This window comes from Tinamus guttatus, unplaced genomic scaffold, assembly GCF_059628265.1.
Source record: "Tinamus guttatus ecotype Peru unplaced genomic scaffold, ASM5962826v1 Tinamus_guttatus_pri_ptg000307l, whole genome shotgun sequence".
Lineage (NCBI taxonomy): Eukaryota > Metazoa > Chordata > Aves > Tinamiformes > Tinamidae > Tinamus > Tinamus guttatus.
Window position 1 is genome coordinate 1809355 of NW_028288841.1, and position 260339 is coordinate 2069693.

The 260339-nt window shown below is 62.1% G+C and overlaps 26 protein-coding genes and 1 pseudogene across 38 annotated transcripts; 18 read left to right on the forward strand and 9 right to left on the reverse strand.

The window, feature by feature from the left end:
- Positions 1-642: 642 nt before the first annotated feature.
- LHFPL4 (LHFPL tetraspan subfamily member 4) lies at positions 643-9337 on the reverse strand. Its single transcript, XM_088528195.1, has 4 exons — positions 8867-9337; positions 1088-1324; positions 986-1002; positions 643-716 (listed from the first exon to the last, which is right to left on the reverse strand). The coding sequence occupies exons 1-4, from the start codon at positions 9270-9272 to the stop codon at positions 708-710; spliced, it is 669 nt and encodes a 222-aa protein (XP_088384321.1). The 5' UTR covers positions 9273-9337; the 3' UTR covers positions 643-707.
- Positions 9338-10889: 1552 nt separating this feature from the next.
- Positions 10890-41240, forward strand: MTMR14 (myotubularin related protein 14). 2 transcript variants are annotated; one of them, XM_088528193.1, is made up of 19 exons: positions 10890-11009; positions 11083-11222; positions 15699-15807; positions 16851-16926; positions 17626-17686; positions 18254-18376; positions 18865-18938; positions 20852-20922; positions 21495-21569; positions 23931-23997; positions 24722-24807; positions 25167-25243; positions 25476-25512; positions 26983-27053; positions 27661-27710; positions 27943-28081; positions 30808-30984; positions 38010-38165; positions 41053-41240. In XM_088528193.1, the coding sequence occupies exons 1-19, from the start codon at positions 10890-10892 to the stop codon at positions 41228-41230; spliced, it is 1887 nt and encodes a 628-aa protein (XP_088384319.1). In that variant the 3' UTR covers positions 41231-41240. The 2 variants fall into 2 exon arrangements, with proteins under 2 accessions (XP_088384319.1, XP_088384320.1); XM_088528194.1 differs by lacking the exon at positions 38010-38165.
- Positions 41241-41689: 449 nt separating this feature from the next.
- CPNE9 (copine family member 9) lies at positions 41690-49592 on the forward strand. The gene is made up of 21 exons (XM_088528203.1): positions 41690-41807; positions 43304-43344; positions 43422-43468; positions 43765-43868; positions 44218-44257; positions 44453-44455; positions 45045-45121; positions 45241-45304; positions 45421-45524; positions 45596-45700; positions 46185-46226; positions 46303-46378; positions 46452-46505; positions 46573-46634; positions 47440-47486; positions 47556-47737; positions 48693-48820; positions 48902-49004; positions 49100-49157; positions 49251-49324; positions 49440-49592. Exons 1-21 carry the CDS (start codon positions 41731-41733, stop codon positions 49590-49592), a joined length of 1641 nt encoding a protein of 546 aa, XP_088384329.1. The 5' UTR covers positions 41690-41730.
- Positions 49593-50611: 1019 nt separating this feature from the next.
- BRPF1 (bromodomain and PHD finger containing 1) lies at positions 50612-63647 on the forward strand. Of its 6 annotated transcripts, none has more exons than XM_088528197.1 (13): positions 50612-51217; positions 52403-53362; positions 55878-56034; positions 57203-57334; positions 57677-57823; positions 58767-59079; positions 59722-60036; positions 61272-61559; positions 61640-61787; positions 62219-62355; positions 62439-62557; positions 63219-63373; positions 63457-63647. In XM_088528197.1, exons 1-13 carry the CDS (start codon positions 50622-50624, stop codon positions 63638-63640), a joined length of 3651 nt encoding a protein of 1216 aa, XP_088384323.1. In that variant the 5' UTR covers positions 50612-50621; the 3' UTR covers positions 63641-63647. The 6 variants fall into 6 exon arrangements, with proteins under 6 accessions (XP_088384323.1, XP_088384325.1, XP_088384324.1 ...); XM_088528199.1 differs by having other exon boundaries at positions 62219-62340; XM_088528198.1 differs by having other exon boundaries at positions 59725-60036.
- Positions 63648-64777: 1130 nt separating this feature from the next.
- Positions 64778-66390, forward strand: OGG1 (8-oxoguanine DNA glycosylase). Its single transcript, XM_088528206.1, has 7 exons — positions 64778-64887; positions 64970-65352; positions 65423-65602; positions 65680-65858; positions 65936-66077; positions 66146-66195; positions 66265-66390. The coding sequence occupies exons 1-7, from the start codon at positions 64778-64780 to the stop codon at positions 66358-66360; spliced, it is 1140 nt and encodes a 379-aa protein (XP_088384332.1). The 3' UTR covers positions 66361-66390.
- Positions 66391-66888: 498 nt separating this feature from the next.
- On the reverse strand, positions 66889-69010 carry CAMK1 (calcium/calmodulin dependent protein kinase I). The gene is made up of 10 exons (XM_088528313.1): positions 68931-69010; positions 68475-68606; positions 68291-68365; positions 68086-68224; positions 67884-68010; positions 67695-67770; positions 67514-67626; positions 67321-67399; positions 67139-67226; positions 66889-67059 (listed from the first exon to the last, which is right to left on the reverse strand). The coding sequence occupies exons 1-10, from the start codon at positions 69008-69010 to the stop codon at positions 66889-66891; spliced, it is 1080 nt and encodes a 359-aa protein (XP_088384439.1).
- A 1182-nt stretch (positions 69011-70192) lies between these two features.
- Positions 70193-73280, reverse strand: TADA3 (transcriptional adaptor 3). The gene is made up of 8 exons (XM_088528204.1): positions 73016-73280; positions 72693-72940; positions 72456-72561; positions 71463-71604; positions 71127-71230; positions 70925-71034; positions 70467-70652; positions 70193-70393 (listed from the first exon to the last, which is right to left on the reverse strand). The coding sequence occupies exons 1-8, from the start codon at positions 73220-73222 to the stop codon at positions 70201-70203; spliced, it is 1296 nt and encodes a 431-aa protein (XP_088384330.1). The 5' UTR covers positions 73223-73280; the 3' UTR covers positions 70193-70200.
- Positions 73281-73943: 663 nt separating this feature from the next.
- Positions 73944-80290, forward strand: TTLL3 (tubulin tyrosine ligase like 3). The gene is made up of 15 exons (XM_088528314.1): positions 73944-74060; positions 74221-74339; positions 74453-74564; positions 74646-74741; positions 74861-75064; positions 76488-76772; positions 76851-77019; positions 77213-77277; positions 77472-77600; positions 77679-77842; positions 78026-78175; positions 78244-78392; positions 78469-78712; positions 78783-79218; positions 79547-80290. The coding sequence occupies exons 1-15, from the start codon at positions 74058-74060 to the stop codon at positions 80288-80290; spliced, it is 3069 nt and encodes a 1022-aa protein (XP_088384440.1). The 5' UTR covers positions 73944-74057.
- A 307-nt stretch (positions 80291-80597) lies between these two features.
- On the reverse strand, positions 80598-82443 carry RPUSD3 (RNA pseudouridine synthase D3). The gene is made up of 8 exons (XM_088528315.1): positions 82400-82443; positions 81875-81957; positions 81765-81809; positions 81572-81671; positions 81376-81483; positions 81098-81309; positions 80882-81021; positions 80598-80805 (listed from the first exon to the last, which is right to left on the reverse strand). Exons 1-8 carry the CDS (start codon positions 82441-82443, stop codon positions 80611-80613), a joined length of 927 nt encoding a protein of 308 aa, XP_088384441.1. The 3' UTR covers positions 80598-80610.
- A 666-nt stretch (positions 82444-83109) lies between these two features.
- JAGN1 (jagunal vesicle mediated transporter 1) lies at positions 83110-83807 on the forward strand. Its single transcript, XM_088528329.1, has 2 exons — positions 83110-83273; positions 83345-83807. Exons 1-2 carry the CDS (start codon positions 83185-83187, stop codon positions 83805-83807), a joined length of 552 nt encoding a protein of 183 aa, XP_088384455.1. The 5' UTR covers positions 83110-83184.
- Positions 83808-84355: 548 nt separating this feature from the next.
- IL17RE (interleukin 17 receptor E) lies at positions 84356-88324 on the forward strand (the record flags this gene model as incomplete). Its single annotated transcript, XM_088528316.1, has 16 exons — positions 84356-84412; positions 84494-84509; positions 85246-85401; positions 85494-85591; positions 85695-85818; positions 85894-86033; positions 86142-86210; positions 86309-86375; positions 86450-86640; positions 86759-86806; positions 86904-86949; positions 87040-87188; positions 87265-87333; positions 87415-87466; positions 87538-87639; positions 87723-88324. Coding segments are annotated over 16 exons (1986 nt in total), but the record flags the coding sequence as incomplete, so codon positions are not given.
- A 906-nt stretch (positions 88325-89230) lies between these two features.
- Positions 89231-92431, forward strand: IL17RC (interleukin 17 receptor C). The gene is made up of 14 exons (XM_088528221.1): positions 89231-89320; positions 89420-89441; positions 89518-89768; positions 90118-90223; positions 90289-90333; positions 90411-90550; positions 90624-90683; positions 90751-90805; positions 90896-91080; positions 91148-91198; positions 91271-91316; positions 91391-91500; positions 91575-91698; positions 91768-92431. The coding sequence occupies exons 1-14, from the start codon at positions 89231-89233 to the stop codon at positions 92427-92429; spliced, it is 1947 nt and encodes a 648-aa protein (XP_088384347.1). The 3' UTR covers positions 92430-92431.
- Positions 92432-93256: 825 nt separating this feature from the next.
- Positions 93257-96577, forward strand: CRELD1 (CRELD disulfide isomerase 1; the record flags this gene model as incomplete). The annotated part of the gene is made up of 10 exons (XM_088528317.1): positions 93257-93349; positions 94525-94607; positions 94699-94809; positions 94889-94980; positions 95082-95258; positions 95344-95439; positions 95557-95640; positions 95859-95954; positions 96031-96174; positions 96248-96577. Coding segments are annotated over 10 exons (1197 nt in total), but the record flags the coding sequence as incomplete, so codon positions are not given.
- Positions 96578-97596: 1019 nt separating this feature from the next.
- PRRT3 (proline rich transmembrane protein 3) lies at positions 97597-103449 on the reverse strand. The gene is made up of 5 exons (XM_088528318.1): positions 103272-103449; positions 100485-101341; positions 100316-100376; positions 100125-100241; positions 97597-99380 (listed from the first exon to the last, which is right to left on the reverse strand). Exons 1-5 carry the CDS (start codon positions 103447-103449, stop codon positions 97600-97602), a joined length of 2994 nt encoding a protein of 997 aa, XP_088384444.1. The 3' UTR covers positions 97597-97599.
- A 2825-nt stretch (positions 103450-106274) lies between these two features.
- Positions 106275-126797, reverse strand: IHO1 (interactor of HORMAD1 1). The gene is made up of 7 exons (XM_088528330.1): positions 126742-126797; positions 119434-119593; positions 117864-118021; positions 115992-116040; positions 115256-115343; positions 108265-108368; positions 106275-107546 (listed from the first exon to the last, which is right to left on the reverse strand). The coding sequence occupies exons 1-7, from the start codon at positions 126795-126797 to the stop codon at positions 106275-106277; spliced, it is 1887 nt and encodes a 628-aa protein (XP_088384456.1).
- A 4695-nt stretch (positions 126798-131492) lies between these two features.
- On the reverse strand, positions 131493-133975 carry KLHDC8B (kelch domain containing 8B). The gene is made up of 5 exons (XM_088528331.1): positions 133502-133975; positions 132720-132884; positions 132383-132607; positions 132189-132290; positions 131493-131776 (listed from the first exon to the last, which is right to left on the reverse strand). Exons 1-5 carry the CDS (start codon positions 133866-133868, stop codon positions 131580-131582), a joined length of 1056 nt encoding a protein of 351 aa, XP_088384457.1. The 5' UTR covers positions 133869-133975; the 3' UTR covers positions 131493-131579.
- Positions 133976-135313: 1338 nt separating this feature from the next.
- LOC148594035 (uncharacterized) lies at positions 135314-138867 on the reverse strand. Its single transcript, XM_088528332.1, has 5 exons — positions 138666-138867; positions 138206-138591; positions 137223-137383; positions 136703-136835; positions 135314-135566 (listed from the first exon to the last, which is right to left on the reverse strand). Exons 1-5 carry the CDS (start codon positions 138817-138819, stop codon positions 135360-135362), a joined length of 1041 nt encoding a protein of 346 aa, XP_088384458.1. The 5' UTR covers positions 138820-138867; the 3' UTR covers positions 135314-135359.
- A 96-nt stretch (positions 138868-138963) lies between these two features.
- Positions 138964-142987, forward strand: CCDC71 (coiled-coil domain containing 71). Of its 2 annotated transcripts, none has more exons than XM_088528207.1 (2): positions 138964-139032; positions 141064-142987. In XM_088528207.1, the coding sequence occupies exon 2, from the start codon at positions 141124-141126 to the stop codon at positions 142315-142317; it is 1194 nt and encodes a 397-aa protein (XP_088384333.1). In that variant the 5' UTR covers positions 138964-139032; positions 141064-141123; the 3' UTR covers positions 142318-142987. The 2 variants fall into 2 exon arrangements, with proteins under 2 accessions (XP_088384333.1, XP_088384334.1); XM_088528208.1 differs by having other exon boundaries at positions 138994-139011.
- An 8355-nt stretch (positions 142988-151342) lies between these two features.
- LOC148594036 (laminin subunit beta-2-like) lies at positions 151343-166343 on the forward strand. Its single transcript, XM_088528232.1, has 34 exons — positions 151343-151381; positions 152654-152829; positions 152906-153029; positions 153135-153208; positions 153452-153640; positions 153714-153777; positions 153844-154046; positions 154117-154237; positions 154507-154695; positions 154774-154953; positions 155514-155626; positions 155718-155797; positions 156397-156553; positions 156651-156788; positions 156883-157041; positions 157122-157243; positions 158249-158369; positions 158744-158936; positions 159862-160005; positions 160735-160966; positions 161046-161209; positions 161293-161517; positions 162111-162325; positions 162396-162492; positions 163109-163481; positions 163564-163748; positions 163816-164039; positions 164125-164328; positions 164563-164707; positions 164791-165002; positions 165076-165213; positions 165708-165884; positions 165956-166112; positions 166200-166343. The coding sequence occupies exons 1-34, from the start codon at positions 151351-151353 to the stop codon at positions 166331-166333; spliced, it is 5460 nt and encodes a 1819-aa protein (XP_088384358.1). The 5' UTR covers positions 151343-151350; the 3' UTR covers positions 166334-166343.
- Positions 166344-166944: 601 nt separating this feature from the next.
- Positions 166945-177684, forward strand: LOC104566877 (laminin subunit beta-2-like). Its single transcript, XM_088528231.1, has 33 exons — positions 166945-167006; positions 167452-167621; positions 167716-167851; positions 167951-168024; positions 168129-168317; positions 169126-169189; positions 169850-170055; positions 170136-170256; positions 170541-170729; positions 170801-170980; positions 171051-171163; positions 171284-171363; positions 171444-171579; positions 171709-171864; positions 171946-172073; positions 172152-172272; positions 172376-172568; positions 172645-172788; positions 172890-173121; positions 173202-173365; positions 173447-173671; positions 173994-174208; positions 174289-174385; positions 174463-174835; positions 174906-175090; positions 175178-175419; positions 175487-175690; positions 175762-175906; positions 176169-176376; positions 176457-176598; positions 177037-177213; positions 177291-177450; positions 177518-177684. The coding sequence occupies exons 1-33, from the start codon at positions 166958-166960 to the stop codon at positions 177652-177654; spliced, it is 5355 nt and encodes a 1784-aa protein (XP_088384357.1). The 5' UTR covers positions 166945-166957; the 3' UTR covers positions 177655-177684.
- Positions 177685-179047: 1363 nt separating this feature from the next.
- USP19 (ubiquitin specific peptidase 19) lies at positions 179048-196670 on the forward strand. The gene is given in 27 exon segments (XM_088528209.1): positions 179048-179187; positions 182210-182409; positions 182411-182456; positions 185022-185150; positions 185747-185880; positions 186260-186667; positions 187053-187320; positions 187463-187619; positions 187723-187794; positions 188277-188392; positions 188706-188920; positions 189221-189422; positions 189501-189634; positions 189827-189985; positions 190103-190213; positions 190347-190457; positions 190615-190716; positions 191084-191224; positions 191387-191505; positions 191735-191872; positions 191953-192317; positions 192984-193094; positions 193493-193709; positions 193946-194098; positions 194194-194357; positions 194432-194610; positions 196405-196670. Coding segments are annotated over 26 exon segments (4269 nt in total). The 5' UTR covers positions 179048-179187; positions 182210-182346; the 3' UTR covers positions 196660-196670.
- A 2937-nt stretch (positions 196671-199607) lies between these two features.
- On the forward strand, positions 199608-204877 carry SLC6A8 (solute carrier family 6 member 8). Its single transcript, XM_088528222.1, has 13 exons — positions 199608-199795; positions 200307-200438; positions 201571-201832; positions 201917-202049; positions 202304-202438; positions 202517-202620; positions 202695-202819; positions 202894-203006; positions 203072-203209; positions 203535-203637; positions 203715-203815; positions 204494-204664; positions 204744-204877. The coding sequence occupies exons 1-13, from the start codon at positions 199708-199710 to the stop codon at positions 204873-204875; spliced, it is 1737 nt and encodes a 578-aa protein (XP_088384348.1). The 5' UTR covers positions 199608-199707; the 3' UTR covers positions 204876-204877.
- Positions 204878-206110: 1233 nt separating this feature from the next.
- LOC148594038 (epidermal differentiation-specific protein pseudogene) lies at positions 206111-207638 on the forward strand (annotated as a pseudogene).
- Positions 207639-208547: 909 nt separating this feature from the next.
- Positions 208548-215414, forward strand: QARS1 (glutaminyl-tRNA synthetase 1). Of its 2 annotated transcripts, XM_088528214.1 has the most exons (24): positions 208548-208695; positions 209063-209210; positions 209276-209385; positions 209485-209560; positions 209874-209938; positions 210068-210121; positions 210515-210572; positions 211030-211101; positions 211292-211377; positions 211578-211664; positions 211835-211934; positions 212109-212187; positions 212289-212397; positions 212474-212604; positions 212717-212809; positions 213016-213153; positions 213225-213312; positions 213395-213538; positions 213608-213712; positions 213849-213941; positions 214220-214347; positions 214816-214882; positions 215111-215236; positions 215312-215414. In XM_088528214.1, the coding sequence occupies exons 1-24, from the start codon at positions 208558-208560 to the stop codon at positions 215360-215362; spliced, it is 2346 nt and encodes a 781-aa protein (XP_088384340.1). In that variant the 5' UTR covers positions 208548-208557; the 3' UTR covers positions 215363-215414. The 2 variants fall into 2 exon arrangements, with proteins under 2 accessions (XP_088384340.1, XP_088384341.1); XM_088528215.1 differs by lacking the exons at positions 208548-208695; positions 209063-209210 and having other exon boundaries at positions 209336-209389; positions 215312-215410.
- Positions 215415-216649: 1235 nt separating this feature from the next.
- QRICH1 (glutamine rich 1) lies at positions 216650-239292 on the forward strand. 3 transcript variants are annotated; one of them, XM_088528235.1, is made up of 11 exons: positions 216650-216668; positions 217574-217634; positions 220969-221298; positions 228508-229527; positions 233077-233254; positions 233832-233986; positions 234688-234802; positions 236078-236186; positions 236605-236756; positions 237466-237556; positions 238357-239292. In XM_088528235.1, the coding sequence occupies exons 3-11, from the start codon at positions 220990-220992 to the stop codon at positions 238547-238549; spliced, it is 2322 nt and encodes a 773-aa protein (XP_088384361.1). In that variant the 5' UTR covers positions 216650-216668; positions 217574-217634; positions 220969-220989; the 3' UTR covers positions 238550-239292. The 3 variants fall into 3 exon arrangements, with proteins under 3 accessions (XP_088384361.1, XP_088384360.1, XP_088384359.1); XM_088528234.1 differs by having other exon boundaries at positions 216664-216752; XM_088528233.1 differs by lacking the exon at positions 216650-216668 and having other exon boundaries at positions 217464-217634.
- Positions 239293-245203: 5911 nt separating this feature from the next.
- Positions 245204-256419, forward strand: IMPDH2 (inosine monophosphate dehydrogenase 2). Of its 3 annotated transcripts, XM_088528237.1 has the most exons (15): positions 245204-245353; positions 245456-245504; positions 245580-245681; positions 245934-246008; positions 246544-246750; positions 248503-248590; positions 249184-249383; positions 250359-250449; positions 251245-251340; positions 252672-252743; positions 254915-255058; positions 255188-255332; positions 255414-255557; positions 255875-255958; positions 256158-256419. In XM_088528237.1, exons 1-15 carry the CDS (start codon positions 245256-245258, stop codon positions 256177-256179), a joined length of 1617 nt encoding a protein of 538 aa, XP_088384363.1. In that variant the 5' UTR covers positions 245204-245255; the 3' UTR covers positions 256180-256419. The 3 variants fall into 3 exon arrangements, with proteins under 3 accessions (XP_088384363.1, XP_088384362.1, XP_088384364.1); XM_088528238.1 differs by lacking the exon at positions 252672-252743 and having other exon boundaries at positions 245205-245353; XM_088528236.1 differs by lacking the exon at positions 252672-252743 and having other exon boundaries at positions 254915-255332.
- A 1098-nt stretch (positions 256420-257517) lies between these two features.
- On the reverse strand, positions 257518-258471 carry NDUFAF3 (NADH:ubiquinone oxidoreductase complex assembly factor 3). The gene is made up of 5 exons (XM_088528241.1): positions 258419-258471; positions 258099-258291; positions 257954-258020; positions 257771-257871; positions 257518-257604 (listed from the first exon to the last, which is right to left on the reverse strand). The coding sequence occupies exons 1-5, from the start codon at positions 258469-258471 to the stop codon at positions 257521-257523; spliced, it is 498 nt and encodes a 165-aa protein (XP_088384367.1). The 3' UTR covers positions 257518-257520.
- Between the last annotated feature and the right edge of the window lie 1868 nt (positions 258472-260339).

Here is a 260339-nt window from a genome sequence, read left to right on the forward strand (position 1 = left end):
GTCCCGCTTGGGCGCAGCGGCTCCTCGTCCCGCTCGGAGCGCTCGGGCGTTATTGCATTGGGGGCAGCCGCGGCGGCAGCGCCCACCGCCCCGGCCTGGCCGGCAGAGCCGCGGCCCCCGCGGCGCCGCCGCCAGCGGGGATGAAGCACCGTTCGGGGAGGGGAGGCCGCGGCGCGGACGGGGCCGCCCGGGGCGCCCCGCTGGGCTCGGCGCTTTCGGCTGCTCCCCGGGCCGAGGCCGCGCGGCACGAGGTGCCAGGGCCGCGCTGGGGGGCGCGGGGCTCGAGTCACTTTACCCTGTTTAGAGAATACGAATTTACATGTAAAAGTACAGGCTGGCCCCGTGCCAGCCGCGGGGCGCCCGGCCGTGGAGACAGGATCACGGAGCTGTACAAAATGGGAGCGGGGAGGGTGCTGGGGCGGCGGCGGGGCGGGAGGCGGCGGCTCCGGAGTCCGGGGGATGTAGAAATCTGTTAAAAACGCTGAGAACGTTTCTTCCTCCAGCCGAAACCGCAGGTTGCTGCTGCTGCTGGCGGACGAAGCGGGCCGGGGGCGTCCTCGGGGGTGCGGAGCTGGCGGGTGCGCGGGGTGGCGGTGCCGGCGCGGACGTGGACGCGGTGGCGGGGGGCGCCCCACGCCGGGCGGGACGGGGAGGGGGCGCCCGGGCCGCCGGGCGCGGGACGAGGCTCCTGCTGCAGCCGCTCGGCCCTATATCCGCTGCGGGGAGACGCCGCGGGTCGGCGCCGGCTCGGCGGCACCGCGGCGCCGGGATCCCCCTCCCCACCGCGGGCTCGGCCGTCCCCAGCCCCATGGCCCTGGCCCCGCTGCCCCCGCTGTCCCTGCTGCCCCCAGTGCCGCTGTCCCCAGCCCTAGTGCCCCTGGCCCCACTGCTCCCAGTCCCATTGCCCCAGTCCCGTTGCCCCCAGCCCCGCGGCCCCACTGCACACTCAGCCACGGGGAGCAGGACGGCGCCGCTCCGCACTCACCGCAGTGCCCACGAAATCTGCAAAACAAGGGCAGGGCGTTAGGGAGGCCCCCGCGCCGGGCCGGCCCCGGCCCCCCGCTGCAGCCCCCGGCGCGGCCCTCACCTTTGCTCTCTGTCTTGAGCTCCTCGTGCAGCAGGTCGTTCTGCCGGTTGCCGAGGACGAAGGCCAGGAAGGAGAGGATGAGGGCGTTGAGGATGCCGATGATGGCCAGGATGTACGCCCAGCGCACGGAGCAGTCGCCCAGGGAGTACTTGCCCGTCTTCTCGCCGCACATGTCCCGGATGGTCTCGGCGTCCCAGCCGTCGGGGAAGATCATGCAGCCCAGCACCAGGCAGAGCGCTGCGCGGGGGGACGGGGTCAGCGCGGGGATCCCCCCGGAACGACCCGGATCCGGGCCCCGCGCAGGGACGGCGGCGCCGCGTGCGCGAGCGCCGGTGTCTCCGTGGGCTCCCGGCCCGGATTTGCAGCCGGCAGGGACAGCCCTTCCCCGCGTGCCGAGCGGTGGGAACCCGGGAAACGCAGGGATTAACGGCAATGGAAACCCCCAGACAAAGCCGTGGCCGGTAGGGTGAGGGCAAACGAGAGGAGGGTTTTCTACATATAGGGAACACAAAGAGGCCCGGCCCTGCAGCAGCTGGAAAGGTTAAAAATGACAGATACGTGGCTAAGAACAGAAGAAATGCGGCTAAGAACGACAGAGATGTGGTTGAGAATGGCAGGAACGTGGCTAAGAACGGCAGAAACGTGGCTAAGAACGACCGAAATGCAGCTAAGAACGGCAGAGACGTGGCTAAGAACAACAGAAACGCGGCTAGGAACGGCAGGGACGTGGCTAAGAACGACAGAAACGTGGCTAAGAACGACAGAAACGCGGCTAGGAACAGCAGGGATGCGGCTAAGAACGGCAGGGACGTGGCTAACGGCAGAGACGCGGTTTAGAAGCCCAGAAGCGCCGCAGCGGCGCCGCGGGGCCCGCGGGTGCTCCGGTGCCGGCTCCAGGCGCAGCAGTGCCGGAGCGCCCCGCGGCAGGGGACACCGGGGCCCCTCGGGAGCCGCGTCCAGCAGGACGGGGCCGCGTGTCCCCATGTCCTCGCGGGCGCAGAGCCGCCCCCTGCCCGCGCCGCTCCGCTCTGTCACCGGCGATGCCGCGTCCCGCGCGTCCCCAGCCGCCCTGTCCTGGACGCGCCGCGCGGAGCCGCACGTGACACCGCGTCCCCATGTCCCCGCGCTGCCCTCGCAGGGCTCTGTTCCCCCCCGGCTCCTGCTGCTTCTCGCCAACCTCCAAGGTCGCTCAGGCACCCGCGTTTGGGTGAAAACCTCTGCTTTCTATATCGATCTTTTTATTTAAAGCTGCCTATTTCTGGACCTTGCAACTGTGGAAACGGAGACGCGCGACTCCTACCAGATCAGCTATAAAAAAAGAGGGAAAAAGTGACCAGGCTCCTGCCTGTTTTTAGTTCCTACGCTCTGAGGCTTGGCGGGGACCTTGCACCACCCAGGGCCACCCGCGTTCCCGCTCCTCGTGGTGGCAGCGGCTCCTCCAGCCCAGCAGCTATTCCCGCTTCCTGGATTTCCCAGCTGGGCTGCCGAGGCCGCTCGGCTTGCGGGATTCCCGCTCGGGATGCGGCTCAGGCCTGGGGCCGCCTGCACCTCACGCCCGTTTCTGCAGCCGCCTCACGGCTTCGTGCTCCTTGGCGCTCCCTCGTCAGGGCTCCTTGGAAATGGAATGCGCAGCTCAAGGGCTTTTGATATCCTGGCAAAATAAATTAATTGAAGGGAATTCAATTTCATGACTCAGGCTGCGACAGCGGAGCGAGGTTTCCGCGCAGGGAGAGGAGGCGGCTCTTCCCGAGAGGCTCCCGCCCGGCAGCGGATGCGGATACGGAGGGTCTGGAAGCTGCAGGTTTGCAGGGTTATCCCAGGGTTATCCCAGGGTTATCCCAGGGCTGCAGGGTTGAACTCCAACTTATTTGGGATCGCTCCGCTTCCCGCCATCCCGGCCTGTCCTCGAGCGGCCTCGACTTCGCCGCTTGCTTTACGCACCCTGTCGCTGCCAGCCCAACCGGGTCCTGCAAGAGGAGAAGTCGCTTCCGAGCAGGGGCTGCAGCCTTGGAAAGGTCAAGGGGAAGCACGGCCGGAGCCGCGCTCCCTGCGCCGGGCGGGAACGGGCCCCAATTCCCTAGGGAATGGGGAGGGAAGGGGTCGGCTGAGCCCTGCAGCCCTGGCTGCCTCTTAAAACCAGAAATCCCACGAAATAAAAGCAGGACAAGGCAGCCGTGAGGATGAGGAGCAGGAGGTCTCCGTGGAAGGGAGCTGCCCGGCAGCGCTCCGCTCGGAAAGCCGCTCTGGAGCCCGAAACTCAGCGGCTGCAGCAGGGGGTGACGGGTCGGCGCGAGTCGGAACTGGCGGTTCCTGCATCAGGGCAGCGGCTCCGGGACACGGCAGCTCCGGTCCCGCCGTCACCGTGGAGGCTCTGCCGTCCCCGGAGAGGCTCCTGATCTGGAGCACGAGCTCCCTCTCTGCACCCCCGACTCTTTGTGGCCCTGCTGCAGGGTGGGCTGGCAACCAAGGCACAGCGGCAAAGGTGAAATCCCCCAGAAACTTCTCTTTTTGGGGGTAAAAACGTGGTAATTCAGCACATGCAGTTGTTTTGCAGGGGTGTCTTCCTGACGCAGTGCTGGGAGCCGGCGCGCTGGTACTGACTCCTCCTCGGGCAGAGGAAGGGCTCAAACCCGTTCTTTCCTCATGCCCAAAGCCGTCCCAACTACGCCGTCCCTTTGCTCTGGATGGGGGCCCCGTCTCTTTTATTTTCATGGGGCGTTTTTATTTGCACAGGAACTGTTTTTGGGCGCCTCGGGACGCTGCTGCCGCTGTGTCCAGCCCGCAGCGCTCACATGGCTCCGACGTGCTGCTCGTGGCCCCGTCGCGGCGACGCGGGCGCAGCGCGGACGGCACTGGAGGCTGCCGGAGGACGAGGACGAGGAGGAGGAGGAGGAGGCTCGGCCTGGAGAAGGCTGAGGGAGGCAGGGCCCTGCAGGAACAGCCAGCTGTGCCCTATATAGAGTAATTTCTGGGCTCATCCTCCACCTCTCAGAGCCTGTAACCGTCAAAGCAGGTGGCACAGGAGGAGGCCAACGCGGTGACTTTGCAGCGGGGACGCGCGGACGGTGAATCCGCTGCCGGCTCCCGGGCGCGCGCTCCGGATCCGGGGAACGGAGCCGGTTCCCGCGTGTGCCGGGGCAGGGAGGTGAGGACGGAGGGGACAGGAGCCCCCACGCTGCCCCTTGCCAAGGGGGGGAAGCTGCTGCGGCTTTGCCTCCGCTCCTCACCCACCCTCGGGTCCCTGGCGAGGGCCCAGTGCGGAGAGGCGAGCGTGACCGCAGCGGCGCCGAGGGAGCGCCGGGATGCACCGATATTCCCGCATTTCCGCGGGATCAGGTGCCCGGGCGCTGCACGTGGCGCTGCCGTGGGCAAAATCCCCTGACACCCAGAGCACGAGGAGCGGGACCGGCACCGCGGGGGCCTCGTGAGCCAGGGCCGGTGCAGGCTCCAAGCTCTTCCTCCCTCCAAGGCTCCCGGTGTTCCAGCCGGCTCCGCTCCGGCTCAGCGTCACCCCCGGGCTCCTCGGCCGGTTGTTGGTGCGGAGGGTGGTACCGGGGCGCCTCGGGCGCTGGCGGCGCCACGTTAAAGGCCCTGTTGTTCTGGTTTTGTAACAGAAGGATTTAGCACAATCTCCAGTTTTGTGTAACTGGGATTTCGAGCAGGGCAGATGGCTACCTTGCTATTTGTGATAAAGCAGAGTCTCTTCTCTTAATTAGATCCAGTTTCCTCCTGGGGGGGCGGGCAGTGGCTTTTGAGATGGGGTTTTCTGTGAAGGACTAATTAAGCCCTTCCCTGATTGTGGTCCACTAATTAGACATTGAAGATTTAAGCCTACTTTTTTTCCTCTGAAATAGATGCTGTCTTTTAGCTCCTCCTTCTCCTCTCCTCCTCCACTTTCCTGGTCCAGGTTTTCCCCACTCCAACAAGGCCTTTCGCTCTTCCGCACGGCACAAGGGTGGCTGCTTCCCCACGGTTCTCCGCCTTCCTCCTGCTTTGGCTTCCTGCTCTTCCCTTGTGTGCGTCTCCGCCAGCCCCCGGGGGCCTGGGATGAAGGGATCCTCCACCATCCTGCTCATCCAGCTGGGATGAAGGCAGTTCTGGGATGCAGGGAGCCTCCCGATGACCATTCCAGCATCCTGCCCATCCAGCTGGGATGAAGGCAGTTCTGGGATGCAGGGAGCCTCCTGACAACCATTCCAGCATCCTGCCCATCCAGCTGGGATGAAGGCAGTTCTGGGATGCAGGGAGCCTCCCGATGACCATTCCACCATCCTGCTCATCCAGCTGGGATGAAGGCAGTTCTGGGATGCAGGGAGCCTCCTGATGACCATTCCAGCATCCTGCCCATCCAGCTGCCCCCAGGCTGGGCACTCCGGGGAGGAATCCCGGCGGCCGCTGCTCCCTGCGCAGCGGCAGCTCCCGCTCCCGCCAGCCGCTGATTAAGCTGCGGCCAATTCGCGGGATTTGGGCTCTGAGCTTGCCTTAAACCACTAAATCTTTGGGACGGGGAAAATTAAAGATGAAGGAATTTCCCGATAAGCCACAGCAGCTCCAGGGCTGCGGTCTGGGTGAGGAGAGGTCAAGCTCCCCATCCCAGCCAAGCTGACAGGAGGCAGCTGCGAGCCCCTTGCACAGGGGAAGACCCCGCAGGGCTTTATCTGGACAGGACTGGCTCCTTCTCCTGCCTGGGGATCCCTTCCCTGGGAATGCAGGGCCCTTCTATGCAAGGGGGATCTGCACAGGGTCGCTCAGGGTGTCTCCAGCACAACTGTTCACACTCACCATGTCCCGAGTGGGCAGCACTGGGCTCTTTGGCCACCTGGGATAAGAGTGGAGCGAGCTGGAAGCACAGGGTCCTTCTACAGGCAGCTCCGGGGCGAGCCGCAGCATTTGGGGTGGGATTTGTCCCACAAGGATGCGGGAAGCTCCGTGAGGAGAGCCTGGCATCTCCCGCGGGGAAAGCTGTACCGAGGGCCTCTCTATGGAGCACGCGGGGAGGGCGTCACGGCCAGGACCCCTCCTTGGTGCTGGAGGGTGGGAGCCCGGGCTCCTTTTACAGGGATGGGGGGTCTGTGCATGGGACAGGGCACTGAGGGGCTGTCCCGCAGGGGCACCCCTGGCACTGGGCACGGGGGGGATCTGGGTGCTGATCTGGAGGGGCTGGTTCCCTGTCCTGGCTGCGCCAGGGCATCCAGAGGCTGCTCCTGCCCCCGTGGGTCACTCCTTGTTCCCAATGCTGCTCCCTGGCCCAGGGTGTTCCAGGGCACTCCAAGGTCAGGGCCTGGCCCGGGTGGCCTGTGGTGTCCCGTGGTGCCCGGCTGAGCCAGGTGCCTGTGCTGGGTGCTCCAGGGAGGGTTTGTGATTCCTGGGCAGTCCCAGAGGATCCTGCGGTTCTCTGCAGCCTGATCTTCCCTTGGAAGCGCTGGGTGCCAATGCCCGGTGCCGGTGCCTGCTCCCGATGCCCCATCAGAGCTGGTGCCTGGCCCAGGTGTCCTGGGGAGCCCTGGGGTGACCTGGGGACAGGTCCTGGCAGGGATGTCCTAGGGACCTCCCAGTGCCTGGCTCAGCTTTCCTGGGGAATCCCGAGGTGCCTTCAGGACAGTCCGCTCGGGTGCTGGTGCCTGTCCCAGTGCCTGGTCACACAGGCCCTGTGCCCATGCTTGGCCCTGGTGTCCTGGGAAGCACTGGGAAGTGCCCAGTACCCAGGGAGCCCAGATACCTGATGTCTGGTTCCAGTGCCTGGTACCTGGGGAAGTGCCCGAGTGTCTGGGAGGAGCCCCCAGCTCCTGGGGGAGACCCTGGTGCCAGTGTCTGGTGTCAGTGCCCAGGGCAGCAGGTGTCTGGGGATCCTCCAGTGCCAGATCCAGGGAGTTCCTGTTGCTGGTACCCAGAGTCAGGGCTCAAGAAGCCCCAAGAGCTGGTGTCAGGGGAGGCCTCGGTGCCAGGGCCGACTGGGGAGGCCGTGCTGTCACTGCCTGGAGCCCCAGCGCTGCTGCCAATGCCAAAGGAGCCCCTGGTGCCAGTTTCTGGAGCTGGTGCCAGTACCCGGATCCCTGCTGCCCAGGAGCCCCAGGGCTGCTTCCTGAGATCCCTGGTGCTGGTGCTGGAGCCCAGGCTACTCGGTGCCTGCAAGCCCCATGCCAGTACCTGTGAGCTGTGGGATACTTGGGATTCCTAGTGCTGGATACCAGGGAAGCCAGGAACTCTGGTGCCTGGGATGCTCTGGATGCCTGGTGCTGGATTCCCAGTGCCCAGGATTCCCAGTGCCTGGAATGCCCGGTGCAAATATTCAGGATGCCCAGTGCTGGATACGTGGGATGCCCAGTGCAAATACCCGGAATGCCCGGTATACCCGGTACCATATATCTGGGATGCCTGAGATGCCCATTGCCAGATATCTGGGATGCCCAGAACTGGTTAACTGGGATACCCAGGATGCCCGTTACGAATACCTGACATGCCTGGGATCAGACATCTGGGATACTGAGGATACCCATCATACCCATTGACAGATACTGGGGCTACCTGGGATGTCCCGTGCTGGATACTTGGGATACCCAGGATGCCCACGACACCTGGTGCCAGATACCCGGAATGCCTGGTGCCAAATACCCAGGACACCCAGTGCCGGATACTGGGGATACCCGGGACGCCTCGTGCCAAATACTCAGGATGCCCAGTGCCAGATACCTGGGATACCCAGGATGCCCATGACACCTGGTGCCAGATACCCGGGACACCCGGTGCCAAATACCCAGGACACCCAGTGCTGGATACTGGGGATACCTGGGATGCCCAGTACCAGATACCCAGGATACCCGGGACGCTCGGTGCTGGATACCCAGGATGCGTGGGACACCTGGTGCCAAATAGATGGGACACCCAACGCCAGATACCCGGGATAGCCGGGACGACTGGTATCAGATACCTGGGAGGCTCAGTGCTGGATACTGGGGATACCCTGGATACCCGGTGCCGGATACTGGGGAAACCCGGGCTGCTCGGTTCTAAATACTCGGGACGCCCGGTGCCGGATACTGGGGATACTCGAGACACCCGGTTCCAAATACCCGGGATGTCCAGTGCCGGAAACCTGGGACACCTGGTGCCAGATACTGCAGATACCCGGGACGCCCGGTACCAGATACCTGGGATACCTGGGACACCCAGTGCCGGATACTGGGGATACCCAGGCTGCTCGGTTCTAAATACTCGGGATGCCCGGTGCCAGATACTGGGGATACTCGAGACACCTGGTTCCAAACACCCGGGATGTCCAGTGCTGGATACCTGGGACACCTGGCGCCGGATACTGCAGATACCCAGTACGCCCGGTACCGGATACCTGGGATACCCAGGACACCTGGTGCTGGATACGGGGGATACGTGGGCTGCCCGGCACTGGATACCCAGGACACTCGGTGCCAGATACTGTAGATACCCGAGACGCCCGGTACCGGATACCTGGGATACCCGGGACACCCGGTGCTGGATACTGGGGATACCTGGGCCGCCCGGCATCAGATACCCAGGACACCCGGTGCCAGATACTGCAGATACCCGGGACGCCCGGCACCGGATACCTGGGATACCCGGGACACCCGGTGCTGGATACTGGGGATACGTGGGCCGCCCAGTACTGGATACCCGGGACGCCCAGTGCCGGACACCTGGGATACCCGGGACACCCGGTGCTGGATACCGGGGATACCTGGAGCGCCCGGCAGCGGATCCCCCCTCCGGCCGGGACGGCGGTGGCGGTGGCGGGGGCGGCCGTACCTGCGAGCAGCTGCATCCAGGCGCAGATCTTGTAGACGGTGGCCGTGTTGCAGAAGAAGAAGAGCGCGAAGCAGGTGATGCAGCCCAGGATCAGCACCATGGAGAGCAGCACGAAGAAGGCGGCGGCCTGGAAGGCGCCCGAGGGGATGGTGCTGAAGTCGGTGAAGGAGCCGCGGCACGAGAGCTCGCGGCCCGCCAGCCCGCTGCCCACGCAGTAGTGGAAGAGCCCGAAGTAGCCGGGCTTGGGCGTGTTGACGCTGTCGCCCACCCAGTAGGGCTGGATGAAGACCACCACGTTGATGATGGCGAAGCAGATGGTGAAGATGGCCCAGAGCACGCCGATGGCGCGCGAGTTCCGCATGTAGTTGTCATGGTAGAGCTTGGAGGCCTCCTGCGAGGGCAGCATCCTGCCGGCCGCGGGGGCGCCGCGCCGGCGGGGCGCCCGCCGAGGGGGCCGCGGCCTAGGCGCGCCCGCGGGCTGCCGGCCCCTGCGCCACCCGCGCCGCCATCTTGGCTGCCGCCTCTGCGCCCCGCGCGCCGCCGCCGCCGCCGCCGCGCGCGCCCCCCGCCACTGCGGAGCGCGGCGGAGCGACGCGGAGCGCCGCGCGCTCGGGAGCGGGCTCGGCTCGCTCCGGGGCGGCTCGGCCGCGCTCGGCTCGGGCTCGGCCGCGCTCGGCTCCCTCCGGGGGAACTCGGTTCGGGCTCGGCGGCGCTCGGCTCCCTCCGGGGAGACTCGGCTCGGGCTCGGCGGCGCTCGGCTCGCTCCGAGGAGGCTCGGCAGCGCTCGGCGCGTTCCGTATAGGCTCGGCTCGGGCTCGGCTCGCTGCCTGAAGCCTCGGCCAAGTTCGGCTCGAGTTCGGAAGCGCTCGGCTCGCCCGGGGCGGCTCGGCTCGGGCTCGGCAGCGCTTGGCTCGCTGTCCGTAGCCTCGGCCAAGTTCGGAAGCGCTCGGCTCGCTGCTTCGGCGTCTCGGTAAGCCTCGGTAGGACTCGGAGTCGCTCGGCAAAGCTCGGCCACCGCCCCTGCGGCTCACCCCGGCTCTGCCGCCAACCCCGGGGCAAGGTCCCGCGGTTGTCACTTGTCGTGCATCTTCCCCCAAGGAGAGACCCGAAAGCGAAGCGTGCAGCACGCAGGATGCAGCCGGAGAGTCCCGCCCTGAGGCTGCCCACGATGCCCAGCCGCACAGGGGAGCGGGTTTCTCCCTGCCGTGCAGCAGTGCTGTCCCCGTGTCCCTGTGCAGGGTGGTAACTGCTGTCCCACCAGCTGCGCAGGTGAAGCACTCTGGCCGCCCTGGGGCCTGGTTTGCAGTGTCCTTCTAGCCAAGGGAGACATGAACCTTCTCCAGCCCCACACGGCCCGTGGAGACCTGCAGGCTGCCACAGGAGTCTGCTGCATGGGCAGGAAGCCTGCCCGGCCGATTGGGTAGAACTGAAGCCACATCCAGCGTCTTGTGTATCACAGGACCTGGGTACACGAGTGTGCGAGGTCAGAGTGTGGAGCTCTTGGCCCAAGCCATGGGCTCTGGAGGGCAGGTCCCTTGTTTGACAAGGGAAACCCCCTCCCCACGCCTGTGGCTTCATACGGGCACCAAAATACCATTTTTGGACCAGCTGCTCTTGGACTACTTTTATTTTAAACCCAATTAAAACGCATGGCACTTAGCAAGGTCTACTTTTATTTTAAATGCAACTATAACCCACGGCACTTAGCTGCAGCCATTGCTGTGCTTTTGCGAAACACTCCAGAGGCTTCGTTGGCCTCCAGGTCTCTTCAAGGTTTGTAGCTGATTTGAAAACCAGACATTTGCATATGTATACATATACACATATATATATATACACACACAGACACATATATATATAAATCCGCATTCCCTGGTAATCAGAGCCGTTTGCAGAGGTTCTGGGCCCCTGCCGCCCCGCGGGCCCGCCGGAAGCGCCGCCATGGCCGTCGCGTGGCGGTGACGCGGCGGAGCGGGCGGAAGGGGCGGGCGGCGCCATGGGGCGGCGGCGGCGCTGAGCGGCGATGGCGGCGGCCCGCGGCTGCCCCCCCGCGGGCTGCGGGGACCGGGCGCTGGCCGAGCTGCTGCTCGAGTTCTCCCGCGCGCAGTACCGCGCCAAGGACGGCGGCGGCGGCGCCGCCAAGGTGGGCGCCGCGGGCCGGGCTGGGGAGATGGCGGGGCGGCGGCGGCGGGCACTGACGCGGCGGCCTCGCGCAGGTGGAGCGGATCGAGCGGCGCTGCCTGGAGCTCTTCGGCCGCGACTACCGCTACAGCGTGATCCCCAACGCGCACGGCGAGGTGTGCGCCCACTACCCGCGCCACATCGTCCTGCTGGAGCGCGACGCCGCCCGCGACCCGTAAGGCACCGGCACCGGCCGCCCCGCGCACCCCGTCCCGCAGCTCGAGCGGGGAGTCCCCGCGCGGCCCCCCGGCTCTGCCCCCGGCTGCCGCGCTCGGGCGCTCCCAGGCGCACGGAGAGCACCGGGCTCCTCGCGGCCTTCCCGAGGCGCCCGTGACAGGAGGGAGGCCGCTCCGGGATGCGTCTCCCGGTGCTCCCGGCCGTGCCCAGGCTGCTCCCGCCCGCGGGCTCCGTGACTGGACACAACGTGCTCGCAGGCAGCCCCGCGCTAGCGGCCGTCGCTGCCTTTCCGGACTTCGACCCGCGCGCTCAGAGCTGCAGTGGTCCCGCGTCCCGCCGGGCGCTGCTCCCCACGCCTGTAGCAGCAGCCCCGGTTCCTCTCTTCCAACAGAGCGCGATGCGGTTCCCCAGGCTTTACCGTGCTCCCAACAAGAGGAGCACACGCCAGGGCATGGCAATCCCCGTGTCCCTGTCACCGGGGTGGCCACCTTGCCCAGTGACAGCCCCACACTGCCACGCACGTGTCACCCAGGTGCTGGTGGAGGAAGGGTCTTTGGGCAGCAATGGCAACTGATGGGCAGGTGGGAGAAATCCTGCTTAAAGATTAGAAAGGTCAAACTCTTAGAAAGAAGAGAAACTGAAGCCTGAAATTGTGGCTGTAACTAAGAGTATCTTTAGGAAAGGAAAAGCAAATGCTTCTGCTTTTTCCTATGCTTTCAAGAGCAAAGGGCACTTAATTTTTCTGATGGGCAGCGCATTCAAAATGGCTGTAATTAAATTTGATGTCCTGTTTTCTTCAGAGACCTTTGCAAGCTGGCTGTAGAAATAAACATTTCAAGTGCTGATTCTTTTCAGGTCTTGATCTGCTGTCCTAGAGAGTCATGGAAACATGCTTTTCTTCATTCTCCCTTCTTCCCTGTTTTCTGGACAATAATCTGCTGCTAAATCACTGTTGCATTTGTTCAGTTTCTAGTTGCAGGCTTGTGCTCTGTGAAATACAAGCAAATCTTAACAACACAGAGAACATTGCACTTGAGTTGCAGAACACAAGAGCCTCTTCCAGTGAATGGGACTTCCCTCTAGGACCTAATGTCTTTGGCTGCCTTTCATCTCTGTAATGTTCTTATTCAACTGGTAAGATCTCCTTGAGGTGTAGAAGATTCTTCACACCTCCGAGGATAACCCCCGCTTTCTTGGAAGCTGTTCTGGCTTCTGCTGTGCCCTGTCCCGTCAGCTCTGCTGGTGCAGCTGCTTCTGAAGCTGTGTGGGGAACTTGCAAAGAAAGGTTATTTTTAACCCAGATGAGTTTCCTGGTCCCATTCGTCCTGTGGCTGTGCAGCTGGAGGAAGAGCAGATGTTGCTTAAGGGTTTGCCCAACTTTAACAGTGCTCTGAAAGGCAGGCAGGCCCTGAGGCGGTGGAAATGTTGGTGTGTTTTTTGCAGCATGTGCCTGTCATTAGGTGCTGCTTGTGATGAGCCAGGAGCCCCTTCCACATGCAAATGGCTCAGAAAAACCCTTTTCCCCATAGCAGGAGCGAGCAGATGCTGCAGGGAATGGAAAAGGAGGGATGTGCTAATTCCTTATTTGTTGTCTCACTGTCACAGCACTTAATGTCTGCATCCCAGGTATAGGCCGTTTCTTTGGTTTCTCTTGCTGAATCTGTTACATGTTGAATCTGCACTCCAGACATAATTACAGCTGCACGTAATAATCTGGAAATGTATACAGGATGCAAGAGGAACACAAGTTAAGTCCCAGTATTGTTATGGCTAACCAAAGAGAAGCCTCTCTGCTGCAAACCTGTGTAGAAGTTGCAGTTGACAAAATGATCACTTGCTCCTGCAGGAAATGTTTCCTTCCAACTTGAAGGAGAACGTCGGGTTTGAAGCGGGGGGGCAGTGGGATTATCACAGAGAAAGGTTGGCCAGTGGCATCTTCTGAAAAACAAAAAAACACCTGAAAAGTCTGTAAGTAAGACTTAAAGAGTAGGAAGGAATGGCATATATTTTCTCTGCTGCCTCAAGCAGTTGTAATGAGGTTCTGTCACTCTGCTCTTGAAGTGTACTCTTGTTTTGGAAACTTTTTTCAGCAGAACTTATGCTATAACTTGTACCTGTAGCACATTGAAACCCTTGTCCCCATGAGAGCACTTTCCCCTTGCCACAGGAGTCTGCCTGCAGCTACATTCAGGTGTCACTGAACATTCAGACCATGGTCATTGACTGATGACAGCCCTTAGGACAGGAGTCCCGTTTGCAGAGCAGCCACGAAGGGGAGCAGGGCTCGGGGCGCACGCGAGAGGGGCCCGTCCCAGTCTTCTGGGACTGCTGTTGAGCTGCTCGAGGTGAGACCTGGTCTCTAGGCTCTGCTCCCAGGTGCTTTCCCTGTCATTTCTGATCTTCCAGGGGGGTGGCTTTTGCCATATCCCATTTTCTGGATGCAGCAGCACTGCCACGGAGCTATTGCGGTAAGCCAGTATTAAAGTTTTATCCTCTTTCCCCCTGTCCTGCAAATATTTTCCATCATAAAGGAAACACCAGAAGGCTGGTGCAGAGCACAAGATGTGTCTCTCAATCTTGTACGTTCATTGAAAAACAACCCTGAAACCCAATCTCTGCATAGGAATCTCCCAAAGGTTTAAAATAGCGCGGTATCAGGTATAACGTACGAAGCAGGCTCGTCTGGAGGTGCTCGCAAGCTGTTCCTGAGGTGTGTGTGAGTCAGATGCTCTCCAAGGAGCGTGTGTGAGCGGAGAAACAGGCTGCGGAGCAGAGCTGCTGGCCCGGGGTGCGGTGACAACGCCGGGCAGAGCCCGGTTGTGTCCATGGGGCCGCTGCTTCCACAGCTTGTCCGGGGGCTTCCCTGCGCTTCTGGGATATATTCCGTGCAATAACATTTTCCTTGTCTTCGTGCTTAGTATCCTAGTGTCCAAAACGTTCGAAAGAGCTGAGCTTTTGGGGTTCTGATTCTTTAGATCCCAGTACATGCTAAGTCCCTTTGGGAGCTGGACAGTCCATAGGATTAGAAGGTCCTGGTTGCACGCTCTGCTTTCCCCAGCTCCACCTCGTGCAATCTCTTTCATAAACAGATCAATTTCCATGTTAAAAATAGTTTATTTCTTAATCCTTCCTAGAATGCCAGCTGCAGGTAGGTTGCTCCAGACCCACTGCTCAGAGGCTTGGAAACCTTTTTTTTCCTTTTTCTTATTTTTTTCTTTTTAACTTTCTTACCAGTTTGTTCTTTGATCAGCATTATGCTTTGAGCTTTTTTTCCTTGCCTGTTGCTAAATTCTTTTCTTCACCCTAATGCAACTTAGTCCTAATTTGCTCAGCCAAAGAAGCTGCAATGATCTCTTTGGCAACTCACATGCCTGTCCCTGACCACCCTCAGGGTCTTGCTATGCCTCTTCAAGCATGTGTGTATGTACATTACTAGAATTACACACTTTCTCAGCTGGTACTTCTCTGTTTTACTGGAGGGTTTCCCACGTTCCTGTTTGTCCCTTTTTTTCAGGCTTGCCGTGTTGACCACCTATGGGCATCCAGAAATCAGGCTGTTCTCCAAAGCTTCACTGCAGGAAAGGGTCGACTAGAAATTCTTGTTAATCATCTCTGAGTGTGCAATCACACATTTTTTTATATCAGTGAACATCGTCTGGTTTCTACCATTCCAGTCTCAATATTAGTCCAGGTCCTTGTGGAAACTCCAGTTGTCCCCTGTGTTGACTGTACCTCCGGAAGGTCTGGGTAGTTCAGAAGTAACTTTGGATTCCTATCAGATTTAGACTGGTACTTTAGACAAATACTAGGAATTTTAAGCTCCTTCCAGAATGTGTCTCAAGCCCGGAAGGCGTTTCTGTTCTTTTCTAACCAATAGAACCAAACAAACTTCAGCTGTGTAGATGCAGCTGACATTAATCTACCTAGCTACCCTAGCCAATTTATGGACATTTGTCTAATTACTCAGCAATGGGTGTATTCAAGTGACCAGAACTAAGGCTCATTGACAGCTTAAGCTTTGATTCTTTTTTATTTATTTTTTGCTTGTAAAATTCACTGTGATAGTCAGCAGTGCTGAGCTTCTCTTTGAAGAAAAAGGTTGTGGAGAGGCAAAACAAAACGTATGTTTCTGTAGACTGGCTCATTGCAGCAGGCACTCGCTCGTACTCCACATGCCAGTCTGTAGCAGACTGTTCTGCCAGCACTGACAGTGCTCATATTGCCAGCACGCTGTTGCTCCTGAAGGTGCTTGTTGTTGCAGACTGTGCAGTTGGCCTCTCAAAATAAAGAAAAGGAGACAGAAAAGCGTCCGCTCGTGTTGGATGGCAGCAGGAGCGTTTCTAGTTGCTTGCTCACTCCAGAGCTGGTTTCTGAGCTGAGGGATGGGGATTGCAGCCCAGGGTGTCTGCAGACACTTCGTTGGAAGAGATGTGGGAAGATGCACTGTGTACTGAACTGAATCTCTGTCCAATAGGTTTGAGAGCACTGTGCAGGTTGGCAAACTACAGGACCTTATCAACCGAAGTAAGATGGCGAGGTGTAGAGGACGATTTGTTTGCCCAGTCATTCTATACAAGGGAAAGGTAAAGCTTCATGGGTTACCTGTCTTAACTTAGAAAATGAACTTTCTGCCATTTGAGCCGTGCGGCCTTTTCTTCAGAGGGTTGTTACCTTCCCTAGTGCTGCAAAAGATAGTCTTAGGTGTGGGCAGGCGGTCTGCAGAAATAGATAACATTTGCTGTTTAGGCTACCTAAATCATCTATGGGGCTTCAGGCTGCTTTTTTTCCCCACCATGTCATGAGCATTGCACCAAGGAACTAGCATTTTCTGCATCTCTGCATTCCTTCTGAGAGCACCACAGATAAGTGGCCTTTGAGAGGGGAAAGACAACTGCTGTCACTTCCTGACCCTTATGCTTTCCAGCAGCGAGCTCTCTTTTGAACAACTTCTATTTCTAAAGAGAAGTTTCCCTTGTATGCTCCCTAGGGAGGCAAGATGGCAAAAAATGGTCTGATGAATACGTGGGCTTGTCTGCAAGGGAATCTACAAGAAAAGGAAATTAGATTATTTTTTATATAGATTGCTTAAGCTGCATTGAAGCCCAGCAGGAGTAATCGCATTCAAAATTTATGTAACTTAATTCAGTATTCTTAATTCAAGTCAGAAGCATTGCATGAATAGCAAAATCACACACGTGACGATTTTAATCCGGCTTGATCGGAGCTGTCACGGGCTGGACCTGCTGCCCTTTACCCACAGGAGTGAACTGCCCAGGGTGGTGCTGGATGTGACCATCCATAATCTTATCAATGGGAATATGAAGGATAAGGCTCAAGCAGGGTATTAACAGAGCACGAATGCTGCTAATTTATCAGGAATTTAATGTATTAGTGAATTGGAGAGCTAGAGATGAAAATGTGATTTAAAAACTAGCTACAGATTGAGGCTTTTGAGAGGCTGATGTGTTTGGAGAACTTAATCGTGGTCAGGGTTGCAGGGAAGGCTGCTGAGAGGCAGTCACTGTAGGTACCAGCCTTATCTTTGTAATGTGACAGCAACCAGGACATTGGGCTGATAAAGAAAAGATTTTTGGGATGTGTGGCTAATAACAAAATCTTCCTCCAGCATATTTGCAGATCAGCAACGTTAGCTGGCTGGGGAGAGCTCTATGGGCGTACTGGCTACAACTATATCTTCTCAGGTGAGTGAGGAACCATCTAACAAGCTGTGTGGTTAGGTTGGTCAGGGCAGGGGTGGTGACTGAGATGTGAGATCAGGCTTTCCTGCAAGCAGGTTCAGAGCTCTGTTATGGACCTACCTATATCAGGCCTGAAAAATAGGACAGAGCATGAAATCTGGTGCCTGTTTCCAAGCACTGTCCTACGAGATAAAGTGCTGTGCCTCCTCTGCCAGGAGAAGTGAAGGAACTTGAGGCTGAAAAGTGGGAAGCAGGTGGGCAAGTTGGGCAGCCTGATGGATTTGGGGTATTGACCCTCCGAAACTGAGGGTGAGAATAGGTTAAGTAAAGGGAGAAGAACTTGTTGCTTGGCTGATCAGCTTGAATCAAAAGGAGCTAATAGTGAGAATTGGGAAGTTTTTTCAGGGGCATTTTGGGTGTCTGGTATAAGAGAACTGAAACTTAACTAGGAATTGCACAGCACTATCAGGGGTGCATTTCCAGCTGTCAGTTATGGGACTGACCTGCCAAGGTTGCCTGGGTTTGCAAGGCCAAGGGAAAGGCGGGCTGTATTAGAAAACAGGCTCTGTAGGGAGAGGAAATACAGAGGAAAATCGAGATCCACCCCCCCAAACTATGGCTTTCTAGAGTGTGTGTGTGTGTGTAGGGCGTGGGGATTGAAATAGTTTATACAAGTTTTAATTATTAATGTCTTCCTTGCAGGGGGTTCTGACGATGCTTGGGCAGACGCGGAGGACGTGTCAGAGGAAGACTCTGCATTTAGGTTTGTGCATGTCACATGGAGAAAAGGGCATGGAGCAAACGTGACTGGCTGAGGTGCTTAATGCTGCTCCTTCCTCTATAAGATGGGCTTTGGTGCAAGCTTGAAATGATCACTGAGCTGGGAATCCTTGCTTGTGAAAAAGAGCCTTTCCTTGTGTGCTTGAACATGCTGGTGCTAAAGGCTGGTCAGACGCGGTGTGACTGAAGATTACTCATCTATTGCCAGGGAGAATGGTTGGAAGATGCCAGTCTGTTAAAAAGGCCTCTGAATTATGCAGAAGTGTTCACTTGATCAAAAAGCAGATCTCCAGGCTGGAGAAAACTTTCTGTGTTTTGCTTATGTGCTTGTTGCTGTAGAAGAGTGACATATGGGGGGAGGGACCCTAAGGACCAAGTCTGCAAAATCAGTTCGTTGCAGAATGTGCCTGTGAGCTGTGAGGACGAAGCTCAGGCTTCAGGCCTCATGGCTGGAAGTAGTTTGAGAGGCTGTGGCTGTATCACGCAGGCAGTCGGAGTGACAGGGTCAGCATTTGGTGCTGATTTGGCTTTCCCTTGTACTGTGTTGCAGGAACGCAGACTCCCAGCTGTTCGACAAGGTCAGAGGACATGACATCAAGCTGCTTCGGTACCTGTCTGTCCGATACATCTGCGACCTGATGGTGGAGAACAAGAAGGTGAAGTTTGGCTTGAAGTGAGTCTGGATTCATCTGTTTTTCTGCAGGCTTCGCATTGCGGCTGGTAGCCCTCACTTGTGGATGTTTATTGGTCCTGGAAATACCCTGCAGCAGGATTAAGAGCTAATCAGTGCTGTAAAGAGAACCCCAAGGTTTTAGGCCAAAGAAAGTGGTAGCAAAGGGGAAGATACCTGCTTTGCTGTGTTGTCTTCTGTGATCTGCATAGATTTTCTCTTTACAACTTTAGGTGATGTGAAAAATTCAGAAAGGGAAGTGTAAAGGACCCCTCCATTTGTATGTGGAAACAGAGAGATGCTTCTTCTGATATTCCTCTTGGGGAAAAGCTGAAGTGTTTTTGTCCTATGGGACATCTGGGTTTGGATGCTCAATTCTGCCCACTTCTGAGTCGCGTCATAGTGCGAGGAGATGCTGCAGGTGTCTTTTTGGGTGGCAGTGTCCATGTGAAAAGCACTCTAACTGTCTGCTGTTCTCTTGTCTTGCACAGTGTGACGTCTTCTGAGAAGGTGGACAAAGCTCAACGTTATGCTGATTTCACGCTTCTCTCCATCCCATATCCAGGTATAGGACTGATGTCTAGAGGGACTCCAAGGGACAGGTGACAATCCATTTCTGGGGACTGGGAACTACCTGTGTGTGTTGTGAAATGATTGTGGCTTGCTGAATGTTTCCTGTGCTCCCTCTGGAGGGGAAGGTGCTTTTAAACTGAGAATAGTGCCGTGGAGCTGGAGCCTCTGGCAGTGTGAGTCAGCACTAAGCATCTTTGAGATGGCAAGAGAAATTCTCAGCAGTTACAACAAATTCAAGCACAGAGAAAAAGTCCCAGAGAGAGAACTGTGTTTGATCCCTCCATAGCCTCTGAAGTATTTCGTCCTTTCCCATTCCTGCAGCTGCAAACTACTTCTTGATGCAAAATATATCATTCGATTCAAGCTACATACAGCCCCAGTTCTTAAAAGTATTTCCTAGTCCAAGTGTTGCAGAGAGAATCTCTGCAACAGAGAGAATCTCTGTATTATGTAGTCAGTGCTGAGAAAAGCTGTCAACAGGAGCCTGCAAAGTGCAACCAAGATACGAGCCACCCCAGTCCATCTCCCTGGTTATATTAGTTCTTGCTTCTGGCAACCACCACCGGGTCATTTGCTGCACTCTTAACGATGGGGTGAATATTGTTGGCTGGCCACTGCTGTCCAGCCCGGTAGTGGGATTGGATGTGAAACTGCTGGGACTCAGATCTGCCTGCAAAACAGGACCTCCCCACCCCCTTCCTCTGCACAAAAAGACAGGGAGCTGGGGAAAAAAAATAAAGCTGTTATGGATGCTCCAAAACAAAACTTATCAGTTACTTGTGGCCCCCAAATGTCTCAAAGGTACCTGTTTATTTATACAGAAATTAGGAACAATTCAGGAAATTAAAAAAAAAAAAAAAAAGGAAAAACTTTAAAGATTCCTATTGGGTTTGCTGTGCAGATAAAGGCCTATAAAATTAAGAATATTACTGGTTTCTGTTGCAATTGTCACAGATATAAGCTGCTGCTGTTTTTCTCAGCAAATTGAGACTACACATCACAACCGTTTGAGTTGCCTGTGACTTAGGGGGTAGGAATCATTGCGTTGGATGTGTCTGGGTAATACGGACACTCGGGAGGTTCTGTGACCTGCCCTGCTCTTGGGAGAGGGGCTCGTGCAGCCTGCAGGTGCTGCAGTGCTAATGGTGCTGCTCAGCTGTGACTAAGTGGCTGCAGTTTGCAGCAGAGATTCCAGATATTTATTCAAGAAGAACAGGAGCCAAAAGACACAAACTTCAGCAGGGTAAAGCTAAATTTCAGCTAACTCAATTAAAGCTCAGGAAATTGAGAAGTTTTTTTTTCATTTGAAGACTGCCTTATTTTTTTGCATTTTTTTCCTGCATTCAGAGCCTGCCTTGGAAGCTGTTTTGTACTTGCTTCCTACAGACAGGGCAGTTCTGATGTTTGAAAGAGAAGACTTAATATGAGAAAAGCCACAGCTGCTTCTAACAGGGTCTTTTGCTGTCACCTGCAGCAGATGCTCTGTGGCATTTGACTTTCCCCAGGGTTCTGCCAACACCTTCACTTGCCGGTTCCTTCTCAGCCAGGATATCAAGCTGATTCCCCACACCTGTGCAGAAGTCAGTGGCCCTGGAAAGGGCAGGTCGTTCTGTGAAACCTGCTGCTTGGGAGGGTGCGAGACCCGTGTCTCAGACCCCGGATTTACTGCGCTTTGGAGTTGGCCCTTGGGCTGCTGTGTGAGTGTGCTCACTGCTGAGGGTTGTTGCTGCTCAGAGGCCATGCTGCCAACTGCCCTGGTTACTGCTCCTCGCTTCCCACAGGCAACAGCTTTGATTATTTTGATGCTTCGGGGCTCTGGGCTGCCAGCATTTTCAACCCCTTAGGGCAGCTGAGTTGTTAGGTATCAGTTAGTCGAATCGTTGTTCATTACTTCTTTTCTTGCAGGCTGTGAATTTTTTAAGGAGTACAAAGATCGGGATTATACGGCTGAAGGTCTCATATTTAACTGGAAACAGGTACATAGATATTACAAAATGGAAAGCTGTGGGCTCTAGTGTGCATAAGTCTTGTCTCAAAGAGTTCCTGGAGTGTGTATGTTGTATGCTTATTCCTAATCATGAGGAGAAAACCAGCAGGAGAAAACAGATAGTGAATGTGCTAAATGACTCATTCATTGTAAAAGTCATGTGTAAAATAAATCAATATCCTGAACTCCAGGATGCTCAACCTCTCATGGGAAGCACGAGTTGCTCCTGTTTTGAGTATTGATGATGTTTCGTTGGTAGCCTCTGTTCTCAGTTTTCTTCTTCTTATCCTCTCTTTTGCTGGAGGAGGTGGTTTAGTGAGCAGAAACAGCCCTATAGGAATTAACAAACTAAAATGTTTTATTCCTAGCTTTTTGTGTCCCTAGTAATGAAATGCTTCCGTTATCCACTCATCATTCGTTCTCTAAGAGTGGGAGTTAATTCTTGTTACGAGTTTTTGCATTCAAAGATGCTTTGAGATAATTTCTTCTAAGTGTACCATTTTGCAGTTGTTCTTTCTAGTCATGGCTTTTCTCTGACCTGTTACGTCTGTTTTTTTGCAGGATTATGTAGATGCTCCATTAAGCATCCCAGTCTCTCTGACCCAATCTCTGAATATTGATTGGAGTGAGTACCAGGTGAGGAAAGCATATGTGCCTGTGAGAGGTTAGAGGTTCAGACATGAAAGATCATTAAATATTTCAAGTTTGACATGTCACCATTGCTATATTCTGGCTCACTTCATGCCAGACCACAGGTAGAGAGGCTGCAGAGTTAACTGTTCAGAACAGCAGTCTGTAGTTGCTTGCACCTGACAGTCCGTTAGGGAGATGCATCACTAACAGACCTAGGAAACATGGGACAGGAAACAATCTTAGCTTAGGCACATGCCTCCAGTGGACAGATTTCCTTGGCTATGGACAGTCTTGAGAAAGATCACCTTTCCCTTATGTGAATAGTAAGCTAGTAACTAGGCACCTTCTGTAATGGGTGTGCAAAATGCCTGTTCTACGATGGGAAAGTAGTCAAATATGATTTACTGTATCGCATTTCCATTGCTTATTAGCATGACAGCATCACAAAGTGACTGAACTCTCTGCCTGAGCTTTGGGGCTCGCCCATGTTCCTGTCTGAGAGCACCATCTTATCCCACAACGCTGATGAGGGTGCTTACACATCCACGGAGCCACCACTGTCCCCTTCCTGTTTTTTTCAGGTTTTGCAGTGATTGAATCCCATGCTCTGTAGCTGGAAGCACTGCAGAACTAGAAGGGCCTCCCAGTGCCGGGGCCACCATTTCTCAGTCAGTGATGGAAATAATGTTAAAATGATAGTTTAAGCAGAATGATGGAAAAGTAGCTTGCAATACTGAAGCAGAATGGATAGGACCACATTTGCTTATGACTTGAAACTTGTTCACTAGAATACTGATGTTTTAAAACCAGAATATCAGTGTTTTAAAAAGCCGTACCTTTTTTTAAGGTAAGCTAAAAATTGAAGAGGATGTAAGAAATAAACGCAGAAATGATCTGAGAACTGGAGAACGTCCTTGACTCAAAGCTGAAGTTCTCGGTCTGTTTTGCTAATCACAGAGGTGATGGAGAGTTGACTTAATTGGCATATAAGTACCTTCATAGGGAGAAAATACTAGTTGTAAAGCACTCTTCAATCCAGGGAAGGAAATTGCACAGGGAACAATATCTGCAAGCTGAAATCAGACAAATGAGAACAGCAGTACTGTATGTTACTTTTGAGGGTGATCTCTTAGAACAGGCTGTCAAAGGAACAATAAACTTGGAAACAGATTAGATGCTTCTCTGGACAGAGTTATTGCCAAGTTCAAGCTTTAGGCTGTATGTGAAGCAACTGAACCAAACATTTTTGTTTATAGTATAGAGAGATCAAACTGGATAATTATATTATTCTTTTTGTCATGAGCATAAGATTGGGTTGAAGTGGGCAGATAAAAAGACTTTGGAATTATGTGTTTTTCTGCCCTTAGGCTCAGCATGTTTCCCATTTCCATACTCCTCTCTTGCTCTGCAGGCTTCAGGGCAGGGTGGTATGTTCTTTGTGTGACAGCAGTCTAAAGTGCACATAGACATACACAACAAGCTGTTCTGCCTTTGGGAGGCAAAAATGATTCATGCCAATAATTGTCACGACAAAATATTTGGCCCTCTCCTCACTTTGTCCTCACCAGTGCTATCCTGCTTCCATTGCCTTGGTTCTGGCTCTGAGGAGATTCTCAAAATTCCCTGCATCTTCCCATGACGTAGTGGTTGAGAACACCACACTTGGCCTTGTTCTGATCTTCTCACCTGCACAGGTGTGAAATATCTGCATCTCATAGCACCGAGGGTGCCGAAGTTCAGAGCCCTTCCGTGCTGCTGCCGCCTGAGCGTTACTGTACAAGTCTAGCTCCCATCTGGAGCTGCTGGAAGGGGGTCAGCCCTCTGCAAGCAGCCCTGATGCAGCTATTTACCTGGGCCAGTCAAAGAATTTTGGGCAGAGAGCTGCAGTGGGGATGGGCTGCTAATGTGCTCAGCCCATGGTGCTGCTTGCATCATGTACAGAGCTGTAACGTGGCTGCTGAGCCCTTCTGCAAAGTGTGTGCATGCAGGGGGCTGCAGAACCAGGTCACTGCTCCTCGGGTGTTCACCAGCTTGGTTCAGTCTCAAAACATGGTCTGCTTGGAGCTGTAGGGTGTCAGGCAAGCAGGTTTTGGGCCCAGCCTTCATCCACAGGCTGCAGGGCTCCTGACAGCAGCTCACATAGGCAGTAGGAATGGATTTTTTTTTTTCCGCTCCTCTGTCCTGTTGTCCTAGGGGGGCTGTTTTAGAGGATGGGAAAGTGTGCCCTGTTGAACAAGGGCTGTGGGGTTTTTTTTTTGTGCTTAGCTGCTATTCTGGATAGAGAGGTCAAGAACATGGCAGGTACTGAAGTACGGAGCAGCCTTTTGTTGTGAGGTGACCCTTGTCATTTCTGTTTCCACACAGAGCTGGGACCTCGTGCAACAGACACAGAACTACCTGAAGCTGCTGATCTCTATCATCAATAGTGATGGTAAGGCAAGCTCCTTGCTCCCTGGGTCTTATTAGGTGCCTTGTTATTATCTCCTTTTGCTACAGCCACCCCAGTTCAAAGCAAGCAGGTAGCCCTACGCTGGCATCCTGCATCCCTGCTGGATGCTGCAAATTATACCTAGGCCTGTTGGATAGATGGAGCTGTGGGTGACACTGGCAACAACCCTGCAGCAGATTCTCCTGTAGTTACTGTATGGAAAAACCCCAGAAACTTCCTGGAGATCACAGGAATGATGCCCCATGTGTGCCCCTGTGCCAGTGTGTATCAGTGGGAAGGGAAGATTTGTTTCTCTCGGAGCTGGTGGTTGGATTCTTCTGTCCTCTTAGGCTGAAAATAAATGCTAACTTGGTGTGGGTTTATCTCTGATATGAGGATGGAAGGTGGTGGGGGGTTGCAACGGGGCAATGGCTGTTTTGGGAAGCAAGATGATGTTCATAACTAGTGGCTTTGTGTCCTGAGCACCTGTCAGAACTAGGAGAGCTCATCAGCCAGGGCTGCTGACAACCTAGGGCAGTCTGAACACGGTGTTGGCTGTCACCTCCAAGGCAAAATGTTGTGGCATGGAGGATGAGCTCTGCTTCTCAGCACAGATAGGCTGTGGCGATGGAGAATGGCTTATTCTAGAGATTTACCATAAAGAATGGGCATTGCTCCTGTTACAAGTCCTTTGTTTGCTTCTCCTTCCTGCTCCCACGTGGAACAGATGACAGCGGGCTCCTGGTGCACTGTATATCTGGCTGGGATCGAACTCCTCTCTTCATCTCTCTGTTACGCCTCTCCTTATGGGCTGTGAGTATCCAGCTGATGTGGGGCAGTAGGTGGGAGAACGAGTGACCATGTCGCTGGAAAGTGGTGGTGGAGCTGTTACTGCTCCGTTGACCATGCTGGCTTCAGAGAGGGAGTGGAATTGGCTTTGATGTGGAGCCTGATAAACTGTCCTGCCTTCAGGCAGCGTATCCCAGGCTGGAAGCATACTTCCAGCTCTGCTCAGCACCTGGAATGCTGTGTGCTATAGCCAGGAGGTGCCTGACCCCCACCTGGAGACAAGGAGGGTGTCCTGGTTCCCCATGGCATTTTCCAGTAGATGATGAACTCCAAGTCCTTGCCTCCAGAGCTGGTGCCTGAAGGCTGCCTCATTTGCTTTGCAGGATGGGCTGATCCATGCGTCCCTGGAGCCATCGGAGATTCTCTACCTAACAGTGGCCTATGACTGGTTTCTTTTCGGGTATGTGCACTAGAGTTTACTGTAACTCTGCACAGTAAGGGTGAAATCCTCAGGGGGTCACCATCAGTGTTTGCTCACAACCAGGGCTGTGTATTTGGGCTCCCACCAAGTTGCTGAGCTGTGACAAAGAGGAGCTGGTGCTTTTTGTACACTGACTACTCCTGATAGCCTGTGCTCTTCTCCTAGTTCTGGCTTCTAGCATGTGATCTCTTTCCCTTGCTCTCTTTTCCAGGCACATGTTAGTCGATCGACTCAGTAAAGGAGAAGAGGTGAGTGTCTGGTCTGGGGCAGTGGCTGAGCACAACTTTCTGTTTCTTGGATGCTTGTTTAAGGTAGCAGCATCACTGTGTGCTTCCTGATAATGCCAGCAGTCTCGCTGGGCTCTGGGTGTTGAGGTGCTGGAAATACGAGGTGGGAGCCTTGCCCCTGTTACTCCCGTGAGGTGTGAGAATGCTGTTTATCTCAGGCTGCAGTCTGGCTGGTGAGTGTCAGTCCTGCTGCTTCCCCTCCTGTTCCGTTAGTGTTTAGACCCATGGTGAAAGGGAGCCGGGATCTCTATCCAGCTCAGCGATGAGAAGGGATGCTTAAGGTGTCTGATTCCTGGGAGCTCGGAAATAAAGCTGCAGTCTTGGGTGCTTGTCTGGAGCGCCAGCCCCCAGCTTAGGTGCTGCAGCTGCAAGTGGCTTGTCACCACAGGGCCATGGAGCAGCCTACACTGGTTCTAGTGTGTGTCTGTGGGGCTGTGCGTAGATGGGAGGCAGTTGTGATCAGTGGGGCTAATTGTGTTCAGATCTTCCACTGCTTAACAGCAAGTGATGCTCTGACAACGACTGCAGTAGACTGCCCGTCCCTTTTGGATAGGGGTCCCAGGTGGGCAGTGTGGCTAACCCTATTGCTAATCCTCCATTCCTTGGACTCTCTAGCGAGCCCCAGCCCTTGAGCAGTACTGCACCCCTTGCAGAAAGCAGAGATGGCTCCCGCGCCTCTTTTCCCTCCTTGGAGGGTTCCAGATCCCATCTTAGTGTCTCTCTCCCATATTCCCTCACTTCCCAGAGCTCTGCTGCCTCCTGGCTCACGACTCTGCTTGGGCCCAATGCTTGCTGAGCCAAGGAGGGTGCCAATAGCTGGCGTGGGGGTGTGCAGCTGGCTCCAGCACTCGCGGTGCCCGTGGCAGGAGCACAGGGGCTCTGCCCTGGCCAGGTCGTTGGGTTGGCAGAGGCAGAGCCGGCCGAGTGCTGCAGAGCGGCTGGTGTATGGCAGGGCATGAGCCTGGGGCTGCAGAGGCTGCAGGCGCCGCGTGCTTTGGTGTGATGGTGCTGCAGCACCAAGGTGGAGCATGCGATTCCTCTAGCCCATGCAAGCCCTTTAGCTATTCCCAGCCAGGCCTGCCGGGGTTTGCTGCTTGCTGGGATGCGTGAGCAGCTGCTGGGGGCCTGTTCCTTTTCCAGTCAGCGTCGATGGCCTAAGTGCCCTTGCTGTGCTCGTGGCATGCGTGCTGAGCATTGGTAAGGAGCCTGGTTATGCACTCCTTTCTGAGCCTCCCCGTGATGGGGAACAGGGTCTGTTTTACATGCAAGGCAAGGCCCGCAATGAGATGGGGGCAGCCCATGGCATATCAGAGTCTGGGAGCTGCAGATTTCTTGCTATCTCCTTCTTGCCAGCACCTCCCTGCCAAGATAAGAGGCTGCATGGAGCCTCGGGTTCATCTCTGAACCACTCTTCTCTCTCCCTTTGCTCAGATTTTCTTTTTCTGCTTCAATTTTCTGAAGCACATCACCTCTGAGGAGTTCTCTGCTGTGAAGTCGCAGAGGTAAGGCGCCTGTGTCTGCTGCTGCATGGGCTACAGAGCCAGGGAGCTCGTTAGTGCTGTTCCTTTGGGGAGATAGAAGCCCTGGTGTCCTGGCCCAGTTTTCTTTAATTTGTTCTGCACTCTGAAGGCTGCAAAATGGGGCCGAGGCTTTTTGAGGTGCAACGTTGAGCTCTGAAAATTGTCCAGGCTGAAACGTGCTCTCTGCTTTACGACCGTCCGTGGCTGCTCAGCACAGGTGAACGCAGAGCGGGCGCTCTGGCTCGAGCGGGCTGCACAGCAAGGCCCATCGGGCACTGCCGGGGGAGCGGCGTGGCTGCCTTCTGATAGACATTACACATGATTTCAGGAGGGACATAAAAGAAACAAACCCCATCCTGGAGGAGGCTTCTAACTCTGCTTAAACACATAACTGCCTGCAGCGACCTGTTGCAAAAAGTACAGAGTGTGTGGGCTGAAATGGCTAGAGAGAGTCAGATACAATGCCTGGGCCCCTGCACAGCTGATTTCCCCCTAATCTGATCCCCTGTGAGCAACACAGATCTGGCTGCGGCCAGACCGCATGCAGTGCTGCAACGTGGTTGACATGACCTTGTCTTTCCTTCCCCAGAAGGAGGAGTTTGCCAGTGGGCTTCACCCTGGAAGAGATCTGCATGCTCCGTGAGTGCAGCTGGGATCAGCCCCTCTGGGTGCTGGTGACGGTTGGGCCCTTGGGGCTGGGGTTCCCACTGCGAAGGGGAGCCAGGTGAACTGTGCTGCCTTTGGGGGGCATGGCAAGAGTGATGTCCCAGGGCGAGTGGAAAGTGTAAGGTTCAAAGGGAGAGGAAGAATCAGTTAATCCAAGCTTGTCTTCATGTAATTCTGCCTCTTTTTTATTATTATTATTTTCTAGAACAGAGAGATCGAGGCAGCACCACGAGCCTGAGCAGCGACTTCTCCCTGGGGCTGGAAAGCTCTCCTGGAGCAGCTGGGAGCTTCACCTATGAAGCAGTGGAGCTGATGCCAGCAGGAGCACAAGCCCAGGCAGCATGGTGAGGAGACAGTCACGCAGCGGACTGCAGAACAAACGGGGCAGGCTCTCACCACAGCAGAAAAGATACCTCTGAGCAGCCAGCTCTCTGGGTCTGCTCTGGGCTCCCTGCAGTGCAGGGAGGGATTTGGCTCTTGGAGGTCTTGCAGCAGCTTGTGCTAGAGAACTACACCAGGAGCTGGAGACTCCCCTGTGTTAATGACTGCCAGGCTTCTGCAGGGATGTTGCTGAACTTTGTCCCCTGAGATGGTAGCAAGTTTTGTTGTTTGTTTTTGTGTATGTGTTCTTTTTTGTTCCTTTGTTGACCAGTTTCAAAGTTACACGCAGTGAAATTGTTGCTGGATTAAGGAAAATGTCATTTGGCAGCAGCCTCACCCGGGGAAAGTGGAGACAAAAAGCTTAGATGCTCTGTAATGAGGCTTAATTGGTTTATGGAAGAGGTTATACAAGGAGGTGTCTGCACTAATGGGACGTGGAGTGGGTGACTAGGGATCCCCTCTAGACTTACGCACCTCTGACAGGCCATGACGTGTGAGCTGAAACCAGGCTGCTGTCTGCAACGTTGCCTAGAGATGGTTTGGGGAGAGAACGTGAAATTTGCAGTGGTTCCTGTTGTTGAAGAGCTGTGTGGGACTTGCCTATGCAGCCAAGGTGGGGAAGATGTCTCGGGTGGTTCTGCTGCCTGGGGCAGGTGCTCCGCTTGCTTATGGAGTTTCTGGTTCTGTGTTTGGGGATTTCGGAGCTGTTCTTGAGGGCTGCCCCTCTCAGTTTAATTTTTCACTCCTCTCCCTCAGCACATGTGAAGATGCTATTTTACACTGCAATTATTTTAAATTAAATCTGGGTTGTGCTGGAGGCAGCTGGAAATCCTCTGGGACTGAGAAGCCTGCAGCTGTGCTAGTGGCAGCAGCTTTCCTAAGCACAGTAAGATTCAATTTATGAAATACTGAAGAACAGGCAGATGAGCTGCAAAATCACAAAATAAAAGGGGGGAGCCCCAAACTGCATTTGTCAAGTGGCCCATGCAGAGTCCTCCTGTGCACAGAAGCTACTTGATTGAAGCAGGAGAGTGACCACAGCAGATACAGAACTGCTTTCTGCTTGCCTGCCTACAGGTTTGGAAACGGGAAGCGTTTACACTGATCTGACCCGTGTTCTGGAGTGCTCAGGCCCTACAGACCAGATCCTGCAGCATGATCTGTGCAAGATGTGAGGTGGCTGGAGCATTCTGGGAGAGATCTGCTGTACTTGTATGTGTCAGGCCTCGATTTGGTGATGTTTTGTAACTCTGGTTTGTTTTCATTCCTGTTGGAGACGAGGTTATTTTGGGGTTTCTGCAGCTACCAGGGTGATGGTTTGGGCCCACGCTATGAGCTCGAGGAGGGGAAAGTTGTGAGCCTTTCCATGAGAACTTTAGGGACTGGGAGTGCGTGTTTTACCTCAGGCTCTTGTGTCTGTGTAGTCTGGAGAACAGGTAGCCACAACCATGACTGTCAGTGAGCAAAGCTGTGCGCGCTGTAGCGGGGGAGACGAGAGGAGATGCATTTTATTGTGTTGCCCTGAAAACAGGTGGGTCAAGGTCTCCTTGCATGGAAAGGCATTTGTGTTTTAGCTGTATAAGCTCCTCTCTGCAAGCCGTGCTTGGAAATGTTGGCAGCTATGATAACATGAGATGAATAATGTGTGAGAGAGGCTGTGGTGTGATGTTTGAGGGTGGACGTACTTTGAGAAGGGAGGGAGGATATGGCGCTTCCCACTGTACAATGAGCCTGTCTTTAGCTGTACTTGCTGACAGCGCTCAAGATCTTGATCAAAGCCAAGGTGCCCTTTCAGATGTCAGGAAGAAATTATCTTTTTTCTTTTTTTCCCTTGGGTTTGTGTTTGCCTTAGGTGTCCCTGTTTATTCGTGTATGCAGGCAGATCTTGGTTCAACTTGCTGTGCTTTTGAAGGGGGAAAAGTTCCTAGACTCTTCAAAAATAGAAACAATTAATATAAGAAAGAGAGCCCCTCTGAACATGAAACAGCAATGACATGAATTAGTCCCAAATACTTATTCAGTATGTAGCAGGAGGTACTATAAGCTAAGATTAGGTGTAGCAATGGGCAGTGAATTGGATGTGGGTCTGGCTAGAAAAGAGGCCAGAACAGTTTTGGGTTGTCAACTCGGAGAGAGGGAGAAGATTGAAATGCATCTGCATCTGGGGTAATTGGCATGAGCACATAGTCAGAAACACGGTGAGTGGTGCCTGAAGGGAATCAATAAAAGGGGAAGCAACACTGGTTTGGCTGTGTCTCTGTCACCCCCCTCAAGGCACAAGAATGCCCACCCGGGCTAAGCTCCGTGCTGGTATAATCCATGGAGTTTAGAGTGGGTTGAAATGGCCTTTTCCTGCTGAGAAGCCCTTTGCTTGAGGCATTTTGCAGCTAGACTAAACGAAGAAATTGCTGTATGTGTGTGTGGGCCGATGCATTCTCCTATCTCTGATTTCCAGGTCATGTGGATGGATGGTGATCTAGAAAAGAATGGGCTAAGTTGGGTTGAGCACAGTGTACCAGCATCACCGAGCAGTTACGTGTGACTCGTGGTTTCCTGGGAGGGAGGAAAGCAGGTTCAGTGAGCAGAAGAACTTTGTGGCTGCTAGGATAAAATGTGGCCTGATGTGGAAAGGCTTCCTGGTTGGAACATGTGGGAAGGAGCTTTCTCACACAGGTCATCCATCCCACAGGAGGAAGAGCTGTGCATCGTCGCCGCAAGCTGTGCTCTGGAGCCGGGCACAGCAGCCTGAAGACAGGCTGCTTTCCACGGGGATGGTGGAAGTGAAGTCCTCCAGTTCCTCCTCATCAACACACTCTGATAACTTCCTGAGGCTTGGAAGTAGCCCGCTGGAGGTGCCGAAATCCAGGTGAGATGGGATGGAGCAGAGCATTTCTTGCAAAGCTAGTGTCTGGAGAAGAGAGCTGGCTGCGTTTTTGTCGCTCTGAGGAGCTTGGGACACGTGGCTTGTAGACTTGAGACCAGGAGGCCAGTTTCTTTCTTGGTTGGCCTTATGTGTAGTGCTGGCCACTTACCACAGAAATTCCCTTCTCGGCTCATTTGGAGGAGAGAGGAGCTGTGCACACATGCTGGTGTTGGTTCTGCCTGTCCTCAGTGCATGCCTCAGCTCTGCGGGGTCTGGCGTCTCCGCGTCCTGCATGCCTGGGTCGTGCAGCGCTGCCTGTCAGCTGCACCCGCAGGGATATCAAATGGTTAAGGGCTGTGTGGGAGGCGAATCATCTCAAGCCAAGCAGACCCCACTCCGCCTCTATTCCTGTCTCCTTTTCCATCTGCTAACCTTCCTGACACCGCAGGGTGGAAAACTCCAGGTGCTGGTGGCAAACAAAGGTAGAATCCACCGGGAGCAGGCTGAGTGTTGTGACAGCACAAAGGATTTCGGCTGGGGGGCTGCGTGTTCCCGCTGTGCAGCGGGAAACGGGGAGCCTGGACTTCAGCAGAATCTCATGCCATGACAAAGGACACTCTGGCACCCTTCCAAAATCTGGTGCTGTGGTAGGGCAAAGGGGAGCAGCGAGCTGGGCTGGGGGAAGAAAGAACAGAGCTTGTGGCGCAAGCGCAGTGTGTTCAGGATGACAGGGGCTAAGAGACTCTGAGATAAGAGGTTGCTGTTAACAGCATCAAACACTTCTGTGATCTCCACTGAGTCTTTTTCTAGCAATTCGCATCCAAACAGCCACTAGCCAAACATTACTACTCTCTTATCACATGCAAAATAAAGTGACGAGCAAGTAAATCATTAAAGATCTGTAGGGTTTTCTTACCAAATCAAGTTTCTTGATTCCAGAGAAAAATCGCTGTCTGACAGTTTTCAGAAATGGTGTTAGCTGTTCTCCCTGAAGAAAGAGAGCAATAGGATGTTTTTGAGCTATTGCTAGAGCTCACCTCTATATTCTCTCTCCAATGAAATGAGTCTCCCAAGAAGAGAACAAAACACCGTGAGTGCAGCCTGTCTGGGAGGCTGCTTTTGTTCAGAGCATTTATGCCACTAATGCAAGCCCTGTGTGTGGTCTCACGCTGCCCCAGAACCTAACAGCGTGTTCAGTGCCGAGCTGCAAAAACTGCCCGGGAGCGACTTTGCAGCAGTGCTGGGGCAGAGGCTGATCGTAATGCACCAGCCAGACTCCAGTCTGCAAGAGCAAAGAGAAGAAAGAACAGGCAGAAAAGCAGCAGGGCACGGTCCCGGGGCTCGTGTCCCAGGGAATCAGTACTGGTAAAGGCAGCACTTTCCTGTCCTCTGGATGTGGCAGCTTTTCAGGTTTAGATGGCTGGATGGAACAGGCAGTTGTTACCTGGGTTCCCCAGTGTTTGAGGCAACAGGTAACCATGGTGGGGAAGCTTGTCCTTGAGGCTGACCTTTCCTTGCACCCAATAAAACAAGCTCCGATAAGGACTTGGTCTTCTGCCGTTACTGTACGAATTAAATGTTCTGTGTATTCCACTAGGAATATTTTTTTTTCCTGACCTTTACACTAGTGTCTGTGCCCTTCAGCATGTGGCAAAGTCACACTGGTCCATCTTCAATCCCTGTTGACATTTACAAGCCAGGCACTGTGAAAGACTGAGCTGGCAAAAGGTGCATAAGGGGGGAATGGGGAATATAAGGGATCTCCTTGGAAGGCTTGAAATGAAGAGGATGGGAGAAGGAAATGAGTTGTGAGGCCAAAGTGGTCAAGTTAGTTCTGTGCGAAGATGGCTGGTCTGGGTGGGGATTATGTGCACACTTGTATACTTGCTTATTCTCTGGTGTCACCTGGGTTTCCTCTACTCCTCTCTGTGTGCAAGCCAGAGGAAATAAGCCTGGAGACCCTGCAGGGAGTGGGTGGAATTGTCAAGGCAACGGCTGAACTGAGCTGCTTTTTCAAACCAGTCTCCTGGCATGTTTATGCTCCTTTGCCTCGTAGTTCCCCACTCGATCAGCATCAGCCAGACTGGTCTGTGCCCTACCTGGTTTCCCTGGAATAACGCTGGGAGCAGTTAGACTAGCTGAGCCCTTGGAGCAATGCATTGCCTTGTCGATGGTGACATGATTGCCACCTTTTGAGGCTTGAACGTGGGGTTTATGGCCAGGGAGGAGCGGGTTGTGTCCTGCCACTTGGCTTTGGCCTCCGTGGTTGGACAGTGTGAATCAGTCTGATGAACTCTGGGCAGGTGATGGATGTCAGAGTATCTTCAGCCACCATTCTCCATCCTGGAGCGAGGAAGGGGCTCCTGTTGTGTAGAGAGAGAAGAAATGCATCTGTGGTGAAAGGAAGGAGTTAAGTTCTCTTCCTTCACCCTTGAGAAATGGTGGGACTAGGATGGAGACTGGTGCACAGAGACTAATGATACCAAAAATATCTTCATCTTGACGGTGCCGTTGCAAGTTAACACCCTGGGCTCTCAAGATGAAGAAACTACTGTACTTGACTTTCTAATCCTCTGGTTGTGTGGCCATAGCAACAAAACGCTTAACCACTGCAGCAGCAGTAAAGGGAAAAAAGGTTCCCTGTAAAATGCCAGCAGGCAGCGTTGGGGCAGTTCTCTTGGCTGTCCCCTCCGTGGGCTGCCAGGCAGGTGAGCTCAGGAATGAACAGGAAGACGAGCTGGGTTAGGTGAGCTGAGCCTGGGCAGACTCCTGGGAGGAATAACTGGGGTGTCCTAAAGGAAAGAGGTGCACATGCCAGGTTGTGCAGTGTGATCCAGGCCCCTCTCCTGAGTGGACCATGATAGTGATCTGCTCCTGCCTTTGTCTCATCACCTGGGTCTTCCAAGTCCTGCTCTGATTTGGGGGGTCCTGGGTACTTATGCCTGGATTATCCTTGTCAGTAAAGGCATTTCAAAGGCAAATTTGTGCCCCCATTCTCAAGAGACAGTCTTTCTGGCTCATCCCAATGAAATGGTAGTATCTTGTCTGAGCACAAATGTGTGAAGATACTGCATACGTTATTTGCACAGTAGGACAGGGTGCTTTTCTTTCTATAAACTGGGAGCTCCAAGTACAGCAGATAGCAAGCTTTAGCTGTAACCTGCTGCATGTGAAAGGGTAGTGGCCTGCAGATAATGTCCTGTGTTTGCATTTGCCACTAATGGTCTGTGTCCCCTGGCACTGCAGGAAAGCCCTGTATCTGTGTCAGGGATTTAGTGTGTGTTCACACATCACTGATGGGGATTAGCAGCGGGATAATCTGCTTGAATGTGCTTTTGCTAAGTCAATTAAATAAAACCCAAAGTAGTGTGGCCTGAAGAGTCGGGATCCCCAGGAGTTAAATCACAAAGGATCCGCTTTGGCCGCTGGTGGCAGAGAACTGCCTCACTGCAAGGGCTGCACATGGTTCAGATGTGACTCCGGAGGGAGCGCAGCAAATGCCACGAGGGGCTGAGAAGCTGCTGTCCCTTGGCTGTGGGGTGTTGCTTTACAGTGCTAAGACAGTGCACGCAGTACACATCTTACCCCTGTATATCCATATCCTGTATATCCGTATATCCACCTGCCTGGGAAGGTGTATCTGCCATGTGGCAGCAGTGACCGCGGCAGGAAAGGAATCGTTTACAGGAGCTTTCTGGAGCGGTGCAGAACGATTCCTGGAACGGGTGCAGGGATTGTGCCACAACACCGACTTGCAGGACAGCTCGGGGCTGTATCACAAGCAAGAACGGTTGTACACACGGAGGCCCGGCCTGTGCAGACTGTCACAGCACTGAGCAGGGGTGTCAGAGCTGCTGGGGCTGCAGCCAGGGCTGGCAGGACAGCCCTGTGCCAGGGCTTCCTTGCCAAGTGTTCCCACGCACGGAGCGAAGGACTGACCTCCTTGCTGAGCTGCCGCCGTCTGTCTGTGCATGCAGCACCTCCCAGCCAGAGCCTCTCCTCTAGCACCTGGTTCTGCTCGTTTTAAGAGCTGTGCTAATAGTGAATACTTGAATTTGAGGCAGCAAATAGGTGCTGGCAAACGAGCTGCTTCCCAAGTAGCCCGAGGTGTGTGAGAATACAGCCGGAAAGGGAGGGCAGAGCAGGGCAAGGTGAGCCCAGCGCGTGGGCACTTGGCCGCTGACTCCCTCACGTTTTAAGAAATGAATCCCCGATTGCTGCTCTGCCTCCTGTCCTGGCTCTCCTCTGGTAAGCGGGTGTCTGTGCGCTCAGAAATGCTCTATTCTGTGCAGCATGTTGCATGGGAAGCGCTGACCTAATTAAAAGGAACCATTCCAGGCTAGGAGTTGCCAGTTTATGGCCTCATAATGGTCCTACCTCGTGTGAAGGAACAGCTTGCGGCTCATCTCTGTTTTACTAATCTAATTTTGTTAATCTTGCACTTTTGAGGGAGTCTCTTCCCACTCGTGGATCTGAAGAGGTGGGTGTTTGAAGCTTGCTTTCATTCTCTCTTTCCGTTTGCCATTAAATGGCTTTGGCAGATGCATTGATTTGAAGACTTGCTGTATCTTTTCTAAGAACGCTATCAGTTTTGTTGTAGCAGTCCAGCTGTTTCCCAAGACCCTCTGCACTGCCCTCGCAACTAGACAGTTTCTGGCACGGCTGTACTGTGTTGCAAAGCTGTTCCTATGGGCCTGGAGAGCGGTCCCGGTGTGCCAGCATCCACAGCTTCCTCTCGAGCCTCGCTGAAGCCTTTTCCTGGACCTCTACAGCAAGAGTTTACTAGGAGCCTTCAGGGGTTACAGATAGAAGTAACAGGAAAGTGTTCACCTCTAGCATTGGCTGGACTGCACGGGGATGCAGTCCGCTTGGAGATCGAATCGTGGGCTCAAGCCCAAACTCAGTTTTTGAAGCTCTTCTGAGCAGGACACTTGCTGGAGTCCCAAATCTGTGGCCTCTCTCTGCCAATAGTGTGAGATTTCCCATCCCTGCCAGCCTGGCCCAGCCTTGGCTCTTGCTGTCTCTGGAGGCTAACGTACCTGTTGATTGTGACATTCCTCAGGAGCCTCCCTTGAGGAGGTATCAGAGTTAGAGGGGAAGGCTGCTGCTCGTCTCTGCTGTCTGCACTTACATATCTAAGCCTGGACTCGTTGCAGAGTCGGTCAGTTTATTCACTCGGGCAGCAAGTGTTTATTAAGCAGCCTGGAGGTGGGAGACAGAAGTGGCTGCCTTGAACTCCTGGACTCCTGTGCTATTAGGTTAGATGTAATTTGACTAATTCCAAGCTGTCTGGATCAGGCTGGAGGAAAGGATAGAGTAGTGCTTGCTGTGCAGCAGATCTGGACTAGTGGATTCGATCAAATCATCTCTTGGGCCTGTGCTATAGGATGGGGCACCCTGATGTTCTCGGAGTGGCCTGGAGAGATGGAGAGCCTGGGAACATGGTTGTTCTTTCAGGGCTAGACATGGAGAAATGGCAGTCAAACCAAGTGCTGTTTTGTTGTCCCTTTTGCCCTGGGTTGTGTCTTGCTCCTCTGCTTGCCGTGTGGCCAGCCTGTGCAGGCTGCTGTATTACACTCCTCTTCACAAGCCTGTTCAGTTCTCCTTGCAAGAAAGGGTTCTCCTCAGAGATGCTGAGTACTCACAGTACCTGTCTGAATGGTGCTGCTCAGTTCATCTAGCAGGCACAAAACAGGAGCTGTGCAGGGCAGGTGAAGCTCTGCTCTTCCCTTTTCTGCCTTGATGCCAAGTGCTTCCAGAGCCAGGATCCTGCACGGTGGTGTTACCTGCAAGCTGCAGCTGCAGGAGCATCAGGACCCCGATAGAGACCTGATCTATAACGAGCTCTCTGCCTTCCCCTTCTCTTCAGGCCCGTGAGATTTCTCAAATTTGGATATACAGGTTAGACGAGTTGGGTTTAGATCCAGAGTGCCCGTAGGTTTCCCCTGGCCCCTGTTGCAGCCTTGCAGCGGGGAATCCTGTGTTTCCAGGCGCGCTGCCGCTCTCCGGGGAGCAGCTGCAGTGCGCCACTGCTATTCTTAGCTGGGAAGACGGCGCGCGAGCACCTGGCCCGGCAGAGCCGGAGCTGCTGCGCCGCGTTCTGCCCATCTCGGATGAATTATCCAGAAGGGCTGGATAGCGTGTAATTGAGGAGCTCAGCCACCGGCTGTGCTTCCAGCTACGAACACTTTGCTGTGCAGCAGGGCACAATAATTACTTGTTCCCTGGGCACCCAAGAGCTCTGGGTTTGTCTCTAGCGACTGTGTCCTCTCCTCTGAGATTTTTGAGGGACTTCTCACGTTCTCACACGTCCGACATCCTGCTGCTTCCTTTCCTGCTGGGAGGCTGCCTGCATCCAACAGCTGTCCTTCCCTAGGCTATTTTTCCTGTATTAAAGATGTTTTGCTCCCTGGCTTCTGCCACGGTCTGTTCTTCCAATGCAGGAATACAGAAGTCTGTGGGTGCTGTGGTGGGTGGGTTCCGCGGGGCCACCTGGAGCAGGGACTTGTTCCGTTCGGAGCTGCTGTTAGTGCCTCAGGAGTGATCTGCTTTCTAAGGACAACAGGACCACAGATCTCCAAACCTTCCCCAAGCCACTACTTTGATTCTCCATCAGGCCTTGCCCTTGCACTGCTGTGTGCTTAGGGCTGAAGCAGGCACCTGGTGGATGCTTCTCATACGGAGCTTTATCCACATGTGAGAGGGATTTGGGGACGGATGTGCTGTTGCCTCTTGCTAACGGGTTTCACGGTCCTGCATGGCCATCTGCTTCTTGCTGGCTTGGTCCTGTCCCGCTCGCGGGGGACTCTCTGCTCCCTCAGCCCCAGCCAGCTTGGCTTCCCGCTGCCTTTCGAGGGAAGGGCTGGGCTTGGGGCCCAGCCAGAGCCGCACGCTGCGCCCTGTCCCCGCGTGTCCCAGCTGCTGGCACAGATGCTGCTGGCCCTGAGCCCGGCGCGTCCTGGCAGCGGAGCCAGCGAGTGCCCGGGCGACCTCACTGACTGCACCGTCTCCCTCTCTCTCTGCCCCAGATCGGCCGACCATTCCCTGCCCGGATCTTCCGTTTCCACAGACTTTGGCAGCTGGCAGATGGTGACAGGTTGTGGCAGTATTCGGGAGCAGGCAATCCTGAGCGCGGACGCCTCTCTCCCTTGCAGCTTCCCGGACGAGCTCCCTGGCGCTTGCCTGTAAGTGTCTCGAATGCAGGATCCTCCCTCGGGTGACCTGGCCACGGGCCCTGGAGCTTTGGCACTTCGGAGACGCCAGGGAGCCCGTAACAACCTGTCCTGCCTTCCCTCCTTGATGCTTTCTACCCACAAGTGCTCTCACTGGCTGCTCTGTGGTTACACTGAGCTCTGAAAGAAACTTATTTTATCTATTTAATGACAGGGGTGCTTTGCCTTCTGTAGGAAGGGGTCTTTCCTCCCTGAAGACGTTGAATCTGGGCACAGCTCGCTGAATTTGGGGGTCGTACCTGCCAGGACAAGCCTCGGTTAGGCAGGCTCTCTCGCTTACGGATCTTGCTCGTCTCCATCTCCCAGCTGGGTTCGGATCCAGGCTGCCGTAGCCGGGCTCCCTCCTTCGCTCACGCCGGAGCTCGTCCCACAGCGGCGTCGTTTGCAGCCGCCGCGTCCGGCCCCGCTGCGCGTTGCAGGGCTCGTTCTGTAAAACGGCTGGGAGGCGAATGTTTCTTTGCAAATAGAAAGTCACCTCTGCGGAAACTTGAAAGACAGGGGATGTGCTTTAATTGCAGTTAGAGGAGAACCTTGGCTCATGCCTCTAGGCTGTAAACTTTCAGTCAAAATGGCAGGTTGGGTGCTGCCGCTAGCTCGCTGCTTTAGAGAGGTGCTGCTGAGTGTTTGCAAACCCCTCTGCCGAGGTTCGGGTATGCGCTTTGGAGGAGATGCGAAAACAAAACATCTCCCTTGGGACAAGCAAGCCGGCCTGGCCCGGCCGCTCGTCGCTTTGAAGTTGAGCCGGTATCCTCCGGTACCGTGGAATCTGGAGCGGGGATTTAGCGGAGCAAGAGTCACTGTGACTTAGCAGTCACAAGTGGTGACTCTGCATCGCTCTGCTTGGTTCAGGCTCTTGCAATTTGGGGTCTAGCTGCTTGGACGGGCAGGTTCAACGGGAGCTTGTGCACTCCCCTGGGGCACAGCAGGTGCTGGGAGCGCTCTGCCCTACACGTGTCCACCGAAGCTGTGACACTGTCATTGTGCCCTTGGGCTGGGCACTGCTCGATCGCAGGAGCTGGGGCCAGGCTGGTGCTTCGGAAGCGTCTCCAAGATGAAGAGTTACTGAGGAGCACACCTTGGGCCTGTCCCAGGGCTTGGAGTCTCTCTACTGTGCATCAGCTGCTTGCTTAGGAGCCCACGATGGTTTCATCCCAACGTTTTGCAGCCCAGAGCACTATGAGCTCTTGGAAATTAAATTCTGTTTAGGTTCCCGCTCTACATCTTGTGAGTTAGTGGTTTGCCATGAAGGTGTGCTTTTCACAGCCTGCTTCCTCGCACTCCTATGGGGCTTGTGAGGATTTACTTGGAGCTGAGGCTTTGACAGTCTCAACTCACCCGGTGCCCCTGGGACGTGTGGCAGGGCAGAGAGCCCCTGGGCTGGCAGAGAAGCACAACCAGGGCTTGCTTTGCTGCTTGAGCTGTCCCCTGAGGCAGTGCAGTCTGTCTGCAGGGCTTCTCTGTGGCACCTGGCCATGCTCTGCTGCTTGGACCTGCACCCTTGCGTTTCTTATGATACTTCAGGTGACTTAAAGAACGTACGTAGAGAAAGTAAGAGTGTGGATAAAGGATCCACGCTGTGCACGGGTGTGAAAGCCAAAAGATACAGGACCAAAGCCTGATACGCACCCTAAGTTACCTCTGCCTGTGATGCTCAAGATTCTTGAATTCCAGGTGCAAGTAAGCCCTGCTTTAACATATGGCCTGTTTCTTAACGGTAGCAGATTTATGAGCTCCACGTTTTAATTAGGTTGCCAAGAAGCATCTTCTTATGTGTTTTGATATGTTGCCGTTTTCCTTTGCCCTCTGGCTTCTCTTCGTTACCAGACACTGTAAACAGGGCCCGGCTGGCTGCCTCGGTGCTGTTTATAGGCTTCCCACCAGCTCCCCTCGCTGCTGTTTCCGGACTGGAGCTGTTGGCTGTGGGTGGTTAACGCTTCCATTCAAATTAGCCGTGCCAGTTTATAGCCAGCCCCGGCACCGGAGAGATTAAAGGGAATACTCGATGGGGAGGTTTGCACCGTGCCCTTGGAGTCACCTTTGAGGAACGTCTCGTGCTCGCCGGGAGCCACCGGCGTGTTACGGAAGGACCGGGTCGGGCCCGAGTGCGCGGAGCAGATGCCTTTGAACCACGGTGCTGCTTTCTGCTCCTCTGAAACGCTGCGTTCCCTCCCGTCTCTTCCCCCAGCCCTAAGCGGGTGCATAGATCAGATGGAGAGGAGAGCAGGTCCCGGGGGACGCCGTGCCCTACTCTGCGTGCAGCTCTCCTGCTTGCACAGAGCAGCCTCGCCGTGGAGCAGGAGGAAACGTCACCCGGCGCTCCTGCTTGCGTGGCGGGAGCTCCTGGGGGCTTTTGTCACCTTGTCCCTCTCCTCTCGCTTGGCCAGCCTGGTCCCCAGGTCCCCACGGGGCTCTGGGATAGCCCAAGTTGGGCCAGGCTGGGGGCAACATGTGCTGGAAGCAAGGGAGGGTTGCAAAGCTTGAAAGCAACTGCCCAGACACCACACGTGTGGCTGGACTGCACCTGGAAACACGTGTGGAAAAAGGGGAGAGCCGGCGTGGGGGGCTGACGTCAGGCGGAGCAGGCTGGGCAGGAGCTGTCCATGGGAACCACGTTCTGCCAAGGAGCGGGGCAGGAGGAGGAACAAGTGGTGGTGAAGGAGGAGATCCAGGGCTGGGAGCAAAGGGCCGAGCACCACGGGGCCACCACGGCAGCAGCTGCAGCTGGTTCCGTGGAGCAGAAGACGGGGCCCTTGTGCCCGTGTGCGTCCCGCAGCGCTGGGGAGGGAGCGAGGGCGGCGGGAGCGGAGCCGTGCGCTGACCCTCGCCTTGTGTCTCCTAGGCTGGTGTCGGCGAGCGAGCGCGAGGCCCGCCTGGACGAGGTGCGATCCGCCTTCCTGGCCAGCTACAGCCGCACCATCGGCCTCAAGGCCGTGCCGCCCAGCGCCGGCGGCGCCATCGGCGGCCTCCTCGAGCAGCTCGTGCGCGGCGTGGGACTGCGCGGCAGCAGCACGCTCTGAGCGCGGCCGCCGGGCACGCGGCCGGGCTCCCCACGGCCCGCGCGGGGTCCCGGTGTCCGCGCGGCCCCGGTGCCCGCTGCGGCGGCCCCCGAGCCCTCGGTGCAGTAAAGCTCCGTGCCGTGCCCTGCCTGCCTCGTGTCTGCGCCGCGCGCGGGGAGGGGGCGCCGGGGGGAGCCGCGCGCTGTGGATCGCTATAAATAACGCGGCCCACGCGCCGCGAGCGGCGGCGGCACCGAAATAGCAGCGCGACGGGGAGAGCGCGGGGCGCCCGGCGGGACGAGCCCCCTGGACCGCGACCGGGACGGGAACCGGGGCCGGGACGGGGGCCGGGCCGGGGACCGGGGCTGGAGCCGGGGCTGGAGCCGGGGCCGGGCCGGGCCGCCCGAGGCGGGCGGGGCCCGGGGCGGCGCTGCCGGCGGGGCCGGGGCCGCCGCGCCCGCTCCCGTGCCCGCCCCCGGCGCGCCCGCCTCGGCGGCGGCGCGGGAGGCGGCGGCGCGGGGATGGCGTCTCCGGGAGCGCTGGAGCCGGCGGCCGGCAGCGTGCCGGGCACCAAGGTGGAGCTCACCGTGTCCTGCCGGTGAGCGGGGGACGGGGGCGGGGGGCGCACGTGGAGCCCGCGCTGCCCCGTGGGGACCGGCCGCCGTCCCGCCCCGCTCAGCCTCCGGGGCTGCCCGCAGCGGGCTCCGCCGCGGGCTGTGCGGGGCACCGGAGCCCCGCAGGGCACGGCCGCAAGCGGGTGCGCGGCGGGAGCCGCTGCCCCGGTACCCGCTCCCGGGGCAGGCGGGCACGGGACGGCCTCGCTCGGGGCGGCTCCGCGCGCTGCGGAGCGGCGGCTCCGCGGGCTTTGCCCGCTCGGTGCGTTGGGTGGCGGCAGGGCGGGCAGTGCCCACGGGCCGGGGGTGCGGGGACGTGGGCGCCGCTCCCGGCTCCGGCTCCCGCCGGGGTCCGCAGGGCCGGCGCTGGCGGCTCGGCTCCGCCGGCGGTTAAAAATAGCCCTGCGGAGAAGCGCCGTCCTCGCCGCCCGGTGACGGGACGGGTCCCGCCTGCAGGTGCCAGGGCCGGTGCAGGCAGCACCCCCTGTGCCGGGGACACGGGGGAGGCCTGTTGCCAGCGTCCCGCAGCACCCCGCGCTTTGCTCCGCTCGGCATCCCCAGGGCGCCTCTGCCCCTGCGCTGAGCAGCTCCGAGGTGCCCCTACCTGCAAACTCCGGCCCCTGCCAGCACCGCGGCCGTGGCTGCACCGCGTCTCCCTGGGGAGGATCCAGCTGTGCCCAGGGGCCCTGCCCAGCTCGGCACCCTGCGCTGGGGGCTGCTCTACCCATCCCTCCCTCCCTGCCAGCTCTCCCCATCGTGGGAGCCGTGCGGGCTCCTGTCCCGTTGCTCCGGGCAGGGGTGTCCGGGGAGGGAGCCAAGGGCCGGCTCTCGGCGATGCCACCAACAGAGCCTGTGGGGACACCCCTGCCATGCCCGGATACGGGGACTGGGCAGCGCAGAGTCCAGTCCCGGCAGCTTCTCTGCTCCCCCGGCCTGGGCTCTGCAGCGGCCCCGTGGCACAAGCAGGTCCCGGCGCAGGAGCCGGCCGCAGCCGCCGGCGCTTTCCCGTGTCAAAGCCCGCGAGCTGCAGCCATCAAAGGGCTCCGGCTGCCGCCGCAGTTTCGGGACCGCGGAGCTGGGCTGCCCCCATCCCACTAAGCGTCCGCTCTCTTCTCGCCTCCGCGCCTCTCCCGGCCTCCCCATTAACCGCTGCTGCCGGCGGGGCGCGACGGGCGCCCGACCATTACCGACTGCGCCGGGGAAGATTTCGTCCTCTAAATGGGTTCTCTGTCGTGTTCAATCACCGTCAGAGCTGGAGCTGCTGCTCCGGCTGAGGCCGCCTCTGCCCGGTCCAGCCCGCTGAGCCGCGCTGGCCCCAGGGAACGCGTCCCCCCGGGCTGCCCGGCACAGCACCGCATGCCCGGGCGCTCCCCTCGGTGCACAGCGCAGGGCAGGAGCCCCGGGAGGGAGATGGAGCAAAGCAGAGGACGTCTGAAGAGAAGGGGCTGGCGGGAGGCTCACGGTCACTCTGTCCCCCCAGGAACCTGCTGGACATGGACACCTTCTCCAAGTCGGACCCAGGTGGGCGGCTGGGGCGCGGGAGGCTGCGGTTGCGCCGCGGCGGGCGGCCCGGCACCGCTCGGCTCCTCTCCCCGCAGTGGTGGTCCTGTTCGTGCAGGGCGCCGGCAGCAGCGAGTGGAAGGAGGTGAGCGTGGCCCCCGGCCCTGCGGCCCCCCAGCCGGGCAGCTCGGACCCATGGGGGTGTCCAGGACAGTCCTGGTGGCTGGGACAGGCTCCAGGCCCCGTCCCCCTTGGCGGCCTGGGTGCTCTGGCTAATCCCCGGCTCGCTTAAACGCGTCCATATGGCCACCCGCTTCTACACTAATGATCCCCCCCCGCGGCCGGCGCTAATCCTCGTGCCGGGATTAGTCCCGGGGAGGGAGGGTCCTGCGCACGGGTGGGTTTCGAGGGCCGGGGCCGCCCTCACGCCGCTCCCCCCAGTTTGGGCGCACTGAAGTGATCGACAACACCTTGAACCCCGACTTCGTGCGCAAGTTCGTGCTCGATTACTACTTCGAGGAGAAGCAGAACCTCCGCTTCGATGTGTGAGTAGCGGCGCCTGGTCCCTGCAGTGTCCTGGGCACGTTTTGGGCACAACCACAGCACGGCAGATCCTGGTGCCAGCCAGGAGAGACCAGGACAGCGCACAGAGCACGCAAGCGCCGGGGTGAATAAGAAGCAATGGAGAAAAACCCCGGATAAGGGGATAAGGGCGATCCAGGCTCTGGTGCTTGCTGTGGCTCCCGGGAAGTTTTGCGGGATCTCTTGTGGGTCGGGGCTGGAGCAGCAGGGCCTGACAGCCGGGCCACAGGGTGGGAGAGCAGGGATGTTGCAGGGACAAGCGCTGAGTTTCCCGCTGCACCCCGCGCTCTCACGCTGTCCCCCCACTGCCAGCTACAACGTGGACTCCAAGAGCTGCAGCATCTACAAGCAGGTGAGCACGGCCCGCGCTGCTGCCGTCCCGCTCGGCCGCGGCGGGCGGCCCGGGGCGCCCCGAGCCCGGCGCTGCCGCCCCGTCCGTGCCCACGGGGGGAGCCCACGGGTGGGTCGGGTGCCCCGGCGCGGGCGCCGTCACCCCGGGGGGCTCTGACCTGCTCTTGGCCTCTCGGTGCTGCTCCGGGGCCGGCAGAAGGTAAGTGCCAGCCTCTCCGGGGAGTGCAGGGTGGTCAGGGCACGTGAGGTGGCTTTGGGGATGTGGGGTGGCCCTGGGGACATAAGGTGGGTTCAGGGCTCACGGGGTGGCTTTGGCGGGGAGGGTGTGGGATGGCCAAGGGGACACCGGGTAGCTCCTGAGGTGCTGGATGGCCCTGGGGCTATAGGATGAGTCTGGGGCACGTGGGGTTGTTATGGGGTAGCCTGGGGCATATGGGGCAGACCTGGGGGTGCAGGGTGGCCCCGGCGCTGGAGATCAGGTCCAGGACACACGGAGCAGCTCTAGGGGTGCGAGACGGCTCCGGGATGATCCATGGTCTGTGGTGTGGGCCCCGGGGGTGCGGGATGGGCTGAGGAATGCGGGCTGCTCCTCGGGGGTGCCAGTGGGTCCAGGACAGAGGGGGTGCCCAGGCAGGTCCTGGACTATGGGGTGGCTCCTGGGCCATGGGTGGGCTCGGGGCACACGGGGTGGCCCAGAGGTGGCTGTGGGTGGCATGGGGTCAGCGGGGTACCAGGGTGGGTTGGCGGGGCCGGGTGCCCGTCCCTCAGGGCGCGTGCCCGCGGCGCAGGACTTCCTGGGACAGGCGTTCGTGGCGCTGGGAGAGGTGATCGGCTCCCAGCGGGGCCGCCTGGAGAGAGCCCTCACGTGAGTGACGTCCCCGCGGGGCGGCCCCTGGGGACACCCGCAGCCCTGGGGAGACCCCCGGCCCTGGGGACGGCCCCGTGCCCGCCGTGCCCCTGCCGAGCCGCTGCCTCCCGCGCCAGGGGCGTCCCGGGGAAGCGGTGCGGCACCATCCTGCTGCTGGCCGAGGAGCTCAGCAACTGCCGGGTGAGCAGCGGGACAGCGTCACCCGTGTCACGGGGACGAGTTGGGCCAGGCGCCCGTGGGGATGGTGCAGGGGACAGGGAGAGGATCCGGGCGGCGGTGACAGCCTCCGTCCGCAGGACATCGTCACGATGCAGCTGTGCGCCAACAAGCTGGACAAGAAGGACTTCTTCGGCAAATCGGACCCCTTCCTCGTCTTCTACCGCAGCAACGAGGACGGCACGTGAGCGCGGGGCCGCCGGGGCCGGGCACGGGGCCGCGGGCCGGCCCTGACGCCCCGTCCCATCCCCGCAGCTTCACCATCTGCCACAAGACGGAGGTGGTGAAGAACACGCTCAACCCCGTGTGGCAGCCCTTCACCATCCCCGTGCGAGCCCTGTGCAATGGAGACTACGACAGGTGGGACGGGGACAGCGCCGGGGGGACGGGGATGGCATGAGGGGGACGGGGACGGCGCGAGGGGGACAGGGACGGCGCGAGGGGGCGGCCGTGGGGACAGAGACAACACAAGGGGGACAGGGACGGCACCAGGGGGTGGTTGTGGGGACGGGGACAGTGCGAGGGAGCAGCTGTGGGGCTGGCGCGAGGGGACAGCAATGGGAATGGGGCTGGCACAAGGGGACGGCCATGGGGATGGGGATACTGCAAGGGGAAAGCCGTAGGGACAGGGCATGGGGTGGCCGAGCGGGTGGCTGGGGCTGCCTGCTGCTTTTTCCCTCTCTTGCAGCCTGAATTACACAGAACATCCCCCCGGCTGCACCACAGGCCCTGCCGTGACCCAAATTCCCCCGTTCCCTCCTCCCCGAGAGCGCAGCCAGGGCAGTGCGGGGGCAGCCGGGGGGCTCCGCCGCGGCCCCGTCCCAGCGGCGCCTTTGCCTTTCAGGACGGTGAAGATCGACGTGTACGACTGGGACCGGGACGGGAGGTGAGGCCGGGCACGCGCGGGCGGCCGGCGCGGGGACACCGGGGCCGCTCCGTCCCACGCCGCGCTCGTCCCCCAGCCACGACTTCATCGGCGAGTTCGCCACCAGCTACCGGGAGCTGTCGCGAGCCCAGAGCCAGTTCACGGTGTACGAGGTAGCGCCGGGGCGGCGGGCGGGCGGGCGGGCGGGCGAGCGGCGCCGCGGCCCTGACCCCGCGGCGCCCGCAGGTGCTCAACCCGCGCAAGAAGTGCAAGAAGAAGAAATACGTCAACTCGGGCACCGTGAGTGCGGCCGGGGCGGCGGGGCGGCCGCCCGCGCGGGGCCGGCGCTCAACCCGCTCGCCCGCAGGTCACGCTGCTCTCCTTCTCCGTGGAGTCCGAGTTCACCTTCGTGGACTACATCCGTGGCGGGTGAGCGGCGCCGGGCTCCGTGGGGCGGTGGGGACGGCGCGGAGGTGGCAGGGGATGGGGACACCGTGGGGGATGCACCATGCTGGGGCTGAGGATGGGATCCTCGGGCCATGGGGCTGGAGGATGGGGTCTCCATGCCGTGATTCTGGAGGATGGGATACCCCTTACCATGGTGCCGAGGCTGGAGGATGTCCTGTACCATGAAGCTGGAGTGCAGGATGGGATCCTGAAGCTGTGGGGCTGGAGTGAAGCATGGCCCCATGCTGTGGGGCTGAGGCTGGAGGACAGGATCTTCATGCCGTGTGGTTGGAGTGAAGGATGGGATCGCAATGCTATGGATCTGGGACTAGAACATGGGATCCCCATGCTGTGGGGCTGGAGTGAAAGATGGGATCCTATGCCATGGCTCTGGGGCTAGAAGATGGGATCACCACACCATGGGGCTGGAGTGAAGGATGGGATCTCATCCCATGGATCTGGGACTAGAACATGGGATCCCCATGCTCTGGGGCTGGAGTGAAGGATGGGATCCCATGCCATGAGTCGGGCTGGAGTGAAGGATGGGATCCCCATGCCATGAATGTGGGGCTGGAGTGAAGGACGGGACCCCACGCCGTGGCTCTGGGGCTAGAAGATGGGATCCCCATGCCATGGGGCTGGAGTGAAGGATGGGATCCCCATGCCATGGGGCTGGAGTGAAGGACGGGACCCCATGCCATGGCTCTGGGGCTAGAAGATGGGATCCCTATGCCGTGGGGCTGGAGGACACCCCATGCCATGGCTCCGTCCGCTCCTCTCCCCCAAGGACACAGCTGAACTTCACGGTGGCCATCGACTTCACGGCGTCCAACGGTGAGCGCGGCGGCGCGGGGCGCGTGGGGCGGCGCGGGGCGCGCGGGTGCTGAGGGCGCCGTGCCGCAGGGCTGCCGTCGCAGCCCACCTCGCTGCACTACGCGAGCCCCTACCAGCTGAGCGCCTACGCGCTGGCGCTGAAGGCCGTCGGCGAGATCATCCAGGACTACGACAGCGACAAGCTCTTCCCCGCCTACGGCTTCGGCGCCAAGCTCCCGCCCGACGGCAAGATCTCCCACCAGTTCCCCCTGGTGCGCGGGGACGGCGTGGGGACGGCCCCCCGGGTGCCACGTGTGGGACCCGGAGCTCCTGCTATGGGCAGGGGGATCCGGGTCTCCCTGCTGTGGGGTGGGATGGGAGGAGAGCGGCGACCTCCGTGGAGCAGGGGGGGACCCAGATGACTCTGTTGCTTGTGGGGATGAGCCCAAATGTCCCCATGGTGGACGGGCAGGGATGAGCTCAGGTGTCCACACCATGGGACAGGGATGAGCCCAGATGTCCCCGTCATGGCAGGACAGAGACATCCCTGTCATAGGGCAGGGATGAGCCCAAATGTCCCCATTATGGTGGGGCAGGGATGAGCTCAGGTGTCCACACCATGGGGCAGGGATGAGCCCAGATGTCCCCGTCATGGCAGGACAGAGACATCCCTGTCATAGGGCAGGGATGAGCTCAAATGTCCACATTATGGTGGGGCAGGGATGAGCCCAGACATCCCCACCACGGCATAGGGATGAGCACAGATGTCCCCATAGTGGAGAGGCAGGGATGAGCTCAGATGTCCCCACCACAGGATAGGGAGGAGCCCAGATGTCCCCATGATGGCAAGGCAAGGACATCCCTGTCACAGGGCAGGGATGAGCCCAGATGTCCCCATTACAGCGGGGCAGGGATGAGCCCAGCTGTCCCTGTCACAGGGCAGGGATGAGCCCAGATGTCCCCATTACAGCGGGGCAGGGATGAGCCCAGCTGTCCCTGTCACAGGGCAGGGATGAGCCCAAATGTCCCCATTTTGGCGGGGCAGGGATGAGCCCAGCCGTCCCTGTCACAGGGCAGGGATGAGCCCAGATGTCCTGCTATGGGGCAGGCGCTGCTCCGTGGCACCGCAGCAGCCCGGGCAGGGCTGGCAGCGGGACCCCGGGGCGCAGCACAGCGCGGGGTGGCATGGGGCTGCGGTGGGGCCGGGACCCACGGCCGCCCCCGCAGAACAACAACGCGGAGAACCCCAGCTGCGCCGGCATCGACGGCGTCCTCGAGTGCTACCTGCAGAGCCTGCGCACCGTGCAGCTCTACGGGCCCACCAACTTCGCACCCGTCATCAACCAGGTGGCCGGGTGAGCGCCGCGCGGGGCCGTGCCGCACGAGGGCCGCGTGGGTCCCCAGCGACGCCCGGCACCGCGTCCCTGTCCCCGCAGCGCGGCCGCCCAGGTCACCGACGGCTCCCAGTACCACGTGCTCCTCATCATCACCGACGGCGTCATCTCCGACATGCTGCAGACCAAGGAGGCCATCGTCAGCGTGAGTGCACGGGCCGCGCCGCGGCCCCGTCCCGTGCTGGGGACGCGGCGAGTGGCTTTCGCTCAGCGGGGGTGACTCTGCCCGCTGCTCGCCAGGCTTCTGCCCTGCCCATGTCCATCATCATCGTGGGAGTGGGACCGGCTGAGTTTGAGGGTGAGTGGGCGCCCGCAGATGCCCGCCTCGCCGCTGGCCGCCCGCGTGGGCGCCGGGGAGGGGACAGGTCCCCAACGGTGCCACCCTCGCCAGCCATGGAGGAGCTGGACGGCGACGAGGTGCGGGTCTCCTCCCGGGGCCGCTACGCCGAGAGGGACATCGTGCAGGTGAGGGACAAGGGGGGACGGGGTTGCTGTGGGCACGGTGAGCGCCCGAACGGGCGCTCACCGTGCCCACAGCAGCCCCGTCCCCAGCGTCCCGTCCCCTGCTTCGCTCCCGCAGTTCGTGCCGTTCCGGGACTACGTGGACCACTCGGGCAACCAGGTGCTGAGCATGGCCCGCCTGGCCAAGGACGTGCTGGCCGAGATCCCCGAGCAGCTCCTGTCCTACATGAAGACGCGGGACATCAAGCCCCGCCGGGCCGAGCCGCAGTAGCGCCGCGTCCTGCCCGCGGGATCCGTCCCGGGACGGCGGGAATGCGGCCGCCGGCGCCGCCGCTCCTCGTGCGCGGGGACACGGAGCCCTTCGGCCTCCGTTCGCGGATGCTCCGGCTCCCTGGATGCAGGAGCGGCTCGGAGCCGGCGCCGCGTTGATGGGAGAAGCCGCCGCCGCCTTTTCTACCGGCGCAGACCGAGCCGAGGCGGCGCCGGAGACGCTTTAACGCGAGCGGGTCCCGTCCCCGCGCGGCCGCAGCGCGACCCCCGCCGGGCAGAGCCCCCCGCGCGAGCCCCGCGTCCTCTCGCTCGCAGCCCCGGCCCCGCGCTGTACCGGCATCGCCCCTGTAAATAAACTGCTCCAACCGGGACCGCCGCGCCGGCTGCGGGCACCGCGGGGGGACCCCGGGGGGTGGGGGGTGGAGCGGGACTGGAGGGCTCCGGTGCTCTGGATCGGGCTGGGGCCTCGCGGGGGGGTCCCGGTAGCGGTGGGGGGGGTCCCGGGCTGGGGGGTCCCGCGGGTCCCGGCGCCGCCGGTGCGCGGCGCTCATTGGCCGGGCGGCGCCGCCTGCGATTCCGCGCAGCAGATTCGCCTCTCGCGGCGCCGCGCGGCGCGGGCCTCAGCGGCCGTCCCGGGGCCGCGAGCCGCCACGCTCTCCCTGCAGCGCCGCCACCACCGCCGTTCGCCGCGTCGTCCCGCTCGACAGGGCCGCGCCGGGCGGCCGGGCGCCGCGGCGGCGAAAGTGCGGTTGCTAAGGGCCGCGCGGCGCTTTTACCCAGCGGCCGCCCCGCGCCAGGCGCCGCCGCAGCCTCCATTGTTGCGGCCGGGCCCGGCCGCCGCCGCCGCCGCCACCGCGATGGAGCTGCCGCTGCCGCCCGCCGGGCGCCGCTGAGCGCCGCGCAGGGCCCGCGCCGCGGCCGGGCACTACCCGCGGGGGCGGCGGGGCCGGCCCGGGGCCTCCGTCGCCGGAGCGCCCCCTCATCCCGCGCCGCCTCCGGCCCCCGTCGCGCCGGGCCCCGCGGCGGCGCCATGGGGGTGGACTTCGACGTGAAGACCTTCTGCCACAACCTGCGCGCCACCAAGCCGCCCTACGAGTGCCCCGTGGGCAGCTGCCGCAAGATCTACAAGAGCTACAGCGGCATCGAGTACCACCTGTACCACTATGACCACGACAACCCGCCGCCGCCGCAGCACACGCCGCTGCGCAAGCACAAGAAGAAGGGCCGCCAGGCCCGCGCCGCCAACAAGCAGTCGCCCAGCCCCTCGGAGACGTCGCAGTCGCCGGGCCGCGAGGTGATGACCTACGCGCAGGCCCAGCGCATGGTGGAGGTGGACCTGCACGGGCGCGTGCACCGCATCAGCATCTTCGACAACCTGGACGTGGTGTCCGAGGACGAGGAGGCCCCGGAGGAGGCGCCCGAGAACGGCAGCAACAAGGAGAACACGGAGACCCAGAGCGTCACCCCCAAGTCTGGGAAGCACAAGAACAAGGAGAAGCGCAAGGACTCCAACCACCACCACCACAACGCGTCGGCTGGCACCACCCCGAAGCTGCCCGAGGTCGTGTACCGGGAGCTGGACCAGGACACCCCCGACGCCCCTCCTCGCCCCACCTCTTACTACAGGTACTGCGGGTGGCCAGGGCAAGAGGGTGATTTTAGGTAGCCCTCGAGGTCCCTCGAGGCAGAATTGCTCCCTCTCTCTGCAGGGGCTCTTTAGGAGGCTTGTGTCCACGCTGTGCTCCATGTGCCTCTCCTGGGGCCCGTGAGTTAGCCGTCTTGTGGCTCCAGACTCTTGGAGCTGTAGTGGTCCTCTCTAGTTTTGAGGGGCCCTATAACGGCAGAGTTGTGATTCCTTCCTGTGTCATTGCTAGCAATTTGATTGCTACAGTCTTTCCTTGCTGATACAAAGTAGGCGGAGTTGTAAGAAAACACGTGTGTGTCCCTCCGCCTGCCACACTGTTCTTCAGAGATGTTCTGAGCTTGCTCTGGAGTCCCCGAGCACAAGGCTGTGGAATTTGTGTATTTGCAAGCTTAGTGCATGTTTGTTGTCTAACATATTTTCCAGGTGTGGCTGGGTAAGTTAAGTGGTCCCAAATAATCAGTAATTCGAGGAGGATTAATGCAGGACACGGGAAATAACCCTGATGTGATGTCCACCTCTGCTGTCTTGGTCACCATGTTGCCTAAGAAGTGGGCATCACATCCCAGGACAAAATATCGATGTTATTTTGCTTAGGGTGGTGTCATTCGATGGGACGGTGGGTGCCGTTTCCATTAGCTGCTGGAACAGGAAACGAGGGGTTCGAGTGGTTTCCTCTCTAAATAACATCACGTCCCCCACAAGTGAGAGCGCCAGGGGAGGGTGCAGCCCTCGCTGCCAGCGTTAATGAACCATCGTGCGTTCCTTGCCGCCGTGCCTGCCAGCAGGACTGGCACTGCTGTGCCTTGGAAACGAGGCCACTGTCCCCAGAGCATCTGCTGCCTGCCTGGAGGCTCGTCCCGTCTCCCGTCTTGCGCTGATGAGTCTCCAAGGGCTGTAAGTTGCCCATTAGATGAATGTTATTCGGGCTGAACGCCTTGCTGGGTTGTGCCAAAGGCACCGTTGGGCTGCTGCTCTGCTCAACATGCAGCAGCACCCCCTGTTCTTGCAGATTCCTGCCTCTTCCCATCTTTTATTTATGTATGTATTTGTTGATTTATTGGCTGGAGCATTTAAATATCCCCTCAGCAAAGGCCTGCGGAGGTTGGGGTCCAGCAGCACGGAGCCCGTCCGAGTCACTTGCTCACCTTCCTCTGCTGTCCTTCCAGGTACATAGAGAAGTCGGCCGAGGAGCTGGACGAGGAGGTGGAGTACGACATGGATGAGGAAGACTACATCTGGCTGGACATCATGAACGAGCGGCGGAAGACCGAGGGCGTGAGCCCGATCCCCCAGGAGATCTTCGAGTACCTGATGGACAGGCTGGAGAAGGAGTCCTACTTCGAGAGCCACAACAAGGGGGATCCCAACGCTCTGGTCGACGAGGACGCGGTGTGCTGCATCTGCAACGACGGGGAGTGTCAGAACAGCAACGTGATCCTCTTCTGCGACATGTGCAACCTGGCGGTTCACCAGGAGTGCTACGGGGTGCCCTACATCCCCGAGGGACAGTGGCTCTGCAGGCGCTGTCTGCAGTCGCCCTCCCGAGCGGTGGACTGTGCCCTGTGCCCAAACAAGGGGGGAGCCTTCAAGCAGACGGACGATGGGCGCTGGGCACACGTGGTGTGTGCCCTCTGGATCCCGGAGGTGTGCTTTGCCAACACGGTCTTTCTGGAGCCCATAGACAGCATCGAGCACATCCCGCCTGCGCGGTGGAAGCTCACCTGCTATATTTGCAAGCAGCGCGGCTCCGGGGCTTGCATCCAGTGCCATAAGGCCAACTGCTACACGGCTTTCCACGTGACCTGCGCCCAGCAGGCTGGACTGTACATGAAAATGGAGCCCGTCCGCGAGACGGGAGCCAACGGGACCTCCTTCAGCGTGCGCAAAACTGCCTACTGCGACATCCACACGCCGCCGGGCTCCGTGCGCAGGCTGCCCGCGCTCTCCCACAGCGAAGGGGAGGAGGAGGATGAGGAGGAAGAGGAGGATGGTAAGGGCTGGAGCTCTGAGAAAGTGAAAAAAGCAAAGGCCAAGTCCAGAATCAAAATGAAGAAGGCACGGAAGATCCTGGCAGAGAAACGAGCTGCAGCACCTGTGGTTTCTGTTCCCTGCATCCCCCCACACAGGTACAACCTGCTGCCCTCCCTTTGCTGTGGAGAAACGTCACTCTTTCCTGTATCCCGCTTTGCACACAGACATTATCTTGTTGTCACTAATGTTACGTTTTTGCCCAAGTGCTTTTCGCTCTGTTCTTGCCCAGGGTTGTTTGTGTTTCCCCTGGGAGTCCCGTGGGGTAGCAGTGATGTGCAGTTCTGCTGTTCTGCACAGCCCTGTGGAGGTGTCCGGGCTCGCAGAGGCGCAGGAAGTAGATGCTCTTAGTTTAACGGTAGGGAATGAGCTTGGCTGGACATGTCAGGAAGCAGCTGGGGGTTCCCAGAGCTCCTTTCCTGTTGTGCTGACCTCGGACACTGGAGTAAATACCAGGGGTGGGGAGAGGGCGGGGCTGCTGCTCTTTCTGATGCTGCTTTTTCTTTTTCCTGTCTGGGGCCCCATTTTGGCTCTTTATGTGGAACCTCTGGGAAGTTCCATGCCCAGTGTCCTCTGTCTGTCCACATGGGAGTGACCAAGCCCAGGAACTGGGTTAACCAGGCGGTTGCTTTTGGCTGAGTCCCAACTCTGGAGCAAAGAGGTCTCTCTTGTACGAGACTTTTGGGGAGATCCCTACGCCCTGGTGAGCGCGGGGACAAACGCTCAGCGTTTTGTGCTGCCTGCAGCTGGCCCCGCTCAGCAGCCTCTCCCTCAGGGCCGTCTCCCAGAACGAGTCTCAGCAGCAGCAGCCTCTGCCCTGCTGCGTGCAAAGGGGTGAACAGAGAGGACGGGGGCTCCTGCTCTCTATGACTTGGTGAAATTGGCTTGACACTATATGGGCAGTGTGGACACTCATCTGGAAGAGGGTTGAAGCTTTGCTTGGGGTCGTGTCTCTGTCGAGTCCAACCCTAAGGGCTTCACAGGAAGGTCTGAACACCCTGTGGTTAGGGGTGGAGAATAACCTGCTCACCACGGGCTGTGTTGCTGTGGTCTGGTCGTTGAGCTGCTCTGTAAATCCTGGAGTGGGGCGTTTCAGAGCCTTGCCAAAATGCATCGGTGTGATTTACAGCTTGCAAACGTCTTTTCAGTCCATCTTTAAACCTCCTCGTCACGCTGGGGCAGGCGTTTCGCAGTCGAAGCGCGGGTTGTGCAGGAAGGTGTTTGTGGGTTCTGAATCAGCGCTCCTGGGTTACACTGAGCTCTCCTCCTTCCCGTGGGGTGAGATGGGAGCAGCAGGAGAGCTGTGCCAAAGGTGTGACCTTGTGAAACCTGGCACTGCCAGCCCCCCGGACACCCCTGTGGCAGCCCGGAGATGGGGGGACCACCACCTTCCTGCAGCTCCTCGGCCACCCTTGGGGCTGCCGTGGGGTGGCAGGGGAGGCAGACCCACAGAGACTCGTTTTGCTCTGCGGGCAGCGTCCTGGTGACTTGCGGGGGCAGAGCTCTGCTACAGAGTTGATGGCTTTTTGCCATCATTTGTTCATGGACTGTCCTTATGTTACTCTTTAGAGTTACTGTTGCTGAAGCGTCTCTTTTTCTCGTGTTTTGATGCACTGGCAGGCTGCTTGTATGCTCTGTGCAGGCTGTTTCGACCGTCTTGTTGCTATTATTGTGCTCTCCGTGAAACCCACACTGAGACAGAAGCTGTTAACCTCACCCCAGGCCTTCCTGTTGGGATTAACTCTTCTTCAGGGGGCTATTACCAGAATGCCAAATGTCTCCCTGTGGGAGCTGTGCCTGGCCCGAGATGGCAAATGAGGCTGCTGTCTCCGGCCTTGGCAGCTGGGAGTGAGGCAGGTCGGGTTAACGTGCGTGAAGATCTGTCCCTGCAAAATGTGGAGATACAGGGGGTTCGTACGTCTGACTCCCCACCAGCAGCAGGGCATCTCCTTCCAACGCTGATGGAGGAGGTTATCACAGTTTCTTCAGGCTTTCTGCCACTGTATAGAATAGGTAAACTCCTTCTGTTGTGTTTTGGGTCCTTTAGGGTGGTAATTCGTTAGCTGAAACAGCGAGTTCTGTTCCGCTGGTGCCTCCTGTCCCCTCATCTCAGCGTGCTGCTTTGTTAAAGAGCTCCTTGGAGTGCCAAGCTTGCCTGGTAACATCCAGACAGGCCCTTTGCCCTCTTGGATGGCCTTTGGTCATAGAAACAGGGTAAATAGGGGCTTGGGGGCAGCAATATCTCAGTGTGTGCAGTCTTGGGGGCTTTGGGGACCTGCTGAAAGATCCAGCTGTGATCCCCGCTGTGTTGCACTCCTGTTCCAAGGTTTTGCTTGAACAGCTGGCAGGAGATAGAAAGGAAAAGACAGTTTCAGTGGGGCAGGACTGAACGTTCCCTGATGTCCTTCTCCGTGGCTGTCTCGGTAGTGCTGCTGTCCCGTGTAACTTGGCTCTCTGCGTAACTTGCTGCCACACAAAAGGGGGCCCTCAGTCTGAGGAGCTGCTCAGCTCCTCCCTGGTGGCTCAGCTGCTACATCCCCCCCGTGAGGGCTTTCCTTGCAGCGGGCTGGCTTGTTTTGTTAATTGTGCTTGTGGTTCCTCTCCCTTCTTCAGGCTCAGTAAGATTACGAACCGCTTAACTATCCAGAGGAAGAGCCAGTTCATGCAGAGGCTACACAGCTACTGGACTCTGAAAAGACAGTCCCGCAATGGTGTCCCCCTGCTACGCCGCCTTCAGACGCACTTGCAGTCACAGAGGAACTGTGACCAGGTAAGGGCTGCTTTTGGGGACGCCGAGGGGCCTCCCGGGTGTCTTTGTGTGCTTCCTGCATCTCCAGAGCCTTGGGCTCGGAGCCTTCGCTGCATGTGGCGCCTGCGGGCTCAGAAAGGGGCCTGCGATGAGCTCAGCCTCCCTGGTGAGGAAGGGGCAGCCCCAGCTGCCTGCTTTTGCTGCTTCACTTTCTCCACTGCTCCCAGCATTCAGGGATTTGCCAGATAGTGACGCCTTTGGCAGCCTGCCATGGAGAGGGAATCCTGCCCTGCCGCGCTGCAGCAAGGAAGTCAGCGCCTTCCGCCTTCCCACATCTAGCTGGCAGCTATGGCAAAGCTATCAGAAACGGGTCTAATTTGAGGCCAGCGTGCGACAGGGTATTAAGAGGGATGGCCAGTGATTTCTAGGAACGCTGTCTGGAAGAAACGAAGGCCTCACTTCCAGTTTCTGAAGCCCCTACAGGAGCGCTGCCTGTGGCTGCTGCTTCCAGCCCTCTGCATGCCTCAGTTGTTAGTCAGTGCCTTACAGATGTGAAGTCTCTAGTGCCAGAGAGGAAGGTTTTTATTTTGGCTCACTATTGGAGAGCTCCAAGTCTTTTTTTCCTGAGCCCTTTGAAGACTGTGGCAGAGGCTTCCCTGCCTTGCCCCTTCTCATTTTAATTTACTGGAAAAGAGTTGAAACTGTTTCTGCTCATCTTTTGTCTACAGCAGCAAAATAAAATGATTTTGCCAGAACTTCCAGAACTTTCTGGTTACTTCCAGAACTGAAAGTACCCGGAGTTGTCTTCCCTTTGCACTGCTGCTCTTCACCAGAGCTCTGAGCAGCTGCCCAGACGTTGACATTGTTGCTCTGCAGTCCTTGGCAGCTGCACGCCCTGGGTCATGTTAGGAAGAGCATTTCCAGGCCTCAGGGTGTCTCCATTTGAGCTTTCTAAGGCCTTGGTGATCTGAGAGCAAGTATTCAGCTCTGGTCAGAGGTTGGATGGTGTCTGTGGGTCCCTGTGTGCCCGTCACCCACTTAGCTCCCAGCAAAGGAACGTAGATCTTCCCCGAAACAGTGGGTCAGGCAGGCAGCATCCCAGTGCCAGGGAGGAGCCGCAGCACGTAGCCAGCAAGGTGGAGGTGGGAACACTTCTCCTGTGAGCTCACGGTCTCTGATGTTCCTGCAGAGAGACACTGAGGATAAGAACTGGGCCCTGAAGGAGCAGCTGAAGTCATGGCAGCGCCTCCGCCATGACCTCGAGCGTGCGCGCTTGCTGGTGGAGCTGATACGCAAGCGGGAGAAGCTCAAGAGAGAGACGGTAACGACGGTTCCCCACGCCGGGCGCTGCCGGGGCGGGCCTGAGCAGGGGCTCCTTGGCGTGCCGGTCGCGCCGTCCCCGCCGCGGTGGCTCTGAGCACGGGTGGCTGCTGCGCAGGGCTGACGGGGGAGCTGGGCCCGGGCTTGCGGCTCTGCAGGCCGGCGGCGGTGGCCATGTGCACCCTGGGCATGTGCCCTGCATGCAGCCCTCGTGCGAGGAGGGTGGCCCCTCGCAGCAGCTGGGAAACGTTTCCCCGTCCTCCCCGGTTGCTCCCTGGGGATCGTCCCTGCTGTGTGTTCGCCCGGGCCGGGGGCTCAGCCACGCTCTGTTCCTCTCTTTCAGATCAAAGTGCAGCAGGTGGCACTGGAAATGCAGCTGACCCCCTTCCTCATCCTCCTCCGCAAGACGCTCGAGCAGCTGCAGGAAAAAGACACGGGCAACATCTTCAGCGAGCCGGTCCCTCTGTCTGAGGTAACAGAAATCTACGAAGTAAGAACCCCCTCCCCCAGATTTCTACTTCGCTCAAATCTGTCCCTTGCTCATGCCAAGGGCTCTCCGTGGTGGTCTCCGCTCCCGGAAGGCACCTGGGAAGCCGGCGGGCAGCCCGGCGCTGCTGGCTCGTCCCGGGGCACTCGCACGAGGGTGGATGTCCCCGAGGGAGCCGAGCACGGGACGGCTGAGCTGGCGGTGGCAGCTGCTGCTGGCCGGGAGCGCAGGGTTTGGTCTCCTTTTCTGTGCGTGTTGTTGGCAATTCCTCAGTGCCTGTGAGAGGTCGGGATTCCCGCTTGGGAAAGGAAGAATGCCAGCACTTGGAGCCTTGGTGAATGGCACGTTCTTACTTGTCCCCCCTGAGAGTGCCTTTCCCAGGTGGCAGACCAAGCACAAGAGATGGGCTTGACCTCAGGTTCAAAGCTCCTGGGGCAAGGAATTTCTGAGAATGCCATTAGTTCCCCACCTGGGAAGGTGGGAGAGGGAATCCTGGCTCTGCACAGCTCTGGCAGCAGGTCGGCACTGAGGTGTCTCTGCTGAGCTGGGCAGGAAGGCTGCAAGGTCCCGACCTGTAGCCGTTGCTGCCATCCTGACAGTTTTATTTTACTTGTCCATGCTCACCCTCTCCCCAGGGATTTGTGCTTGCAGCTTCCTGCCCTGCGGGGATCCTAGGTAATATTCTGTATTCCAGCTGCCGACAGAAGAGAGGGTGGGATGCTGGTGTGTGCACTGGTGTCCTGAGTGTGTGTGTGCTGCCAACGGGTAGAGTGCAGCACAGGGACTCTAATCCCCAGGCATTACCATCCCTCTGGCTCTAAAAAGCAGATGGCATTTCCAGATCCCCAGGGAGCAGTACCTGATTCCTCTAACAACTGTTTTCTTGGAGCAGGTAGTGCTAGCGGGCGGCTCCTGGGCTCTTAGCTCTGGCTCTTTCCTTGTGCAGGTCCCAGACTACCTGGATCACATCAAGAAGCCGATGGATTTTCAGACAATGAAACAGAATCTGGAAGCCTATCGCTATCTGAATTTTGATGACTTTGAGGAGGATTTTAACCTGATTATCAACAACTGTTTGAAATACAATGCCAAAGACACAATCTTCTACCGGGCCGCCATCCGTCTGCGGGAGCAGGGAGGCGCCGTGCTCCGGCAGGCTCGCCGGCAGGCCGAGAAGATGGGCATTGACTTTGAGACAGGCATGCACTTCCCACACTGTGTAACTGTGGAAGAGGCTCAGGTCCAAGATGTGGAGGACGGTGGGTACTCGTCCCCTGTCCTGGGCTACCAGGGCTACTTAGAGCTACGGCCTCTGCAGGGTCAGGGCACCGGGAGCTCTGTTCCTGCTGCTTCCCTGGGGGAAGTGATACCTGGACCACGTGTGCCCTTTCCCCAAGGAGGTGGGCGCTTTGCTAGCTGGGCATACACTGGCCCCATCATCTTGGTTCTAGACCGTTACTCTCCTGGGTAGAGCGGAGCACCAGCCAGGAATAATGTGTAGGAGAGGGGCCCTCTCTCTGCTCCAGCATGGAGAAGGCCAGCAAAGGACCCAGGGGCTCAGACAGCAGATCTCCCTTTTCCCTGCTGTCTCGCTTCAGCAGTGCTTTGACTCTTGCTGACATTTCCTGTTAAAAACCTCTTTCTTGTTCAAGCTGGCATGGGCTCAGGTGTTCTCCATGCTGCTGCTGAGCCTGACTTCCCCAGCAGTCCTACTTGGCTTGCTTCCCACAGAGCTCCTTCTGCACCTCTTTGGGGTAACTTGCCCTGATCTCAGGTGCCTGGAGCCGTGGAAGCTATTTCCCTCCTGAAGGGAACCCGTATTGCCCTGTTCCCTTTGGTGTTAGGGATCTCCAAAGAGTTCCCGATGTCTTTCATCCATCTGCTCCTCTTTGTGCCCCCAGAAGATGTGCGGCTGCTGCTCTCGGAGAATCAGAAGCACCTGCCCTTGGAGGAGCAGCTGAAGATCCTGCTGGAGCGGCTGGACGAGGTTAATGCTGGCAAGCAGAGCATAGGACGGTCCCGCCGCGCCAAGATGATCAAGAAGGAGATCACGGTCCTGCGGCGGAAACTTGCTCACCCGCGAGACCTGGGCCGGGACGGGCCGGAGAGACACGGCTCCTCGGCCAGGGGGGTCCTGCAGTCGCACAACCCCTGCGAGAAGGACCTGCAGACGGACAGTGCTGCTGAGGAGAGCAGCAGCCAGGAGACCGGCAAAGGTACCGGGCGCTCCACGATGCTGCTGCTTCCTGGGGGTCTGTGGGGAACTCACAGCCCCGGGACAGGCTGGCGGGGCTGCCCCGGGGGTCCCTCCCGAGGGCCGTGTGGGCTCCGTGCACAAACCTTGCTCTTAGCAGCTCCCTGGAGCCTCTCAGGAGGAAGCCCCTTGTCTCCCACATGGAAATCCCTTGGCTCTCAAAGCACATCCTGTAGCAGCGGGTGGCCCGAAGCTCCTGCAGAGCAGGAAGCCCTTGTGCCCCTGTGCTGCTTCGTGGGGAGCTGAGCCGAGGAGGGCAGCGTGCCGCAGAGCTGGCAGGGAGCCCTGCGTGCCGGGCTGCCCGGGGAGGCCGTTGGCTGCGCGGGCAGCGCTTGTCCCACGACAGCCCCCGGGGCGCTGGGTTTGCCCTTCTTCTGGCGAGCTCGCCTCCCTGTGCCCGAGGAGCCGGAGATCATCCAAGAAACCGAGCGTTTTGCCACAAAAATCCCGGCTGTCCATGTGGGGAGTGAGACGCATTGCTTCGGATGGCAGCCCCTGCGCAGCTCTGCCTCACTGCCTGGTTTCTCTGGAGACATTAACAGGCTCTCCGAGCTGCCATCACTGTCCCTTCCTGCCAGGGAACAGCGTGGGGCACAGGAGGGGGTTTCGGGGCTGGAACTATTGACTGCCAAGCTCCAAACATCCGCTCGGGGCTGGAGCTGAACGCTGAGCAGCTGGGAGCTCCCCGGGTGCCTGCAGGGAGGAGCTGGGCTGCACGGAGGGCACAGCCAAAGCACAAGCCTGGGCAGAACAACAAGGGCTTCCTGGGGTTTTGTCACCTTTGCATTGTGAGCCTGTCCTCCTGAGCACTGGGGAAGCAGGCTTTTCTGCAAGCAGTGTTTGGCATCGCTGCCTTTCAAGGCTGCAGCAGGCCTTGTTGGCTGCTGCCTGTTTGGGCACCTCATGGGGAAGGATGCTCCTTCTTTCTTGACTTCTTTTTCAATGAGTTCAGGGTGTGTGAGGGCATCTGTTGGCTGGTGGAGGAGTCTTTGATGTCCCCATCTGTACTAAGCTCCCACTGGAGGTTTTGCTCTCAGCAGACTCGACAGTCCAAGCCCGAGGGGGAGCGTGACAAAGCTCAGGATTGGAACCTTGCAAGAAGCAGCTCCTGAGAAACTGAACTGCTTGTTCTGCTGCTGCCTGTCCCATGGGGCAAGTCCCATGGAGCCCAACTGATGCCTTCTCCTTTTCTTTCAGGTCTCGGTCCCAATTCTTCCTCCACCCCAGCACATGAAGTTGGCAGGAGAACCTCCGTGCTCTTCTCCAAGAAGAACCCTAAAACCGCAGGCCCCCCGAAACGCCCAGGCCGCCCCCCGAAGAATCGGGACAGCCAGATACCGCCCGGCCACGGGAGCAGCCCCATCGGCCCCCCGCAGCTGCCCATCATGGGCTCCTCGCAGCGGCAGCGGAAGCGAGGGCGCAGCCCGCGGCCCAGCTCCAGCTCGGACAGCGACAGCGACAAATCCGCCGAGGATGCTCCCATGGGTGAGTGCGGCAGCTCCCGGCGGCACAGCCGGCCCCCGAGGGCTGCAATTACATCGTCCCGCTGCTGCTTTGCTTTGCAGACCTGCCGGCCAACGGTTTCAACAGCGGGAACCAGCCGGTGAAGAAGAGCTTCCTGGTGTACCGGAATGACTGTAACCTCCCTCGGAGCAGCTCCGACTCGGAGTCCAGCAGCAGCAGCAGCAGCAGCGCTGCCTCCGACCGCACCAGGTACCGCGTCCGGCCCGGCTGCGCTCAGGGGCTGCTGCTCAGGGTGCCCGTGGGCATCTCGCAGCCCTGAGTGAGGATGGTGTTTGACAGGACCTCCTTGTGCTCTGGATGTCCCTGCTCGAGCAGGGGGTTGGGCTGGGTGATCTCTAGAGATCCCTTCCAACCTCAGCCATCCTGGGATTCTTTCAGGCTCCTCCTGCAGGCCGAGGGGGATAACAAAGCGTGCGCAGGCTGCGAGGCCTGGCTGCGCTTCTGTGCCTTTGTGTGAGGCTCCGCCGTGGGCTGCTGCCCTTCGTGGTGCTGGCAGTGGCAGCTGGAGCTCGTGGGGCTCTGCCCAGGAGCCTGAGGGCCTCCGGGATTGTCCTCGGGAAAAGGGCTTCTGGAAGCCTCGTGTGACTGCTCCAACAGCTCTGCTCCCGCTCTCCTTTCAGCACAACCCCCTCAAAACAGGGCAGAGGGAAGCCCTCCTTCTCCCGCGTGAACTTCCCCGAGGACAGCAGCGAGGACACGTCGGGGACAGAGAACGAGTCCTACTCGGTTGGCACAGGGCGAGGTGTGGGGCACGGCAGTGAGTATCTCGGAGCCTTCCCGGGCCAGCACAGCTCCCGTTGTCCCCTGGAAGGGGCCAGGCTGACGTCTTTTCCCTCACAGTGGTGCGGAAGGGCATTGGCCGCGGAGCGGGGTGGCTCTCGGAGGACGAGGATTCCTCTCTGGACGCCTTGGATCTCGTGTGGGCCAAGTGCCGGGGGTACCCGTCGTACCCCGCGCTGGTGAGTACGGCCGGCGGGCGCCCTGGCATCGTGCTGCCAGCACCAGGGAACGGGGAGGTGGATTGGGACACGCATCCCTCTGCATCCAGCCCTCCTCAACAGCCCTGCCCGTTTGTGGTGTTTGTTTTTTCTTTTTTGAACGGGGTGAAACAGGCAGGAGTTGTACAAAGTAACCGCTCTGTGCCAGGAGGGAGGGCGCCTTTTTTCTTTGTTTCTAATCCTTGAGGCACTTGCTGCTACTTGTGACAAACAAGACGGAAACAAACCCGCCCTGCAGCAGGGACGCCTTGGTGGCGGGTGCTCATCCATGATCCGTAAAACGGGAACCGTGCCGGCCTCGGCTGCCTGGCTGGCAACGCGGCGGGGCAGAGTGAGCTTTCTGCTTCCTTAAGGAATTATCCCTTAAGGGATGCTTCCTTAAGGGATGCTTCCTTAAGCTTCCTTCTGCTTCCTTAAGGGATGATTCCTCCCTGCCCTCGGCACCGCAGGCGCCTTGGAGGGAACGCGAGGGTGGCCTGGTGTCACCGTGGCAAACACGTCCCCAGGGGGCTCAAGGGCCAAGCTCTGTCCCCACGGGGGCAGCCGCTGCCTCCCTGCCCGGATGGGGTCCGCGCGGCTCCCGTCCGTCTCCCCGCGCTCAGCTCCCGGCTCCTTTTCCCAGATCATCGACCCCAAGATGCCGCGGGAAGGCATGTTCCACCACGGCGTGCCCATCCCCGTGCCGCCGCTGGAGGTGCTCAAGCTGGGCGAGCAGATGACTCAGGAAGCGCGGGAGCACCTCTACCTCGTGCTCTTCTTCGACAACAAGCGCACGTGGTAAGGGCCGCCGCGGGGCCGCCGCGCGCGCCGTGCGCCGCCGCCGCCAGCCCTCACGTGATGGGGCTCCCCTTTCCCCGCAGGCAGTGGCTGCCCCGCACCAAGCTCGTGCCCCTGGGCGTCAACCAGGACCTGGACAAGGAGAAGATGCTGGAGGGCCGCAAGTCCAACATCCGCAAGTCGGTGCAGATCGCCTACCACCGCGCCATGCAGCACCGCAACAAGGTGCAGGGCGAGCAGAGCAGTGACTCGAGCGAGAGCGACTAGCGGCGCCGCCGCCGCCGCCGCCGCGCGGCTGCTCCCGCTGCAGCGGGTCTGCAGGGACCGGAGCCGCCGCCGGCACCGCGCCCGCGGGATCGGTTATTCCCGCCCGGAGCCGGGCAGCGCTCCCGGGATCGTCCCCAATCCCTAGGGATCCTCCTCAATCCCTAGGGATCCTCCTCGTCCCCCTCCCCGGGATGGCCCTCGTTGCCCCGGGGTCGCCCTCAGGCCCTAGGGGTCGCTGTGACCCCCCCCCGAACGGCCGCGGCGGCGCCCGCCCGCCCGCGCCTCTTTGTATTTATTTTGAAGCAGGAAAAGATAAATCTATGGGTTCGTATCGCCGGCCGCATCTGCTGCGCGCGCCGCTCGCGCGGCCGGAAGCGCCCGCCGCGCTTCCGGCGGCCGCTCGCGCTGGGGCGGGGAGCCGCAGCTCTATGGTGGGAGGCGGCGGGGGCCGCCGGGGGCGGGACCGCCGTGTCCGTGGGGCGGGAGCGGGGCCGTGGGGCGGGACGGAGGTTGCAGCCGTGTCCGTGGGGCGGGAGGAGGGCTGTGGGGCAGGGCTGCGGGTGCAGCCGTGTCCGTGGGGCAGGGCCGAGCGTGGGGCTGAGCCTGCTGTGTCCATGAGGCGGGAATGGGGCTGTGGGGAGGCTGGGGGTCCAGCCGTGTCCGTGGGGCAGGACTGGGGCTGTGGGGCAGGACAGGGGATGCAGCCATGTCCGTGGGGCAGGAGCAGGGCTGTGGGGCAGGACTGCAGGTGCAGCAATGTCTGTGGGGCAGGACTGCGGCTGTGGGGCAGGACAGGGGATGCAGCCATGTCCTTGGGGCAGGACTGGGGCTGTGGGGCAGGACTGGGGGTCCAGCCGTGTCCGTGGGGCAGGAGCGGGGCTGTGGGGCAGGACTGCAGGTGCAGCAATGTCTGTGGGGCAGGACTGCGGCTGTGGGGCAGGACAGGGGATGCAGCCATGTCCTTGGGGTAGGAGTGGGGCTGTGGGGCAGGACTGGGGGTCCAGCCGTGTCCGTGGGGCTGTGGGGCAGGGCAGGAGACGCAGCCGTGTCCGTGGGGCGGGATGGCTGCTCCCCACACGCGCAGGCAGCCCGGGGGGCACCCGCCAGCCCTGAGGCACCGTGTGCGGCGCAGGGCCCATGCGGCTGCGCGCGGCCCCGCGGCGCTGCCCGGCGCTGTGGCGCTCGCTGCGCTGCCCCCCGGACGAGCTGCGCCTCGACCTGGTGCTCAGCAGCGGCCAGAGCTTTCGGTGAGCGCTCGGGGCGGGGGGCGGCCGCGGGTCCGGCCGGGGGGGCTGCCCCACGCGGGGGCCGCTGACGGGGCCACCGCAGCTGGTGGGAGAGCAGCCCCGGCTGCTGGACCGGCGTCCTGGCCGGCCGCGTGTGGACGCTGACGCAGGCCGGGGAGCGGCTCTGGTACACGGTGTACGGCGAGGAGGACGAAGGCGACGAGGACGAAGGCGACGAGGATGAAGGCGAGGACGAGGGGGACGAAGGCGACGAGGATGAAGGCGAGGACGAGGCCGCTGGCCCCGCGGCGCCACGGCACAGCCCGGAGCGCCCCGGTGCCGAGGCGGCCGCCGCGGCGCCGCTGGGCGCGCACACGGACGCCATCCTCCGCGACTACTTCCAGCTGGACGTGGGGCTGCGCGCGCTGTACCGCGCCTGGGGGGCGGCCGACCCCCACTTCCAGGCGGTGGCCGCCGAGTTCCCAGGTGAGCAGCGGGCGCCGCGGGGGCCGGTGCCGGTGCCCGTGGGCGCCTCGGCAGCGCGTGCCCGCGGCAGGCGTGCGGGTGCTGCGGCAGGATCCGGTGGAGTGCCTGCTGTCCTTCATCTGCACCTCCAACAACCACGTGGCGCGCATCGCCGCCATGATCGAGCGCCTGTGCCGGGCCTTCGGGCGCCGCCTGTGCCGCGTGGGCGCGCGGCCCTTCCACGCGTTCCCCGCGCCGCAGGCGCTCGCAGGTGGGCGCCGTCCCCCTTTACGCGCCCCACGCGTCCCCGCGCGCGCCCCACGCGTCTCGCCGTCCCTCCCCGCGCAGGAGCCGACGCCGAGGCCCGCCTGCGCGCGCTGGGCTTCGGCTACCGCGCCAAGTTCGTGAGCGGGAGCGCGCGGGCGCTGCTCGAGGGGCTGGGCGCCGAGGGGCTGCGCGCGCTGCGCGCCGTGCCCTACGCCGAGGCGCGCCGGGCGCTGCGCGCGCTGCCCGGCGTGGGCGCCAAGGTGAGCGGCACCGCGGGGGCGCCGCGCCGCGCGCGGGGGGCCTTGGGGACGCGCTGAGCGCCCTGTCCCCGCGCCAGGTGGCCGACTGCGTGTGCCTCATGGCGCTGGACAAGGCGGAGGCGGTGCCCGTGGACACGCACGTGTGGCAGCTGGCGCGGCGGCACTACGGCGCCGCCACGGCCGCCGCCAGCCTCACGGCGCGGGCGCACGACGACATCGGTGCGTGTGGCGCCGCCGACGCCATCCCCGGAGGGAGCTCCCTCTCCTCACTCGCGCTCTCCCCGCAGGCGACTTCTTCCGTGGGCTCTGGGGCCCCTATGCGGGCTGGGCGCAGGCGGTGAGTCCCCTCCCCGGCGCCGCCGTGTCCCCTGGGTGGCCGTGCCACCCCCTGCCTGTCCCCTCGCAGGTCCTGTTCTGCGCCGACCTCCGCAAGGGCCGCAAGCCGGCGAGCGGCACCGGGCGCCCCGCGCGGGGCCGGGCCCGGGGCAGGGTCCCCTCCTAGGGACCCCTCTGGCACGGGGAGCGTCCCCAAGGTGTCACAGGGACCCAGGTGGCAGCCCCGTGGCCCCGGGCCGGGCTGTCCGCGCCGCGGCCGCGTGTCTGCGCGTGGGGCCGGGCGCCGGCGGCGGCTCCCACGTGGCGCCGAGCGAGGCCCGGCGGCGTTCGCCTCTTTCCTTTATTACAAGCAATAAAATAGAAACATCCACTTGGAAAATTCTTCTCGGCATGCCGGGGCGGGGAGGGAGCGCGGGGCCGGCGCCGGGCACGCGGGGCCGGGACGGACGGACGGCGGCAGCGGCGGAGAGGCCCCCCCGGGCCGGGGCTGAGCACGAGCCCCCCGCGCGGCCCCGTGTGCGGGAAGGGGCGGCAGGGCCAGCGCGGGGGGACGCAGAGGAAGGGCATCCTCCTCCTCCTCCTGCCGGCAGCTCCGTGCTCGGCCCCCCGAGCCGCCCCGGCGCCAGAATCGCGCTCAGTCCCGAGGGAGGCGGCGAGCCCGGTTGGCCCGCACGCGCGTGCTCCGGAGCGGGGCTCAGCACCGGGGCGGCGCGCCGGGCCCGGCCTCGCCGTTGCTGGCGCCCAGGCCGCCGAGGCGGTGGCTGCAGCAGGGGCTGGGGGGTGTCCCCTGTGCCGGGCCCTCCTGGCTGGTGCCCAGGTGCAGCTTGCGCATGTGCCGCACCACGGCGGTGGCGTTGAAGGCTTGCTGCGCGCAGCGGGCGCCGCGTGAGCCGCGCGGGCCGCCCCGCGGCCCCGGCCCCGCCGCGCCGGCCCCCCGCGCTCACCTTCCACTTGCTCTTGGCGAAGTTCTTCTTGATCTGCTCGCTCACCGACTGGTGGATGTTCTTGTCCAGCGCCGTGTCCCCGGCGATCCTGGGGGGCGGCACAGGGCGTCGTGGGTCCCCGTGGCGTGGGGGGACCCCGGGGGTGACGGGAGCTGTGGGCAGGGCCCCCCCCGCGCGCTTACCAGGGGTGCTGCAGCGCCTGCTCGCATGTGAAGCGCTTGCCGGGGTCCTTCTCCATCAGGTGCTGGATGAAGTCTTTGGCTGGGATGAAGCGGGGAGCAGCCGTGAGCCGGGGCACGGCCGCCCCCGCGAGACCCCCCGTCCTGCCCCACCGCCTCGTCCCGGGCCCCTACGCTGCGGCGCGTCCCGCGGCACCTGAGTCGGAGATGTCGTCCCAGTAGGGCGAGTCGAACTCGTAGTCGGCCCGCAGGATCTGCTCGAAGAGCTTGGCGTCGTTCTCGTCGTAGAAGGGGGGGTACCCGCAGAGCCTGCGCGGGCGGCGCCGAGCGTGAGCGCGGGGCGAGCGCGGCCGGGCGCCGGCGCCCGCGGTACGTACAGGATGTAGGCGATGACCCCGATGGACCAGCAATCCACCGCCTTGCTGTAGGGCTTCTGCGCCAGCACCTCGGGCGCTGGGGAAAGGGCGCGAGGAGCCGGGGCTGAACGCGGTGCCCCGGCAAAGCCAGGGGCAGCGGAGCCTCCCCGGCACGCGCCGCCTTCCCGCAGCCCCGCGCCGAGCGCTCACCCACGTAGCCGGGCGTCCCGCACGCCGTGGACATGACGCTGCCGCAGCCCTCGATCTTGGAGAGCCCGAAGTCGCTGATCATGATCTTGGAGTCCTCGTCCAGGCTGTAATAGAGCAGGTTCTCGGGCTGCGGGGAGCGCGGGGGCTGCGGTGAGCGCGGGGCGGCCGCGGGGGGCGGCTCGGGGCGGCCCCCGCCGCTCACCTTGAGGTCGCGGTGCACGATGCCCATGTCGTGCAGGTACTTGACGGCGTCGAGGATCTGCCGGATCAGGGCGCTGGCGTCGCGCTCGGTGTAGAAGCCCTTCTCCACGATGCGGTCGAAGAGCTCGCCGCCCGACACCCTGCGGGGCCGCCGTGAGCGCCGGGCCCGGCGCGGCCGCCCCGCGCGCCGCCCCGGCCCCGCTCACAGCTGCATGATGAGGTAGAGGTGGCTGCCGCTCTCGTAGATGTCATCCAAGGCCACGATGTTGGGGTGCTTGATCCTGCGGGCAGAGGCGGCGCCGTCACGGCGTGCGGCTCCGGCTATTTTCGGCGGCGCTGATAAGGGGAGCCAGCCCGCGGCCACGGCGAGGCCGCCGCGGCAGCCCCTACTTGTGCAGGACGGCGATCTCATTCTCGATGCTGGTCTCCTTGCCCTCCAGCGCCTTCTTGGCGATGCACTTGATGGCCACCAGCTTCCGCGTCGTCCTCTCCTCGGCCAGCACCACCTCGGAGAAGGCGCCGCTGCGGCGCCGAGCGGGGTGAGCCGGGAGCCCCGTGCCGCCATCGCCATGGCAACGACGGGCAGAAAGTCCGGCTATTTATAGGAGAGCGGGAACGGGAGGCGCGCGGCGCGGACGGGGCGCGCGGCGTCGCGGGCGCAGGTGAAGGGCGGCCCGTCCCCCTGAGCCGCGCTGTAATTAACCCGCTAATCCCGCCTAAGAGCCTTAGGGCGCCGCGGCCCGTGTCCCCCCGCGGGGACGCGGGCGCATCCCTCGCCGCCCCGTGCCCCGTGTCCGCCCGGGCAGGTGGCCGCGGTGGCGGCGAGGGGCCCCGCGTGCCACTCACGTGCCCAGGACCTCGCGGAAGTCGTAGATGTGGCGAATGTCGTCGGTCCTCTTCTTCCAGGCGGGCTGCCCCAGCGGCATGGTGGCCCCACGCGGGGCGCCCGGGCCGCCTGCCGCGGGGAACGGCGCGTGAGCGCGCGCGGGGACGGGCGCTCCCCGCGGGGCGGAGCGCGCGTGGGCGCCGCCCGGCCCCGCTCTTACCCACGCGCTGCGGCGGCCCCGGCCCCGGCCCCCCGCGCCCGGCAGCGGCGGCTCCTCCCGGCGCGGCGGCGCCGCCGGGCAGCCCTGACGTCACGCGGGGGCGGCCAATGGGCGGCCGCGGGCGGGGCGGGGCCACGCGTGACCGCGGGGCTCGCGTGGGGCGGCGCGCGCGCCCCGGGGGGCGGAATGAGGGGATGGGGAAGGGGGCACCTTCCTTCTCCCTCCCCCCCACCGCGAGGCGCTGCCCTCGTGGGCACCCCACGCGTGTCCGCGGGGCTGAGGTGCAGGAGGGGGAGCGCCCCAGCCCGCGGTGACCCTGCCCCCCAGCCCGGTCCCCCCGCCCAGGGCTGCTCCCTGCGGCCGCCCGCTCCCGCGCCCCGATCCCGGCGCCAGGAAAACCACGGGCTGCTCCCGCCGCTCCCTTTATTGGCAACACAGACCGCGCGCGCGGGCGCCCCACGGCCGCGGCTCCCCTCCCGGCCCTGCCGCGCCAGCCCCACCGCCCACCCCTGCGCGGGGCACCCGCAACAGCAGGACCCCCACGGCGGCCTCCCACGGCCACCAGCCTCGCAGCCCGCGGCCACCCACCGCGGCCGGGATCCCTCCCCGGGCGGCAGCGGCAGCGCAGGGCCCGGCGGGGGCCGCGGGGCCGTGGGATCGGAGCCGCAGCGGCCGCATCCGCCGCAGCCCCCCCTTGCCGCGTGCTGATGTCAGGATCCCAGAATAACAGCAGGAGCCGGGGGGGAAGCGGCCGAGGCAGCGGCGCGCGGGGAGGCCGCGTGCAGCCCTGCACCGCCGGGGCTCCCCGGGGACACCAGGGCAGGGCTGTCCCCGGGAGCCCGTGGGACACGAGGGGGCAGCAGCGGGACCTGCCTCCCCTCACAGGCAGCGATGGAGCCGTGGGGCGTCACACCAAACCCCCGTGCCGAGACCCTGCACGTGACGGGGCCGCTGCCACCACGCCAGGCCCACGGGCAGGGTCCTCCTCCCCACATTCCCCTGCCCTCGCCGGGAAACAGTCTGCGCCGTGGGGCGGGCGCGAGGCGCTTGCGCAGCCGCTCAGCGCCCCGCTACCCGTCCAGCAGCTTGAGGATGCTCTCGCGCTCCTTGAGGGTCTTCCAGGCCTGGTCCTTCTCCTTCTTGGTGGGCGTGCGCTTCTTCTGCCGCGCGGCCATGATCTTGCGGAAGGCGTCCATCACCTCGTTGTCGGCCACGCGCACGCGCTGCCGCAGCTCCTGCCGGTGCATCTCCTCCTTGGCCAGCCTGCGGGGACGGCGCCGCCGTGAGCCCCCGCGCCGGCCGCGCGCCCTCCCTCGCCCTGCCGCCCCGCGCTCACCGCAGCAGCTCCAGCTTCTTGGCGCGGTTGTGCGCGCTGAGCGCCTTGAGCTCCGCCTGCCGCTTGCGCAGCTCGGCCAGCACCTCGTCCTCCGAGTCCTCGGCCGGGCGGTCCTCCGACTCCAGCAAGCCCTGGGCCACCAGCTCCTCCTTGATCCGCCCCTCCAGCGACTTGGTGTGGGGGACGCTGTGCAGGGCACAGAGCGGGCGCTGTGCGCGGCCGCACGCGCCGGCCCGGCCTCTCCCCGGGGCGCAGGAGGGTGCGGGTGCTCCCCGGGCACCAGGGGAAGCGCCCGCGCTCGAGGCTGCGCTCCTTGGGCCCAACCTACTCTGCTACAGTGACTCAAGGGACAGGATTCTCCTGGCTCCCTCTGGCACTGGCAGAGGACGCGGAAACCGCAGGCACGTTCAGGCATCCGACGGGCAGAGCGGCGCTTTGGGGCCACCCGAGCCGCTCACCTGAAGGGCTTGTTCTGGCTGCGCGGGGAAGTGCCGGCGCCGTCGGCTCCCGAGTCCTTGCCAGCGATCTCGGGAATGGGGGAATCCTCCACGGGGGAGATGATGTTCTCCTGCAACCAAAGAGCAAGAGAACGGCCCGTTTTCCGAGATGCAGCAACGCTGCCAAAATGCAGAGCCAAAACGCACCCCCGCGCCCGCTCACCTCCACGAGGGCCTGCAGGAGACGCTGCGTCAAGGGCCCGAAGGGGCACCCGTCCTCTGGCTGCTCGTGCTGGGCCTCCGACTTCTTCAGCAGGGCATCAACATCTGCGAGGGAGCAGAGGAAACAGTGAGTGGCAGCAGGGCAGCAGGCCCGAGGCCTCCGCGGGACCGCACTGGGAATGGAGCCCTTCTCTGCAAAGGCAGCTCTGCTCCCACCACCACCAGAACCACCGGGCAGCCACCGACACGCAGGAATCCGCAGGGCAGCAGGGCCAGGGCTCGGCGCAGTCCCCCCAAGCCCTCTACCCTGCTGGGACGCAGGCGGGGACGGAGGCACCTTTGGTGTCCAGCTCGGTCAGGGGGCCCAGGGCGCCCTTCTTCTTGTCGGCGGCGGCCGCGGCGCGGGCTCCGTCCTTCTGCTCCTCCAGCAGGTCCTCCTGCGCCCAGCGCTGCGAGTAGTGCTTGCCCAGTGGCGGGATCTGCAAGCCGAGCGGGAGCTGCGGTGAGCGCGGCGCGGCAGAGCGCCCCGCGCGCCTCGTCCCACCGCCGCCGCGACCGGGGACACGGCAGAGCACGGCCGGCCCCGCTGCTCCACATCCCCGTCCATGGGGCTGCTCTCCGGCTTTCCCTGGCTCCCCACTCCTCTCCCGTGGCCCCAATGCGGAGCAGAGCGCAGGACTCGACACTGCCAGATGTGACCCTGGATGTGACAGGGACACCCGTAAGCCCAGGGCTGGGCTCCTGGGCAGCCACCGGCCCCTCTGGCTGGCCCGACACCGGCACGGACGCAGAGCTGGCAGGACTTGAGGATGCCCACGGGAAGGGCGAGACTGAACCCCTGCCGCAGGGACAGCGTTTTCCTGATGGCGCCGTGCCCACTGCGCGAGGAGCACGAGGCCATCACACACACAGTGCTGTAAAACTCTCCTACTCCACTCCTGGATCGAGCAGGAGCTGCGCTTGGCACAGGTGAAAAGGGCTTGGGGTCTCTCTAAGGGAAGGAAGGGATCTCTGGTGCTCCAGGACGATGACACAGACTCAGCGAGTCCTGCAGGTCTGGGCTGCGCTGCAGCAGGGACAGACTTCAGCTGGACAGGACAGGGCATGGCCAGGACCCCAGCACTGCCCCGAGCCGGGGGGACCTCATGGCCCAGGAGATGGAAGGGAAGAACGTGCGGATAAATTCCTGCTGCTGCAGGAAAACGCTCCCATCACCCTGCACGGGGAGCGTCTGCTGCAGCGCACGAGACTGCACGGGCAGGAGATGCCCGGGGTTGGGAAGCTGATGGGAAGAGAGGCCGCGGGAGCGGGCGGGCTTCGGATTTGTCACCTTGTAATGCTCGGCCTCGTCCTCGGGCGGCTTGAGCAGCTCCTCCAGCACGCGGAGCTCCTCGTTGGTGAGGTCGGCGCAGTACGGCTCCACCGAGGCCCAGAACCTGCGCGGACGGGGCGGACGCGCCATGAGCGGAGATGGGGGGCTGCTCCCCCCATTCCCATGGGAATCCTCTCCCCTCGGATCCTGCCCGCCCGCGAGGAAGGAAAGCGCCGTTTCCCAATCCCCGGGCACCTGTTTGGAGCGTCGTTTTTAGGAATCCGCGGCACGTCAATGGGATCGTCCGGGAACTCGTACTCCTGGATCTTGGGCTGCAGGTTCTTGGATTTGGGCCGCCCCGGGCCGGGCCCCGTGCTGTGGCCCCCTTTGCCCTCCAGCTTCTGCTTCTTGGGCTTGCCGTGCTTGACGGAGGCGCCCGCATCGTGCTCCTTGAGCTTCAGGAAGCGCCGGTCGCCCTTCTTGTCCTGCCAGTCCGAGAGGATCTGCAAGAGAGCGGCCCCGCGTCGCACCGGCGGCCCCGCGCGCGGGGACGGAGCCGCGAGCGGCGGCGGCGGCACCTGCGTCTCGGCCTCCAGGACGCGGAGGCGGCGGCTGGCGGAGGAGAGCAGCGTCTCCAGCTCCAGCTGCAGCGTGTCCAGCTCCTCGATGCCGATGCCGTCGTCCTCGGAGCGGGCGAGCACGGCCGTGTAGCGCGGGCACACCTTGCTGTGGTCCACCGCCTTGAAGTCGTGGAACTGCAGCGGGCAGTCCTTGAGCTCGCTCATGGCGGCCGCCGGCGCCGCGGCGCCGGGGGGGGGCCCGGGGCGCTGCAGGGCACCGGCGGGGCGGGCACCGATGGAGAGGAACCGGGGGGCACCGGGAAGGGGGGGGGATGGACCCGGGGTGGGGGGACCCGGGTACGGCGAGGAGCGGAGCCGGGGGGGGAACCGACGCGGGGGGGAACCTGAGCGCTGGAGGGAACCGAGCGGGGGAACCGAGCGGGGTCAATGGAGCGGGGGGAACCGATTTGCAACGGAGCGCGGGGGAAGGGAACGGGGAGGAACCGACGTGGCGGGGAACGCGGGCGCGGGGGGAACGGAGCGGGCGGGACGCGGGCGCTGGGGGCAGCAACCGGGGGACACCGGGGCGCCGGGCCGGGGGCGGTGCCGGAAGTGGCCGCGGGGCGGGGGCGGCCGGGCCGCTCGCCCCTTCCGACCGCGCCAGCCCCGCCCCCGCGCTGCTCCCATTGGCTGAGCCGCAGGCAGCGCCCGCTGCTCATTGGCGCAGCCCGCGCCCCGGCTGCCTGCCCTAATATGGATGCAGCGGCCGGGCTGTACCACCGCGCCCGGGCGGGGGGGTGACCGGGCCGCCGCCCTCCCGGGACACCCCCCGCCGCGGGCCGCCCCGCCGCGCTCCCACCCGCCCCGCCCCTCCGCCGCCTTCGCTCCCCGCCGCCGGCGGCGCAGCGGGACCTGCCCGGTGCCGCCCGGGCCCCGGTGCGCGCCCGCGCCCCCCCCCCCCCCTTCAGCCGCCGCAGTGGGAGCTCCCCGCCATCCCGGAAGAGAGGAGCCGCAGCGCGCCGCCACTTCCGCTTCCCGGGACCGGAGCGGAGCCGCCACCATGGTGGGGAGGGGGCTGCACCGGGAGGGGGGGCGGCACCGAGCGGGGGGGGCTGCACCGGGAAGGGGGGGGGCAGCGGCCGTGATGGGGGGCCGGGAGCGGGGGGCGGCCCCGGGGCTGCGCGGCCGCCCTGACGCCGCCGCGTCCCGCCGTGTCCCCGCAGACCGCCACGCTGCGCCCGTACCTGAACGCGGTGCGCGCCACGCTGCAGGCCGCGCTCTGCCTCGAGAACTTCTCCTCGCAGGTCGTGGAGCGCCACAACAAGCCCGAGGTGGAGGTCAGGTACGGCCGGGGCGCAGGGAGCGCCCGCTGCTCCCGGTGTCCCCGCTGCTCCCCGCTCGGAGCCGGGAAGGGCCCCCTTCTCAACCCTTTTCCATGTCCTTTCGTGCCCCCAGGAGCAGCAAGGAGCTGCTGCTGCAGCCCGTGATCATCAGCAGGAACGAGAAGGAGAAGGTCCTCATCGAGGGCTCCATCAACTCGGTGCGCGTGAGCATCGCGGTGAAGCAGGTGAGCGGGGGGACGGGACGGGACGGGCGCCGTGGGCGGCCCCGGCTCGCGGGAGGCTCCGCTTCTGCTCTCCCTCCGCAGGCCGACGAGATCGAGAAGATCCTGTGCCACAAGTTCATGCGCTTCATGATGATGAGGGCTGAGAACTTCTTCATCCTACGCAGGAAGCCTGTGGAGGTGACTCAGAAGCCGCGGAGCCGCCTTGTGCTGGTCCCGGCGTCCCCAGAGAGAGGGGCGTCCCCAGGGCAGGACGCGAGGCCTCGGCTGAGCGCTCCTGCCCCTTCTCCCTTCCCCAGGGCTACGACATCAGCTTCTTGATCACCAACTTCCACACGGAGCAGATGTACAAGCACAAGCTCGTGGATTTCGTGATCCACTTCATGGAGGAGATCGACAAGGAGATCAGCGAGATGAAGCTGTCGGTGAACGCCAGGGCCCGCATCGTGGCGGAGGAGTTCCTCAAGAACGTGAGGACCCCAAACGCGTCGCTGCGCCCTCACGCATGAGCCCGGCCCCCCGTGTCCCCATCCCAGCGGTGGCAGCCCCTTGGGAGCCGCTGGGGAAGCGCTGGGGATCCCGGGGAGCCGCTTTGCTCCTTCCTCGGGGCACCGGGGCCTGCGCGGAGGCGGCGGAGAGCTGCTGCCAGCGCCTGTCCCTGCTCCCCGCAGTTTTGATCCGCGGAGCCGCCCGTCCTGCGCCGCGGAGCCGCCCGGGAAGGGAGAGGAGAGGAGAGGAGGCGCCGCTGGGACCACGCGCGGGCGCCCGGCGCGAGGCCGCGGCGCCCCGAAGCCGCCTGTGCTTGTGCGAGACTGTGTCAGCCCCGCTCTGCCGTTCTGGGATTTTTGTTTTCCCCTTTTTTCTTTTTTTTTTTTTCTTTTTTTTTAAACCCCGTTTGCTGTAACTCGCCTGAGCTCTTCCCTGGGGGGCGGGGGGCGGGGCCTGCGGGCGGGGGGCGGGGCCTGCGGGCGGGGGGCGGGGCCTGCGGGCGCCATGGCAACGGCAAACAGCGGGGGCGGCCCCGACGGTGCGGGCCGGGGCGCGGGGGCGTCGCGAGCCTATAGGAGGCCGTAAGGGGAGGTTCCGGGGCTATAGGGGGCTAGAAGGGGCGCTCCGGAGCCATAGGGGAGCTGCGAGGAGAGATCTGGGGCTATGGGGAGCAGCATGGGGGGGCTCTGGGGTTATAGGGGAGCTGCGAGGAGAGATCTGGGACTATAGGGGGCTGCAAGGGGGGAGCAGGGCTATAGGGGGCTATAAGTGGGGGGCGGGGCTATAAAGGTGGTTCTGGGGCAATAGGGGGCTGTAAGGGGGGACTCCGGGGCTATAGGAGACTATAAAGTTGGCTTTGGGGCTATAGGGGGTTATAAAGGTGGCTCCGGGGCTATAGGGAGCTGTAAGGAGGGCTCCAGGGCTATAGGGGAGCGGTGGGGGGAGCTCCAGGGCTATAGGGGAGCGGTGGGGGGAGCTCTGGGGCTATAGGCAGCTATAGGGGGGTTGCAGGGGCGATTCTGGGGCTAAAGGCGGCTATAAGGGGGCTGTGGGGGAGATCTGGGGCCATAGAGGAGTTGTTGGGGAGGAGCTATAGGGGGCTATAGGGACCTGCAGCGACATGTAGGGGTTGGGCTGTGCAGGAGGGGCATGGGAGGATTTTGGGGGGTGTCTGGGGTGTGGATGGGCTTGGGGGGGCTGGAGTGAGTGTGCTGGGCTGGGAGGGGGCTGGGGCTGCCCTGGGGGACGTAGGAGGGTCTGGGGGCACAGGGGGTCTCCGAGGAGCGACGGGGCTGGGGGCTGCAAGGGGCGGCACCGCCAACACGTGGGGCCAGCTCCTTCCCCGGCCGCGGGGCCGTCCTGCCGCCGCAGCGCCCGCCGGGGCGTCCCCGTGCGCGGCCGCCCGCGGGGCCGCCAGCGGCTTCTCCGTGTCCCCAGGACGCGCCATGTCCCGCGGGCCGGGCGGCCGCCGGCGGCCCCTGGGCCAGCAGCCCCGCGGCTGAGGGCAGCGTCGCGGCGCTTCCTGCACGCGCCGACATGCGGGACGAGCGCGCGGCCATCGCGGCACAGGCGCCGGCTCTGCCCGACGCCGCGAGCCGGGGGCCGCCGGGCGGGCGCTCGTCCCCGCCGGGCACCGCAGGCCGCGGGCGCCACCGCCGCCGCCGCGCGCTCAACCCCGAGCGGCTCAAGCGCGCGCGGCTGCAGGTGGACAGGGCCGTCAAGGTGAGCGCCGGCGGCGCCCGCCGCCCCGGCCCGGCGGCGGAGGGGGGCCCGTGCCCAGCGCTGCCGGCTCCTCCGCAGCAAAAGAAGATCTTTGCGCTGCAAGGGCCCTACCCCGTGATCCGGCGGCTGCTGCGGGCCCGCGGCTGGGTGGAGAGGAAGCTGCCCTGGGCCTGCAAGGGCGCGCGGCGGCCCGAGCGCCCGCCCGGCGGCCACGAGGCGGGCGGCGGCGGTGACGCTGCCGAGGACGGTGAGGCCGGGGCTGGCGCTCTCCGTGCTCCCCACGGAGCACCCCAGGAAGAGCCCCGGGAAGGGGATGCTCCTCCGCATGGGCCCTGGTGGCCACACGGATAGGATGGCCATGGCCCCGGTGTGCCCCATGGGTCCCCAAGGGTGCCACAGTGGGGACTTCCTGGTCTCGGCTGACTGCCGACCTTCCCCAGAGGAGGAGGGCGAGGAGGAGGAGGAGCCGCAGGACGAGGACCCCAGCGGCACCCACAGCCTCATGGTCAGCAGGGTGGCTGCGACACGAGGGGGTGTCGCTGGAAAACAGGGCAGACGCAGGGAGGATGGAATCACCTCGGGACGGGGAGGTTGTGGGTGGCTTTGGGGTCCCTGTCGAGGTGGGACGTGGCTCAGGTCCGGGCGAGCCGGGGTGAGGGGCACCCGCCGGGCGCTCACGCGGGCGCGCGGCGCCCGCAGTCGCAGCTGGTGCGGAACCAGCAGCCCTACTTCATCTGGACGAGCCGCCGCGACGCCGTGGACTGCCGCGCGCTGCGCAAGGACCAGGTGCTCAACCACTTCGCCAAGGCGGGCTCCTTCACCACCAAGGTGGGCCGGGCGGCGCGGGGCCCCGGGCCGGGCGCCCGCCGGTGCCCGCGGTGCTGCCCGCGGCCTTGCCGCCCCCAGGCCGGGCTCTGCCTCAACCTGCGCAACCTGCACTGGTTCGACGGGGCCGACGCCGACACCTTCTTCCCGCGCTGCTACCGCCTGGGGGCCGCGGGCGAGAAGGAGGCGTTCATCGGTGAGCCCGGGCACGCGGGCACGGCCGGGCGCCGCGCCGCGCGCTCACCGCCCCGCTCCCGCAGAGGATTTCCGCCTCACCGCGGCCCGCAGCCTCCTCAAAGTGGCGCTGCGGCGGGCGCAGGCCCCGGTGCCCGCGGATGAGCTGGGTGAGCGCGCGGTCGCGGGGCCGTTGTGCCAACCCCTCGTGCTCCCCGCCGCGCTCACGCCATGCCCCTCGCAGCGCCCAGGAGCCGCCTGCCGGCCCAGCTGCTGGAGGAGGCGCTGCGGGCGTGCGGCGATCACCTGCGCAGCCTGCGGCACCAGGACATCGACGGCGAGCCCCCGCGGCCCGCGGGCCCCTGCTGGGACCGGTTCCTGCAGGGCTACTACCGCGTGGTGCAGTAAGTGCGGGGAGAGGCCGCGGCGCGGGCGGCGGGGAGCCGCGTGCGAGCGCCGCGTCCGCCCGCAGCGAGCGCGCCGAGCTGGAGCCGTGCGGGGCGCTGCTGGAGCGCGGCCGGGCCGTGCTGCGGCGCCTGGCCGCGCTGCTCCCGCAGCTCGACATGGAGGGCGAGCGCAACGTCTGGATCGTGAAGCCCGGCGCCAAGTCGCGGGGCCGAGGTGAGGCAGCGCCGGCGGGACCGGCCGCCGCCGGGGGCGGTTCGCGGCGCGCTCGGCACCGCGGCCGCCCCCGCAGGCATCGTGTGCCTGGCGCGGCTGGCCGAGGTGCTGCGGCTGGCCGAGGGCAACGCGCCGCTGGCCAAGGACGGCAAGTGGGTGGTGCAGAAGTACGTGGAGCGGCCGCTGCTCATCTTCGGCACCAAGTTCGACGTGCGCCAGTGGTTCCTGGTGACCGACTGGAACCCGCTCACCGTGTGGTTCTACCGCGACAGCTACCTGCGCTTCTCCTCGCAGCCCTTCTCGCTGCGCAGCTTGGACGCGTGAGTGCCGGGGCGCTCCGTCCCCGCCGCCACCGCGGCGCTGCCGCTGCTGAGCCCGTTTTCCCCGCAGCGCCGTCCACCTGTGCAACAACTCCATCCAGAAACACTGCGCCAACGCGCGCGGCCGCCACCCCCGGCTCCCCGCCGACAACATGTGGTCGTCGCAGCAGTTCCAGGCCTACCTGGAGCAGCTGGGGCAGGCGCGCGCCTGGCCCGACGTCATGGTGCCCGGCATGAAGGCGGCCATCGTGCACGCCGTGCAGGCCTCCCAGGACCTGGTGCAGTCCCGCAAGGGCAGCTTCGAGCTCTACGGGGCCGACTTTGTGTTCGGCGAGGACTTCCAGCCCTGGCTGCTGGAGATCAACGCCAGCCCCACCATGGCGGCCTCCACGGCCGTCACCCGGTGGCTGTGCGCCGGCGTGCAGCGCGACACGCTCCGCGTGGTCATCGACCGCAAGGCCGACCGCAACTGCCCCACGGGCGCCTTCGAGCTCATCTACAAGCAGGTGAGCGGGGACCGTGCACGGGCACCTGGGGCTGGGACCTGCAGGACAGCGTGACCTCTTCCAAGTCCTGGGTCGACCCGCACGGATGCAGGAATCCCAATGGCAGCAGCAGGGTGCATGGCAGGAGGGGCGCTTCCTTTTGGCTTTTTACCCCATGAACTACAGGGCTACAGCACAGGGGGGACCCTGTGGGGGACAACGGGCTCCCGGCCCCTTCCTTTTTCCTTTCCTGCCTGAGCTTTTGTTTTCTCTGAGGGATGGGGCTTGTGGCTGGGCTGACGGCACCCGGGCAGCTGGGATGCCCCATGTCCCCCTGCCTCCCCCGCAGGCGGCCGTGGCCGTGCCCCACTACGTGGGCATGAAGCTGCTGGTGGAGGGCTCCCCGCTGGGAAAGCCGCCGGGAAAGCCACGGCCGGGAAAGCCGCCACCGCCGCGAGTCCCCCCGCGGCCCCCCGGCGCGGCGGCCAGCGCGCCCCGCGGCTCGGCCGGCACCCGCGGCCGGCGGCTCCCCGCACCGCCCGGGCCCCGCCGCCGCCGCTCTGCATGGCCGCCAGTGCCGCTGGCCACGGTGACGTGGCCGCCCGCCGCCCGCCTGGCCATGCCCCGCAAGCCGGCCCGGCAGCCGGCACGGCCCGGCTCGGCCGCCGCCGCAGAGGGGACGCGGGCACCGAGCCCACCGGGCAGCGCCGCCCCGCTCTGCCTCGAGTGCTCCCGGGCGCTGGCGGCGGGGAGGGAGCGCGCGGCGGCGGCGGTGGCGGCGGTGGCACCGCGTGCGGCCGGGCAGCCCCGCGTCCCGGCTCCCGGCCGCTCGCCCCGCTGGCTCCCGCGCGCCCCCCGCGCCAGCCTGCCCTTGCTGGGCTGCTCCGTGGTGCCGCTGCCCGTGCCGCGGGGCACCGCGGAGCCCCTGCGCGCCCGCGGCACCGCGCTCGTCCCCGCCGGCCTGCGCGGCGCCGCGGCCCCGGCCATGGCCCTGCGCGGGCTGCGCTGCCCCCGGCCCTGCCGCGAGGCCTTGGGCCAGCGGCGCGTGGTGGCTCCCCCGGGGCTGCCCGCGGGGACAAGCGGCGACGCCTGAGGATGTGGCATGAGAGCGGCCGCCGCGCTGCCCCGCTCCGGTCCTACCACGGAGCTCCGGTGCGCACCGAGCGCGCGCGGGGTCGGGACAACACGGCTGTGCGCAGCAGGACGGCTCTGCCTGTCTGTGGAACCCCCCTGCGCCCCCGCAGCGTGCGGCTCCGTCCCCCCAGCGCGGTGACGCGCGGTGCTGGCAGGAACCGGCGCTGCCAGATACCGCCGGCAGCTCCTGCGGGGGTAACCGGGCAGGAACGCGCCCGCCCGCGGAAACGGGCTGTGCAAGGAGGGAGGAGGCGGCTGTACCGGCGGGCACGGAGCAGTTTAATGGGCGGGTGTCGCGGCGGGGCCCGGGGGCAGCCCCAGCAGGCGCAGGGTGTGCAGGAAGAACGGCGGCGGCGGCGCGGTGAGCACGGCCGCCGGCAGCGCCAGCTCCTGCAGGTGCAGGTGCAGCGGGAGGCGCCGGCGCCGCGGCCCCGGCTCCAGCCGCAGCCTCCGCTCCAGCTCCGCGTCCAGCACCTGCGCGGGGCGGCGCGGTGAGCGCCGCGGGGGACGGCACCACCCGCGGCCCCCGCGCTCGCCCCGCGCGTCCTACCTGGTGCGGCGGCCGCGCGGCGTCCGCGGGCAGCAGGAAGGGCTGGCCCAGCACGCGGCCCACGGGCGCCGGGTGCTCGTGGTCGCCCAGCGCGGGGCACAGCAGCAGCGTCAGGTGCGCCAGGAGCTGCCCCGGGAAGGCTGCGGGGACGGCGGGTGGCGTCAGCGGGGCATCGTGTCCCTCCATCACCCCCTGTCCCCGCCGCGCGTCACCCACCTGTCCGGGGCTGCAGCTGGAGCAGGGCGCAGCCCCCCGCGGCGCCCAGCACGCGGTAGCGCGTCAGCGTCTTCTTCACCTCCTTCCTGGCCAGGCTGCGGCGGGACGGCGCCAGCACCGGCACCACCGTCACGGCGTCGCCGCGCTGCTCCTGCCGCAGCCCCACGCACACCTCGCCCTCGGGCTCCGCCGGGACCCCCACGGTCACAGCGCTGCGGGGACGGCGCGGTCAGCGCGGGGACGGGCGCCCCGCCGCGCGCCCCGCGCCCGCGGCTCACCGGTACGTGGCCGGGTAGCGGCCGCCGCGGCGCGACTCGGAGAAGAAGCGCTGGAGCCGCTCGGCGGTGCCGCGGCAGCCGGACAGCAGCACGAGGCCGGAGCTCTCCCTGCGGGAAACGGGGCAGCGTCGGCGTCGGTGCCCGCGCGCGTGTCCCCACCGTGTCCCCGCCATGTCCCGGCCGTGTCCCCGCGTACCTGGCGGGCGCCTTGACCACGTGCAGCTCGGCCGGCAGCCCCAGGCGCCGGCCCAGCGCCGGCAGCAGCGCCGCCAGGCTCAGCTCCCCCCCGCCGCCACCTGCGACACCGGGACTTGGTGACGCCGGGGTTCAGCAACACCCGGACTCGGCGACACCGGGACTCGGCGACACCGCGATGCCCCCGCACTCACCGCACACGGGCAGCCCCGGCGGCTTGTTGAGCGCCAGCAGAGCCCCTGCGAGGGAGGCCGGGGTGAGCGCGGCCCCGGCGCCCCCGCCGCCCCCCGGGCCCCCACGCTACCTTCCCGGTGCACCACGGAGGCCTCCAGCAGCGCCAGCGTCTCCTCGGGGCCGGGCGGCCGCCCCGTGCCCGGCCAGCCCCGGCTGCAGCGCCGGGGATGGGGGCAGCGCTGAGACCCCCACGCTGCCCCCACCCACGCGCCCGCATGCCCGGCAGAGCCCCCATGCGCTGCCCCACGCGTGTCCCTGCCCCACAACCCCCCCGCCGCCCCCTCCACGTCCCCACGCGTGTCCCCCACCCACGCGTTTCCCTGCCCCGCACCCGCAGCGCCCGCCCCACGGGAGAACCCCCCCCCCGCAGACCCTCACCCCGTGCCCGCCCCACGCGCGTCCCCGCCCTGCAGCCCCCTCGACGAACACGCGGGTCCCTCCGCGCCCACGTGCCCGCCCCGCGCGCGCCCCCGCCGCAGCCCGGCCCCCCCCCGCGCGCGCTCCCGCCCCGGTCCCCCCTGGCCCCCCCCACGTGTCCTCGCGCGCTCCCGCCCCGCGCGCGCTCCCGCCCCCCCCCGCGCGCGCTCCCGCTGACCGTGCGGCGCGCGCCAGCCCGCGCGCGGCGCTGCCCCCCGCCATGGCGCCACTGCGCCTGCGCGGGGGCGGGAGCGCGGGAGGAGGGGGGGTGCGCTCCGCCGCAGCGGTCATAGAGCTTCGCTTCCGGGCGCGCAGAGCGGCCCGCGCTGCGTGACCGCCGGGCGGCCTGACAGGAGCCGCCGGGCCCATAGAGAGCCGGAAGTGCGGCTAGAGCGGCCCGGCGGCAGGTGGGGTGCGGCGGGGTGTGTGTTGGGGGGGGGCTCTGCGGCGGAGGTAACGGGGCATCCGGAGCGGGGAGGACTCCCGGGGAGCGGGGGAGGGGGACACGGGGACCTTGGGTCGGGGCTGCTACCGGGGGGTCCCGGGCTGGGATTGTCACGGCGGGGAGGGTGTCGCGGTGCCGGGAACACCGGGGGCAGCCGCGGGGTCCCAGCGCTGGGACTGTCATTGCGGCGGTCTCAGTGCCCGGAGTGCCACGAGGCGGGGAGTACGGGGGTCCCGGGGCGGAGGCTGCCCCCAGGGGGTCCCGGGGCAGGGAATACGGGGGGTGGATCAGGGGGGTGTCCCGGTCCCGGGTGCTGAGGGGGTCCCGGGGCTGGGGCGGCTCCCAGGAGGTCCCAGGGCCGGGACTGTCTCTGGGCGGGTGGTCGCAGGGCCGGGACCATCGCAGAGGGGTGTTGCGGGGCCAGGACCGTCGTGGTGGGGTGTTGCGGGGCCGGGGGTGTCCCGAGCAGGACGCACTCCCGCTCCGTCGGTGTCTCCGCAGGCAGCTCTCCCCGCACCATGGCGTCCCGCGGGGGCCCCCGCGCCGCCGGCACCGACGGCAGCGACTACCAGCACCGGGAGCGCGTGGCCTCGCACTACCAGATGAGGTAGCGTCGGCGCCGCGGCCGGCCCCGCGGCCCCCGCGCCGCCCGCGCTCACGGCCGCCGTCTCCCCGCAGCGTGGCCCTCAAGGCGGAGATCAAGAAGCTCATCTACATGCACGTGGCCATCTGGCTGCTGCTGCTGGCCCAGATGTGCGTGGGCCACCTCAAGCTGCTGCCCCACGACCAGGTGGCCATGCCCTACCAGTGGGAGTACCCCTACCTGCTCAGCATCCTGCCCTCGCTGCTCGGCCTCCTCTCCTTCCCCCGCAACAACATCAGCTACCTGGTGCTCTCCATGATCAGCAGCGGCCTCTTCTCGGTGGCGCCGCTCATCTACGGCGCCATGGAGATGTTCCCCATGGCGCAGCAGCTCTACCGGCACGGCAAGGCCTACCGCTTCATCTTCGGCTTCTCCGCCGTGTCCGTCATGTACCTCGTGGTGGTGGTGGCCGCGCAGGTGCACGGCTGGCAGCTCTACTACAGCAAGAAGCTGCTGGACTCGTGGTTCACCAGCACGCAGGAGAAGAAGAAGAAGTGAGCGGGGCCGGCACGGCGCCCCGGGGCCGGCTCGTCCCCTCGCCCGCCGCAGCGGGGACGTGCGGACGGGCGCGCGGGGGCCTGGCTGGCCTTGCTGGGGACGTGGGGACAGAAGGGCCGAGCGTGGGGGCTGCTGCCCCCAGGGACCAGTTGGCCCGGGGTTGATGCACGTGGGACAGGGAGGGGGGTCAGGAGGGCCCGGGAAGCCCCCGCGGGTGTCAGGGGGGATGCGTGGGCGCCCCGTCCTCACGTGTGTAGCGCTGTGGAAATAAAGAGCCCGGTGCCGCCTGTGCGTGTGTTCGCGTGTGACCGCGGGGCGCTTTCCCCGCGGGGGCGGCCGCCGCAGGAAGCGCCGCCGCAACCAGGTCGCGCCGCCCCCCCCCGGGGTGGCGCCCGTCGCCGCGGCGTCGGGGCGGCCGCACGTGGCGCGCAGGAATGCGGCGGGGCCGGCGCGGCGCGGGGCGGAGCGGAGCGCGGAGCGCGGATCCGGCCCCGCCGCGCTCGGCCATGGGGCGCGCGGCGCTGCTCGGGGCCGCCGCCGCGGTGCTCGGGGCCGCCGCGCTGCTCGGGGCCGCCGCCGGCCGCCCCCGCGTCTCCGCCAACTTCGTAAGCGCCGCGGCGGGCGGCGGGGCTGGGCGGGCGGCGGGGCGGGCGGCGCCGCGCTCAGCACCGGCTCTTTGCTTGCAGGAGTGCCGGGCCAGCGGTGAGGGCCGGGCCCGCGGGGAGCGGGGCGGCGCGGAGCGGAGCGGCGGCCGCGGGGAGCCCGCACGGGGTCCCGCTCCTCCGGGGAGCCCGGGGGGTCCCGGCACGGGATCCTGCTACTCTGGGGATCCCGGAGTGTCCTGCTCCTCCGGGGAGCCCGGGGGGTCCCGCTCCTGCGGTCGCAGGGATCCCGACACGGGTCCCTGCTCCTCCAGGGATCCCGGGGGGTCCCGCTCCTGCGGCCGCGGGGATCCCGACACGGGATCCTGCTCCTTCGGGGCTCCCGGGCTGGGGGGTCCAGCTCCTTCACGGATGCCAGGACAGGGGTCTCGCTCCTCTGCTGGTCCCGCTCCTCCGAGGGTCCCGGGACGCAGGGGGTCCCGCTCCTTCGGGGATCCCATGACAGGGATCCTGCTCCTCCTTGTATCCCGTGACGGGGGTCCCGCTCCTCCGTGGATTCTGGGGCTTTTCCGGAGCTCCCCGGAGCCGCGGGGGGGCCGGAGGGGGGGTCCTGCTCCTCCGCGGACCACGAGGCTCCTCCTCGGGGCGTGGGGCTCCTTCCCAGCGTACGGGAGTCCAGGTCCTCCGGTGCAACCGGCTCCCCTAGACTTTCCCGGGGCTCCCGGTGTGCGGGGAATCCCGCTCCCCCGGTCCGTGGGGCTCCCGGTGCGCGGGGAATCCCGCTCCCCGCCGCGCACAGGGCTCCCGGTGCACGGCTCCCCTCTGCTCTCTGGCAGCCGACAGCACGCTGAGCCGGCCACGGTGCCGCCGGGCCGCCCTGGCCGGGCCGCTGCTGGAGCCGCCCGCCTTGGTCCTGAGCACGGCCCGCCTGTGCCGGGCCTCGCCGCCGTGCCAGCCGTGCCTGCGGGTGCGCCTGGCCCTCGCCGCCGCAGGTACGGCCAGCGGCCGGGCCCGGGCTCCGCGCGGGGCTGCACCGGGGCTGCACCGGGGCTGCAGCCGTCAGCGCGGGGCCGGTGTCTCGCAGGGCTCCGCGGGCTGCAGCTCTCCTTCCTCGAGCTGGACTCCAACCGGGCCGGCTGGCTGCGCGTGTGGAGGCGGCGCGGGGCGCGGGGCGGCCCCACGGTGAGCGCGGGGCCCGTGGGCTGCGAGCGGGACCCGGGGTGCCCGCGGGCGGCAAGCGGGGACCCGGGGTGCCCGTGGGCCGCTCAGCGCCGGCTCCCCGCAGTGGCGGGTGCAGTTCGACTGCTTCCCCGCCGAGAGCGGCCACCGCGTCCACGTGTCCCTCTACACCGTGCCCGACGGCGGCTTGGTCCTCAACCGGAGCCATCTGGTCACCGCGGATCCGCCGGGTGAGCAGGGACTCCCATCCGTCCCCCGTGCCCGTCTGTATTCCTGGCGTATCCCTGAGCCGCCCCGCTCCGCAGGGCCCGTGTTCAGCCACACGTGGGTGCCCGAGGCGCGCGCCATCGAGGTGTCCGTGCCCGCCGGCCCCGCGCTGCTGGTGCGGCTGTGCCACCAGCTGGCCCTGGAGTGCGAGGAGCTGCCCAGGCCCTTCCACCAGCAGGTGCCAGCTCCGGCTGTCCCCTCCCTGCCACGTGCGCGGGGCCGGGCCGGGCTCATCCGGCGGCTCCCCGCGCTCCCGGGGAGCTCACGCCGCCTCTGTGCCCTGCAGGTGCTGGTGCCCGGAGGCCGCTGCGTCTTGCTGCCCTACGAGTTCCTGGTGCCCTGCCTGTGCATCGAGGTGCTGCGCCGGGCCGGGGGGTCTCTGCACCCCATACAAGGGGGCTGGGGCTTCTGGCGGGGGCCACAGGCGGCTGTGACCGCTCTGCCCCTCTCCAGGCCTCCTACCCGCACGGTGACAGCCTGCGCAGCAAGAGGTGCCCCTTCCGCGAGCACCCGGCGGCCTGTGAGTGGCAGCGGCGGCGCAGGGTTGTGGGGGACACCCGCGTCCCCGCGTCCTTGCTGAGCCCGTCCCCGCAGCCGGCCCCGAGCTGTGGTCCTCCGTGCGCTTCCACGACTACAGCGCCAGCAGCAAGGACCAGATGGCCATGGTGCTGAGCGCCAGCTGCCCGCTGCGCCCCCGCGCCACGCTCTGCTGGAGGGACGCGGGTGCCAGCGCCGCCGCGCCCTGCCACGACGTCCCCAACTCCACGGCCAGCGAGGAGGACCAGGTGAGCGCCTGGGAGAGCCAGGCTGGCGTCGGCGGGATGAGGGGCGCCATGGGGTGTCCTCTCTCTGGTGGCGCGGGGACAGGTTGGGGTGCGGGCGCTGAGCCTGTGTCCCCGGCAGGCCTACACGCTGGACAAGGTGGACGTGCACCCCCAGCTCTGCTTCAGGGTGAGTCCTGCCCTGGGGAAGGGGTCCCCGTCCCCTCGCCCGGTGACATCGGGGTCATTAGGAGTGACCAGCTCCGGTGACTGTCACCTCCCCCCAGTTCTCCTACGGGAACAGCAGCCACGTGGAGTGTCCCCACCAGCCAGGTGAGCCCCTCTCCCCCAGCCCCGGCCGTGTCCCCTCATCCCGGTGGCGCAGGAGCAACCCGGCCCTCTGTGTCCCGCTCCCGGCCGCAGAGACCGCCTGGAACGTGTCGGTGAGCGCGCGGGGGCCGCAGCTGCGCCTGCGCATCGCGGCCCGCGTCGCGGCCGCCTTCAGCGCCGCCCTGTGCCAGCCGCGCGGCGGGCAGTGCGAGCCCCGCTCGCCCGTGTACACCGTGACGCGGGTGAGCGCGGCACCGGCCGGGGGGCCGCGGGGTGGTGGCGGCTGCACGCGGCCGACGCGTCCCGGTGCTCCTGCAGACGGAGGGCTCCGCGCCCGGGGAGCTGGCGCTGCTGCTGCCGGTGCAGGTCCTGGGTAGCTGCGTGTTGGTGAGTGCCCCGCGGGCCCCCGCGGCACCGGCCGGGGCACCCCGGGCTCCGGCAGCGCCGACCGCGATGTCCCGTCCCCAGGTGTGGCGCTCGGACGTGCGCTTCGCTCGGAAGCAGCTGCTCTGCCCCGACGGTGAGCGCGCGCGCGCGGGGACCGCGGCGGGTGGCCGGGTGTCCCCCCGTCACCGCCGCCCTCCCTCCCAGTCTCTCGCAGGCACTTCGGGCTGCTGGGGCTGGCGCTGGCCCTGGCGCTGGTGCTGGCCGTCCTGCTGCTGAGCTGCTGCAGCACGTGGCGCCCGGCTGCCGGTGAGCGCCACGCGCGCGTGGTGGGTACCACCGCGGCGGTGCCCGCGGGCCGAGCGCTAGCACCAGCACGTGTCCCCCCGCAGGCGCCGCGGGCCGGCCGGTGCTGCTGGTGTATTCGCCCGACTCGGAGGAGCACGTGGGGCTGGTGCGCGCCTTGGCGGAGCTGCTGCGCGCGGCGCTGGGCTGCGACGTGCGGCTCGACCTGTGGGAAGCCGGCGGCGTGGGGCGCCTGGGCGGGCTGCCCTGGCTCTACGCGCAGCGCGAGCGCGTGGGGCGCCAGCGCGGCACTGTGCTGCTGCTCTGGAGCCGCGGCGGCGCCCGGCGCTGGCGGGGCCGCCGCGCGCCCCGCGACGCCCACGACGTGTTCGGCGCCGCCGTGGCCTGCCTGCTCGGGGAGCTGGCGGCGCCGGGCGGCGCGCGCGGATGGGCCCTCGCCTACTTCAGCCGCCTCTGCGGCCCCCGGGACCTGCCGGGGCCCCTGCGCCCGCTGCCCACCTACCGGCTGCCCCGCGAGCTGCCGCGGCTGCTGGGCGCCCTGCGCGGCTCCCCGCGCGCCCCGCGGCGCCTGCGCGGCCGCGCCGGGAGCCTCCTGCGCCGGCTGCTCGAGGCCGAGGCCGCACTGGGGGTCCCCCCTGGGAACCCGCCGGGATGCGGCCCCGACCCCGAGGGGGCTGCGGGCACCTGAGCGCGGGCGCCGCGGCTGAGCTGGGCACCGCAGAGCCGCCCCGGCGCCCCGGTGAGGGGCCGGGGGGGGATGCACCGGGCAGAGCCCGCGCGGAGGCGGCGGCGCTGGAGGAGCGGACGGGCCGGGACGGGCCCTGCGCGGCAGCGGCGGAGGAGGCTGCGGAGCGGACGGACGCGCGAGGGAGGAGCTGCCCCCGCGCAACCCGTGCGGGCGCCGGAGGAGAGCGGGGCCTCCCGGGGGCCCCGGGAGCGGGGCCGGGTCCTCGCTGCGTTTCGCGGCTGGAGCTTTGTGTCTTGGAGCAGAATAAAGGCACCGGCTGCACCCCCTGTGCTGTGGGTCGGGGCGGTTCCGCAGGACGGGGTGAGGCGGGTCCTGGGGGCTGCTCCCCACATCCATGGGCTGCAGCAGCCCCATGGAGTCTATGGGGCAGGAGCCTCCTTGGCCTCTGCCCCTCTCGTGTCCCCACGGCCCCACTCTCCCGGCAGCCCTGGCGTTCCCACACCGCCGTGCCGTGCTATGGGGCAGCCCTGGCCCCTGCTGCGGTGCCGTGGGGCAGCCCTGGCCCTGCGCCAGGCCATGGGGCTGGCTGCATCCACATAGGGGGCCGGCCCCACACTGCGCTGCTGTGGGGCTGACCTGAGCCGCTGCTGCGCCCTGCTGCCTGTGGCACCCGCCTGGGCCCCGCGTGGAGCCGTGGGGCAGCGGGCGCAGATCCTTCCCGGCGCCCTTTCCCTTCCCCTTTCCCATCCCATCCCGTCCGGGAAGGCCCCACCCCGGGGCGGTCGCGGCGCCGCCGCGCTCGGGCCCAGGTGTCCGGGAGCGGAGCAGGAAGCGGGAGCCGCGGGCCGTGGCAGCGGGGCCGAGGGCGCCGTGGGGCAGGGGGCCGTGGGGCGCCGGGCCCCCGCCATGGGGGCGCCGGGCCTGGCCCTGCTGGCGCTGCTGGCGCTGGCGGCCGGCGGGCGCTGCGCCCCCCGCGACGCCCTCGCCTGCTCCCAGGTGGGTCCAGCCTCGGGGGGCATGTGGGGCAGTGCGGGGGGCACCATGGGGCAGCGCGGGGGGCATGTGGGGCAGCCCTGACCCCTGCCCGCTCCCCAGGGCCTCGCCTGCCGCCTGCTCGGTAAGTGCCGGGCGCCCCACGGCGGGACCCACGGCGCCGGGGCAGCCGCGCGACCCACGGCGCCCGGTTCCCGCAGACGCCGACGCGCTGTGCGTCCCCGCGGCGCCGGGCCCGGGGCCGGTGCCCGTGCGGCTGCGGCTGGAGCCGGCGCTGCGGTGCGCGGGGCCGGCCGGCTGCTCGCCCTGCGTGCGCGCCCGCCTGCGCCTGGCGCTGCCGCCCGCGGGCCCCGGCGTCCTGCTGCTGTGGGGCCACGCGCTCGCCGCGTCCCGCTGCGTCGCCGTGGAGGTGCGGGCGCTGCTGCCCGCCGTGCGCCCCGGCGCCGTCCTGGTGCGTAGCCGCGCGGGGTCTGTGCGGGATGCGGGCGCGTGGGGCAGCCGGGATGCGTGTGCACGTGCCGGGGGTCGCTCTGCCTTCAGCTGCACGGCCCCACCATCCCGGCTGCCCCACACGTGGGCACTGGCCATGGGGGGTCCCGCTATGCAGCGCGGTGCGGCGGGTGTGATGCATGGGTGCTGCGGGTCCTGCTCTGCACCACGGTGCACCAGCCCCATGCGTGGGGACGTGGGGCAGGTTGTTCCCGGCCCCACATGCCCCCCGCTCCGCCGTGGGTCACGGGTGGCACCGTGCCCACTCACCGCGCCGCGGTTCCCCTCCGTTCTCCCGGTTCTCCGCGCAGGGCTGGCTGACGTTCCAGTGCTTCGAGGCGCCGCCGGGCTCCGAGCTGCGTGTCACCGCGTCGGGCGCCGCGCGCCGCCGCCTGAGCCGCAGCCTCCGCGTGCCCGGTGAGCCCCCCGCCGCCCCGCGCGCGCCGCGGCCGCGCGCCCCGCTCACCCCGCCGTCCCCGCAGGCTGCTCCTGGCCCCCGGCGCGGGCCGCCGTCCCGCGGTGCCGAGGTGGGTGCCGCGTCCCCGCGAGAGCCGGCGACGCCGACGGGGGGCAGCCCCATTGCTGACCGCCCCGCTCGGCGCAGCGCCGCGGCTGCAGGTGCTGCGCGGGCCGCACGCGGCGGTGCTGCGGCTGCAGGAGGCGGCACCGGGGCACAACTACACCCTGCGGCTCTACCACAACCGCAGCCGCGGCGCCGGCAGCTCCGGACGCACCGCGACGGTGGTGAGTGCCCCCCGACGCGAGCCCTCCCCGCGGGGCGCCGTGGGGCGACCCACACGTCCCCGTCCCGCTGCAGAGCGACGCCGTGAACTACAGCCTGCCGGCGGACGAGGTGCTGCCCTGCCTGTGCCTGCAGGTGGGCGCGCGGCGCCGCGGCACCGCGACGGCGCGAGGGCGCCCGCTGCAGCTCCCTCTGCCCGCAGGTCTGGCCGGACACGCAGGACCCGCCGCGCGTCACCTCGTGCCCCTTCTCCCACGGTACGTGGGGCGGCGCGGGGGGCTCGGTGCGTGGGGACGCCCCGATGCCGTCGCCGCGGTGCAGACGCCGATGCCATCGTCGCGGTGCAGACGCCGCGGCCTGGGAGCGGCTGTGGGCGCAGAGCCGGCTGCTGCTGCACGTGGCCGGCGACTCGTTGTCCTGCTCCGTGTCGTCCCCCTGCGACCTGCCGGCCCGGCTGGTGCCCTGCTGGCGCCCGGCGCCCGCGGGGCCCTGCCAGGCGCTGCCGCTGCTGCCGCCGCTGCCCGCGGCGCAGGTGAGACCGCGGCGGGGGCGGCGAGGGGCCCAGGCGTCCGGGGGCTGCAGCCGCCGTCTCCCCACAGGCCCCGCAGGAGTTCCCGGCGCTGCGGCCGCATCCCAACCTCTGCGTGCAGGTAGGGCCGGGCGCTCCCCGTGCGCGCGCGGGCGCCGCCGGGGTTGGCACCGCTCACTGCTCACCGCGGCAGGCGCGGCGCGGCGGCGAGGCCCGGCTCACCCAGTGCCTGCGGGACCGTGAGTGGCACCGGCGTGGCGGGACGGCGCGGTGGGCACGCAGCTGCATGGCGTGAGCCGCATCCCATGCGCAGGAGCCGTGCCGGGCCGCGCCGACGACCTGCTGCTGGTGGCAGCGGGCAACGCGTCCCTGTGCGCGCTGCAGCGCGGCGCCTGCACGCCGCTCGACGCCTTCACCAGCGCGGTACGGCCGGCGCCGCGGGGCTCTGCGCGTGCGGCTGCCCGCGGCGCCGCGGCCCATTCGCTCTGTCCTTGCAGCGCTCGGGCCGGCCAGGGCTGCTGGCGCCGCGGCTGCGGCAGGACGTGGCGGCGGGGCGCTGCGCGCGGCTGTGGCACCGCGACGGCGCCGGCGCGGCGCTCTGGGCCTGCCCGCTGCACCCGTGTGAGTACCGGGGGACCGGCGCATGGCGGTGGCGGCGGTGACGGCGGCGCTGACCCCGTGTCCCCGCAGACCTGCGCGCGCGCTGGGCGCTGGGCTGGCTCGCGGCGCTGCTGGGCGCCGCCGCGGCGCTGCTGCTGCTGCTGCTCACCAAGGAGGACGCCAAGGCCTGGCTGCGCGGCCTGCGGCGCGGCGCAACGGCGGCACCGCGGCGCGTCTTGGTGCTGCACGCGGCGGAGCCCGCGGCGGAGCGGGCGGCCTGCGCGCTGGCGGCCGCGCTGCGCCCGCTGGGGACGTTGGCATCGGCGGCGCCGGGGGGCGGCGTGGCGGCGGCCGCCCGCGGGCCGCTGCCCTGGCTGCACGCGCAGCACGGGCGGGCGCTGCGCGGCGGCGACGCCATCGTGCTGCTGCTGTCGGCGGGCGCCGCCGCCGCCGCGCGGTGCTGGGACGGCGATGATGGCGACGACGGCGGCGCGGCGCCGTGCGAGGCGTTCGCGGCGGCGCTGGCGTGCGCGGTGCCGGCGCTGGCGGCGGGCGGCGGGCGCTACGTGGTGGCGCGGCTGGAGGCGGCCGTGCCGGCCGTGCCGCGGGCGCTGCGCGGCGTCCCGGCCTTCGCGCTGCCCTCGCAGGCCGCCGCCTTCCTGCGCGCGCTGGCGCGGCCGCCGCGGCGCTTGGAGCCGCACGTGGCGCGGGCGGCCGCGCGGCTGCGGCGGGCGCTGGCGGAGCCGCAATAAACGTGTTGTCACCAGCTGCCGGCTCCGTGGGCGCTTCGTGGTCCTTTAGGTCACGTGGGCCCTTTAAGAAGCTGCAGCTCCTTTAAGGCACTGCAGCCTATTTAAGGTGCTGTGGCTCCTTTAAGGCACTACAGTCCTCTTAAGACACTATGGGCCCTTAAGGCTCTGCGGGCCCTTTAAGATACTGCAGGTCCTTTAGGGCACAGCGGGTCCTTTAAGGCACTGCGGGCCTGTTAAGACACTGCGGACCCTTAAGGCACTGCGGGACCTTTAAGATACTGCAGCTCCTTTAAAGTGCAGCTGCCCCTTTAAGACACTGCGGGTTGTTTTAGGCAGTGCAGTCCCTTTAAGATGCTGCATGTCCTTTAAGGCACTGCAGGTCTGTTAAGGCACTGCGGGCCCTAAAGGCACTGCGGGACCTTTAAGGCACTGCGGGCCCTTTAGGAGCTGCAGGTCCTTTAGGGCGCCGCGGCTCCTTTAAGACACTGCGGCTCCTTTAAGGCACTGCGGCTCCTTTAAGACACTGCGGCCCCTTTAAGGCACTGCGGCCCCTTTAAGACACTGCGGCTCCTTTAAGGCGCTGCTGCCGCTTTAGGGCGCGGCGGGGGGAGTGTCTCGGCGGGCGGCGCGGATTGGCCGCGAGCAGCGGGTCCCGCGTGACGCGCGGCGCGGCTCGCGCCGCCATTGGCTGGCGGGCGCGGGGGCGGGGCGCGGCACCACGTGGGGCGCGCGGCGCGGGGCGGGGCGGCGCGAGCATGGGGCGGCGGCGGCGCCTGGCGGCCGCGCTGCGGCGGCTGCTGCTGCTGCTGCTCGCGGGCGCCGCCGGGACCGCCGGGACCGCCGGGACCACCGGGACCACCGGGACCGCCGGGACGGAGCCGTGCGGCGCCTGCCGCGGCCTCGCCGACAGCTTCAGCAGGGTGCGGGGCGCCGCGGGGGCGCGCGTGGCGCGGGGGGGGGATGCGGCGGGGAGCGAGTGGCGCGGGCAGGGGTGACACCGGGGGGACGTCACGTGCCGTTGGGATGGGGTGACACCGGGGGGATGTCATGTGCGATGGGATGGGGTGACACGGGGCAGGGGTGGCACCGGGGGGACGTCACGTGCCGTTGGGATGGGGTGACACCGGGGGGATGTCCTGTGCGATGGGATGGGGTGACACGGGGCAGGGGTGACACTGGGGGGACGTCATGTGACACTGGGGTTGGGGGTGACACTGGGGGGATGTCATGTGCGATGGGATGGGGTGACACGGGCAGGGGTGACACTGGGGGGACGTCATGTGACATTGGGGTTGGGGATGACACTGGGGGGTGTCACGTGCAATGGGATGGGGTGACACGGGCAGGGGTGGTGCTGGGGGGTTGTCATGTGCCATTGGGGTCGGAGGTGTGGGGTGACATGGGCAGGGGTGGCACTGGGGATAACACGGAAGGTGGGATTGGGGATCATGGGGGTGACACTGGGGTGTTTGGGTGCAGGGGTGACACAGTTCGTGGTTTATGGGGGTCATGGCAGTGGTGTGTGACACACACGGCTGAGGGACACAAGGGTGACACGGGTATGGGGTGGCACTGGGAGGGGTGGCACAGCCCATGGGGACGCAGGTAGGAGGTGGCACTGTGAGGTAGGTGCCTTAAGGGTGACATGGTTCAGGGGGGTGGAAGGGACATGAGGTGACACGTGCTGGGGTCAACATGCTGCAAGGTGTGGGGACACGGCGGTTATGACCTGTGGTGTGGGGGGTCCCACAGGTGACACAGGCGGGGGGGACGTGGAGCAGCGGGACTCAGGAGTGACACGGTTTGGGGGAGGACAGGCAGGTGGCACAGGTGGTATCAGCAGAGGGATGATGTGGCTCAGGGGTGACATGGGGACAGCCGGGGGTGGCATAATCTGTGTCTTGGGAGGCATGAGGGGTGACATGAGAAGAGGTGAAATGACCTGGGGGGGCAGTGGGGGTCAGGGGCCGTGAAGCTGCAGCCCCCAGGAGCGGGGATGACTCAGCCCTGGTGGCACTGGTGGGGACACAGACCCGGGGGGGACCCGGGGACAGCGCGGGGGGGCCCACGAGCGCCCTGCCCGCCCCACGTGCAGGGGCTGGAGCGCACGGAGCGCGAGGGCTTCGGCGGCGGCAACACGGCCTGGGAGGAGGAGAAGCTGGCCAAGTACAAGCACAGGTGAGCGGGGGGACGCGCGGGGGGGACACGCAGGGCGGCCGGGGGGGGACACGCGGGGCGGCCGTCCCCGCGCTGACCCCGCCGTCCCCAGCGAGACGCGGCTGCTGGAGGTGCTGGAGAGCGTCTGCGCACCCGCTGACTTCGCCTGCCACCAGCTGCTGGAGCGCAGCGAGGAGCACGTGGAGCGCTGGTGGTTCCACGAGTGAGCGCGGCCGCGGGGACGGCGCGGGCGGTGGCACCCGGCGGCCCCGTCCCTCAGCGCCCTGTCCCCGCGTCCCCAGGCGCCAGCAGCACCCCGACCTCTTCCAGTGGCTCTGCATGGACCGGCTGGCCGTGTGCTGCCCCGACGGCACCTACGGCCCCGAGTGCCTGCGTGAGTCGCCCGCGGGGTGTCCCGGCTCCCCACGGCGCCGTGGGGCACTGGGGGGCGGCGGGGGGGCCCCGAGCCGCCCCACAGCCGCCGTCTCCGTGCAGCCTGCGCTGGCGGCCCCCGGCAGCCCTGCAGCGGCAACGGCAAGTGCGACGGGGACGGGACGCGCGGCGGCACCGGGCTGTGCGTGTGCAGCCCGGGCTACGGCGGGCCCTTCTGCGCCGAGTGCGGCGACGGCTACTACGAGGCGTCGCGCAACAAGAGCCACCTGGTATGTGCCGGTAGGTATCGGCGCGCGGAGCGGCGGCGGCGCCGGGGCAGCCCGCCCGCCCGCCCGCCGCCACGCCGCGCGCCGCCCCGTTGCAGAGTGTTATTGGGCCTGCGGGCGCTGCACGGGGCCGGAGGACTCCAGCTGCCTGCGCTGCAAGCGGGGCTGGGTGCTGCACGAGCACCGCTGCGTCGGTGAGTCCCGGGGCACCGGCCGGGGTCGAGGCCCCCGGTGCTGGAGCAGGGGTTGCGCTCAAGGCCATGGACGCGGTGAGGCCCCGCTTGCCCCCTCACTTGGCCTCCGTCCCGCAGACGTCGATGAGTGCGGCACGGAGATGGCGCACTGCCGGGCCAATCAGTTCTGCGTCAACACGGAGGGCTCCTACGAGTGCCGAGGTCAGAGGCTCGCGACGGGGTGTCCGCGTGCGCCGGCCGCGCCGGGACGCGTCCCGGGAGCTGCTCCTGCTGCCCCACGGCTTGGGAGGTCGCCCGTGGGCCCGCAAGGCTTTGCCAGTGGCAGCCACCGGGCTAGAGAGGGCCCCATAGAGCCCTGGGGATGGTCTGTGTGTCCGTGCCGGGCCTGGCAGCCGTCCTCAGCGCGCTCCCCTCCGCAGACTGCTCCACGGCCTGCATCGGCTGCATGGGCGCGGGGCCGGCGCGCTGCAAGAAATGCAACAAGGGCTACCGGCGGGACGGAGCCAAGTGCCTCGGTGAGTGGCGTCCCGTGGGCCGGACGCTGCCGCCGTCCCCGCGTCCCCCGTCCGAGCCCCGCGCCTGTCCCCGCAGACGTGGACGAGTGCGCGAGCGCCGAGGAGCCGGTGTGCGCCGGGGCGCAGGAGGTCTGCGAGAACACGGAGGGCGGCTACCGCTGCGTGTGCGCCCCGGGCCACGTGCGCAGGGACGGGCAGTGCGTGGAGGACAAGCCGCCCGGTACGGCCCGGCGCCGCGGAGGGGACGCGGGGGGGTCTACGCGTGCCCTTGCCCACGAGCGCCCGCCTCGCAGATGCCCCCGAGAAGGGCTTCTTCGACGACGTGACGGAGGACGAGGTGGTGGTGCTGCAGCAGATGTTCTTCGGCGTGGTGATCTGCGCCCTCGCCACGCTGGCCGCCAAGGGCGACATGGTCTTCACCGCCATCTTCATCGGCGCCGTGGCCGCCATGGCCGGCTACTGGCTCTCCGACCGCGGCGACCGCGTCCTCGACGGCTTCATGAAGGGTAGATAGTTCTGGGCACGGCCTGGCACGGGGCTCTCGGAGCAGGGCTGGCTCCCGAGGCTGCATCCTGTGCTCGGGGCTGCACCCACGCTGCATGAGACCCCCCAGCCCCTCATTAGAGTAGGAAATCACCTCTCCCCCCGTCCTGCAGAACGAAAGGCCCCGGCCTTCCCTCCCTCCCACCGGGATCCCGCAGGGATCCCCCTCCTGCTCCGGCGCTTTGACACCGCCGTGTGTCAAGGAAGGGGGTGCTCAGACGTGTCCCCTGCCTGTGTGTCCCCGGAGCCGGGGCGCTCGGTCCCTGGGGAGCTCTGGGCCATCGTTTGGGTGCCCCGGAGCAGCCTGCGGCGCTGGGTGGGCTCTGCCGTACGGGCACCCTGTGCGCTCGGATTTTCCGCTCTGGATCCCGAGGCAGCTGGCAGGGCCGGCCGAGCAGACGGGAGAGCCCCGGGAGGGAGAGCAGGGAGCGTCGTCCGCGCTCCCGGACGGGGAGCACGGAGGTGACACCAGGACCCCGGAACGCCACGTCCTGCCCTGTGGAGCCCTGCTGTGCTGGGGGCCGGCGCGAGGGGAGGGAGCGCTTGTGTGGGTCACCGTGGGGCTGGGACACAGCGCACGTGGCAGCCCCTGGGACCCGCTTTAGGCGGATGCGACCCCGACCCGCATCCCCCCGGGCTGAGCCGGTCCCCCCCGCAGCCCCTGTCCCCGTGCAGGGTGCGGGTCCGGCCCGCGCGCCCTGCCTGCTGCATGACCGCGGCCTCGCCTGCGTCCCCGGGTGTGCCCATCCGTCCGTGCTGTCCATATCTCAGGAATAAACCTCTGCACACCCAGCCCGGCTGCTCGGCCACTCTCTGCGCGAGCCGCGGGGCCGCACGGGTGTCAGCCAAGGCCGCGGGGCCGCCTCCTTGTGACATAAACTTTATTTCTCTCTTTTGGCACAAATAGACCTGGCTGAGAGCAGCTCCCCCCTTCCCTCCGCGCGGCCCCACGGGGGCCTCCCCGGCGCGGCACGTGGCTCCACAACCCCCCAGCCCCACGGAGGCGAGGGCCGCACTGTCCAAAACGGGGCTGGGGAACTGGAGGGTTGGGGGGCAAGAAAAACCAACCCCAAAAGGTAAAAGCAGGGTGAGCGCCGCCCCGTCACAGCTCGATGGTGTCGCTGGAGAGGCTGCGGGAGTCCACCTGCTTGCTGAGCGCCAGGAAGCTGCGCCGGGCCTCGCGCTCCGAGTCGGGCGCGCGGGGAGCGGCGGCGGCGGCGGCGGCGCGGGCGAGCAGCGGCGCGCGGCTGGGCGCCTCGTCGGGCGGGAGGCTCTCGGGCGACGACAGCCCATGGCGCCACGGGTTCCAGCTGATGTGCAGGGAGCTGCTCTCCAGCGAGCTCGCCGAGGCGGCGGCGGCGGCGGCCGGGGCGGCGCGGGGCAGCTCGGTGAGCGAGCTGCAGCGCGGCAGCGCGGCGGGGCCCGGCGAGGCGCCCGAGGAGCCGCGGCGCGGCCGCGCGAACAGCCCCTCGCGCAGCAGGTGCTGCCGGCACAGCGCCTGGTCGATGCTGCGCCGCAGGTCGATGGGCGACGGCGGGCGGAACGCCAGCTCGCCCAGCGACGGCGTCGAGCCGCGCTCCAGGCACAGGCTGCCGAACGAGCGCGCCGCCGCCGCCGCGTTGGGGCACTTGGGGCTGAGTCCCGGCGCCGGCGGAGCGGCGCCGACGCCGCCGGCGGCCGCCCAGGCCTCGTTGCTGTCCTTGAGCGCCCGCAGCGGCAGCTGCTCGGCCGCGTTGCGGATGAGGCTCTTGCTGATGTCGCTGGCGGGCGCCCGCTCGGTGCCGGCGCCGGCCCAGTCGTAGCAGTTGTTGGGGTACTCGGGCGCCGCGGCCTTGCGGGCGGCGCAGAAGTACCGCAGCGCCTTGGCCCAGCACGAGTGCTCGGCGGCGCCGGCGTCCCCGCGGGGCCGGCGGCAGCACAGCGGCTCCGTGGCGGCCGCCAGCAGGGCCAGCGCCACGGCCAGCTCGGTGGCCCGCAGCCACAGCTGGGTGGCCCAACAGGGCCACGAGAGGTGCCCGGGCGGCCCCAGGGCGCCGTGGAGCCACAGGGCGCTGTGGAGCTGCAGCCCGCAGCACGGCAGCCCCAGCGCCGCGGCGGCCGCCAGCGCCCGCGCTCCCCGCCGCAGCGCCGGCGCCTCCGAGCGCCCGCCGGCGCCGGGGCCCCACAGCACCCGCCAGCAGCCGCGCAGCCCCGCGAGCAGCAGCAGGGCGCCCGCGGCGCAGCCCAGCGCGTGCAGCACCGTCCCCGGCACCGGGCCCAGCCGCGGCGCCAGCAGGTCGGCGGCGGCCAGCGCGGCCGTGGCCAGCGCGGCGGCGGCCGCCAGCGCCGGCAGCCCCCGCAGCGGCAGCAGCCCCAGCTGCGCGCGGCGCTGCAGGCGCTGCAGCAGCACGGCGAAGGCGGCCAGCAGCAGCGGGAAGGGCGCCGTGGCCAGCAGCAGGACGGCCCCGCGCGGCAGCCGGCCCCGCGCCCCGTAGGGGTCCAGCAGCAGGAAGGTGGCACGCGCGACGCCCGCGGCCAGCAGCAGCCCCAGCGCCAGCAGCACGTGGGGCAGCTGCGGGGGCTGCAGCGCCGGGGCGCCCAGCAAGGCGCCCGCGCAGCCCGCGCCGAGCAGCACGAAGAGGGCGGCCGCGCCGTAGAGCTGCGCGTCCCAGGCGAAGCGCAGCGCGCGCGGCGCCTCGGCCCAGCGCGGCCCCGTGCCGTTGCCCCGCGGTGCCCCGCACGGCTCCCCGTCCGGCGGGCACGGCGACGCCGGCGTCGCGTTGGGCTCCCGCCCCGGCGCCGCGGGATGCGGCAGGGCCGGCTGCGGCGGCACCAGCCCCCGGCGCCACGTGGAGGAGGAGGAGGACGTCGTGCTGGGGCCGGGCGGCCGCGTCCCGGTGGTGTCTGCAACGGTGGGGGGATCGGTGGGTCATGGTGGGGGGATCAGCAGGTCATGGCAGGGGGGATCGGTGGGTCACAGTGGGGGGACCGGTGGGTCACAGTGGGGGGATCGGTGGGTCACGGTGGGGGGATCGGTGGGTCACAGCGGGGGCGCTTCCCGCGCGGCGCGTGACTCGGGCTCCCGCACGCGGCGCCGCGCCGCCGGCCGCGTGAGCCCTGCGCCTGCCGCATCCCCGCTGCTATAGCGACCGCGCGGCGCCGGCGCCTCCCGCAGCCCCCGGCCCGGGGCTCGCTGCACGGGCGCCCGCCGTCCCGGCGGCAGAGCCGCGCGCTGCCCGGCGCCGCGTGGGGGGACCGCGGCGGGGTGCCCCACGGGACGCTCTGCTCAAGGGGACCGCACCGGGGTGCCCGGCGGGAGGCTCTGCTGGCCGCGTCCCTGCACCCGGCAGCTCCTGGGGCGTTTGGGCCGGGCCGGACCGCGGGCTGGGGGGGTGATGGGGGTCTCGGCTTTGCCCTTGCCCCCCTGGGGATCCCCCGCCCGCTGGGCACTTAGCTCTAATCCCCGCAGGCAGTAGTAGATTAGGGCCGTCGCGGGCACAATCCTGATTGAAGGTGGCACCGCGTCCCGGCAGCCCAAGATAGCCCTGTCCCCCCCCAGCCCGCCTGTGCCAACCCCAGGAACACCCCTCAGACCACCCCCCACCACGGGGCTGCCCTGGAACGGGGTCTCCCGCTGCTCCCCGTCACCTGAGCGCCTGGGGCCGGGCGTGCGCGGGGCGGACACGGCCACCTCAGTGGCATTCGGGGGGACCAAGGCGCCCCGGACGCGCTGCGGGGACCCCAGCTCGTCCTCAGGCACCATCCCTGCGGGAAAGGGCAGAGCCGGGTGCTGGCACCAGCGGAGGCCAGAAATGGGTGCCGGGGGGGCCCTTTCCTACCTGCACGTGGGGTCCTGGGGACGGCTGTGCCGGAGGCGGTCACTGCTGCGGGGCTGGTGGCCTGGGCAGGCGCTGGGACGGCCAGGGTGGCCGCGGTGGCTCGTGGGGCGATGGTCGTGCGTGGGGCAATGGTTGTGCGTGGGCCGATGGTTGTGCGTGGGGCAGCCGCAGTGTGTGGGGCAGCCGCAGTGTGTGGGGTGGCCGCAGTGTGCGGGGTGGCTGCGGTGTGCGAGGCCATGTGCCCGGTGGTGGCGTTGGCCAGCGGGGCCCTCCGCGTGCTCCGCTGGCGGGCTGGGGGCTCCATGGTCCAGGTGTCAGCCCTGCCCTCCAGGGCCGCCTGCCCGGCTGTCCCTGGCACCCAGGACGGGGGGCCAGGGGCAGAGCCGGGCGCCACCGCGGGGGACACGGGGACGGAGCGCGGGGGGCTGGCGGGGGCGCCCGGCGGCCCTGCCGTCGTCACCGGCGCGGGGCGCAGGGCGATGGTGGACACGGTGGGCTGGGGGCTGGGGGTCCCCGCGAAGGCCAGGCCTGGAGAGCCGCGTCCCGTGTCCGTGGGCACCGCGAGGGGCCCCCGCGTCTCCATCCGGGGGCTGGCCTGGCCCTCGGCCTCCCGGCCTCGCCAGGTGACGAAGGGCTCCTCCACCGCCCGCAGCGTTGGGCCACTGTCCCTCCAAGCCCCTGAGCCAGCGCTTGCTGGTGTGGCCACTGTCCCCAGCGCCTGCAGGGAGCCGTCAGCCCCCCGGGGCCCCGGTGTTGTGGGTGCCCTAGTCACAGCCCCCCGCGGTGGGGACCGCCCCGTGGGGCTGGTGTCTCCCCAGCGCTCGCCGTCCGCGTCCCCAGCACCGCTGAGCTCCCCCGACGTGTCCCCCGGGTGGGCCGAGCCCGGCTGCCGGTGTCCCCAGGAGGAGCCGGGACCCCCCGCGGCCAGCGGCGTCCCCTGGAGCGGGGGGCGGCCGGCGGCAGGGACCCCGGCGGCCAGGAGCAGCGCGCAGGTGACGAGCTGCACCGCGGCCATGGCGAGCGGCCCTGCGGAACGGGGCGGGAGGTGAGCGGTCCCCGCCGGGGCCACAGCGGGAGCTGGGGATGCTCCTGCACACCCCGCGCGCAGCCGCGCTGCTCCCACGCACGCGGGGCCCTGCGTCACCTGCCAGCGCCCGCGGGCACCCGAACTCCAAACCGGACCCCCATGGGCCCCTGAAGAGCCCATGCGCCCGGGCTGAGCTGGGCCCACGGCCACCCACAGCCCCACTGTCCCGCTTCCCGGCTCCCCCTGGTCATCTCTCCAGCCATCCCTGTCCAAGCTGTCCCTGGCTCTGGCTCATGCCTCTCCGTGCTGTTCCCAGCCCCTTCCCAGCTGTCCCTGCTGCTGGCAGTCCCCGGTCCCATCCATCCCCACCCCCTGTGTCCCCATCCCTGCCGTCGCCATCCCTGCTGTCCCCATTCCCACGTCCCCATCCTTGACGTGCCCGTTCCCACGTCCCCATCCCCGGCATTCCCGGTGTCCCCGGTGCCGGCCGGCGTGCCGCGGTCCCTGCACACGCCGTTCACCTTGGCGCGTCCCCGGCGCATCCGGGGGGATGCGGGGCCTCCGCGGCACCGCTCAGCCCTGCGGGACCGGGACCGGGGCTGCGGCGGCACCGCGGGCTGCGGGGCCGGCCGGGGGGGCTCCGGAACAGCCGCAGGTGCCGGTGCCGGTGCCGCAGCCCCCGAACCGCCGCAGCGAACGCGCCGGGCCGGCCCCGGTCAGGTGAGCGCCCCCCCCGCCGCCCCCGCCGCCCGGTACCGGTGCCGGCCGCGGCCCGCACAGCCCCCCGCCCGCTGACCTGCGCCTGCCGCCGCTGCTGCCGCTGCCGCCGCCGCCTCCGCTGCCGGTTCCCGGCTCTGCGGCGCAGCGGGCGGCGGCGGCGGCAGCCGGTCACGCGCCGCCCCGAGCCGCGGGCACCCGCGCCGGGAGCCCGCGCGGTCGGGGGGGCGGCCCGGGCCGCGCCGGGACCGGGGCCGGGGCTGGGAGCGGGGCCGGGGCTGCGCTGGAGGCGGCGGCTGAACCCGGAGCAGGTGCTGGGGGGTGACAGACGCAGGTCCCGGTGCCCACAGGGCAAGTCCCGTGGGATGGGGCAGGGGATGTCCCGGTCCCCGTGGGGCAGGCAGGTTCCAGGGCAGGGGCTGAGCCCTGTGGGGCAAGTCAGCACAGGGCAGGGGCAGGTCCCTATTGTCCCTATGGGGCTGACCTGGAGCAGGCAGGGCGAGAACCCCATGGAGAAAGGCTGGGGCAGGTCCCAGTCGCCGTGGGACAAATCCCCATGGGACAAGTTGCTGGGGGACACACAGTTTCCCCATGGGACTGGCAGGGCATGGGCAAGTGCCCATGGGGCAGGTCCCCTTGGGATGGCAGCAGGTCCCCACAGGGCTGCCGGCAGGAGAAGCCGGTGTGGTGACGCACTCACCTCATGACATCCCAAAAATGGGGGCTGTTGTGAAAGCCGGGCCCATGCCAGCCCCAGGGCCAGGAGGGCAGCCCTGTGGGCACTGCCGTCTGCGCAGGCCCTGCAAAGTCCCTCACTGCCCCGTGCTGCCCCACATCTCCTGCCTGCCCCCCCTCCAGGCCTCAGGACACTGCAGAGCTCCGGCAGACACGGGGCTAATGCCAAGAGAGGGCTAATTAGGTATCGATCCTGTCTGGGGAGCCTCAGTCCCTGCTGTGACTCAACTGGGGACCTTGGTGACAGCCTGGTGCAGGGAGACCTGCTTGTGGCTCGGCTGTCACACGTCCCCAAGCAGCACAGAAGCCCCCAGCAGGACACCGGCCCGCTGGACCCCTGGGTTGCAGGCAGATGTGGCAGGCGGCGGGGACAGGCTCCTGGTCCCCACGGCACTCGGTCCCTGAGCATCGTGCCACATGCTAACCGAGCCCGGCCAGCTCATTGCATGCATGTGTGGCCAGCACGGCAGCTCCCACCTCGTTTGTGCAACCGCTGCGGCAGCGTCTGCCACCCAGATCCTGCCGGGACGCTGCCCTGGGGCAGCAGGTCCTGCCTGGGCGCAGCCAACAGCCTGGTGCTGCCACAGCCCTTGCTGGTGGCACCCGCGCTGGCGGCGAGCGCCAGGTTGAGCTGAAGGGCGGCCCTGTGTCGCATCCCTGATCCCTCCTCCAGGGTGGCCGGACATTGCAGCAGTCCCAGCTCCAGCCCTTCTCCCTGCAGAGCAGCACCCTGGAGCCGCCGGTTGGGTCAGAGCAGGGGGACCCGGTGTCCCCAGGGCACCTGCTGCTCTGTTCCGTGCGGGATCCATCCTGCTCCATGCACAGGCATTTCCGGACAAGGGGAGCGCGAAGCCGGGGCCAGCCTGGGAAATCCGGGCAGTGCCAGCGCGCCGGCCGCACGGAGCGCGCCGGGCGGGCAGCTAATCCCGGGGATTAGCGCTGGGAAGGCGGCGCGGGGAGATCCAGGGGCCACCGCCATCCCCAGCGCCGGCGCCGCGGGGCGGCTGCGCCCGTGCGCGGCGGCCTGGGCCGAGCGGGGCCGAGCGCAGCGCTGAGCCGCCCCTCGGTGCCGTCAGCGTTTTCCCCCTTTGCCAAGTGACTCAGTGGCGGATGAAGAGATTAGAGCCCGCTCGCTCCGTGCAAAGCCGCCCGTCCGCCGGCGCGGCCGCACGAGGGACTCGCGCGGCGCTCTCGCATCCGCCGGCGCGCCACGGGCTTGCCCTGCTTTTGGCCAGCCTCCCATTCCCCTCTCCGGAGTTTTCTCCCAGGGTGCGGCCTGGATGGAGCCTGGGATGATTTAGGGAAAGGCTTTAATGATTTAGGGAAAGGCTTTCCTGCTTAATCCTTGCCCTCTGGAGCCGGCGTCCACATCTCACCAAACATCTTTTACGGTGTTGCCAGTACCGGGGAAGGGGCTCCGGTGCAGGGCGCCGCACGGCCCCGGCCGCGGCGCGGTCACGAGCGCTTCCATTTCTGCAGGCTGAGGCCCGGGGAGGACCCGCCGCTCCTGCCGGTGTCGGGACACCTTTTTCCAGCCGCGCTGTCCCCGACCCCGCTCGCTGTTATCGCAGGGGTGCAGTGAACGCCGCCGGCACCGGCTGCGCACGGAGGGGAGACGAAAGGCGCCTGGCGCCAGCCCTGCTCACACCCAGACCGCTGGGCTCGTGTCCTCGCAGCCGCGCGCAGGGGCTGGCGGCAGAGCCCTCCAGAGGTCCCTCCAAGCTCAGCGATGGGCTCCGGAGCCGGCGCGCGCGGCTCGCAGCGACGCGGACGCGTTTTCCGACCGGCGGGAACCGGGGGCTTCCCCGGCCCCGGGGCCCGAAACGCAGCAGGAAGAGCCAGCTCTGAGGAGCAGGTTTTGCCCAGGGAAGGAATCGCGATGCTGGGAACTCCGTTGTGGGAGAAAAGCATGAAAGGAGCCAATGCCCAGCTAGGCACCGCGGGCGGCTCCGGGCTCCGCTCGCACGGGGCACGTTTGGGGCATTCCCTCTTCCCGGGGGTGTCCCATGGAGCAGCCCGGCTCCACAGCAGGCCCAGGCCTCCCGCCATCCCCCCTCATCCCTACATCCCTGCATCCCGGCTCTTGCCAAGCACCAGCCAGGGATCGAGCAAGGCCTGCGGTGCAGGCGGGATGCAGCAGAGCCCCCGCGCCCCAGAGATGAACCCCAAAAATGAATGATCTCAGCTCCATAAACAGCCACGGAGCAGCGGTCTGTCGGCCTCCCGAAAGAGCAGCCTGCCGGTCTCTCCCCTAAAAAGCAATACAAAGAAACTGGATTTTTGTGAAGAAACAACACGTTTATTAAATCCAGGGAAAAAAAATAATCCCAGTCTTCTGCAGAATGACAAACCTGGACTTCTGTATTTAACATGAGAAACCTGTTTTGTAAATAGTGAAATGCTTCTTTTGCCAGTAACAGATCAAAAATCAAACATGATAAAAATACTCGGAGCACTGGAGACTTATAATCAAGGCTGGATATCCTGGGAAGATTTGCTCTGCAGGAGCTGGGGGTGTCAAATTATCAAACTGCCCTAAATATGTCAGTTTAGATGATCGGAATAATCCTTGCTGACTTGAAAATATGTGTGTCTGGAATGAGTCCTAACCAGAAAATTATAGGTTTGTAAAGGAAGAGAAATATCCAATAATTTCTTTATCTGTTGAATACGCGTGCTGCATCTTTTGGTTTATTCTTGAGAACCACCATCTTTGCAATACGTTGCCTGAAGAAGTTCTTGATTAGTTAAGAGCCACGCAAGCCAAAATTGATAGAAACTAAATAAAGTGGCTAAGAAGTTTCAGCCTAAAAGGAGAAGAAATGCAACAATTCATGTACCTGGGGCACTCTGCTTTCCTCAGCTAAACTTGTAACTGCCCAGAGTTCACAGCCAGCTCTTGGATAAATCTTAGCTTTACTGAAATCAGTCGAAACAATCCTCACTGCTTCCTAGGATCTAAAAATCAGAACTTTGGAACATATGAACCAACACTGACACAAAGAACAAAAACCAGAGTTAAAGCCTCCAGCCACAGATATTGTTATATATATTTAAATTAAAAGCTCCTAGATCTGAGTGCTAAACCTGGTGGCAAGAGCGCCAGCCGTGTGCCCATGACCTGCATCCTCTGCTGTGAAAGCGTCGGTGTCCCCAGCTCCGCAAACACGAGCGGGACCGGAGCCAGTGGCAGCAGCACAGGGATAAAGCAGCCCGGATCCATAAACGTCCCTCAGACCCTTGGCATCCCTTAGGACACATCCAAATGGTCCTATAAGCACCCCAGGCACGAGGCACCTCTGTTTCAAGAGGCTCTTACAGGAAAAACTTGTCCCTGTTCCTTGCCAGAGCTGGCTCAGCTACGTGGGAGGCCGCGAATCAAATCATTGAGGAGCCTAAAGAGCAAACAAATCCAGAGGGATAAACTGTGCTGAAGTGCCCGTGCTCACGTTGAAAACCCCGAAAACTAACCGAGAAACTTCAATCAGAATAATCGCTATCAAAGACCAAAGAGCAACCTGCCACGTTCTGCTGGGGCAGCGCAGCGGCAGCACGTGGGGTGTTGGAGCCGGCAGAGCTTGGGGCACCGAGGCAGCTCACCCGCTTTTCACCTGTTGTGCTATACAGGCAAAATGGGTTTTCCTGGGGAGATGAATCCCAGAAATTCCTTCTAGCATTGGGAATGTTTGCTCCTTTCTGATTTTCCAGCCGTCTCTTTCTTTTGTTGACAAGTTGCTGCACGTCCTCCTTGGAGCGGGGCCCTTGCAGGGAGCTCTTGGAGAGTCTCTGCTGAACCGCGCCGAGCGCCCGTTCGCTGGGAGCTGCACAAGCTGCGTTGGAGCTTCCTGAATTAAGAGTAACCACATACCTGGGAAAGCAGCTTTTCCTGGAGCCTTCCAGCTCCAGAATCCTGCTTGCCATCCTTTGCTTCATCCCGCTGTCAGAGCGCCTAGAAAGCTCTGCTCTCCTCCGAGCAGGGCACGTTTTCTTCCACCCCGCTGCCTTATTCCGGGGGATCCGTCCCGATTTCTGCCGTGCGTTGCTTCCTGCAGCCGTGGGCTGCAGGTCTGAGTTCTTGTCCTTCTGCCCAGACGTGTCTTTTTGCACAGAAAGGTGGCAAACCTGAGGCTGTCTCTGTTGTGACTGTGTCCCGAGGGGTTTAAACCCCCTCGTGTCCCTCCTCACCGCCCTCCGCAGGGGTGTTGGAAGCTGCATCTCCTGGGGAACGGGACGGGGATTCTCCCAGCCGCTTCCAGTACCGTGGTTGCCAGCACAGCACGTGCAAGGGCCGCCAGCACAGCTCTGCGTCCCCAAAGCAGATTTCACCTCCTGCCAGGAAGGGTTTTCTCTGCCGCACGGCGCTGTAGCAGCAGGGCTGACCTTCCTTCCTGAAGCTGCATTGGAGCTGCAAGCGCCGTCCCCTGCGAGCAGCTGGTGGCCTCTCTTCTGGTGTGCCAGGCAGGGGGACCGAGGGTGACACGAGGAGCTGCCAGCCCCCCTGGCAGCCTCCTTACCGAGAGCACAGCCCTGGCCTGTGCCAGGGGAGGTCTGGGAAGCACCGTCTGCCACGTGAACGGGGTTGTTGGCAGTGGAAATGAAGGTCTGCAGCTCGGCTAAGGCATTGGGGAGCTTCAGGAAGCCCAGCTGCTCACACAGCTTCAGGTGCTGGTCACTCAGCCGAGCTGGCAGCGACTCCAGGCCCTCCTTGAGCAGCTGGACACTGGATTTCACCTCTGAGATCTCCTCGTCCTTCTAGGGGAGCAGTAAACAACACGTTAGAAGATGCAAACAAGGAGCCAGTATGTGTTATGTATCAGCTGGATCCCTTGAGTATGAACCCAGATAACAAATTGGATGGTCCTGTGCAAGAGCATATGCTCAAACTGTCCCACAATAGTGACAAGTGTCACTTGGGATGGAGATGCACTCCTAACCACTGTGCTTCCCCTCTCCCAGTAGTGTATTCCCATGTATTGGGGCGACACATCCCTGTCAAAAGCAACTCCTGGAGCAGTGTCTTTGCAGAATCCAGAACCCAGAAAGTCTCTGACCATCCACGCTCCTTCTCTGCCAGTTATTCCTTTTCGACCTCCTTTTTTCTCTCCCTGGGGAAACCACCCAGCTGAAGGGACAAAGTCCTGCATTTCTGCAAGACCCTTCTCCAGCAAAGGGGTATTTCAGCAGCAGAGAGCAGCGCTTCCCTGGGCACCTACCACAGCAGGGCACTGTCAGGCTCCACTCTTACTATGGGGATTTTATCAGAGCTTACAGCACTGTTAACAGCCTCTTGGTAAGCATTAGCATCTCGCCTAGAATTAGCATTTTAATATCTTTCCCCCTTCATTAGAATAGGAGCTGTCTATTTTCTAATCTGCCATTTGAAGATAATAAAATATTCAGTTAATATTTTGAAGAAATGGGATAAACTGAGCACCACAATTCAGAATAAAAGATTAATCCGTGTACTTACAGCTGCAAGTCTCCTTTCCATCTCCAGCAGCGTCTGCTCCATTTGGCTTTTATCTGTCAGAGCTTTCAGCATCGAGCTGCAGTGAGTTTGAAGAGCATCTTGCACTAAACGGGGGAATCAATAAAAAGCGCATTTGGTCTTTCATTTGTAAATGTGAATAAAGTACTAACAATACTACAGCTACTTCCTTCAAGACTTGGCATGAAATACTCCACAGTGTTGCACGACCACAGTGATTTGCTGGCTGAAATCTCCCAGAGCAGCAAGCAAGGAACAAGAGGATCCATGTTTAATGCAAAGCACTCCGAATTTGCAAGAGGCTGCAGGAAGGTCCATCCGTGTTTGCTCTGCTCTATTCGTTGGGCAGCTGGAGCAGGAAGGCTGTGCAAGCTGAAAACTTGGTTGGCTCAGCACAAGGAAGGCTGAAGCTTAGTTTTCTATTAAAAGCAAAGTAGATACGCTCACGGGAAGGGAACCCCAACGTAATGACCCACTTCTGCAGCTAGCTGGGGCAAATGCGAGCCTGAAAGTGTGATGGGAATCATAATGTTGCTAATAATGGGAAGAATATAGGATAGAAATGTATAGGAGGCTGGTAATGGAAGGAAGGCTGCCTTAAGGGACAGTAGGAGAGTATGAGGCAGTGTGGGAAGCACTGGGATTCCCAGGCACGGCACACGGGATGCGCACAGCCGGGCGCTGCTGTGAGCGCTCTCGGAGAGAGAAATTCCAGGAGATTTCCTTGTCCTGCATGGATCCAAACCGGCTGTCTGCTCTGCTGTGTCAGCCAGAGCTCCGCGGCTGGGAACAGCCGCACGGGGCTGCTCCCAGGAGAAGGGATCGGAAACAGCCTCTGAGTCACGCGGCCCTGTCCGGCCACCGAGCAGGGACGGCAAAAGGCCACCGGGATCTGGCAGTGGGACATCCCCCCGGAGCCCTCAGCGGGACCGCGATGCTCTTGGCTACAGTCAAGAGTCAGTCTTGCTGAAAAACTGTTGGAAAAGAGGAATTTGGTTAAGTGACTGAACCACAACAACAACAACACCTTCCTGTAGTTTTTCCTGCAGTAACCACTGCTCTGCCTAACACACCACAGCACAGGAATAGTTTACAGCGTGGGTGGGGATGAAAAATCCTCAGCAGTCGCACAGCAGTATTCCTGTAAAATCCAGCTCGTGATGCAGGGAAGGAGGATCTGTTTCCCAAACTTGCCTGGTTGCTCTTTTGGACAATGTGGGAAGGTGGGTGCCACGATACGGCCGGCGTCCCGGCCGCATCCCAAGAGGATGCAAAACACCCCTTGCTAAAACCAAGCCTTTTCCAGCCACTCAGCCTGGATAATTGAACCTCTGGAGTACGGCTGCGAGGTGGAGAAACAGCAGCACAAAGGCTGTATCCCAACAAGTGTCTACACGAGCTCTGCAGTTAATTAATCCTCTTTTGCTGCAGCTTCAGCTCGTGCGATGGACTTTGGTGAGCCGCGAGCGCGGGAGGCTCTGCCCGCATGTGGAGGGTTTATCTTGGCGCTTTTCCGTGCAGCTCCGGGGAAGCGCAGAGCCACGGAGCAGCCAGGAGGCCCTCTCCTCCTGCCAACCACTTCCATTAAACTCGCAGGGACTTAATTATCTCGGTGAGCTCTGCCCTTCTGTCAGTCTCTAATGGAATTGGCCAAAGAATCAAAAATTACTGAGGGCAGACAGGCAGAATGCGATCATATAAGTTTTCTTTCTATAAGAAATCAGGGACATTTAAAGAGTACATTTGGGGAGGAAGAGAGGAAAGAGAGCTGGGTAATTATGGACTTACTAGTTTGCCCTCATACTGCCCAAGCTTTTAGAATAGACCTTGAAGGAAAGAGTAATCAAGGGAATGGAGGAAAATGCAATAAATGAGACAAGGCTCTATAGAAGGAAGATTGTGTCTGAATAATATAATATCCCATGATAAGAGAGCTGACTTCGTTGCCAAAGGCAATGCAGCGGCCTCTGCCTGGATTTAAACAAAGCTTTTCATTGGCAAGCATTATCTAACGGGAATAAAGCTGAGGAAACAAATATTGAATGGATAAAGACTCAACATCAGCTCCCGCAGGGAATGTCCTGAGGGGACAACATGGTTCTGCAGGTTGCTCCTCAAGGGCTGCTCATGGGCCAGACCTGTTTAAGTCCCACTGTAGTGACCTGGTGGGACAAAACCATCCAGCAGCTCCAGGGGCCGGACTGTGACACCAGAGCAAGCGGGCGAGATGCAGGGGGACACAAGCAGAGACCCACGAGCTGGGAGCCACAGGACTATCCGCGCAAGGCCAGCACATTCGGGAGCCCATGGGTCGTTCTAGCCACGGATGTGCATAGCAAGACCAAGCCAGGACACGTGCAGGGAAAAGCTGACAGATAATTAAGTGATTAGACGATAATCTCCTCTTACGAAAGGAGATTGAAAGCGTTGGGCTGATGCAGCCCAGCAAAGCAGGGGTGCGCGGCGGCACGAGGCCGCCTGCCCCGGGGAATGGGGCACGAGGGATGATGTACGAGGGATGGCTGCTTGTTGGAGCTCCTCCTGGCAGGGCAGCCTCCGCGCCAGGCGCTGCCTTTACCTTGACTTGCCTTCCTCCAAGGCCCTGCTGGTGGCCACAGCGCACGCGGCTGCCATCGGGGAGGAAGGACGCGGCCGTTGCCTCCTGTGTGCGTCATAGAATCATAGAATGCTTAGGGTTGGAAGGGACCTCTAGAGATCACCCAGTCCAACCCCCTGCACACACAGGGTCACCTAGAGCACGTGGCACAGGACTGCGTCCAAGCGGGTTTGAAGATCTCCAGAGAAGGAGACTCCACAACCTCTCTGGGCAGCCTGTTCCAGGGCTCTGGCACCCTCACTGTTAAGAAATTTTTCCTTAAGTTCCTGTGGAACTTTTGGTGCTTCAGTTTGTGGCCATTACCTCTAGTCCTATCAGTGGCCACCACTGAAAAGAGACCAGCACCATCCTCTGCACACTCTCCCTTGAGGTACTGATTAGATCCCCTCTCAGCCTTCTCTTCTCCAGGCTGAACAGGCCCATCTTCCTCACCCGCCTGGAGACAGATGAACCTCTGCACTCAGGCTAGGGAGAAGCTGTCCCTTGTGTCAGGATGCCCATCGTCACTGGGCTTTGCCTCCCTCTCTGCAGGAGCAAGGCTCATTTTTGAGGACTATCTGGGCATATTTCACCTCTGTCGTTGCAGGCAATTTGGTTGGTCTGATTTTCCACCACAGTTTTTAATTTTTGTCTTTTGCTCTGACATATTTAGATTTTTTTTAATAAACAGCCCAGGGATGGCTGTGGAATGCGTTCATAGCGCTGGAGCAAAGTGGATCTTCCAGATTTAGCATCTCCCTGCTCAGACCTAAGGGTGTTAGGGAGCCTGCCAGCCCCTTCCAGGCCTGCGATCCTCCAAGGAGCAGGGAAGCAGCAGTGACAGAAGGAGCAAACTCCTTCCATGTCACTTTACCACATTCCTTCTCTGTGCAGTGAGTATCTAGAAATGCCCAAATCAGAAAGCTTTCCTCCGCTTGCTCTGCTTCCCCATATGCTTAATTTTAGCTCCGAATTATTTTTAAAGCTTTCTGATTTCCCTAGTCTGTCTGTTCTTCTACAACATGGTATCCTGCCTCTAAAAATAGCACTGCATGCACTGGGCTTGTGATCTGCATATACATTTGACTCAGCACAGCGTGTTGCAGGCAAGCGATCAGGAGCGAGTCTTTGGAAAGGGTCTCGTTTGGACGTGTAGGAGTATCCCGCAGAAAAAATCCAGAACAGAGGAGCAGCAAGCTCCTCTTCCATGCCAGAGGAGTGTTCAGACTTGTCAAACATTATTTAACAGAAAAAAAACCCCAACATGTTTCATCTAGACTTAATAAAAAGAAATAGCTTTGAGACAGACAAACTAGAGCAGATCCAGGACCCTTTTAGTCAAATCTCTTGTCTTTGAAGGTGAGCAGGAAGAGCTGCCTCAGAGGAAGTTTTCTTTGAATAAAACCTGCAGCAGATACTTCTTGAATAACCTGTTCATGGAGGAAAAGGCCTCCCTTAGTTAATGGATGGTTTATGCATAGACCTCTCTCTCTCTCAAGGTATTTCACTCTAAACAAAACTGTTTTTACCGAGTGGATCATCACTGTGTTTTGACTCGCTATAGCGCTGCCTTTGAACTCTGCTGGTTTACATTAATAACATATGGAATGTCAAATCTGTCACGAGTTACCACCCTGCAAAGCCTCGGGGCAGGCCCGGGGGGGACTCGCTGCCCGGGCTGGCTCTGCCACGATGCTGTGCACAGAACTGGCAGCAAATCAGCCCGGGCTCCCGTGCAGCTGAAAACTACAACCCGAGCAGCCGAGGGAGGGAGCGTCCCATGGAAATATCCAGCAGCAGCTGCTTGTGCTGCGTGTCCATCAGCAGCGCCTATGCAGGCCTGCCTGAGATTCGCCCTGTCGGCACAGAAGCTGTGGAGGGAGGTTGGTTCCTCCGTGCTTGGATTCAGGAGGGGAAATAGGAGGTCGACCTGCTCTGGAGCCTGGGCACGGCCTCAAGGGTGTCCTTGTTCACACAGGTAACCACACATCCTCCCCACATCCCTGCAAGTCTTTCCTGCAATCGGATTAGACCTGGACAGTTCTCCCAGGCGCTGTGCAGTTTGCAGGGGTCTTACCAATTTCAAACCTTTCGACTTGTCCAGTCACAGAGACACGGGGTGCAAGGGGACAGGTCCCACCGACACGGCGAGCAAGGTCACATCCCACTGCCAGGAACACAAGGAATTCCCCCGGAGCCTGGGGAGCCTCCAGGTGAGCTGCGTTTGGAAACTACCCACCCAACACAGGCTATGGCAGGGAGCTGCACCAGCTCGTGCCCCTTTAAGGGAAATATTGCACGTGTTTCTCTATATAAGGTGCAAGAACGGAGAGCACAGGGCCTGCTTGCCTGTTTTCACCCATGTGGGCATCCACAGCACCCTGAGAGCAGTTGTGCCGCCGTGGAAGCTGCTCAGGCGAATGTTACCCCATGTTACTTGCTACCCTCTGCCAAAAATGAGGCTCGACTCCGAGCCTTGACTTAAAGTTATGCCTTTCTTTACTTTTTATGGCTCCTTGAATGTCCTGGTGCACTTCTCTCCTCAAAGAGAGCCTCTTCAAGCCCTATATTCATCTCCTGAGCGTGAAATCCTACACTGCCAATGATTTCACATGCTTTTACCATGTCACCCACATCCCCAGGTACTTCTTAAACACCCACTGACATTTATCAGTTCTGTACTTAGGTTTTTACCACTTGAGTTCACGAATTCCATGCCACTCTTTTTGAAGGAATTGCCTCAGCTGGGATCTTTTCAGGGCACTAACACAGATATTTGTGTGGTGGGAACTTAATTTTCCATCACTGGGATACCAGTTAAATGGCAGTGTTTATCAGCAATTAACCAGTGACAGATGAACCTCCCAGAAATATAAAAAGCACAACATTGTGGAGCGTGCAGTGATTTTCATTATATATTCAACATTCTGCAGCATGATACATTACGCAAAGTGCCAATTTTTCTTTGCAATTGCTTTGAAAAATCAGCAGCAGGCACCTCTGGGAGGTTTCTCATTTCATTCAAAGCACATTTATTTAAAACGGGTAGCAGAAGAAGCAGCACAGCTGAGCAAATGGCATGGAAGGAAAACAGGGAATCAATAGGCTGGATTTTGAATACCCTGACAACAATTTCTGTGAAAGAGGTGTAGGAAAGGAGGCAGAGCCCTGCCTCGGAGTGGGCAAGCACTTAGGAACAATTAGGAGCTGGGTAAACGTGTAATAGGAAGCTTGTGGTGCTGGCCAAAATGGACAGATCCTTTGCTTACATTATGGTCCCACCAAGGGCACTTGCCAAGCACCGCAAGGGAGTGTTCTTAGTATAACAAGATGGGTATTTCACACGTCCAAGCTCCCGAGGCCTCATGAAGAAGGCATCAGGCTCCATTCGTTTTGCCCGAGAGGCTTGTATCGACTAACAGGTTATCTGTCAGCCCCACATTCATGAAAGCCACATTTCAGTGCACAGTAAATGTTGTCGTGCTTCTGTGAAGGTCTGCTACCTTCAACTCTCTAGGTACAACTCACTTCACTTTTTCTGTATGCATCGAGCTGGCCTCCCGTGCTTGCATGGAGCAGCACAACTCTCTATACAGCCCTGACAGAGTGCTGATAAAAAATAACACTAACATTAAAATTTTCTGCACTTTCAAAGGCTCAGATCTAAGCCAAATTAGAAACAATTTCTCTGAAACATTGTCTCATAATAAAGACTTCCATGTCTAGCCACTGCGGAGCCAGGGCTGTTCAAAAGTGTTGTATATTACTGGACATACTACTGTTATATACTACTGACAAAGAGGTCACTCGTTTAACAAGGAAAAATGCATTTCATTACTTTCTTCTTACCTAAGAAGAGAGGACCATTATTTTGCTGAAATGTTAAATATAATCACCTCAGGCAATTGGGGAGACCTGAAAACTCTGATCTACACAGCAAAATTTGAGAAAGCTGTAAAAACTGAAGATGGCTACTCAGGATCTCAGTTATCAGTGCCAGTTAATTTGTGTGCCAGATAGTCTAGAAATTGTCATCCTCGGGCAGAACACAAAGCAATAAGGCACATTTATCTGTACGTGCATGGCATCTAACCACTCAGGATTCCAGCTCTCCAACACAGCACGGCAAGAGAACAATAACACAGAAAGAAAAGGGGTAGTGTCTGCAGGCAAAGAAAGGGAAAAGCTAGCAGAGAAAGAATGGAAAAATAAACGAGTCTGCACTGTGGATAAATGTTGTTTGCTCTTCTCCCTTACGAAGAGCAGCTGTGAGTGGCAGGACTTGCCTGGCTCACCCCAGCCCCAAGACAACACGCTCTGTTCTGCAGTTTCACAATGCCCTCTGCTGTTAACAGAAACTACATGTAAAGTGCTTACATGTCTTGGAAATGGTCTCCATGTGATCCAAAATGGATTTGTTTCTGGAAGCGAATGTTTCTTCAAACTTGTCCAAGCAGGCTTGCAACTGCAAAAGCAACAGGGTAAGTGAGAGAATTAATGCATTGCCCTCTATTTGTTTGCAAAAATGCAGTCCCAAAAGAACAACTGCAACTCTTGGAATGGAACAGCCCAAAAATGCATATTTGTTGAGAGCTTAAAATGGTCTGTCCAGCTGTTCTTGCAGCCCCAAAGGAGATGTGGAAGGGCTCTAAAGGCTCATGAAATATTACAGAAATCTTAGCAGGTTTTGAATTAGAGGTATTAATCTGTAAAAAATGACAATATTAATAATAATCAAATTAACTATAGAAAGGGGAGGAAAATACCTTCAAACAATAAGATCACATTATATTCTCTCAGTATAGAGAGCAGTGCACTTTCCTTCGGTAGCAGGAAGTGAGAATTTCTATTTGCAAGCAGCTGTTAAAGACTGCTCTGGTTCCCTAGCCCCAAAGAAATTCAACTAACTCTGAAGCAAAGGGGTCCCCCTAAAGACAGGCCACAGAGAGGATGGTACACGCAGGAAAAAATGGCAGTTGTTGGCTTAAAGTGTCTGTGTGCTCAAGACAAACAGTGTCATAACTCAAACCGCACCATAAATGGGAAAAAAGTGCGTGTTCTGTAGCGTTGCTAACTCCCCCTTATTCTGCACTCTGAATTAGAGTGAACTTACCCCTTGAAGTTTGTCTTTGATGCTGGAAATAAATGCGCTTAAGACTTCTCTAAAATGGAAAAAAAAATAAAATTAGCAAAAAAGAGCATGTACAAAACAGCCATGGGAGTTGCAGCAGTAGTTGGAGAGCGTGAAGATCCCAGTAAGGGCAAGCCACGAAAGGCTGCCAGGCTCAGTGCAGTGCCTAATGTAAGCACCAATGTACTCACTTTCAGGGATGTGACCCTCTGAAGCCACCTTATTTGTGTTGGGAGAACACGAATACCTCTATGTAGAGTAAGAAAATAAATAAATATATATATACGCACGTATATGCATGTATATGTGTTGTGTATTTGCTTTATTCTCCCAATTTTGGCCTAGTATTTGTGCATCTCTTGGAAGTTTTTGACTGCATTTACGCAGTTGTGCATGAGCTGTGGGGACCTGCACTGCACTGGCTACCCTGAAGGGGCCAGCCTGGGTGCAGGTGCCCTGCTACGTACTGGGATACATCAGCATTATATTTGGCCTAAAATAAATGTGGGAAAAAAAAACATGGAAAAAAGCTTCGGCATCAACAAAGCTCAGGCCGGGAGGCACAAATAGGGCAAATCCCTTTCTCCCGAGATTATGCCCGTGGTTTCTGTTATCCCTCCTTTTGAATGGAGGGAGCCTATCAGGACCCAGGCTATCTGCACGATTAACCTATCAAACCAAATTGCAAGGACTGTTGCTAAGCACAGCAATAACCCATTTCCTCTCTGAAGATTCAGGTCATTTTTAATTGATAATTTAGTGATCTAGATTGCAACAACCAAAAGGGGCAGGCCAGGTAGAGTCTAGTCACAAAGAGCAGGCAGGGCCTCCGAGATGTTTCCAGCATTATGTAAAGGCAGACACTGATTTTAATAGTCAAAATTGCAGGGGATACAGATTGGTAAGTCATGCGTTTATCTTTGTAAAGATAATATAAAGTTGTTTCCAGAAAGAAGCACAATCCATTCAAAGGAGAAATAAAGGGTAATTAAGAATTTCGACAAAACATTTAAAATAATTTGTTCATTCCTCATAATTCACTTACAAAAAATCCTCTCTAATAGGCACTGAAGCATCTAAATTTGGCATTATCAGAAGCACAGTGCCATTGCAAAAGGGAGAGAGAGATACACAGTCTGACTCAGTTAAAGGATTTTAACAAAAATGTATTTCACTTTGGATGTCACATTACAAAATGTACAGAGCTAAGAATTATTTATAGACCCACTGGGGAGTTTGCCATCTTTCACTTTGGAGATTGAAACTGTTAGCTTGTTCAATAAAGCCCTATCGGGCCTACGGGTATATTAAATCCTTAACAGCTGACAAAGATCTCATTAGCAAATGAAACTTGCCTGTTAGCAAAAACACAGATATAAAAATCTTGTATACAAGCAAAATTGTATCTGTATAAATTGACACATATCTCTATAATCATTACATCTTCCCCTGCCCACCAGGATGCTTGGCAGCGTTCTCCTCTCCTAGATGCAAAGGCTGCTCTAGCAGTCCTGTTGATCACTGCCAATACAGTCCACAAAAAATTAAGAAATATGCTTTAATAATCCATCAATATGGGCAAAAAAATCAGCTGATCAGATAAAGAAGGACAGAGGTAAATTCAGGTTATGCTCTTTCTGGTGCTTGTGGCTTATGGCAGCAAGTGTTACATAAACCTCATTGCAAATAACCCCTATTCTCTGATCCTGTGACTCTTTCCAATCAGGGATTATCTCAAACCCGAGAAGATACTTTTCTTGGAGAAATATGTAGCTGGGTCATGTATGACTTTTGAGAGGAACGGGGAGAGGCATCTGCCTTCATGGAAAGAATTTGCTCTGGGTGTCTACCTACCGGTCGTACTTGTCCTTTATTTTGTTCTTATTCACTTCAAAATTTTCCAGGACGCTCTTCACTTTTCCTGCACCAAAATTAAGTAAACCTCTCTCTCTTGCATCTTCGTCAAACAGCTGTGGTTTTGTCTGGTATTTGGTTAAAATACTGGGCTCGCTCTGTCACACAAAAGGAAGGAAAACGTTAAACTGTAAAAATAAAGAGAACATTACTTAGCAAAAAGCATTCATGTAGCAAGTACTTTGCAGGCAGAGGGATCATAGTGATGGGACATGACAGATCAGATTGGACAAGAAGATTAAGAATTTCACAAGATTATGGCTCACTCAGTGCACCTAGTTAGATCCGCAGCCTGAACTCCCTCAAACTCAGGTTTTTCCCTCATTTGTGCTTATTTTCAGTCAGTTGCAATCATCAGGTACACGCATCTTTTTATGATGTGCTGAACACGCATATAAGTTAATTACGGGGTTTCTCATTACAGCACAAAAGTTCAGAGGAGAGCAAGTTGTGGAGAAGTCAAAGATGCCAGCGGGAGCTCCCTGTACATTAATCTAAATAAAACCCCATTGCACTTCTTGTGGGAGGACATCACTTTGCTGCCAAGTAGCAACATCAGCAGCCTGCAGATCAGTTTTTCACGTGCTGCAATATACCCCTCAGAACGAGACGTTTAATATTAATAGGAAAGCTGTAAAGACCTTCCTCATCCTACAAACTTTGCAGACACTCTGACCAAAATGGAAATGCCTTTTCCTTAAAACATAAACAAATGCAAATTCCACTAGATTGTCATTTTTCATCTGGAAGAGTGAATTTCTGTTCCGGTGTCTGATGAAAAGCTCCTGCAGTTAATGGGTGAGATCTTCAGCAAAATGCAGAGGAGAGCAGATAGGATCAGGAAGCGAATGACTGCCTAGGGCCACAGAGCTGGCACAATTACTCTTTCCTAATCTTTGCTGTCAAGTGTCTTTATTTGGATCCAGAGGTATCTGTTGGTGGTGAAGGACCTATTTTGGGGAAGCTGGTAACATCAGAAGCCACTTGCTATAGGAGAAAGATTCTGAGCACAGAAGCTCTTCATCCAAAATATCATTCAAGCATCTGCCACAACAGCAATACAGCAAGTTAATTTGCAGCCTATGGAAATAAATAAGAAAACATTGGCGCTCTCTGTCACTCTTCCAGAAGGTTAATAAAGAGAAACGCAGCATTGCTCATGGAAGGAATAAATGGAATACTGTACCTTAGACAGCTGGTCTGAAGGCTTTAATTTGAGAATAATTTTTGTATCATTTTAGTGACTTTAAAAATAATATAAAAGAAATATAAAATAATACCTATCCCAATCATTTTCTATTACAATTACTATTTTTTAGTTGACCATGCAGATATTTAGGTTAGTCACAGCAAATGTGTACTCTTTTTACAGTATCAAAGATATTTGATCTCACAAGTTATGAATGTTTTACGGAGGCAGGGGATTTTACACCCTGTTTGCAGTATTTGTCACGACCTCTGGACAGCGGCCGTGTCCCTGCATGGGGCTAGTTGAGAGGGGGAGACTCACGTCCTGGGAGTTTTGCTGGCCCAGCTGGGTGCCCAGCTCCAGCGGTGCCGTTGCCGACTGCGTGTTCTCCGGGCAGAACTGGGAGCCAAAGAGGAGCTGGGAATCGCTCAGACTCGAGTAGTCGCTGTGCGCGCTGCCCCGGACGGAGAACTTGTTGGGCCTGGAAGAGAGCAGAGCAGGTTGTGAATGAATCTCAAGCAACTAAAAAGCAAAATATCAGAAACGCCAACTGTGCTGGCCACATCTGCTCAAGCGTTGCCCCAAGACTGGCCAGTCCTAGCTTAAGGGGCACCTTGGGGCTTGTTTCTACCAAGCGCCAGGTCTCTTCCTTTCCAGGATGATTTGGAAGACCATTCCAACAAGGTGAAACTTTTCTATAGATGCACGATGTTTCTTGGGTGTTTATCCTCCAAATGAATTGGACGCGCTGAAATCACAACTAAATAGGTAGCAGAAGACTGGCCAAATTGATCTGATTATTAGAAATATTTCATATCCATATTATGATCCTCCAAAGTTCTCCTGGTTTTCCCTAAGAATCATCCCAATAAACCCTTTCTGGCTAGCCTTGGTTTTGCAGTGTGTTTCTCTGCTTCTACATGTCTCCATGTACATTGCTTCTACCAAATTATGGGATTGAAAAGTGATAGCAGGTTCCCTCTTAGAAAGGCTCCCCCATATGTTTGGACCACCTCTCATTTTGCCACAGGCTGCTTTCAGTATTTTTACTAAGAAAGGAGCTGGCTTTTTAATTTTTCACATGATTTACTCCACTGCCCCATCTCTGCAAGGTCCAAAGGAGTGCTCCAAACATAAGGAACGTGGGGCCGGGTTTATCCTCCCAGTCCTGATTTTTAAGGTAATGGAATTAAAAGGATGTGAGGGAGCCTTTCACAAAGCCTTAGCCCAGCTCACCCAGGGGAACAAAACTCTTATGCGTTATAACATTTCTTTAAAAAAGGACAAGGAAAAGACAAACCAAATTAGTTCACATCGAAAGGTTTACTAATAAATCACAAGGTCTTCCTTCCAATTGTGCCTGGTAAAGTGGGAATGAACAGGACTGAGGATTACAGACTAAAATTAATGAAAGAGATTCTCAAGCAAGGTCTTCCTTCCGTATAAAACCACATACCCAAAGGAAAAAGGAGAGGGAGATTCACTCACGGGTCTGACAAAAGATGATCACCCCAATGTTTATTAGCAGTGAAATCTGCAGTTAGTCTCCAGTTTTGGAAAGAGCCCAAACACTGAATGGACACACAACGGGAAAAGGATTTAGGAGGAGGGACTGAGCTGTTCAGAGCGCCTCTTCTTTATTTAGTGGAGCCAGTGACTGTATCATATTAATCCTTTGGCTTTGAACCCACTGAGCTGCAGGCAAAAATAGGCAGATGAGGTACGAGCTTCTAGATCCTCAAAAAATCCCATAAATCTTCAACTGAAAACTTCTCCCTTGACCTGTGTGAAGACCCCAAATCTAATTTTAAAATATCTGCATATAGTTTTTACTGTCACAGCAGTATATTTCACACCCCGTAACCGGCCGTTTTTCTCAGAGCCTTTATGTTATTTGATGCCCAAACCACAGATTTCCTAATCATGAAGAGTTTTCATTACACTCAGGAGTCCTGCAGCCCTTCACGTGACTCCCCACCTCACTGGGCACTGCTTCTATGACCAAAAAAGGCTGTTGGATGCTCCAGAGTCTCCTTTTTCCATCCCACATCCACCAGCTCAGGAATGCTGACGATTCTGCACATTATGAGAGGAAGCAGCTGTCTCTCCTGCGCACGCTCATCCCCGGGCAGCAGATTTCTCGCTCCCCTCGTGACGCCGCTAGCGGTTAAGGCACCGGTGCCAGCCCGCTCCACCACGGTGCCGTGGGACAACCGCAGCTTCGCTGACCGCCTGACTGCTGCCTTCGGGATTCCTGAGCTTCCTGCATGCGTGATCCGTCCTAAATATAACCGCTTCCTAATAAACAGCCGGGAAACATTCTGGATACCTAATCCCGGTTGGAAGTCCCATTGAGGTGAGGCAATAGTTCATCTCGGGAGAACTCGGCTTTCTGCTGCCACGAGCCACCTCCTGAGCCCTCCGTGCATTTGTGCCCGCACTGTGTGCGCTAGGATCCGTGTTCTGTACAAAAAGAGATTTGTGGATAAGACAAGTGCAGCCGTAAGCTCTTGTGAGCTACCAAAGTGCCTCTGCCGACCAGGGGAACATTTCTATTTCCCGCTTTACGCAAGATATTGCAGCTCTCACACTTTCTGTAACACGAGCATGCTGAAAAATGTGCAGCCCTCTGCATAGCTGGGGGGTCAGCTTGTTCTTCGGCGTCTCCCTTTCCACGTTCTCCACGGGATTCCCCCCTCCAAAAGGCAAGCCGCATCCTTTGGGGAGGAACTTCTTCATTTCTTCGAGCTCCGATTTCCACCACGAAACGTTTTACGGCGGCCGTACGTAAATGTATCGCCTTCCATTCAAAGGTTTTACCTTGCCCCAAAATAGCTGGCAGATAAAATGGACCAAGAGAAATCCCCCATGCAACACTCCCTTCTTGTGTTTCTTAGATGTTTATAGATGTGCTGACAAGCTAAAAATCTATAAATTGTCAGGGGCCTCATCTGGCAATAGAAACAATTTCTTCTCTGTTGTTTGGATCCATCCCTCCTTGCCAATACTAAGTTTTAAGAGTCACTTGGAAAAGCAAACTGAGCAGTAGAATAACATTTGCTCGCAGTGCTGCAGCAGACTCCCGCAGGAGATTTTATTCCCTTCCATTATCCGCACGGAACCTGTGCCAACATCCTTCTTCTGCAGAAGCCTGGTAGATGAGGCTCGCTTGTGCCTTTCTGATGGCATTTCTTCAACATGCCACAAGGCTCCTTGCCTGAAAGGGTGGTGCAATAGAAGTGCCTTTTTCTTTCCTAATTCTTGTCCAGAAATTCTCTGAGCTCATTCTGCTGCTTCTCATTTAGTGAGCACGACTGTTGCACCAAATCCATGGGAAAACCTGGCAGCTCCTTTTCACCTGCTGTCCTCCTAGCTTTATTCTGTGTCTATAGGAAGCGCCTCCGGTTCTGTCCTGCTCTTCTCGCTGTTACTTCTTGCTGGCTGCCAAACTGCTCAGCAAGGATCAGCTTTGGGTGCAGAATTTGGGGAGCTTTAGCATCCAAAGGGCAGTTTAAAGAATTTTCATGGCTATTGCAGCTTCCAGCCGTTCACTGTCTCGTAACTGGGAACTGCCATGGCGTAAAACGATCCGTCTGTTTTCTGTCCTCTGAAAGGGAATGACTTGTTCCCTGGAAATCGTTTTTGTTCATTTGAGCCATATCTTAAAAGAAATTTCTGCAAACAGATTTTGTAAGACACCTTCTTGGCACGGACCCTAATGTATTAACCACAACGAAATCCCTATAGGTTATCAGCTCAAACACCGCCTCCGCTTCCGGATTTTAGGCTCAAATTCCTTCTGGTCTTGTTTTAATTCCTCCAGGTCATTTTTACTTTCTATGAGCAATTCAATTATTTGCTCCAGTGTGATTCAATCCTCTCTAAACATTGCTCACCTTGGAAACCACATTCTGCCTTTTGTCCTGAGCCCCGAGCCTATCATCAGGGCCTCTCCAGTCCTTTCCGTTGGGAGGAGATTACGGAGAGGGAGATGGAGATTTCTTTGGAGCAGCCTTGTTTACTTACACCAAATTTATTCCTGACCAAATTAGGAATTAGACATCTGGAGACAGTTTTTTTGCCCCCATTCTGAAGGCATCTTCTAGCCTGCACACTGCACTTAAAGCCCCCGTTTCCAATTCCTCTAAGGCTCCAGATTTTTATGGCTGCTCTCTCAGACATTGATCTGGCTCTTTCTTTCATCTTCTCCTAATTCTGGGACTTTCAGGCGACTTCAAGTGTCTACATGAGATGGCATTTCATGAAACAATATTTTTTCTCAGCAGCAGAAGTAAGCTGTTATATAGAATAATAGCTCAAGGAGGCCTTAATTTATAGATTTTTTTTAATGCCTCTTTAATATTTCCATCATATATTGACCGCCTGACACTCTCAGGCAGGCTTTCTGCTTCTGATGTGTCTGAAAGTGGGTTTATTAGCTTTTATGCCTTTAGCAAGTTACTCATTTTTTTCCCTTGTGGAACAATATAAATCTGATAACTTCAATGTAAAAGATCTTACTATTTTTCTCTTTGATAAAACTTTAACTTCTTGAATGATATCTCCTCATTTTCAGTATCCTCTTTACGATGCTAATTAAGCATGCCAGTCCAGCACTGGTCCTTCACAGTCTCATTTGATGGCTGGTATGCATTTGTTCTGGGCTTCAATGTGAGGTCTAAGTAATCTCTATGCCCCAGTCAAGGATTTAACCCTTTGGCCGCCCCTTTTCATTTCTTCCGAGAAAGCTTCCTAATTTCCATGTCAATCCCTTTCCCCCTTTTTTTAAATTAAATATTTCTGTAGTGGATTTTTGGCCTCTGTTGCTCCTGCACAGATGTTCACTTCTGCTCATTATCACCACTCCAGCAGTAATATTTTGAATGATAACTTTTGGGCTCAGCTCAGGACCAAAGCAAGTGTATTTTTTTTCCCTGGGAGTTCCCTGGTTTAGGGATTTATGGTGTCTGGAAATGCAGTTTCAGCCTCATGCCCTGGTGTTGCTAAACCAGTCGATAAAAGGCTAATTGAAGCATCACTCCTACTGTGACTCCTATTCCTGGTCCGTGCTGATCTCTCCTAGCCTGCCTGTCTGGGAGACAGTCAGCACTTCAGATCTAATACTACATTTTCCCTAATTAGATCTGGCATTTCGGTCCAAAAAATGTGTTGTTTATCAATACTGTTAAATTGACTCTAAGCTTTCTCCACTGGCATGATTTCTTCCCACTCCCTTAAATAATTGGCACCCTGATACTACAGTATTGAACTGATGATCTTCCTTCTGCTGAGTTTCCGAGATGTCTGTTATGTCAACAAATGTGTTTAAAACAAAGTGATGCCCCCACTTATTTTCTTAGGCTTCCAGCACTTACACAGAAGCACCTGTGCATCCAACAGAATAAATTACAAATAAAACCTCAGATCTCCAGGCTGCTCTGAGACACAACGAGCAGCACAGAGAGAAAGGAGACACAGAAGGTTCACAGTAAATCATCCCTTTTCTGGGGTTTCAGCAGGAATTATCATGACACCATGGTGTCACTGGAGCTCTGCGTTTCTGATGGACACGGTGACAGCTGCTCTCAAAAGCAACACCCTGCCACGAGCTTGCAAAGAACTAGCAGCACAGTTCACATCCTGCCAACATTATATGCTAATTTTATGTTTCATTTTAAAGGGCCCTCCAAGACACTGTTCTGGGAATTATATATCATATCCTGCTCTAGTGAGAAAAGATTCTAGTAACAGGGTAAGAGAGCTGGGAAAAAGCAATTAACACCCTTTCCCACTATTTCGAATACTCACCCACAGGCTCAAACTCCTATGTGTGAATTTTTCTTTCCCTTTAGAAAAAGTTAATTTGTCTGCTGAGAGCTTGCCCCTTCCTCTTAGCTTCTCCAAAAAACCCCAGGTGCAACTCACTTGCAAAAAATGGGTTGGAATGATGAGGAGCAGGTGTTAAAATCCTGTCTTTTTTTCTTTTCTTTTTTTCCCCCTGTATGAATAAAATAATTAAAACTAAAGGAAGGGAAGACATTTTAGCTGACAGGTCATGTTGGAGGAGGAAGGAACTCAAGTGATCATCTACAAGCACCTGAACTTCTTCTATTCGTTTGTCTTCCGCCTGCATGACTCTACAGAATATTATAGGTACATACTCTTCTCTGTTTCCTCTGCTCATTCTCTGACCTGAATGGAAGTCAGGCGTTTCCAGGCTGTATTTAAATGTAACTTCTCTAAAATAAATCAAGCAAGCAAGCAAGCTGTGGGTACCAAGAAGACAATACGAGCACGCAATGCATCTTTATAAAGAACAAATTGTGACAGACATAAACACGCTTTCCTCTGAATTAGCTTCCCCCTTGACCCCTGCATCTGTGCAAAATTCAATTAATTCATGTTCATGTGACAAGTACTTTTAAAATGGGCAAGTAAGCTATTATTATGTTTTCATTATCATCCATCATCATGGTAATATCAGGCCAAAGAGACTGTGTGACTAAAACTGTGAATGCAGATCTTACATAACTGGCTTTTTAAACTAACAGCGTCTCAGAAGAGCAAATTCATCAATTAGCTTCTCAGGGCTAAGTCTAGCTCTACTTTTTAGCTATGTGATGCAAAGGATTGTGCTCTGCTATAGATCATGTAGCACTTATGTATTTACTCTCTGGATTCTTACACCCAAATAACATTTCTTGCTTCATTATATTTTGTAGATGTGGGCAGTTCTATCTGCTCTTTGACTTCTTTTTGGAAAAAAAAATGCCACACATGAAAATGCAATGTATGGAATAATTTTAGAGTTACATAATGTGCAATGATGCTGCAAATCATGATTCATTTTGTCTATTCTCTCCATAAAGCGAGAAGGGAACGTTTAAGTGTCTTATCTAAGTGTTGCATAAGACGGGCCATAAGACTTTGCTGCGTGAATTCCTCCTTGAACCCCAGAAAAGCCGTTCAAATCGCTTTTAGCAGAGCAGCCACAGTTGATTTTAAAATTCCCTGATTAGTGAATCTGTGAGAGTGCTTTGGAGCTGAGAGCAAGGCAGACACACTCAGAATGACAGAGTGGGCTAATTAATAGGCAATAATTAACCACAGATTAATTCTAGAACTAGTTCCCTCAGCGGTTCCTGCTTCTTTACCACGCTGTGACCGGGTGAGGGTGGCAGAGCCTCCAGAAACGTGAATCCACAACAAGGGAACAACGTGGTTTTCCAGCTGCCGGATTACCTCTTGGTTTAGGAGGGATGTGCCAAGCCTTGCCAAGTTTCTCCCTCTCTGTATTTTAAGGGCTTTCCTAAAAGCCCACCGAGATGCGGCAGCCGGGGCCGAGACGCGATGGAGACCCCGCAAGAAGCGGAAAGCGCCCGGCCCGCTCGCTCGCCCCACGGCTTGCTGGTCACCGCTGGAACAGACCTGCCATGACCACAAGGACACGTCAGATGACGGGATTTTCTGGTTTAGTTGACCGCTTTCGGCAAGGACTTTGGCACGTTTCCTTGCACGCGGTTGGCGGTGGCTCCCCCAGGGGCCTGCTGCTGTCCTGAGGATTCGCGCTCTGCAAATGTTAAAAAAAAAAAAAAACTAAAAAAGGCAGCAAAATCGCCAAGCTCTTACCCCGGGGCAGTCGGCGTGCTGAGCATCTCCTTGATGTTCCAGACATTCAAATTCATCTTGGGTGACTAAGTGCTGGAAAAGCAAAGGGAAAGACACGGAAGGGGGCAGCTACGGCCCCGGAGCCGCTTGCCCCAGCTGCCGGCGCCGACGTCTCTCCCTTTAGCCCACGCTGGGGTCTTTTCTCGTGGTGTTTCTCCCCCGGGTGCCCTGTGGTGCTGCCACCCGCCACGGGGACAGCCCAGGCCCCACGGCCACGCCAGGCCCCACGGCCACCTGGGGTGGTCGCTGCTCCGCGTGGGCCGCGGCCTGCGGCCCCACAGGGCCTGTGGTTGCCCCGGAGTGCGGGGCCTGGGGTGACACGGGGGCCTGGGGGCTGAGGGACACGAGTGGGGGGATCACACGTGGACTTGGGGGCCTGGGATCACCTGTGGGGCTGGGGATCGTGGGAACACACATGGAGCTGGGGCTCCCAGGCTGACACCGCGGGGCTCTGCTCCCCTGGGATCACTCCGTGCTCTCCGGTCTCTCCGGGGCAGCACGATGGTGCCTGTTGCCCCCTTGCAGAGCCAATTCCCATGGCATTCCCAGGCTGGGACCTGCCGGCAGGGCCGGGAATGCAGCACTATCCCCCCCGGCACTGCCACCCGGGATCCCGGCTGCCCTGCGCCCGGAGGCCGCACGGTCCCTCGTGCAAACGCTGCGCTCGGAGAGGCAGTGATTTAATTCTGCCCATTAGAAACATGACAAAAATAACCCATGATCTAAACACTCCCTGGGGAAAGATTTTCAAATATGGTTGTGCTGGAAATTTTTTCCTCCTGCTTTGTGTCCTGCTATTCCTTGGGAATGGGAAAGAGGCATGCTGCTATTTGCCTAGCTTTTCATTTTTATTTATTTATTTATTTCCCTGAGTTCAAAGCCATTTTAATGCTGGCTAAAATGTTTGTTTGCTGGTTCAGAAGATACTCTGTAAGCACGGAAACACTAATACAGATGATATCACTTCACAGATGTATTTGAAAAACCAAGCACACTTCCGGTGTGCTCTTTCTGCCAAAAAAAGCTTCTTTTGGAGAGAAAAGCCTGAAACTCAGTGGTGTCAAATGAATGCCCTGCTTTATATGTGTATCTGCTTTCCTTAGCAAATACTGCAGAAATGAAGCTTTAACTAAATGAAAAAAACAAAGCAAAGCAGTATAGAACTGGACTTTTAGCCTTAAGAAACTTCTCAGAGTGCCAGTCTGTGTTGTTTTTTGCCTGTAAACAACAGTGCAATGTCTGATATAAATAGCTGAAGTTTATCCCCATGGCTTGTTTGCGCTCGGACCATATGATCATGGAATCGTAGAATCATCATTGTTGGAAAAGACCTTCAAGATGGCCCTGAAATGGGCAGCTTCCCTAAGAATAAAGCCAAGAATTGCATTCGTGCTCCAGGATCGCACTAACAGCCAAGACAGCTGTGCGCTTAAAGCCTATCTCTCTCCAGAGAGCTCTGCTGCAGGGAACATTAACATTTATGGCCCTTATTGAATAGACGAAGGCCTCGTTGTATCCCTGAACTTGACATCCTTGGCTCTGCTGACCTGCATGCAACTCCTTTACCAGGTGCCAGCTGTGCTGGCCATCGTGGGTAACATGTGGCACAATCTCATATATAGTTGCCTTCATCACTTGAATATCCATAATTACAAAGTTTGTCTGGAAGGCTCTTCTCGAGAGCTTGTGGGTCCCCATGTTCATCTGCAGCCTTTTCACCACTATTAGGAATGGATTTTCCAGTGCTTTGTGCACCACAGATAAGCCCGGTGCATACTCAGTACATTATTTTGGGTTATTATGCAGAGCTATTTGTATTTCTGACGTGGCTGGAGCTCTCTGGTTTGAGCGTCTACCAAGTTTGAGGAGCATGATAAATGAGATTTTGTATTTCCATCTCTCCCGACAACCGAAAAAATATTCCTATGAAGAAACATATTTTTTTAATTACGGGCTTGACAGCTAACTCCCTTTCCAGTCGCCCTCCCTCCCTCATCCCTAACGCAGCTCCTCTGAGATTAGTAATGTTGCCAGGCACTGGCTTGTAGAACAACTTATATCTGAAATAACAGACTGTGCTTCTAGCATTAAGCACCGTGGCCAGGTACTTGAAGCTTTTCATTTGGTAGAAATTGGAAGAACATGCCAGCAGATAGACAACAATATACTTTGAGCATATTCCTTAAGTTTTGGGTTTTTTTTTTTCCTTCAAAATGTGTGTAGTTTCACTGGAAACACAGGGACCCTTCTGGCTGCACTATGTCAGTCTTCAAGTGTGTTCAAGGCCACCATGATTCATTTTCCTTTTGGCTTTATTTTTTCTTTGAATATTTCGGACTTTATTTTTATTTCCGGATTTATTTTGCCTTTCTCCATCTGTCCCTCAGCTACTGCCCAGGCTTCTCCCTTCCCCTCATTTGGGCAGGGCTCTGTTCCTGTCCCTAAAAGCAGAGACAGAATTGAATGAGAAAACCAAACTTTTAGGACAAGACAGGTTATTCTTTCTGTTCTCAGCCATAGCGTAACCCCAGAAAAACAGGGTCACCCGATGAGCTACTACTTCAGTGCAACCACAGCGTGTGTCTTTAAAGATTCATTATCACAGAGGTAGTGATGAATCTTCCTCTCACTGTCTGTTCTTACCACTTGCTGCTGTCAAGGCTGGAGCGCTCACTAGGAGCTGCGAGTCATATTCCTAATTTCTGCCAGTAAACAAGCAAGCGATGCTGAAAACTGAGCCACTTAGAGCCACTTGGATTTGAAGCCTGTGACATTAAACAACGGCTAATGAGTAATGCCCTGCTGCAGCCTCAACGCCGCATCGGTGTTTTCGCAGGGAGAAGAGGGGCTGAAGCAACCGAGTGGTGCTGGGGATGTGCCCGAAGCCTCTGCTGGGGCTGGACCCAACGGGGCTCGGCCCTGGCTGATGCAGGGTGCCAAATCAGGGGGGTTGTGATGAGAGCGGAGCTCTCCCGTGCCCGGGATGCTGGGCCATGGATCCGGGATGCTCCCAGAGCCTGGTGGAGGGGGATGAGAGTGCGGCCAAGCGATCATCTCCCCGTTTTCCAAGAAGGAAAAGGCGACCGTGCTGGGGTGCAGGGGCATTGTGCAAGCGGGAAGCTGCTGCGATATTTCCCCCTGGAATGGGGTTATAACTGCGGGCAATGGAGCGGCTCGCTCTCTGGTGTTTCTGTTGTGTCCTGATGCTGAAGAAGCCTCGTGTGAAACCGCTGGCTCCAGCCACAGCTTACCCAAGCCGTGGGCAGCATCGGGCTGCAAGCGGAGCTGCACGGGGGAAGGATCAGAAGCACCGCGGTGCCGCAGGAACAGGAACGCTGGGGCTGTCGCACCACCACGGGGCACTGCAGGCTTTGCTGGGGCATGGACAGCAACACCAGCGCCATCCCGCTGCTCCAGCCCTCTCAGCCGGGCAGGGAGATGGGTCCCCAAGGCCAGGAGCCCCCCGGCTCCCCAGGGTGCCCCTCTGCGGGCCTCGGGGCTGGCTCAGACCACGAGCTGCCCCCGCAGGCCGGGCGGCCGGGGCATCGCGGGGCTGCGGGTGACGGGGTCCCCGTGGGCGCTCCGCTCCGGCACGCGGCAGTTTCTATAGCAACTCCAGAGGCAGGAGCTCAGGTATCCAAGGATATTCCTCTGGAAAGGCAGGAGATCCGGGTAGGGTGCAGACCCCAGGGACCCATCCCGAGACCTGCACCCCCCAAATCGCCCCTAACTGCAGCCTCTTGAGCCGTCCCCCCGTTATCACGCAGGAGGAGTCTCTGCCCTCAGACTTTCCCGTGCCTGGAGCGGTTCCAACTTTCCCCGCGTGCTCCCGCAGCAGAGGAAGCAGCCGCTCCGGCCGCGCGCCGGCGGATGCCACGCTCTGCAGTCAGCCGGCTTCGCAGCACAGCGCTCGCTCCCCATGCAGCGATCACGCTGGCTGCCTTTTCCAAAAGGTCACGCATTCGCATGTGGTATTTACCCAGACCGGGGAGATCTTCCTGCTGCCGTATCGCTAGGAGACGGAGCCTTTCCGTGCATCCGCAGCCTCGCGCCGTGCGCGGAGCAGGAGGCAGCCGGGCGAGCCCGCCGTGCCGAGCGCGCGGGGGGTCGCTGGTGCCGGTTCCTTGCACCGCTGCTGCTGCACACCCGCTCTTCCCGATGCTGACATTAGGAAATGGCACGAGGCGGCAGCTGGACGCGGCCACCTTGGCCTGGGCACCCGGCTGCATTCACACACCGCAGCAGGGCCAGGGCCGGCAGCCCCGGTGCTGGCTGCAGGGACACGGCTCTCCCGAGCCACCCGGACGAGCCCCAGGCCAAGCAGCACACTGGGAATGCTGGCGGTGCCGTGTCCCTATCCCAGGCTGTGGCACCCCATCCCCAAACGCTCCAGCTCGGATGCAGGGGCTTCTTCTACGCCTCACAGCCTGGCCAAGACAAAAATCCCCTCTTCACCCCTGTACTCACCTCCTCGCCTGCAGGAGGGGCCGGTCGGGAGCCAGGCTGCCCGGGCAGCGCACCCTGCGCCCGCCTCTCCTGCCACAACGGGGTAAAACTCCAGGCGTTTCGTTTATTCGAGGCACTACGTCACCTCCTAGGCACTGAGCTACAGGGCACCTCTGCGCTACATGAGACATCGACTGGGTCTACGACGACACGGCACGCACTGCTACACACACGGCACGGCCACGCCGCCGCCTCCGGCACGGCACGGCACGGCCGGCTCCGCGGGCTCGGGCGCATGCCCACCCTGTCCCCGACTTGAGGCACTTGGTGCTGCGCTGGGGCCGGCGCGCCGCTCAGGGCGCCTCGCGCAGGCACAGCGCCTCCACGGCGCCGCTGGGGCCCTGCGCCACGCCGCCGATGACGAAGAGCAGGCCGGGCGCCGCGCAGCTCGAGCAGGAGCAGCGGCCCGTGGGCATGGGCGGCAGCGGCTCCCACTTCTTCCGAGAGAGGCTGAAGCCTTCGGCAGAGGCCAGCGGGCACGACTGGTTGCCTGCAAAGAGACGGCGCGGCCTCAGCAGCCCTGTCGGTGCCAGCGGCCCCCGGGACGGCGCCGGCCCCTTCCTGACATCCCTGCTGCTGCTGATGGACAGCGCTAACCCTTATCCAGCCGCCCGCGGGGACGGCCGCAGCGCTGCCGGGGGAGAGGGAAGAAGCTCCGTGCGAGGCAGGAGGTGCCCTGGAGCTGCTGCCCCGGGCACGGCGCTGCGGAGCAGCCGGGAGGTCAGGGATGGGGGGGATGTTGGGTGCTGCATGGTCCCCACTACCGGGCAGGGAACCAACAGGTGGTCAAAACGGGAGCCAAACTGCATCAGTTTTCCCCTCCGTGGGCAGAGCTCGTTCCCCTCTCTGAACATGAGGCTCCCGCCTGCACAGTTGGACACACACCCCGCGCCGGGCATTACCGAGGCCGCCCACGGCCACCACTCTCCCTCCGAGGCAGCCGGCCACGAAGTCGGCTCTCTTCTCCCTCATGCGCACGGCGCGGCTCGGCTTGCTCCAGGCACCTGGGAAGGGCAGAGCGCTCGAGCATCGTCCCCCAGCACCAGCACTCGCCTCCAGCAGCGCTGCCGCCACGGGCACCAGCCCCGGCACTCACCCTGCGCGGGGTCGAACATCTCCACGGTGCTGACGAAGTGGGGCCGCGAGTAGAAGTTGTGGGGGCCGGGCTGCTGCAGGCCCCCCAGGCTGAAGACAACGCCGTCGGCCATGGCGCAGGCGGCGAAGGCCCGGCGGCTGGGCACGCTGGGGTAGCGCGTCCAGCTCCGCGTCTCCAGGTCGAAGGCCTCCAAGGCGGTGACGGGCAGCTTGCCCTGGCGGCCCCCTGCGCCCGGAGGAGACGCTGCGGCGGCCGGGACGTGCACCGTGCCCGGGGTGCCATGGGAGCCCCGCGCCGGGCCCTGAGCGGGTGGCATCGCCCGCCCCGCGGCACCTACCCAAGACGAAGATCTTGGTGCCCTGCAGGAAGGCGGAGGCCCCGTAGCAGGGGGTGGGCATGGAGGGCAGCGGCTGCCAGTGGTCCTTGGCCGGCTCGTAGACCCGCACCAGCGCCTGCGGGGCCGTGTCCGCCCCCATCCCGCCCAGCGCGTAGACGGCGCCGTCTGCAACACAGGCAGCGCTGCGGCGAGCGGCGGCGCTTGCGGGGCCGCGGCGAGCCCGGCCGGGACGGACCCACGGGCGCCCGGATCGCCCTCCTGTGCCGCGGCAGGAGGGAGCACCCGGCCATCAGCTCTAATTATACACGGCAGCACCATCTCCCTGGAGACACCATGGCAACACGGCCATGCTGCCAAATGCCGCTTCCATTCGCCCCGCGCCGGCTCCCGCCGCGGCCGCGAGCCCCTCGGCCCTCCTCACGCACCCGCGTGGCGAGCAGAGGCCACGGGCAGAGCCAGCCGGGTGCTGAGCTGTGCAGCGGGCGCTGCTGCTGCCCCGGGGCTCACAGGCTGCTCGGCAAAGTTTGGGCAGGAGCATCCTCAGTGCACAGGGTTGTAGGGCAGGGAGCTGAGAGCCTTCAGGGCCCAAGCCACCCTCGCCGTGGTGCCATTGCCACCCAAAGGGGCATCTGCGAGCCCAGAAGGGGCAGCTGGGCTGCAGAGCGACAAACCCATTAACTGGGCAGCCTGGGGGCGACTGAGCAAAGCCCTTGCGCTGCGTCTCACGTGGCAGCGAGACTCGTCCCGCCTCGAGCATCGCAGGCCGCGTGCCGGCCCCTCACCTCTCTGGACGGCGGAGATGCCCATGGACGGCTGGGCCAGGGCCGCCTTCTTCTCCCACTTGCCCTCGTCCACGTTGTAGACCTCAACGGAGGCGAGGGGGCTCTGCGAGGCGTCCACGCCGCCCACCACGAGGATCTGCTTGCCCACGGCCAGGGCGGCGGCGCCGGCGCGCGGCGTGGGCAGCGGCGGCAGCGCGCTCCAGCGCTGCGTCGGGACGTCGAGCACCTCGGCGGCGCCCAAGGGGCGCCCGCTGCCGCCGCAGCCGCCCAGCACGAAGAGCTGCCCGTCGCGGTGCGCGGCGCTGCAGTACACGCGCCGCGTGGGCATGGCCGGGAAGGAGGCCCACGCGAAGGCGCCCGCGGCCATGGACCGGCTCAGCCGCCCCGGGGGTCCCCGGCCCCGGTGCCCGCCGCGCCGCCCATGCGGCCCGCAGCGGCGGGGCTCGGTGCGGGGCTGGCCGGGCTCCCGCGCTCCTTCCCCTGCGGGCAGAGCGGCGGCATCAGCGGTGGCGGCCCCGCGGCACCCGGTGCACAAGCTGTAACCTCCCCCGGGCTCCCGGTGCACAACGTGCACCCGCCGGGGCTCCCGCTCCGCGGCGCTCAGCCCGCACCCGCCGGGGCTCCCGGTGCGCAGCCCGCACCCACGGGGGCTCCCGGCGCTCAGCCCGCACCCACGGGGGCTCCCGGTGCACAACCCGCACCCACGGGGGCTCCCCGTGCGCAGCCCGCCCCGCCGGAGCTCCCCGGTGTCCCGGGACCCCCATCGCGCAGCCCGCTCCCGCAGCCCCGCGCTCACCTCGCCGCCGCCCCGCTCCGCTCCGCCGCTCTCCGCGCCGCCGCCCCGCGCCGGGCCCGCCCGCTGCCGCCGGGGGCGGCGCCGCTCCCGCCGCCGCCCCCCGCCACCCCGCACCTGCCCGGGCTGCTGCCCGCGGCCGCCCTCCCGGTACCGCGCGGCCGGTACCCGCACACGTTGCCCACCTTCCTCCAAGTCTCCGCAGGGAATCGGTGCACACCCCCCGGTCACGCTCGCACGGGACACCCGCGCTCCCCTTGCTGAGAAGCCCCCGGTGAGCACCGCGGTGGCCTGGGGCTCCTGCTGCGGGACACCCAGCACCCGGTGTGAGCCCCACACTGGTGTCTGGGCCGCTCGGCAGAGCCCCGAAGATGCTGCTGGTCCCAACGTCAGGACTGTCACCTTCTTCCCCGCTATGCAGAGCCCTGTGGGCAATCGGGGACCCAGGGCGCTTCCTGCCCGCCAGCACGGGCAGAATCGAGCACAGGAAGGAGCCTCACACCAGAAACTACACAGGAGGATTTGCTTTAAAACTAGGTGAGGTGACATCAAACCCCTGGCTCTGCCAGGGAGGACAGCGTGGAGCAAAGGGTAGTCACCGTGCACCGCAGGCAGGGCTTCCCGGTGGCACCGGCTCCAATCCAGCTGCAGGAGGAGCAGGGGACGCCCGAGCACCCGTGCGGCTCCTTGTGCTGCGGTGGCAGCCGGGGGTCCCCTAAGCACACAGAGCCATCCGGCCCGGCCGGCATGGAGCCTCGGGCTAAGCATGGAGCCGAGGGAAAGCGCACGGCTCCATCGTGGCAGCGCTTTCCAGCACGCTGGGGAAGGGACCGCAGAGGGAGCAGGTCCTCCCAGGGACCCCGTCACACAGCTCCTGAGTCACTTGTGCTTTGCGGAGAGGTCCTGGAGGTCCCTGGTACAACCGAGCGGGTGCAACAAACACTGGACAGGAAAGGGGACAGCTCAAAGGCCAGCCCGGGACTTCGGCTGTGTGGGGGAACAAGCAAGGAGCACCCCAGGTTTGAGCCCCTCAGCCCAGGTCGGCGCTGAGCCCTGGAAGCGGCATCACTGTCCGTCCCACAGCTGCCTCGGGGAGCCGCTCTCCGCGCGTGCCAGGTAGCGGTCGTAGTTCTCCTCGCACCTCTGCACGCAGCGGATGAAATAGTCCTCGTCAGCGATGGCCTCCAGGAGATGGGTCTGCACCAGGCAGACGTCGTAGAGCTCCGAGGTGGGAGCGCAGCGCACGCCGCTGCTGCCGCGCTCCGAGAACACCTGCAGGGACAGCACAGCACCCGGGTGGTCACCGCAGCCCGGGGACATCCCGCGGGCTGCGGTGGCAGAGGGCACGAGCTCCTGTTTTCACTCGGGCTGTAGAAGATGAAGTTTCCCCAGATTTCCCCTATCCACCAGGAAGGGCAGTCTCCACGGAAACTGCGAAGATGCTCAGCTGCCAGCTACGCCTGCTGCTGAGACGATGCCATCCTACCTGTCTGATCCGTGTGTGGAGACCCCGAGGGGCCAGAGGTGGTCATCCCAGATAGCCCAGAGCCCCCAGCTGCCCCACAAGTGGCTAAGGGGGGAGTTCCCTGATCGGGGAAGCAGTCTGAGGGGAGCAAGTCCCGCTTGTTGGCTGCTGCAGACGGCCGCAAGCAGGGGCCTCGGGCTCCTTGCAGAGCCTTCTGCATGAACTCACTCAAAACAGCCCAGGTCAGCCCCAAAACCTCCTTCTAACAGGCCTGCTCTGTGACTGGCATCACCAGCCACACATCCGCCAACGGAGGGAGCCTGAATGCAAGTGAACATCCAGAGTGTCCCTCCCCTCACCATTCCCCGGGTGTCCGGCAGGCGCTGCGGACCATTCCGAGGCTACCGCGCCCTTCCTTCCTCCCTTCCTCCCTCCCTTCCTCCCTCCCTTCCTCCCTTCCTTCCCTCCTTCCTTCCTTCCCTCCTTCCTTCCTTCCTTCCTTCCTTCCTTCCCTCCCTCGGTGGTTTGGACTTGCTGGCAGAGTGTTCAAACACCAGTAGCTGCCCGGCTGCCGAGCACACTTCCGTGTGCATTAGCGCTCCGTGCTGCGAGCGCAGCCGGGCACAAACGCTGCCCCTCGGACACCGGGCGCCGAACGCGCTCCGGCCGTGCTCGGGCAGGGGTGTCTCAGCCCCGCTGAGCAGTGAGCACGGGCAGGGAACGCCTGCTGCTTTGTGCTGACACCCCCACGTCCTCCCCACTGACAGCCCTGAGCATCCTCCTCAGAGATTCTAACCTCTTGGGCTCGAGTGACACCAGGGCTGAGCCTTGATTCCCCTTTGAATCAGTACAGGAGGATGAAGGGAAAAAAAAAAAGTGCCTGAAACAGCCAGAAACACCCTCCAGCCAGGGAAGCCAGGCCCTGAGGGGTGCAGCCACATACCTGGGAGTGAACAATCGTGTCCGTGTCGTCCAGCCGGATGTTGTCGTCAATAAAAATGTGGTGAACACTGGGATCGTGGGGGTCAATCCACAGGGGCTTCCCACCCTGTGCAGAATACTGATTTCTGGCCCACCTAAAAGAGCAAGCAGGACAGCAAACAGTCGGGGAAGGACATCACAGCAGCTCGTAGAGCTGGGCAAATCTGTGAAGCAAAGCAGCACGAGAGACACAGTCTAGTCCCTCTGCCTACTTCTGCCTCCCACCAGAGAAGCATTTTGTAGCCAGGTGCTGCACCAGAGGGTGCTTGGAGGAAAACAAGAGGGGCACGAGGTGATGGAGACCTGAGGGAGGATGTAAGAGCCCAGTCAGTCTCCCTGGATCAAAATGGGGAGAGCAGAGGTTACAGGGGTGGATGCACAGAAGAAATGACAAGGTGAAGACCTCAGAATCAGGTACTGTCTCTCAGAGAATGAGAGGGGAGGAGATGCCCAACTCGCTTCCTCAGCAGCCCATTTCTCACCAGTCAAAGTGGTCTTGGAAGCCTCCGATTCCCTCGAAAGAGCTGAAGTAGTTGTAGAGCTTTCTTTCATCTCCCCGGGTGGAAAGTCGCTCCGATCCCCGGCTCAGCACCACCTCTTGCTCACTGCAACGAATTTGGCCAGGAGTGAGGTCCACAGAGAGCTGCAGCATCATGGAAATAAGAGAAGAGGAAAGGTTTCCAAAGCGGACAGATTGTTTAGCGTGTTGTCAGAGACAACAAGCAGCAGGCTAGAGACTCCTCATGACAGTGTGGGAGGACAGCACTGGGGAAAACACACACAGAAATAGGGAATCCGTATAACACAAATGCTTTCCCCCTTCCGGGAAATGAAAAATGAGCATCCAGCCACTCGGTCATGCTGTTTAAGATTCCCCTTCCCGTCAACTCTCTGAGGAGGAACCGGAGCGACCTCTCAGCCCTGGCGCTCCTCTCCAGCATCCTGCAGGTGCGGGAGACTCCGACCAGGGGAGCCCTGTTGTGCTGCACAAACCCCTCTCTGCAGGAAGAGACGCTGGAAGCCGGGATCGCCGGAGAGGAGCGGATCCTCCCCACATGCCCCACGCCGCTCGAGAGCAGCACGGGGCTCCCGAGCACACGTGGGCTCTTCCCAAGAGGCTGGATGCATTTCATAGAATCATAGAATGCTTAGGGTTGGAAGGGACCTCTAGAGATCATCTAGTCCAACCCCTGCACACGCAGGGTCACCTAGAGCACGTGGCACAGGACTGCATCCAAGCGGGTTTGGAAGATCTCCAGAGAAGGAGACTCCACAACCTCTCTGGGCAGCCTGTTCCAGCGCTCTGTCACCCTCACTGTCAATAAATTTTTCCTTAAGTTCCTATGGAATTCTTGGTGTTTCAGTTTCCGGCCATTTCTCCTCGCAGAGGCCGGCGCGGCGGAAAGGCGGGAGGCTGAGCGCGCCGAGACGTGCGGAGTTCGAGGCAGGACCCACGGCGACTCACCGGCAGGTCGCGCAGGCCGGGGAAGCGCGGGTGCTGGCCGGCCAGGGCGCAGCGCACGGCGCGCAGCGCGCGGGGCACGTCGCTGCCGAAGCTCCTGAAGAGCAGCGCGAAGTCGCGGCCGTCGCGGTGCAGCGCGTGCAGCAGGCGGAAGAAGGAGGGCAGCAGCACGTGGTAGTGCCGGCCGCCCTCGCCCCGCGCCGACAGCGCCGCGTGCGGCTCGCCCGGCCACTCGAGGAGCCGCAGGGAGCGCGCGTGGAGGCCGCGGAAGCGCCGGCCCGGGCCCAGCTCCGTGAAGGCCACGTCGCGGCCGAAGCGGCTGTAGTAGCTGAGCGCGCCGGGGCACGGCGGGCGCAGCGAGGGCTGCTCGCTCGCCCACTGCCACTCGCCTGCAAGGGAGAGGAGGGCGCTCAGCGGCGGCGGCGGCGGGGCGGGCGGGCAGGGCCGCGCGTCGCGCTCTCACCGGCGGGCCCGGCGGCGCCCCACGTCACGGTGCAGAGGAAGCTGTTGAGCGCGGCGCGCGGGCCCTGCCCGCTCACGGCGTCCGCCGCCAGCACCGTGTTGTTGAGGTCCACGTGCAGCACGAGCCGCCGCCGCCGCCCCGCGCGCGCGCTCATCGCGCCGCCGTTACCTGGAGACCGCGCCGCTTCCGGCGAGCCGCTTCCGGCGCGGCGCCCCCCGCCGGGGGCGGGGCACGCGGCGGGCGGGGGGCGTGGCCGCTGCCGTCGCCGGCGCGGGGGGCGGAAGCGGAAGCGGGGGCGCTTCCGGCGCGCGGCGGCGGCCATGTTGGAGCGGCGGCGCAGCGGCGGGTGCGGGCGTCGCGGCGGCCGGTAGGTTGGGGCCCGCGGGCCCGGGCCCCGCGCTGCCGGCGGGGGCGCTGCGAGCCCCGCGCCGCGCCGCCCCGACGGGCGCGCCCGCCGCCCGCACCGAACACCCCCGCGCGCTCCCGGCCCCGCAGCCCCGGGCGAGGCCTCCCTGGCGGCCTCCGCGGGCGTCGCAGCCCCGTGTCCCGCTGTCACCCCCGCGGGCAGCACGGCGCCCCGGGAGGTGCCGGGGAGCCCCGTTCCCGCCCCCGTTGGGGACCTTTGGCGCCCTTTGGCGCTTGTCCTAGGGCTTGTCCCCAGGTAACAGCTTGAGCGAAACCCACCGGCGTCCGAGCACGGGCCCGTTGGTGGCCGCCCGCCCTGCGCCCTGTGTGACACTGTGCAGGGCCGCGTCGCTCCCGGCCCCGCTGCCGCAGAAGCGCCTGCCCGGGTGTTCTGACCGTTCCCGGCGCGGTGTGAAGCTCACAGCAGAAGGCTGTATGTTTTGCTGTATATATTTCATTGCTAAAAGCACACTGGTGGTTTTGCTGCCTCCCTCCCCACCGAATCCGAATTCATCCATTGCATCCTCTCTTGCCGCTGCTCTGTACGTCCTCCCTCTGCCTTGTATCTGCGGCTCATTTTTGAGGTGACAGATCTCCCCCTTAGCCAGTGGTGCCGCTCCAGCGCTTTCCTTCCTGCCTCCCCTTCCCAGCAGGAGATGCCCCGAGCGTTGCCAGGACCTACGTTATCCTTCTCCCAGTCCCCGTCCTGCCGCCGCGTCCCCGGAGCGCGCGGTGGGGACCAGCCTGTCGCGTGGAGCCCGCAGGCCCCTCGCACCCCATTGCTGACGTGGGGTGAAGCCACAGGCTGTGCGGCCTCTCCATGCTGTTTGTGGTGGCCCCGGTGCCCCTGGCCCTGCCAGGCTCTGTGGCTGCCACGTAACCGGAGCTCCGGAGATGACCTGACACGTGAGCAGTCCTGCTCGCCCTGCTCAGGTGCTGGTTTCCTGTTGTGACTTTCTCATCTGCTTCCTGCCCTCCGTGATAGCATCGATATTTCTGTGAGAAAGATTCTTCGCTGAACACATCTGATGAGGTTAAGACATTGAAGACTTCATAAGTTCTTGCAGCATGCGATAGTCTTGAGTCCTCCCAGGCTCCTGCCTCATTCCTCAGCTTCTTCTTTTTAAAAAACAGCAGTTATTGCTTCTGTCTGAGGCCGGTAGTTGCCTAGTGCCTGTAGGGGTGAGTGGAGCACCATCCCTCAGGCCGTTGTGCCAGGTCCTGGTGCTCTCTGCTTCCTCCTCGCTGCCCTTCTTGAGTTTCCTGCTTTCTTCTCGCTTGGCAGCGAGTGTCACTGGGTCGACAGCAGTTTGCTGTGACAGCACGTTGTGGACTGTTGCTCACATGGGGAGAAACAAGGAACAGAGCTGTCTTTCTACAGTGCTTGGCATCGACGAAGCACGACTGAAATAGCCTCCAGCTCTGCTGTCTGCTCTTCAGAAGGATGCTGCAGATTTGGCAGGGATTCAAAATCAGTTTTGAGCAGAATCAAACAGAAAGCTGCAAAATTGAACGTGACACTGGGATAGACTTGAGGAACTCGGGCTGTGTAGTTCACTGAAGAGTGTTGCCATGGCTTGGTCGTCGTCTTCTCAGTACGTGCACAGGGAAAAGATTTAACGGAGGGCTGCTTTACAGAGGCAAAACGTGATCTGATTGCGAGAAGCTGAGGCTTATCACTCTCAAACTGGAAATGAGCTGCACATTTCACTGAGTTAACCAGTGGAACAGTTCATCTTGGGATGGGTTGGATGGGATTGCCTGAAACCTTTGGGATTTAAGTTATTTCTGCAATAGAGATGCCTTAGTTTTACTGCAAAGACATAACAGTGACAGGATTTTCTCGATGCTGCTGCTAGTTTTGAGTTATGCACAGAATGAGACCTGATGTTTGTGAGTAGCCAGCTCTAGTCTTAATGGTTTCAGGTCCCTACTTAAAAATGCGAGATGATTCCAGTTGCCGTAAGCTAACTGTCTTCTCTCTCCTTTTGAGGTGTCACGGGTTGTTTTTCCAGTAACTTGGATCTTTTGAAGCACTTCCTTGCCTAATGCCATGAATATTGCAGCGAACAATGCGGAAGAAAAAGCTGTCCATTCCTGGTCGAGAATTTCCTCTGCGGGACAGAAAGTGCTGGAGGAAGCTCTCCGAGTCTTCAACCCAATGTCTAAGGACCTTTCAGACACGGAGACCCAGCTGGTGGCCTTTATTCAGAGCCTCAAGGAGGAAGGCTACCAGCCCACAATTCTAAGGAGTAAAGATGTGTACGGTTACAGTTCCTGTACAGCGGACACCCCGAACCAAACGAAAGGGAGCGCACAGCGTGTTGGCACCGCCACGTCCGAGCCTGCTAAAACTCCAGCTAGAAGCACTGCAGCTGTCACAAAGGTGCCTGCTTCAGCCACGGGCGTTTCGGTGGCCTCCTCCAAGGTCTCTGCTAAACCTGCCCCTAAGGGTAGTTCCACAAACCTGCTGCTGAGCTCCCTGAAGCAGACGAGATCTGGCACGTCCAAGGCCTCGGCAGTGGGCTTTCCTGCCGGCATGTATCCTGAGGTGTATCCAGCAATGAGACTGTCTGTGGTTCTGGAAGCTCTGGTGCCACTGAAAAGCACCGCGTCCTGCTTGGAATCCAAGCGCAAACAGGGGCGTCTCGGAATCTCGCCCTCGGACCTTAAACTCCTCGAGGCTTCGAGTCCGCCAAGGCAGTCTTCCTCGGGCAAGAGCACTAAAATAAAAGAGGCGAAGGGGAAGAAGCGCTTGGTGAGGAGGAAAGCACAGGATCCCACCGGCCTCCCGGTGAATCTTCTGAAGGGACCAAAGGGCGGCGTGCTGCAGGAGAGCAACGCCTGCAAAGCCTCGGGCGTCCTCAACGGCAGAGTCACCGGCAGCAACGCCCAAGGCGGCACCGGAGCGCCGCGGTCCAAGGCTTTGAAAATCAAAGCTAAGGAGGCTCCTGTGGGGAAGACGGAGTGGAAGGAGAGCGGCAGCCGCCAGGAGGCTGTCGGGCGGAAGAGGAAAGGAGCTGCAGAGGTGAGAGAAGCGCCGCGGAAGAAGAAAGCAAATACCATTCCTGCCCGAAATAAACCTCAGCGGGCTCAGAGCACTTTGAATTTGCTGAAATTCCGGGCAATCAAGGTGGACAACTCTTCCGATGACGAAGTGAGGAGGAGAGCACAGAAAATCCTTAGGGTCAACCTGTCCCCTGTGATCCGAATTCAGCCCTTGTCTCATTCTCACAGCGTCCCCTGAATTTCTTCACTTTGTCACTTTTTTTTTTTTCCGTAAGTATGAGCCAAGCGCCAGAGTGTGGAGAAGTTTCAGAGCAGTTTTGGATCTCTAGTGCCTGGTGACAATACGTCAACTAACACCTGCAGATGGGGCAGCCCACTCCGGTGCTGTTCCTGGCTGTTTCTGCCACTGCTGTGCAGAGCATAAGGGCGAAGCCACATTTACAAGGACAGGATGGTGACTCCTTGCCCCCAGCAAGCCGAGCAGCTCAAAGCGTTCTCTTTCTGTGGGGTCTTTTTTAAATGTGCCAGGCTGTGCCCTCGTGCAGAGGGAGAACACGCGACTTTCTCGTGACTGTGATGCACTGTGATATTTGCTCTTTTTCAAGCTGTACATTTACTGGTTTTATTTTGATCAAATTTTATAACTTTATTATCTATATATCTATATATCTATATATGTGCATATTGCCCAGGAACTGTGGGAAGATGCACTTCCTCCACCCCTCTGGGATTGGGTTCAATAGCTTTTGCTCCCCCTCCCCTTCAGCCAGTCTTTTGTTGAAAGGTGCCAGCATTTCTTTGTGATTCAGTGTTGTGACAGTCTGTGCTGGGCTCTCTTCAGCAGCTCAGAAGCAGGCAGAATTATAGGCACTTGTTTGGCTCCAACAACACCGTGCAATTTTGGAGAATGACCAGCTGATAGTTGAGTGTTGTTTTAACTGTACTGTTGGTATTACCTCCGCACAAAAGCTGAGGAGTGCTAGCAGGCTGTTGCCTGCAGGTCTGCCTAACGCTTCCAGGTGCCTCCTCCATTTGTTGGGAGCAGAAGCTCTGAACTCATCTTGTGGGCTTGGCCCCAAAGAGCAATTCTGGTTTAGATCCCAGTGGTGTTTTGCTCCCTTGTTCCCTGGGTGCAAACTTAGAAAATGAATTTGTGACTGTTGCCAGCTTAGGAGCTGGAGCTGTTAATTACTCCTTCCTGCACACAAATGAACCGTTTTGCAGTTGCTGAATGTTTCAGGAGCAGATTTGAGGTGCCAGTGGAGAGGAGACCTGCTGTGTTAGAATGTATTAGATACATCCTGCCTCTCCGTGGGTTCAGTGGGGTATGTGAGCCTGAATCAAAGCAGAAAAGCAGAAGCGTTGGGAGGATATATGCCAGCACTTAAAATGAACGTAACGAATCGTACGCTCTCGGTTTGTGCGGTAGGAGAGGAGCACTTCCCAAGGAGGCCGAGCAGGGGCTGGCGCTGCCTCCTGCTTTGTGGTCAGGCCAGTAATCCGCTTGTTCTCTCACCAGCTCAAAAGAGCAGCTGCCTGGCCTGGTAATCCCTGGGTATGGGCTGAAAGGCAGAGCTCCTTTGGGAAAGCGCAGATCGCTGCGGTTCCAACCGTCTCTAGCGCCTATCTGGACATCAGTGCTTTATGAGAAGGGTCAGTACCTGATCCCGGTGCACAGAGGAAAGCTGGAGCACGTAGAGGAGAAAAACAACCCCAAGGGAGCGAGAAACGGAGTCCTGAGGCACTCGTGCCAGGTAGGGCAGCGCTGGTGGCCGGGTGGAGGTTTTCCCTTGGGAGCTGCGTGCAGGCTCTCAGTCACGCGCTCGGGCTCTGTGTTGGTTTTGCGTAGCTGAATTCCTGTGGAAGATCATAATTTGCTGCAGTGTTTGAGGCTGACCTGCAAATGCTGCTGGTTGGCTGGAGAGCAGGAGGAAATATTTTCTTCTGCTACTGTGTTTCGAAATGCCCTGGCAGAGAGATCCCCTTTCCTGACATGATGCTGGATGAAGAGAGATCCTGCATCGCTGCTGCCCAGCCAGGGTTGCTTTGTCTCTTTTGTTTCCATCCCTTCAGACCCTTCCCATTCCCACGCTCTCAAATGCCAGGTCTTGAAGTCTTGCCCTGGGGTTTCTCTTTTGGCTCTTTCCTGAGGAGGGCTCTGCTCTCCAGCCTGTGCTGTCGAGGCCCGACAGGCTGTTCTCGTGGCTTCCCCTCGCTCCCAGCCCCATATAAGGGCACCAAGAAGCGTCTCCGGAGCCTCTTTCTGTGCAGCGAGCAGATGTCCTAGCCGAGTGCCTGGGCTTTGGGGGGAAGAGCAGCTGAACTTAGGCTGAGCTTGCTTTTCCTGCTGCCTGAAGAGCCTCCGGGAGGCTGAGCACCTGAGGCCAGCACATCAGGACACATCCTTTGCCCTTGTCATCCTCTGTGCTGCGTTGCTCCCTGCTGTTCCCTGTCACCTCTTGTGTTTCACCAGCCTGAACCTTTGCCAGTCGCAGAGTTGGCTTGTGCTGTTGCTAACCTCACGGGGCAGAACGTAGCTGCCTTAGCAGGGCTCTGCCTCTCTAGGCACTGAGCTGAGCTCTGAAAACACTTGGTGATGACGGCTCGCCCGATATCCCCCCAGGCCACCAGCATAACTGTGCTCAGGGACTTGTCTGTGATGTGTCAAATCCCTGGCAGCCTTTCTGCTCATCTGTAGCAGAGACCAGAGGGCACCTGAGCTGACTGGGCAGCACTGGAGCTCTCAGTGCTCAAGTCTAATTTGCCACGTGCCTGTCACGCCGATTCTCTGCCATCCTGACGCGTCCTCCTGTGCGGATGAGTTTGGAATTTGGCTTGGAGGAATGCAGCTTGTTAATAGCAGAGGGTCTTGGTAGCTTCTTGTGCCAATGTCAGCAAGTGCTGCCTGACAGTTCCTTCCCAGCGAGTCTGCTGTTGGCACGCGGGTGCCCGCAGCCAGGCAGGGGTAGGTTTTGCAGCGCTCAGTCTCGTGGCTGTGCACAGGCACTCCTGGAATCCTTGGACACGGATGCGCAGGAGGCGCAGAAGGGGCTGTGTTGGGTTGGCTCCGTGCTGGCTGGTTCAGGGAAGATCAAGGGTTTAATCAAAACAAGTCTAAGACTTCATCTCAACAGAGATCTCAAGTGGTCCCTTCCAACCTAGTTTTTTTCTGGCTGTGATTAGATCATTTGCCCTCCAGGCGTCCGCAGCAGCAGGAGCTGGCACAGCAGGTAGGGAATGCGTTGCCCGGGGTGCTGCGGGCTCTGCCCGGCGCGCTGTGTGCGCCTTGCTCAGACCTGCTTCTCTATTAGTCATTTTGAATTCATCCAAGTGCCTAACCCGGCCTGTGCCGTTCCTGGGCGCGGAGGCAGCCAAGAGCTCTGGAGACGCTCTCTCAGGAATGCTTTCCCCATGTGGATTTATGCCACTGTCGCTTGTAGAAATGATTCAGAGTTGAAAGGACTGTTCTTCAGATTGAGCCTGTGGAAATCATTTCTCCTTCTATTCAGCTGCTGAGAAGCAAGAGTTGGCGTTTCACCTGCGCCAGGCCAGTTTCCTGTGTGCTCCAGATGTCCGTGAGCGAGATCCGCAGGGAGAGCAGGCAGGCGAAGGGGGAGCTCACATCATGTACCAGGTTGGAATCATGTTCATTAGTAGAAACACTGATTTAAAGCCCATGTGCAGAGTGATGGGGTTTTACCTTCTGCCCCTGCTTCCAGCCGGGATCTTCCCTGCCAGCGGCGTCGCGAGGTGCTGCTGCTTCCAGACCGTCTGCGTCTGCCCCGGAGCTGGCTGCAGCAGTGACCCACGCGCAGAACCTCTTAAACCCTCTTCTGCAGAATAAGAAGGGATTCTTTTTTTGCTCCTGTTTTGTAGCCCACTGCTAGAACTCTAAACGTCCCGATATTAGCGTGGGGAGGAGCTGTGTTCTGCAAAGTGTAGGAAGTGCTGATGTAGCTGGATTCTTATCAGAGCAGAGCATCCTGTTGCTGCCGGGATCCCGGGACAAGCAGAGCTGCTCTGGACCCTGCACACTGCCTGGCTGCCCAGGACCCCTCGTTATCCCCATTTCCCCTGCGCAGAGGTCAGCAAGTCCCAGAGCACGGGGGAAGAGCCCCGCTGCCGAGCGGGACCGACACCGGACCCGCCGTCCTGCCTGGTGGCATCGCGTGCTGTGCCCTGCTGCTGCCAGAGCCCCTGGGACACCAGCACGTCCCGCTGGGGGAGCTCCCCAGTCCCATCCGTGGCGTGAGGGGGCCCGTTCTGCCTTTCAGGCCTGAGCAGCAGGTTGGCCCTGTGCCTTGCGTCTCGCTGGTGCCACGGCCGGGCCTTGCCAGCGTGCAGGAAGGTGCCAGTCTCTGGATGCTTCTCCCTAGGTGGAAGGTTCCTCTCTTGTCTGGGAGCTGGGCCTGGAGCGAGGCCCGTGCGCCAATGCAGGGCAGACTTGTCTCTTCGCTGCATTAATAGGCAATGCTGCATTAATAGGCAACGCTGCAGAAGCAGGAAGCCTCCCAGGCAGGAGGGGACGTTCGGGTGGGTTTATCCTGGTTTCAGCCGTGCTGTGTGGAGCACCTGCGTGTCAAGCAGTTTGGTTTGTGTGGGAATGACCCGTTCCTGGTTTTCAGTGTGCAAAGTGGCGCTGGCCTTGCAGGTGATGTGGTCAGAGGAGCAGTGATGGCTCCATTTTGGGAGCGGAGCTGGCTTGGGAAGACCGAGTTGTCTGGTGGAAAACGGAGGAAGCTGGGATTAGGCAAAACCAAAGATGCCTGTAGTGTCTGGCTGAGCAGCCTCGTTTGCTTCTGTTCCGGGAGGATTTCCCTGCATGGAGGGAGCTGAGTACGCAGCACACTGGTAGCACTTCCCAAGCCCCATCCCTGTGCAGCCCGGGGAGCCTTTCCCTCTCCGCAGGCGTCTCGCGGAGCGGGAGACCCTGCGGGCAGGGAGATGCCCTCCGGAGCGGGCGCCTCCGCTCGCCGTCCTCGCCCGGCTGCACAACCCGCTCGGGGGGTCACACCGAAGCCACTCGCCGCCTGTGTCCCCGGCGCGCTGGCCCGGAGCCCCTCGGAGCAGAGCGCGGAGGGCAACGCTCTTCCCTGCATGAGCAGCTGAAATAACTTCCCCCGCGGGCATCATTAGGCCTTGCCCCTGGGGAGGCCCTCAAAGGCCTTATTGTCGTCTGGGGCTCTCTCCTCGTTGTCTTAATTAGCCCTTTCCCTTCCCGTGGCTCCAGGCAGCCCCTGTGAGTTGGGGCTTGCCTGGAGGCGCCGGGGCTGCCCTCAAAGAGCGGGTGCTCCAAAAGCAGCCACCCCCCCGGGGCGCTTGGAAAGGTGCCCGGCCCCTCGGAGCAGCCGGGCGCGGGAAGGGACGTGATTAGCATCGGAATTGGTCACGGGGAGGCCGTAACGTCATTCTCTCCTCATAGCTCCTGACGCAGCACTTCCGAGGAACGTTATTTCCAGGGCAGCGGCGCAGCGCTCGGGCCACGGGCATCTGGGGGATCCGAGAGATCCGGCTCCACGGCCACGGATGCTCCCGAGGGTCGGGAATCCCGAGCCGGAGCCCCGGTGACGGGCGAGCGACAAACTTTTGTACGGCAGATTTACCACATCCCATCGCCTTGTTCTCGAGTGAACTTTAGACCGTTTCATTTGTTTGTGTAGAATGTTTCTGAAGCTCTATTAATATTTAATGTTTAATATGAGGCTGGGCTGCTCCACACTCAGTGTTGTATATTTTGGAATGGCAACGTTTAGCGAAAAGGCAGTGCTAGTGTTATTCCGCTCTTAGGGAACGGGACAAAAAAACAGACTGTCTTTTCTCTTACATGAAGTGAACTTTTTGTTATGAAGTCCTAGCAGGTGGCCAGCCCTTCAGTAAAATGGTGCTCACAACCACCCAGCGTGTCCAGCTCGTCTTTGGGCCCTGCCAGACCCGATTCAGCCGCTGATCCTGGTGGCTGCGACGTCTCCCGTGTGCCTGGCTGCTCCACAGGGTGCCCAAGGAGATGCCACCAGTGCCACCCCTGCCTCCCGCTCCCCCATTTCCCTCCCAGTGGGGTTGGGGTTACCTAAATCCAGTTCAAAACCTGGCGCAGGATGGGGAATGTTCCAGACGTGCTGCTGGGTGCTGAACCTGGCAGAAATCTGCATTGCAGGTTAGTTCCTAGACACACATTGGGTTGCCTCTGTGCTGGCGGCTCTTTGCCAGGTCCCGGTTCCTGCCCACCCTCCGGCTTCCCGGGATCCGCGCGCTCCGCAGCACGCGTTGTGCGGCTGCTCATCCCGCAGGAATGCCACTGGCCCGCGTGGGAGCCGGATCCGCTGGTGCCGCCGGGCGCCCGGCGCGCTGACCCAACGCCAATGGTGCTGGCACCGCGGCTTGGCCAAACCTCGGCTCTCCGTGTGCCTCTGGGAACAGCTGGGAACCCTCTGGCGCTGCCTGGGCTAGTTCCCCTGGGAGGGAAGCGGTTAAGTGGTTTTCCCGCTTAATGAGGATGTTCCGGCTGCTGGACACCTGCTGGGATCAAGCAGGACTGCCCAGGCGTGAGAGGCTCCCAGGGCAGCAGCGCGGAGCCTCCGCGGCGCTTTGGGGCCCGCGGAGCCGCCAGCGCCGGCCCTTCCCGCCCGCGGAGCGGGAGCCGCCGGGTGAACGTGCCCCAAGCGCCCCCGAAAGGCGCTGGGGGAGCCCGGGCCGCCCACAGCCGAGGGCGGGAGCCGTTTGCCCGAGGAGGCCTCCGGGAGGCAGCGGGGACGTCCTGCCGGAGCCCCGGGGCCCGTCCTCGCGGGGCTGCCTGCGGGTGCTGCTCTCGCTGCTGCAGATAAGGCGCCCGCTGAGCCCTCCCGGCCTGCGGATCGTCCTGCCGCTCCGTACTGCTCCCTTCTCCAGGGATCCGCAGGCAGGTCCCTGCCTTCCCTGGCCCCTCCAGGCACCCATGTGCCTCGTTTCCAGCCCTGATGCCTGCTCGGACAATTCCAGCCATTTCTTATGAGGGCTTTTGGCCCCGGCAGCTCCCCTGCTTGCTGGAAAGGCAGGAGCGCCCTTCATTCCCCAGCTCTCCTGGAAGCGTCTGCTCTCCTGCAGTGAGATCTCCCACTTATTTCTGTCTGAGGATCCTTCTCTGTTGCTTTTAATTTGCTTTGCGAGGCCAAATGTCTTGAACCATCCTGTTACCATCACGTTTATCAGGCTACTCCAGATCTCCTCAAAGCAAGTAAGGGTTGCTCAGCCAGATCCTGTTGATACGGACACCCCGGTCAGAGCTAATACCTCGTTATCAGTTCATCTCCCACCACGGGAGCCTCGGGAAAGATCCCAGCTTCTGCTGCCCGCTGGACAGGAGCGCTGCTCCTGTACCGAGCCCGCTCCAGCACCGAGCCTGTTTCGGTACCGAGCCCGCTCCGGTACCGAGCCCGCCGTGCGTGAGCCTGGGCCGGGCCGCCCTGCTGCGCCGCGGGGCCGCGGCTGTCACGCGCCGGCAGCTTCGAGCTGCAGCTTCATCTCCCCACGACCTTGCTCGCCGGCGGGCGGCCAGGCCTCGGCCTTGGCGCGCGGAGCACGCGGGACCGCTTCCTTCCTTCGGCCTTGCCGATAAAAGGCACCATCCCGGCGTGGGAAGGAGCCGCGGGGCCGGCCGTGCTGCCGGCGGCGCTCCGAGGGCTCCGGGCAGAGCCGGCAGGTGAGCGGGGGCAGCCCGGCCGGCTCGGGCTCAGCGGGGCTGGATGGGGAGGCAGCCGCGCGGGTGCCGGGAGCGTGGCCGGCGCCGGAGCCGCCTGCTCGGGATGAGGGCCGGGATCGCGGCGGGGCCCGCGCGGCTGCTCCCAGCCGATCCCTGCACCTGCCCTTTGCCTCACCTGGGCGGGCACGGGCAGGGCCCTCCCCTCGCCTGGCACCGCGCTCCGGAGGAGGAGGCAGGCGCCGCCGGCCGCCCTCCCGCAGGAACCGGCAGCTGGGCCCCGCGCCGCGCGGCCCACCGGGGCCGGCCCGCCAGGCCGCCGCGCAGGTAGGAGCCGGGGCCCGCGTGGGGACGGGGCCGCGGGGCTCGTGGCAGCTCCCGCGCCCACAGGTAACGCGCCCGGGCTGCGGCCGGGACACGGTGCCCGGGGCCGCACGGCGCCCACGGGCCCGGCCGGGGGAGGCCGGGACGTTGTGGCCGTGCCAGGGGGGCAGCACCCGGTTCGGCTGCGGGGCGGCTGCCCCGCTCAGCGGCATCGCCGACTCCACGTGCCGCGGCGTCGGGCGCCTTCCCGCCGCAGCCCGGGGACACGGAGCTCCCGCACCGCCCGCCGGGTGCCTTTCCTCGGCCACCGAGGCGTCTCCAAGGCCACCGATGCCGGGTGTGCCCGGGATGCCGACGCCGGGGCCGCCGTGTCCAGGCCTGGCCGGCGCGGCCCAGGCGGGCGGCGGGAGCCTCCAGGCAGAAGGAATCGGCAGTGACATTCCCGTAGCCTGGAGACCGCGGTGCCTTTCAGCGGGCAGCGCATTTGAATAAGAATCGGGCGCGGGGAGGGGGGCCGCAGCGCTGCCCGCTTTCCCATCGCCGCCCTCGCCGGCCGCCTCTTTGCTGCACGGCGCGGGCCGGGGGGCTCCGTGTCCCCCGCGCAAGCGAGCCGGACACCGGAGCGGGTGCCGGAGCAGGACGCCAGGTACCGCCCGGTCCCGGGCGCTCGCGGGGCTCGGGGACCCTCGCGCCGCACGCGGCCCCGTGCCCGCCTCGTCGAGGCTTCCAACGGGCATGGCGCCGGGGGCGGGGGGCCCAGGCGTCCGGCTGGGCTCTGCCGTCGTGTCCCCGGGGCCCCCACCGCGCCGGCCCGGCCTGGCTGCTGCGCGGGGACAGGAAAGATGTGTTTGGGCAGCGCCCGGGCCAGGCTTTGATCCAGCGCTTACGCGGTTGGAAACAGGCAGCTGCAGCGGAGAAGAAAGCACAAAAGGCGACTCCAGCCTAAATTTAACAGCGGGACCTTGGCCAGCTGTGGGGTTGGCCTTGCCCGGGCTGCTCCGCTGCTGCTGGCTCCGGTCCCTGGCGCTGGGACCCCCGGGGACACCGGCACCTGAGCCAGCAGCACTGGTGGGGATGGATCCACCCAGGGCAGCCCTGAGCAGGGCAGGGGGCCGGCATGGCCGGTGCAGGGCCACGAGGTGCTCGGATTTGGTCACAGCCCCCGGGACAGGGCTGAACCGCCCCGGCCCCTCTGCTGTCCCTGGGGCTGTGCAGGACCCCGCACCCGGCCCTGTTGCAGCGCCGTCTCCGTGTCCCCCAGGCCCACGGCTGCCCATGGACCTCCTGGCTCTCGCTCTGCTCCTGGGTAAGCGCGGCGGTGGCGCTGGGTACCCTGCCCGGTGCCCACAGAGGCCTGGACGCTGCGGGTGCAGGAATTGCTGCGGGAGGGGTGGCCCCCGCGGCGGGCGGCAGCCGGGACCTGGCGCTCGGCTGCAAATCCCAGCGAGGGCTGCGCTGAGCCCGGCGGGATTAGCGAGCGCCTGACCTGGCTCCCGGCTCCCCCGGCACGGCGCTGCTGGCCGGGGCTCTGCGGCCCCCCACGAGCACACGCGGCTTCCCCTCACGTGCCTGTGCACGCGGAGCGCACGCACAGAGCACACGTGGAGCGCACACATGGAGCACACGTGGAGCGCACACGTGGAGCGCACACACGGAGCACACACATGGAGCACACATGCAGAACACACATGTGGAGCACACACATGGAATACATGCGGAACACACACATGGAGCACACACATGGAATACATGTGGAACACACACATGGAGCGCACACATGGAGCAAACACATGGAATACATGTGGAACACACACATGGAGCGCACACACGGAGCACACGCGGAGCGCACATGCAGAGCACACATGCAGGGCACACATGCGGAGCATACACATGGAGCACACACACATGGAGCACACATGTGGAGTGAACACGGAGCACACACGGAGCACACATGCAGTGCACACACGCAGAGCACACAGAGCACACACGGAGCACACATGGAGCACACAGAGCACATGCAGAGCACACACATGGAGCACACACACAGAGCACACATGCAGTGCACACACGCAGAGCACACAGAGCACACATGGAGCACACATGGAGCACACAGAGCACATGCAGAGCACACACGCAGAGCACACATGCAATGCACACACACAGAACACACAGAGCACACATGGAGCACACACACGCAGAGCACACGTCCACGCACGCCGGTGCATGGGTGCACCCAGCCGCAGCTCGTCAAGCACCCAGCTCCTGCTCCCCACGGCTCCTTTGCACACGCAGCCCCCTCTCCGTGAGCCCCCAGATCCCTCGCACACCCACACACACTCCCCCTCTCCCAGACCCTCCTGCCGCAGCCCTTGCTCCCAACTTGTCCCCGACCCTGCCTGCCCTGCCCGTGCGCGAGGCCGTGGCTGGGCCCCCGGCACCTTTCCGGGTCACGGAGCTTGGTGCTGCATCAGCGCGCTGGGACACGGGGACGGCGCGGGGCGGCACGGCGGCGGCTGGGGCACAGGGGTGGCACAGAGGGACACAGCCCCCCTCCATCCCATCCTGGCGCTCCCGGCAGCCGCGGTGCCGCCGCCGGCCGGCGCGGAGGAGCCCGACGTGTCCCACGGCTGCGCCCGGGGCAGCTGCTACCCGGCCACGGGGAACCTGCTGGTGGGGCGCGCGCAGCGCCTGAGCGCCACGTCCACGTGCGGCCTGCGCGCGCCCCAGGAGTTCTGCATCGTCAGCCACCTGCAGGTGAGCGGAGCGCCGCGGGCACCGCCGTGCCCGGCACGCGCCGCCCCGGCCCGCGCTGAGCCGCCGTCCCGCGCAGGACTCCGAGAAATGCTTCACCTGCGACTCGCGGGAGCCGTCCCTGCGCGAGAGCCACCGCATCGAGAACGTCATCTACCTGAGCGGCCCCGGCGGCGAGCGCACGTGGTGGCAGTCGGAGAACGGTGAGGCCGGCTGGGCAGCAGAGCGGCCCGTGGGCACGGATGGCTGTGGGGTGATGGTGTGGGGCACGGAGCGGGGTTGCAGCCGGGACCTGTCCGTCCCCCCAGGCGTGGAGCACGTCAGCATCCGCCTGGACTTGGAGGGCGAGTTCCACTTCACCCACCTCATCATGAAGTTCAAGGTAACGGTGCCCAGGAGGGCCCGGCTGGGGCATGGCGCAGTGTGACACATTGTGGCACGGCACGGTGCGTGGCACGGCACGGTGCATGGCACGGCCCAATGCAATGTGGCCCGGTGCCATTCAGCCCCAAGCCCCACGTGCACATCAAGGTGCAGGACTGCCCGGTGCCTGGTGCCGCAGGGTGCCCGGTGCCGCAGGGTGCCCGCGGCGCCGGCGGCACCGTCGCAGCCTCGCGTCCCGCAGACCTTCCGCCCCGCGGCCATGCTGGTGGAGCGCTCGGCCGACTTCGGGCGCACGTGGCGGGTCTACCGCTACTTCGCCTACAACTGCTCCAAGCTGTTCCCGGGCGTCGCGGCGCAGCCGTCGGGGCGCGTCGACGAGGTGCTCTGTGACCAGCGCTACTCCGAGATCGAGCCCTCCAGCCACGGCGAGGTGCGTCGCGCCGGGGCGGCCGGAGCGGGGCTGTGAGCCGGCCCCTCGCTCAGCCGTCCCGTGCTGCCCCCAGGTCATCTTCAAGGTGCTGGACCCCTCCATCCCCGTGGAGGATCCCTACAGCCCGGCCATCCAGGGTGCGCGGCGGGGCAGGGAGGGAGGGGACGGGGCGGCGCGGCGGGCGCTGACGCTGCCGTCCCCAGACCTGCTGCGCGTCACCAACCTGCGGGTGAACCTCACCAAGCTGCACACGCTGGGCGACAACCTGCTGGACTCGCGGCGGGAGGTGCTGCACAAGTACTACTACGCCGTGGACGAGCTGGTGCTGCGCGGAAGCTGCTTCTGCCACGGGCACGCGGCCGAGTGCGCCCCGGCGCCCGGCGCCCCGGCGCACAGCCCCGGCATGGTACGGACCCGCGCGCCGGGCACCGTCACGAGTGCCGGCGTCCGGGGCTCATCCGTGTGCCTGTGCCCAGATCCACGGCCGCTGCGTCTGCCAGCACCACACGCAGGGCCTCAACTGCGAGCGCTGCGAGGATTTCTACCACGACCTGCCCTGGCGCCCGGCACGGGGCAGCAGCACCAACGCGTGCCGCAGTGAGTGCCGCCCGGGGCGCTGCTGCCCTCCGGGCTCCCGCTGTGCCAGGTGGTTCGGGTGCCTCACGCTGCACTTTGGGGCTGCAGGTCCTGCCCAGAGGTTGTGGTTTATGGGTTGAGATGCTGCTGGGGTTGCAAGATTCGGGGTCAGGGATGCATGGAGGGGTTTGGGGGGACTGGGGCTGCGTGCCAAGCGCGGGGTTCGCGATCAAGGTGCTGCGTGTTTGGGGTGAGGGCGCTGCATGCGGCGCGCGGTGCCGTCCCCGCAGGGTGCGACTGCAACGAGCACTCGCAGCGGTGCCACTTCGACATGGCCGTGTACCTGGCCACGGGCAACGCGAGCGGCGCCGTGTGCGACGGCTGCCAGCACAACACCATGGGCCGCCGCTGCCACCTCTGCAAGCCCTTCTACTACCGGCACCCGCGCGCCGACATCCGCTCCCCCGCCGCCTGCGCCCGTGAGTGCCGCCGCGCGGGGCCCGGCCCCACGGCTGCCCCACGGCGACCCCAGCCCCACATGGGCCCCGTGTCCGCAGCCTGCGACTGCGACCCGGCGGGCTCGCTGGACGGGGGCGCGTGCGACGGGCACACGGACGCGGCGCTGGGCATGATCGCGGGGCAGTGCCGCTGCAAGGAGAACGTGGCCGGGCCCCGCTGCGACCGCTGCCGTCACGGAGCCTACGGCCTGAGCCACGGCGACCCGCAGGGCTGCCAGCGTGAGCGGGGAGAGCCCAAGGGACGGGGAGCGGAGCGGTGGAGGGATGGAGGGATGGAGGTTGGGGATGGAGGGATGTCTGGTGGAGGAATAGGATAAGGATTGGGCTGGAGGGATGGGGCTGGAAGGTTGAAGGGCTGGGGATGGAGGAATAGGATGAGGATTGGGCTGGAGGGATGGGGATGGAGGGTTGGAGGGGTGGAAAAGAGGACCATGGATGGAAGAGGCTGGAAGGATAGGGATGGAGGAATAGCATGAGGATTGGGATGAAAGGATGGGATGGAGGGGTGTGGGACGGAGGGATGGAGATGGAGGAATAGCATGAGGATTGGCATGAAGGGATGGAGAGTCGAAGGGTCAGGGATGGAGGAATGAGGGATGGAAGGATGAGATGGATGGATGAGACTGGAAGGATGTGGATGGAGGGATGTGGGATGGAGGAATAGGATGAGGATTGGGATGAAAGGATGGGCTGGAGGGATGGGGTGGAGGGCTGGGGCCGTGGGGCTGCCGGGCGTCCCGGGGCGTCCCGCGGTGCCATCCCGGCGTGTGCGCGGGCAGCGTGTCGCTGCGACCCGCGCGGCACCGCGGCGGGCAGCTCCCCCTGCGACCCCATCAGCGGCGACTGCTACTGCAAGCGCTTCGTGGCCGGGCGCTCCTGCAGCCAGTGCGTGGTGAGTGCCCCGACGCCACGGCCGGGCCCAGGGCCCACAGCGCTGCCCCACGGCGCTGCCCCACATCCCCGCGGGCCCCGTCTCGCTGCAGCCCGAGTTCTGGGGCCTGAGCTACGACGTGGGGGGCTGCCGACCCTGCGCCTGCGACTTCGGGGGAGCCTACAGCAACCGGTGGGGCCCGCGGTGCTGGTGGCACGGCCTGTCCGGGGCGGGATGGGGACAGGGCTGCGGGTGGGAATGGGGAAGGATGGGCACAGGCTTGGCGGGCTGCGGTGGGGGGACATGGATGGGGAGGGAGAAAGGAGTGGGATGGATGGGGACAGGGTGGGATGGGGCAGGGATGGAGGGTTGTGGCGGGGGGGAGCGATGGACATGGGGAAAGAGGGATGGGATGAGCCCAGGGGGCTGCTGGATGGCCTTGGGTGGGCTGGCTGGTTAGATGGATGGATGGAGGGATGGATGGAGGGATGGAGGGATGGATGGGTGGAGGACTGGATGCATGGATGGATGGATGCATGGATGGATGGATGGAGGGATGGATGGATGGAGGGATGGATGGATGGAGGTCTGGGGGAATGGATGGAGGTCTAGATGGATGGGTGGATGGATGGATGGATAGATGGAGGTCTGGAGGGATGGATGGAGGTCTGGATGGATGGATGGAGGGATGGATGGATGGATGGATGGAGGTCTGGAGGGATGGATGGATGGATGGATGGATGGATGGAGGTCTGGAGGGATGGATGGGTGCCAGAGGGCTCCTGCCCCAGGTGCTCCATGGAGGACGGCGCCTGCCCGTGCCGCCCGCACCTCATGGGGCGGCAGTGCGACCAGGTGGAGCCCGGCTTCTTCTGCGCCCCCCTCGACCACTACACGTACGAGGCCGAACAGGCCACCGGCCACGGGCCTGGCCACCCCCAGCTCCCGGTGAGCACCACGGCACGCGGGGGCCCTCGGGCCGCCCTGTCCGGGGCTCGGCCCCGTGCGCGACGGCTCCTGGCACCGCCGCGCTCCATCCCCGCAGGGCGCCGTGCGGGCCGAGGCGCCCCTGGACTGCCTGGAGCTCCACAACGGGGTGCCCAGCGGGCGCAAAGGGCGCGCGCGGCACCGGCGCAGCCCCCCGCGCGCCCCGTCCCGCCGCAGCCGCCAGCAGCCCCCCAGGGTACGTGTGGGGCCAGCCGCCGCGGGGCGCAGGCCGGGCATGGGGAGAGGGACCGGGTCGCGGCGGGTTCGGCTCAGCCGGTGCCCGCGCGCAGCCCGACGTGGAGGAGGTGGCGCGGGACGGAGCCGGGCGCATGGTGACGTGGACCGGGCCGGGCTTCGCCCGCGTGCGGGACGGCGCCGGCCTCACCTTCCGCGTGGACAACGTGCCCTTCCCCATGGAGTACGAGATCCTGCTGCGCTACGAGCCTGAGGTGAGCCCGGCCGGCGGCGCCGCGGGGCAGCGGCCCCGGTGCCGCGCGGCCCCCAACGGCCCCGTCGCCTCTCGCCGCAGTCGGCCGAGGACTGGGAGGCCGTGGTGAGCGTCAGCTCCCGGGCGCTGCCCAGCAGCCCCCGCTGCGGGAACCTGCTGCCCTCCGAGCAGATGTACCGCGAGGGCCTGCCCCACACGCAGAGGTGAGCCGTGGGGCTGGGATGGGGTGGGGTGGGGTGGGGATAGGGATGGGGATAGGGATGGGATAGGGATGTGTTGGAGATGGGGATGGGATGGGATGGGATGAGGATGGGGATGGGGATGGGGATGGGGATTGGATGGGGATTGGATGGGGATGGGATGAGGATGGGATGAGGATGGGATGGGGATGGGATGGGGATTGGATGGGGATGTGTTGGGGATGTGTTGGGGATGTGTTGGGGATGGGATGGGGATGTGTTGGGGATGGGGATGTGTTGGGGATGGGGATGGGATGGGATGGCGATGTGTTGGGGACGAGATGGGATGGGACGGAATATGGACGTGTTGGGGATGGCGATGCAATAGGGATGGGGATGGAACAGGGATGATGGGGATGGGGACGGGATGGGGATGTTGTTGGGGATGGGTATGGGATGGGATAGGGATGTGTTGGGAATGGGATGGGATGGGATACGGATGTGTTGGGGATGGTGATGCAATAGGGATGGGGATGCAATAGGGATGGTGGGGATGGGGGTGGGGATGGGATGAGATACGGATGTGTTGGGGATGGGCATGGTGATGCAATAGAAATGGAGATGCAATAGGGATGGTGGGGATGGGATGGGATAGGGATGTGTTGGGGTTGATGATGCAATAGGGATGGGGATGCAATAGGGATGGTGAGGATGGGGATGGGATGGGATAGGGATGTGTTGGGGATGGTGATGCAATAGGGATGGTGGGGATGGGGATTGGATGGGGACGGGGACAAGGACAGGCCTACCACACATCCCCAAGGTGCAGGATGGGGATGGGGACAGGGGCAGCCCAGCCACACAGCCAGCAGCGCTGTACAGGGATGGTGGTGGCATTGGGGACAGCATGGGGAGGGGGACAGTCCTGTGCACACCAAGGTGAGGGACGGGGACAAGATGGGGATGAGGGCAGAGGGAGGTGGCCCAGTCCGGCGGCTCCTGCCGTGCCCTGACCCCGGCCTCGCGCAGGTACGTGCTGCTCTCCCGGCCCTTCTGCTTTGAGCCCAGCACCCCGTACGAGGTGGCCGTGCGGTTCCAGCGAGCTGGCGTCACCCAGCGCCACCCCGGGGCCTTCATCCTCATCGACTCGGTACGGGGACGGGGGCCCCCTGCGCCCCACGCCAGGCGCTCAGTGTGGATGGGGCGAAGAGCAAGGACTAGGGGACCGTGGGGTGGGCAGGGACCCCCGGCTGCTCCAGCGTGGAGCCGCGTGTGGGGCTGGGGACAGGCAGGGAGATGTCCATGGGGATGGGGACACTGATGGGGGGGACCTTGCTGGGCTGGGGACATTGATGGGGGTATCGATGGGGCTGAGAATATTAACTGGGGTTATCGATGGGGACAGAGTTGTCAATGGGGATCTCATGGGGCTGGGGATGCCAACGGGAATGTCCTCGGGACTGGGGGGCGGATGCCGCTGGGGCAGGGTCCGTGCCGCCCGCCAGCGCCCGCTCTGCCGCGCAGCTGGTGCTGCTGCCGCGGGTGCCGGAGCTGCCGGGGCTGGCGGGCGCCGGGGCGGCCGCGGCGCAGCGCCGCGACGAGCTCGAGCACTACCGCTGCCTCGAGGCCTTCCGCATGGTGCCGCCGCCCGCCCTGGCCGAGGCCTGCGCCCGCATCGTCTGCAGCGTCGCGGCCCTGCTGCACGACGGCGCCCTGCGTGAGTGCGGCTGCGCCCGGCGCTGCGCGGGGCCGTGGGGCGGCGTTCGCTGCCGTGGGGCGCGAGGGGGCTGCGGGCAGCGCGGTGGGGCGGGATGGGGCCATGGCCCTTGGGCGAGGGTTGGGGTACCCGTTGTAATGGGTCAGGATGGGGCTGTGCCCATTGAAACAGGCCAGGATGGCGCTGTGCCCATTGCAGTGGGTCAGGATGGGGCTGTGCCCCTTGCAGAGGGCTGGAGTACATGGTGCAGTGGGTCAGGATGGGGATCCGCTCTTTGCAGTGGGGCAGGATGGGACCATGTCCCTTGAGGGAGGGTTGGGGTACCCATTGGAGTTGGTCAGGATGGGGCTGTGCCCATTGCAATGGGTCAGGACAGGGCTGTGCCCATTGCAGGGGACAGGGGTCCCCGGTGCAGTGGGTCAGGATGGGGCTGTGCCCATGGCAGTGGGTCAGAACGGGGCTGAGCCCATTGCAGGGGACAGGGGACCCTGGTGCAGTGGGTCAGGATGGGGCTGTGCCCATGGCAGTGGGTCAGGACGGGGCTGAGCTCATTGCAGGGGACAGGGGACCCTGGTGCAGTGGGTCAGGATGGGGCTGAGCCCATTGCAGTGGGTCAGGACAGGGCTGAGCCCATTGCAGGGGACAGGGGTTCACATTGCAGTGGGTCAGGATGGGGCTGTGCCCATTGCAGGGGACAGGGGACCCTGGTGCAGTGGGTCAGGATGGGGCTGAGCCCATTGCAGTGGGTCAGGACGGGGCTGTGCCCATGGCAGTGGGTCAGGACAGGGCTGAGCCCATTGCAGGGGACAGGGGTTCACATTGCAGTGGGTCAGGATGGGGCTGAGCCCATTGCAGTGGGTCAGGACGGGGCTGAGCCCGCGCAGGGCGCAGGGCAGCCCCGCTCCACGCACTCCGCTCTCCGCAGCCTGCCAGTGCGACCCGCAGGGCTCCCGCAGTGGCGAGTGCCAGGCGCTGGGCGGGCAGTGCCAGTGCAAGCCCCACGTGGCCGGGCGCCGCTGCGACCGCTGCGCCCCCGGCAGCTACGGCTTCGGGCCCCAGGGCTGCAGCCGTGAGTAGCGGCTCGGGACGCGGGGAGCGGGAATCCCACGCGGGCGGTGGTGCCTGTGGCTCCGGTTGCGTGTGTGTCCTCCTGTCCGCTTGTCCATCCATCCGGTGGGGCCCTGCTGCGCTGCGCGGCTCTGGGTGCTGCTCCGGCCTCCAGTCACCACCCACCCATCCATCCGTCCATCCGTCCATCCATCCATCCGTCCACTCATCCATCCATCCGCCCGTCCATCCATCCACCCGTCTGTCCGTCCACTCATCCATCTGTCCACCCATCCATCTGTCCACACATCCGTCCGTCCATCCATCCGTCCATCCATCCATCTCACCATCCTGCAGCCTGTTGGCAGACACACTCTGTGTCCAGCTCCCCGTCCGTCCGTCCATCGTCCGTCCGTCCATCCATCTATCCATCCATCCATCCGTCCCTCCATCCCGCCATCCTGCAGCTTGTGGGCAGATATGCTTTGCGCCCAGCTCCCCCATCCATCCGTCCATCTATCCATCCATCCGTCCATCCCTCCATCCTGCCATCCTGCAGCCTGTGGGCAGACATGCTCTGTGCCCAGCTCCCCCATCCGTCCATCCGTCTGTCCTACCTGCTGGCGCCGCGCTCGGACTGGCCGCCTCTCGTCCCCCCGTCCATGCGCCCGCTCAGCCGCCCGCGTCCCCTCCACGCACCCGCGTCCTCCTGCCCCGCGCGCGGCGCTGACCGTGGCGGTGCCGCCCGCAGCCTGCGCCTGCTCCCCGGAGGGCTCCGCGGCGCGGACGTGCGACGCGGCCAGCGGGCAGTGCCGCTGCCAGCCCGGCGCCGTGGGCCGCCGCTGCGACCGCTGCCAGCCCGGCCACTGGGGCTTCCCGCACTGCCGGCCCTGCCAGTGCAACGGGCACGCCGAGGAGTGCGAGCCCCGCACGGGCGCCTGCCAACGCTGCCGCGACCACACGGCCGGGCGGCACTGCGAGCGGTGAGCGGGACGGCGCGACGGGACGTGTCCCCTGCCCCGCGGGGACCCCCCTTTGGGCGCTCACCCCAGCTCCCCGCAGGTGCCAGGACGGCTACTACGGGGACCCGGTGCTGGGCTCGGGGCAGCAGTGCCGGCCCTGCCCCTGCCCCGGCGTCCCCGGCACGCGGCACTACCACGGCAGCGCCTGCCACGCCGACCGCGACACCGGCCACATCGTGTGCGTCTGCGCGCCCGGATACGCCGGTGAGGGGCGCCGCGCCGGGGGCGCCGGCTGTGCTCCGGGGGTGCCGCCTGCCCGCAGCACCCACGGGCGCTGCTGCCCGCAGGGCCGCGCTGCGACCGCTGCTCGCCCGGGTACTTCGGGGCGCCGGAGACGGAAGGCGGCGCGTGCCGGCCCTGCCAGTGCAACAACAACATCGACAGCAGCGACCCGGGCGCCTGTGACCCCCGCACGGGGCAGTGCCTGCGCTGCCTGTACCACACGGCCGGGCCCCGCTGCGCCGAGTGCCAGCCCGGATACTACGGCAATGCCCTGCAGCGCAGCTGCCGGCGTGAGCGGCACCGCGCCGAGCGTGGCGGGGGGGACGTCGGGGCCGTGCGGGGATTTGGGGTGGCGCAGGGGGTTGGGGACGGTGCAGGGGGTGGGGGCTGAGTGGGGGTCTGGGTTGTGCAGGCGGTTGGGGCTGTGCAGGACTTGGGGCTACCTGTGGGTTCAGGACCATGCAGGGGGCTGGGGCTGTTGAGGGGGGCTCAGGACCATCCAGGAGATTGGGGTCATAGTGGGGAGGGGGCTCAGGACCATGCAGGGGGTTGGGGCTATGGAGGGGGGGCTCAGGACCATGCAGGGGGTTGGGGTCATGGTGGGGAGGGGGCTCAGGACCATGCAGGGGGTTGGGGCTGTTGAGGGGGGCTCAGGACCATGCAGGGGGTTGGGGCTGTTGTGGGTTTGGGGTGGTGCAGGGCACAGGGGCTGTGGGGGGCTCAGCCCCATGCCCGCGGTTCGAGGCCGTGCAGGGGGGCAGCGCCAGCCGGTGGGGACATTGGGGCTGGGGTCAGCACGCGAGGAGGCCGTCGCGGGGACAAGGGACCCCCTTGCAAGGCCCTCCCAGCATCGCCCCGGCCCCCGCGGCCACCCGCCCCGCAGGCTGCGACTGCGACCCGCGGGGGACGCTGGCCGCGCACTGCGCCGCGGGCGCCTGCTCCTGCGAGCGCGCGTCGGGCGCCTGCGCCTGCCGCCCCAACGTGGAGGGCAAGAGCTGCGACCGCTGCGCGCCCCACTTCTGGAGCCTGGGGGGGCCGGACGGCTGCGAGCCCTGCGGCTGCCACCCCACGCGCGCCCTGCACCCCGCGTGCGACGCGGTGAGTCCCCCACGGCCGCCGGCACCGCGGCGCTGCCGGCGCGGCGCTGAGCGCGCGGCTCCCGCTGCAGGTCACGGGGCAGTGCCGCTGCCGGCCCGGCTTCGGCGGCCGCGTCTGCTCCCAGTGCCAGGAGCATCACTGGGGAGACCCCGAGCTGGAGTGTCGAGGTGGGAGCTCCGGGGACAGGGGACGCCTGGAGGAGGGGGCTCATGGGGACATGAGGGGCCTTGGGGACACAGGGTGTCTGGGGATGCGGCAGGCCCTGGGGTGTGGGAGGTTCTGGGGGTGTGGGCATCTGGACCAAGAGGACGAGGTGGGACCCTGGGGATATGGTGGGAATTTGAGGACCCAGAGGCTTTGGGACATGGTGGGAAGGTGAGATCTTGAGTGTCCTTGGGGTCATTGGGTTCCCTGGGAACATAGTGGGACCCTGGGGACACAGGGGCCTGGGGATATGCTGGGATGCTGAGATAGCAGCAATCCCCAGGGTCATGGTGGGACCCTGGAGACACGAGGGTCCTTGGGGTGATAGTGGGACCTGCAGACATGGTGGGATGCTGGGGTCTTGGGATTTTCCTTGGGACACGACGGGAAATGGAGAACATCGGGACCATGGGAAACAGTGGGTTCCCAGGGACATGGCAGGACCCTGGGGACCTTATGGGACTCAAAGGGATCACAGTGGGATCCCAGGGACACGGGGGACACTGAGGGACACTGCTGGGCGCTGGGGCCACGCTGGGCTCGGCGTGGCGGGGGTCCCCACGGCGCTTGTCCCCGCAGCGTGCGAGTGCGAGCCGCTGGGCGCCGCGAGCCCGCAGTGCGAGCGGGAGAGCGGGCAGTGCCAGTGCCGGGAGGGCTTCGGGGGGCCGCGCTGCGACCGCTGCCAGCGGGGCTACCAGGACGCCTTCCCGCGCTGCTCGCCCTGCCACCCCTGCTTCGGGCGCTGGGACCCGGCGCTGGGCGCCCTGCGCGACGCGCTGCGGCGGCTGCGCGCGGAGGCACGAGCGCTGCGCGAGGGCGGCCCCGCGCCGAGCCCCCAGCGCCTGCGGGCGCTGCAGGACGCGCTGGGGCGCCTGGGGCAGCTGCTGGGCCACGGGGACAGCCCCGGCTCGCTGCTGCTGCGCCAGCTGGGTGACCGCCTGGACGACACCAGGTGAGCGGGGACCGCGGGTGGTGTTGGGCTGGGGGAGCCGCGTTCGCGCCCGCGGCGGGGCCCTGAGACCCGGTTCCTGCAGGACGGAGCTGGACGAGTTCTGGAAGCGGCTGCAGGAGCTGGAGCAGCGCGTGGAGCAGCTGGCGAGGAGGGAGGCGCAGCGGCGGCAGCAGCTGGGCGGGCTGAGCCGCGAGCTGGGCGAGCTCAACCGCACCGCATGGCGCCTCGAGGGCGGCCTCACCGCCGGGCCCGGCGCCGTGTTCGGCGGTGAGAGCGGCGGGCGCGGGGCCGGGGGCGGCCGGGCACGGCCGGGCGCTGACGCCGCTGCCCGCAGAGCCGCTCCGGCGCGCGGTGGCGGCGGCGGCGGCGGAGTCGCGGCAGGCGGCGGAGCGGGCGGCGGACGCGCTGAGCCGGGCGCAGGACACGCGGCGGGCGGCCGAGCGGGCGCTGCGGCACCGCGGGGCCGCCCTGCGCCGCGGCACGGCCGCCCAGCGCAAGTCGCTGCGGGAGGCGCAGAAGCGGGTGGCCGGGCTGCACGTGGCCAGCGTCAACGCCAAGGTGAGAGCGGGTCACGGGTGCCAGAGGGGACACCCGCGTCCCCCTCGCGCCCCCCGGCTCAGCCCCGCGTCTTGCCGCCCTGCAGATCTGCGGGGCGCCCGGGGAGCGGAGCTGCGCGCAGGCGCCGTGCGGAGGGGCCCTGTGCCGGGACGGCGCGGGCGGGCGGCGCTGCGGCGGCGCGGGCTGCGCGGGCGCCCTGCCCGTGGCCACGCGCGCCCTCGGCAGCGCCCGCAACGCCTCGCGGCAGCTGGACACGGCGCTGGGGCAGCTGGGCGCCGCGGCGCACAAGGTAGCGCTGGGGAACAGCCCCAGGGCATGTCCTGGCCCTGCGTGTGCCCCATGGCACAGCTGTGTCCTCGCTGTCCTTACAATGTCCTCACTGTGCACTTGATGTCTGCTTGAGGATACCCGCTGTACTGCCTCCTCGTGCCCCCTTGCTCATGTCCCTGCTGCATCTGCTCTGTGTCCCTGTCGTGCCCTTTCCGTGCCCTGTCCCATGTGCCCTTTCCCCCCTACCCCGCAGATGCAGGAGGTGCAGGAGCTGGCGCGGGGCGCGCGGAGCCGGGCCGAGGAGGCGCTGGGGCGGTCGCAGGCCGCCCGCACGCGCGCCGAGAAGGCCACGGCGCAGCTGCGCGACTTCATCCGCCGCATCAAGGCCTTCCTGGCAGGTCGGGCCGGGCGCAGGACGGGTGCCGCGCGCGGGGCCGCGTGGCAGCGGCGCTGAGCGCGGCCCCGCTCCGTGTCCCCGCAGAGGAGGGAGCCGACCCGGCCAGCATCGAGCTGGTGGCCCGGCAGGTGCTGAACATCTCGCTGCCCAGCAGCCCCGGCAGGATCCAGGAGCTGCTGCAGCAGATCCAGGAGAGCATCGGGCAGCTGGACGGCGTGGACGCGGTGCTGAACAGCACGGCGCAGGGGCTGGCCGCGGCGCGCAGCCTGCTGGCGCAGGGGCAGGAGGCCAGGCGAGTGCGGCGTCCCGGCCCCGCACGGGCAGCCGGCGCCGGCGCAGGGGCTGGAGCCGCCGCGTCTCCGCAGGGAGCGCGCGGAGGGCGTGCGGGACGAGCTGGCGGGGACGCAGCGGGCGCTGCAGGCGGCGCAGGCCCAGGCGGCGGCGGCGGGGAGCGCGTTGCAGAGCGCCAAGGATGCCATCCGCGCGGCCGAGAGCCGGGCCAAGGAGGTGCGGGGCAGCCAGCGGGTGACAGGGACGGGGCTTCACCTGCACTGGGGACAGTGGGGCCGGGGCATTCCAGGGGTGGGGACCGTGGGCACGCAGTGGAGCGGGACTGTTGTTCTGGGCATGAAGAGAGTAGGGCCAGCACTATGGGCGTATGGGGGATAAAGGTACTGTGGGTATAGTGGGATAAATAGGGCCAAAGTCTTGGGCAGGCTGGGGTAATGGGGCTGGTGTATTGGGAGGGTAACACTGCCAATGCCATGGGTATACTGGGGGAGTAACGTGGCAAATACCATGGGTATGTTGGGGTAACACGTCGATGCCATGGGTGCATTGGGGAATGGGGCCCACGCCATGGGCACACGGGCCATGCTGTGAGTGTGCCGGGGGCAAGGCCAATACCCCAGGCCCGCGGGGGACACCGGGGCAGGGTGGCAGATGCCAGGGCAGGGTGGCAGGTCGCGGCGCGTGCCCGCAGCCAGTCCCCGCTCGCGCAGGCGGAGCGCAGGCTGCAGGCGCTGGAGGGGAAGGAGCAGCGGGTGCAGAAGCGGCTGCGGGAGCTGGCGCAGCGCGTCGCCGCCCTGCAGCAGCGGAGCCGGGAGAGCCGCCGCGTGGCCCAGCAAGCCGAGGGGCAGGCGCAGCTCGCCACCGCCGCCGCGGGGACACTCAGCCAGGTGAGGCCGCGGGGCAGAGCCGCGGCGGCGCCGGCGGCTCGGCCTCACCGCGCCGCTCCGCTCCGCCGCAGGACCTGGCGCAGGTGGCGCAGCGGTACCTGCTGCTGAAGGGGCGGGTGAGCGAGCTGGACGGCGCGGCGCCGGGCGCCCGGCAGCGCGTGCTGCAGATCACGCAGCAGGCCCAGCACCTCCTGGACAAGGCCAACAGCAGCAAGAGGAAGCTGGAAGGTAGGGGGGACGCCCGGGGCCGAGGGGACGCGCGGCGAGGGGTCTGCGCCCAGGCTGGACCCCCACGCCGCCCGCCCGTCCCCACAGAGCTGGAGCAGCACTTCGGTGCCAACGAGCAGGCCATGGCGGCCAAGGCGACGCGGCTGCAGGCGCTGGAGCGGCGCGTCTCGGGGCTGCTGGAGGAGATCCGGGAGAGGGCCAACGCTTACGCCACGTGCTAGGGAGCCGGGGGGCTGCCGCGGGCTGCAGGGGGGCATCGCCGGGACCCCCCAGCCCGGCCCCACGGCGCAGCCCCACACATGGAGGGCGCACGGGATGTGTCTCCCATGTTGTCCCATGCTCCACCAGCTGCGGCGGGTGCAGCGGGCACCCTGCCAGGCCGGGGTGCAGGATACCGGCCCCCGAGCCCGGGTGCTGGGCCCCCTGCCCGTGCGCCCGCAGCCCCCCGTCCCGGGGGAGCGCTGCCCTGCGCCCCCTCTCCCGCGGGCTCCCGGTAGCATCGCGGCGCCTCCAAATAAAGCCCCGAGCAGCGGCCGCGCTGTGTCCGGTGTCTCGCTGCGCGCCGGGGGGGTCGCGGCTGGCGACACGGGGAGGGGGCTGCGGGGCCGGGCTCTGCCCCCCGCTCCGCCGGGATCCGTCCCGCACTTTCCGCGCAGCCCCGGGCGCAGCGCCCGCAGCCAAGTTTGGAGAGGGGCGGCTCGGGGGGGCGGGCGCGGGACACGGACACGGGACGCGGACACGGGACGGGAAGCGGCTCCCGGGCACCTGCCGAGCGCCCCCTCTCGCCGCGCGCCCCCGCGGGCAGCGCCCCCGAGAGCGCGTCCGAGCGCCCCGACAGCGCGGCCATGCGCGGCCCCCGCGCCCTCCTCCTCCTCCTCTTCCTCCTCCTGGCCGGTGAGCGCGGCCCCGCCACGGGGTCCCGGCGCCCCGGGGGTGCGGGGCCAGGGCGGGCGCTGCGGCGGGACGGGGCGTCGAGGCGGCGGGCGCGTCGTGCCCGCTCGCAGCCCGGTGCCACCCGACAGCGCCCGGTGGCCGCGGCCCTGGGGGGCTAGGCCCCGCGGGTGTTTCCGGGTGGGCACGGAAGGGGCCCGGCACGGCTGCGGCATTCCCGTCCCCATTCCCGTCCCCGTCCCCGTTCCCGTCCCCATTCCCGTTCCCGCGGCCGCAGCAGGTGGGGGAGGACATCCGGCCCGGCCGCACCGGATGAGCCGGCAGCGCCAAGGCCACCGTGCCCCTCCCGAGTGCCGGACACGCATCCCCCCCAGTGCCACCCTGCGGGCCCTCGCGGTGGCCCCCGAGCCCCCGCTCGGTGCCTGAGCTGCCCCCTGCGCCCCCGCAGCGCTGGGGGGGACCCCGGGCCAGGCGCCCGATGCCCCCCAGGGCTGCGCCCAGGGCAGCTGCTACCCGGCCACGGGCGACCTGCTGGTGGGGCGAGCGCAGCGCCTGAGCGCCACGTCCACGTGCGGCCTGCGGCGGCCCCAGCCCTACTGCATCGTCAGCCACCTGCAGGTGAGCGGGATGGGGGGCCGGCGGCGGCGGTGGCGGCGGAGGGGGGGTACGGCCGCGGCGGCCCCGCTGAGCCCCCCGGCCGCACCGCGGGCAGGACGAGAAGAAGTGCTTCGTGTGCGACTCGCGGCACCCCTACGACGCGCGCAGCAACGCCGGCAGCCACCGCATCGAGAACGTCGTCACCACCTTCGCCCCCCGGCCCAAGAAGGCCTGGTGGCAGTCGGAGAACGGTGAGCGGGGGCGGGCGGCGCTCCCGGGGGGCTCCCTTCCCGCCGCCGCCCCCGCGGAGGAAGCGTGACTCAGCCGGGCCGGGCCGGGCCGTCCCCCAGGCGTGGAGCACGTCAGCATCCAGCTGGACCTGGAGGCCGAGTTCCACTTCACCCACCTCATCATGACCTTCAAGGTGGGACCCCGGCGCCGCGGGGCGCCCCCGGGGTGGGTGCCCTTCCGCCGCTCTCCGCTGCGGCCGCGGCGCCGGCGGCACCGTCACAGCCTCGCGTCCCGCAGACCTTCCGCCCCGCGGCCATGCTGGTGGAGCGCTCGGCCGACTTCGGGCGCACGTGGCGGGTCTACCGCTACTTCGCCTACGACTGCGCGGCCGCCTTCCCCCGCGTGCCCCGCGGCCCCCTGCGCCGCATCGACGACGTCGTCTGCGAGTCGCGCTACTCCGACATCGAGCCCTCCACCGAGGGAGAGGTGAGACCCCGGCGCTGCCGGCACCGGGGAGCAGATCGGCCGGGAGTGAAGCAGGGCATGCACCCAGCTTGCAGGGATGGGATGGGATGGGATGGGATGGGATGGGATGGGATGGGATGGGATGGGATGGGATAGATGCAGAGCAGGGAATGCACCCAGTTTGCAGGGATGGGATGGGATGGGATGGAATGGGATGGGATAGATGCAGAGCAGGGAATGCACCCAGCTTGCAGGGATGGGATGGGATGGGATGGGATAGATGCAGAGCAGGGAATGCACCCAGTTTGCAGGGATGGGATGGGATGGAATGGGATAGATGCAGAGCAGGGAATGCATACAGCTTGCAGGGATGGGACGGGATAGGATGGGATGGACGCAGAGCAGGGCCTACACACAGCCCCCAGGGTTGGGATGGGAGCAGGACATGCACCCAGCTCACAGGGACGGGATGGGATAAGATGGGATGGACGCAGAGCACGGCATGGCTGCAGCTTGCCAGGATGGGATGGACGCAGAGCACGGCATGGCTGCAGCGTGCAGGGGCAGGATGAGATCAGGGCAGGCACGTAGCTCGGCGGGATGGGATGGATGCAGAGCAGGACATGCACCCAGCTCACAGGGACAGGATGGGATGGACACAGAGCACGGCATGGCTGCAGCTTGCAGGGGCAGGATGAGATCAGGGCAGGCACGTAGCTCGGCGGGATGGGATGGATGTGGAGCAGGCCATGCATGTGGCTCGGCACCGGGGACAGGTTGGGATTGCCCCGTGTCCCCGCTTGCCGCTCTGCCTTCTCCGTGTGCGCAGGTGATCTACCGAGTGCTGGACCCGGCCATCCCCATCCCGGACCCCTACAGCCCTGACATCCAGAGTGAGTGGCGCCGGCGCAGGGGCTCCAGTCTGGCAGCCCTATTTTGGGTGCAGCTATTCTGGGTGCTCTTCCCCAGCTCCGAGCTCCTCCGAGGGGATTGGAGATGGATCCAGCCTGCAGGGGCCCCATGTCTTGCTGTGCCCCAGCCCCCGGGAGCCAGAGGGGCCGCGCAGGGGGCTGCAGCCCTTGGGAACAGCTGGGGGTCGGGCTGCGTCACGGCGAGCGCAGGACACGGAGAGGGAAGGGCCTGCGGGAGCGTCGGGATGGCGGCGCCAGAGCTGGGCCGTGCCAGAGCTGGGCCCGGCCCCAGCGCCGAGCAGGAAGGGATGGGCGGTGGGAAAGGCTGCAGCGGAACCGGGGATGAGATGGAGGGGGTTAACCAGCCGGGCTAAATTTAGGCTGGGAGCAGGAGGAGGGGAGGAATCTGCAGGACTGGCGTGCTGGGAAGCTGCATCCCGGGGGAGCCGTCCTGTCGTGCCGGGGCACCGGAGCAGCGCGAGGTCGCGGACGTTGTACACAGCCCCAGAGCCCCCAAACCTGCCCTTGCCCGGGATGCAAAACCCGTGCCAGACGGACAAGGCAGTGCGCAGCCCTGCAGCGCGCACCCACGCGCAGCCCCAGAGCCGGGTGTGCAACAGCGGCGGCGTCTCCCCGTCCCAGACCTGCTGCGCGTCACCAACCTGCGGGTGAACCTCACCAAGCTGCACACGCTGGGCGACAACCTGCTGGACTCGCGGCGGGAGATCCGCGAGAAGTACTACTACGCGCTCTACGAGCTGGTGCTGCGCGGCAACTGCTTCTGCTACGGGCACGCGTCGGAGTGCGCCCCGCTCAGCGGGAGCCCCGCCGCCGCCGCCGAGGGCATGGTACGGCGAGCTCGACCCCGCTGCCTCGCCGGGTGGCCCGCGGTCCCCGTCCCGTGCCCCTCACCGCTGCGTCCCGGCAGGTGCACGGCCGCTGCGTCTGCAAGCACCACACGCAGGGCCTCAACTGCGAGCGCTGCGAGGATTTCTACCACGACCTGCCCTGGCGCCCGGCCGAGGGCAGCAGCACCAACGCGTGCCGCAGTGAGTGCTGCCGGCGCGGGGAGCCGGGAGCCTGGGACAGGTTGCACTGTAGCCGGGAGTTTGGGGGTCCTGCGTGCTGGGCTGTGGTCTGGGGTTGTGCGGGGACCTGGTTGGCCGTGTTCGGGGGTACTGGCTCTTGCAGACTGTGCTCGGGTTCAGGGTACTGCATGTTCGAGGAGCCTTGGGGATCAAGGGTGCTGCACACCAGAGTTTGGGGCTGCAGGGAGCAGCACCAGGGTTTGGGGTGAGGGCGCTGCATGCGGCGCGCGGTGCCGTCCCCGCAGGGTGCGACTGCAACGAGCACTCGCAGCGGTGCCACTTCGACATGGCCGTGTACCTGTCCACGGGCAATGCGAGCGGCGCCGTGTGCGATGGCTGCCAGCACAACACCATGGGCCGCCGCTGCCACCTCTGCAAGCCCTTCTACTACAAGGACCCCAGCAAGGACCTGCGGGACCCCGCGGTGTGCCGAGGTGCGAGCGGGCGCCGGGGAGGCCCCCGGGGCGCAGGGCCGGCTGCATCCTGACCCTGCCCGTGCCCGCAGCCTGCGACTGCGACCCCGAGGGCTCGCTGGACGGCGGGCTCTGCGACGCTGCCGACGACCCGGCGCGGGGGCTCATCGCGGGCCAGTGCCGCTGCAAGGAGCACGTGCGGGGCCCGCGCTGCGACCGCTGCAAGGCCGGCTTCTTCGGGCTCAGCGCCGCCAACCCGCAGGGCTGCCAGCGTAGGTAGCGCCGGCGGCGCCGGGGCGGGCGGCTCGGCCTTGCCGGACACCACGGGCGCTCTCTGCGCAGGGTGCCAGTGTGACCCCCGCGGCACCGTGGCTGAGGGCAGCCGGTGCGACCCCGTCAGCGGCGAATGTCTCTGCAAGCGGCTGGTGACCGGGCGCAACTGCAACCAGTGCTTGGTGAGCAGGGCCGCGCAGGGCACCACGCGCGGCTCCTTGCACGGCTGCACCGGGACCGTGCACGGCGCTCGGAGACACGGAGCCGGAGCCGGGCGCCCGCTGATGCCCCCTCTCCCGCAGCCGGAGCACTGGGCGCTGAGCCACGACCTGCAGGGGTGCCGGCCCTGCGACTGCGACGTGGGAGGTGCCCGTGACAACCGGTGAGTCCGGGCCGGGGGCGGCAGCGGGGCGGCCCCGGGGAGCGCGGGCGCTCCGTGCTGACGGTGCCGTCCGGCGCCAGGTGCGCCGCGGAGACGGGGCAGTGCCGGTGCCGCAGCCACATGGTGGGACGGCAGTGCAGCCAGGTGGAGCCCGGCTACTACTACATCAACCTGGACCACTACACCTACGAGGCCGAGGATGCCCGGCTGCTGCAGGTGAGGGCTGAGCACCCAGGGCGAGGTGGGTGCCTGGGCACCCTCTTGTGCAGCTGCGCGGTGGGGCAGGGGGTGCCCGCGGCTGAGGCGCCCTGCGGACTCATGTCACACGACTGCCACTTGCACCAGGGCTCCGTCGTGGAGCGCGAGCCCCCCGCGGGGCGCCCGGCCTCGTGGACGGGCACGGGCTTTGCCCGCGTGGTGGAGGGCAGCTCGGTGGAGTTTCACGTGAGCAACGTGCCCTTCTCCATGGAGTACGACGTGGTCATCCGCTACGAGCCGCAGGTGAGGCCCGGGCAGGAGGCCCCGTCGCGGTCCTCCCGGTGTGTTTTCGGGCGCCGCGATCGCCCTGCTCTCTGCCGGCAGCACCCGGAGCCCTGGAAGGAGGTGAGGCTGCGGGTGCTGCGGCCCAGCGCCGTCTCCGCCAGCAGCCCCTGCGGAAACACCATCCCGGCCGACGACCAGCTCTCCGCCAGCCTCCCGGCCGGCGCCAGGTGAGTGTCCCGGCTGCGCGGGTCGCCAGGGGACTGGAGGCGCCCAACTGCCCCTGCCTCCCTTCTGCCGCCCCGCAGGTACGTGGTGCTGCCCCAGCCCGTGTGCCTGGAGCAGGGCGTCCCCTACACCCTGCGCCTGGAGCTGGGCTGCGCCGGGGGCCGCCAAGAGCCGCCCGCCGCCAGCGTGCTCATCGACTCGGTGAGGGGCAGCCCCCGGGCAGGGGGTGGCCGCGTCGTGCCCAGGGGGCATCTGTGGGGCTGGGGGAGAGAGGAGCACGGTGCCCTGATGCCCCGTCCCCCAGCTGGTGCTGCTGCCCCGTTACTCCTCGCTGGAGATGTTCATCGCGGGTGACCCCAGCGCCATGGGGCGGCGGGAGACGTTCGAGCGGTACCGCTGCGGGCAGCACTTCCACGCCGCGGGGCTGCCGCCCGTGGCCGAGCCGTGCTCCGGGCTCCTGAGCAGCCTGTCGGCCGTCCTGCACGACGGGGCGCTGCGTGAGTGCTGCCGCGCCGCACGGGCGGGCGGGCGCGTGCCGCGGGGCGCCGCGCTGACGCTGCGCTCTGCCCGCAGCCTGCCGCTGCGACCCGCAGGGCTCGCTCAGCGCCGAGTGCCAGCCCCAGGGCGGGCAGTGCCGCTGCAAGGCCAACGTGGCAGGACGCCGCTGCCACCGCTGCTTCCCGGGCACCTTCGGCTTCGGGCCCGCTGGGTGCCGAGGTGAGTGTCCCGCGGGGGAGCGGGGTGGCCGTGCGGGATGTACCTGGAGGGCTGCTCCGTGGCGTGCCCAGGGCAGACGTGCTCCATGCCCTGCCTTGCAGCCTGCCAGTGCAGCAGCGAGGGGTCGGTGAGCAGCGTCTGCGACAGCGCCACGGGGCAGTGCCCGTGCCGCGAGGGCGCCCACGGGCTGCGCTGCGACCGCTGCCAGCCCGGCCACTGGGGCTTCCCGCACTGCCGGCCCTGCCAGTGCAACGGGCACGCCGAGGAGTGCGAGCCCCGCACGGGCAGCTGCCTGCGCTGCCGCGACCACACGGACGGCGAGAGGTGCCAGCGGTGAGCGGGGCGCCGCGGGGCGCGCTCCAGGGCCACGGTGCCACCCGCCGGCCCGGCGCCCGCTCATCGCCTGTCCCCAGGTGCGTGGCCGGGCACTTTGGGAACCCGGCGCTGGGCTCCGGGCAGCACTGCCGGCCCTGCCCCTGCCCGGAGGGGCCCGGCAGCAGCCGCCACTTCGCCGCCTCGTGCCACCAGGACGGGCAGTCCCAGCAGGTCGTCTGTCACTGCAGCCCCGGGTACACAGGTGGGTGCCGGGCACCCCGTGGTGGCACCTGGGGGTCCCCTGCCCCAGCTGCCGGCACTGCCCAGCTCCGTGCGCCCGCAGGTCCCCGCTGCGACGAGTGCGCGCCCGGCTACTACGGGGACCCGCTGCAGCTCGGCGGGCGCTGCCTGCCCTGCCAGTGCCACAACAACATCGACACGAGCGACCCGGAGGCCTGCGACCGGCGCACGGGGCGCTGCCTGCGCTGCCTCTACAACACGGCAGGACCCCGCTGCGCCGAGTGCCAGCCCGGCTACTACGGGGACGCCACGCGGCACAGCTGCCGGCGTGAGCATCGCCCCGGGGCCCGGCTTGTCCCCGGGGCCCTGCACGCCTGCGGCTGCCTCTTGCCCATGCGCGCGGCTGCGGGTCCTCTGCCCAGCCCCGTGCTCTCATCCTTTGCCCATCCTGTGCCCATCTCCTCACCCCATTCCTCTTCCCTCATATCCCCATTTCATCCCCATCTATCACCATCCCCAAGCTGTCCCTTTCCCCATGTCCATCCCATCACTATCTCCATCCTGTTGCTGTCCCCATCCTGTCCTCATCCCCTCTCCGCTCCCATTCCTGTCCCGTCCCCGCTCGTTACTCAGCACCCATCTGCTTCCAGGTTGCTCCTGCAACGCTCTGGGCACCGACCCCAGCACCTGTGGGCCGCAGGAGTGCCGGTGCGACGGGCGCAGCGGGCAGTGCCACTGCCTGCCGCACGTGGAGGGCCAGAGCTGCGACCGCTGCAGCCCCAACTACTGGAACCTGGGCAGCGGGCAGGGCTGCGAGCCCTGCGCCTGCCACCCCCAGCACGCCCTGGCGCCCGCCTGCAACCAGGTCAGACGCCGCGGGGACGGGCACGGGGGGCCGGGCACGGGCAGTGGCGGTGCCAGCCCGGGCCTCGCCGTGTCCCTCAGTTCACAGGGCAGTGCTCGTGCCAGCCGGGCTTCGGCGGCCGGACCTGCGGCGACTGCCGGGAGAACCACTGGGGCGACCCGCGGCAGCTGTGCCGAGGTGGGAGCCGGGGCCGGCGCGGGGCACCGGGCGCCGCGCTGAGCCCCACGGCGCCCTGACGCCCGCTGTCCCCACAGCCTGCGACTGCGACCCCCGCGGCGTCGCCAGCGCCCAGTGCCACCGCGGCAGCGGGCACTGCGACTGCCGGCCCGGCGTCTCGGGCGTCCGCTGCGACCAGTGTGCCCGTGGCTTTGCCGGCATGTTCCCCGCGTGCCACCCCTGCCACCCCTGCTTCGGGGACTGGGACCGCGTGGTGCAGGACCTGGCAGCGCGTGCCCGGGCGCTGGCGCAGCGCGCCAGCCTCCTGCAGCACACCGGCGCCGCCGGCGCCTTCGAGGGCACCTTCCGCCGGCTGCAGGAGGGCTTGGCCACCGCGCAGGCTGTCGTCGCCGCCCGCAACGCCACCGCGGCCACCGCCACCTATCTCGTGCGCACCGTGGATGGGCTGCGGTGAGCGCCGGCGGCGCGCGGGGCCCCGGGGCGGCCTGGGTGGCGGCTCTTCACCCGCTTTTCCTCGCAGGCAGCAGATCGAGGAGGCCACGGAGAGGCTGACGCGGCTGGAGGGCCGGCTGACGGCCACCCAGGACGCCAACTTCAACGCCAGCCACGTGCTGGGCACCGTGGAGCGGGGCGCGCGTGCCCTCAACCACAGCGTGGCGGAGCTGGCCCAGCGCCTGCACACCCTCAAGACGTCCAACTTCCTCGGTGAGTCGGGCACCCCGCGCCAGGGCCGCGCCGGGGCCGTGCCGGGGCCGCGGCCAGGGGTCCCACGGTGCCCGTGCCGCCCCCCAGGCGCCTACGACAGCATCCGCCAGTCCCACGCGGAGTCGCGGGAGGCCGAGCGCCGGGCGGACGATGCCTCCCGCGCCCCGCGTGGCCCCGTGAGCGCCTCGGCGGCCGCGCGGCACCGCGCGGAGCAGCTGCTGGCCGCCCGCCGGGACGACTTCAACCGGCGCAACGCGGCCAGCCGGCGCGCGCTGACGGAGCTGGCGGCGCGGGCGCGCGGGCTGAGCCTGCACCCGCTCAACGAGAAGGTGAGGGGCACCGGGCACGGAGCGGGGACGGCTCCCGGAGCCGCCGCGAGCCCGCGCCGCCTTGCAGGTGTGCGGGGCCGCGGCCGACGTGCCCTGCTCCGAGAGCCCGTGCGGAGGAGCCGGGTGCCGGGACGAGGACGGGGGACGGCGCTGCGGGGGCCTGAGCTGCGGCGGGGCCGTGGCCACGGCGGACAGCGCGCTGGCCCGCGCGCGCCATGCCCGCGAGGAGCTGCAACGGGCCACCAGCGACGTGGCGCAGCTCTCCCACAAGGTGCGTGCCGCGGGGCCGGCGGCGCCGGCGCTGCGCCCGCCACCGGCTCAGAGTCTCTGCCCCCCGGCCAGGTGGCCCAGGCCAAGGGGAAGGCGGATGAGGCCCGGCTCCGGGCGCAGGCGGCCCTGGACAAGGCCAACGAGACCCGGGCGCGCGTGGAGCGCTCCAACAAGGAGCTGCGGGAGCTCATCGGCCACGTCAAGGCCTTCCTGAGCCGTGAGTGCCGGCGCCGCGCGGCTCCGCACCGCCGTGCGCGGCTCCGCGTGGCACCGCATGGCCCCTGCGCTGCATGTGGAGCGTCCAACCCCGCGCAGCACCGCGCAGCCCTGGCACTGCCCTGCGCCCCTGCTCCCCCCCGTCCTGCCCCACGCTGCCCTCCCCATTGCCACCTGCCCTGTCCACCCGTGCGTCCCCAACCCTCCGTGCTGTCCCCTCTGCCGCGGGGGCACCGCGTGGCACTGACGGCTCCTGCCCGCAGAGGAAGGGGCCGACCCCGAGAGCATCGAGGTGGTGGCCGGCCGGGTGCTGGAGCTGTCGCTGCCGGCCTCGCCGGCGCAGATCCAGCGGCTGGCCGAGGAGATCAAGGCGCGGGTGCGCGGCCTGGCCAGCGTGGACGCCATCCTGGAGCAGACGGCCGGCGACGTGCGCCAGGCCGCGCGGCTGCTGCAGGACGCGCAGCGGGCCAGGTGAGCGCGGCGCCGGGACGGCGGCCCCGCGGGGACGGCGGCCCCGGCCGGCGCTGAGGCCGCGGCCGCCCCGGGCGCAGGTCGCGGGCGGAGGGCGTGCGGAGCACGGCCCAGGCGGTGCGGCAGGCGCTGCAGGAGGCGCAGCGCGCGCAGGGCACGGCCGAGGACGCCATCCGCGGGGCCACCGGGGACATCCAGCACAGCGAGAGAGCGCTCGGCGCGGTAAGGGCCTCCTCCCGGCTCCCCCCGGAATGATTGGAGCCCTGTCCGCACTGCCCAGGCACCTGGTGGTGTCAGTCTCTGGCGCGTGGACACCTTGGCAGTGTCCGTCACGGCCCTGGGGCACACTCGTGCCATCGGTCCCCACCATTATGGTGTCCCCGTCCACTGCATGAACCTCCTGACAGACCACGGTGGCCGTGCTTGGTCTATGGGCACCCTTTCAGTGTCCTGCCATGGGGCACCCTCGTGGCATCGGTCTCCACCATGTGGGGGACATCCTGGTGTCCTTCCCCGTGCGGGTTCCCTGATGGTCTCCATCCTGGGTCTGTGGGTACCCAAGGGGGGCACAGACGCCCTGATGGTGCCATTGCCACTGCGTGGTCACCCTGGTGGTGTCCGTCCCCACCGTGCGGGCACCCTCACGGTGCCGGTGCCCAGATCCAGGCGCAGACGGCGCACGCGGAGCAGCAGCTGGCCGGCGCCATGGAGCGGCTCGGGCTGCTGGAGCGCCAGGCGGACGCCCTCAAGGTGAAGCGTGCCAACACCAGCCTGGCCGCCGCGCGCGCCGAGGACGCGGCGGGCGGCGCGCAGGCCCGCGCCGACGAGGCCAAGCAGGCAAGCGAGCCGGGGAGGGGACGCGCGGCGGGGCCAGGGGACGGCGGCGGCGCCGACTCTCCCCTCTGTCGCGGCAGCTGCTCGAGGGGCACCTGCGGGACCGGTACCGCACGGCGCAGGAGCTGGTGCAGCACCGGGCGCAGGGCGCGCTGCAGGCGGGCGGCCGGGCCGACCAGCTGCGCGCCGAGGCCGCGGGGCTGCTGCGCGAGGCGCAGGACAAGCTGCAGCGCCTGCGAGGTGAGCGGGGTGAGCGGGCGGCGGGCGCGGGAGCGGGCGGCCGCGCTGAGCCCGCCGCGTCCCCCAGTGCTGGAGGAGGCCTACGAGCAGAACGAGCGCGTGCTGGACACCAAGGCGGCCCAGCTGGACGGGCTGGAGGCCAGGATGAGGGGCATCCTGGACGCCATCAACCAGCAGGTGCAGATCTACAACACCTGCCAGTGAGCGGCGCGGCGGACGGAGCCCCGCGCGCCCCGCGGCACGGCGCCGCGCCACGCAATAAAGCTACAGCACGAGGCTGCCCGCGTCCTGCCGCTGCCCGCGCGCCGTGCGGGGCGCAGGGTGACACGCTGCGGGGCGGCTGGGCCATGGGGTGGCCGTGGCCGTGGGGTCCTGCTGTGGGGCAGGCAGCGCGGAGGGCGGGAGGACGTGTGTGGTGGGGCTGGGGGACACATGGCCCTGCTGTGGGGCAGGGTGACAGTGTGGGGCTGGGGGTTGGCACCGCAGCCACTGTGGGGTGGCTGTGGGGACGGTGACACTGCAGCAGGGTGGCAGTATGGGGCGGTGGGGTGGCTGTGGGGCAGGTGACACCGCAGCAGGGTGACAGTGCGGAGCTGGAGGGTGGCTGGAGGGTAGGTGGCACTGCAGCAGGGTGGGCGACGAGCCATAGGTGTGGGGCTGGTGACAGTGTGGGTCGTGTTGAGGCACTGCGGGGCAAGGTGGCCACGTGGGGCAGGGCGGGTGGCACTGGGGTGGGTGGCACAGTGTGGGGCAGTGGGTGGCAGAACGGGGCAGCCATGGCTGTGCCTGTTGCCCGCTGCCGTTGGCCATCGCCTGTTGGCTGTTGCTGTTGGCCATGGCCGTTGGCCATTGCCCATTGGCTGTTGCCATTGCCTGCTGCCGCTGGCCATGGCCATAGCTATTGGCCATTCCCCATTTCCCATTGCCCGTTGCCACTGGCCATGGCCGTTGGCTGTTTCTCATTGCCCGTTGCCTGTTGCCGCTGGCCATGACCATGGCTGTTGGCCATTTCCCATTGCCCATTGGCCATTGCCATTTCCCATTGCCGCTGGCCGTGGCTGTTAGCCATTTCCCATTGCCCATTGCCCACTGCCGTTGCCACTGGCCGTGGCCATGGCCGCTGGCCATTTCCCATTGCCCATTGCCCATTGCCACTAGCCATGGCCGTGGCCATTGGCCATTTCCCATTGGCCATTGCCCGTTGCCTGTTGCCGCTGGCTGTGGCCGTGGCCGCTGGCCATTTCCCATTTCCCGTTGCCCGTGGCCGTTGCCGTTGGCCATTTCCCACTGGCCATTGCCATTTCCTGTTGCCGTTGGCCATTTCCCATTTCCCATTGCCCGTGGCCGTTGCCGTTGGCCATTTCCCGTTGCCCGTGGCCGTGGCCGCCGCGGCTGTCGCCCGGCCCGTTACCATGGTGACGCCCCGGCGGCGCCCGGGAGCGGAGGTCGCGCCCTTGGCGCGCGGGCCGCCCGCGGCGGCGGCGCGGTGACGTCACGGCCGCGTCGTTGCCATGGCGCCGCCGCTCCCGGGGCGGGGGGCTCGGGCTCGCGGGCGGCCCCCGGCGCGGGTCACATGACCGCTCCCCCCGCCCCGGCACGCTCCCGCGTCACGTGCTCCCGTGAACCGGTTCCCGGAAGTGCGTCACGCCTCGGGCCTGTCTCCGGCGTCGGCCCGCTCGGAACTTGGGCTCGAAACCAGCCGGAGCGGCGCGGAGCGGAGCGGCGGGCGGGGCGGCCGTGAGTGCGGCGGGCGCGAGGCCCCGGGCGGGCGGCGCTGGCGGCCCCGCGGCGAGGGCCGAGCAGCGGCGTGCGGGGGGCGGCCCGGCGCGGAGGCCGCGGCTCGGGGGCCTCCCGAGGGCCGGCGGGCGGCGCTGCCCGTGCGGGGCCGGGCGGCGCAGCCGAGCGCCCTTCCCAGGCCCGTTCCTCGTCCCGGTGCGCGAGGCCGAGCAGGGCACGCGGGGGCCGGGCTCCCCGCACAGGCCTCGCTGCTGTCCCGGTGCCGCGCGGGCTCCCGCGAGGGTGGCGGCGCGGGGAGGCTCCCGATCCAGCCCGCACGTCAGGCACCCCGGGAAAGCGGAGTGAGAAACGGGCTGAAGTTTCAGGACTGCTGATCGCGCAGGAGGCCGAGGACACTGGAAGTGTTTGTTTGCACGAGGGGGTCGTCGCTGTCAGCCGTGTTAAAGGCGTGGAGCATTCGGAAGGCATTGGAAAACGGGAGATGGGAGGGCTGCAGAGCCTCCTCCATAGCTGTCCAGCCTTGGAGCGTGAGGGGGATGCGGAAGAGAACCAGGGAATGGGGAGCCTTTCCCCTGCTTTGGGCTAAACGCGCTCCGGGTGCGTTTGGCAAACAGCATCTCCCTGCTCCGGGCCTGCTGCTGCCCAAGGAGCAGCCCGGAGCAGCTCTGCTGTGCGGAGAGCCGGTGCAGGGCTCCCCAGCCACTCGCTGCTGTCCCCACGGCCGCCCTGTCCTTGGGCCCACACAGCCACGTAGTGACCGGGGCCGGGGAATGGATCCGGGATAATAAATCTGGCAAGAAAGGGTTTCAGTCTGGACGTGCTCCTGCTCCGGTGTGCCCTGCAGCCCCGCGGATGCTTGCGCTGCCACAGAGCATGAAGGGAGAGGAAAGAGGGGCCTCCTCTTTCAGCAGCTATGCCAGGCTGTCCTAGCTGAAAGTGCTTGTGGCAGCGTTGTGTAAGGTGTATCTTCTGATTTTTTTTTTATTATTTATTAATGTGCAGCCCCTCAGGTGTTTCTTACAAATATATATGGCATTTAGCCAGGGGACTTTCACCTTCTCTCTCCTGCAAGCATCTCCCACAGAGCTAATATTCTTGTAACAGCAGTGCCAAAAATCCGGTGCCCCTGGACACTTGGCTGCGGAATAACCCCCCGCGCTGCGCGTTCCCTGGTTGCAGAGCAGGAGAAAGTCTTGAGGATCAGAGCGAATCGGTCAGAATAACCTGGGCTTTGTCTGCGCTTGCCTGAAACCCCGGGGTGCCCAGCAGGGCCTGGCTTTGGCACGGGTGGCGTGGCAAAAATCGAGAAAAGTTCCAGCCCCGCTTGGTTTCCCTCTTCCCTTAGAAATAACGGTCAGCAAAGTGCCTGAGGGGGCCAAGCCTCCCGCCCGGGATAGGAGCAGTGATTCCTCTGGGAGGAGTGGCTGGGAATCCAAACGTTCCCTTCGTGTTGCCCCTCTGGCTGCCCCTTCCCGCGGCCTGGGAGAGCCAGCAGAGCCTCCTCGGGGCTCGTTGGTCGCCTCGTGCCGCCCTTGGGAGGCCCTGGAGCCCCGTGCCGAGCAGCCGCTGCTGCTCGTCCTGCTCTTCCTGGGGCTCTCGCCCTCTGGATGCAGAAGTCCAGCTGGGAAAGCCGCCCTGCGGTTGCTGGGGCCGGGGAAGCTTTTGCATCGTTTTGTAGCCGACTCATTGAGCGTTCCCGGGCACTGCTCAGCGTTCCCGTCTCCGGGACGGTCGGAGGTGCCCGGCGGGGGCTCTGCGCTGCCAGGTGGCTTCGGTGGCCCCCAGGACAGGGCTGTTTGGGTCGCTGAGCCTGCAGGACTGCCTTGCTCTTGGGGTCCTGCGCAGTGCGCGGCTCTGACCTGGGCTTTGCGGCTACTTGTTGCCGCGAACGTTTCCAGAGCTCGGACGCGCCGAGCGGCCTGCGCGCAGCTCCGTCCCTCCAAACGCTTCCCGGGAAGCGAGTCCTGCGCCGGCCGGGTTGGGGCCGTGCGGCTGTGCCGTGTGCGGGTGCAGCTCCGTGTTGGATGGGGAGCTCCTCGGAGCAGAGGCCGGCTCGGCCGGCGGGCTCCGCTCCGTGTCCTCGGGTGCAATGGAGGAGATGTGGCGCCGCGCGGCAGCCCCGGGGCTGCTGCTGGGACAGGGATGCAGCTGCTCCCGCAGGAGCAGGTCCCGGCGCGAGGCTTTGCGGTGCCCGTGCAGCCGGGAGAGCCTCGGCGGCGCCAGCGGGATCTCGGGGCAGCTGTGCTCAGCGCGTTGCTCCTGCCCTGGCATCACCGCCCGGGATGCCGGAGTGAAACCGGAGAGGGAAGCCAGGCGGCGGCTCCCACGGCCCGTTGGGATGTGGGGCTCCGCGCGGGAGCGTCGGAGCGGCCGCCGGGCCCTGCCCTCTCCCGGCGCGCGCGGCCCGGCCGCGGTGTTTGGTTTCCAGGCCTGGCCCCTGCCGGCGCCGTCTGTAAATGGGCCGGGAGCTGCAGGGCGCCGCGCTCGGCTGCGGGGAGGAGCTCCCGGGAGGCTGCCCCGGCCCAGCCGGGCGCTTCTCCACTTTCTTCCTTCTTAGGGCGTTGCTCTCTCCCGCTCCGGCCCTCGTCCATGGGGCACCCTTTACTCAAGGGACCCGTGCAGGTGCCCCAAGGCCTGGGGCAGCCTGACCTGCTGATCCCAACGCTTCCTTGCGCAGCTCAGGGCGCTTCCCCTTTGCCTCAGGGTGTTGTTGGAGCCGGGAGTTTCTGAGGGCCAGGATTGCTGTGCTGGGTGCTTGGCAGTTGCTTTCCAGGCTTTTCATGTGTGTCACAAACAGCAGAGCCCTGGTTGTAGCTCACTTTTGGCAAACCCTTGGCACTTACAGCAGCTGGGTGAGGTGGGCTTCCCTGCTGAGAGTTTTCCTTGGAGCTTTCCATCAATGCTGCGGTGAAGGATGTGAAGCACCGACCCTGGGAAGGGCCCGCACTGGGGCAGAGCGGATCCTGGTGCTGCAGGGCCTTCTCCATCAGCTCTAGCCCAACTTGCTCTCTCTTCTCTTTAGGCCACTAGTTCCTTGCCAGAGAATTTGACCACAGAGAGTCTGCCAAGATAGCTGGGCCAGGAAGAAAACGTCGCACCCCTGACCCAGACTCCATTACCGACCCCGGCGGGCCGTTTGTGTCATCCAAACGGCTGAAAATGTCCAGCAGCGCCAATGCCCCTGGCCAGAGGAGGGTGTCCCGGGGCTTGGACGATGCCACCGAACAAGAAGAAGCAGAAGGATCGAGCCAACCAGGAGAGCAAGGAAGGTGAGAGGCCCTTGGCCACGCTGCCGGGCAGGATCTCACAGTATCCGCCGCGGGTTAAGCAGATTGCACTAATCGCTTCCTGCGGCCGCCTGTAACCCGTGTAACGTGGGATCCTCTTTGGCACGGCGTCCTCCCCGGACCTGTAACCTCCCTGTGTCGAGGCGCTGCTTAGCTCTAGGTCCGCGAGGGCAGGCCGGCCCCGCTTCCGTGTTCGCTTGAGCTTCCCGGTGACCTTGGTGGCTGTTTCCAGGCTGGACTCTAGTCGGTGCTCCGGGGTGGGGCCGGCTGCCGCAGCCAGCGGCGCGGGGCGAAGCCTGCGCTGCTCTCGCACCCGGCCACGTTATCGCTGCTCACGGGGGGCCGGGTGCCCCTGCACATGAGGTGCAGGACCTGGTGCTTCGGGGCAAGCGGTGGCTGCAGGCAAACGGTGGCTTTGGAGCCATTCCCTGCGCAGCTATTGCAAACCAGTGCCAGCCGTGGCCTCAGGTGCCACGGGCAGGGCAGGACGCAGCAAGGGTTCCTCCAGCAACCTTGTGGCCCTGGCAAATTGCTCGATTCCCGTGCCTTACTCCGTGATGACTGTTGTAACCTCAAAATAACGCAGTGTTTTGTAGGCCAAGGTAAAGGAGTGCTTGCTGAGCTCTGAGCTGTGGTGGTAGGATGCAGTCGGCGCAGTTGCACCGATCTGCTGTGGTCCTGGCTGGTTTGCAGCCGGTCAAGCCGGCAGTGAGGGCCCTCTGCATGCTCCAAAGTGGAAACCCTGGCTCCTGTGTGTCTGCTTCTCCCACTGGGCACTGCTGCTGCTCCTGTGCTCCAGGACAAGCATCATCCCCCTTGCTTGCTGCAGCTTGCACTCTGTGGGCATGGAGCAGACCTGGAGATGCTCCTGGGTCTCAGGAACACTGCAGGGAGCTGGGATCGGGCGTCAGGTCAGTTTGGTGCTGTGGTCTAATGTGGCAGAAAACTTTAGCTGTGGCGTCCAGCAGGTTGTGGGGTAACGGGGGGCTGCCTGGTTCTCTGGTTACAGCAAAACTGGTTTGAACACAACCAAATGTCAGGCTTGCCATGTAGGATCGAGCAGAGGGCAGAGCTCCTGTGCGGGAGAGCCCGAGGCAGGACAGCCCAGGTCCCTGAGGGGGCACAAGGAGCAGTTACCACGCGCTCCCCCCGTGAGACTGGTCTCAAAACGGCACTGCCCATCTAGGGCAGTGATGATGCTGCTTCTGTTGGTGCTGGTGAGCCTGGGTTCCCTGGTGTGGCCCAGAGGGTCATCCTGGGCTGTCACCTGCTACAGGCCAGGCTCGGCGGGGAAAGGGGAGGCGTGAGGAAGCAGGGAAGGGAAATGGTTCTGCCAAGCAGCACGAGCAGATCCAAAAGCTTCTCCAGAGGTTCGTGGGAGAAGGCGGTGTGTGAAACTTTGTGCATCGGAGTGCTCGCCCGCACCCCGAGGTGACACGATGACAGACCCGTGCTCTGCTTCTCTGCCCACTAGTGTCTCGCCCTGAGCTCGAGCAGGCTGAGACTGCCCAGGAGAGAGGCGCAGAGGAGGGTAAGTGGGGGTGTGCGCTGGCTCTCAGAGCATGGCCAAGGAGAGCCCTGCAGAGGCACCTGCGGCTCTCATCTTGTAATCCTGCAGCCCGGCGTGCGGCAGCACTAACCGGAGTGCTCCCTCGCTCCAGCGCTTGTCCTAACGGGATGCAGCCCCCCGGAAGCAGCAGCGGAGGGTGCATGTGGCTGCGCGGGGCAGGCTGCTTCTGACGTGGGTTCTGCTGCGCTCCCGAGCGCAGACCGGGGACCCTGGCTGCAGTCCTCCCTGCTGCTCGTTTGTGACTTCTTGCTGAAGTCCTGCTGGGCTGGGGAGCTCCCCCACAGTGTCACCCAGCAGGCAGCGCTGCGGGTGTCTGCTTTGGCACCAGGGCCTTGCTCAGAGGACAGCACAAGGCCCTCCTGCCACAGAGGGCAGACCTGTCCTGATTTCAAGCTAAGGAAACATCAGCTTTTTGCCCCGATGACTCCAGGATACCATGCTGCCCGACCGGGAGCTTGGCAGGCGCCTGATGGGGATCCAGTGTGCGGCAGAACATCGTTTGCTCCCTGGTGCCACGTTCTTGCCAGGCTGGCTGTGTGTCAGCCCTGCTAACAGTTTCCATCTGGCAGCAGTACAGTGCTCTTAGCAGTTGCAGCTGTACTGCTTGGTTTGCACATGCAAAGGGGAAGCTACAATTTCTGATTGTGATCAGAATCCACCCGAATCCCCCAGAGTGATCCTGTGGCTTCCTCATTGCCTGGAAAAGCAGCAAGTGCTTTATAACCAAGAGAAGCCACCCCTTCTTCCACCTGGGCTGAGAAAATCCCCACCTTTCTGATCTTTCTGGTTTCCACCGGGATTCACCTGCCTTGTTGCTCTGGCCTCTCGGAGCGGCTCGCGAGTGTCCTGTTCGTGGTCGTGATCCGCAGTCCTCATGCTGCTTGTCCCGTTGAGGCGAGCTCGTGCCCCCTGGCAGAGCAGGGGACATCGCAGCCTCGTGCCACGCGCGTGGGTGACGCTGCCCTCCCTCTCCGCAGAGCTGCTGCTGGACTGGAAGCAGAACGCTGAGGAGATCATCGTCAAGCTCAACTTGGGCAGCGGAGCCCTGAGGGTGGAGGACGTGGACGCTGCTTTCACCGACACCGATTGCGTGGTCAAACTGCCAGGTACAGGGAGCAGAGCGGCTGCTGCCAGCGCTTCTCCGGCAGGGCTTGGCCTGGCCCTGGGCCAGGCACGGGGCTGATCCAAGCAAGTGTGAAACCTCTGCCTCGGGAGGAGACTTACCCGCCGCTTTGGGGACCTGGCCTGCCCCGGGGCACTGCTCTGGCACGGCTTCAGCCAGGCAGGGCCGATACGAGCGTCCGAGCGGGAGGCTGCAGGGAGTGGGAGGACAGGAGCTGGCCTCTGTGCCAAAGGGACAAGTGCCCCCGTTCTGCAGGACCTGTCCCTGCCTCCCGCTCGCCGGGGTGCTGGTTTGGTTCCAGCAGGGTCTTGCCAAGGGGCTGAGCCAGCCCTGGGTATTAACTCGGAATAATGGCCCTGCTCCTGAGGGCAGGGAGACCCAGGGCCTTCCCTCTGGGAAGGAAGCCAGCCAGATGTGTGGCAGCAAGCCCCAGGCAGCTGACGTTGCCCCGAGGGTGGTGGCAATCTGCCTGCAGCCCCTTTGGCCCTTGGTGCTCCCTTGGCACTGGTGAAGCAGGGCCGTGGGGTGGGAGGCTGTGCTGCGAGCGCCGCCTGAGCTGCGGGTGCCCTTCGCTTGCAGATGGGCGCCAGTGGAGCTGTCAGTTCTACGCGGAGATCGAGGGCTCCTGCAGCAAGGTCCAGTGCAAGAAGGGCAACGTCCTGCAGCTTGTGCTTCAGAAGAAGGTCCCGCTCCACCACTGGGCTTCGCTTCTGGTGAGGCGAGGAGGGGCTGTCCCTTTGGGGGACTTTACTGGCAGGGCTGGGAGCTGGGGTGATGCTTTTGGTGCCTGCCTGGGAGCTGCCCTTGCCCAGGGAGCTCTGTGCAGCCCGTCCTGCATCCACAAGCTACGTCAGGGCAATGACCCAGCTGGGATGGGGATGTTTCATCACGCCCTTGTTCCTGCAGCCCAAACAGGCTCCAGGGCTGGGAGCAGGCACCCAGGGTGCCCTGGGAAGGGGGAGCCAGGGCTCTGCTCTGGCCCACGTGAGATTTCTGTCGCTGATGTGCTGGTGTGTGGAACCCCTGAAAGGGCGAGGGGCTGGCAAAGAGTGACCTGCCTGGGTTCCCACCACACTGCCTTGCCGTTTGCAGAAGAAACGGAAGGATGGATCCAAAGAGCTCGCCAAAGGGGCCATGTGCTGGGAGAACGGGAAGGAGAAGGCGGCCGCTGTAGAGGCGGCCCCTGAAGAGCCGAGGGCCGAGAGCACAGAACCACCACGGCCCAGGCGGGAGCCCTCCAACCCCAAGCGCGCTCAGGGAAGGAGCGAGGCCCTGGGAGGGAAGAGCCCAGCCAGCCCAGGGACGCAGAGCGGCCCCAGCGCCAAGCGGGCAGTGTACCTCAAAGTGGCTCCGAGCGAGGAGGAGCCCAACGCCAGGGTGGCCGGGAGCGTGGAGCCCAGCAAGGGGCACAGCGGGAGGCCGGGCGGCCGTCGCAACGGCAGAGCCGCCCAGGGCGACGTGCCCACAGCCCTCGCAGACGTCACGCCGCCGCTGGAGAAGGTACCAGAGGACCCACCTGAACGGGGCACCCCTTTCCCTCGGCCCCTGCGCAGGGGGTGCTGCTCCTGGATCCCTGGGTGGTGGAGAGGGCTGCTGCGGGCCTGATCCCAGCAGGAAGGTGGGGTGAAATGCAGCACAAGAGCTGGCAACCGGCATCGCTGCGGACATGGGGACACAGCACTCGCTGGGTTTAGCACATCGTCTGGATTGAGATGGTGCCAACACGACACTGAGCCCAGCAGATGGGTTGTGTAGGGATAGCAGAGGTACAGGGACACAACTGCCTCGTGACAGGAGCAGGTTGCAGAGGAGCTGTGGTGGGATGGGCTGGGACAGCTCCCAGGTGGGGTCGTTTGTTCCTCACTATGTCCCTCGACCGTGACAGGCCACGGTTTTGACAAAGGAGACCGGTCCCATGGAGATGCCACCTCTCACAGCTACCACAGAGATGTTCCCCCACTGTGTTGCCACCTGCGTGGAGAAGAGAGTCCTGCAGCCAGGCAGCCCCGGCGAGGCTTCCCGGAGCCGGGACTGTGCGTCTGGCCTCGGAGAGAGCTCTAAGGCCATTCCAGCAGCCACCCCTGCCCTGGGCAGAGATGGTGAGAAGAGAGACTGGTCCAAGGACGACGTGGCCCTGGAAGCAGCGGCTGATGGTGAGTGGCCCCAGCCCAGGGCCAGCATCCGCAGGAAGGTCTGCAGGAAGGCCCACCTGGTCGGACGCTGTCCTGGGCCAGCCTGCAGTGCTGCCTCTGTGCACAGGGAAAGTAACGTCTCTCTGTGGCTTTCCCTGCCCAGAGCCAGAGCCCAGAGTGAGCCTGGCCTTTGTGAAGAATGACTCATACGAGAAGGGCAATGACCTGGTGGTGGTGCACGTCTATGTGAAGGAGATCCACAAGGAGACATCCAAGGTGTTGTTCCGGGAGCAGGACTTCACGCTGGTGTTCCAGACAAGGTAGAGGCGAGCCCCGCGGTGGCGCCAGGCTGCCACAGAGCTGGCTGCAGCACAGCTACTTGTTTGTTCACTTCTCACCTACTTCTGTTGTTCTTTGTTGCAGCGATGCAAACTTCCTTCGCCTCCATCCTGGCTGCGGGCCCCACACCGTGTTCTGGTGGCAGGTGAAGCTCAGGTACTGCTCCTGCTCCTGCCTTTCAAGCTGTGCCAAGGTGAGGGAGGAGAGGGTGCAGAGCTGGAGCAGGAGCCAGTCCCAGCTGAATGGCCTGTGCAGGCCATGCCCGTGTTTGTGCCTGGGGGTCTTCCTTGTACTGTGCTGCACTAACACCTCAAGCCTGAGGTGCTTTGGATTGATGTGGTGGCTTGTGGGGATGGGAATCCCAGTGTCTTCCCCCTGCAGCCTGAGCTTCCCGAAGGTTGAGCCAGACTTTGTGGCTGATGCTCGACAAGGTTGAGCATGTGGAGACGAGCAGAACAGACATGCCAGAACAGGGGCCCTCTGTGCGGTCGGGGTTGAGGGTTTCTGTGCTGCTTCACAGGGACCAACCTTGGAATCGGTACTTGCGTGGAGAACACAGTGCTGTTCTGCAGAGGTTTCGGGGTGTCAGGCTCTGGGGGGACCCAGTGCGTGCCTGACCTGCACCACTTGCCTTGCAGGAACCTCATTGAGCCGGACAAGTGCACGTACAGCTTCACAGTGTCGCGCATCAACGTCTGCCTGAAGAAACGCCACAGCCAGCGCTGGGGGGGCCTGGAAGCTCCGGCCACACGAGGTCTGCAGCCTGGCTTCTCCTTGTCCTGCCCGCTGTGCCCCGCTGGGGCATGGCCGGGGTCCTCCTGCCGCCAGGAGGACGGTGCCGGGGGGCTGTGGGGAGGCAGAGGGGCTCAGCGGGCACAGACAGGAGGGATTTCGGGACAGGGCGAGCTGGAGGCAGGGCGCTGCCGTTCCTCTTGCTCGTGGGGGAGAGCAGTGGGAAGGAGCCTGTGTGCGAGCGTGGGCTGAGCCCTCTGCGGCGAGCCCTGCTGTGGGCAGCTGCCCCTGCACACGGTGCTGCTAACCACAGGCCCCCCTTCCCCCTTTTTAAGGTGCAGTGGGTGGTGCAAAGGTTGCCATGCCCACAGGCCCTACCCCGCTGGATAAGAGCCCGCCAGGCAGTAACCAGCACCCCCTGTCCAGCAAGGAGGAGGCCCGAGCCAGCGACAAGGAGAAGCCGCGTGTGGAGGACGGGGGCCTGGACGGCGTGGCGGCCCGTACGACCCCGGAGCACGTGGCAGTGAAACAAGAGCCGCACATCCCCTCTGTGAGTGGGAGCACACTGGGATCGAGGCCTCAAGTGGGAGCGGGCTGGGTGCTTGACCCCTCCATGTGGTGTGGAAATGTCCCCTTGGTGCTGCTCCGGGGACAAGCAAACTTCCCAGCCCTCACCAGCACATTCAGGGTGGCAAGTTGGCCTGGCTGCCAGTCAGAGCAAAAACACAACCTGCCAATGGGAGGTGGGAAGGGGATGCGATTGCTCCTAGCCAGGGGGCTGCCTCAGGTATGTGGGTTCCTCTGATGTTTCTGGAAAGCAGCGTCCTCACTGCCAGCTCTGCTTTGGCAGCCCAAGCCGACGTGCATGGTGCCGCCGATGACGCACAGCCCGGTGAGCAGCGAGAGCGTGGAGGATGAGGAGGACGAGGATGAGAAGAAGAAGGTGTGCCTGCCCGGCTTCACGGGGCTGGTGAACCTGGGCAACACCTGCTTCATGAACAGCGTCATCCAGTCGCTGTCCAACACGCGGGAGCTGCGCGACTACTTCCACGGTGAGCGCGCACCCCTGGAGCCCAGCGGGGCCCTGCGCTCAGACGGCACAGCCTGAGCTCTCCCGTGTCCCTCCGCAGATCGGTCCTTCGAGTCAGAAATCAACTACAACAACCCGCTGGGGACGGGGGGCCGCCTGGCCATCGGCTTCGCCATGCTGCTGCGGGCGCTGTGGAAGGGCACGCACCATGCCTTCCAGCCCTCCAAGCTGAAGGTAGGGCCATACGCGGCAGCAGCCAGGCTGTGCTCGCCCAGGGGCCTCTGACCCTGCTCCCTGGGCATGTGGTTGCCCTTCCAGTGCTGCTGAGAGCCAGCTGGCTGAGGGTGGGCGCAGCCGGGCTTGGCACGCGGGCTGGGCAGCGCCGCTGGGTGCTGCTCGCCGGCCCTCACTGCTCTGCTCCCCCAGGCGATCGTGGCCAGTAAGGCCAGCCAGTTCACGGGCTACGCCCAGCACGACGCTCAGGAGTTCATGGCCTTCCTGCTCGATGGCCTGCACGAGGACCTCAACCGCATCCAGAACAAGCCCTACACCGAGACAGTTGACTCGGATGGGAGGCCAGACGAGGTGAGGGTGCCTCTCCCCAGCACTGTTGGTGCTGCATGGCAATCCTAGCTGCTGGGCGAGCACATACCGTGAGGCTGCTGGGTTTAGCAAAGAGCTGAGCCCTCTGTCTCCCCGCAGGTGGTAGCTGAGGAGGCCTGGCAACGACACAAGATGAGGAACGACTCCTTCATCGTGGACCTGTTTCAGGGCCAGTACAAATCCAAGCTTGTGTGCCCAGTGTGCTCTAAGGTACGGCAGCCCTGGAAGCTCTGCACTCTCTCCAGCAGTCTTGGGCCTGTGTGCCCTGAGCACAGGTCACTGGGCTGGACCTTGGATCTGCTTCCTGGCACTTCCCACAACTGAGTTGCTCTTGATTCTGCAGGTGTCCATCACCTTCGACCCCTTCCTGTACCTACCAGTACCCCTCCCACAGAAACAGAAGGTGCTGACTGTCTACTACTTTGCAAAAGAGCCACACAAGAAACCTATCAAGGTAAAGGACACCACCTGCTCTGGGGGGATGTAGCCTGCAAGGCTGCTAGGAAAGATCACAAGTCATCAGTCCTTTGCTAATGAACTTAGCCTTGTGATGAACAAAGACTCGCATGCCTTGGTGTGTTGTGACTGACATGGCGCTTCCCCCATGGCAGTTCCTCGTGAGTATCAGCAAGGAAAACTCCAGTGCCATGGAGGTTCTGGACTCAGTGGCCCACAGCGTGCGTGTGAAACCAGAGAACCTGCGCCTGGCAGAGGTGAGAGCACTTCAGCTGGGAAGCAGGACAGGGACAGTTCCTGTGGGTGCCCCTGGGTCCTGCAGCTCTGCAGGGAGTTTGCCCCTCAGGCGGTCACTTGCCCTGATCCGGCGTGGAAAAACCTGCCCTGTTATCCTGTCTCACACCCCGAGTGCTGCCTGGCAGATCTGGGCTCAGGAGGGTTGAGCTGTGGTGGTGGGGTGGAAGAGGTTCATCCCCTGCAACTGGGCAATGAGCTGAGCACAGTGTCCCCGAGTTGCTGCTCTCCCCACTGCTTGTTGTGAGGCAGCTTGTCTCGAAGGGTGGGCAAAGCTCTCTGGGCCCGGGGCAGCCCTCACAAAGCCTCACTCTGCTGCTTTCCTGGCAGGTGATCAAGAACCGCTTCCACCGCATGTTCCTGCCGTCCCACTCGCTGGACACAGTCTCCCCCACGGACCTTTTGCTCTGCTTCGAGGTGCTGTCCCCAGAGCTGGCCAAGGAGCGGGTGGTGGAGCTGCAGGTCCAGCAGGTAGGCAGAGGGCAGAGATGGGGACCGCTCAGAGGGAGAGCAGCACCAGGACCCATGAGTGCCCAGCACATGGCCCTGGCATCCTCCCCTCCAGGGGCTTTCCCAGGCAGCCTCACCCTGCCCAGGTGCCCTTCCCCAGCCAACGTCTTCCTTGTCCCACAGCGCCCGCAGGTGCCCAGCGGCCCCGTGGCCAAATGCGCGGCCTGCCAGAAGAAGCAGCTGTCGGAGGACGAGAAGCTCCGGCGCTGCACGAGGTGCTATCGAGTCGGTTACTGCAACGTGTGAGTTGCCGCAGTGCCTGGCAGGAAGGAGGGAGGGTTTCCTGGATTGAGGGATTGGATGGGATTGCTCAGCCTGCCAGGGGAGGCAGGAGAGGCCTGGCCTTCAGGAGAGCTAGTCTGGGCCACGGGGTTCTGCCTGTCCCCAGTGTGCCCCTCTGGCCCTGCTGAGCTTGTGCCCAGGAGACGACGGGCACAGACACCGGGTTCAGCGGGGCTGCCTGTGTTACAGGGCATGTCAGAAAACGCACTGGCCGGACCACAAGGCTCTGTGCCGCCCCGAGAACATCGGCTTCCCCTTCCTCATCAGCGTGCCGGAGTCCCGCCTCACCTACGCCCGCCTGGCCCAGCTCCTGGAGGGCTATGCCAGGTAAGTGCCACGGGCAGGGGGTGCCTCTGCAAAGGGCATGGCCTGGGCATGGCTCTTCTGACTGTCACCTCCCTGCCCAGGTACTCGGTCAGCGTGTTCCAGCCTCCCTTCCAGCTGGGCCGCATGTCGCCAGAACAGGGGCTGCAGCCTCTGCTCCCGGACAAGCTGGAGCCCCCGGCCAAGAGCAGCTGTGGGGCAGCCCCCTCTGTCCCTGAGCTCGGGGACGGGGACAGGGCTCCCAGCCTCCCGCAGGAGCCCCCGCTCTCGCCGCCTGTACCCGAGCTGCACCCGGAGCTGGGCGACACCGGCACCGTCAGGAGCAAGGTGCTGGCAGCCAGGAGTTCCCTGCTCAGCTTGGATTCGGGCTTCTCCGAGCACATGGAGTCGCAGAGCGACAGCTGCTGCGAGAAGGAGCCCTCCTATGAGAGAGCCCTCAAGCCAGAAGGTAGGAGGGCAGCGGTTGCACAGCCACTACCGCCGTGCTGCCGCCTGTATTTCCCCTCTCCGTCTGTGCCAGGAGCTCAGGCAGCCTTCAGGCAAGGCAAGGAAGGGCTTCTCCCTCCGTGCCTGGCCCCGGAGACCCCTGGGGACCTACAGCAGGCCCATAGCAGCCCTGTTTTGGCACTGTTGCTGCACCTAAAATGCCTGACAGCCCACGCTCTGCCTTGCCCTGGCAGGCCCCAGGGCCGAGCAGAGACCTGGCTTGCAGGGAGGCCGGGCTGGAGCTGCCGTGGGAGGGCTGGGGAGGCAGGGGCTGGCAGGAGGCGCCGGATCCCTGCGGCAGGGCAGGGCCCCGCGGGCTGCGCGCGCGGCGTTCCCGGAGCTCTGACTCAACGGCACGGGAGCAGCCGCGCGCGGCTGCCTGGCTGTCACGTTTCCAGACACTCGTCTCAGGATGGCAGCAATGTGCAGTGAAGGGGCAAGGCAGGGAAGAGGAGCACAGCTTGCCAGGGGCAGGCGCCTGCTAAAAATAGTCAAGGACACTGGGCACGTGGTTGTGTCCCTGCAAGGCCATAGCATGCGGGGTGGGGGTGGGGGCACTGCAAATTCTTGGCCCCTACGCAGGGCAGGCCGGCAGTGCCACCAAGTATCTGTCCCTGCTCATCTGCAGCTGCCATCCCTGGGTACCAGCACACTCCGGACTCGCTGAGCGCCCGTGCCATGCAGTTCTACATCAACAAGATCGACGCTGCCAATAAAGAGCACAAGCTGGAAGATAAAGGTGAGCCCGGAGCCTGGGGGCAGCTCAGCCTTTGGCAGGCTGGTGCATCTGCTGCCTGTGAGCTCTGTGGGCCAGTGACACTCAGGTGCTGTCCCCAGCAGACTGCTCCATCCCTGTTCACCTCCCTGCGCTCACCATGCCCCTCATCCGAGCAGGGTGCCCATGGGGGTGCTGGCTGGGGAGACACCGCAGAGAGGGGCTTTGCCACCCTGCCTGCAGGACCCTGCTGTCCTGGCGTGGGGACCGTGGTGATGGGTGCTGCGGGGTGCCTGTCGGGGTGCTCCTATCCTGGAAACCCAGCCTCGTTGCTGTGCCAAGCGGGGCCAGGCCTAAATGCTGCCAGCCGTGGGCCTGGCCGTAGCCTGGGGTTGGTGGCTGAGCTGGGCACCCCTCTGCAGGGGACACCCCACTGGAGCTGGCGGACGACTGCTCCCTCGCCCTGGTGTGGAAGAACAACGAGCGCCTCAAGGAGTTCGTGCTGGTGGAGTCCAAGGAGCTGGAGTGCGTGGAGGACCCGGGCTCGGCCAGCGAGGCGGCGCGTGCGGGCCACTTCACCCTGGAGCAGTGCCTCAACCTCTTCACCAAGCCCGAAGTGCTGGCACCGGAGGAAGCGTGGTGAGGAGAGCGGCGGCGCGTGCAGCCCGCGGGCACCGGCAGCGCGGGGGGTTCCCCGGGAGCTGCCCGGGCCTGCGCACCACCCAAACGTGTCGGGCACGGGGGGTAAATTCAGTGCTGAGGAGGGCTGCACTCGCCTGCCCTAGGTCCCCCACGGGCTGTTTGTGCTTGGGTGGTGGCGGCCGCGAGGCCTGGAGCCCTCTCCTTGCTCGAGTAACAAGCGTGTTCTCCCCCAGGTACTGCCCCAAGTGCAAGCAGCATCGCGAGGCCTCCAAGCAGCTGATGCTGTGGCGCCTGCCCAACGTCCTCATCATCCAGCTCAAGCGCTTCTCCTTCCGCAGCTTCATCTGGAGGGACAAGATCAACGACATGGTGGACTTCCCTGTCCGGTGAGGGCCCGGGGACGGCCTGTGCTGCCCTTCAGCCGGGCTTCTCCCCTCCCCGGCGTTGGTGGCCCCTGACTTGTCCCTGTGCATCTCCCTAGGAGCCTGGACCTGAGCAAGTTCTGCATCGGCCGGAAGGGCGAGCAGCAGCTGCCCGTGTACGACCTGTACGCCGTGATCAATCACTACGGGGGCATGATCGGCGGGCACTACACGGCGTACGCCCGCCTGCCCAGCGACAAGAACAGCCAGCGCAGCGACGTGGGTGAGCACGCGGGGCCGCCCCCTCTCCCGCTGCCGCGGCGGCCACCCGGCCTGACCCTCCTGTCCCCTCCCCAGGCTGGCGGCTCTTCGATGACAGCACAGTGAACACCGTGGACGAGAGCCAGGTGGTGACCAGATACGCCTACGTCCTCTTCTACCGCCGGAGGAACTCTCCTGTGGAGAGACCCCTGCCAGGGCACCCCCCGGACCGCCGAGCCGAGCGCGCGCCCTCCGCCGAAGCTGCTGCCAGCCAGGTGAGAGCTCGCGTCCCCGCCGGCGCCGCCGGAGCCGGGACCGCGTGTGCCGCACGGGCCGTCCCGCTGCGGCTGCGGGGTGCAGTGTCTGTGGGTCCCCTGGGCCCAGGAGCGTGTGCGCACGGGCCTTGTCCTGCCCTTGCTGTGAGCCAGGGACAGTCTCTGTCCCCAGGGCCCGCAGGAGAGCTGGGTGCAGCCCTCAGCGTGGGGCGCTGGCGGCAGCGGGAGGTGCAGAGCTGTGTGAGGCGCTGGCGGAGGCAGCTGGGGGCCTGCCCCGCTGTGCTGTGTCCTGGGGAAGGCTGGGAGCGGTGACACCGGATCCGGCCGCGCCGGGGAGCTGCGCTGACCTTCCTCCGTGGACTGGCGAGGGGTGGGGGGCCCGTTCCGCTGCGGCCCGGTTCAAGGTCAGGCTGGGTGCAAACGAGGCCAAGATTAGAGCTGAACCAGAGGCCCCAGAGCCTCTGCGAGGAGCCGGAGAGAAACGTGCTGGAGCAAGCGGCCGCGGGGGCTGCCGGCGCCGCTCCCGCGCACGGCTCGGGCTGGTGTGGGCGCTTTGCAGGAGCCGCAGGAGGAAGGAAAGGCGGCTCCCGCGGGCTGGGCTCCCTCGTGCTGCGGCCCCGCTCCTGCACGCGGTGCCGGGGACGCGGCGCGGGCCTGCCCCATGGCGCTGTCTGGGCTCGTCCCCCGGTTCCTGCACCGGCGGCCCTGCCGGGGCCTGCGCGCGTTGGCGTCGCGTCGGGGCCCTTCTGCTGCTTGCAGAGAGGGCAGGAGCCGCCCGGCAGCGGCCAGGAGCGCCCGGCACGTCGGTGCCAGCTGCCAGCACCGTCCTGGCGCCAGGAACGCCGTGTCCTGGCACAGAGCTGGGCTGCAGGGCACGGGCCCGTCTGCCGCACCGCGCTACCCCGAGCACCGCGCCGAGGGGCCGGGGTTCGTCGCTTCCCCGCCACACTGGAGCCCCCAGCGCCGGGCTCTGCTCCCTGGCGGCACCATCCCAGCAGCACCGGCCTGCGCAGGTCCCCGTCAGAACCAGCGCCGCCAGCACTGGGGTCCACCAGGTCCCGGTCAGAACCAGCGCCCCCGGCACTGGGGTCCAACGCGTCCCCGGCAGCACCAGCTCCTCCCTGGTACCAGGACCCGCGAGCGCTGTGGCCCTGCGTCTGCACCCCCAGGCACTGGGTGCCCCTCCGGGAACAGGGCCCTGCTTGGCCACCCCCTGATCACTGGCACAGGAGGGATCCAGCACAGGAGGGATCCGTTGCCTGCGGAAGATCCTCCAGGAAGCTGGGCTGTCATTGGCTCTTGGAGGGATCCCGCCCACCGAAGCAGAGCTGTGACTGGTTGCGCCCCAACTGCGCCCACCAGCCCAAGTGCATCGCGATTGGCCGTCGTCCGAGAGATCCTCCAGCACACGGGAAAGCCGCACCCTGATTGGCTGCTGCCTGCCCGCTCCCTCACCTGGCCCCACCAATCCCAGAGCATCGGCTCCACAGGGATCCGTCCTGGAGAGGCGCCGGCGCCGCCGTCCGTGGCCTCGCGAAGACCCTGCCTCCCTCCCGCGCCAACCGGAGCCTCGCGCCAATGGAGCCCTGTGCCATTGCCGGAACCTTGCCGCGCCAACGGAGCCGCACGCAGCCCCCGGAGCGGCGCCGCCGGACCCCGACGTCCCCGAGAGCGGCGGGGGCGGGTCCGCGGCCGAGCGCGCTGCATGGGGCGGAGGGCTGGCTGGGCACGGGGAAGGCGAGGGCTGGCGCCCGTTGCGTTCCCCCGGTGCTGACGCAGGTTTCCACATCGCAGGCTTCTCTGATCTGGCAGGAACTGGAGGCCGAAGAGCGGGAGCAGGAGGCCGAAGAGCAGGACCTGCAGCTCGAGGCGCCTCACAGGCCTGCAAGGACCTCCGGGAGGCCCCGTGGCCCGAAGAGGAGTCCAGGCGCCCCGCGGCCCCCGGACGAAGGCTGCGTCCGATACTTTGTCCTGGCCACCACGGCCGCCATTGTGGCTCTCTTCCTGAACGTGTTCTACCCGCTCCTTTACCAAACGCGCTGGAGATAGCGCGGACACGCAGCCGGCACGGCGGGAGCCGCACGACGGAGACGGCAGCCGGCACCACGGAACGCTCCGGGAAGGACTCGCGGGCCGCCGGGATGAGCAGGCTCCGCCACGGGAAGCTCGGGGCCGCCGGCTCCCCCCTCCTGCTCCGGCAGCTCCGGTGTCAGCTGGCAGCGCCGCGGGGCCCGGCCCGCCCCTGCTGGCTCGCGGCTTGCCGGGACGGTGCCACGGCAGCGGCGCTGGCGCCGGGGTGCCCAACTGCGCCCGGCGCCTGTTTCCACGCGGCTCCCGGGAAACGGGGGCAGAGCGGCCGGGACGCCGCGGGGGGCTGGCACCGCTCCTGCTGCCGCCGCCTCCCGTCCCTGCGCGCGCTGCGGTGTCGGCAGGGGAGCCTTGTGCCGTGCGGGGCTGGCGCGGGTACCGGTGTGCGTCCCGTGTGCTCCCAGTGCGCCCCGGTCTGCGGCTGCGCGTCCCGGGGAGCCGCCGCTGCGCCCAGGGCAAACCGGGGCTCCCTGCAACTGGCCACGGGGGAGCCTCCCCCAGCTCTGCGGGGGCACCCGGGGCCCGGACCCCCCTCCGTGCCCTCCTGCCTCCCCTAGGACCCCCGGCCTCTTGGTGCGGCCCTGCCCCGCTGTGCCCCGTGCGGATTCCCCCTCTCCCGGGGGAGCAGCGGGAGGCCGCAGGGAAGAGCTCCGGGGTGCTCCCCCGAGCGGGGCCTGGCGCGGTGCCGCTCTCGGCACCCTGGCGTGGCTGTGACTAAAGCCAGCTCTGCCACGGCGTCCCTGTCGCGTGGGGTGCAAAGTGCGCGGGGCCGGCGCCCGAGGCTGCTGCCGCCTTTCCCCACGCCGCCGTGGGCCCCCCTGCCCCACGGCGGGGCCGGGCGCACCCTGCGCCACCGCAGGCGCCACCTCGCTGGCACCGGCACCGCGGGGCCCCGTGGGGCCAGGGTGGCAGCTCCCCGGCAGGGGCGGCGTCCCCGTCCCTGCGCGCGGGGCCGCGGCGGTGGCAGCGGCGGCGCCGCCCGCGCTGACATTGAGACGTGCTGCCCTTGGCGCGCGGCGGCGACGCTGCTCCCGCCTGTTTGGGTTGGCGAGGTGACTTCAGAGCCCTGTGACTTCCTCTCGCGCTCTGATGCTGTCCTGCCCTTGGCCGCCTCAGGAAGGATGCGGGATGGGAAGGGACAAAGCAGGGGAGCTCCCGGCTTTCCGGAGGGGCTCGGGACCCCCGGCGGGGGCCGCGGCAGCAGCGGGACGGCAGCGCCGCGGCACCGTCCTCGCCGGCAGCGCCGCGCTGCCGAGGCGGCCGCCCTGGAACAGTCGCCCCATTGTGCGCCCGCCCGGGGCTCGGTGGCCTCCTGGGCTCGCCCACGGCGCGGGCCTCGTGCCGCTGAGTCAGCTCGCGGCGCCTCCGCGCTGACCTCCGCTCCGGCTGGCGCCGGGACCCGGGCTTAGCGCCGCGGCGTGTGCTGGCCTGCCCGGTGTCCGGCGGTGCCGGCGCCGCCGCCGCGCGCCCTCCCCTGCTGGAAATCCCCCCCCAGGGCCTCCTGCGTGAGCCGGGGGCTGCGCGCGGAGCCGCTCTGCTCCGGGGCCCCCCGCTCACGCTCGGCACCTTCTGCTTGCAGGGACTCGCCCCGGTGCCGTTCGGATCCGGCCTGGTGCCCGACGCAGCCCCGGCGCTGGCCCCGGAGGGGCTCCCCGAGCGCTTCGCCAGCCCCGCCGAGCGCCCAGCGCCCTCCTACAGCAGCATGGAAGAAGTGGACTAGGGCGTCGCGGGCGCCGGCGCGGCCGGGCGGGCACCGGGGAGGAGGGCGGGCGCGGGCAGGGGTCGGGTTTGGTCCTGCTCTCATTAAACTTTGCTGAACTCCGCTCGTCTCGCTGCTGCGTGGGGGGCCGCGCAGTCCCGGTGTCCCCTGCCGCGGGGTGTCCCTAGGGCGCAGCCTCGCTGCACCGTGACCTGCTGTCCCCCCGCCGTGTCCCCTGGTGCCACCCGGCTCCCTTGCTGGCCGCCCCGTGCGCGGTGACCCCGGTGCCGCCCTCGCTGCCGGGTGTCCCCGGTGCCCCCCGGCTGTCCCCTCCCTCCCGCGGTCCCCGCTGTCCCCGGGGTTTCGTTGTGCACCCCCCGCCCGGCCCCCCGGGGCGTTCGGCTGCGCCCGGCCGGAGGGTTGTGCCCCCCCCCCCCCCCCCGTTGGAGGGTTCCCCGGTGCCCCCCCCGCGCGCTCCGCCGCCGGCCCCGCCCCCGCGCCCGGTGCCGGGACTGCAAGTCCCGTCAAGCCGCGGGCGGGCGGCGCGGCCAATGGAGCGCGGGGGGCGGCGCGGGCCGGCGCTGCCTCCGCCGCCGCCCGGTGCCGCGGCGCAGAGAGCCCCGGAGCGGCCGCGCGGCGCCGGCCCCGCAGCCCGGCTCTGAGCCGCCCCCCGGCCCGGCCCGGCCCGGCCCGGCCCGCCGCCCTCAATGAGGTTCTTCCGACTCACCTTCAAGTGCTTCGTGGATTGCTTCTGAGCGCGGGCCCGGCGCCGCCCCCGCCCCGGCCGCCCCACTCCGGCCCGGCCCGGCCCGGTCCGGCCCGCCGCCCCGCGCCATGGCCCCCGTCCCCGCCGCCCCGGCCGCCGAGCAGCCGCCCGCCGCCCCGCGCCGCGACGCCCCCGCCCCGCCGGGCTCCGGTAAGCGCGGCGGGAGGGGGGGGGGGGTGCAGCACCGGGGCGGGGGGGTTGAGGGGGGGGCGCGTAACGACGCGGCGGGGGCGCCCACGGCCACGCGTGACCCCCCCCCCCACCGTGGGCGCCGCGGCGCGGGGTGAGTCACCGCTCTGCATTGTGACGTCACGCCGCCAAGCTGCCTTCTGACGTCACAGCAACCCCCTCCCCACGCGTGTCGCCCCGTTGCCCTCCCTCCGCGCGGCGGGTGACAGCGCGTGTCCCGGCAGGCGGCCGCGGGGAGGCGGAGGGCGCCGAGCCGCCCGCGGCGGGCGAGGAGCGGGCCGTGACCGCGCCGCTCGTGGGGCCGCCCGGCGCCCCCAAGGCGCCCGCCCCCGAGCGGGAGACCTGGACCCGGCAGATGGACTTCATCATGTCGTGCGTGGGCTTCGCCGTGGGGCTGGGCAACGTCTGGCGCTTCCCCTACCTGTGCTACAAGAACGGCGGAGGTGAGCCCCGCGGCGCCGGGTGGGGGGCTGCCCCACGGCGCGGAGGAGCAGCCCGCAGGGTGCCCCGTGGCGTCCCGCAGTGCTCCCCGTGGCATGGGGGGCCGCCCCACGGTGCAGAGCGGGGGCACGTGGAGGGACCCACAGTGCCCATTACAGCATGGGGGGCTGCCCCACAGCACGCACGAGCACCCTACAGTGTGCCCCATGGCACGGGAGGCTGCCCCATAGCACACCCGCCCCCCCCCCCCCCCCCATGGGGCCACCCTCCATCCTGCCCCACGGCGCCCATCCAGGTGCGGGGCCGATGCCGCCCTCCCCGGCCGGGGCTCCGCAGTCGCCGTGGGGCGCGATGCAGCTGCGCGCCCCCCACCACCTGCCCGCGGTGACCTACATCTGCGCGCGCGGAGGGGGAGTGCGCGGAGCCGCGCTCGCCATTCGCTGCCGCGCGCCGGGGCGGCGCGGGGGGGCCCGGGGCCGCCGCCGGCCACTCAACCCGTCCCGCTCCCCGCAGGCGTCTTCCTCATCCCCTACCTGCTCATCGTCTTCGTGGGCGGCATCCCCGTCTTCTTCCTGGAGGTGGCCCTGGGGCAGTTCATGAAGCAGGGCGGCATCGGCGCCTGGAACATCGCCCCTCTCTTCAAGGGTAACGCGGGCCCGGCGCCGCGCCGGCTCCCGCGCCGCGACTGCCGCCCGTGCCCTGCGCGGGGCTCCCCGGGGCTCCCTGCGCCCTGACCACGGCCGCTGGCTCCCTGCCCGCAGCTGGCAGCGCCCTGGCCCTGGCTGGGGCTCCCTGCCCGCGGCTGGCAGCGCCGTGCGCCCGGCCTGGAGCTTCCTGCTCTCTGCTTGGAGCTGCCGGTGCCCTGCGCCCTGCCTGGGGCTTCCTGCTCCTTCGAGGAGCTGCCAGCCCCGTGCCTGGAGCTTCCTGCTCCCTTCCTGGAGCTGCCGGTGCCACGCACCCTGCCTGGGGGTTCCTGCTCCCTGTCTGGGGCTGGCAGCGCCATGTGCCCTGCCTGGGGGTCCCTGCTCCTTCGTGGAGCCGCCAGCCCCGTGCCTGGGGGTTCCTGCTCCTTTACCGGGGCTGGCAGTGCCCTGTGCCTTGTCTGGGGCTTCCTGCTCCCTTCCTGGAGCTGCCAGTGCCCTGCGCCCTGCCTGGTGGTTCCTGCTTCTGTCTGGAGCTGCCAGCCCCATGCCTGGGGCTTCCTGCTCCTTTACTGGGGCTGGCAGTGCCCTGTGCCTTGTCTGGGGCTTCCTGCTCCCTTCCTGGAGCTGCCAGCCCCATGCCTGGGGATTCCTGCTCCTGCCTGGAGCTGGCAGCGCCCTGCCCGGGCTCCCTGCACGGTGCCGGCAGCGCCCAACGCTCTGCCCGGGCTCCCTGCGCCGTGCGCATCTCAGTGCCCTCTGCCCGGGGCTGACACGTCCTGCCCGCGCCCTGCCAGCTCCCTGCGCGCGCCCGGCGCCTCCGCCCCTGCCCCGCACCCTGCCCCGCTCCCGTCACCCGCCGGCTCCCTGCGTCCTGCCCGTGCCCATCCCGGCACCTGTGGGGACCCCCAGCGTCCTTCCCGCTATCCCCTGTGTCCTGCCCCGTCCCTGCCAGCTCCCACATCCCCCCCGTCCCCACCAGCTCCCTGTGTCCCACCCCATTCCCGGCAGCTCCGCATATCACATCTCCTGCCCACATCCTGCCACAGGCTGCCCCCGTCCTGCCCGTCGCCGGCGGCTCCGCGTCGCGGGTTGGGCTGGGCGCTGCTCCAAGCTCCGCTCTCCCCGCGTGCCAGGTCTGGGCTTGGCCTCGATGGTGATCGTCTTCTTCTGCAACTCCTACTACATCATGATCCTGGTGTGGGGGCTCTTCTACCTGGTGCACTCGCTGACGGACACGCTGCCCTGGGCCACGTGCGGCCACGCATGGAACACGGAGCAGTGCGCCGAGTTCTTCCACCTGGAGCTGTGCTACAACGCCAGCGCCAACGCCAGCGCCTTCAACGTCAGCTGTGCCGACATGGCCAACAAGCGCTCGCCCGTCATTGAGTTTTGGGAGTGAGTGCGGGGCGGCGCGGGCGCAGCAGCGGGGCCCGTGGGGCTGCCCCATGCTCAGCGCCGCCCCGCTCTGCCCCCCGGCAGGAACAAAGTGCTGCGGCTCTCGGGAGACCTCAGTGAGCCGGGAGAGATGAACTGGCAGATGATCCTCTGCTTGGTCACCACCTGGGTCGTCGTCTACTTCTGCATCTGGAAGGGCGTCAAGTCTACCGGGAAGGTAACGCGGGGCGGCCGCGTCTCTCCTCGCCCGCGGCGTGCCCGGCGTTGGTGGCGTGCCCGGGCGGTCACGTTGCGGCTGCCAACGCGGGAGCACTCAACGATGCTCCCAGCCACCGTGGTGCGTGCGGGACCTCCAGCCCCACGTCTGCCGAGGAGGCGTCACCAGCAGCCCTGGCCGTCCACGAGCCGTGGCCCCGCTGGGACGTCAGCGCCTCGGACACAGGGGTCTGAGCGGCGCCCGCCCCTCCGCAGATCGTCTACTTCACGGCGCTCTTCCCCTACGTGGTCCTCATCCTGCTGCTGGTGCACGGCGTGACGCTGCCCGGGGCGCTGGGCGGCATCGTCTACTACCTGAAACCCGACTGGTCCAAGCTGGCCGAGGCGCAGGTGAGGGCGGAGGGGACGAGGACGCCGCCCCGGGACGCTGCCCCCGGCGCCCTCCCCGACGCTCTCCCTGCGCCCCAGGTCTGGATCGATGCCGGCACCCAGATCTTCTTCTCCTACGCCATCGGGCTGGGCGCCCTGACCGCGCTGGGCAGCTACAACCGCTTCCACAACAACTGCTACAGGTAGAGCACCGCGGCCCCGCGCCGCTCTCCGTGCCCGCGGCCCCGGCGCCCCGCTGACTCGCTGCCGCCCGCAGGGACGCCTACATCCTGGCCGTGATCAACAGCTCCACCAGCTTCTTCGCCGGCTTCGTCGTCTTCTCCGTGCTGGGCTTCATGGCTTCGGAGCAAGGCGTGGATATCTCCAAGGTGGCCGAGTCCGGTGAGTGCCGGCCGGTGAGGCGACGGGCTCCGCAGGTGGCCGCGCCGGCACCGCTGAGCCCGCTCTCCCCGCAGGCCCGGGGTTGGCCTTCATCGCCTACCCCAAGGCCGTGACGCTGATGCCCCTGTCCCCGCTGTGGGCCACGCTCTTCTTCTTCATGCTCCTCGTGCTGGGACTTGACAGCCAGGTAGGGCGGCGGGGAGGGGACCGGGGGTGGCGCGAGCTCCCGCTGAGCCCCGCTCTGTGCCGCAGTTTGTCGGTGTGGAGGGCTTCATCACGGGCATCCTGGACCTCTTCCCCCAGCCGGGGGCCGGCTCGCTGCGCCGGGAGCTCACCGCCGCGCTCTGCTGCCTCGTGTGCTTCCTCATCGACCTCTCCATGGTGACACAGGTGAGGACGCGGCAGCGGCGCAGCCTGCCTGGCCCTGTGCTGTCCCCTCGAGTGTCCCCTGCGTGGGGGGGAGCTCCCCAAGGATGGACACAGCACGGCCATGGGTGCTGTGTGGGTCACTCGTGCCGTGTGAGTCACCTATGGAAACTTGGTGGCTCATTCGTGCCACAAGGGTCACCAATGCCATCTACACCGGTGCTGTGTGGGTTGGCCCATGCCGCATGGAGTGCCCCCGCCAAGCGGGTCACTGCATGGGGTGCCATGCACGTCCCATGGGTCGCCCGTGCCCCACGGGGCCGCACCGACGCGCAGCGCCGTCCCGCAGGGCGGCATGTACGTGTTCCAGCTCTTCGATAACTACTCGGCCAGCGGCATCACGCTGCTGTGGCAGGCGTTCTGGGAGTGCGTCGTCATCGCCTGGGTCTACGGTGAGGCCGCTGTCACCGGCGCAGGGAGGGGGACACGGGCGCCCCGCGGGGCCCTGCTGACGCCCCTGCGCCCACAGGTGCCGACCGCTTCATGGACGACGTGGCCCGCATGATCGGCTACCGGCCGCTGCCCTACATGAAGTGGTGCTGGGCCGTGGTGACGCCGCTGGTGTGCATGGTGAGCGGGGCCCACACGCGTGTGCGCCCGTGTGGGCTCCGTGGGCAGCGGGCTCCCCCCCGTGGCCGCATGGGACATGGCAGGACGCGGCACCGGGCGCCACGGGGAGACACACGTGTCCGGGCTGCGGGGAGACGTGTTCTGGGGCCACGTGTGTGGGGGACCCTGGGGAGCCCCATGTGTGTCAGGACACCGGGGCGGACGCCTGACACGTGTCGGGGTGTAGTGGGCCACGTTCATGTTGGTACCCCAAGGACTCACGTGTGTGTCGGGACACCAGGGAGCCACCTGCGTGTCGGGGCCGTGGGGAGCCACGTGGTGTTGGGGCTGTGGGAAGCCCCACACACGATGGGACCCTGGAGAGCCACATACGTTGGGGTCCATGTGAGCCACGTGTGTGTTGGGACCCCAGGGTGACAAATGTGTCCTGGGGCTCTGCAGGGTCCATGCACATGCCAGGCCCAGGGGAGCTACACGATGGACCTTGGGGGCCTTGGGTTTAGCGGGGTGACACCCATGAGCTTGGGGCCTGGGGAGCTGCATTTTTGGGGTCTATAGAGCCACACGTGTGTTGGGATCCTACAGAAGCCCCGTGCGTGTTGGGGTCGTGGGGAACCACCCGTGTTCGGGACGCTGGGGAGCTACACGCGGCGCGCGCTCACCGCCTCTGCCGCGCAGGGCATCTTCGTGTTCCACGTGGTGAACTACAAGCCGCTGACGTACAACAAGACGTACGTGTACCCGTGGTGGGGCGACGCCATCGGCTGGGTGCTGGCGCTCTCCTCCATGCTCTGCATCCCCTGCACCGTCCTCTACAAGCTCCTGCGCTGCAAAGGCTCCTTGCGCGAGGTGAGCCCCGCGCCGCGGCGGCGCGCGCCCGGCCTCGGGGCCGCCCCGCGCTGACGCCCCGCGCGCCGTGTCCCCGCAGCGCTGGCAGCTGCTGACCACGCCGATCTGGGGCCACCACCACCTGGAGTACCTGACGCCCGAGGCCGAGGCCAAGCTGCTGGCCCCGGAGCCGCCCAAGGAGAAGGCGACGCTCTTCGAGACTGTGATCTGAGCGCCGCCGGGGGGGTCGCGCCGCTGCCGCCCGCCATAGCAATAATGCCAGCACCGCCTCCCACTGCCGCCGCCACCGCTCGCGGCGGCCGCCCGGGCCAGCGCCCCGGCACGGGGCACCGGGCTCCGTCCCGGCCCCGGCTCCGTCCGTCCGTGTGTCCGTCCGTCCATCCGCCGGCGCCCCGCGGCGGCCGGGCCGCGCCTCGCTCACTAACCGCTTCCCGTAGCGTTTGTCTGGTGTAACCCCGACCGCCCCGACATCTGGCAATAAATTGGGAGACCCTGGCACACCCCGGGCTCTGCAGGTCGGAACGGGGTGTCCGGCGTGACGGATACGGAGCGGCCCGGGCGCAGGGCTGGGGCTGGGGCTGCCTCTTCAGCGTGGGGCAGCGGATCTGGGGGGCCCCATTGCCCACCCCAGGGGTGGATGGACCACAGCAATGCACCGAGGGTGATCCGGTCTGGAAGGGAGTGGTGGGATAGCGGGGCCCCCATTCCCCTCTCCTGGTCACACTGTGCCCATGGCTGGTGTTTGGGGGACCCCACGCTGCCGGGCTCGGCGCCGGCCGGGGCGGCACTTCTACCCAACAGCGCTCAGGATCTTGGCTACCACTCAGGTCCAGCCAGGAGTTACTTGACCCAGGCCGGGGCTCCTTGTCCCCTTGCTGCCATCCAGCAGCTACAGGCTGGGGATGAGGTGTCGGATCCAGACATGGGCTGGCCCAGGCGGGGGGGCCGCGTTGTGCCACGCCGGATCACGGCACGCTCGTCATGCTGTGTCACGGGGCAGCGTTGCAACACGCTGTGACGGGGGGCTGTGTGTCATGCGTGTGATGCCACGTCGGGGGGCTCGGCTGGGCCGTGCCACGTTGTGGCGCTGCATTGCGCGGGGGGCTGCACCTTGCCATGGGGCTGTGCCGTGCTGGGGGGCCGCGCCGTGCACCCACAGCACCCCCAGGACCTTCCCCATCGTCCTCCTGCTGTACCCCGTCACCCCGCGGGGCGAGCCCGCCGGTCCTGCCCCGCCGGCGCGGTGTCGTAATTAGCGCAGGCAGGGCGGAAGCGCTAATTGGCGGTGACTCGTCGTGCTGGAGTGCCATGCCCGGGCAAGGCAGGACTTTCCGGCAGGGCTGGTCCCCGGGGCCGCCCGCGTCCCGGCCCACGGCGGGGCCGGATAAGAGCGCCGGCGAGGCGGCCCGGAGCGGCGCGGCGGGGGCCGCGGTGGGGCATCGCCGCCATGAACCGCATCACGGTGTACGAGCGCGCCGACTTCGAGGGGCTGAGCCGCGAGTTCAGCTGCGACGTGCCCGACCTGCACGAGCTGGACTTCGGCGACTGCATCGCCTCGCTCAAGGTGCTGGGGCAGCCCTGGGTCGCCTACACGGGCGCCAAGTACGAGGGGGAGGCGCACGTCTTCGAGGAGGGCGAGCACGCGGCCGTGGAGCGGCCCCGCAGCTTCTCCTCGCTGCGCCTCGTGCTGCACGACCTGGCCGAGCCGCAGATCACCCTCTACGAGCGGCCCGGCTTCCAGGGCGCCCGCAAGGTGGTCACCGAGGAGACCAACCTGGCCTACGGCTACTTCAACGACCGCGTGGCCTCGCACGAGGTGCAGCGCGGGGTCTGGCAGCTCTACCAGCACCCCGGCGGCGGCGGGCGGCGCTGCCTGGCGTGGCCCGGCGAGCGCCTGGCGCGCTACGAGCCCGAGCTGCAGGGGCGGCTCTCGCACCTGCGGCCGCTGCGGCCGGGGCGGCCGCTCGTGTCGGCGCGGCTGCTCTGGGAGCAGCGGCGCGTGGAGGACGAGCGCGAGGTGCTGGTGGACGAGGTGGTGGCGGTGAACGAGACGGGCCGCGAGCAGGCGCTGGCGGCCAGCAGCGCGCGCGAGTACAGCACGGCGCTCTGGCAGAGCTTCCGCTTCAGCAACGCCACGAGCCTCAAGGCCGGGCTCTCCTTCACGCTGGCCGTGGAGGCCGCCAACGTGTTCACGGTGCAGAAGGGGCGCAGCGAGAGCAGCACGCGGCGCGAGCGCGTGGCCGTGCAGCTGCCCGCCGCCGTGCCGCCCCGCACCGTGCTCAGCGTGCACGTGCTGCGCCGCGAGGTGACGTTCTCCGTCCCCGTGCTGCTCACCATCACGCAGAACGAGACCGTCCGCACCGAGATGGGCGAGTACCGCAGCGTCTCGGGCACACACGTCTGCGCACGCTACAGCGTGAAGCCCCTGCCGGAGCCGGGGACGCAGCAGGCGCCCGCTATGGGGGACAAGGAGGCCGAGGGGACGCATCAGGAATCTGCTACGGGGGACAAGGAGGCCAAGGGGACACATCAGGAATCTGCTGAGGGGGACAAGGAGGCTGAGGGGACACATCAGGAATCCGCTACGGGGGACAAGGAGGCCAAGGAGACGCATCAGGTCCCTGATGTCGGGGTCAAGGAGGCCAAGGGGACACAGAAGGCACCCGCTTCGGAGGGCAAGGAGGCCGAGGGGACACATCAGGAATCCACTGAAGGGGGCAAGGAGGACAAGGGGAGCCATCAGGCGCCTGACACAGGGGACAAGGAGGCCAAGGGCACCCAGCAGGCACCTGCCGTGGGGCACCAGGAGACTCGAGACACTCAGGCAGCTCCTACTGCGGGGGACAAGGAGGCCAAGGGGAGCCAGCAGTCACCCAACACAGGGGACAAGGAGGCTCAGGACACCCAGGCAGCGCCTGCTGGGGGGGACAAGGAGACCACGGGGACAGAAAAGGCTGCGAGGACGGTGCAGTAACATGAGTGCCCAATGGGGCTGAGCCCCTCTGGACTTGCTGGGCCCCCTGTCTGGCCGCTGCCGCTGCTGCCAGTGGCTCCAATAAACGTCTCCGGTAGCCGCCTGCCTGCTGCGCCTGGGGTGGGATGGGGCGCAGGGGGTGTCCCCGCAGGAGGGTCCCCTCGCCCGGGTCCCCTGCCCGGGCTGTTGCTGGGGAGGCCGAGGTGGAAACAGCAGGGCTGGGGAGACATGAATGGGGGGACAGGGCTGGGGAGGACATGGGGGTTGACGTGGTGTCTGGTAGGGACACAAAGAAAGAGATAGGGGCATGGGTGTCCGGTGGGGACATATGGGACAAGGTGAAGGACATGAATGGGGGGCACATGGGACAGGGGGCAGGACACAGAGCCCAGTGCAGATATGGTGGGGACATGGTGTGGGATATGGGACATGGCAGGGAAAGCGGGACACGGAGGAGGAAGGGGGGACATGGGATATGGAGGGGAGACATGGGGCGGGATACGGGATGTGGGAGGGCGGGGGAACTGAGGAGGGTCACGGAGAGGACACGGGAACCGACATGGGAACCGACACGGGAACCGACATGGGGGGGGCCCGTTCGGGGGCGGGGCAGGCAGGGGGCGGGGCGCGCCGAATGGCCCCGCCCCCCAGGGTCTGGCCCCGCCCTCGCCACCAGGCCCCGCCCCGGCCCCACCACGTGCCCCGCGTCTGAGCCGGGCCCTTTAAATGATGCAACGGCCAGTAAGCTTGGCCCCGCCCCCCGCGCGTCTATTCGCGGAAGCCGTTAGCTACCTCCCCTTCCTATTGGGTGAGTTGCGAACCGCGCGGCGTCGATTGGCGAAGCTTTTTCCGACGTCCCGCCCTCCGGGCCCCGATTGGCCGGGCGCGTCCCGCCCCCCGGCCGGCAGACGGCGGCAGCATGGCGGCGGAGGACGCGGCGGCGGCGGCGGAGGAGGCGCTGGGGCTCTTCACCGCCATCGGCCTGAGCGAGGCCAAGGCGCGCGAGACGCTGCGCAACGCGGCGCTCAGCGCGCTGCTCCGCGAGGCAGTGCTGCAGGTGCGGCCCCCGCTGCGCCGGGACCCATCACCCCCGGCCCTGCAAGCCGGGGCCCCCCGCACGGTGACACCCGCGGCAGGCCGGGTCCCGCCGTCCCGTGCGGCCGCGGGGCTCATCCCGTCCCGTCCTGTCCCCTCGCCCCGTCCCCTCCTGTCCCCTCGTCCCGTCCTGTCCCCTCATCCCGTCCCGTCCTGTCCCCTCGTCCCGTCCCCTCCTGTCCCCTCGTCCCGTCCTGTCCCCTCATCCCGTCCCGTCCTGTCCCCTCGTCCCGTCCTGTCCCCTCGCCCCGTCCCGCTGTCCCATCCCGTCCCGCTGTCCTGTCCCATCCTACCTCACCCCATCCCGACGCTCTCTGCCCGCCCCGCAGGCGCAGCGCGCGCTGGGCCCGGCCCTCGACAAGGCCACGGGCACGCTGCTCTACAACGCGGCCTCGCGCCTCAAGGCCCCGCAGCACCTCGGCTTCCTCGTGGGCTACATCGCGCGCCAGGAGATCCGCTCCGACCTGCAGCTCGGTGGTACGGAGCGCCCCCGCCGTGCCGCGCGTGGCCCCCTGCCACCCCTCACGGCACTGTGTCCCCAGCCGCCCTGGACTACCTGAAGAGCCACCCCCTGGAGCCGCTGGACGCGGCGGCCTTCGAGCAGGCCTGCGGCGTGGGCGTGAGCGTCACCCCCGAGCAGATCGAGGAGGCCGTGAGTGAGGGCAGCGCGCGGGGAGGCTGGCGGGGCCGCGGGGCTGGTCCCTGCTGTCCCCTGCCCCGCTCATCCCCGCGTCTCCGTCCTGCTGCCCAGGTGGAGGCCGTGATCAGCAGGCACAGAGCGGAGCTGCTGGCCGAGCGCTACCACTTCAACATGGGGCTGCTGATGGGTGAGCGCTGGGCACCGCGGTGGCACCCGCAGGGTCCTGGCTCCGAGGTGGCTCCTGCCCCGGGACGCAGCCCTGCACCGCTGCGTGGGCCGTGCTGGCACAGTGCAGACATCCCACCGTGGTCCCCATGTGGCCTGGGAATGGCACTGCTAGGGACACTGGAGACATCCCTGATCAAGGGGCTGCTCCCAGCCCCTGGCCATGGTGTCCTGGGCTAGGACATGAGCACCTCATCCTCACTCCATGGGGTGAGGAGGCTGAAGCCTCCAGGGCCGGGCCAGGCTTCTCTCCCACGATGTCCCTGTGCCTGCAGGGGAGGCACGGAGCCGGCTGCGCTGGGCGGACGGCAAGACCATCAAGAACGAGGTGGATCTGCAGGTGGGCATGAGAGCGGCGGGTCGGGCACGTTGTGGGGCCCATGGTCCTGTCGGTGCCGTGGCCAGCTCGGGAGCTGGGGGCCTCTTCCAACCGCTGTGCCCGCATCAGGCCCCTTTCTCGCTCCCCCAGGTACTGCATTTGCTGGGCCCCAAGACAGAAGCTGACTTGGAAAAGAAACCAAAGGTGAGGCAGAGGGGAGGGCTGGGATTGGGGTGGCCTTTTCCTGATGTGTGGCTTTTCCCGCTCTGCACCCCCAGCCACCCTCCTGCTCCCCCGAGCACCCTCCAGGCCATCTGCCTGGGCTCCGGGCCGGGCACAGAGCCCTGAAGCTGCGAGCAGGAACCTGGCAGCGCTGGGCTGGCTCCAGACCCTGCTGGAGTCGTTTCTGCACCTCAGATGCCCCTTCTCACTACAGGGGCATGGGCAGCAGAAGCAGCCTGCTGCGGTGCCACAGCACTGCGTTGTCCTGGGCCCTGTCACCGTCCTGGGCACAGGGGGTGCTTGGGGACAGCGCAGGCTGGGGCAGGGCCGGGAGGCAGACTGGGGCGCTCAGTCATGCTGTGCTGGTCCCTGCAGACAGTGAAGGGCCGGCCGGGCCAGGCGGAGAAGCCGAAGGCGGCCGTGGTGGAGAACGGTAAGAGGCTCTGTGCTCCTGCTGGCGACCGCTGAACGCTTGAGGCTCCGCGTGAGCGTGTGGCACTGGGGCAGCCTCTGCCCGTGGTGCCTGCACGGCTGGCGCGGGGTCCACAGGGTGCAGTGAGGAGGCAGTGAGGAGCACTTGGGGCCCACTGTGCTGGCCAGGCCGGGCAGCTCCCATGGCTCTGAGCAGCCCTGTCTGTGCATGCCCGCTGCCACCCGCCCTGCAAGGACCCGGCGCTCAGGCTCCCTGCCCCGGGGTCACTGCTGGTGGGACTCAGCTGGCATCCAGCACCCATCCTGCCCTGGAAGGGAGGGCGGGATGCCAGCAGGGCTGGGCCCCTGCGAGCTGCAGGGGCGGCAGTGCCAGGGTGTCGTGCTGGCTGCTCCCTAGGGCTGGCAGGGAGGGTTGTGGTGGCACCAACTGCTGCTCGACCCTCGTGTACTCTCTGCAGGTGAGGTGGGCACAGAGACACTGTCGCTGCTGGAGCAGCTCCGGGGAGAAGCCCTCAAGTTCCACAAGCCGGGTGAGTGGTGGAGGTGCTGCCATGACCTGGTAGGAGCCACGTGTGGGACCGCGTGGCTTGGCCCCAGCCTTGTGCTCTCTGTGAGCCTGTCTCAGCTCCACATCCTTCCCTATGGGCTGGCCCAGCCCGGAGAGGTGCTGGAGCCCTGCCACATCCCTGCGCCCACGCTGACCATCCTGCACCCCTCCAGGAGAGAACTACAAGACAGAGGGCTACGTGGTGACACCCAACACCATGGCTCTTCTGAAGCAGCACCTGGCAGTCACAGGCGGGCAGGTGAGGTCAGCCCCAGAGTCCAACATCCCAGGCCTGGAGCTGTGTGGCTGCGGGGACACAGCCCCTGTGGTGCGACAGGTGGCACCCAGCTGGCACATGGAGCTATGTCAGACCTTAGGGGGCTCATGTTAGTGCCCCTCTTGTGGGGAGGGACAGAGCTGCCTGCTGAAGGTCGGACGTGTCCTCTTTTCCCCGTGCAGGTGCGGACGCGGTTCCCACCTGAGCCCAACGGGATCCTGCACATCGGCCACGCCAAGGCCATCAACTTCAACTTCGGCTATGCCAAGGTGAGAGGCACCCAGCCCTGCTGGCAGCACCCCAGCCCCAGGGCCCTCACTGTGGCCAGGCACACGGTCCCTGTTCTGGGGACCAGAGCCACAGGAGCCTGCGGAGCAGAGTCACTGGCCTGGCCGTGCAGCCCTTCGGGAGCACACGCTGACTGTCCCCGCGTCCCCAGGCCAATGGCGGCGTGTGCTTCCTGCGCTACGACGACACCAACCCCGAGAAGGAGGAGGAGAAGTACTTCACGGCCATCCGGGACATGGTGGAGTGGCTGGGTACGGCCAGGACCGGGGAGGGCCAGGCTGCTGCCGCGGGCATTTCTGCCTGCAGCTGGGAGCGGGGGCAGCCCCTGCCTACTCTATGTCTGCCCCAGCTGCTTCCCTCATGGAGCAGGGGGTGCAGGGCAGGACGGGGCCAACCTGATGCCTCATGGCTCCCCATGCCCACAGGCTACCAGCCCTACGCAGTGACCCACGCATCAGATTACTTTGACCAGCTCTACACCTGGGCCCTGGAGCTCATCCGCAGGTGAGTGCCCGGGGCAGGGGGGATGCCCAGGGCAGCCGCCTGGCTCCTCCTTGCCGAGGGGCCGTGCTGCTCACAGCTGGTGCCCACATCTCCCCCCGCAGGGGCCAGGCCTATGTCTGCCATCAGAAGGTGGAGGAGATCAAGGGCCACAACCCACCACCGTCGCCGTGGCGGGACCGGCCCGCAGAGGAGTCGCTTCTGCTCTTCGAGGTGCTGCCCGGCCGGCTGCAGCCTCTGCATCTCCGTCGGGGCTGTACCCGGCTGACGGCCTCTTCCATCTCCTCAGGACATGCGGAAGGGCAAGTTTGGGGAGGGGGAGGCCACGCTGCGGATGAAGCTGCTCATGGAGGATGGGAAGATGGACCCCGTTGCCTACCGTGTCAAATTCACTCCGCACCACCGCACCGGGGACAAGTGGTAGGGGAGCATCCCGGTGCGCGCGGCAAGGACGGGCTGGCATCCCGGTGACCGGCAGGGAGCGGTGCCGGTGCCGGGTCCGGGAGCGGGGCTGACTGCGCCTGCCTGCCAGGTGCATCTACCCCACGTACGACTACACGCACTGCCTGTGCGACTCCATCGAGCACATCACGCACTCCCTCTGCACCAAGGAGTTCCAGGCCAGGTGAGCGCCGCATGCAGCGCAGCCTGGAGCCCGCTGGGCAAGGCAGCCTTGCAGCTTGATACGGGGAACATCTGGGTGCAGCTTGGTGGGGGCTGGAACGCTGAGGAGCAGCGGGGAGCTGGCCAGGCCGAGCAGAAAGACCATGTGTCCATGGGCTGTAGAGCAGCACGAAGCTGAGCTGGGTTGGATCTGTGCCTGCCTTGCAGACGGTCCTCCTACTTCTGGCTTTGCAACGCGCTGGACGTCTACTGCCCCGTGCAGTGGGAGTACGGGCGCCTGAACCTCCTCTACACCGTTGTCTCCAAGAGGAAGATCATCCGGCTGGTGGAGACGGGCGCTGTCAGGTAGGCCTGAGGCCGCAGCCAGGGCGCTCTCGCTCCGCGCGCGCTCCGCTGTCACGTCGTCGTTTCCGCAGGGACTGGGACGACCCGCGGCTCTTCACGCTGACGGCTCTGCGCCGCCGAGGCTTCCCCCCCGAGGCCATCAACAACTTCTGTGCGCGGGTAGGCACCGTGCGGCCGTGCGGGACAGGCCGTGTTCCTCGGTGTCCCTCAGCTGGCGCGGTGACGCCGCTCCGTCCCGCAGGTCGGTGTGACGGTGGCGCAGACGACAATGGAGCCACATCTGCTGGAGGCCTGTGTGCGGGAGGTGCTCAACGAGAAGGCCCCCCGCGCCATGGCCGTCCTGGAGCCGCTCAAGGTCACCATCACCAACTTCCCTGCCCCGGAGGTGAGGCAGCCTCAGGCTGGGGTGCGGGGTGGGAGGCCCTGGGCAAACACTCACCCTGCTCCTCCCCAGCCTTTCGAGGTGCTTGTGCCCAACTTCCCAGCTGATGAGACCAGAGGCTTCCATAAAGTGCCCTTCCAGCCCACCATCTACATCGAGGAGACAGACTTCAGGGAGGTGAGATGAGCACGGACCTCTGCACACATCAGGCTGTTCTGCCCTCACTCCTGGGACACCACTTTGGGGATGGAGGGACGCAGCGGGAGCAGGGCCTGCGCTGGGCACCCGCTTGCACTGCTGACCTGTCCCACAGGACATGGACAAGGGCTACAAGCGCCTGGCCCCGGGGCAGCCGGTGGGGCTGCGACACACTGGCTATGTCATCGCTGTCCAGAACGTCATCAAGGTGGGTGACCGGGCCCTGCTGCTGTGAGGCTGCCCACAGGGGCCGTGGGGTGTCAGGCAGAGCTGAGCCCCGCTGGGAAAGGCAGCGATGGTGCCTGGGGTCTGTGGAGAGGAGGTGTGGTGGGGACACGGCCCTGTCCTCAGCGTGGCCAGGAGCAGGGCTGTGCAGAGTGGGGCAGCCCCCTGCCTGCTCGCCCCCAGGCTGTGGGGCTGGCAGTGCTGCCCCAGGGCTGCTCTGCAGCGACGGGGCACCTGCCTCACTCGTCTCGCCCTGCCCAGGATGCCAGCGGGCGCGTGATGGAGCTGGAGGTGACCTGCACCAAGGCAGACGTGGCGGACAAGCCCAAAGCCTTCATCCACTGGGTGTCAGAGCCGCTGGCGTGTGAAGTGCGGCTCTACGAGCGCCTGTGAGTACCCAGGCTGCCCGCAGACGCCCGGGCGCAGGGTCAGCGGAGCAGAGCGCTGGGTTTTGCTGCAGCCCGGCCTGGCAGCGTGGCCGGGTGCCAGCAAGCCCTGCTGAGGCAGTGCCTGCCTCTTGGCAGCTGAAACTGGAGCCGCGTGTTCAGCAGCTTTCTGCCGCTGCCGGCTCTGCGCTCCCTGCAGCCATGCTGGCACCCTGGCTGCATCCCCCTGCCTCGTGCATCGTGCCAGGGCTCCGTGTCCCCCATGGGGAAGGGACACGCTGCTCCTGGGCAGCACTGCAGGTCTCAGGGGTGCCTGGGAAAGGCCACGTCCACCTGGCAGCAGAGATGTCCCCGGTGCTTGGTGGGGACGATCCTGCTGTGGGGCTCTGAGCGTGGCTGCCCCCGGGCTGCCGAGGGGCAGAGCTGCCCCTCGCTTGGGGACTTGGGCTGACAGCCCCTCTTTCATTGCAGGTTCTTGCACAAAAATCCTGAGGACCCAGCAGAGGTCCCCGGGGGATTTCTGAGTGACCTCAATCCTGTGAGTAGTAGCAGAAGGGTCCAAAAGGCTGGGGGAAGCTGGGACCCTGCTGCCCCCAAACCAGAGGCACCTGCTGCAGGGCCAACCCTGCTGCTGCCTTTGTGTGGCCCTGGTTTGTCCCCAGCAGCTCCAGGGAGAGGGGCGGGATGGGTTCAGCGCAGAGGGCTGGGGGCAGAGGGGCATCGGCTGCACCCATTAGACTGCTGAGTGTTCCTGTCCCCCTTGCAGGACTCCCTGCGCGTGGTGGACACCGCCCTGGTCGACAGATCCGTGTTGTCCGCGCAGCCCTTCAGCAAGTTCCAGTTTGAGCGGCTGGGCTACTTCTCCGTGGATCCCGACAGCAGCGAGAGGAAGGTGCGGCTGGGAGAGGCAGGCGACTCTGTTCCCACGGGCGTCGCGTTGCTCAGAGCTCTCCCTCCCTCCCCGCAGCTCGTGTTCAACCGGACGGTGACGCTGAAGGAGGATCCTGGGAAGGACTGAGGAAGCCGCCGCTGCCGCTTGCAGCCGCCCTGCCTGGCTCTGGGGACGCTCCCCGGCACGGTGCTGCCCCGCGCCGCCGGGCAGGGCCCTGTCCCCGCACACCGCGAGAGCCACAGCTGCCTTAGCACGACCCCACGGGGCCGCGCAGCGCCCGCGACAGCATCACCTCAATAAACTGGAGCATCAGAGCCAACCGCCTCTGTCCTCTCACTGCGTCCTGTCCCCGGGGGGGCATGGGAAGGGGGCACAAGCTCTGCCTTAGCACGCAAGGGCTCAGGGTTGGCCCCCATCATGTGGGGCTGACGCACCCCAGGGAGGGTCGCCCTGCCCTCCATCCGTGCTCCAGGGCCTGGCCCTGCTGCGTGGCCTCCAGCGCTCCAAGGGGGCCGATCTGCTCCCGCATCCCAGGCCAGCACGGGCTGGGACAGGGTCCCCGGTGAAGGCCAGAGCAGGGTCCCGCTGGCGGCGGCGGCGGGGAGGGCAGGAGCGGGAGGCCGCGGCTGTGTACAAACAGCACCGCTCCGGCCCGGTTAAGGTGGACTCGAGCCGGGCGGCCCCTGCCCAGCGCCGGGCCGGGGGCCGCGGAGGCTGCGTCCCGGCCCCCGGCTCGGCCCGCGCCGCCCTGCGGTGCCGGGCGCGGGGGGCCCCGGCCCTGCGGCGGCGCCGGAGGAGCCTCTGCCCGGCCCCGCGGGCCACCTTAAGCGGCGGAGGGGCCGGGAGGCTGCGCCGAGCACATGGGCGCGTTAAAGCAGCCGGGCCCGGCCCGGGGCAGGGGGACCCTCCAGCCGCACGGAGGGGCCCGGGCCCTGCCCCCTGCCCGCCCCGCTCCGGGACCGGGAGAGCCGGGGCCCGCGGGGCCCCTGCGGGGAGCTGGCGCGTGGGGCGGCCGCGCGGCCCCTGCGCCGCGGGGGCCGCTCCGTGGGGCGCAGCCCGCCCGAGCTCGGCCCCGTGCGGCTGCTTGTGCCCCTGTCCCTCGGGGACTCCAGCCCCACGCGCGACCCGTGGGTGTCCCCGTGTGCGTCCCCTGCCCAGCCCCGTGGGATGGGGACATATGGGGCGTTGCTGGCCCTTGGCGCCATGGGGCTGTTCGTGCCCCCCACCCAGCCCCACGGGTGTCACCAGCCCCGCAGGGCCCCGTTGCCCCCCGGATGGCGGGGAGCGCCCAGGGCGCCCCCCTGCGGGCGGCGCTCTCGGCGCGGCCCCTTTAAGGCGCGGGGCGGTGCCGGCGGCGGCCTTCTCGCGGGGCTTGGGGGCCGCGCTCTCGCGAGGCCGGCGCGGCGCGCTGATTGGCTGCGGGGGGTTGAATGTAAGATGGCGCCCAGGGAGCTGTGAGGGGAGCGGAGTCGGGGCCGAGGCGGCGGCAGCGGCGCGAGGCGGCGGCGGGGCCGGGGTGAGGCGGCGCCGGGGCGCGCAGCGGGGCCGCCGGGCCGCGGGGGCGCGCGGCCGCGCCGGGGCTCGGGGACCGCGCGGGACCGCGCGGGGGGGAGGCGGCCGCGGTTCCGGGGGCGGCGCGGGCCCGGCGGGGAGGGAGCGGGGGGGGAGGGCGCGGCGCGGCGCGGCCCCGCGGCGCGGCCCCGCCTGCCGGGCGCGCGCCTGCCCCTTGCCCCGCGGGAGCGCGCCTGCCCCCCCCCCCGCCTCCCCGCGGGGCCCCGCTTCCCTGCGCCCCACGCACGGGCACGCGCGGCGGCGGGGGCGCGCGCGCCTTCCGGAGCGGCCTCGGCGCGGCCCTCGGCGGCCGCCGTCGCCGGCGAAGCCCCCAACATGGCTCCCGCGGCGGGCGCCTCCCGCGGGGCCGCGCGGGCGGCGGCGGCGGCGGCTCCGGGCCGGGGCGGGCAGCGAGCCGGCGCCGCCGCCCCCTTCCCGCGCAGGGGGAGCCGCGCCGCTCCCGGGCCGCAGCGGGGGGACTCTGGCTCCTGTCACTGCTGCTGCCTTGTTCTAAGTTCTGCCGTCAGGGAGGCCGGGCCAGCGGCCGCCGCGCCCGGCCGGCCCCGGTGCCCTGCGCCGCCGGCAGGCCGAGCCAGCGGGCGGTTAGCGATTGGGCACCTCGCAATTCCTAAATGAGGGCTGCTAGGCGATCCTGGCCTTCTCTCCTATGTTTCTTTCGTTTCCTTCTTTTTTTTTTTCACTACTGGAATTATTAAAAAAATAAATAAAGTCTTTAATAAAGAGGAACTGGGGATGGAAAGGGCTTCTTTGTTCTGTCTTCTCCAGAACGTTACAAGTCTAAGAGCTCAGGACAAGAGCAGCAGAAATACATGCAACATGGTGACTGGTGAGTCCAGATTGTCCACATGCTGCAAGTTGTGTGTGTGTTTGCAGTAACCTCGGTCAAAGTTTTATGAACTAACCATATGTGCTCATGGTCTCCAAAGAGTTTCTTGAACTTTTTTTCTTTTTTCTTTTTTTTTTTTTCCTGGGAAATGTCATTACCCTAAGCAGGGAGGAATTATGTCCCTATACTGAAGAAAGTTTAACTTGGTGTTTTTTTTCCGTTTTTAAAATAGAGTACTAAAAAAACATGCTGCTAAGTATGGATGGATATTTGCTACTTTTAACAGGTGCTTACTAGTTCTATAGAATGCATAAACTCATTTAATAATTGACAGTAAAAGGAGTAACTGCAGTGGTAAGCTACATGTGTTGGAGTACAAAAACCTACTGAATGCACTGTTGGGCCTTAAAGGAGACTTTGGCTAGAAATACAGTTATTACCTGCCCTCCAGATCTTCTCAGTATTATTAAAATCTCTAAATATGGTGTTACTTTCCTGAATTTCTAGATCTGGTATCTCTGCTTCTGCACGGGGTTCTCTGAAGTGCTGTTTTCCTTGACATTTCCCAAGGAGCCTTCAAACTGACAGGAGCTTCCTTCCAACAACTTGTAACGGGGGAAGGCCCACAGGAGCCTTGTCAGGCTCTTGATTTTTGATGCTTGCTAAAGAGAAGCAGTTAAGATGAAGTAAATAAGCCAAGGAGACAGTTATATATGTTCACCTTCCTTGGTGGTTGGAAGAGGTGGGTGAAGAAATGCCTGACAGTGGACTCTTCCTGGGCTTTGGGGCTGTTGCTTATGGACTGGGGCTCCTGGCCTCGGTGGCAGAGCGTGCGTAGGAGCAGCTCTCAGCTGAAGCATCGAGCTCCTGCGTACAAGTCTTTCCAGGAGGCAGGCTGATGACATTGTGTAGCTGCTAGGGCTAATGGAAAACAGTGGCCCGGCTCGTCTCCCTGATCTCTCCCTTGACACAATTAGCAGAAAGCAAATAGCTTCCTGTGACTTGATTCCCTGAGCATTTGCACTGTAATAAGCCCTAATGCAGGAGCAAGGAAGTAGGCAGGAGTTTTGCTGAGAGGTGGGTCCATGCTGTTCAGCAGCAGCCAGCTGTCACACGCATCACTGCAGCATCCCATAGCACCTGTAGTGTTCTCTTCTGGGCTCCCAGCTTGGCATCCTTGAGACTTAGTCTTTGGAAGAGTTTTTCCCCTGAAAGCTGGGTCCACTAATGCATCCCTAAGTGGGCGTGCAAAATGATTACTCGCTTCTGAAAGCCCAGCTGTGGTGCCAGAGTCAAGTGTTTGCAAGCTGTAAGCAGGAAAACTGGGCAAGCTAATCGCTCATTCTGCACTTCCCACCTTCAAAGAACCAAAGGAGCTTCTTGCAGTTAGGTGTAAAATTCATTTGGTAAAGGCCCTGAGTCACTGGAGATGGATTAACAAGGTCATTCTTCCTTTAGTTCCAGTGTAGGCATATAGGCAGCAGTCCCCTGGGAAAGGGCTAAGAATGTGTCCTATAGAAATATACAGTGCATTGACGGAGCCATTAGTGTTGCTACCCCTGGTGGGTGCTGAGCTGAGGGGGATACTTAGCTTGTTCCTGGGTGCCTCATGGAGAAACTTCTCTAGAGTCAGTAACTAAGCTCTGTCACACAGAGCTGGCTTCAAGGTTTGTCAAAACTGCTGGAAGAAGTGTGTTTTCTTCTGTTTTTCTTTCTTTGTCTAGCTCTGGTGGAACCCTGTGTGCTGTTTTTTTTTTTTTTTTTTTTTTTTTGATCTCCATTAGCACGTGCTTTTCATCACTAAGCAGTGATGCATGTTTTAAGAATATTATCTTTAGTAATCTAATACAGCGATGTTCGTTGCTCAGAAGACCCCGTAAATTGTATAATCATCAAGAACTAGCTCAGGTGTTCCCCTCAGGTTTGGTACTCTTGTCTTCTCTGACCCTGGTCTGGTGTGTTAGCAGTGAAATAAATTTCTGGGGGTTTCACTGCTGTCACATAGCAGGAAAGAGTGGTTAACCAGTGCATCTCATCTTGATTTTTTAGGGAATTGGAATTGAATTTTTAGAGCACCATTACATTTAAACGTAGCACTGCTGAGAGCCTGGAACTAAGTTCCATTTGCACCAGGCTGCCGAAGTCTAGTTTTTAATCAAATATTTTGTCTTGTTTCCACTTAAGTCACTGTGAAAAACTACATAAGTGGTTTTGCTTTTCACACCTGTTTTATTTAGAATTACACTCTTAATGTACGTATAGTGGTGATTGTCATTTTTTTTCTACCCTTCCACAGCTTTTACAGTAATACTATATTGGTAGTGCAGTACTGTACTGAATTTCTTCTAATCCTGTGTTGTTTCATACCTTTCATGACCATCTCAGCAGCTGGCAGTGTTATAACTCAAATATATTTACCCTACTTCAGAACTAATTAGTGCCTTAACTGTATACTCACTGCAGAAGTAATTTGTGGGCTTAAACAAGATAAGTCAATAACAGAGAGGAGAATGCTGTCAGAGAGCAACGCTAGAGCTTTCTCATGTTCTCTGGTGATTTTTTTTTCTTTGCTCTCACTCTCTCCCTGCTCTCGTTTTCTTTCCGTCTCTTTTGTTTTCCTGCATGGCATGTATCATAGTAACCCCTTCCTATAACAAAGGGATATCAGGAGTTGCTGCTGCTGTTGCCTCTGTCGCTTCCAGAGTCTTCCTTTCCATGTGTCCGGTTTGCAGTGTGAGGAATCTCTTAATTTCAGAGCACATTCCCTTTTGCCTGTTAGGCTCAAATCAATAGGGCTGTCCTAGTCCTGATGGCAGCGTTGCTCCGCGCTGCATCTGATTCTCTTCCGTTGTGCTTCCCATTAGCTGCTTAGAACAGAGCTGCATGGCCTGCCAGAACTCATTGCTTCCTTCTCCCACCTCGGTGGCTGCAGAGCAGGGCACAGGAATTGATTTCTAGGCTGCTGTCACTAAGGCTGCATGCTGCTAACGAATGAAACAGTGTGACTTGATTTAGCCTGCTCCAGTGCTGCCCTGATGGGTGTTAATACACTGCTACAGGAAGGCTTCTCGTGGCTGTGAGCTCTTTAAATAGGTATCATGGTAACATGTGGTTATCCTTCAGACTTCCCTAGGGTTGATTAAAGAAAAGTGTATTAGCACAAAATGTCTTGTAAAACTAAAGCATCTGTCTCGGGGCATCTGGCTGTGCATGTTTGCTAGTTTTCATATGGTACTTAGTGTGAGAAATGAATTACTGGAGTTGGGAATATCCTTGCACAGTAGGAGTGCTATAGTTAAGAGTTTACCTTTCTTCTTTCTCTCTCTTTTTTAAGGAACCCTAAGGACCTTGCAATATGAATAATTCTCTGGAGAACACCATTTCCTTTGAAGAATACATCCGTGTGAAAGCGCGAACAATCCCCCAGCACAGGATGAAGGAGTTCCTGGACTCCCTTGCTTCCAAGGGGCCTGAAGCTCTGCAGGAGTTTCAGCAGACAGCCACGACCACCATGGTGTATCAGCAAGGTGGCAACTGCATTTACACGGACAGCACAGAGGTGGCCGGGTCTTTGCTTGAACTTGCTTGTCCTGTGACAACCAGTGTCCAGCAGCAAACTCAGCAAGAGCAGCAGATACAGGTCCAGCAACCACAGCAAGTCCAGGTAAGCATCTTAAATCACCTCTGAATGTTGCTGCTAACCCACAGAATAGTGTTTAGACCCAACTCACATCTAAATTGAAACCACAGGCAAGTATTGAAGAGACGGGACCGAATACTTTTATATATATTTCACTTTCACTTAACGAGTTTGTTAGCAAGTTTCTCCTTTGATTCTGCCTCCATTGAGCCCCACTGCAGGAGGAGCAGCATACATAGCAATGTAGTGGTGTAACCTATTTGAGAAATGGTTGACAGTTCTGGCATGTACACAACTCCCTGAAGCCCTTGCACTCTGTGAAGCAGCTATAAATACCCCACCGCTGGTCTTCATTTCTCTGCCTAGTTGTGTGCATGGGATCTAACCCCTTAACTCCTTCACTTTTTTTTTTTGGTAAAATCAATACTCTTTAGAGTTATTTCACTTAAATATTGGGAATGTCATTGTTCTTGAACTGGCCTTTAAGTTAGGGGAAAATGTAGGGGAAGTTGATTATGTTATCAATTAGAGAAGGTATCTTTCAACAAAGACTTTCTAAAAGATACATGCGTGTCAAGGAAGCTTATTTGCAAAATGGAATGAGTCATCTACAATTTTTAATACATATTACAGTATTTTTTTAAGGCATTAAATAAACAAATGTAGCATCAAGAGGAAAACAAACAAAAACACCACCACCACCACCAAAAAAAAACATAGAATCGCTTTGGTCCTCCAGTCTTATTTCTTATAAGCCTACAGAGCATTTGCTAAGGCATTTATGTGTCTCAAAATGGCTGTACCTTGCAGCAGGTATAATCCTCATACATTTCAGGTATGAATCTTTTTCTTTTCTGTAGCTTAAATCTAAATTTGTGAACTTTTCCCTTTTAAACCAATAAGGAGGTAGTGTGAACTTGCCATCAAAACAATAGGCTTGTTAACAGCTCACATGCATGCTGACATGCTGCAGTAAAGATGGAGTTACCTATTTCACAGAGTAATTCACCTGCAATTCCTCTCTCTGAAAAGTAAATGAATGTTAACTGTCCCTGCCCTAACCTGCTGCCCTACAATAACTTGTGTCGTTTGGCTTTGGGAGAATGAAAAGCATGCATGGATGAACTGGACCTCTTCGTGACCCTTAAAACTGACAAGAATGCTTCTGGTTCTGCCGACTAGAGATTTGCAGTCAAAAAATTCAATTTCATTAGAAGTAAGAGTTTGCAATTTTATTTTTTGAGATTGATACCTTAGTTTTGAAGATGTTAAAGACATCAAACCACTTGGGTGGGGGGGAAGAAAAAGTACAGGGTACATGTTCTTTTCCTACTGCTGCCTCCTTTCAGAACTATGCAAAGTTCAGACTTGGCCCTTTGAAACCTTCTCATAAGGCACATGGGGAGAGAGGTCATATATCATACGCTCTAGAAAAAAAGGACTTGACCTTCTTTAAAATAACCATAGTGTTGCTGCCAGAGCTCTGTTCCTATTTTTTAAACTAAAGGGTCTGCACTTTAGGGACTACGAAAAGTACTTAGCAAAAATCAGCCCTTGCACAACTTGCCTAAGGAATGTTGTCTGTGCTCTTCCCTGTTGTTTTTGATGTGACTCTGCTTTAAAATCCCTGCTTTCGTGCCTGTGAGTACAAGCCATCATTAGTATTTTTTTATTGCATTGCAGCAGCTTCCTTTGGTCTGTTCCCAAACCCGTGTGTGTCATAACCTGGTACTAGATATGACTGCAGCTTTGTGGTATCATCAGAGCGGTTGGGCTTACTTATATTTCAGCAACTGTCTGGAATTATCTTGAAGCAAATGAATGAGCCTTGCTGTTTGGCAAGGTCTGAGATGGGAAAGTGTCTTTTCACCTCTGCAAGAGATTCAATGTTCTTATCTCTTTCGAGATTTCTCATCAAGATGCGATAAACTTTAAAACCAGGGTTTAGCATTCACCTCTCTCCAGACTGTTGCTGTGACACAGCATGGTGCCTGAGCAAAGTTGATTTTGTTACAGATTTGGGATGACCAGAGCAGTGCATCTGATCCAGCTCGTTTACACAGCCACAGAACCTTAGCCAGTAAAACCCAAAGAATTTGGATGTGGACCATGAGGAAGTCAGCTGCAGACTAATATGAGCTGAAAACAGTCTTTCATCCTGTTTTTGTTTCTTTTGTATTAGCTTGGCTATTGAGCTACTTTTAGAGTTGCACCTTGGTTGCTAAACCGCTGCCTGTGTTATCTCATGAGAAACTTGGTTCATCCTCTGAAACCTCTTAGATTTTGATCAGACTTGTCATCTCAGTACTCGACTCGATAATCCACTTAGTTCCTGTTAACCCAATTGCAAGTCAATGGAAAACCAAAGTGCTGAAGTCTAGCTGTGTGATAGTGGTGCTGAAGGTGACTAATAATATAACTAGTTGGATGCAGCCTCACAGTTCCAAGTGCTGATGACAACCTTATGATCATAGACAGACATAGACAGTGCTCAGGTTTCATCCTGGATCTCACTGTGGACAAATGATAGCAGTGCTTTCTTGCTGGTTTTATTTATACTGGGAAAATAAATTTTCTGTTTGAAGGACTGCGTCTAGAATACTTTTCAGATTCCTTCTTGAATATCTTAGGGTTTTGTTGTTGATAAGGTTCAACAGACTATTGTCAGACACTGTTAACCCTAAAATTGAGTAGATGGAACTGTCTGGTTAAGCTTTACATAAGTCTAAGTGCCTTGAAGCTCCTTCTATGTCCGGTATCACAGCGGTGCCGTTATCAATCTTAAGAAACAATTCTGTTTCCCAAATGGACGTACTTTTACTTTGTGCTGTCCTAGTTGGGAAGAGCTGTGTTTTACTTCAGTCAAGTAAGGATTTTCCTGGTTCTGCCTTTTGCAAGGTCGTGGCTAGATGGCCTTGTGCATTGAGCTCATATGGAATTAATGATACTGGGGTGAAAGCGTGTTAATGTTTACTGGCTTATTGAATAGGGCATTTGTGCAGAGGCTAATGAGCCTCTTTGCTCTTCTTCCCCAGACTTAGCAGAAAGAATATCATCGGAGAGTAAGGTCTAGACACAGCATACAGGGAAGTTTTTCAGTTCCAGCCCTTTAGCAAGATTTTGGCTAGAGAACAAGAGCTCTTTGGACTGAGATTAAGAGAAGATGCTACAGCTGAGCAAGGCTGCGGACCTGTATAGAGAATGGTTAAAAAACCACATAAACTGTTAAGTGCTTATGTCTTGTTAACTGATAATTTCTTATGTTCACTGTTTGCCATTTAGTTGTTTTTAGTCTTTTCCCAATCTCTGTTCTGTGACTTCAGACCATTATAGAAAGCTGGCTGGTATTAGTGAAGTAAGGCAGGGGAGGATGCACTAGAGTAATCCAGAAGAAAACTTCTCTAGCTCTGCCAAGAGTATCTTTCGTTCCCTTTGGATGTGGCCTTCTCCCTCCTCTGCCTCCTACCTTAGTTCTGAAGTTTAGCCTCTCTTCTAACAAAAAGTAGGGCTCTCTTTAATTTATCTTCCAAAGCCCCCAAATAATACTTTAGTGTAGCAAATACTGTTTATTACTAGCTGCTAGGTCTGAGCGTGTCTCTTCAAAGTATGGTTGTAGTCAAGAGTAGAGTTTTCAAAGATGGCCCTTCTTAGACATTGAGATTTAAGAGGGGGAACTGTTTTACTTTCCCTAGTTCATGTGTTTTAAGTGTCTTGGATCTAAATCCTGCCGCGGTACATATCTTGAGGACATAGTCTTGATGTTGAACTGTTCAGACACATAAAAGGCATGTTTTTTTGGCTAGTGGAGTTATCTCACAGAAGTTGATGAACGAGCAGAGGGAAAACATAGAGTGAGCGCCTGTCTGGCAGTTGTTCTGAACAGTTGACTTGTACACTCCCCATAGACCTTGTTTACTTTGGTAGATAGCAAAGCACTTCCTGTAAAGCAGTTGTATAACAAGTTCAACATTTCCTGCTACTTGAGTGATCGGTGCTTTTACCTACTGTATTACAGATCTATTTCATATGTGCATGCATGTGTTAGGTAACTTTGGCAAGATGTAGAAAGGAGCCCTTTATTACAGTGTTAATATTTTAAATTCTGGAATCACTTTGGCTTAGGACAGTTCTTGAGGAAAGTGTATTTTAAGCCTAGTTTCTTTTAAGCTGGGCTGAAAATTTTGAGATTGCTGTTCTTACTGTCGTTACCTTTTTGTCCTTCAGTCAGCTTGCTCAGGTGCAGAAGTTTGAGGTGAAGCTAGGGTGGTTTGAGGTTTTTAAAGTGTGTTTCCTGCACCAAATCCACTGCCTTCCCCTGCGTACCACTCCTGAACTGGAGCCTATCAGTGAGGATTCCCTTCAGATGAAACTAAACCATAAGAGGTAGTTCTGCTGCAGAGAGGTCTAGTCTGGCCTGGAAAATGAGCATGTCAGTGTGAAGTGAAATCTCACGGAATGCTTAGTACAGGGGTGATAGGTCATTTAGTTTTGCTCTGAAAATCTGCTTTTTGTATCACACTACTTGCTAATATCAACATGGATTCAGGAAACAAAGTCTTGTTCAGGAAAATAAGCATCTAAGAGAGCATGTTGGTTCTCTAGGACAGGCTACATATTGGAAAATTAATGCAGGCAAGAGTTGGTATGAATATCCTAACCAGCAGAGAAATTTCAATTAAAGTTAGGTTTTGGGAAATGCTAAATAATCCAATCAATCCACAGATGAGATTTCCTTTGCTTGCAAATTCTTTAAAATTAATTATTTCAGAGCTGCAGTTCTGCAGTGTGGATTTTCTGTCAAACAGGAAATTAGACAAGGCAGACATGAATATTCTTCTTGCAAGTTTTATTTGGAGTTAGTCTATCAATCATGAGGCGTAAAAGAAATTCTTGGAAAGCAGGCTTTGTTTGTTCCCTGCTCATGGAGTTACTTATTTTCTTTTTACATGTGCTCAGTCCTATAAAGAATGTGGTTTTGAGCTTAATGTAACAAAAGATTCACTTTCAAGCCTATAAAAGAGCCATTTTTACTTGCTAGAGCGTTATTTTTTTCCTGCCCTGACTTCTACTGATTTTGATTCTCCAGGCAGCTAATAGTTCATCAAACTTCTGGATAGTACTTCTATCAAACTTTAATCTTCTAGACCTGTAGTCAAAAAAATGATAGTTGCTTGCAGTATGGAGAGCTTCCTCTGTCTCTGTGTGTGTGTCTGTGTGTGTGTATGTTTTCTTTTTTTCCCCTTTTGAATCTGACTTTATCATCTTGCTTGGGTCTGGGCTTACTCCTTGGGTATTAACAATAATGCTGCATGAACTTAAAAGCAGTAGCAAGAAATCCTAGTTCTAGTGGTTGTGATTTATGTCTAGGGGAGTATTGTATGGCCTAAGGTCATGATTTCTCACCTCCTTAAAACAGTGGAATTTGCTCATGGGTTTTATGGATAGTAAGCTTAGGATCTAAAAGCTGGAGGAAAATAAAAATAAATAAATAAATGCAATCTCAACTTGGTTGTTCTTATTTCTGCAGATGCCTTTTGCTTAAACTGCTATCTTTCTAGTTGTACTTGAATGGTAAAATTGAGTGCAGGAGCAGACTGTTTTTGTTGCCAGCAGTAAGAATTGAAAGTCTTGCCCAGTCTGAGGTAGTGAGAGGCAGCATTGTGTATATTAAAGCAGTAGCAGGACTATCATCTAAAATTGTCTGTGCATAAAGGTGATTTCTAAGGTGTTAGTCAGCCTGTGCAGATTCTGCAAACACACTGCAGGGAAGATGGACTTCTTTTTTGCCCATCTGTAGGGCAGTATGATATAAGCATCAAAACAGAACCTAAATAGTGTGTTCTGTAGGTGACTTCATCATTTTCAGGTAACTGCCTGATCAACTCATTCATTGATGCAGCTTTTTAAACTGTCATGCTGGCACAAGGTCATCTGTTTCTTGTTACCTTGCTGGAAATTGCGTAAAATGCACATCATGTGAGTTACAGAATACTGCATATTGCTCTCAGCAGGAAGCCTTAAAACTTGCTATTCTTCCTGGGGATGGAATTAGTTCTTAACAGGGGATGATTTAAATATAAATATTTATTTTTATATATGTATATATAGGTGTGCAAGGATGCATTCTGCAAGCCTGCCTTTTTTTTTCCCTTTTTTTTTTTCCTTTGTTTTCTTTGATAACTCTTAAGTGGCTGCAAATATTTTAGAAGTTTTTAAAACTTATTAGAGGTGACTTTGGGAGTTAAGGATGAGGGTTTTTTTTGCATTTGCAATGTGCAGACGTGAGTGGTAGTTCTTGCTGGTGTTGTTTGCCCCCATCTCCCCCCGTCTCAAACTAAAATGAAGTCTGTTCAGATCATAGTCTAAAAACATTTTAGCTCTCCTATTCAGAGCTGTGTAAGTGCACAGGTGAGAAAAATACAGTTGGATAATTTGAACATTAAATGGAATTAAGTGGAATAAGTAAATAGTGAAGCACTAATTGGACTTTAGTTATAACTGCCAGTGAAATATTTCTGAAGTTTAAAGAACAAATGCTGCAATGTTGCCCTTTAGAGCAGGACAGAGATTCAGTTTACATTTAAAGCTTTTCCTGTGTTGACATCTGCTTGTACAGTGCTACTATACTGCTTAATGCTTGATTTTGAAATAGTGATTCTCTGCTTTGTGTGGAAAGGGCCAGGCATTAGTTTTAAGTTATTATTTCTTAGTGCCTGTCACTATCAGGTGATCCTGGAGCCATTTTGGGGACTGGGGTTGGAAGCAGTAAAATCAGGCTTTAGGGCATAACAAGAATGAGGAAAGCTTCCGCATCTCGTAGCAAGATGCTAACATCAGAGATGACCTCAAAGACTTGCTGTAGCAAGGCCTGCGCTGACATAACGTTGCAGCAATGCAAATAGTTCCGGAGACCTCTTTTGTCTTCCAGGGATAGTCTGTTGGCATGAGCCCATAGATCTTTCTGAGGACAGAGGAGAAACGTACAGGCACTGCTCTGTTTCTGCTGAGAAGAACAGAAAAATGTGCAGGACTGTCAAAGGCAACATTTACTCTGCCTGTGTTGTCACCCCTTAGTGACTCGATTTCATGCTGGCTGGTGGAGGGTTAGTGTTTGGAATCATAACCCCGTGGCAAGGAGCAGAGCGTGCCAGGGATGGGCCACGTTGGTGGGCGGTCGCGCTGCTGAATCCTCGACACTCGCTTATCTCTGACGGCCCCTTCGTGTCATTGCAGGTTCAGGTCCAGGTCCAGCAGTCACCGCAGCAGGTCTCCGCCCAGCAGCTCTCTCCCCAGCTCGCTGTTCATCAAGCTTCAGAGCAACCGATACAGGTGCAAGTGCAGATCCAGGGCCAGGCGCAGCAGCAGGCGTCCCAGACAATACAGAGTCAATCTCTGCAGAGCCCCAGCCCGTCTCAGCTGCAGGCAGCTCAAATCCAAGTGCAGCATGTGCAGACTGCCCAGCAGATCCAGGCTGCTGAGATCCCGGAGGAACACATACAGCACCAGCAGATCCAGGCCCAGCTCGTGGCAGGACAGGCCATTACTGGTGGCCAGCAGATACAGATCCAGACAGTTGGGGCCCTCTCGCCTCCACCTTCTCAGCAAGGCTCTCCACGAGAGGGAGAGCGGCGGATCAGCACTGCTAGTGTCCTTCAGCCAGTGAAGAAACGCAAAGTGGATATGCCTATTACTGTTTCCTATGCTATTTCAGGGCAGCCGGTTGCCACAGTGCTGGCCATTCCTCAGGGCCAGCAGCAAAGTTATGTCTCTTTAAGGCCAGACTTGTTAACAGTGGACAGTGCCCACCTGTACAGTGCCACTGGGACCATTACTAGCCCCACTGGAGAGACTTGGACCATCCCCGTTTACTCCGCTCAACCACGCGGTGACCTTCAGCAGCAAAACATAACCCACATCGCCATCCCTCAGGAGGCCTACAACGCCGTCCACGTCAGCGGCTCGCCGACGACGCTGGCTACCGTGAAGCTGGAAGACGACAAGGATAAGATGGTGGGAAGTACTTCAGTCGTGAAGAACTCGCACGAGGAAGTGGTGCAGACTCTTGCTAACTCGCTCTTTCCAGCGCAGTTTATGAATGGCAACATCCACATTCCAGTGGCAGTGCAGGCGGTGGCAGGGACATACCAGAATACAGCACAGACAGTGCACATATGGGACCCGCAGCAGCAGCAGCAGCAGCCCACGCCCCAGGAGCAGGGGCAGCAGCAGCAGCAGTTACAAGTCACTTGCTCGGTAAGTCGGACTGCTTCTTGGTCCCAGGCCTTGATTAATGATTTGCAAATGTTATGGAGACAAGATATCTGTGGTCAGCTGGTATGGAAGGAGCAGAGATGTGTCTCATCCCAGTAGTCTGGGTATGACATATGGCATTTGACTCCTGACAGATGTAGAACTGAGCCATGTTAATGTTGGAATATAATCGTGGGATGCAAAAAAATGAAATAAGAAAGTTATGTGGTGATCTTTCTAGTGTAAGTTAATAAATATAAACTCATTGCTAGCTTCTTTGTGGTAGGTACTCTGAGTTCTGCAGTGCTCTCCTGAGCCAGTCTAGGGATTGCAGTGGGAAAGTGGGGACAATTGCAGCAAAAAGTCTTTTGTGCAGATACCAGTCATCTCACTGGTTACTTCATTAATGAGCAGCACTTGGGACCTTAGCAAACCTGTGCTTAGAGTGTGGAAATCTGCCTGTCAGAGCTAAGTTTATACATATGATGTATCTATATGATGTATCTATCTGTAAGGCTGTGTCCTGTTTCCAGTAAATGCTTGTGGGACAAGAACAGAAATGAGCAGTGGCAAGTAAGCGTCTTTGTAGAGTGCTTGGCAAACACAGCAGCCAAATTTTGCTGTCTTTTGAAGACTTTATTACTATCTGTAAACCAAAGGTTATTTTAAGATGCCTTTTAAGACTTGAGTAATTAGGGCTATTAATGACGTGTCTTATATGTGCAAAGAAAAGTATTTTTTGTTATTAACAAAAAGTCAGAAGTGATTATCTGTTGCAGGCTTTTTCCTTGAATGGGATGGCGGTGAAAATAACCAATTCTGCAAGCATAGATGATAAGAATTATTATAAATCCCTTTGCATTTATAAGCAACACTGTTGGCTTTGTAATAATTTAAAATGGTGTATATGCCCACCACTTCAGCAGTAAGCATTGAGACAAGGGAGATTGCTTTAGTTAGTCGTATTTGGTAGTTTCAGAACTTAGTTATCTTGTTGGGCTAGAGTGTCTCTCTTCAGTGGAAAGAGTTCCTTACATCTGTAGAGCAGTTTTCAGTTGCTGGATGCCTCTTTTCTAAAGCTGTATCTTAAGCTGCAGCTTTTTGGGCCTTGCTGTGTGTAGGTCTTTTTTGTTTTTGCGTGTGTGGTTTAAAGAGCCTTTTGTATCACATCTTTTTATCCTGTATTGCCCTTTAGACATTACTTTGTCACTGTCAGCTACTTGACCAAACTAAATTGATGGGACTTTTTGCCTTTCTAATAACCAGGATTTCTAGGCTTATTCTAAGTTATCTCAAAGCATACTTTCTGGAGTGTGAATGCCACAATGGCATATAGTATTTCTATAATGCCACTTACAAAGCTTCTCCAATGCTCTGTATCCCTGTGTGCAGTGGGTCACAGTTCTTAGATATCAGATGTTTTCCTGTTACTATTCCCTTGAGTAGAGGGTGTTGCATAACCCCCAAAATAGACATGCAAGTCCAGGAGGCATCCATCCTTCCTCTTAAGAGGAGGAAAAGAAAGCTATCATAGGTGAACATCCAACTCTTTGGGGGTGTCCCTGTCAGCTGCAAGACTGAGAGGGAAGTTCCTTCCTTGCCCCACACTGTCCTCTGGCATTGTGCTGCAGTGGGAATATCATGAGAATCTTGACATGTTGCCATGGAATGAGCATAGTTCTTCCAGTAACTCTTTCATACCTCATTCTTGCTGCGTTGTGGTTCCTGCCACAATGTCAGCTTAACTGCTGCCAACTTGGGCAAGTATTTTGCTCTATTTGTGGGAAATGTAAGTCAGTTAAGCAACTTCTAATTCAATGAATTCACTCCCGCCCGTTTGCTTCCCTTTAAACTAGATGAGCTAGCTGTGGGACTGTGGGGAGAAGAATGCCATGTTGGGCTGACGGTGAAAGTTGACTTTGAAAAGCTTTCTGTTCCACGAGGAGCAATGAGACAGCATTCAGGAGGAGAATCAAGGAACAACCCTAGCTTCTAAAAGATGAGGTGTCAATTCACCCTTAGGTTCCTGTCCTCTTTAAAATGGGAGCTTTCTTGACAAATTGAGCATTGTCACCAACTGCCTTGATTAAAAGTTGAACCCTTCCAGATAGTCTCCCTGTGAAGCTCTGGTACACTCTTCTGGTGACACAGGGGCTGATATGGGAAAACAACAACAACAACAAAAAAAAAACTGTTAAGAACTGATGCAAAAGATAAGAGGCAGTCGGTCTGTTTGAAAGCTCCTGTCTGAGGCTGCTACTTCAACTGGGTCTTTTAATACTAAATAAGGTACAAACATTACCAAAGTCTCTACACCAATTTCATTATAGTCTGTAATACTGTCAGGACAACATTCACTAATAATTGACTTGGCAGTAGCAAAGCAAAAAATACAGCTTATTATAACAAAGTCTTGCATTTTTTGGGGTGGATCTTAAGAAAGAGAAATGAAACCTGTGTATTGATGAAAGCATTGCTGCCCCTGTAACATTCAGGGGAGCTGAAGAGAATGATTAGCTGTCTGAGTAAGGGATGTATAAAATTTCAGGTTAATCTTAGTCAAGATAACCATGGGACTTTTTCTTTGGCACAGGATTGAGCAGCTATTGCAGAGATCAGAAAGTGAGTGCAACTATAGGTCTTGCTGCTCTTTTTGGATAGATGCCATTAATGCTTGTAAAATAAGTTTCAGTTTGACGTGGTAATCCTTGATGGCATAAGGTCTTGCTGCAAAGCAAACTTCCGAAGAGTCTGAAGACCTATTAGCTATTTGCAGAACAGCTACTAATCTGCCTTAGCAGTGACTCTGTGGTTTGTGAGAGTATTTCATTTCAGTTGAATATGTTTTCATGCTGATGATCTAGACTGTTACTGCTTTATGCTTCTTTAAAAAGTTGCAGACAATACTGGAAATGCAGCAGTGAAGACTGTTGATAATAATACCATTGTAGTGAAGGGCAACCATAAGCTGTACAGACTATGTGTTCTGTCTGCCCGTTATGCAGTATAATCATCATCCTGCCTGCATCCTATCAAGAGATTGCAGTTGGCCTTTTGTGATGGTTCAGTGAAACCAACAGGAAGGTGTCGGAGCAAACGGCTCCAAAATCTTGGAGTATCCATGTTTGAGAGGAGACAGAAGTCTCTTCCCAAGAGGATTTTAACCCCATGAAGATCCTTGCCTTTGAAGGTATGGCCTAGCTTCTCCTCAGCGTGGCTGCAAGAAGAGGTCTTGCCTATCATGTCTCCTGTGATGTTTTGCAAGATACCTAAATGCAGCAAACTGCAGTGTGAATGGATTCACTAAACAGTGACAAAGAGGCCCACTCAAACCAAAGAAGTTCTTGGAGAGACAAATACTATTTCTTAAGGAACAATTCAGGTTAGACAGCAAAAGTTGCATTCCTTGGATTAATTTCTCTTTAGAGGAGAGTGTTGTAAAAGGCTGATGTCCTGGGGCTAGATGTAGTAGTGCTGCGTGACTTTAGTTTTGTCTAGTTGTTGCATACCAAGGTGTATATATGTATATAACAGAAATAATGTCTTTCATAGGCTCAAACAGTTCAGGTTGCTGAAGTTGAACCCCAGCCACAGCCACAGACTTCACCTGAACTTCTACTTCCAAACTCTCTGAAGCCAGAAGAAGGGCTTGAAGTTTGGAAGAGCTGGGCCCAGACCAAGAATGCAGAGCTGGAAAAGGAAGCCCAAAACAGGCTAGCACCTATTGGAAGTAAGTGTCATGACAATGTTGCCTTTATTTCTTTTCAAGTAGGGATTAGACAGTGACCAAAATTTTAACTGTTAAACCTTCTGTTGCGAAACATACCCTTCTGTTTTAGAAGTGATTGTTTTGATTTAAACTTTGAATTACTTAATATTATTGCATGATCTAGCTACCATAACTACATGCTTAAAGAGGTCTATGCTAAGCTGAGCACTTAGGCTGAATAGAAAGGGATGTTGTGTGACTGTGGTGCACAAAAGAGCAAGATGGTTATGGATGCCCACCAGCTTGGCAGAGCAGTCAGGGAGGTGCTGTTTTTCTGTTGCTGCAGGGCACTGTTTTGTTGTGGGTGTGGAGAAGAGAGGCAGTTGTCATGTGGTGGTTGGAGCAGAGAGTTTTCCTCTTGTGTTCTTGCCCTTGCCTTCTAGTAGCTCTGACAATCTAGGCTTTATTTAAGCTTTCATTATTATACTGGGAGAGTGAGATGGTACCGAGCCTGCTGGATAGAGTGGTGAAGCTGGAGAACCGGGTTATCGTGCCTGGAAAATCAGAACTCTTTAGGTGGCTTTATTCTGTTTTCCAGGGCGTCAGCTGCTGAGGTTCCAGGAAGATCTCATCTCTTCAGCTGTAGCTGAGCTGAATTATGGTCTATGCTTAATGACACGGGAAGCTCGAAATGGTGATGGTGAACCTTATGATCCAGACGTCCTCTACTATATCTTCCTGTGTATTCAGAAGGTAGGTGGGAGGACAGCTGGATGTGCAGCAGAGCAGTGCCTGTTCTCAGAACGTGTGAAGAGCATTTTTTTTAAAGAAATTTAAAAAAAAGGGCTTTTATTGAGTTTAATAGGGAAAAAAACTGCTTACTAAAAAGCTTTTAAGTGCAAATAGTCTGAAATCTACTTAGTAGATATAACACTTTTTCATGGGTTAAGAATGGGAAGAATTATTAGTAATGGAATTCAGTAGCATGGTGAAAGTGAAGTTTAAGGCAAAAATTTAGCTTTATATGGTCCAGGAAATCTGGACTGCCAAAACTAGTGTCCTTTCTGGAAGAGCTACAGGAACAGAGCTAAAGTCTGATATGAAAGCCAGGCGAGTCTCTCCTCATCCAAGTCTGAAGAGTTTAGTGCCCGCCAGACAGCTGTATAAAATAACTTCCAGTGAATGCATTTATAATGTGAAATCCAGCTAGCTCTAGTTTGTAAGATGTATTTCCTTCTTTTCTAACCATTTCCATCACAGTAATAGAGGTTACTTATTTTGTACTGGCTTCAGGACAAGCATCCTCCTACTCTCCTAGGTAGGATGTAAGGATCCTCAGCGCTATCCTGTAAAGTGTTTGAATGACGGGGTGAACGGGCTCTTAGGATAAAATCTTGCCTGAAAGGATTGTGCTCACTGCCGCTGTACTGGCCTGTGTTGTGAATCTCTTACAGTATCTCTTTGAAAACGGTCGAGTAGATGACATCTTCTCAGATCTTTACTATATTCGGTTCACTGAGTGGTTGCATGAAGTTCTTAAGGACGTACAGCCTCGTGTTTCTCCTCTTGGTAAGAACTTCTGTTTACGAACTTCAAAATTTTGTGGGGTTTGGGGCATTGAAACTGAACTACAGCATGAGCGTAGTTCCGAACAGAAACCCTTCAAGAGTGCTTAATGTCCCCCATAACAATTCTCACTGAGATGCTCAATATCTGCACTGAATATTGGGGTTATTTCACGTGCCATGCTCTAGCCCTCATCCTTGTTTGGGATTATTTATCACTTATCACCCACTAGAGGGTTGGTTCATGGGAATTTGCAGTTTTGTGAGGTTGACTTACTCAGAAGTCAGCTGATCCTTGAGATCTGAATCAAGCTTCCTCACCTCAAGTACTAATATATCTTGCCTCTAGCATATATTGTCACTTTGGGAGTGCTGTCATGTAGCCAGATGGGTGCAGTCTCCAGGACCAGCTAAGCTTCAAAGAGAGAAACTGAGTGACTAGAGTCTCACATGCTGCAGTCAGATGCAGCTCCCCTCAACCCTGTGTCCAGAAGATGATAGTGACAGGGGTGGAACGGTCAGTCCCTGAAAACACAGATTTTCAGAGTTGTATATGAGAACTGGAGTAGGAATCATGCTTTTGGAGAGCAGAGACCTGGCTTCCTGCAACTTCATTCCCTTTGATCTGGTTAGATGTCAGTAAAGAAGCTATTGCTCGTGTTCAGCAAAGTAGCCCATGTTGCCAGTGTTAGAGACTTGGTGCCTAAGTAGCACCCTGAGTTTTGGAATCCTTTTGTTTCCCCTCTGGCTGTTTGATCTGTACTTTGTCATTCCACAAGCTGTGGAGTTCATACTGATGGCTGTTTTTCTATTTATCCGTGTGTTTGGAGTATAGTGTTTCTCTTCCACACAAAGAAAAAAAAAAATCTGAGAATCAAAGGATTACTCATGTGTCCAAATACATCACTTGGCACCATGTGCTGACTAAAGCTGTGTGCAGGGCCAAGAGCTGATTTGTTGTACTGGCCTGCGTGCTCTCACATATTATTGGATTAGGAGCATCTCCATTGGAGTCAGACCATTAATTAAAAGCTGTTTTAAGTGCATTATTTACTTCAGTCTGGTTTGGGATGTACAGACATACTGCAGGAGGACATTCTCTATAACGTGAGGCTGATGTGTATATATCCTTTGTAATTGTGCCTGTATTAAGGAGATGCTTGCATAGTAATGAATGCTGACACTGAAAAAATCTCGTCCTCCTTCCTTTAAGATTCATGCTTCCTTTAAGTTCCTGCAGTAACTGTCCTGGCATGATGCTGACTTGTGGCTATTGCAGGTTACGTCCTCTCCAGTCACGTAACAGAAGAAATGCTGTGGGAGTGTAAGCAGCTAGGAGCTCACTCTCCTTCCACCTTGCTCACTACACTGATGTTTTTCAATACAAAGTAAGTATTTGGGTTTCTGTGTGCAGAAGGAGGAGAGAAGGTGTGTGGGTGGGGGGGTGGTGGGGGCGTTATTTGTTTATTTCGTATTTTTAATAAAGGAACTCGGAGTACCTTGTCAGGGTTGGCAGGAAGCTGCTGCCATAGATCAGGGTGAGATTATGAATTTTGGAATGGTTATACACAGAGTTCTCTTGCAGCCCCATCAGGCAAAGCAGTTACAGTACAACAAGGAAATGAGCTAGCAAGAAGGGAAATGGAACTGTTGGCCATTGCACGCTTTGCTGGTGGAGGAGTGTCTCACTCGGTGCTGGTTTGAGTGCTCATCTGGCCCATGATGAATAGAGATATCTACCCCATTGTTGTGACTGTCACCTTTTGCTTGCCTCTGAGTGTCCTGTGTTCTCATCTTGCTGCTCAGATACTTCCTATTGAAAACAGTAGACCAGCATATGAAGTTGGCCTTCTCCAAGGTGTTGAGGCAGACCAAGAAGAACCCTTCTAATCCCAAGGATAAAAGCACGAGTATCCGCTATCTGAAGGCTCCTGGCATACACCAGACAGGCCAGAAAGGTAGTATGTGGAAGTTTTATTTTGTAACTTTTTTTTTTTTACTGGGCTTGGAGAGACATAAAAATCTCTCCAGGTGGGGCATGAGAACCTGCGATGCCGAAGGTAGTTGGCAGTTTTCTTTATGCTTGCTCTGAGAGTGCATTATATCTTCTAACACTAAGTTTGTGTTATGCTTTGTCTGAGGCATGCAGGACTCATTGAGATCTGAGGATAACTTTTTTCTCTTTTAGTTCTGCTTTTGTGGACAAAGGTGCAATTGGATGTGATGTTTTAGAACAGGGGGAGAAACTCCCTGGGAGGACTTCTTTCTGGAAGTACTCAAGTTCTGTGTAAACACACATATGGAGCCCCTACATAAGTAGTCTGCTTTCCCAGAGGCACAGACACACACTTTGCTGGCTCAAAATCTACATGTTCAGTAGTGAAACTTCTTTGAATTTGGGAGCAGATAGAAGAGAAATGTGAAAATGGGTATGGGCTGTGGTATTCAGTGGGCCTGGGATAAAGCAAGTTCTCCAAAAAATCGTTTTGAAGACCAAACATCTGTGCTCAGGAACGACACTGCGCCTCTTGCCAGCTACTGCATAGTCAAAAGATGCTTGTGAGTGCTGAGGCTCCGTGACACTGCCCAGTTTGTGGTACTTCTTGTGCAGAGCACCTGACTGACCTGTGTGGTTCACACACCCCCCTGTGGGGGGTTCGTTTGTAGTTACAGATGACATGTATGCAGAGCAGACTGAGAATCCGGAGAACCCCCTGAGATGTCCAATAAAGCTGTATGACTTCTACCTCTTCAAATGGTGAGAGCTCCTCTTCTCATGCGTGGTTGCTTGGTGGCTGGGTTAAACAGCATCTTAGGGCTGCTGTGGTTCTCAGGGCGGTGCTTCCCTGCTGGCACCGTCTCTGCATTTCCCTACATGTACACAGGTGGGTTTGGGGATGCTGATGTGAGAGGGTGCTGTTTGGGCTGTCATCGTATAAAGTAATGTAACCAGAACTCCTTTGGTATTCAGAGACAAATGCTGATTTGTGAACTGGCTGCTATTGATCTTGTATTCGTTCTGAGGACTTGCTGTGTTGGCATAAGCTCACTGTTCTGCCTGTGACTTCTAAGCACGTCATTTGGAAGCATCCTCTGCTTGAGATGGATTAGATTTCTACTCAGATTAAGTTGTAAACCAAAAATAAGTATTTCAGAAATAACAGTGAGCCTCAGAGGACGCAGTCCAAATTATGATTCTGATCACTAATGTTGTATGTGTTCCTCTTCATGGATAACTCTGTAGCTAGCCTGGTTGTAAAAAAAAAATAAGGCATTTTTAAGGTTTCAGACTTTTACTCTGAAACAAATCTAAGGTCAAATATTTGCTATATTGGCTAGTGTGAAATAAATTACTTTCTTGTAGTTGTCCTTGGCTTAGAAAGCCCTGGGACCCCTGTTGTTCCAGGGGTGACCCTGTACCTACACAGCAAGTCCCTGTGCCTGTCCCATGAGCCAGCCGCTCACTGTCAGGGTTTGCCACGCGTGGGCCGAGGACGTCGGTGGGGTCTCTGCCGGGACACGCTGTTAGTCTGGTTGTTTCTCATCTTCCTCACGCAGCCCCCAGAGTGTGAAAGGCCGGAATGACACGTTTTACTTGACTCCGGAGCCGGTGGTGGCCCCCAACAGCCCTATCTGGTATTCCATCCAGCCGATCAGCAGAGAGCAGATGGAGCAGATGCTCACCCGGATCCTGGTGATACGAGAGATTCAGGAAGCTCTTGCCGTGGCTAACGCCAGCACCATGCACTAAGGCATCCTTCTTGGCTCAGAAGGGGTGGGATGGGGTGACGGGGAGGGACAAGCAAAGATAAATTGTACAGACTTTTACACTAAAGGAGATGCCTAAGTTTTTGGTTTTTTATTGGTGTAGTTATGAAGCCCTTTTAGGCTTCTTCTCTTTAAAAGAATCTAAAGGAAAACCTACCCATTGTGTATCCTACCCAACACACCAAACTGTTGGAACCATTGGAGGCTGCATATCCCCTGCAAGCTGGGAGCTGTGGAAAGCTGCTGGTTGACTCTGTTTTTTTTTATGATGTAGAAAACATGAACTACAGGATTGGCCTGGATGGCTGGGGCCTCTGTCTCCTCGGAGCCTGTGCAGCCTAGAGGGCACAGAATGATGGATGGACCTGCCCAGCCAGTGGAGGAGAGGCAGGCATATCTTTTCTTGTGCTCGGACATTAATTTGCTGTTATCTTGGAAGGAAGAGGAAAGAGTGAACTGCAATTGTGATTTATAAGAGGAAAAAAAAAAAAAAAGCCCAATGATTTCTATTCAGACCTTTAAGTGACATTTTTAGATGTTAAAGTACAAACTTTACCACACTCTTCTTTTTTTGGCCTGACATTGAGGCCTTAAACCTTGAGGCTCCTGTGCCTGATGGAATTCTTGTAACATACACTTGTGTATCATATAAAGATACCACCCTGTTTCTCTTATGTATTCTTACTCTAGTTGTTTATTAAGAATGACGAGCACGTCTTTTCAACATGCCATTGAACAATGTGTCTTTATTTGGGGAAGAGTGAGCTGTGAGGGTGGGGGGGCATTATACAAAGATCAGTATGCAATCTGGTTGTTTTCATCCCTGTTTGTGCTTTCCAGCTTGAGTCCACTGGACTTTTCACCCCTGCAAATTAGGAAGGTAGAAGGGGATTAACTTCTGTTGACGGACCTGGATGTCTGCTTGCTGATGGAAGCTTAGTGTCAGGCTAGGAATGTGGCATCTGTGGTACCAGCCCAGGCCCTCGGTCTGCCCTGGTGTTCTGTGGCCAGCGTGTGAGACTTCACTCCTAGGTAAATCCTCCTCCTCTTCAAATGCACTGCACTAGCTGCATGGTGGAGGGGCGTTAGGGGGGAAAAGGCCTGCCAGGAGCAGCACGTGGCTCACTCCTGCCATGTAAGAGCTTTTTCACGGTTTTTAACACAGCTACGTAGCTTCAGGCATTGTTCATGATCATAAACCCCAACCCTTACAGCCTTGCTGCATCTTAAACGGTTGCTGTATTTTATATCATTAACAAATAGTCTGCTCTTTTGAGGCCAGCAGGTAGCCAGTTGTGCTTGAAATGGGAGGACACTCTAGCCAGGCTTGTTGTTTGTGCCACCAGCCTCTTGGATGTGGAGAGGTGACTCTGCTTCTTGAACTTGTCTTCCCTGCTTATCCATCTCCTATGTCCCTCCCCTATTCCAAAATATATATATATATATATATAAATATATATACTACAGTAAAAGAACTTAAACTTGTGTACAGGCAAGCAACTTTTTTGAAGCTTCTCTTGACCAGCACCTGTGTGTATCGTGAAGGAGGGTCTGCCCTGCCTGGTTGCTGCGTGCGGTGTAAATCTCTGCGTAGGTTAGGTTAGACCTCGACTCTGGGAGTAGCCACAGTGCTGCCTGCCTCTGTGCTCCTAATCAGTGTAGGAGAGTGTGGGTCTGGAGAGACCTCAAGCCTGCGGGGCTTCACGTTGACCTTGGTGTTTGTGAGGAAGCAGATGCGTAAGTTGGTTGTGAAGAGGAGCAGTTTTATCCCTTCCTACGACTGTGCTCTAATAAGTGCACAAAGGTAAGGGAGCAACGAGCTTGCCAATACCTCCACTCTAAAGCAAACTTCTAGCTTGGTTTCCCACCTCAGTTATGGGGAGAAAAAATAGTGTCGGGTTGGTACCCACGTTGCAGTGGGTATTTTGAGAGGACAGGGCTAAGTGCTGTGCAGTGCTGGCAAGGTAGCCTCCCCTCAGATCAGCTGCAAGGAGCCATCCTTCCGCTCCTGGTAGGGTGACGTCAGGAACAGTAATACTTCTTAAGCTGCAAAAATTCCATAATCCTTCTCCATATTTTAGTGGCTGAAATGTAGTCTCTGGCCCTAAATACTTGAGGGTGTGGTTAGGAGGCAGCTCCCGCTGTTCCAAGCAGCTGAGTGCACTTGTTGCTCAGGATGCCAGGCAGGTCTGCACAGAGCGGATTTCCCATTCTTTTGAGCAGTTTGTCTCCTGAACAGAGATGGGATAAAGTGCAGACTAAGCACCCGTCCCTGCGTGCTCCGCAGTCCTGCGTGCGGAGCTGGCTCCGGGGTGAGCCTGCTGCTCCGTCCAGCTCCCTGGGAAACGCAGCGGCTCTTAAACCCATCTGCCAGGCACCGAGTGTGCAAGTCACCTCCTTTGGTGGCCGTGGTAGTCACCTCTTATGCTTGAACCTGAACAGAACATTAGGGCAGTTTGGGGTTAGGGCTGAGCAGAAGAGGATGGCAGAGAAACAAAGTTCCATTGTGCAAAAATTCACCAGAAAATATAGACTGAGCTCTTCACTTTTAACAACAAAGTGATCTACAATATTAGAAGGGGAAGAATGCTGCTTCATCTCGAGGAGTAGAGCTTTTAAGAGTGGGGGAGCTAGACACATAGTGAGCCGCAGAGGTCCCTTAATGATTGGTGTTGTCCTGACGAACTGTTTCCATTGCTTCCTCGTCCTCCTGTGATATATAGGAGATGAATTCAGTGACTTGAAAGTGGACTGGGTACTGTTTTGTACTGTCTCATCAAAATGTCCACGGTTAGTTTCATTCCCTATTTTTAGAGACAATCGATATACTGTGACTTAAGGATTTTTTTTTCTTTTTTCTGGATATGGCTTCTAGTCTGGCTCTCTGGAGCTAATGGAAAAGGTACAGTATTTCTAGAATATAAATACTATGTTCTTTGATAGTGAAGAACATGATCTATTCCCTTTTAGGGACTCATAGGAAGACGTGCACAGAGTAGCACAGAAGAGTGCTGTGGCTTAGGGTTGCTGTCCAAGTTCTGGGAAATGTTCCCAGTCAAACATGTAAAATAGCTTTTTAACACTTTCCTATAACCAGCTTGTTTGACTGCTGCTTAAAGGGCGTCCCACCTAGGCCCCAAGAGTGCCAAATCGCTAGCTGTTGTACGCGTGTATATATCAAACAAGAACTCTCCGTGCCCTTTGCCTTGTATGAGACAGGCTGAAAATGCATCAATCTCTGGAGTAAAGCTGAGAAGAGGCAAACTAGAGACCCTGTGTTGTTGGTTTTGAGCTGTGCCCAACTTGTCTCTGTGGTGTGGAAGGAGCTGTGGAAAGCGGAGCATGACGGACTGTTGTAAAGCATCTCACATTCTGACCTTAGCCTTGTGTGCTGTCCTGTCCCTAGCCACTAACAGCGTTGCTTTCCTGCAGGAACTCGTAGCCTCTTGCACCCTTGTCCACGGCACCATTAGATTTCCATTTCCTTCTGACGGTTCAAGCATTTTCTTGAAGTGGGAATGGCTGAAGCAGGAGAGCAGACTAGAGAGCCGCTCTCCGCTCCCGTCCAGAGCGGTGAGTGAAGGGAACAGTCTATATGTGACTTAACAGGGCTGTCCTCTGTTGGCTACTTCACCCTAGACACCTCCTGGGTTTTAGATAGGAAACAAGGGCTGAAGTAGTTTCTACACTGTTTTGCTTTGGAAAAAACCCCTAAACGAGATCTCTTCTACACGGTGGCTCTTTGGGCAGAAATTGAGGCAGTCTTGTCCTGAGCTACATAAAGGCAACCATCTGCCTTGGTGTGTTTGGAATGGATGAGGCCATCTATGCAGCGATAAGAACAGATCCCAAGGTGGTAGAAGAGAGCCCTCTGAGCATATGCTGGGGTGGAAGGCTTCCTGATACGGTACTTTCTCATCCTCTTCCTCCTCTGGCTGAGTGCTGCTAGACACTAACTGGCTCTGCACTGTCTAACCAAACTGCGCTGTCATCCAAGTTTAATGGCGACTGACTTGCAATTAGTGTTTGGACTCTTCAACCACTGTTAAAATGGGATATAAACTGTCTTCCACCCTATGTGGGGCTTTTCTCCCCACTTTCTTGCTGGAGCTGCTCCTCTCTTTACTACAAGGAATGCACCTTATCCTACTGTTTTAGCCTTTTCCATTTCAATGGTGCCAGTGCATAGGAGAGAAAAAAAAATCCCTTCCGAACTGCTGGCAGTGCTAACTCGAGCATCTTCCCACCTGAAGAAGCATCTCCAGGCTTCTTCGGGGAGTCTTAGTGACACGCTGAAGCAGTGGCTGTCCCCGACCTGCCGCCTCCCCCTGGCCGTGCGGCCGGGGCTCCGCTCGCAGCCCCGCGGTCCCCTTCCCTCGTAACCCCGCGCATGGCAGCGCAGCGCGCCCGCTCCTCCGCGTCCGAGCCCGTCGGGGTGCTGAGGCGGACTGACCCCACTTACAGCAGCAATAAACTGGGTCTAGAGCTCAAGAGGGAACTGAGAGAGCAAGGTGGAGGGGGTGCCTCAGAAAGGCAGGGTCCAGTTGCAGCCCAGAGCCTCGCTTGATAATGAGTGTGCAGCCTATATGCAAAAACGTCTCGTCTGTCCCTCCCGTGTTGACCCTGGTCTAAACAGCACATGTGATTGGCATCCTGCAAAGTGACCTTCAGAACTCTCCAGTAGCTTTGCCCCGTGAGTAACTCACACTACAAATCATTTTAAAGAGATGCACTCAACTATTTTTTTAATTTAATTTTACTCTTATATTCTCTGCTCTTTGTAATCTGCTTGGAAATAAAATGTTTTTCCCTGCAGCCTTTGTTGTAGTCTGTTTGAGAACCATTAAACTTTTGCCTTGTGTTTCTATTGGAAAAGAAGCCAACTTGCCTGTTTCCTGATGTGCCTGTGCTGTAGCAGAACAGCCGGGGTCGGTGTGTGGCCTCCCAGGAGAGTTTAACAAACCTTGAGTAGCGCTGTCCATATCTAAAATCAAGGGCTAAACTGATATTGGTGTGGCATAATGCCTCCAGTTTTGCTGATCCCGTGACAGGTAAAGCTTGTTCTAGAGTGCATGTGCTTGATAGTGTTTTCCTTTGAAATATTGCGGGGTTTTTTGAAGGCTCAGCCTCTTGAGTAAGTATCTAGCTACCTTTTTTACTGTAATGACTTTGGTGCAAGTCTAAACAATTTACTAAAAGGACAGTGCTTTCTTATAGCTCAGTATCTCAAACTGTAAATAATGAATAATCAGTGTCTGGATAGGTGAACTCTTCTCTTAGCTGAGAAGTGACCCAGGATTTATATATAGAAGTAAAATCAGTGTGGGGTATTAAAGTTTAATCTGCAATAGAGTAAGAATCTGAACCCTGTGAGGTTTAGCGCATAGTAGGATAGAGATTGTATTGATGTCAGTGTTCAATTTGGTGTATGGTAACAGGATCATTACCAATGTTTTGGCTTTCAATAACTTTTAAGTGATGTTGCAGATCCTTGTCATTGACCTGAATATGCAGGGGCCTGTTTTTCTTAGTTACGTGAGGGCCATGCAAGCTCGATGTACGCGTTCCTGGCAGTAAAGTGAGCATCCTCACACTGGGGCACGTGTGTTTCTTCCCTGCTAGAAATAAAACCACAACCTGACAGGGACCAAATCTCGTATTCAGGAACCTTCATCCTCAGTTCTGTACAGATGAGTTCTGCTGAAACCAAACTTGCCATGCTGAGTCCTGCTGTTGTCCTTAGCACGTTTCGCTCAATATTTTTCTTCCCTATAAACGTAAGAACAAACACCAAAAGCTCAGCTAAATGGTCCCTCTCCATCCTCTAAGAGATTGGAGGCGAGAGCCCAGGAGCCCTGCACCCCCCTCTAACACGTAGGTTTTCCTGCAGTTACCTGTAGATCGTTGGATGAGGATTAAACCTGCAGGGAGACAGCTGGGTATCAGGATGCAGTTTATGAGCTGCTTTATCACAGAGTCACTGTTACGAATACGGAGGTGCCTTGGGGAGACGGCCGTAGCTGTGCAGGGTGAGACAGGGTCGCTGATCAGCCGAGATGCACAAACCACCCGAGGTGGTGGTGGAAAGCACAGCTGTAGGTTCCTGGTCTACAGCTGAGAACGTTTTCCCGATGACCAAAGGGGTTTCTAAGGGAGAAGCATCTCAACATACCTGGAAAAAACCCTCTAACCTGGAGCTTTCTTCTCCTGCAGGTGCAATTCTCTTTTTCTCCCTTTAGGCCTTTCTCACGGCCGCGGTTCTGTTCCTGCCGTTGCCCCCCAGCCCCTCCGTGGCCCTGCCGCCAGGCTCCTGCTTTCCCTCCACGTCTCAGTGTTGCTCCCGTTGCGGGTCGTTTCTGCGTTAAGCAGCTCTCGGTGTCCCGCGGCGCCGCGTGCTCCGCTCCGCTTCCTCGCGCTGTGGCGCAGCGGCCGTTACGCGGCGCGGCTCCTCCTCGCGTGTTTTCCCGAGCGCGTTTCCCGCGGCGCAGAGCTGGATGCGGCCGCGCCGCCGCCGCTGCCGGGGCTCGGGGGCCGCCGCTCGCCGCGGCCCCGGCGCCTGCGGGCGGGGAGGCGCCTCCCGGGCGCCGCCTCCCGGCGGGCCGCGCTCGCGCTCGGCGGGGCGGGCGGGGGCTGAGCCCTCGCGGCCGCCGTCGGGGCGCGGCCTGCGCGGCGGGGCACGCGGCGGCGCCATGGCGGACTACCTCATCAGCGGCGGCACCGGCTACGTGCCCGACGACGGCCTCACGGCGCAGCAGCTCTTCAGCTGCGGCGACGGCCTCACCTACAAGTGAGGGGCGGCGGGGCGGGCCGGACCGGGCCGTGGGTGCCGGGTCACGCCGGACCGGGCCGTAGCGGCCCCCCCCGCGCTGAGCGCTCTCCCTTTCCGCAGTGATTTCCTCATCCTCCCGGGCTACATCGACTTCACGGCGGACCAGGTGGTGAGTGCGGGGCGGGCGCGGGGGTGCCCGGCGCGGGGCCGCGCGGAGCCGCTGACGGGGCCGCTGCCGCCGCAGGACCTCACGTCGGCGCTCACCAAGCGCATCACGCTCAAGACGCCGCTCGTCTCGTCCCCCATGGACACGGTCACCGAGGCCGGCATGGCCATCGCCATGGCGGTGAGTCCGTGCGTGTGCCCCGCCAAGGCCGGCGGTGGGTGCCGGTGGGAGCGGGATGGAGCCGGGCAGGATAAGGAGGCGCCTCCTGCTCGTCCCCGAGGGAAGCCGGCGCTCCGGATGGTGCCAGCCCGATGCTCGTGCCCTGAGCAGGGTTCGGTCCGGCCTGGTCGGTCCCTGGGGTGTCTGTTGGATTCGCTCCACTAAGGGCCAGGCCCCTCTTGGAGTGACTCAGAGCCTCCCTTGCGTTGGCAGCTCACAGGGGGCATCGGCTTCATCCATCACAACTGCACCCCGGAGTTCCAGGCCAACGAAGTGCGGAAGGTGAAGGTAGGTGACCGAGGGCAGCGGTGAGCGCTGCGCGGGCTCCCCGCAGGAGCAGGGGGTGGTTTCGACCCTCCAGAGAGGCTGTGGGATGAGCTGTGCCTGCTAGAGGAGACCTTTAACATCTGCCAGGTCTCAGCACTTTGGAGCAGAGCGGTTCCCACGCAAATCCCTTGTGTGTCAGGTGTTGTCCTGCACACGGCTGGGGCCAAGAGCTGTGGCCAGGCCTCCTCAGTGAGGGAACATCAAATATATGTATGCATATATATATTTGTATATGTGTGTGTGTATACATATATATATATATATATATATATATATATATATATATGGGGGGCATATTCCTCAGAAAGGAGGCTAGTCTGGGGACTCCCTGCAATCAGATACTACCCAAGCTAGCCCGGCTGCTGTTTTGTGAGTCCTCCTGTTGGCCAACATCTGAGCAGACCAGGTGCCACATGGTGGCCGCATGGTCCGGGTGTCCCCCTTGTGCTCAGTGTGGCCGCGCTGCCTATTGCCTGCTGAATCCTTCTCCTTGCAGAAATACGAGCAGGGATTCATCACGGACCCCGTGGTGCTGAGCCCCAACGACAGAGTGCGGGATGTGTTTGAAGCGAAAGCTCGGCACGGATTCTGTGGCATTCCCATCACGGACAACGGGAAGATGGGGGGGAAGCTGGTGGGGATCATCTCATCTCGCGATATCGACTTCCTGAAGGAGTCAGAGCACGACTTGCCCCTTGGAGAGGTGAGAAGGGCCTGTGAGCAGCTGCAGGCTGTGAGCATTGAACAGCTTGTGATAAGGAAAGGGACTGAAATGTGGCTGCGGGGGACGGTGCCAGCTGGAGCTGGTAGGCGCCACGTTAGCTCTGCGGCATTGGTCTGTATTTTAGTCCCAGGGCTGGAGCGTTCTCTCCGTGAGCCTTGCCAAGGGCTTGCAGATAAAAGGAAAGCTGTGCAGTTTGTGTGTATGGCCGTGGGGCTTTACTTCAGTGCTGTGGGAGCAATCTGCCCCTCCAGGCTGCCGTGCGCCCTCCTGTGCTTCCATAGCTGCTATTCCTGGCTGCTGCTGTTGTCCTGTTTTGGGTCCACTCTAAAGAGCAGGCCCTCCATGTGCAGGTCTTTCTCAACTGGGCAGCCTTTCCCTTTGTGCCCCATCTAGGCTATTCACCCTTCAAAATAATTCCCTGAGATAGCTTAGCTTTTACAATGCTGCAGAAATACCCTTTTCAGAACCGCGTCCTCTCCCGTGCAGGTGTTGATTTCAGTTACTTTTGGTATTTGTGTTACACGAAACCGTAGATCCGCGGGATTGTCAGGTTACGCCGACGGTGCCTCCCTGTCAGCCTCTGCTCGTGGCTCAGGACTATTTTTAGCTCTTTCTGGCCAGATCGGGCATCACATGCTCTTCCCCGCTTGCTTTGAAATCGCCTATAAATATCCCTAACAGGAGCCCTAAAACCGGGGTGGTTTCAAAAGTGCTCGTGGCCCCAAAGAGAGACTCCCCCATTCGGAAGAGCCAGATAAGAAGCTTGTCCCACCCTTGGCCTGGGTCATTTGGCTCTGCAGAGGTGGAAAGTTGCTCGTGTTGCCGCTCGCCGCTCCCCTCTGCCACCGGCAAAGCCAAGGAGGGGGGTGTCTCATAGCCCTGCTCCCCCAGAGGTTAAACAGGGTTCCCTTTTAACCTTGTCTGGCCTTTTAGAGTAACCTTTTATGAAAATATCCTGTGTGAAACGTGTCTGCTCGTGGAATGCTGTAGCCGGGAGGAAGGGACCTCTGGAGGTCTCTCCTCCAGTGCCCTGCTCGAAGCAGGTTCCACTGGAACAGCTTTCCAGGTTGTATCTGGTTGAGGGTCCAGTGGCTCCAGGGATGGAGATTTTCCCCTCCTCACCGGCCCTCTGTTCCAGCGCTTGCCTGTCCTCTTGGCAAGCGCTTTTGCTCCTTATATAAGCCAGAATTTCACATGTTCCAATTTGTGTCCGTTGCCCCTTATCTCTGCACTGTGTTTTGGTGCTTGTTTATCAGAGCGAGCGTGGGCGACAGTTTGGCTTCAGGTGACTCCTTTGCCCCATTGACCTTCGCGGCAGCCGTGGGTTATTCTGAGCAGAGACGGTGACTGGGGCATGGGGGCGGCTGCTGTTGTTCCCACACAGCGTGGGGCTGTGCAAGTACCTGCAGCCCTTATTTACCCACCCCTATTAAAAGCGAGGGCTGTTTGGGCGATGTTCCAAACCAGTGTCATCTGCGAGTCCTCCCTTGCTTCCAGGTGCTTCCCCGCAGCCTGCTGAGACCCTCTGTCCCCTCTCTTCTCACTGCTGCAGTGGGTTGGGGGCTGCACGTGACGTTTAGTCGGGCAGCTCCTGCGTGGAGCCGGGTGCTGCGGGCCGTGTGTTTGTGTTGCTGCGCTGCAGAGCGCTCCCACGCGCTGCTGGGGGAGCAGAGGCTTCTCACATCAGCGCAGAGGGGTTTTGGTGACGCTTTCTCTTCTCTCTCCCGCTAGATAATGACAAAGCGGGAGGATCTTGTTGTGGCCCCGGCCGGAGTAATGTTGAAAGAAGCCAATGAAATTCTGCAGAGGAGTAAAAAAGGTACCTGCGGACGTCTGCGTGACGGAAGGGAGAGCTGTGGAAGCGCTGGCGTGGGAGCAGCAGAGCGAGCCGTGGGCGCACGTCTGTGCGTGGGCGGAACACGGCAGGGCCGCGTGCCCACGTGAGGGACGGACGGAGAAGGGACACGGTGCCCCGGGCCCTGTGCCAGGGTGCAGGGTTCACCTGCGTTCATCCCAGGCCTGTTTTGAAGCTGAGGGGTGTTTGGCAACCTGGGAGCTGAAAAGCTGCAGCGTGTCCAGCCACACGTCTCCAGTTTTGTATCCTTTGCATTTCAGTACTCAGCTCCGTGAGGGTTTGATAGTGACTTTAACACGGTGTCAGGTATCTAATGAATAAAAAAGCTGCACTTGTTCTATGATTACTTTGAAAATCCCAGCCCTTTCCCAGTCCTCCAGATTCCTTGTCCTCTTCCCTGAGTCAGGGCTGCTGGCATCTGTGTCCAAAGCAAGACCTGGTAACGTAGTCGCCTGGGTCTTGGCCACGCAGCTCTGTTTGGGTTCCTGCCTGATGCTGCTGCCCTGGCCAGCACGCGCCTCCCGCAGCGGTTGCAGTGCCCCGCTTTCTGTTCCCAGGCAAGCTGCCCATTGTGAACGAGGACGACGAGCTGGTGGCTATAATTGCTCGCACGGATCTCAAGAAGAACCGGGACTACCCTCTGGCCTCTAAGGATTCCAAGAAACAGCTGCTCTGTGGTGCTGCTATCGGGACCCACGAGGATGACAAGTACCGGCTGGACCTGCTCGTGCAGGCTGGCGTGGACGCGGTCGTTCTGGTGAGCTGCTGAGGGGCTTGGGTGGGCTGAGCATCCTGTTCGAACGAACCTCTTTGACGCAGGCTTAGCAGCGCTGCAGCTGCTCTTTGCAGTACAGATCGTTTTGCTTTAGGACATGAAAATTTGTGTATCTCCAACTCAAATTCAGGCTGGGATCGTCGGATGAGAAGGGTTTCATTGCTCCAGAACTTGTTCGAAAGTCTTGAAGGCCAAGTAAAGAAATGCTATCAGTTACTACAGAGCCTCCTACCAGTGCTTCCTGCCCTCTGACACCATCCTCTCCTAACTAGTTGTGTAGAATGGCGTGTTTGACTTCTTACAGTTTCCCTTAAACTGCTCAGTGTTTGTTCCTGTGTTTTTCTCTTAATTGCTTGACACTCAGGGTTGCAGGGCTGGAGTAGTCAGCTCACAGCGGCTCTGCTGGGCTCCTCACCTGCTCTGTAAGCTCTCAGGTACCGCAGCCACCGCCTGTGCTTGCACAGCGTTTTCTCATCCATCATTAGCTTGCAAGTCTGCTGTTCTCTGAGGACGTGGCTGAACGGTGCTGAGCTGGAAATGTTCAACGGATGCAGCTGGATCACTGAGAATTGGCAGGACTCGAGCACTAGGTGCTGGACATCTGGTATTCCAGCAGGGAGATGTGTCCCACCTCCTGCCCTTCTGTGTCACAGGAATGTTCACGGTTCTGCCTGTAGTTGGAGACAGGGCTGGTGACATCCTGCTGGCAGCACCAGCCCCTTCTTTTTGCTGCCTGCAGCCAGAGGTGCTGCGAGGAGCCTGCCGTGGGTAGCAGGGCAAGCTGCAGGATTTAATGGGCATTATTGAAATCTTGAAGATAAACTGCCTTGTGTAGGGTATTACTGACTTGGCAGCTGCCTTAGCAGAGAGCCTAGTAGGCAGAGTGAAGATCTGAGGACCCTCCAGAACTCTCCAGCAGAAATTCTGGGTTAAATATTTTTTTCCCTTCTTTTGCAGGATTCCTCTCAAGGAAACTCCATCTTTCAGATCAATATGATTAAATATATTAAGGAGAAGTACCCTAACCTGCAAGTTATTGGAGGAAATGGTATGAAATTGTTGAAGTCTGTTCTTGTTTCTAAAATGTGTTTGCTTCATAGATGTAGGCGGAGCTGCAAGGATGTATGTTAGACTTTCCTCTTGTTGAATTTCTTGAACTAAAAATGGTTTCTCCAGACCTGTGGGACAGAGAAAGCTGCTCTGCAGCTAAGTGCCCTGCTGCTGCTTCTCTGCTGCAAATACTTGAAATTTCTGTTCTGCAGCGCAGTGCACTGTAGGTCCTTACCCTCCAACCTCTGCTGCACCAGTTCAAAGTCTTTAAAATTATGGATAATTGTAAGAATGAGTTCTGCTTTATGTGGAAATCTGATGGAAATTTTCCGTGCCTCTTGACCGTAGAGCTCAGCAGTTCTTGTCTTTACCTGGTTAGCCTGTGAGTGGTGGTGGTGTCAGCCCGTGCTCTGCCCTTGCTACGTAGCATTGCCCAAAGCATTTGATGCCATGGCTGTGACCTCTGCCACCTCCCTGGTCACCACCTGCAGGCTCTCCAGGGGCTGCGAAAAGTCTGTAATTTGAGGCACTCCCCCTGAAAATAGGGCTGGGAGGGAAGAGCCATGGGAAACAGCAGCCTTCGGGTGCAGCTGTGTTAGAGTAGCCCAAGAGGCCGATGTTTTTGTATCTGCCAGGGCCAGCTGGCACTGCAAGGAGCCTGTGTTTGCAGGTGGGCAGCGAGGCTTTGGTGCAAGCGTGCAGCTGCCACCCTGCGTGGGGCACGCGCCGGGGCAGAGAGGTGTCACGTGCAGCTCTGCTTGTCTCTCTTCAAACAAATTTCTGCTCTCCACAGTTGTGACTGCGGCTCAGGCCAAGAACCTCATCGACGCAGGGGTCGATGCCCTGAGGGTCGGCATGGGCAGTGGCTCCATCTGCATCACGCAGGAAGGTGAGAGAGATCAGCCGTCTCCTAAGTAGGTTGAAGACATCCGTTCAGTAGAGACCCTCTGCTGAAAGGCAGCGTAGCTGGGCCGGACTCCTCCTGTTGTAAAGGAAACATCTACCAGCAAGTGGTCTCCTACCCCTCTGTGCAGGACGTTCTCAGCACTCGGGTCAAACCTGTGGGCTTGCAGCAGCAGCAAAGGCCAGTACTGACCGAGACTGAGTAGAGCAGGTGTGGCACACGTGGCTTTGCCCCAGGAGCCACAGAGGCTCCTGCCTAGTGTGGGGTGACCTTGGGGGCAGCTCTGCACGGAGAGGAACTTGCCAGATCTCCAGTGCTGACAGCCCCGGGGATGGGTTAGACTCGCCGAGCTGTCTGTGCTCCCCTTCCCGCTGGCAGCCGAGTGCATGATGCTGCAGTACTGGTCTGCTGGGCTTGACGCCTTCCTGCGATTTCCAGGCTGAAACGGGGTTTCTGGCCCTTGTCTCTGCTGTTAGCTGGAGTTTGTGCTGGGCAGCAGCAGTGTCAGCCTTAGTGGAGAGGGTGTCCCCAGCCCGGCCAGAGGGCATGGCTGGAGGAGCGCTGCCGGGGGACAGGGACCCGGGGTCCCCGCTTTGGACCTGGGGGTGAGGCAGCGTGAGGTGCTGCTGCCTGCAGACACAGCCCCTCTCTGCTGTGCTCCTTGGGAGGCAGCGAGACGGCAGCTGGTGGCTGAAGGAGCAGCTACACTGGTGCTCTGCCGGTGCGTGGCCCGGAGCAGCCCTGGGACTGGAGCTGTTCTGCTGCGGCTGTGCTGCCTGCAGGGACTTCCCTGTCAGGACAGCGTGTCCTGGGGGACCTTTTCTGAGGAGCTGCTGTGTGCTTGGCCGAAGGACAAGCTTCCCTAGGAGCAGAACGAGGTGTCCCCCACCGGGCTGAGCAAGAGGGCTCCCGGCACGCGCTGCTTTGCAGCCTGGTGACCGGCTCCAGGGGCTGCTGCTCCTGGGTGCTGTGGGCAGCGGGGCTGGGTGCCGCTCCGGGGCAGGAGGAGCGCGGAGCGCGCAGCGGGAGCCGTGGGGGCAAAGCTCTCGGCCGCAGCTCCCCAGGTCGCTGCCCTTCTGGAGCGAGAACTCTGGCTCCTGGGGTTAGCAGGATTCCCTCTCCGGATGGCTGCTGGGGTCGGGCGAGCGTGCGCTGTGCCCGGGGACTGGCCCCTGCTTTGCCTCGGGCTAGGAGAGGTCTGCAAAGTCAGCTCTGTCCCACACCGTATGCTCTGCCTAGTAGCAGGTCACTGCTGGGGCCCTTTGTTCTGCTGCTGTTCTTCTGTCTCTAAAATGTGTGTGTTTGTTTTTGTTTAGCTGCTCCAAAGATCCCTCCAGACCTAAAGTCCCACAGCCCCAAATGCCCTTCTACTGTCACGGGCACCTATAGTAAGTCACTTGCCCTGTTCCCAACCCTAATTATGTGTCTTGAAGCAGGACCCTGATTTGGCTGCACATGGCCCTACTGCTTGTTTGAGAATAATTTAGCTGTAGATGCACTTGGGGTTTTGTGGCTTTGGATACTGGTTTTGAATCTGAAATTCAAACAGAGAAGCCTTTCTGAGTTCCTAAAGCAGGGTCTGAACTATGACGGCTCAGGGCATTCAGGCCTGTCCACCCTCCATTCCAAAATCCAGCTTAGGAGCCTGACTGAGCTTCCTGGCTGCATCTTTGGGGTCTCCAGCTGGGTGTTCACCTGCTGATCCAGTGCTGGGAGACGCTCCCTGAGCAGTCCTTGATTCTGCTCTAAATCATCTGACCCCACTTGCGGGGAGGTTGTGCCCTGGCTAAGCTTTACTCAAAGCCGGCTCCTCTGGGGTTAAAAAAGGCTCTTACTTCTGCGTGGCCAACGCTGCAGCTCTGTACCAGAACCACATCTTTGCCCACAGACCTCTCCTCTGCCCAGCACAGGGTGCGAGTCTGATCTGTACTTTTCTGGTGCTACTCGATCAAGCAGACACCCAAATGGAGACTTTTTTTCCCCCTTTTCTTAGTTTTTGAAGCACTGCACAGGGAAGAGTTTTCCATTGCGGATCCTGGAAGGTTTTCCCTAGTGTGGCAGTTGATCTTGTAGGGTCACCCTTTACAGATAGGCTAAAAAAAGACAAACCATCACCCTGCCTGGTGTGTGTGTGTGTGCGTGTGCTCTGAGCCTTGCTTGGGAAGCCTGCACGTCCTTCCAAGCTGTGGCACCGGGCCCTGGGAGAGTCGGAATGGCCTGAAGCTCCCGGAGCCCCGAGCCAAGCTCCTTGCTAAGGGCTGGTCTCCGTGGCCGCTGCTGTGAGTCTCCACAAGTCCCGATCCCTGGCACAGGGAAGGGCACAATATGCTCAGCACCCTGGTCCTCTCGGATCAGGTCCTTCCTTCTACAGACATCTCTTCCCTTGCAGCATCTGTGGCCTCCACGTGGCCGATAGCAGCGCGGTGCCAAGCGAGACCACCTCTTTAACACTAACAGCATCGGTGCTGCCGCTGGCCGAGCCCTGGCTCCGTGCAGCGTTTCGCTCCGTTACAACCAGGTCTTCCCTGATCTCCACCTGGAGCCTGGCGTCGCTCCCGCAGCTCCGGGCGATCCCAGCCTCCAGGTCTTGGCAAACCTCTCCGTGGGGGTGAGCGCTGCCCCGGGCGGGCTAAACCACACCTGCAGGCTGCACTCCGAAGGACTAACCTTGCATGCCTGTGTTCTTATCTTCTGTATCTGACTGACTAGAGAAAAGGCTTCCAGTAAATTGTGGGGAGGGGAAGGCTCCAGGAGAGCGGCTGATCTTGGTGTGTTTGCATGCCTGTGGCTGACGGATGTGTTGCAAGACGTGTCCTGTGATGGTTTCCCCTCAAGCCTTGCCACGTACAATAGAATTTCTCTAACTGCTGGTGGTAAATCCCAAGACTAGGAACTTTTCCATATGGGGCAGCTAAACTTAGAGTCTTTGCTGCACTGCAGGGCAGGAACATGACATTATTTCCTGCAACATAATGGGATTTTGTTCCCATGAAATCATCCTGCCCAATTCCTTTCCCGCTGCTGCATGTGTGTTTGTGTGTGTGTGCAGATAGATTATATGTATGTATATATAAAGAAGATAAGTGTATATATACATATATCAGCTGTCTCCCAGCCAGCTGCCTTTCCATGCAAGAGCTGCTGGGTGCACAGAGAAGGTTCTGACACTGCTAGGCAAGAGCAGATGGTGGGAACGTGCCAACGTGCTAGGGATGCTCTGGAGAGAAGCTTTGGGAGTTTGTTCCGCTTCCTTCCCAAGCTCCCTGCACATCTGCTGTGCATCAGGATGACCAAGACTTGGCTGATCCCAGGTACTCAAAAAAGGACCCTCGTCCCAAGGTCACCTACAGCTTTTGGTGTCCAGGGCCACGAGGACGTCCCAGCAGGCATCTCCTGGGCATCTGCTTCTCTTGCAACTTGGCCTAGGGAAGAAGCATCCAGGGATTTGCGTGTTCCCGAGTGCTGGAGCATGTGTGTGCTGGAAGCCTGCCGGGCCTGCTGGGGAGGGGAGCCTGCGCCGGGGGCGCTGAGCCCGTCTCCGCTCTCTCCCCGCCTGCAGTGCTGGCGTGCGGCCGCCCCCAGGCCACGGCCGTCTACAAGGTGTCCGAATACGCCCGGAGGTTTGGAGTGCCGGTGATCGCGGACGGAGGGATCCAGACGGTCGGGCACATCGCGAAGGCCCTGGCGCTCGGCGCCTCCACGGGTGAGCGGGCGCGCTCGGGCCGTCCCGCGCGGCAGGAAGGCTCTGGGTCGCGCTGGGCAGGGCGGTGGGGACGGGCAGGCGCAGCCCGCCCGCTGCTCACGCGCTGCTCCGGGTCCTCTCTCGCTCCAGTGATGATGGGATCTCTCCTGGCTGCCACCACGGAGGCCCCGGGCGAGTACTTCTTCTCAGATGGAATTAGGCTGAAGAAATACCGGGGCATGGGCTCACTAGATGCCATGGACAAGAACTTGGGCAGCCAGAATCGGTACTTCAGGTAAGACACAGTGCTTCGGGTTAGCAGGTCAGGCTTGTGGGAGCTCTTTGCCTCATGAACTTTGTTCTCACCCCCACACAGTGAGACGGACAAAATCAAAGTGGCCCAGGGGGTCTCTGGAGCAGTGCAGGACAAGGGCTCTATCCACAAGTTCATTCCATACCTGATTGCTGGGATCCAGCATTCCTGCCAGGACATTGGTGCCAAGAGCCTGACCCAAGTTCGGTGAGTGCTTCTCGCTGCTTGTGCTTTGGGTTAGGCCACAGCGCTGCCACGGTGTCCCCATTGCCTGGCCGCGCTGTAGCCCTCTCCTCCATCTCCGGTGGTTGCTGTGCCAGGGCTGTGGCAGCCCCAGGGCTGCAGGAATAGGGTCCCTCGTGGCACGTTCTGCGGGGCCGGGTCAGAAGCGCTGGGCTCTGCCCGGCTCGTACTTGCGCAGCAGAGCTCACGCTGCCTTGGCCAGGGGAACGGGCCGCTGCCCGGCCCGGCGCTCTGCTCCCTTGGCTCCTGCTGGCCCCTGACCGCGCGTCCTCCCTCCCCAGAGCCATGATGTACTCGGGAGAGTTGAAGTTTGAGAAGAGGACGACGTCTGCCCAGGTGGAAGGAGGGGTCCACGGCCTCCACTCGTAAGTGCTCCTGCCGCCGTCCTCGTGGGCTGGGTGTGCGAAGCCGCTCGGCGCAGTTGGGCTGTTGCCTGCCCTGCTGTCAGCCCCACTGTGGCCAGGGGCTGTTCCTGGCTGTGCTGTGGTCCCTTCCTCGGCACAGAGGTGTCAGTGGAAGGGCGGTGCGGTTTGCTGCCCCCTCAAGGCCCCCCTGTCCTCACAGGTATGAGAAGCGCCTCTTCTGAAGGAGCTCCAGCCCCATCTCCTCATCGTGCCACTCGGCCCCGTGCCACCCCGCACCGGAGCTGCTCTTGCTGCACAAGTGCCATTGCTCTGTGGGCTGCCTGGAGCCCCCCCGTGTCCGTTGGCTGCTTCACCACCACCTGGGAGGGCCCAAGAGCCGCCCAGGACCCGGGCTCCTGCTTTGGTGCCTGGGGCCCTGTAAGTGTTGGCCGCGTTTTACAATAAAAGAGGAAAACACAAAAGCTGGCGGGGGCCCGGCTTCCTGGGGGTGGATTTGAGTCAGCCTGGAGCCTCTGCCTTCTCCTTGCCCCTTCTCCCATCTCCCTTCTCTTCTTCCCATCCCCACTGAGCGCCTCCTTCCCCTCTGCAGTAGAGGGGAACCCCCTCTTGAACAGGAGAGGGGTTCCTGGCACGAGCCCCATCCGTGGGATTACTCAGTGCCCCCTTCCCCTCCTCTCTGCCCGAGCCTGGGGCAGGGACCCTGCACCACCCGAGATGGGGCTGGGGAGGAGACTGAGCCCCAGGAGGGAGCAGAAGGCACTGCTGGGCAGGAGGACAGGAGCCAGCACCCTCCGCAGTGGCAGTGCCTGACACGCAAGGATGGTTGTGACACTGACTGTGCTGTGCTAGCAGCAGCGTTACAGGAGACGAGGGATGTGCCAGTACAGGGTCCCAAGGGTGGCTTTGGGCACCCATGCTGTCACAGGTGCAGCATTGGGCAGGACAGATAAATGCCCGGCGAGGGCAGCACTGCAGCCCCGGTGCTGCGGTGGAGGTGAGGGCTCAGCCCCACTACAAGGTGCCACGTGAATTTTGGTGATGGCCACAACAACTCCAAGAGTTGGGCGGGTATTGGGCAGGTGGCTGAGCTGGGGGAAACACTCATTCAAGCAGCACAGCCCCAGGGAGCCAGGCAGGCGGGAGAGGTGGAAGGTCTGCAGAGGCGGCCGCGCTGTCCCGCTGCTCATGGACATGCTGGCTGCTTGCGAGCACTGGGAGAACCCACGTCAGCTCCTGCACGCGGCCCCGCAGCGCGACACAGCCCAGGCGAGACGCGTGGGGCCCTCGGGCAAGTTTATCTCTCAGTGCACAGATTCCCCGGCCTGCGGACGCAGCGGCTGCCTGCGGAGCAGGTCCCACCTCGGCACGGCTGGGCCGGGAGGACCGCGAGCACCGTGACTGCGGGAGCCGTGTGTGCCCCAGAGCCACCCCCCGCCAGCATCGGGGTCCTGCCAGTTTATTCCGCAGCGTTTTCCCCTCCGGAGCAGCGTCAGTTGGGGTGCAGCAGCCATGGTGCTTTAGGTAGGCACGAGGAGAGCGGTTCCACGCACGTCCCGGAGTGCTCAGCCGCTCCGCGGAGGGATGAGCCCGGCAGCCGTGAGGCGCTTCTCGCTCATTAGGAAGTTGAAGGTCGCGCAGGCGTTCGCCTGCACAAGGAGCCGAGGGAGGGATTGAGAAGGGGCCGCTGCCGCCCAGGGCCGGGCCCCGCGCTTGCCCGGGGGCAGAGGAGCCCGTCCCGGGGCAGGCAGCGCCCACAGCGCAGGCACGTTCCCACCGCCCGCCCTGGAGCCCCCGCCATGTGCTCCTGCTCACCGTGTCCTGCACCTCCACGGCGATCCCGCACGCCCGCATGTGCTTCAGCAGGGCGGGATGCAGCCGCTCCACCCTGTCCCCCGTGCCCAGCACCAGGATCTCTGCAAGGGGACACGGTGCTGGCTGGGAGGACAGGATTGGGGCCAGCGGAGGCCCCCGAGCGGGAGCCCCTGCCCCACGTACCGATGCGGGGCTCCAGCAGGCGGAAGAGCGACAGGCTCTCGTGGGAGATGTCCCGGTAGGAGCCGACCTGCGGGGACAGCACGGGCGCTGAGCGGGGCCGCCCCGGCCGCGTGCAGGGCAGCCCGGCGCCGCGACGGGCACTCACGTTCCACTGCAGGATGGCGCGGGGCAGGATGGCGCAGGGCCCCACCACGAGGCTGCCGCTGATGGTGAAGCCGCGGTTCGTGTAGCCCTCGATGAACGTGGCGTTGGGGGACTCGGCCTGCAGCACCGTGACCCGCGTGCGCTGGTAGAGCTCGTCGTCGGCCGGCGTGAGGCGGTGCGCGCGGCTCGGCGCCCTGCGGGGCAGCGCCCGTGGGGACCCCCCGCCGGCCCCACCGCGCCCCCCACGCCCGCCCGAGGTGCCCTCCGGCAGCCCCACCAAGGGACCTCCGCGCCCCGCGCCGCCCCCCGGCCCGGCCCTACCCGCCCGCGGTCCGCGGGGCCGCCCGGCCCAGCCGCCGCAGCGCCGCCGCCATGGCCGGAAGGGCGGGGCCTGCGAGGTACGCCCCTCCCCCCCGCGCTATGCCCCGCCCCCTGTTGGCCCCGCCCACGCGGTCCCCGCACGCGGCCGCGGCCCCACGCGTGCCCCCCGCGCTGTCCCCGGCCCCGCGGGCGCCGCAGCCCCACGGGCCCCCTGCCCCGCCCCGCGTCAACCGCCCCGGCCCCGCGGGCAGCGGCAGCCCCAGCTGCCACCCGCCGCCGTGACCCCGCCGGCAGCGCCGGCTGCCGCCCCACAGCGATCCCTGCTCGCTCCCCACAGCGAGCGCGTGGGTCCCCAGGCAGCCCCATCCCCGCTGCGGGGCACAGGGACGCATGGAGCCCCCGCCCGCTGCCCCGGGGGGAGCCCTGCGCCCGCCTGCCCCGGGCAGCCCCGCGCGTGCCCCGGGCCCCGGGAGCGGCGCTGGCCCCGCAGTGCAGCCGGGCAGCGCCGGGAGCCGCGTGGGGCGGCAGGTGGCCGCGGGGCCGGCGCCCTGTAACCGGAGAGGCCGCGCGGCCCCGGCTCGGCGCCCGGGGCGGGCTTTGGCCAGCGCCGGAGCAAAAGCGAAACCGGCTGCGCCGGGAAAGGGGAAGTGGTGGGGAGAGGCCGCCCGCCTCAGCCGTGCGGCGGCCCCGCCGAGGCTCCTCGCAGCCCTCGGCCTCGGGTGGCCCCCGGGAAGGCGCCGCGCCGGCCAAGGCGGCTGCAGCGGAGGGGCCGCAGGTGAGAGGGGTCCCGCGGCGGGCGGCTCCGCGCGGGGTCGCCCGCCCCGCCGGGCTCTGCCATGTGCCGCTGGCCCTACCCGGGGTGCAAGGGGCGCGGGGCTGCGGGCAGCGACACCGGGGCGGCTGGCGGGGCCCGGGCGGGAGGCACAGGGAGCTCCCGCACCCACGGGGCGCCCCGTGCCTGCCCCCGTGCCACCCCCGCCGTGGGGCCGTGTGGGCAGCCCCGTCCCTGGGCTCAGGGGTCCCTGTGGATACAGGGGCTGCCCCGTGCGCGGGATGGGGACGGCTGCATCTGCTCTGCACGGCTTCCTGCCGGGCTCCCTGCTCGCTGTGCACGGCCTGTGCCCTACGACGCAGCCCTACATCCCCTGTGCCCCGCAGCACAGCTCCGCTCTCCCCGTGCCCCACAATATGGCTCTGCTGTCCCCCTGCGCCCCTCGGCATGGCCCTACTAACCCCCTGTGCCCCACGGCACAGCTCCGCGCTCCCCCTGCGCCCCATGATATGGCTCTGCTGTCCCCCTGCGCCCCATGGCATGGCCCTACTAACCCCCTGTGCCCCATGGCACAGCTCCACGCTCCCCCTGCGCCCTACGGCTTGGCCCTACTACCCCCCTGCACCCCACGGCGCAGCTCTGCTGTCCCCCTGCACCCCATGGCACAGCCCTACTCTCCCCCTGTGCCCCACAGAAAGGCTCCGCTCTCCCCATGTCCCTCGGCCTGGCTCTGCTCCCAGCCTGCACCCCCAGCACGGTTCCCCCCGCGCCGGGTCCTGCTGCCGTGCGGAGCCGCCACTTCCCCTGCGCCGGCACCGCAGGCTCTCGGGTTCCTGTTTCTGCCCCCTCCGCCCGCGCTCCGCACGGGGCTGCGGTGGCAGCACGTGCCGGGTGGGGGGACACGAGGCTGCTGAGCACCCCCAGCCCCTGCGTGCAGGGCTGGCCCGGAGCCCGGGCAATCCCTGGCTCGGCGGAGGTGACGGGAGCTCTCCCGGCGCTGGTAACCGGAGCCGCTCCCAGCCTGCTGCCAGGGCCGGGCGGACGCCGCGCTGCCCGTCCCCGCCTGGCGCCGCGCGGATCCCCGCAGAGCCGGCCCGGTGCTGGGACGGGGCCGCTTTCACTTCCCCTTCAGCCGGTGCCCCGGAGCTC

What these genes read in the sequence shown, in the direction of transcription:
- LHFPL4 (XM_088528195.1), bottom strand. Translation starts at nt 9,272, where the DNA reads ATGCTGCCCTCGCAGGAGGCCTCCAAGCTCTACCATGACAACTACATG. An exon ending in CTGGATGCAGCTGCTCGCAG is followed by an intron (nt 1,325 to 8,866) that starts GTACGGCCGCCC and finishes CCCCCCGCGCAG; the next exon opens with CGCTCTGCCTGGTGCTGGGC.
- MTMR14 (XM_088528193.1), top strand. Translation starts at nt 10,890, where the DNA reads ATGGCGGCGGCCCGCGGCTGCCCCCCCGCGGGCTGCGGGGACCGGGCG. An exon ending in GAGGAAGACTCTGCATTTAG is followed by an intron (nt 17,687 to 18,253) that starts GTTTGTGCATGT and finishes ACTGTGTTGCAG; the next exon opens with GAACGCAGACTCCCAGCTGT. An exon ending in AAGGTGAAGTTTGGCTTGAA is followed by an intron (nt 18,377 to 18,864) that starts GTGAGTCTGGAT and finishes TGTCTTGCACAG; the next exon opens with TGTGACGTCTTCTGAGAAGG.
- CPNE9 (XM_088528203.1), top strand. Translation starts at nt 41,731, where the DNA reads ATGGCGTCTCCGGGAGCGCTGGAGCCGGCGGCCGGCAGCGTGCCGGGC. An exon ending in CGACTTCACGGCGTCCAACG is followed by an intron (nt 47,487 to 47,555) that starts GTGAGCGCGGCG and finishes GCCGTGCCGCAG; the next exon opens with GGCTGCCGTCGCAGCCCACC. An exon ending in CCAAGGAGGCCATCGTCAGC is followed by an intron (nt 49,005 to 49,099) that starts GTGAGTGCACGG and finishes GCTGCTCGCCAG; the next exon opens with GCTTCTGCCCTGCCCATGTC.
- BRPF1 (XM_088528197.1), top strand. Translation starts at nt 50,622, where the DNA reads ATGGGGGTGGACTTCGACGTGAAGACCTTCTGCCACAACCTGCGCGCC. An exon ending in CACAGAGGAACTGTGACCAG is followed by an intron (nt 56,035 to 57,202) that starts GTAAGGGCTGCT and finishes ATGTTCCTGCAG; the next exon opens with AGAGACACTGAGGATAAGAA. An exon ending in TTCGACAACAAGCGCACGTG is followed by an intron (nt 63,374 to 63,456) that starts GTAAGGGCCGCC and finishes CTTTCCCCGCAG; the next exon opens with GCAGTGGCTGCCCCGCACCA.
- OGG1 (XM_088528206.1), top strand. Translation starts at nt 64,778, where the DNA reads ATGCGGCTGCGCGCGGCCCCGCGGCGCTGCCCGGCGCTGTGGCGCTCG. An exon ending in GCGGGCGCACGACGACATCG is followed by an intron (nt 66,078 to 66,145) that starts GTGCGTGTGGCG and finishes CTCTCCCCGCAG; the next exon opens with GCGACTTCTTCCGTGGGCTC. An exon ending in ATGCGGGCTGGGCGCAGGCG is followed by an intron (nt 66,196 to 66,264) that starts GTGAGTCCCCTC and finishes GTCCCCTCGCAG; the next exon opens with GTCCTGTTCTGCGCCGACCT.
- CAMK1 (XM_088528313.1), bottom strand. Translation starts at nt 69,010, where the DNA reads ATGCCGCTGGGGCAGCCCGCCTGGAAGAAGAGGACCGACGACATTCGC. An exon ending in GGGGTCATCGCCTACATCCT is followed by an intron (nt 67,627 to 67,694) that starts GTACGTACCGCG and finishes CCGCCCGCGCAG; the next exon opens with GCTCTGCGGGTACCCCCCCT. An exon ending in TCGCCAAGAGCAAGTGGAAG is followed by an intron (nt 67,060 to 67,138) that starts GTGAGCGCGGGG and finishes CGCTGCGCGCAG; the next exon opens with CAAGCCTTCAACGCCACCGC.
- TADA3 (XM_088528204.1), bottom strand. Translation starts at nt 73,222, where the DNA reads ATGAGCGAGCTCAAGGACTGCCCGCTGCAGTTCCACGACTTCAAGGCG. An exon ending in GACCGAGCTGGACACCAAAG is followed by an intron (nt 71,231 to 71,462) that starts GTGCCTCCGTCC and finishes GCTCCCTCGCAG; the next exon opens with ATGTTGATGCCCTGCTGAAG. An exon ending in AAGAAGCTGGAGCTGCTGCG is followed by an intron (nt 70,394 to 70,466) that starts GTGAGCGCGGGG and finishes CCGTCCCCGCAG; the next exon opens with GCTGGCCAAGGAGGAGATGC.
- TTLL3 (XM_088528314.1), top strand. An exon ending in TGAGCATCGCGGTGAAGCAG is followed by an intron (nt 74,565 to 74,645) that starts GTGAGCGGGGGG and finishes CTCCCTCCGCAG; the next exon opens with GCCGACGAGATCGAGAAGAT. An exon ending in ACGCGTCGCTGCGCCCTCAC is followed by an intron (nt 75,065 to 76,487) that starts GCATGAGCCCGG and finishes CCGTGTCCCCAG; the next exon opens with GACGCGCCATGTCCCGCGGG.
- RPUSD3 (XM_088528315.1), bottom strand. Translation starts at nt 82,443, where the DNA reads ATGGCGGGGGGCAGCGCCGCGCGCGGGCTGGCGCGCGCCGCACG. An exon ending in GGGCTGGCGCGCGCCGCACG is followed by an intron (nt 81,958 to 82,399) that starts GTCAGCGGGAGC and finishes CCGGCGCTGCAG; the next exon opens with CCGGGGCTGGCCGGGCACGG. An exon ending in CTCCGTGGTGCACCGGGAAG is followed by an intron (nt 81,810 to 81,874) that starts GTAGCGTGGGGG and finishes CCTCCCTCGCAG; the next exon opens with GGGCTCTGCTGGCGCTCAAC.
- JAGN1 (XM_088528329.1), top strand. Translation starts at nt 83,185, where the DNA reads ATGGCGTCCCGCGGGGGCCCCCGCGCCGCCGGCACCGACGGCAGCGAC. An exon ending in GCCTCGCACTACCAGATGAG is followed by an intron (nt 83,274 to 83,344) that starts GTAGCGTCGGCG and finishes GTCTCCCCGCAG; the next exon opens with CGTGGCCCTCAAGGCGGAGA.
- IL17RC (XM_088528221.1), top strand. Translation starts at nt 89,231, where the DNA reads ATGGGGGCGCCGGGCCTGGCCCTGCTGGCGCTGCTGGCGCTGGCGGCC. An exon ending in CCGGACGCACCGCGACGGTG is followed by an intron (nt 90,551 to 90,623) that starts GTGAGTGCCCCC and finishes GTCCCGCTGCAG; the next exon opens with AGCGACGCCGTGAACTACAG. An exon ending in CGCCGCTGCCCGCGGCGCAG is followed by an intron (nt 91,081 to 91,147) that starts GTGAGACCGCGG and finishes GTCTCCCCACAG; the next exon opens with GCCCCGCAGGAGTTCCCGGC.
- PRRT3 (XM_088528318.1), bottom strand. Translation starts at nt 103,449, where the DNA reads ATGCGACACAGGGCCGCCCTTCAGCTCAACCTGGCGCTCGCCGCCAGC. An exon ending in CCCCAGGACCCCACGTGCAG is followed by an intron (nt 100,242 to 100,315) that starts GTAGGAAAGGGC and finishes CCTTTCCCGCAG; the next exon opens with GGATGGTGCCTGAGGACGAG. An exon ending in GCCCGGCCCCAGGCGCTCAG is followed by an intron (nt 99,381 to 100,124) that starts GTGACGGGGAGC and finishes CCACCGTTGCAG; the next exon opens with ACACCACCGGGACGCGGCCG.
- IHO1 (XM_088528330.1), bottom strand. Translation starts at nt 126,797, where the DNA reads ATGAATTTGAATGTCTGGAACATCAAGGAGATGCTCAGCACGCCGACT. An exon ending in GGAGACCATTTCCAAGACAT is followed by an intron (nt 108,369 to 115,255) that starts GTAAGCACTTTA and finishes TCCCCCGTTTAG; the next exon opens with TGCAAGATGCTCTTCAAACT. An exon ending in TGGAAAGGAGACTTGCAGCT is followed by an intron (nt 107,547 to 108,264) that starts GTAAGTACACGG and finishes CTGCTCCCCTAG; the next exon opens with AAGGACGAGGAGATCTCAGA.
- KLHDC8B (XM_088528331.1), bottom strand. Translation starts at nt 133,868, where the DNA reads ATGGCCGCGGGCGCCTTCGCGTGGGCCTCCTTCCCGGCCATGCCCACG. An exon ending in CATCTCCGCCGTCCAGAGAG is followed by an intron (nt 132,885 to 133,501) that starts GTGAGGGGCCGG and finishes CCTGTGTTGCAG; the next exon opens with ACGGCGCCGTCTACGCGCTG. An exon ending in GATGTTCGACCCCGCGCAGG is followed by an intron (nt 132,291 to 132,382) that starts GTGAGTGCCGGG and finishes TGCCCTTCCCAG; the next exon opens with GTGCCTGGAGCAAGCCGAGC.
- LOC148594035 (XM_088528332.1), bottom strand. Translation starts at nt 138,819, where the DNA reads ATGAGCGCGCGCGCGGGGCGGCGGCGGCGGCTCGTGCTGCACGTGGAC. An exon ending in TTCCAAGACCACTTTGACTG is followed by an intron (nt 136,836 to 137,222) that starts GTGAGAAATGGG and finishes TTGCTCTTTTAG; the next exon opens with GTGGGCCAGAAATCAGTATT. An exon ending in ACACGATTGTTCACTCCCAG is followed by an intron (nt 135,567 to 136,702) that starts GTATGTGGCTGC and finishes CTGTCCCTGCAG; the next exon opens with GTGTTCTCGGAGCGCGGCAG.
- CCDC71 (XM_088528207.1), top strand. Translation starts at nt 141,124, where the DNA reads ATGAATATTGCAGCGAACAATGCGGAAGAAAAAGCTGTCCATTCCTGG.
- LOC148594036 (XM_088528232.1), top strand. Translation starts at nt 151,351, where the DNA reads ATGGACCTCCTGGCTCTCGCTCTGCTCCTGG. An exon ending in GGCTCTCGCTCTGCTCCTGG is followed by an intron (nt 151,382 to 152,653) that starts GTAAGCGCGGCG and finishes CGCTCCCGGCAG; the next exon opens with CCGCGGTGCCGCCGCCGGCC. An exon ending in TGCTGCGCTACGAGCCTGAG is followed by an intron (nt 157,042 to 157,121) that starts GTGAGCCCGGCC and finishes CTCTCGCCGCAG; the next exon opens with TCGGCCGAGGACTGGGAGGC.
- LOC104566877 (XM_088528231.1), top strand. Translation starts at nt 166,958, where the DNA reads ATGCGCGGCCCCCGCGCCCTCCTCCTCCTCCTCTTCCTCCTCCTGGCC. An exon ending in ACCTCATCATGACCTTCAAG is followed by an intron (nt 168,025 to 168,128) that starts GTGGGACCCCGG and finishes CGCGTCCCGCAG; the next exon opens with ACCTTCCGCCCCGCGGCCAT. An exon ending in CAACCCGCAGGGCTGCCAGC is followed by an intron (nt 170,981 to 171,050) that starts GTAGGTAGCGCC and finishes CTCTCTGCGCAG; the next exon opens with GGTGCCAGTGTGACCCCCGC.
- SLC6A8 (XM_088528222.1), top strand. Translation starts at nt 199,708, where the DNA reads ATGGACTTCATCATGTCGTGCGTGGGCTTCGCCGTGGGGCTGGGCAAC. An exon ending in CCCGTCATTGAGTTTTGGGA is followed by an intron (nt 201,833 to 201,916) that starts GTGAGTGCGGGG and finishes GCCCCCCGGCAG; the next exon opens with GAACAAAGTGCTGCGGCTCT. An exon ending in GCAAAGGCTCCTTGCGCGAG is followed by an intron (nt 204,665 to 204,743) that starts GTGAGCCCCGCG and finishes GTGTCCCCGCAG; the next exon opens with CGCTGGCAGCTGCTGACCAC.
- QARS1 (XM_088528214.1), top strand. Translation starts at nt 208,558, where the DNA reads ATGGCGGCGGAGGACGCGGCGGCGGCGGCGGAGGAGGCGCTGGGGCTC. An exon ending in CTCCGACCTGCAGCTCGGTG is followed by an intron (nt 209,211 to 209,275) that starts GTACGGAGCGCC and finishes CTGTGTCCCCAG; the next exon opens with CCGCCCTGGACTACCTGAAG. An exon ending in CCGACAGCAGCGAGAGGAAG is followed by an intron (nt 215,237 to 215,311) that starts GTGCGGCTGGGA and finishes CCCTCCCCGCAG; the next exon opens with CTCGTGTTCAACCGGACGGT.
- QRICH1 (XM_088528235.1), top strand. Translation starts at nt 220,990, where the DNA reads ATGAATAATTCTCTGGAGAACACCATTTCCTTTGAAGAATACATCCGT. An exon ending in CAGGCTAGCACCTATTGGAA is followed by an intron (nt 233,255 to 233,831) that starts GTAAGTGTCATG and finishes TCTGTTTTCCAG; the next exon opens with GGCGTCAGCTGCTGAGGTTC. An exon ending in GACTTCTACCTCTTCAAATG is followed by an intron (nt 237,557 to 238,356) that starts GTGAGAGCTCCT and finishes TTCCTCACGCAG; the next exon opens with CCCCCAGAGTGTGAAAGGCC.
- IMPDH2 (XM_088528236.1), top strand. Translation starts at nt 245,256, where the DNA reads ATGGCGGACTACCTCATCAGCGGCGGCACCGGCTACGTGCCCGACGAC. An exon ending in TCTGCAGAGGAGTAAAAAAG is followed by an intron (nt 248,591 to 249,183) that starts GTACCTGCGGAC and finishes TTCTGTTCCCAG; the next exon opens with GCAAGCTGCCCATTGTGAAC. An exon ending in GGGGTCCACGGCCTCCACTC is followed by an intron (nt 255,959 to 256,157) that starts GTAAGTGCTCCT and finishes CTGTCCTCACAG; the next exon opens with GTATGAGAAGCGCCTCTTCT.
- NDUFAF3 (XM_088528241.1), bottom strand. Translation starts at nt 258,471, where the DNA reads ATGGCGGCGGCGCTGCGGCGGCTGGGCCGGGCGGCCCCGCGGACCGCG. An exon ending in GCCCCGCGGACCGCGGGCGG is followed by an intron (nt 258,292 to 258,418) that starts GTAGGGCCGGGC and finishes GCTGCCCCGCAG; the next exon opens with GGCGCCGAGCCGCGCGCACC. An exon ending in CCGTGGAGGTGCAGGACACG is followed by an intron (nt 257,605 to 257,770) that starts GTGAGCAGGAGC and finishes CTCCTTGTGCAG; the next exon opens with GCGAACGCCTGCGCGACCTT.